Source organism: Myotis yumanensis, unplaced genomic scaffold (genome assembly GCF_028538775.1).
Source record: "Myotis yumanensis isolate MYYU_CA2020_CCGP unplaced genomic scaffold, mMyoYum1.0.hap1 SCAF_2, whole genome shotgun sequence".
NCBI lineage: Eukaryota > Metazoa > Chordata > Mammalia > Chiroptera > Vespertilionidae > Myotis > Myotis yumanensis.
In genome coordinates, this window is record NW_027223753.1 from 98,671,846 (window position 1) to 98,960,203 (window position 288,358).

At 43.8% G+C, this 288,358-nt stretch overlaps 4 protein-coding genes and 2 pseudogenes across 6 annotated transcripts; 1 reads left to right on the forward strand and 5 right to left on the reverse strand.

Moving 5' to 3' along the window:
* Nucleotides 1-41,926: 41,926 nt before the first annotated feature.
* Nucleotides 41,927-73,298, reverse strand: RPIA (ribose 5-phosphate isomerase A). Its single transcript, XM_070405842.1, has 9 exons — nucleotides 72,990-73,298; nucleotides 67,095-67,155; nucleotides 65,596-65,651; nucleotides 60,282-60,341; nucleotides 54,142-54,206; nucleotides 52,849-52,917; nucleotides 52,018-52,159; nucleotides 49,427-49,526; nucleotides 41,927-42,811 (listed from the first exon to the last, which is right to left on the reverse strand). Exons 1-9 carry the CDS (start codon nucleotides 73,269-73,271, stop codon nucleotides 42,714-42,716), a joined length of 933 nt encoding a protein of 310 aa, XP_070261943.1. The 5' UTR covers nucleotides 73,272-73,298; the 3' UTR covers nucleotides 41,927-42,713.
* A 20,211-nt stretch (nucleotides 73,299-93,509) lies between these two features.
* Nucleotides 93,510-93,956, reverse strand: LOC139002508 (large ribosomal subunit protein uL15-like). Its single transcript, XM_070403734.1, has one exon. It carries the CDS (start codon nucleotides 93,954-93,956, stop codon nucleotides 93,510-93,512), a length of 447 nt encoding a protein of 148 aa, XP_070259835.1.
* An 8,654-nt stretch (nucleotides 93,957-102,610) lies between these two features.
* LOC139002509 (protein PIMREG pseudogene) lies at nucleotides 102,611-103,310 on the reverse strand (annotated as a pseudogene).
* Nucleotides 103,311-107,682: 4,372 nt separating this feature from the next.
* Nucleotides 107,683-109,706, reverse strand: LOC139002510 (eukaryotic translation initiation factor 4B pseudogene; annotated as a pseudogene).
* A 10,985-nt stretch (nucleotides 109,707-120,691) lies between these two features.
* Nucleotides 120,692-225,921, forward strand: EIF2AK3 (eukaryotic translation initiation factor 2 alpha kinase 3). Of its 3 annotated transcripts, XM_070405843.1 has the most exons (17): nucleotides 120,692-121,148; nucleotides 138,964-139,093; nucleotides 171,337-171,531; nucleotides 173,714-173,844; nucleotides 176,025-176,256; nucleotides 177,505-177,667; nucleotides 179,608-179,748; nucleotides 180,807-180,929; nucleotides 182,224-182,453; nucleotides 182,807-182,916; nucleotides 186,776-186,898; nucleotides 193,533-193,682; nucleotides 199,471-200,248; nucleotides 204,354-204,521; nucleotides 215,306-215,407; nucleotides 222,065-222,127; nucleotides 224,753-225,921. In XM_070405843.1, exons 1-17 carry the CDS (start codon nucleotides 120,838-120,840, stop codon nucleotides 224,957-224,959), a joined length of 3,357 nt encoding a protein of 1,118 aa, XP_070261944.1. In that variant the 5' UTR covers nucleotides 120,692-120,837; the 3' UTR covers nucleotides 224,960-225,921. The 3 variants fall into 3 exon arrangements, with proteins under 3 accessions (XP_070261944.1, XP_070261946.1, XP_070261945.1); XM_070405845.1 differs by lacking the exon at nucleotides 186,776-186,898; XM_070405844.1 differs by lacking the exon at nucleotides 180,807-180,929.
* A 30,559-nt stretch (nucleotides 225,922-256,480) lies between these two features.
* On the reverse strand, nucleotides 256,481-258,964 carry SPMIP9 (sperm microtubule inner protein 9). The gene is made up of 3 exons (XM_070403473.1): nucleotides 258,938-258,964; nucleotides 258,246-258,338; nucleotides 256,481-256,903 (listed from the first exon to the last, which is right to left on the reverse strand). The coding sequence occupies exons 1-3, from the start codon at nucleotides 258,962-258,964 to the stop codon at nucleotides 256,481-256,483; spliced, it is 543 nt and encodes a 180-aa protein (XP_070259574.1).
* Between the last annotated feature and the right edge of the window lie 29,394 nt (nucleotides 258,965-288,358).

Genomic DNA, 288,358 nt, shown 5'->3' on the forward strand with positions numbered 1-288,358 from the left:
CACAGAAAGATAAATATACCAACTGGACAAGGGTAGCCCTCTCCTCTTACCACAGCACAAGCCAGCACAGTGGTCCCTGAGCCTGCCCATCTGTACTTCCCACCTTTCCTTCTTCACTTTTGGCTTCAGGAGACATTGACAATCACAATTTCTCTCTGCCTCCACCTAAGTAGAAAGATTCTTCTCACCAAGACTCTTCTCTAGAGTGGCATGGCTATTTCGAAGGGTTTTTAAGGTGGCTTGTCTCAGTGTTTGTCACTGACATCCAGAAATCACTTAGCTATTTTGAAATTTTTCTTATTTTTCAACATTATGATTCTTTTCATATTCTTAGGTGTGAACATGGAACTCTAATTGCTTTTAGTGAATTTGGTTCTCCTTTTTTAAATCTTCATTGTTGAAAGTATTACAGATGTCCCCTTCGTTCCCCCATTCACCCCTTCACCTCACTCTCGCCCCTTCCCCAGACCTTCACCTCACTATTGTCTGTCCATGGGCTATGCATATATGCATATAAGTTCTTTGATTAATCTCTCCCACCACCCGCCCCTCCCCTCTAAAATACATCAGTCTATTGCATGTTTCAATGTCTCTGGATCTCTTTTGTTCATCAGTTTATTTTGATCATTAAATTCCACATATGAATGAAATCATGGAATACTTGTCTTTCTCTGACTAGCTTATTTCACTTAGCATAATACTCTCTAGGTCCCTCCATGCTGTCCCAAAGGGTAAGAGATCCTTCTTTTTTACAGTTGTGTAGCATTCCATTGTGGTTTTCTTTTTTAATGACAACATTACAAGGAGGTATTATTTAAAAATTAATTACCTTTTTATTCTTCTCAGGACTGGGAATATTTTCTGAATTCAGTCAACCATCAGAATGCTAAGTCTCACCTTTGTATAGATCTTTATGTCGGGGTCCTTTGAATGTTTCTCAAATGAGGAAGACGTCAGAGAATCTCAGTCTGGATTCTACTACACCTCTTTTCTCTCACGTACCTGCACTGGGTTATTTTGTTATTTCCTTGCCCCTGATGCGCTGAAGTTTAATACTCTGGTAGAAGGAGAATTCATTCTCTTGATGACCTTTGGTTGGTCAGGTAAATACTGTCTGTAGAGAAGAGACTTCCAAGAGTCTTTAGGTGACTTGATCTTAGCTGTGGATGTCATTTAGGAAACTTGCAAATAAATTTCTGAAATCAACCTCCTCAAAAACCCAGAGCATTTTCTATAAATCACAGAGCTAACTAACTATTTGAAGATATCGGCCTGTGGGTCATGCTGGGGTTGCTAGTCTTAACCTAAGATCAGTGGGAAGTCATGAAAATGTATAAAACAGCGGGTGTGACCTGCTGAGTGTCTCATGTTGACAAGATGATTGGCTGTACTGGAAGTTCTGTAACAACACCTGCTGTTTGTAATAATATCTACATTCAAATTGTGCTTCCAGCTCATGAAATTGCAGTTTTTACTGATTTTATTGGGGTTACATTGGTTAATAAAATTATATAGGTTTCAAGTGCATAATTCTGTAATATATCATCTGTATATTGTACCGTGTGTTCACCCCCCAAAGTCTAGTCTCCTTTCATCACCATTTCCCCTCTTTATAGTTTACCTACATAGATTGTCAAACAAAGCAGGGATTACAGCCCCCACTTAGGGATTAGCTTGTTTCCAAGGACACGAGGGTCTTCGACAGCAGTGTTGTCGCCATCTGTAGCCATCCCTGCCTCTCAGGCTCCTTCCTAGTGGATCCACAGTCAGACTGTCCTTCAGTCTTTTTTGTTGTTCTTAATCCTCACCTGAGAATATTTTTCCATTGTTTTTTAGAGAGAGTGGAAGAGACGGGGAGAGACAGAGAGAGAAACATCAATGTGAGAGAGACACATTCATTGGTTGCCTTCCACACGTGCCCCATCCAGGGCCGGGGATTGAGCCTGCAACCGAGGTACATGCCCTTGACCAGAATCGAACCCAGACCTTTCAGTCCTAGGGCCAGCACTCTCACTGAGCCAAACTAGCTAGTGCCAAACTGTCCTAATAATGTACTTTAACTGCCTTGTGTTTAGCACTGAATCCCAAAGGTCACACTTAGACATTGTCTAAGCCTTTGTGATCCTTGGTGATAAAGAAAAAAATTAATTTAAGTCAAAATGTTAACATCTGAGTCAAGATCACAGCATATTTTCTAATTTCTACAATCTTCCCTGAGATACTTAAATTCTTTTCTGAGATATGGCAGTTTGAATTGATGGTTAGTTTCTCTTATCACAAATTATTACTATTATGAGCATTCTTTTGTAACAAATTGATTTCCAGACCCTAATCTTGGCTCCCTGAAATAAGTAGCATTTTTATATATTTTTTTTTACATTTTATAAGGGTTTTCTCACATATATTCTTTTACTTAATCTTAAAACTTCAGAATGAGTTAACTAGTGTTTTCCCATTTTCTAGAAGAAAACACTGAGGTTCCTTGAGAGAGGACTTGCTGAAGAAACTAGACCACAGTATTTTTTCACTAGTTTTTCCTTCATCAAACAGGTCTGGCAAAAGGAGTTTGAGTCACACTTGCTATATTGGGCAGTTTAAAGTACAATGCATTTTAAGTTTTTATCTGACCGTAATAGACCACACAGGTTTTCCAAACATGTTGGCATTTATTGCCATAGGTGTTTATTTCAGGCCCTCCTCCTCTTGAGATACAGCTGTCTGCTACAGAAAAGGCAAATCTAAAGCCATGTGTTCCTAGTTAACTTAAGAATAGCCAAACAAAGCAAACATTGAACTTGTTCTTCTGTATCTTGATCAGGAGAATATTTTGAGGGTTTTTTTGTATTCTTTTTAGTGTCATTTTAATCTTACACCGGTATTATTTTTTTTTTACTTGCTCCCATTAGAAACTCTAATAGTGACAGGTAATACTCTCTACGCTTTTCCTCTTGCCACTCTCCAACACTTATTTAACCCATGATAAAATGTAAGATGCATACTCACCAAAGTCATGTGGCAGTGACATTCCAAAGTTGTGACCTTGGGACCGTTCAACATGCCTTTTAAATTCTCTCCTGTCCTTTTATCAGCCTGGTCTCTATCACCTGCCATCTCTCCCACTGTTTTCTCCTCTGCTTTCTCTACTTACTGTGGTACTTACTGCTTCAAGGAAAAGACCATTCACACTTAGCCTCGGGCTGCTGAAGAACTGAGGCGTCATACACTCCTTATCTCTGTTTCCTCCCCATGGACCCAGGTATTAGTCATTATCAATGAGTGGCAGATGTAGTGACAGAGAGGCTGAGTGAGAGCATGGTGTTAGCATGGGCTCTGGAGCAAGCTTGGCTATTCTCTACTGGGTGCATTTGGATAAATTACTTAACCTCTTGCTGCCTCAGTTGCCTCTATAAGAATAGGTATGCCCTAGCTGGTTTAGCTCAGTGGATAGAGCATCGGCCTGCGGACTGAAGGATCCTGGGTTCGATTCCGGTCAAGGGCACATGCCTGGGTTGCAAGCTCAATCCCCAGTAGGGGTTATGCAGGAGGCAGTCAATCAATGATTCTCTCTCATCATTAATGTTTCTATCTCTCTCTCTCCCTCTCCCTTCCTCTCTGAAATCAATAAGAATAAAAAATAAAATTTTTAAAAAGAATAGGTATGATTGTAGCATTCATTCCTCACCTGGTTGCTTTATATATCAAGTAAGTTCTTTCTACATAGTGCTGAGAATGCTGCTCCGTACATAGCAAAATTCATTGCAGGCACTCCTTATTATAAGCAGAGTTCATTGATTCTTTGTTACAAAACAAATATTCAAATATCAGTTGCATTTTATACACCAATAATGAACTATCAATAAGAGAAAACAAGAAAATAATCCCATTTACAACTGCATCAAATAAATAAATAAAACACCTAGGAAAAATTTAATAAAAATGTAAAAGACCTGTTCTCCAAAAATTATGAGACATTGAAGAAAGAAACTGAAGATACAAATAAATGAAAGCATTTATCATGCTCCTGGATAGGAAGAAATAACACTGCTATACTAACCAAAGAAATCTATAGATTCAATGCATCAATATACCAATGGCATTTTTTCATGGATGTAGAATAATTCAAAAATTTTTATGGAGCCACAAAAAAACTTTGAATAGCCACAGCAATCTTGAGAAAGAATAAAGATGGAGGTATTATTCTATCTGATATCAAACTACACTACAAGGCTATAGTAATCAAAACAGCATGGTACTGGCATAAAAATGAATACATAGATCAATGGAATAGAATAGAGAGTGCAGATATAAACCCATGTCTATATGGTCAATTAATACATGACAAAAGAGACAAGAACATATAATGGGTGAAGACAATTTATTCAATAAATAATGATGGGAAAAATTGGACAGATACAGGCAAAAAAAATAAAACTAAACCATCTTTTTATACCATATAAAAGAATAAACTAAAGACTTCAATGTAAGACTCTAAACCATAAAACTAGAATAAAACAGGCAATAACCTCTCTGAAATTAATCGTAGTAATATTTTTTCTGATATATCTCCCCAGACAAGGAAATCAAAAGAAAAAATCAACAAATGAGACTTAAAAGTTTTTAGTCTAAAATCTACCTAAAAAGTTTTTGCACAGAAAAGAAAACCATCAGCAAAAGGAGAAGACAGCCTACTGAATGGATGAAGATATTTGCCAATGATGCTAGTACATCCAATAAGGGGTTAATATCCAAAACTTATAAAGGACTCATACAACTCAATACCAAAAGAGCAAGCAATCCTATCTAATAAAAGAGTAATATGCAAATTAACCATCACTCTGTCACTCTGTCACAAAGATGGCGGCCTCCAGGTGGCAACGGAGCTGGAGCAAGCAGGAGGCTTGGGTTGCCCCCAGTGATGGAGGAAGCCAAGCTTCCCGCCTGCCCTGGCCGGCACTGGGCCCCCTCAAGGCTACAAAGTTTCAATGATAGAAGATAAATAAATCCCAAGTACCTCCTGAAAAAAATAAAGAAAGAAAAAAAAGAGAGGCTGGGAGCTTGAGTCGCTGGGGGGCATGGCCAGCCTGAAAACGGTGATCAGCCCCTCACCCAGGCTGGCCAGGCACCCCAGTAGGGACCCCCACTCTGAATGGGGTGTGGCCAGCCTGAAAACAGTCCTCAGCCCCTCACCCAGGCTGGCCACACCCCCATGGGGTGAGGGTCCCCGCTGGGGGGCTTGGCCAGCCTGCAAACAGCCATCAGCCCCTCACCCAGGCTGGCCAGGCACTCCGGCGGGACCCCCACTCTGATCTGGGACACTCTTCAGGGCAAACCAACTGGCCCCCACCTGTGCACCAGGCCTCTATCCTATATAATAAAAGGGTAATATGCAAATTGATCCCAACAGCAGAATGACTGGGAATGACTGGTCACTATGACACACACTGATCACGAGGGGGCAGATGCTCAATGCAGGAGCTGGCCCCTGGTGGTCAGTGCGCTCCCACAGGGGGAGCTCTGCTCAGCCACAAGCCAGGCTGACGGCTGCCAGCACAGAGATAGTGGCGGGAGCCTCTCCCGCCTCCTCAGCAGCGCTAAGGATGTCCAACTGCAGCTTAGGCCTGCTCCCCGCTTGCAAGTGAACATCCCCCGAGGGCTCCCAGGCTGCCAGATGGATGTCTGATTGCCAGCTTAGGCCCGCTCCCCAGGGAGTGGGCCTAAGCCAGCAGGTGGACATCCCCCAAAGGGCCCCAGACTGCAAAAAAGCACAGGCCGGCCTGAGGGACCCTCCTGAGTGCACAAATTTTTGTGCACCGGGCCTCTAGTCTAATTATAAAATGGGCAGAGGACCTGAATAGACACTTCTCCAAAGAGGACATAGAGATGGCCAATAGACATATGAAAAGATGCTCAATATCGTTAATCATCAGAGAGATGCAAATTAAAACCACCGTGAGATATCACCTCACATTTGTCAGATTGGTTATCATCAAAAAAATATTAAGAAATAATAAGTGTTGGGAAGGATGTGGAGAAAAGGGAACCCCCATGCACTGGTGATGGGTTTGCAAATTGGTGCAGCCACTATGGAATAAAGTATGGAGACAAGATATGGAAGCAATGGAAGTGCCTGTCAATAGATGAATTAATTTTTTTAAAAAAAGCTATGGTACATATATGTACTGGAATACTACTCAGTCATAGAAAAGATTGAAATCTTACCATTTCTGACAGCATGGATGTATATAGAGGGTAGTAGACTAAGTGAAAACAGTCAGACTGAGAAGAACAAACACCATATGATTTCACTTATATGCAGAATCTAAAGAATAAAATAAACAAACAGCCCTAACCTGTTGCTCAGTGGTTAGAGCATTGGCCACAGACCAAAGGGTCTCGACAGATTTGCTTCCAGTCAAGGGAACGTACCTTGATTGCAGGCTCAATCCCCAGCCCCAGTTGGGGCCCATGCAGGAGGCAACTAATTGATGTATCTCTCTCACATCAATGTTTCTCTCTCTGTCTCTCCCCATCCCTTCCAATCTCTCTGAAAAAATCAATGAAAAAAATATCCTCTAGTGAGGATTAACAAAAATAAATAAACAAACAGAAACATACTCATAGATACAGAGAACAGACTGATGTTTGCCACAGGAAAGGGGTGTTGGGGCGGGTGGCTGGGTGAAAAAGATGACAGGATTAAGAAGTACAAATGGGTAGTTACAAAATAGTCATGTTGATATAAAGTATAGCGTAGGGAATATAGTTAATAATATTGTAGTATCTATATATGGTGACAGGTGTGTATGAGAAACATGGAATCATTTAATAAGATATATAAATGTCTAACCACTACACTGTACACCTGAAACTAATATAATATCAAATGGCAACTGGAATTGAAAATGAAAATTTAAAAAAATATATAACAAAGCTAAGGACTTCTGACCAGAGGGTGAGGGACACACAGCTGGAGCTCTGGTGGTGCTCTCAGGATACACGGGAAAGTGCATCTGAGGTTGGAGCAGCCCAGAGGAAGCTGAGCTGAGACATGGTTACCACCACATCCTTTGAGGTCTAAATCAAGCCAAGCTGTGGACATTCGGTTTAGGGAACCAATCCATTTCTTTGTGATTGGGGCTAGTTTGAGCTGGGTTTTGTCACCCACAGGTGAGAGGTTTCCTAACTTAAAGACCTCTCTAGGTGGGGCTTCTTACGCTGGGAAAAGTTAAGGCCACTAAGAAGGGAAGTGGATCCAGGGGGGAAAGAGGTTGAAACTGGCCACTGAACCCTACTTGTTTTGGGCAAAAGGTTTCCTTTTTGGACAGCACATTCACCTGCTACTCCAGAGGTTTGGGGTGGGGTTGGGGGAGACAATGTCCCTAAGGCAATATGGAAAAGCATGTTTCCCTTAGGGGAGAAGACTCAGACAGGCTGGGTTCCTCAGCACACATCTGTGGACCCTCTTCCAGGGCCTCTGCCAAAAATGCACTCGTCCCAACAGCAGGTCTTGGGGAGGTGCCCGTGTTTGGAAATCATCAGGGTGAGGCAGCCTCTTGAAGGAACCTTAAGCAGATGAGCTTCCAACCAAAGCCTGAAAGGCTTTTTCCCTCCCAACTCCATTTTCTACTCTTTACTATACAATGAGCATCACTAAATAAATCCTCCGGGGATCTCTGTCCTTCTCAGACCCTGAATTACAGAGGCCCCAACGCTGTGTATTTTAAACTGTTGATCTCACCCATCAGGGGTTGTGAAATCAATTTAGTAGTTTTTCTAATACAAAATATCAGTACATTGCATATAATAGAAGCGCTGTCTTCATGAATATTTTTCTGAGTTGCTATGTAGAATGTGGTGCTTTCTGTGAAAGGTTGAGTGGGTTTGGCTGAGACTCTTCTCACAGGAATTGGAGGGAGACAGGGATGGGATAGAGGATGAGGGAAGGAAAAGTTGTTGGAGAAAATTGAGCTGCTAATTACAGCTGGTTTTGTATTTGTTCTTGAGGCTTCAGAGAGAGGACAAGTCTGTGGCTACTCTGATGTTCATAATGTCTCTAAGGCAAATATTAGTGCTAGGACTATACCCATTGCAAGAGAAGTGCCACTGTGTACATGGAGCTTTTGCAGAAGAACAGAAAATAATTGTTCTAGGACTACCTGTGTTTTCTGTAGTTTGTGGGGATGGGGTTGGTGCTGCGGTATTTATGTGAACCTGTATGGCTCACACAGTGGTTGTCAACCTGGGACAGTTTTGCCCTAGGGGACATTTGGCAATATCTGCAGATCCCATTGGTCATCACCACTGCAGGTGTGAAGGTGCTACCGGCAACTAGTGAGTGAAGGCCAGTGATGCTGCAGTCCCCTGCAATAAAGAATTATCTGGCTCAAAAAGTTCAGAGTGCCGAGTCTGAGCAATCCTGTGAGTTCCCTGCAGCTTCAGAGAAACTGGGTGCACAGAAGCTGTACCTCTTTGCAGGTTCTCTGAGGCAGGCTTATCAAAATGTGGATCCCTTGGCATCACCTGGACAGAAGCTGATATAATTTGCTATTTTGAGGTTACTTCAGACTCTCTCCTCTTCTGGGGGAGCTCTAGAAGGTGGGCAAGATATGTCCTTCAGGTTCCCTGTGATGCCGCCCATGTGAGGTACCTTTGATCACTCCCCTGCCTTCTAGATGTTAAGCTTTTATTAAAAGGCACTGAGGCCAGAAACCCCTGCTTTCTGCTCTATGGGTGCACCTAGGCTCTGCTGTTTTTTCCTAGAGCTTTTCCTTTCTGATCGCCCTTCTGAGGGGCAGGTCAGGGATCTTTCAGTGCTCATCTGCTGGCCTCTATTGGGAGGACAACTTATGTTGCTGTATGTTATAAGCAGCCAAGCCTTTTATCTGACAGGATGTAGGGAGGGTTAACTATTAGACAACAGGCCCAGAATGGAGTCACATATGCTAAGCCCCAAGTCACCAAACCAAGACTTAATGACAGTTTTGGCTCTCCCAGAAATGGAATCTTAATCCAGCCAATCAGCCAATAGACACTTCCATCCCTTAGAGGGAAGCCTGTGAAAGTCTTTCATTTTGGACAGTTCTGTGGAGCTCCTCTCTGCTAGATTGGATGCTGCCCAATTTGAATCAGTTTTTGCTCAAATCAACTCTTGACATTTGTAAACTTGCCCAGTGTATCTCATCAGGAGGAGATGGTGACGTCAGGGTCAGATGGAAGGAGGAGGGCTGTGCTGATAAACTGCCCCTGGCACTGTAATAAAGACCCGCTTTGAGGTTCGGAGGTTTGTTCCTGTAAAATGGGCGCAGTGCTTGCCTTGCACCCTGGTTGGTGAACTACTGTTCATAATAGTCTTGTAGCTCTAGGAGGCGGCTGAAGAGGGAATAAAAGATGGTATTTATAAGCTTTAGCTATTTCTCTTCCCCTTTTCAGACATAATGGCCTAGTGTTGGGAATTGGAAATAATTCTGCAATTGTCCATATGTGCAGTGAATAGGCATGTTCTTGAGCTGTCTCTGAGATGTTTTGCGTGGTGTGGTGGGTGTGGGGAGGTAAAAAGGTGGGGGGGGGGGGCAGAGGTTTTGCATGTGCCGGGTTGGTCTCCAGCCACAAGGAGCTGGGAAGAGGGGCTGCTTGCCTGAGGTCATCTGAGTGTTTCTGTTCTTCCCTTAGAAAGAGATCCTTCTATCCAACCACCTTTGGGGGTTACCCTATCTTTTTTACTCTGCTCAGCTGGGAGGGAGGAGCCAACTTAGAGTGAGGTCTCAACAGAATTTTAATCCGTGTGTGTGTGTGTGTGTGTGTGTGTGTGTGTGTGTTCTGTGGCAGGCACCCTGAGACAAGCTCTCTGAAGCCGGTGGATTTCTCAGGCAAACAAGCCAAGGTCAGTGCAGGCTTGTCCCTGGAGTGAATGGGAAGCGGCTACAGTTCATGGCTGGTTCCTGCAGGTGTTGACTTTATTCTGATTAGGGTGTCTCTGCTTAGGAAGGGCACAGGAATTGCTCTGAGATTCCAATCCCACTTCACTCTTTCCCCATGTCTTACCAGTTGCACCCACACTCCTTATTGATTCATACTTTTCTTCTCCAGTAGTCTGTAATGCCACACATTACTGATGCAGTTTCTCCATACTAGTGGGCTTGTTTCTGGTGTCTGTTATGTGCCACTGATCCATTTTTCTCTCTCTAAGCTGACTCCACATCCTTTTCCTTATCACTTTAGTAAATCTTGATATTTGGCACATTCTCTCACTTTATTCTCTAGAGTCTCTTGTTCTGAGAATAGGTAGGGCATGTTTTGCCACTTTCTTATCACTGCTCCAATTAACCTGGCAATTTCCACAAAGAACCTGGTATGTCATATATTTCAACATTAACATGCTTGACAAAATGATTCGAATTTGAAGTGATTAAAGCTGGCATTGAGAGTCCTAAGCCATAGTGATATCATGGCCTCTTGATGGTTTGTGTTCTCTCTGGTCTATCAACCTCTACTATTGCCCATTCCAAGCCATTCTCTACCTACCTGCAGCCTGAATTATCTTTTGGATAATGATCATGTCTTTTATTTAAAACTGACAACGGTTTCCTATGGCTTTCAGAAAAAAAGTCCTCCATGATCTGACCTTTGCTTATTTTTCCAGTCTTGTCCTTCTTTCTCCCCTTTCCTCTGGTCACACTTTGAGATCTTCCCACGCCAGCTTAGAGCTGTGTCATGCCTTGTGTCCCAGAGTTGCCCTCTGGAGTAGTTGGAAGACTGGTGATGCTTCTTTCAGGCATTTCCCTTCTTTCCTCTGTCCTCCTCTCCACTCCCACACTTACCCATTTCTGGCAATACCATGAAGTAATTCAGCCTTGCCCCCCACCATCAGGAGTTGCAAGGATTTCATTCAGTGTGGAAGCTGAGGATTGTAAGCAACAGAATTCTGATGAAACATGGCTTAAACAATAAGGATTTGATTTTCTCATAGGTAGGTGGATCCAGGATTGAATTCAGCTGCCTTTTCTCTTCACGTTCCCTCATGGTCACAAGGTGGCAGCAACAGCACCCAGCATCAAAGAAAGGGAAAAGTCTTCTCTTCATCATCGTTCTATTTCTCAGGGAGGAAAGTATTGTCTAGGAAATCGTCCATGAGACATTCTTTCATGTGCCCTTTGTGAGAACTGTCCCAACTTCAGGGGACATGGGAAGTTTAGTATCCAATTGAACTGTGATTTCCTGGTTCATAGGTCAACACTCACCCACTGGGCCACACCAGCCAGGCATGCAGGGAGTTCTTTTGAATTATTTTTGTCACAACAGAAAAAATGCTCTTTCTAACCCTAGTGGTTTAAATATTATTAGCTATTCTAGTGGTTATCACTGCTCTAATAGAAAATCAAACTAAACACTGAGGGAACTAGAATGTAGCCCATTAAGTTATTTTTGCTTTTAATGAGACCATTTCAAGATGTAAGACAGCACTTGGGAGAGATACGATTGATAATGGTGAAACTATTGAAATGTAAAGACTGTTAAAATATAATATGTGTGTGTGTGTGTATATATATATATATATATATGGCCTTAAAATGTCTTATGATGAAGATATGATCCTTGTACAAAAAAACAGAAAATAGACTGAGCAAAAGGAGAAGAGAAATCACTTCTAGTAAGTCCCACATAGTAGAATTCACAAGCGTTAATATTTTGGTGTATACATTACCAAATTTTATGTCTCCATTTTCTCAGTTTATATTTGTTTAATTATCAGAAAAATTAAATGTTTTATAAGTTATTTTTAAAATGTATATGAAGCCTCTTTCTATATTTATAATGGATACACATAATATATAGATAATTATTATATGACTAGAGGCCTGGTGCACAAAAATTTGTGCACTCAGGAGGGTCCCTCAGCCCGGCCTGTGCCCTCTCACAGTCTGGGACCCCTCGGGGGATGCCCACTTGCCAGTGGGGAGCAGGCCTAAGCTGCGGTCAGACATCCTTAGCGCTACTGAGGAGGCGGGAGAGGCTCCCGCCACCACCACGGTACTGGCAGCCATCAGCCTGGCTTTTGGCTGAGCAGAGCTCCCCCTGTGGGACCACACTGACCACCAGGGGCCAGCTCCTGCATTGAGCATCTGCCCCCTGGTGATCAGTGTGTGTCATAGTGACCAGTCATTCCCAGTCATTCTGCTGTTGGGATCAATTTGCATATTACCCTTTTATTATATAGGATAGAGGCCTGGTGCACGGGTGGGGGCCAGCTGGTTTACCCAGAAGGGTGTCCCGGATCAGGGTGGGGGTCCTGCTGGGGTCCCTGGCCAGCCTGGGTGAGGGGCTGAGGGCCATTTTCAGGCTGGCCACACCCCCTTCAGGGTGGGGTTCCCCTCTGGAGTGCCTGGCCAGCCTGGGTGAGGGGCTGATGGCTGTTTGCAGGCTGGCCATGGCCCCTAACCACCCAAGCTCCCAGTGCAGGTATCTGGGTTTTATTTATCTTCTATAATTGAAACTTTGTTGCCTTTAGCGGAGGCCACAGCCGGCCAGGATAGGTGGGAAGCTTGGCTTCCTCCGTCGCCGGGGCAACCAAGCCTCCTGCTTGCTCCAGCTCCGTGGCTGCCGGTGCCATCTTGGTTGGGTTAATTTGCATATAGTCACTCTGATTGGCTGGTGGGCGTGGCTTGGGTGTAGTGGGGGTGCAGTCAATTTGCATGTTTCTCTTTTATTAGATTAGATGTACATGTATATGAGCAGGATTGTCTATACAAATTTTTAATCAACAACTTTATTTCTATTTGTTCCAAGGTATTTAATTTAATGGCATATAGTTCATTTAACGGAAATTATTGTTTTTAACTACCATATTATTGGGGTTTATTCCTCTTATTTATCTACTAGGGCCTGGTGCACAAATTCATGCACCAGTGGGGTCCCTCAGCCTGGCCTACAGGATCAGGCCGAAACTGGCTCTCCGACATCCTCCGAAAGGTCCCGATTGCAAGAGGGTGCAGGCCAGGTCGAGGGACCCCACCAGTGCATGATCACCACTGGGGAGAGACAAGGGAGGTTGGCCAGCTGGGGAGGGACTGTGGGAGGGCTCCAGGGCATGTCCGGCCCATCTCGCTCAGTTCTGATCCTTGGACCCCAGCAGCAAGCTAACCTACTGGTTGGAGCATCTGCCCCCTGGTGGTCAGTGCATGTCATAGTGAGTGGTTGAGTGGCCTTAGCATATCATTAGCATATTATGCTTTGACTGGTTGAACGGCCGACTGGTTGACTGGTTGCCATCTTATTGTTCACATTTTTATCTTCTTAAAGAAGGCCCTTTTACATTTTATATAACACAGGATTGGTGGTGATGAACTCCTTCAGGTTTTTCTTGTTTGCAAAGCTCTTTATCTGTCATTTGATTCTAAATGGTAGCTTTGCAGGGTAATCTTAGTTGTAGGTCCTTGCATTTCATCACTTTGAATATTTCTTACCAGTCCCTCGGGCCTGCAAAGTTTCTGTTGAGAAATTAACTGACAGTCTTATGGGAGCTCCCTTGTAGATAACTAACTGCTTTTCTCATGGTGCTTTTATAATTATCTTTGTCTTTAGCCATTTACATTTTATTATGATGTATCTTGATGTAGGCCTCTTTGGGTTCATCTTGTTTGGGACTCTCTATTCTTCCTCAACTTGTATGTCTATTTTTTTTTTCACCAAGATAGGGAAATTTTCTGTCATTTTTTCAAATAGGTTTTAAATTTCTTGCTTTATCTCTTCTCCTTCCAGCACCTCCATAATGTGAATGTTGGTACACTTGAAGTTGTCCCAGAGGTTCCTTATACTATCATCATTTATTTTTATTCTTTTTCTTTTTCCTGTTCTGATTGGGTGTTTTTTATTTCCTTATATTTCAAATTGCTGATTTGATTCTTGGCTTTATCCACTCTACTGTTGATGCCCTGCAAATTATTCTTTATTTCAATTAGTGTATCCTTCATTTCTGACTGTTTCTTTTTTAGTCTGTTGAGATTCTCACTAAGTTCCTTGAACATCCTTAGAACCAGTATTTTGAACTCTGCATCTAGTAGATTGCTTGTCTCCTTTTTGTTTAGTTCTTTTTCTGGAGTTTTGTTCTGTTCTTTCATTTGGGATGTGTTTCTTTGTTTCCTCATTTTGGCAGCCTCCTTGTATTTGTGTCTGTGTATTAGGTAGAGCTATTACATCGCATGGGCTTGGTAAAGTGGCCTGTCATAGTAGGTATCCTGTAGTGTCCAGTGGCACAGTCTCTCTGATCACCCAAGCTGGGCACTCCAATTGCACAGCCCCTGGAGTGGGCTGTGTACACCCTCCTATTGTAGTTGAGCCTTGATTGCTGTTGGTACATCAATGGGAGGAAGTTCCTCCCAATCTGATCAGCTACAAGGACTGGCTGCCACACCAACCACCATGGAGGATCAGCTATTCAGGGACCCACCCCACAAAGCAGAACTTACTTCAGCAGGATTCTTGTCCCACTGAGTCTGCCCCTTCAGTGTATTGCTGTGGAGATGGTTGGGTGGTGTTTTTACATGGACTGAAGCTGTCCACCCAGAGTACTGGCTCAGGGGCCTCCTGGGAGGTGCAGGCCTAAACTTACAACTGAGGCCAGGTACACCCTGGCAGATTTTGAAGACAAACTTCACATACCCAATGGTTCTCTGGGACAGGCTCTCATCCTCCCCACCCGACCCCCGCCACACAGGCAAGATGGGACCTGAACCCCAACCCACTAAAAATTAGCCAGGCCTGCATCCTGGGCAAACAAAGCACAAACTTGTTTCCACTCTGGGGCCTGCCGTGGGGAACCTTCCAGGTGGCTCTACACAGCAAATGGTTCTTGCAAATACAGTATTTGATAAATCTTAAGTGTCTTCTCTACAAATTAGTAACTCTGTGTTTGTGATCTCCGTGTTTGTTTGTATGTGTGTTTTGGGTATGATAAGGTTTTAAAATAATTTATTAAAGAGCTCTGTTTAATTAGTTTAAAATAATGAAGCTAATTAAATATATATATAGATATATATACATATATATATATGTCTATATATTAAATTAAATATATATAAATTAAATATATATATAGATATATACATATATATATGTATATATATATATACATATATATGTATATATATATATACATATATATATATGTATATATACATATATATGTATATATATGTATATATATATATATATATACTCCTTTTTGTTTAGTTCCTTTTTGTTTAGTTTTTTTTCTGGAGTTTTGTTCTGTTCTTTCATTTGAGATGTGTTTCTTTGTTTCCTCATTTTGGCAGCCTCCTTGTATTTGTGTCTGTGTATTAGGTAGAGCTATTACATCTCCTGGGCTTGGTAAAGTGGCCTGTCATAGTAGGTATCCTGTAGCGTCATGAGTTTACAAAAACAAGTTTATATTATCTGTTATAAAATTTGTCACAGAATAAAATACTAGAATAATAATTGACTTATGTATCATGAGGTTTTCATGGGTAATCTATATATAAATTCTCAACTAAATACATATAAATTCAATAGAAGGCTTTTTGGTAAACGTTTTAGCAATAAACTATGTTACAATATGTGTACTTAAAATTAGTATTTCAAACTCTTTTGATAACTTGAAACTTTAGAGTTCTATTAAGTTAAGGTAAATGATAGATTTATTAAGTATCTAGATCATTTTTAGTAAGATAAAATACTAAAAAATTAATTATTAAATAAATCTAAGTTCACCTACTTTGGGCTTCTTATTATAGATAAATTAAAAGATAAATTCGGATCTGTTGATGAGTATTTATTGTATTTTATTGAAAAAGTGTATTTCTAAAAATTATAAAATGTATTTGCCAGTGCAAGAAACTTGTTTCTAGAGATTATGAAATGTGTTCATAATATTGCCAATTTAAAGAATGCTAATTGCTTATTTTTTAGTTTTCACTAGATATTAAGATTTCTAAGGGTTAAGAATTCTAATTAATATACAAAAAAATTAATATATCTTTTAGTAAAAGGAGGTGTGAGGTCTGGAAATGAATATTGGATGGAATTACAAGAAAAATTGTAGAAGTTTATGAAAAGGAATAGTGAGAAAGAAAATTTTATGGGTGATAAAACTAAATAATATTCGAGTAAATTTAATTTAAATATCAAAAGTAAGCTGATGCAAAATTAGAGTTCAGTTCTCTCTCTCCATTTAAAAGACAAAGTTTTCTTGGACTATTTGTCTAACCCTAATAAGATATGTGGAAAAAATGGTCTGAAAATTGTTACTAGCAATGTTGGCAGCAAAATGGCACTAGTTACCAGCAAAGTTGGACCTCAGTTCTTGAGTTTGGCAAAGAAAGAATTCAGAGCTACAAACTCAAATTAGAAAAGAAAGTTTACTTAGAAAGTTACAGAGGTAGTAGAAGTGAGGTAGCTGGGCTGTGCAGGCTCAGGAAACCACTTACAGAGGCAATAAAGGACCCTTGGAGCTTAGGAGCAAGAAAGCCAAAGGTAATGTCAGGAGGGAGAAAACGGGGGAAGGGAAAGGTGCAGGCATATTCCAGAGAGGGAGAGTGTGTGCTGGGTCCTTCGCTTTGAGGGTTTTAAAGGTAGGAGTTTGGGGGCAGATCTCAATAGAACATTCATCAGCTTTGTGCTGATGCACAAAATGAGATTTACTTCCCTGACTTAATCTGCCCTTGAATGTGGTTGGCACAAATGGCACTAATTGTATTTCTGTTATCTATCTCCTGAGTAGGGTGATTTAAGCTATCTACTCTCTGGATGGGAAACAGAAATGTAAACCATTTACTCTTAAGTGTCATTGGTTAGGGAAGATAAGATTCCCGATTTACTAAATAGCTGTAAACTGTTTGGCCATTTAACTATCTATCTCAGTTTTCCTATTCCACTTGTCCTGGCTTACTAGCCTGTCTCAAATTGATTTTATGTTCTCTGTATTATCAAGTCTTTGATTACCTAGGTAAACTGAGTTTTCTTAATATTAAAAGAGCTAAATTTTGCCCAGCTGGCATAGCTCTGTGGTTGAGCTTCACCCCAGGAACCAAGAGATCACTGGTTCAATTCCCACTCGGGGCACATGCCCAGATTGCGGACTTGATGCCAAGTAGGGGGTGTGCAGGAGGCAGGTAATCAGTGATGTTTCTCTATCATCAGTGTTTCTATCTCTTCCTCTCCCTTCCTCTCTCTCTAAAAATCAATAAAAACATTTTTTAAAAATAAAAGAGCTAAATTTTGCTTTCAACTACTTAACTTTGCATTTGCCTACAAACTCTTTGTCATTGTTGGAAAGGGGGAACAATGTCCCTTTCCCTCCTCTGGTCCTTTTGGCTGACTGAATAAACAAATCAAGTTTAATATTGTGTGAATAGGAATACCACATACACGAGAGGTTCAGAGATAGAAAGGGACTGAGCTATAGAAGACATCATGAGCTAGGGATGAGGTCATGCCCCTGAGAGCTACATAGGGGCACAGTAGGATGATAAGAGCAGATGTTTAGTGACTAAATGCTATCAAAAAGGTTATCACCAATAATCTTTTGTTATGAGCAAGTCCTTCAGTTCAAATTTTTCTAGGTAGTTGAAGGGGACTAAATGAACTATGAGGATAATTATAATTTTTATGACGTTTTGTTTTAGATATAGCTTATTTTTAATGTTTTGTTTTCCAACTGTAAGGAAACTTGTTTCTCTTAAGTATCTATGACCTAGAGCAATTAGTAAATTATACCTTTGTAAGCAAAATTGAAACATTTTTTTCTCCCTACCTTATTCCTCCAGAATTTGGAAATTCTTAGTGAGTATTTATATACATATTTTTTATTGATTTTAGAGAAAGAAGGAGAGAAAAATAGAAATATCGATGAAAGAGAAACATCAATATTGATCAGCTGCCTCCTGCATGTCCCCTACTGGGGATTGAGCCCGAAACCCGGGCATGTGTCCTGACAGGGAAGTGAACCAATTGACCTCCTGGGACAATGCTCAACCAACTGAGCCACACTGGCCAGGTGAATATTTTTATTTTCATGGCAATAAAGTATTTACATCAGTTCAATAAGAACCTGTTCTCCTTGTAACAGGACATAATTGGTAATATTGGTTATATTACCAAGGTTCTAACTGGATTGCCATGTGTGAGAAAGACATGCATAGTCTCAGAGATAACCAGACAACTTAAAGGAACAAATACTGACTTATGAAGCCTCCTGGGGGAAATTGGCCTGACAGCTTGCTTACAGGGTTTCCAGCAGCCTTACCACGTTGGTCATTTGGCTTTCTTGGCTTTTGATAACCAATTATTTAAAAGGGACAAAGAAATTGAACACCACAACGTACAATCAGGTAATTATGTATACTGAAAAGACATCTCCAGGAAGCCTCTCCACCAGAATGAAAAGAACCCTATCAGGAACTCTTAACTAATCCATGTGCAACAGCAGAGAATTTGAAGTTAGAAATTACTACGAAGGAAAGCAGATGGCATCTGTTGTGAACAGAATGGATGGAAATTTACAAAGTGATGCAAAGCAAAGGACTGAATCCAAGAGTACTCTATCCAGCAAGGCTATCATTCAAAATTGAAGGGGAATTAAGAAGCTTCACAGACAAAAAAAAGGCTAAGGGAGTTTATCACCACCAAGCCAGCAATGCAAGAAATGCTAAAGGGACTGGTGTAAAAAGAAGAAATAAAAAGCTAAGAAAGAAAACAGCCACAAAAAATAGAAATGGCTACAAACAAGTTCCTTTCAATAATAACTTTAAACGTAACAGACTAAATGGCCCAATCAAAAGACATCAAGTGGCTGAATGGATTAAAAAACATGACCCAGAAAATGGCGACCAGCAGGAAGGTAGGGAGGGAGAGAGTGTGAGAGTGCAAGGAAGTGATAGAGGCGTGTGTGGACGTGTGCGGTGAGTGTGTATGAGCTAGGGACAGTTAGACTCTGCAGGTCTTCTAAGGGGCTGCTAAACCCGGCAGTCTTAGGCGGCGGAGTCCCGCTCCTTGCGCAGACACTCCTGGGCGGCCAGCAAAGGCACAGCAACCACGCCATCTTGGGAAACAGAGCTGCTTGAGACTAGGATCCTGGCCTCAGCACCACCCAGTCTGATCTCAGAAGCATACCAGGACCCTGCAGCTACTGGGGAAAGAGACCTGCGACCACAGCTACAGACCTTCGGACACCAAAAGTTCAGAAATCCCTGCGGCAGATCCGTGAGTACCAGAGCCCATCCCCCCTTCCCCCAGGCTCGCGGGCAGCGCCAGAGTAACTAACTGATAGACCTACCCCTTGCCGGGGCCTCAGCGCTGCAGGAACTTTGGCCTGGAAGTGCGCAAGCACCTTGGAACTGATCCTACATGCACTGCGGGCTTCGGAGCCCTGGGCTGGGAGCATAAGCACGCACAACACCAGGAACTAATCCTGCGCACACTGCTGGCATTGGAGCCCTGGGCTGGGAGCAAAAGCGCGCACAGCACCAGGAACTAAACCTGCGCGCACTGCTGGCTTTGGAGCCCTGGGCTGGGAGCATAAGGGCGCACACCACCAGGAACTGATCCTACGCGCACTGGGCTTTGGAGCCCTGGGCTGGGAGCAAAAGCGCCCACAGCACCAGGAACTAATCCTGCGCGCACTGCTGGCATTGGAGCCCTGGGCTGGGAGCAATCACCCGAACGGGAGTTTGTCCGCCTAGCACAGGCCCAGGGACCCTGTTTCTCAGGGCAGGAGGCAGCACCAAGCACCAGTGACTTGACTGTGTTTCTTATCACCTGTGCCTGAGATCCTGATTTCCTGTACATTCATACTAAGATCCAGTGAATCCAATTCCTGGTGCAAGGGCACACAGGGACCCTGATTATCAAGGTGAGGTCGCACGAAGCAACAGAGACTCTGATACTGGACTCTTGGGGAACTCTGACCCCTGGCGCAAGCTAGGGGGCTCTGCTCTGGTTTTCAACACGCTCCAGGGGGGGCCTCTATTTCAGCACAGTGCAGGCAGGGTCCCTAATTCTAAGGGCATGTGCGAGGCCACATTGAGTGTTGGCAACACTGACACAGAGCGAGCCTGGTTCCCACCAACCAACAACAACCACACATCTTAGTGTCAGAGCTCTTCAGTGACACTAGGGTGGTGGGAGCCTCCACTGCACACGGCCCAGGCCCACGCAACTCGACCTTTGAACCATCAGGAGATAATCAGAATGAAGAGACAACACAACACCCAGAGGAAAGACAATGAGGAATCACCAAGAAAGGAAATTAATGAAGTTGAAGCGTGCAACATGACAGAAAAAGAATTCAGAATAATGGTTGTACAATTCATTCACCGGATGGATGAGAAAATCAACAACCTATGCAAGAATCAGGAAGAAATGAAAAGTGATATAGCTACAATCAAAAACACCATGGAAAGTTTCAACAGCAGACTAGAAGAAGCAGAAGACCGAATTAGTGAGTTAGAAGATAAGGCAGAGAAAAAAGATCAATCTGAACAGCAACTGGAGAAAAAAATTAAAAAACAGGAGGAGAGCCTAAGGGAGCTTCGGGACAACATGAAACGAAGTAACATACGCATAATAGGGCTGCAAGAAGGACAAGAAGAGCAGCAAGGATTAGATCATCTATTTGAAAAAATAATGACAGAAAACTTCCCAGATATGGGGAAGAAAAAAGTTACACAAGTACAGAGAGTCCCAGGCAAGATGAACCCCAAAAGACCAACACCAAGACACGTCATAATAACGATGGCAAATGTACAAGACAAAGAGAGAATCTTAAAGGCTGCAAGAAAGAAACAGAGAGTTACCTACAAAGGATCCCCCATCAGATTATCAAATGATTTCTCAACAGAAACACATCAGGCCAGAAAAGAATGGACGGAAATTTACAAAGTGATGCAAAGCAAAGGACTGAATCCAAGAATACTCTATCCAGCAAGGCTATCATTCAAAATTGAAGGGGAAATAAGAAGCTTCACAGACAAAAAAAGGCTAAGGGAGTTCATCACCACCAAGCCAGCAATGCAAGAAATGCTAAAGGGACTGGTGTAAAAAGAAGAATAAAAAGCCCAGAAAGAAAGCAGCCACAAAAAAATAGAAATGGCTACAAACAAGTACCTTTCAATAATAACTTTAAATGTAAATGGAATAAATGGTCCAATCAAAAGACATCGAGTGGCTGAATGGATAAAAAAACATGACCCATACATTTGCTGTCTACAAGAGACCCACCTCATTAGAAGGGACTCACACAGACTGAAAGTGAAGGGATGGAAAAATATCTTTCAGGCAAATAGAAAGGAAAAAAAAGCTGGGGTAGCAATACTTATATCCGACAAAATAGACCTCAAAGTGAAGGCCATAACAAGAGATAAGGAAGGCCACTTCATAATACTAAAGGGATCAATACAACAAGAGGATATAACCCTGATAAACATATATGCACCCAATGCAGGAGCACCCACATACATAAGAAAACTCCTGGAAGATATCAGGGGAGAGATTGACAACAATACAATCATAGTAGGGGACTTTAATACACCACTGACATCACTGGATAAATCTGCTAGACAAAACTCAGCAAAGAAACAGCAATCCTAAATGACTCACTAGATCAGATGGACTTAATTGACATCTTCAGAACCCTTCACCCCAAAGCCATGGAATATACATTCCTCTCAGGTGCTCATGGGACAGATTCAAAAATAGACCACATATTGGATCACAAGCAAAGTCTCCCCAAATTCAAGAAGATTGAAATCATAAAAAGCATCTTCTCAGACCACGATGGCATAATGTTAGAAATAAACTACAATAAAAACAACCCAAAATACTCAAACACTTGGAAGCTGAATAGCATGTTATTAAATATTGATTGGGTTACCGATGACATCAAAGAAGAAATTAAAAACATCCTGGACACTAATGACAATGAAAACACAACAATCCAAAACCTCTGGGACACAATGAAAGCAGTCCTGAGAGGGAAGTTTATAGCTCTACAGGCCTATCTCAAAAAACAAAAAAAAATGGTAGTTAATCATCTAACTCTACAACTCAAAGAATTAGAAAGAGAGCAACAAGAAACCCCCAGAGGAAATCCCTCTAGTGTTAACTACAACAATTAAGGCTTGGCTAGAACAAGACTGCGCACAGAGACCACAAGGGGGTGCACCAAGAAAGCATAAAAGATGCGGAGACAAAAAAACATGACAGAAATGGAGGATATGGAGCTAAGAATCGCAATTTTGAGGGCTTGCCATAAATTTGTGCAGAGCCTCACGAAAACTAATGAGACCCTCGATGCTACGATAAAGAAATTAGAAAGTAAGCATACACGGACTGAAATAAAGAATATTATACCCAATAGCAGACCAGAGGAGCACAAGAATCAAACCAAAGATTCGACAAAAAACACCCAATTGGAAAAGCAAAATGAAAAAAGAATCCGAAAGTGTGAAGATAGTGTAAGGAGCCTCTGGGACAGCTTTAAGCGGACTAATATCAGAGTCATTGGAGTGCCAGAAGATGAGAGACAGCAAGATATTGAAAACCTATTTCAAGAAATAATGGCAGAAAACTTCCCCCACCTGGAGAAAGAAATGGACTTACAGGTCCAAGAAGCGCAGAGAACCCCAAACAAAAGGAATCCAAAGAGGACCACACCAAGACACATCATCATTAAAATGCCAAGAGCAAAAGACAAAGAGAAAATCTTAAAAGCAGCAAGAGAAAGAGGCTCAATTACCTACAAGGGAATACCCATACGACTGTCAGCTGATTTCTCAACAGAAACTTTGCAGGCCAGAAGGGAATGGCAAGAAATATTCAAAGTGCTGAATACCAAGAACCTACAACCAAGATTACTTTATCCAGCAAAGCTATCATTCAGAATTGAAGGTCAGATAAAGAGCTTCACAGATAAGGAAAAACTAAAGGAGTTCATCACCGCCAAACCAGTATTATATGAAATGCTGAAAGGTATCCTTTAAGAAGAGGAAGAAGAAGAAAAAGGTAAAGATACAAATTATGAACAACAAATATGCATCTATCAACAAATGAATCTAAGAATCAAGTGAATAAATAACCTGATGTACAGAATGAACTGGTGACTATAATGAATCAGGGACATAGAAAGGGAATGGACTGACTATTCTTGGGGGAAAAGGGGTGTGGGAGATGCGGGAAGTGACTGGACAAAAATCATGCACCTATGGATGAACTCAGTGGGTGGGGAGTGAGGGTGGAGGGTGGGGTGGGAGCTGGAAGGAGGGGAGTTATGGGGGGAAAAAAGAGGAACAAATGTAATAATCTGAACAATAAAGATTTAAAAAAAAAAAAAAAAAAAAAGAAACCCCCAGAGTGAGCAGAAGGAAGGAGATAATAAAGATTAGAACAGAAATCAATGAAATAGAGACCAAAAAAACAATACAGAAAATCAATGAAACCAAGAGCTGGTTCTTTGAAAGGATAAACAAGATTGACAAATCCCTAGCCAGGCTCACCAAGAAGCAAAGAGAGAGGTCCCAAATAAACCAAATCAGAAATGATAGAGGCGAAATAACAACAGACCCCACAGAAATACAAATGATTGTTAAACAATACTACGGGCAACTCTACTCCAACAAACTAGACAACCTGGAGGAAATGGACAAATTCCTAGAAAAATACAACATTCCAAAACTCAATCAGGAAGAATCTAAAAACCTCAATAGGCCAATAACGATGGAAGAAATTGAAGCAGTCATCAGAAAGCTTCCAGCAAACAAGAGCCCAGGACCAGACGGCTTCACAGGGGAGTTTTACCAAACATTCAAGGAAGAACTAAAACCTACCCTCCTCAGACTACTACAAAAAATTCAAGAGGGCCGAAACGGTTTGGCTCAGTGGATAGAGCGTCGGCCTGCAGACTGGAGGGTCCCAGGTTCGATTCCGGTCAAGGGCATGTGACTGGGTTGCAGGCACATCCCCAGTGGGAGATGTGCAGGAGGCAGCTGATCGATGTTTCTCTCTCATCGATGTTTCTGACTATCTCTCTTCCTTCCTCTCTTTAAAAAATCAATAAAATATATTTAAAAAATTAAAAAAAAAATTCAAGAGGAAGGAACACTTCCAAGCTCATTCTATGAAGCCAGCATCACCCTAAAACCAAAACCAGGAAAAGACATCACAATGAAAGAGAATTACAGGCCAATATCCCTTATGAACATAGATGCCAAAATCCTCAACAAAATCTTAGCAAATCGGATCCAGCAGTACATCAGAAAGATCATACACCATGACCAATTAGGATTTATCCCAGAGATGCAAGGATGGTACAACATCCGTAAATCAATAAATGTGATACATCACATAAACAAATTGAAAGAAAAAAACCACATGGTCAAATCAATTGATGCAGAAAAAGCATTCGACAAAATCCAACACCCATTTTTGATAAAAACTCTCAGCAAAGTGGAAATAGAAGGATCATACCTCAACATAATAAAAGCCATATATGACAGGCCCACAGCCAACATCATACTCAATGCTCAAAAACTAACACCATTTCCCCTAAGAACAGGAACAAGACAGGGATGCCCACTCTCACCACTCCTGTTCAACATAGTCCTGGAAGTATTAGCAATTAGACAAGAAGAAGAAATAAAAGGCATCCAAATTGGAAAAGAGGAAGTAAAACTGTCCTTATTTGCAGATGACATGATATTATCCATACAAAACCCTAGAGACTCCATCAAAAAACTACTAGACTTAATACATGAATTTGGCAATGTAGCAGGATACAAAATTAACCCCAAGAAATCCGAGGCATTTCTATACACCAATAGTGAACTTGCAGAAAGAGAGATTATAAAAACAATCCCATTTACCATCCCACCAAAAAAATTAAGATACCTAGGAATAAACTTAACTAAAGAGGTAAAAAACCTCTACTCAGAAAACTACAGGACGTTGAAAAAAGAGATAGAGGAAGACATAAAGAGATGGAAGAACATACCATGTTCTTGGATTGGTAGAATCAACATCATTAAAAGGTCCATACTGCCCAAAGCAATCTATAAATTCAACGCACTTCCCATTAAAATACCAATGGCCTTCTTCAAAGATCTAGAACGAACTCTCCAAAAATTCATCTGGAATAAAAAAAGACCCCAAATAGCTGCAGCGATCCTGAGAAAAAACAAAGTAGGTGGGATCTCAATGCCAGATATCAAGCTGTATTACAAAGCCACTGTCCTCAAAACTGCCTGGTACTGGCACAAGAACAGACATATAGATCAGTGGAATAGAATAGAGAGTCCAGAAATTAGCCCGAACCAATATGCTCAATTAATTTTTGACAAAGGAGGCATGAACATACAATGGAGCCAAGATAGTCTCTTCAATAAATGGTGTTGGGAAAATTGGACAGATATATGCAAGAAAATGAAACTAGACCACCAACTTACACCATACACAAGAATAAACTCAAAATGGATAAAGGACTTAAATATACGACAGGAAACCATAAAAATTCTAGAAGAATACAAAGGCAACAAAATCTCAGACATATGCCAAAACAATTTCTTCACTGATACAGCTCCTAGGGCAGTTGAAACTAAAGAGAAACTGAACAAATGGGACTACATCAAAATAAAAAGCTTCTGCACAGCAAAAGAAACCATCAACAAAACAACAAGAAAACCCACCTCGTGGGAAAACATATTTGCCAACATCATATCTGATAAGGGCTTAATCTCCAAAATTTATAGGGAACTCATACAACTTAACAAAAAGAAGATAAACAATCCAATCAAAAAATGGGCAAAGGATCTAAATAGACACTTTTCAAAAAAGGACATTCAGAAAGCCAAGAGACATATGAAAACATGCTCAAAGTCACTAATCATCCGAGAGATGCAAATCAAAACAACAATGAGATACCATCTCACACCTGTCAGAATGGCCATCATCAACAAATCAACAAACGACAAGTGCTGGAGAGGATGTGGAGAAAAAGGAACACTTGTGCACTGCTGGTGGGACTGCAGACTGGTGCAGCCACTATGGAAGACAGTATGGAGTTTCCTCAAAAAATTGGAAATGGAACTCCCATTTGACCCTGTGATCCCACTTCTAGGAATATATCCCAAGAAACCAGAAACACCAATCAGAAAGGATATATGCACCCCTATGTTCATAGCAGCACAATTCACCATAGCTAAAATCTGGAAACAGCCTAAGTGCCCATCAGTAGATGAATGGATTAGAAAACAGTGGTACATCTACACAATGGAATACTATGCTGCTGTAAAAAAGAAGGAACTCTTACCATTTGCAACAGCATGGATGGAACTGGAGAGCATTATGCTAAGTGAAACAAGCCAGTCAATGAAGGAAAAATACCACATGATCTCACTCATTCATGGATAATAAAGACCATTACAAACTTTTGAACAATAATAGATACAGAGGCAGAGCTGCCTCAAACTGATTGTCAAACTACAGTGGGAAGGCCAGGGAGGGTTGGGGGACAGGAGGGAGGGGAGTAAGAGATCAACCGAAGGACTTGTATGCATCCTTATAAGCATAACTAATGGACATAAGACACTGGGGGGTAAGGGAGGGCAGGGGTTTGTCAAGGGTGGGGGCGGGGGGAAGGACACTTATGTAATACCCTTTGTAATACTTTTAGCGAAAAAAAATAAATAAATAAAAAAAACATGACCCATACATCTGCTGTCTACAAGAGACCCACCTCAGAAGAAGGGACTCACATAGACTGAAAGTGAAGGGATGGAAAAATATCTTTCAGGCAAATAGAAAGGAAAAAAAAGCTGGGGTAGCAATACTTATATCCGACAAAATAGACCTCAAAGTGAAGGCCATAACAAGAGATAAGGAAGGCCACTTCATAATACTAAAGGGATAAATACAACAAGAGGCTATAACCCTGATAAACATATATGCACCCAATGCAGGAGCACCCAAATACATAAAAAAAACTCCTGAAAGATATCAAGGGAGAGATCGACAACAATACAATCAAAGTAGGGGACTTTAATTCACCACTGACAACACTGGATAAATCCTCTAGACAAAAAAACCGGCAAAGAAACAGCAATCCTAAATGACTCACTAGATCGGATGGACTTAATTGACATCTTCAGAACATTTTCCCCAAAGCCACGGAATATACATTCTTCTCAAGTGCTCATGGGACAGATTCAAAAATAGACCACATATTGGGTCACAAACAAAGTCTCCCCAAATTCAAGAAGATTGAAATCATACCAAGCATCTTCTCAGACCACAATGGCATAATATTAGAAATAAACTACAATAAAAACAACCCAAAATACTCAAACACTTGGAAGCTGAATAGCATGTTATTAAATATTGATTGGGTTACCAATGAGATCAAAGAAGAAATTAAAAACATCCTGGAAACTAATGACAATGAAAACACAACAATCCAAAACCTCTGGGACACAGTGAAAGCAGTCCTGAGAGGGAAGTTTATAGCTCTACAGGCCTATTTCAAACAACAAGAAAAAAATGGTAGTAAATCATCTAACTCTACATCTCAAAGAATTAGAAAGAGAGCAATAAGAAAAGCCCAGAGTGAGCAGAAGGAAAGAGATAATAAAGATTAGAGCAGAAATAAATGACATAAAAGAACAAAAAAAAATACATAAAATCAATGAAACCAAGAGCTGGTTCTTTGGATAAACAAGATTGATGAACCTCTAGCCAGCCTCACCAAGAAGCAGAGAGAGGACCCAAATAAGCAAAATCAGAAATGATAAAGGTGAAATAACAACAGACCCCACAGAAATACAAATGATTGTTAAAAAATACTATGGACAACTCTACCCCAACAAACTAGACAACCTGGAGGAAATGGACATATTCCTAGAAAAATACAACATTCCAAAACTCAATCAGGAAGAATCTAAAAATCTCAACAGGCCAATAACTATGGAAGAAATTGAAGCAGTCATCAAAAAGCTTCCAGCAAACAAGAGCCCAGGACCAGACGGCTTCACAGGGGAGTTTTACCAAACATTCAAGGAAGAACTAAAACCTACCCTCCTCAGACTACTACAAAAAATTCAAGAGGAAGGAACACTTCCCAGCTCATTTTATGAAGCCAGCATCACCCTAATACCAAAACCAGGGAAAGACATCACAATGAAAGAGAATTACAGGCCAATATCCCTCATGAACATAGATGCCAAAATCCTCAACAAAATCTTAGCAAATCGGATCCAGCAGTACATCAGAAAGATCATACACCATGACCAAGTAGGATTTATCCCAGGGATGCAAGGATGGTACAATATCCGCCAATCAATAAACGTGATACATCACATAAACAAATTGAAGGAAAAAAACCACATGGTCATATCAATTGATGCAGGAAAAGCATTCGACAAAATCCAACACCCATTTTTGATAAAAACTCTCAGCAAGGTGGGAATAGAACGATCATACCTCAACATAATAAAAGCCATATATGACAAACCCACAGCCAACATCATACTCAATGGACATAAAGTAACACCATTTCCCCTAAGAACAGGAACAAGACAGGGATGCCCACTCTCACCACTCCTGTTTGACATAGTACTGGAAGTATTAGCCATTGCAATTAGAGAAGAAGAAGAAATAAAAGGTATCCAAATTGGAAAAGAAGAATTAAAACTGTCCTTATTTGCAGATGACATGATATTATACTTAAAAAACCCTAAAGACTCCATCAAAAAACTATTAGACAGCCGTAACCGGTTTGGCTCAGTGGATAGAGCGTCGGCCTGCAGACTGAAAGGTCCCAGGTTCGATTCCGGTCAAGGGCATGTACCTTGGTTGTGGGCACACCCCCAGTAGGGGGTGTGCAGGAGGCAGCTGATCAATGCTTCTCTCATCGATGTTTCTAGCTCTCTATCCCTCTTCCTTCCTCTCTGTAAAAAATCAATAAAATATATATTTTAAAAAAAAAAACTATTAGACTTAATAAAAGAATTCAGCAATGTAGCAGGATACAGAATTAACGCCAAGAAATCTATGGCATTTCTATACACCAATAGTGAACTTGCAGAAAGAGAGACTAAATAAGCAATCCCATTTACCATCGCACCAAAAAAATTAAGCTACCTAGGAATAAACTTAACTAAAGAGGTAAAAGACCTCTACTCAGAAAACTACAGGACGTTGAAAAAAGAGATAGAGGAAGACATAAAGAGATGGAAGAACATACCATGTTCTTGGATTGGTAGAATCAACATCATTAAAAGGTCCATACTGCCCAAAGCAATCTATAAATTCAACGCACTTCCCATTAAAATACCAACGGCATATTTCACAGACCTAGAACAAACTCTCCAAAAATTCATCTGGAATAAAAAACGACCCCAAATAGCTGCAGCGATCCTGAGAAAGAACAAAGTAGGTGGGATCTCAATGCCAGATATCAAGCTGTATTACAAAGCCACTGTTCTCAAAACTGCCTGGTACTGGCACAAGAACAGACATATAGATCAATGGAATAGAATAGAGAGCCCAGAAATCAGCCCCAACCAATACGCTCAATTAATATTTGACAAAGGAGGCAAGAACATACAATGGAGTCAAGACAGTCTCTTCAATAAATAGTGTTGGGAAAATTGGACAGATACATGCAAGAAAATGAAACTAGACCACCAACTTACACCCTACACAAAAATAAACTCAAAATGGATAAAGGACTTAAATATACGACAGGAAACCATAAAAATACTAGAAGAATACAAAGGCAACAAAATCTCAGACATATGCCGAAGCAATTTCTTCACTGATACAGATCCTAGAGCATTGGTAACTAAAGAGAAAATAAACAAATGGGACTGCATCAAAATAAAAAGCTTCTGCACAGCAAAAGAAACCATCAACAAAACAACAAGAAAACCCACTGCGTGGCAGAACATATTTGCCAATGTTATCACTGATAAGGGTTTAATCTCCAACATTTATAGGGAACTCATACAACTTAACAAAAGGAAGATAAACAGTCCAATCAAAAAATGGGCAAAGGATCTAAATAGACACTTTTCAAAAGAGGACATTCAGAAAGCCAAGAGACATATGAAAACATGCTCAAAGTCACTAATCATTCGAGAGATGCAAATCAAAACAACAATGAGATACCATCTCACACCTGTCAGAATGGCAATCATCAACAAATCAACAAACGACAAGTGCTGGCAAGGATGTGGAGAAAAAGGAACACTCGTGCACTGCTGGTGGGAATGCAGACTGGTGCAGCCACTATGGAAGACAGTATGGAGTTTCCTCAAAAAACTAAAAATGGAACTCCCATTTGACCAGTGATCCCACTTCCAAGAATATATCCCAAGAAATTAGAAACACCAATCAGAAAGGATATATGCACCCCTATGTTCATAGCAGCACAATTCACCATAGCTAAGATCTGGAAACAGCCTAAGTGCCCATCAGTAGATGAATGGATTAGAAAACAGTGGTACATCTACACAATGGAATACTATGCTGCTGTAAAAAAGAAGGAACTCTTACCATTTGCAACGGCATGGATGGAGCTGGAGAGCATTAAGCCAGTCAATGAAGGAAAAATACCACATGATCTCACTCATTCATGGATAATAAAGACCATTACAAACTTTTGAACAATAATAGATACAGAGGCAGAGCTGCCTCAAACAGATTGTCAAACTGCAGCAGGAAGGCTGGGGAGGGTTGGGGGGCAGGAGGGAAGGGGGTAAGAGATCAACCGAAGGACTTGTATGCATGCATATAAGCATAACCAATGGACATAAGACACTGCGGGGTAGGGGAGGCCGGGGGATTGTCAAGGGCGGGAAAAAAGAACACATATGTAATACCCTTTGTAATACTTTAAGCAATAAAACAATAAAAAAAGGAAAAAAATAAGTGATCTGAAAGACAGGGTTTCACCAGTTATAGCAAAGACATCCCAGAATCTTAAATTACCTTTTACTGTCAAATGATATGTGAACCATAAAAGTAAGTTTAGCCATTTTGCATTGAGAACTAAAAATCCTTTAGACAGTTGTCTAAAATAAGAAGTCACTTCTATCTAATTTCCGATGTCTATTCATGTCATTCCATTCTTGAAAGTATTTAAATGGCAAATATGTGAATGAAAACCACTAGAGTTCATCAAATATTTTACTGACTTGATTTCTAAAAGTTTTCCATTTAATTTTTGGAAAAGTATACATGTACTTGGTAAAACATTCAAACAGCACAAAGAATAATTGTGGGAAGTAATTCTCTACCACTCATCCCCCAGATTAAGAAATTTTTAATAAAGTATTTTAGCTATAAAGTATGGTTTGTTTGTTTTTAAATAAAAGTGGACTGAGCCCTAACCGGTTTGGCTCAGTGGATAGAGCGTCGGCCTGCGGACTGAAGGGTCCCAGGTTCGATTCCGGTCAAGGGCATGTACCTTGGTTGCGGGTACATCCCCAGCTGGGGGCGTGCAGGAAGCAGCTGAATCAATGTTTCTCTCTCATCGATGTTTCTAACTCTCTATCCCTCTCCCTTCCTCTCTGTAAAAAATCAATAAAATATATTTAAAAAATAAATAAATAAAATAAAATAAAATAAAAGTGGACTGAAATAAAAAAAAAAAAACTGCTGTATTAGAAAAGACACAACAAGAAGTTAGATATAGAGGTACAAATTGTAAAAGCTCTCCCTGCAAGGAAAAAGAATTCTTATACTACTTCTAAAGCCAAAATTTTAAAAATTCATTTAGAATCATTCTTGCTATAAAATTCATATGATAAAAGTATTAATTTTTTAATTACAGAAAATCATTCAGAAAAATAAGTTCTAGTAATTCAGTAAATGTCAGTCTTTTATTTTGAGAAATATTTTGAATCATTTACTTATTGCCATTACTTATACTCTGATACACACTGAGAATTAGAAATAATCTAATATGGTTCCTATAGAAAGGGGAACATAGGAAATGCATTTTGCCCCATGAAATGAATTTTAATTAATGAGTACTTGCCACATGTGTTTAGTTAAAAACAAAATCTACAAGGTTACTTAGGGGAAAAAAGATTCTTTTTTCCTCAAAACTTCTAAACATAAATATAAAACTGCTTATACACATCTCATTAAATAGTGACCTATTTTAGGAATAAGAATGCATTGTGATTGCATGTGAATTATAAAAAGTAAGAATGATTTAGTGAAACCCACAAAAAAAAATGTATTTAAGAGAAAAGAGCTGATTTGAGGCATCAGCCCAGACAATACAAGTCTCAGCTCTGTGAAGCATCTCAAGAATTCCAAAGCTCAACATTTGCAAGCCGTATTGGCCTGGGTTCATGCTTGTTAGAGACTCAACTTTTCATACCTGAATGTTTACTTTGATGAAATCATGTTTATTTTTCACTATTAAAATTACATCCATTGTACACTTAATGGAATTATATTTTGCTTATGTAGTTTTTTCATTTTTCAATCTTCTTCTTTAAGAGGTTTTAACTCATTTCCCAAAATAGAAAAGCATGAAGTTGTAAAGCATTCTAAACTTAGGGGGGGAAAGCCACACAAATAAAAGCACGCTGTCTTAGTCAGGGAGTAAGGGGAAGAGGGTGCTTGGAAAGATCAACTAGCTGGACTTATGAGGAATTCTTCCACCTCACTGGACTTTCTGACAATACACACGCAGCAGACTGTGATGGGCACACAGCCTGGGTGGGACTCCAGGACCCAGTCCTCAGCCCAGAGTTTCTTTACAGGCAGCAGGCTGCCAGGGAGTCCAAATAGCAGCAGCACAGGGATTTCCACAGGGGACAGAAGGTCCCTTCAATAGAGCCCAGTTACACTTTTGCAATGACCACTATTCAGCGCTCAACCCATTCTCCCCCCAAAAAACTTCTCAAATTCCTCTGACCCCTGAGGACCTGAATGGAGATGTCCAGGGAAAACTGTCTTCAGGAAGAGCCATGGAGGAGCTCTGGGCAGGCAGGGCCTCCAGCTCAGCGCTGCCTGCACCTCCAGCAGTGCGAAAGTCCTGCAATCCCAGGAGAGCAAAGAGCACAGTCACAATACACATCTCACCTGCACAGAGGTGTCCTCCGGACACCCAGTACTGCAGCCCTAACTACCCTGGCTCTTTTGAGTTACTGCCAGAGCTGATCTCCCACATCGGGCACTTCGGGTGAGCGGCTTGAAGATCAGCAGGAACTGCAAAGACAGAGCCTTGCACTCATTAGTTTGAGATTATTTAGGGAAAACCAAGATGGTTTTATAGAGCATTTGCTCTTACATGACAGCTAAGGCTGAGAGCTCTAACCGGTGACCACTGGCTCCTCTGTGCAAGTTCCTTTCAGCCAAGCATAACCCATACACTGAGGCTCAAGGCTCCATGGGCACACATGCCAAACACTCCAAAGGGACGAGTAAGGACCCTTGAGTTCGATGGTCCTAGCAAAGGCTTTCCTAAAACGGAAGGAAGGGGCAGCTCTGAGATGGGGGCTGGGGACTGGGGAGAGCAGGTAGGGCAACAGGTGCCCCTGGGCTCCCATCCTGCAGTGCCCAGGAAATTGCCAGCCTGTCAGTAGTGAGGGAGGCCTGGGTGTGCTGGACTGGGGCGCACTCTGCTGGCCAGTGCCAAGAGCGCACCCAGCCCTAGGTAGGCAGCCTTTTGAAGCCTGGAACCTAATGAGAACAACCTGGTTGTTTGGCTGCTCATATTCATTCTTAGATACATATTACCTTTGTAAAAATTTTGTTTGGCATCTCCCCCGACACACTCGCTATTTTTTATTTTAATAATATTTTGGGGTTCTAAATAGAGAAAAATAAAAGTCATATGTAATCCCATCAGCAAAAATTACTTTGAATGTCATTTCATAAGCACAATTTTTTATCTAGTTGAGATCATGCTGTCCAAGGGTAGGTCACGGTCCTACTGTCGGATCCAGGTCCTGCCCTTGATTCCATTACCAAGTGACTTCTAGTTGGTAGGCAAAAGTTGGAGAGTGGGAAGAAGGGTTAAGCCAAGGTATGTGTCTCTCCTCTTTGGGAGGAATTTTCCAGCAGTGGCTGCATCTCCTCTGTGGTTCTAGCTTCCACTGTGCCCAGCTTCAGTGTCCTGGTGACATGCCTTCTCCAGCCTGGAGGGTGGCATCCTGCCCTTGCTCCTCTCTGGGTTACCTCAACATGACTGGCTTCTCTACCCCACCACCCCACCCCCCACCCCCACCACATCACCTGTGAAACATTTCCTGTAATAAATTCCTTGTCCGAAATATCTAAAGTGGCTTACTTTCCTAACTAAATCAAGGTTGATTATGTCACATCAATAACTTTTAGCTAATTTATCACTCAATGTTATTCCATAAAGGTTTTCCTGTATCTTTAGTTCTTTACAGCTTTTCTTAATGGCTTCATAATATCTTATTACATCACACCTTAACTGAGTCACATTTAAGTTTCCAATGTTTACTTAAAGTATAACATTGCTATGAACATCTTGTGCATAAATTATATCCACATTACTAAGTATTTGCTTAGACTAGATTTCTGGAAGTGACCAAAAAGGAATGATTGACTTTAAGATTCTTGATAAACATTGCCCCCAAGTCCCCAGGGAGGCTAGAACCATTTACCATGCCCTCTGCAGCACTGATTACATTAATTTACTCGCTAATTTTATAGGCAAAAAAAAAAGGCATCTGACTATTACTAGCTTTTTGTTGTTATAGTTTTAGTTTTAGTTTTTTGAAAGAGAGAGATCAGTTTGTTGTTCCACTTATTTATGCTTCATTGGTTGATTCTTGTATGTGCCCTGACCAGGGATCAAACCCGGAACCTTGGCGTAACAGTTGATTATTACTATTTTAATGTAGATGATATAAAGATTCTTTATATTGTTAGTGAGCTGGAATATTTTTCAGGTGTTTACTAGCCATGTGCATTTCCTCTTCGGTAAAATATCAATTTTACTATATAGTTCTTAATGATTCTCTTCTTGCCTAGGATGTCAAGTCAGGGTTCTCAGATGCTAACAACAAAATTGGCTAAATTAAGCAGAAATGGGATTATTGAAAGCATATCATTCACCTCCAAAGTGGATGGGAAAGCTGGAAAATTGGGTTCAGGAAATAGATAGAACCAAGGAACCCTAAGCTGGAAATATGTCATGATCCCACCCTAAAATGGTCTGAATAAGATGCCACTATTGATGTTACCCTGAATGTTGTTCCTGGCATTACTGCCACCCACAATTAAATTCTGGATGCCACTACCATAATGAATATTAAACTCTTCTTACATCTTTGTCATTCCTGTAACAGCTTGTAAACTGCATTAATTCCTTCCCTCATCAAGAAGTAGAATCTACCTTTTTGAGTTGGGCTCGCATTTTGACTTGCTTTGAGTGACATTGTACAATTCCTGAGGAAGCCTTGCAGCTTCCAGAAGAATGCTCCTTCTGAGAATCCAGCTGCAATGCTGTGAGGAAGCCCAAGATCACCCATGGAGAAAGGCCCAGACATCCCTGCCTCAGCCAAGTTATGCCAGCTGAAGCTACAACAGAGATGAGCCATCCCCACCACATTCTGTTCAGTTTGCAAACGAATGGTGGTGATTATATAAAGTCACTAAGTTTGAGAGTAATCTATTATATAACAATAGATAACTGAGACACACCTTTAAGGCTCAAACTCTGGGCAAGAACAGCCATTGGCCAAGCCTTCCCAGAGCCAGCATTATTTATTGGCCAGACACAGCTCCTCCGGGTTATCTATTCCCACCAGGTCCTCATCAACCCTTGTCTTTGCACATTCTGTTCCCCCTTTATGGAATGCTCCTTTCCATCTCACTCATCTCACACCCACCACTGCCTGCCTGGTGGTCTTTTACTCTTTCAATTTTTAACAAATAGAGCAACCACTAAAATATATATAAGAACTAAAAAAAATAATTAGAATGGTATGCTAAAAAATATTTAAGTCAAAAGAGGTAGTAAAGGAGGAAAAAGGAATAAGACAGGAGACAATGAAAACAACATATATCCATATATTCATATACAAAAACTTATACATGAACATTCATAGCAGCATTATTCATACAAAGTGGAAACAATCCAAATGTCCATCAACTGATAAATGGAAAATAAAATGTATATCCATACAATAAAATATTTGGTAATAAAAAAGAATGAAGTATTTATACATGCTCCATAAGTAAACCTTGAAAACATCCTATATAATAAAAGGCTAATATGCAAATCGACCGAGCGGTGGAACGACTGGTCACTATGACGCGCACTGACCACCAGGGGGCAGATGCTAATGCAGGAGCTGCCCCCTGGTGGTCAGTGCGCACCCACAGGGGGAGCACCACTCAGCCAGAAGCTGGGCTCACGGCTGGCAAACACAGCGGCAGTGGTGGGAGCCTCTCCCATCTCCATGGCAGCACTAAGGATGTCCCCTGAGGACTCCTGGACTGCGAAAGGGCGCAGGCCAGGCAGAGGGATCACCCTACCCCCCCCCCGCCCCCCCCCCCCCGCCCCGAGTGCACAAATTTCATGCATTGGGCCTCTAGTATGCTAAATAAAAGAAGATACAAAAAAGCATAGTGTATGATTCCATTTGTATGAAATACCCAAAAGAGGCAGATCTACATAAACAGAAAGTAAATTCATGATTGCCTAGGGCTGGGGGGTGGGGCACTACGGGGAAACGGAGTGACTGCTAATGAGAGGGGTTTCTCTCTGAGTTGATGAAAATGTTCTAGAATTCACTGTGGTGATGGTTGTACAACTGTGAATAGACTAAAAGCCACTGAATTATGCACTTTAAATGTTTAAACTGTATGATATGTGAATTATATCTCAATAAAGCTGATAAAAAGGTTTAAGCTGATAAAAATATTTTTAATTAAAAAGTCTGTTTTAGAGATTCAGCTAAATGAGTACATACTCCACAAGGCTTTCCTGAACTTCCCAAGCAGAGCACACACACACTTATCTCCGGAAACCTGTACAGCACTTCACAGGGGCACAGAAAATCACTGTAACTTCTTTCAGCAAATTCCAGAATGAAAGCTGGGAAGCCATTTTAAGAAAAATCCTATTATGAAAATGTCACATATATAAAAATAGAAAAAAGTGAGCCTCCACCTCTATGTACCTGTGACTCACTCGTGGTTTCCATGCAGCAAAGCCATTCCGTACATCCCAATGCCCTTGCTCCTGAGGCTCAAGGGACCTCGAAAGTTAAGAGTCCACAGCACACTGCTAGTAACTTAGCATTTACTAAGTGCTCAATGTGCCAATGACAGTCCGAAGCACTTGGAATATACTCGCTCATTTAATCACCAAAACAACCCTAACAGGTGACATTATACCCACACTGAGGACATTAGGCTTAGAGGTGAAATAACTTCTCCAAAACTATGTGGAAAAATGGAATTTCATACTGAGATTACTATCTTAAGATAGTAATTCATACTAATCAGAAAAAATAACATAACAACTAAAATAATCAGTTAACTTGGGTGAAAGAACAGTGCTCTTTCTGGACCTAAGGCCACTTACAAGGCCCAGGTCATATGCTTGAAGTACAGATGGTCTCAGTTTGAAGTGGGACTGCTGAGGGGACCCCCTGGGGCAACTCCATTTGACTTGACCCTCTGTGGGCTCTACAGAACCAGGCTCGTTCCAGGAAACCAAGAGCCTTAAAAGCTAGAGACAACGGTGTCCCTTGAACTTCTAGAACTGTTCTCCAAAGCCAGTGTGCCTGCCGAGAACTTGAAGTGGCCAGTTCAAAATGAGACACACTGCAGTAAAATACTCATTGTATTTTGAAGACGTAGTACAAAAACAGAATGTAAAATATTACATTAAAAGAGGAGTACTTTAGATATGCCAGGTTACATAAAATATTTTATTGAAATTAACCTCACCTATCTCTTTGTACCTCTTTAGTGTGGCTACTGGCACATTTAACGTTCTATTTGTGGCTCACTGAGCAGAGCTGTTTCTGACTATGCCCGTGCTGCCCTGATGCCAGCTCCTGTGGGCTCGCCCTCATGAATGCTTCTCCCAGGTTTGCAAAGAAGCGGGCAGCACTGCTGGCACAAGATGCTGGCCAGGTGCAGCTGGACTCGGAGACCAGGGCTCTTTGACCCCAGAGCTCCGTGGTGACTGCAGTCGGCCTCACCCTCCACGAACAGCTTCACACATAAAATAAGAATGAGCACAACTCTATTTGAAACTTGGGTTGGGACAGCCCGCAACCTGATCAGTCCCTCGATGCAGTTCTGTCACCAGGAAAAGAGACGCAGCTAGGGTTTCCGTTTGGATACAAAGCCGCTCTGCTGAGCAGGGTGTTCTCAGTGGTCCACCACAGAAGACGGGCTTCAAAACTCATCAGTCTGAATGCACCGCCCTTAGAACATTGGGGTTCCTCTCCAGGGCAGACCTGCCCCCCACCCCGCTGCCCAATCACAGCAAACTCCGCCCCTCAAAGCACATTCCAGAGCTTACTTGTGAGGACTTTGCCGAGGATGGCTTGGGCAGGAGGATGGCTTGGACACAAGAACTGCTTGGGCACGTCTGAATGCTGGACTACACTGCCATGTTCTGCTGACCTTCAGTACAGCCTTGTTACTAAAAAAAGCACAGGCATTGAACCTATCTATGTAGGAACATCACCTGATGATGTTAGTGCAGAGTGAAAGCTAACGAAATCTGATCTGGCTGCATCAGCTGCTGGCTATGACCCGAAGTGAGCGAGCGAAGTCAGGCTCTGAAAAGTCAGGCAGGGAAGTGGTTGTCATGGCACCAATCAAGTCTTTGAAGGCTGAAGCTACATCGCAGGCACCTGATCCTTCCTCCCCAGTGCCCAGTACACGGCAAGTGCTCAATACCTATGAATCAACACGAAGTAGATGCGTTAATTGTAGGGTGCTTGGGCCTTCTAGATCCTGGGAAAGGGAAATGCAGCCACCGACAGCCAGGCACTGGCCCGGCTCCAGTCAGAATAACCTGGTGCCCACAGGTAGGCTCTTGTGGAACATACATTTCACAGAACAGCATCAGAAAAGGCCACTCTGTGACTCAGAAATGAAAGGAAAAAACTGACGACTCTGAAATCACGTCTCAACACAGACAAACCATGAACATCGTCCAGACCAAAGGACCAGATATATCTCCCCCGAGTGGCTGCTGCCACCTTACCCAACCCAACATTAGCCTCGCTCCATTCCTCTCACCTTCTCAGTTAAAGTTAAGATAACTGATCACAGAACTCTCCTGCTCCCTGACAACATCCAACCCAGAGCAGAGGCCTGCTTCCTTGAGGCCTCCCCGGAAGCTCCCCTCCCCCACGGCAGCCCAAATCCCCTAAATCCTAACCTGCTCCGACTGAGACTCCCTGTGGCTCCCATGGCACAGAGCTCCCTTCCTGCCAGTCAGAAAACCCACCTATGCTGAACTACACTTCCTAAAGGGTCTCTGGCTAAAAGGAACTAACCACCCTTGGCCATAAACATCCCTTCCTAGGTTGCCATGGTGCCTATTTCCCCAGGCCTGAGAAAGGGAAAAAGGAAATGAGCACAGGAGAGATGAGAAAATTCAATGGTGGCAGACAAGGATGAATTTGACAAGGGGCATTACCCATTGTCAAACCACTAAAGAAAGCCCATCAGAAAACAGATTATCGGATTACCCAAGAGCCCCCACATACCTACACACACACACACTAAACCATTTCACTAACTTCAGTACTTTCACAAATTACTTGTGACTCAAGTTACAAATGATGAACACAAGCAGTTAAGGAACACAAACCAAGCATTGGCAAGCCGTGGAATTAAGAGCAAGCAAGAGAAGTCTGGCCTGCTTTCCAGTGCATGGCCCGTTTCTCACTCCGCAAATTAAGAGAGCAAATGCCATAACGTTGCTGAGAACAGGCTGAAGGCCCCGAGCAGCACCCAGCACTCAGGGAGTGATGGCAGGCAGGACTCTAGCAGTCTCCGGCCCATCTCTTGTGCGCTGTGCCGACATGGTTCCCCTGCCCTCCCTTTGTGCAGGGGCGTTCCGGTGAACCTGCCTGTCCCGAGCAGCAGGCTGGAGCATCTGGAGGACAAGAGCACGGGGAGCACTGGCAGCATCTCCCTCTTCTCTGTCCCCCTAGGAATTTGCACCTGATGGGGACTCAGGAAAAGTGTGATGAATGAAGAGTATAAATTTTATGAGCTACAACTGAAACCAAAATTCAATGTTTTATTTATGTCCAAGTGCTTTTTCCTCCTTGATCTTTCCCAGAAATGAGGCCATTTAACTTGTTATAACCTTTCCCAAACACCAACTTGCAGCTTGCCCTGAGCCCGTCAAATTGATCACCAGCCTGCAAATTATTTCCATCCAACTTATCACCTACAATTTTATTGAAGAAACTTAATCAAAATTTACCTCAAGCCTGGCCAGCATAGCTCAGTGGTTGAACACAGACCTATGAACCAGGAGGTCATGGTTAGATTCTCGGTCACAGCATATGCCCAGTTGCGGGCTCAATCCCTAGTGTGGGGAGTGCAGGAGGCAGCCGATCAAGGATTCTCTCATCATTGATGTTTCTCTCTCTCCCTCTCCTTTCCTCTATGAAATCAATAAATGTATTTTTTAAATTTACCTTATGAACAAACTGCTGTGTGTCTAAAGCCTACCAAGTGTTTTGTTTTCTTCAGAAGAAACACCTCAGATTAACACTTAATGGAGCTGCAGTGTGGTCACAGGTGCAAGTGTCTAGACACCAGCTAAGAATGTGCATGTGATGAGCGCATGCAGGTGTTTTTAGAAATCCAGTGCAGCTTTGTTGTTTGTCTTTATTCCTGAATTTAATCCATGTCACAAGAGCTTTAAGGGATCTTTTCAAACATCAATTCTATCAAGTTTTCTCAGGTAAGATCTAGTGCCCATTCATTCAGACTGAAGTAGTCTTGAAGAAAAATAAAGCATTCCTAACAACAGGTTTCCCAGCAATGAGTGAGGCAACTATTTTTTTTTTTTTAATCCTCACTCAAGGATATTTTTCCATTGATTTTTAGAGAGAGTGGAAGAGAGGGAGGAAGGGGAGAGAAACACCGATGTAAGAGACTCAATTGGTTGCCTGCAACCGAGGTACATGCCCTTGACCAGGAATCGAACCCGTGACCCTTCGGTCCATGGGGCAACACTCTAACCACTGAGCCAAACCTGCCAGGGCATGGGGCAACTATTTTTAAAGAGCACCTTGAGTGTGAAGAAAAAGAGAAGGAATTCAGCAAAGAAAAGAATGCCTCTTCAACACTCAGTCCTGATTAACTTTTATTCTGCAATTTAATTTAGCAGAAATTTAGATGTCAACCAGTTTGTAGCTATAATCCAATCTTCAAAACAGAGGACAAGCCAACTGTCCCAAGTATTGTGCAAAGTCAGCATGGGCAGATCAGGATTCTCAGATGGGTCTCCCCGTCGCATGAGACTTACCACTGAGCGCTCACAGCCTCTCCTGTCTATGAGGCTGTCTGAACAAGTCACTGCTCACGGGGCACACAATGAAGACTACAGTGGAGGGAATAAAGGTGAAATTCAGGTCACCCATATCACTGCTTGTCAGCTGCCATGACTAAAGGTTTCACTAATATAAAACTTGGGAATAATTTGATTTGTTTAGCTGTGTTACACTCAAATAACAAAATAAAATTGATACCAAGCTCTCTCAGAAATAAAGGAAATATTTACCTACTCTTTGGCTCAAGATTTCTTGAGTAAATTCCACCCCTTATCAGAGATCCAATGTAAACTTGGTGAGCAAAATAAATTTCTACTTTACCATAAAACTGCTGCAAATTCTATAGTAAAGACAAAGGCTAAGAATGGCACCATATTTTTTATTCCAACTCTCAAACAATAATATAAAGAGGTAAGAACTTCTGATGCTGATCCATGCAAGTAATAATAAAGAAACAGGTAAAATACTAACAACAAAAAGACAAGCATTTAAAAGTGTCTCATTTCAAGTGCTTCTGGCCACCTGCTTCCAACAGCAGGGTTCCGAGTGAACCCCTGGCCTTCACAGAACCACCAGTTTCTCCCTGGGAGTTTACAATCACTGCACACCACACCCTACACGCACCAGGCTTCTGTAAACCACATCTTGAAAAGTGCAAGAAAGTACTGTGCGTGATCACAACAAAACTGAAACCTAGGAAGGAGCGAGGAAGAACAGCGAGCTCCCATGCTTTCGGTAAGGTGTCAGGGAAGCACCGCTGCTGGGCCCTTCCTTTATCAGTTTAAAGAAAAATTCTGATTTACATAATTCACCAAACTCAATATTCAGAAGCTTAACCAGCAGGCTCACGTTAAAAATTTAAAAGACAGTCACCCTCTTTTTATTTTGGTAAATAATTTACATAAAACATGAAATCAAGTTGTACTTTATTTTAAAAACACAGCATTTTTAATAGTAAAAATATATGTTTATACTTCTCTTTTTAAAAAAGACATTTAATAACAATACAAGAAGGCTGGATTTCACTCCCCACCCCACCCCACCCTGCCAGCAGGACCCTAGCACAGATACATTAAGGCAAAGGCTCCGGGAGAGGCGTGTCCACCCACTGTGGGCGGGGATTCCAGGTGAGCACACTGCACACCTGCAGCATCAGCAGAAAGGCTTCTCCCGCATGTTCACTGAGCCGTCCTGCATCCCGAAGTAGACCCTCTCAGCCATGTTGATGAACAGGCCAGTGTCCACCACACCTGCAGGACAAAGGACAGAAGGAAACATTAAGTTTCAGCTTCCAAAGGCAAGAAAAGAATCAAGGATCTCAGGTTCAGTAGGAGCAGCGACCATTAACAATGGACAAATGAAAAGAGATTCTGATTCTCATTATTTCCTCTTACAATTCCTTTCTCCCCTGCTTTCTTGGATCCCTTTCTATGCCCATATATAGCAAGTTCTCTCCTGCTCAGAGCCTTTGGTCATGCTCCCTTTGTCTGCACTAGTTATCTTTGAGAGCTTCAAAGCTGCCTCTTCTATGTTCTCCAGATGCCATATGACAAGTCATTTTCCAGTTGAAAGGTCTCCCATGACTACTCTACATAACCATTCCCAAGTACTCTAAATCATACTGTCAGCCTTACAGGTTTCCCCAGAGCCCAAGAGGATATTTGCAGTGCGTATACCCAACCAAAGACCCCCATCAAAATCTATAAGCAACTCTCCAAATCAGTCAGAAGACAGACAACCTAGCAGAAAAATGGGCAAAAGACTCAGAGGTTCTCCACAAAAGAGGTTATCCAAAATGGCAAATAAACATGAAAAATGGGGTCAAACAAGACAAAAAGGAATGCAAATTATAACTATGAGAATCTTCCAATTGCTCCCCAGAAAGAGTAGGATGAAATTTGATGAGGATGAAAAGACATTTCTACACATGGACAGAGGGAGTAATTGGCAAACCACTTTGGAAAATGTTTGTTGATATATTCTCTAAAGCCGAACATATTCATACCTAATGATCCAGCAATTCTACTCTAGTTATATAAGCAACTGTTAGGCATACATATGGTCATCAAGAAACATGTTCAAGACCGTTCACAGCAGTACTTTCCCTAATAGCTAAAAACTGGAAACACCCAAATCCTCTGCTCATCAAGAGCAGAATGAATATGCAAACTTTCTTTCACACACATAAATATGATGGAATTCTATTCAGCAATAAGAACTAACTACAAGTGTGAGCAACCTTTACTGAAAATATTTACATCATCCAGTTAACCCTAAACAACTGGGCAGCAACTTCCCTTGCAGCAGAAAACTGAAGTATAACTACAGTTGGCCCTCTGCATAGGCTGGACAAACCCTTGGGCAACATGGATTTCAACCACAATTGTTAACTGAAAAATCTGCATATAAGCGGACTCACGCAGTTCGAATCCTGTGTTGTTCAAGAGTCAACTGTATGCACATATGCTACAATGAAATAACAGTGTTCAAGTATCAGAAAAAAGTTTAATGGGGAAAGTGGCACCTATGTAAGTTGCTGTTAGGTAAATTGGTACAATCCATGTAGAGCAATTCAACACCATCTAGAACACAAGATACACTTATCCTTTGATCTAGTGACTCCCTTCTAGCAAAGGGCTGGAAACAAATATCCCCTAATGGAGAGCAGAGTAAATAAAATATGCAATAGCTATAAAATGAAATGTTATGCATTATTTTATAACACTGGTTTAGTGATAAACTCCTTTAGCTTTTTCTTGTCTGGGAAGCTCTTAATTTCTCCTTTGATTTTTAGATGATAGCCTTGCTGGGTAGACTTGTCTTGACTGAAGGTCCTTGCTTTTCATCACTTTGAATATTTCTTGCTAACCCCTTCTGGCCTGAAGTTTCTGTTGAGAAATCAGCTGACAGTTTTATGGGAGCTCCCTTGAAGGTAACTAACTGCTTTTCTTTTGCTGCTTTTCAGATTTTCTCTGTCTTTAACCTTTTCATCATTGGGGTCATCTTGTTTGGGACTCTTTGTGCTTCCTGGACTTGTGTATCTATATCCTGCACAAAGTTAGAGTAGTTTTCAGTCATTATTCTTCAAAGAGATACTCAATTCCTTACTCTTTTCTTCTAATACCCCTATGATATGGATGTTGTTATGCTTCATGTTGTCCCCGTGGTCCCTTAAATTATCCTCTAATTTATTTTGTTTCTGATTGGATGTTTTCTGCTACCTTGTCTTCCAAATCACTGATTTAATCCTCTGCTTCATCTAATCTGCTGCTGATTCCTTCTAGTGTATTCATTTGTTATTGTATTCTCCATTTCAGACTGATTCTTTGTGATTTCCATGTCATTTTTTATACTTGCTATCTCTTTAAGTTCTCACTGAGTTCATCCATTCTTCCCCTAAGTTCCTTGACCTTCCTTATAACCACTGTTTTGAACTCTCTATCTGGTAGATTGCTTGCCTCCATTTCATTTAGTTCTTTTTCTGAATATTTCTCCTGTTCTTTCATTTGGGCCATGTTTCTTTGTCTCCACATTTTGGCTGCCTCACTGTATTTGTTTCTGTGTATTAGGTTGAACTGCTGCCTCCCAGTCTTGGTAAGATGGCCTTATGTAGTAGGTGTCCTGTGGGGCTCAATAGCACCGCAGTCTCCTTGATCACCTGAGTTAGGTGCTCTAGGAAAGTCCCTTGTGTGGGTTATATGAACCCTCCTGTTGTAGTTGAGTCTTGACTACTGTTGGCCCATCTGTGTGTGGGGATGACCCTTGGGCTGGCTAACTGTGAGGGTTGAACCCAACCACAGTGTATGAGGTACTGTGTGGGGGCTGACCCACAAAGCAGAATTTGCCTCAGCAGGGACTGGTATCTGCAGAGATCTCCCTTTGGGTGTGCCACTTGTGGAGCTAATTTCTTGTGCTCAGATGTGGTCTGAAGCCTGCCACTGGATGTACTGATTCTGGGGCCTCTTGGGAGAAATGCTAGTGCAGGTCAATGTCAGGTACTACCTATGACTGCCTGTTTAGAGCTCCAAAGCAATCCATAGTTAGTGGCTGCCTCTGCTGGGCCTCACTGCATGTGGGAAGAACCAAGCTGGACCTGAGGCAGAATACCACCAGTAGTGAGCCTGGGTCAGGTCAGCAAAAGACACAGCACCCAAGACCCAGCTCCACCTGCTGGCTGCCTGTTAAACTCAGCCACTAAAAGAGCCTGCGCTGTGTGAGTTACTTGAGGCAGGTACTCAGTGAGTCACCAGGTAGGAACAATAGGTATTCTCCAGATCTATACAGGTTTCAGTATCAGTGCCAGTGCTGAGACTGAGGCAACTCAGCAAAAGTGTCAGGGTATCCAAGTCCAGCTGCCTCCCTGTTGGGTGCCTATAAACCTTTGTAGTAGGGCGGGGTCTCAAGGAGTCATCAGGGTGAGGCCAGCAGAGTTCATCAGGCTAAAACAGAGTAAGATTTGTTCATAGAGAGGGAGGGCTCTGCACAGGAAAAGTGACCAGTCGGTGTGTACAGGGAATAATGGTCTTCACCTGAAAGCCACACAACTCAGTCTCTCCCTATGTGTCTCCGACACCCCCTTAGTCTTCCTGGACATCCTCGAGAGTCCCTCAAGAAAGACTGCAGCAGGAACCTAGGCTGGCTGCAGCCAGCAAGGTGTAAGCTTGGCAGGGCGGGGCTACAGAGTCAGGAGGGTGAAGCTAGTCATGCAGTTATTTTAAAAAGAAGAATAAGGAAGCTCTATTGACTATTCTGTATTAATCTCTAAGACAGGAAAAACTAGGAAGCAAATTTGTATCTAGTGTGCTTCCCACTTGTGTAAAAGGGCTGAGGCCGGGGAGGGTTGATTTATTTACTGAAGAATGACTCAAGGACACAATTTTGGTAACACTGGCTGCCTACAGACAAGAAAAGTTAGAGGGGTAGAAGGAAGAGATTCTTCACTGTTCACTCTTGTAATATTAAACTATGTAAATTCAAAAGAATAAATAATATTAAACTTCTAGTCCAGGGTTCAGGTCCCTGTTCAGGTGCCAAAAAAAAGAAAAAAATAATTAAACTTCTAAAGACACCCTCAAGCCCTAGCTTGTTTGGCTCAGTGGACAGAGCTTCAGCCTGAGGAATGAAGGGTCCTGGGTTCAATTCCAGGGCACATACCTTGGTTGCAGGCTCAATCCCAGGCCCTGTTTAGGGTGCTCGTGGGAGGCAACCAATCAATGTATTCACATCAATGTTTCTCTCTCTCTCCATCTCTCCCCCTCCCTTCCACTCTCTCTAAAAATCAATGGAAAAATATCCTCGAATGAGGATTAACCAAAAAACATTTTTAAAAATAAAGACACACCCAATAAAATCAGTTATTTTCAATGAAAAGCCACCAGGTAGAGAATAAATCTGCTGAAACACAAAGGTCGCTGGTACTGAACTATGCCAACATAACTGGAGACTCACAAAGATAAGCCAAGTGGGCCACTCAAGACCCATCCTTTTCAAATTTCTGTAATACAAGGTGACCCAAGAGAAAGTCAAACCAGGTTCAGAAAATGTTTCAAAAAAAGAGCAGAGATGAATGGCAACAGTCTAAGGTCTCATCTGAGAGCAACCTCTCCTCAGGTATGAAGGGCAGAGGTGGCTCAGGATGGACATGGGGAAAGAACCCCAGTAGCTCTGACCCTTCTATAGAGCCTGTCTTCTCTGAGTATAACCCAATGGAACATCCAAGGGGATGCATGGTTCAGCTATCCTCTAAGTGACCTAATGAAATCACATGGGACAAGGTAGGAGACAGGAACAGAAAGGGAAACTTGCCCTGCTTCTCCTACCTTGATCTTGGTCCAGCAGCAAGTATTACAATGGGCCAAATTGGGAAGAGGAAAAAAAACAACAAATCACACAGATGATCCTGGTCGCAATGTACTAAATAATTTCCTATCTTTTTTTCGTTTTCTTCACTTTAAGTTCTTAAAATTTTAACCATCTCTAGGCTGTGACTTGCACTTGAGGTGAAGAGCAAAGTATGGAAGAAATTGCCTCACAAAGGACATCTCAATGCCTCAATAAGCCAACAAAGGTCTGAGCAGGAGCAGCAGAGCTACACAGTGGGACTGGGAGACCTTCTTGCAGCGGAGCAGTGCTGACAGTGGCGAGCTGTTTCCTACTTGCCCCCTGGGCTGCCTGTACTATCATCAAGGCAAATCCTCTCATTATACTAACAATGACCTCTATATCTTATCTTCCTCCTGCTTCTTGGCTCTTTAGTGCTTCCATTAAAAACATAACACTGAGAGAATAAGCCTAATTCAACTCATTTTTTTTATTTTAAAAAATCTGGTAAAAAATACTCAATGGAAGCCTAAAATAGTGAACTAAAGGGTGGAAGAATTAGCTCTTTATTACATGGCATATACTCACACCATTTTCAATCCCAAATACCACAGATAACTTACAATTTAGCATTAATTAATGGTGAAGATAGTATCTTTTCTTTTATTCATTAAACACCACCTTGTGTTTTAACTCAATCCTCCCAACAATCCTGTGAGGTAGGTATTCGAATGAGCCTTTTACAGAGGAAGGGACAGTAACTAACCGCACTGGGGCCATGCTGACAGAGCAGGGCTGGGTCAGGGCCTGTGCTCTGGTAGTCTGTTCCAAGATCTACTTAGCCACTATCATCTGCTAAATTGACCTTCTCTGCCACATTAGCCAGTTCTGGGCCTAGAACAGGGGTGGGCAAACTTTTTGACTCGAGGACCACAATGGGTTCTTAAACTGGACCGGAGGGCCGGAACAAAAGCATGGATGGAGTGTTTGTGTGAACTAATATAAATTCAAAGTAAACATCATTACATAAAAGGGTACGGTTTTTTTTTGTTTTGTTTTTTAGTTTTATTCATTTCAAACGGGCCGTAGTTTGCCCACGGCTGGCCTAGAATATTCCATGTCATGGAGTACTGGCAGCCAGAATCTTAGTCTCTGAATATGTAAAACTACTATTTTTCAGCTCTCCCTCCTCCTTTTAATCCCCTTCTATGAGCCCTTAATAGCTCCTCCAATACACACTCATAACTCACCTCTACACTGCCCACCCAGCCTTACCCAGGGCCCCAGACCCATTGTTTTTCACTGCTCCAAATGTTCATGTCACACAGCCCCTCTGTGACCTGGCTCTCAAAGAAATAAGGACTAAAAGTTCAGGCCTAGAGGCCACCTGGGACTCCCATTTTGGTGCCGTGGCCTTTGGACACATCCTTTAACCTTCTCCAATCTGAGTCCACTCTATAACTATGCAATGAAAGTGGGAGTTAGAAGAGACACCTGTAAACAGTTCAGGGTCCAAATTACACTATGCTGAAGCATAGCTCAAAAACTACCTCTATTCATGGAACTTCCCCACACTCCCCAAAAGACACAACCTTGTACACTCTAGACCAGGGGTGGGCAAACTTTTTGACTCGAGGGCCACAATGGGTTCTTAAACTGGACTGGAGGGCTGGAACAAAAGCATGGATGGAGTGTTTGTGTGAACTAATATAAATTCAAAGTAAACATCATTACATAAAAGGGTACGGTCTTTTTTTTTTTTAGCTTTATTCATTTCAAACGGGCCGGAGTTTGCCCACGGCTGCTCTAGACTCTAGGTATTCCTCTAGCAGAATTTAGCACATGCCATCTTATTTGCAGGTATGACTCTATACATCCACAAAGTTTTCCTCTGCTTTATTCCATATTCTGTAGATGGGAGTATTCCTGTAACATGTGGCACAATATCTTGCCTGTGGTTTGTATTAATGAATGTGAGTGAATGGAGTCCTTTTCCCCTGCTGCTTAAGCAAAGGTCTTGGGAGGGTGGCCACCACGCATATTACCTGGGGTCATTTTGATAGCTGTGTTCACTTCACTCCATTTGTGCACCCGGTCAAACTTCCAGTCCAAGATAAAATTTCCATTATCCGTCACCACGGGACCCTAGGAAATAATTTTCCACATTTTCCAAGGATGAAGATAAAGGTAGGTAGAGAGGGGCAGGAAAGTGGAAGCAATAACCAAAAACACTTATCCTAACTAATCCACTCCAAGCAGTACTCCCGCCTCATGCTTTCCAGAAGGAAGTGCTGTGAAGCGGTACTAAGCAAAAGCTCTGGGGTCAGGACTTGAGTATAGACCTCAGAGGAGCCACTGACTCCTATGAACCTCAGATTCTTCAACTGCAGAAAAGGAGCATTTCATACTTCATAAGGCTGCTTAGGTATAAACCACATGAGTAAGAATTTACCACAGTGAATGCTCAGAGAGAGTTCAATACTTCTTAGCTACCAACGTGGCATGATATTCTCAGAGCTTCCCATTAAGTACCAGCAATAATGTAAAAGGAGACAATGTTATTTCACAATTCAATTAGGCAGCCCCATCAAAAAGAAGCAGAGATGGGTTCTGAGGTCAAATAGATAGAGGTAGTTTCAGTTAATCCAGAATTCCTCAACAGGTTTGGGCACAAGAAAATGTTTAGTGCCACAAATGCTGACAGAGCACTACAAAGACAAAGAAACTAGGACTCCCCTGCAGACTGGAGGAGAAGGGGCGGGTGCTCAGTTAAGAGGTCCATAAAGGCAAGATGCTGAAGCTCTTGTCTGGAATAACCCCAGCTATGAAGGAGAACCTCCAACAATCTCTTCCTGGCCTTTCAGCTAGAAAGGGAGCCAGAGTCAGAGCTCTATGCAACCACTATGATTAGGACAATGATTTTTAAAAGTCACAAAAACACCAGGAAGAAAACACATCAAAATAAAAATGGCCCAGCCAGCATGGCTCAGTGGTTGAGCATCAACCTATGAACCAGGAGGTCATGGTTCGATTTCGGTCAGGGAACATGCCCAGGTTGCAGGCTCGATCCCCATGGGGAGCATGCAGGAGGCAGCCCATCAATGATTCTCTCTCATCATTGATGTTTCTATCTCCCCCTCTCTCTTTCTCTCCCCATCTCCTTTCCTCTCTGAAATCAATAAAAATAGATTTAAAAAAATAAAAATGTACCAAGGAAGATTTACAAATAATCTTTCTTTTCTATATCTTATAAGCTTTTTATATACAGTGGAGCATCAGTTCTCAAACTTCATTCATTCCAGAAGGCTGTTGGAGAAGTGATTTGTTCAAAAACTGAATCATTTTTTTCCCATTAGAAATAATGTAAATTGCATTCATTCCAGACCCCTAAATTATTCCGTTTTAACCTTTCTTATATACAGTACATGTACTATTATATAATGTACTACTTAATCTGATATAATGTACTACTTAATCTATAAACAAACACTTGTTTTCTTAAATTTACTGAACCACCCTACTAGCCTTAAATGAATCACTTTCAGCGCTGGTTCTACAGGTGTCTTTCAGGAAGTCAGTATGTGGCATCTTCACTTTTTCACATTTTTGCCTCCAAAATGCTGTCACTGATGCTTTCGTTTATCCAAATCAACAATTTTTCTACCTCTTCAATTGCTTGTGATCATTGTTTTGTGAGCACTTTCACAGCCTTAGCAACAAGAGCACTATTGATGGCCTCTTTACCATACGCTTTAAAATTGTGCTAATTGTCCATTTTGTCAGTAACAAAAGCAAAAAATATACACAGCAATTTCTTGAGATGTTAACAAGGCGAGCTTTATTGTGAAAATGACCCATACTGGCACATTCTCTCCTCTGTTTATGGCCTGAGAGACACTTTTTTCATGCTGATATAGCAGCATAAAAGGGTTGTCAGGTTGAAAACTGAAGTTTTGTTACAACTTGGTCAAGTGCTGAATTGTTTGAGAAGGGAGCCGTTTGAGAACAGAAGTTTGACTGTATGTTTTTAACTATAATTAGTTTTTAGGCTATTACTTTTGCTTTTTTGTTTATTTATGGGTAAGAAAAACAAGTTCAGTGTAACCCACCTTAAAAGCTGAAGGATTAAGTATCTAGAATCTATTCCTAAGGAGGGGTCCACATCCCCTAAGAAATTCTACTTCTTGTCAAATTTTGTCACAGAATGAGAAAAGAGGAAAAAAGAAAATTATACCACGAACCCTGAAAAACTTTATGCCCCAGGGGCTTCCCCAAAGCCCAGTTTAGCAGATGTTAATCAGGGTGGTCCTGGGTTCAGGTACAAAGGTCAGATCACCTGAGGAGCATCAGCCCTAACTCGAGACAGAGAGAATCGTTTCCCCACGTGTACGGAAGATACACACTGCATTAAGTCTCATCCACAAGAGTCTGAAAGTAGGAACTAATAAAGAAGCACTCTACAAAAAAAGAAACCAATTTAAAGTAAATAAAGGCTTGCTGCCCAGACAGGCCCAGAGGACCTAATGAAACAGAAAGAGTACACTGAGAACCTGGGGACACAAGGACTTTCCCATCACTGATGCAGACACAATACTGAGACTCTGGACTGTCCTCAAGAAACCTCACCGCCACTTACTGCCTTGTTGACGGCCATTCGAAGCTCAACCACACCCCCGAACTTCTGAGTGACAGCTCGGCTCACTGGGACATAAGCCATGGGGATGACCTCGATGGGGATTCCCTTGTGCCACTGATCCCCAAGGTTCTTTGAATCTTTCCTGGAAATAGAGTCAAAAACTACAATAAATATAAATAAGCTCAATGGTACAGATAACACCAAATTCAGGAATGGTGTTAATTTATATGGTGAAATGGCACAAGAGGCAAACAGGGATAATACACAGAGGTTTTAAAAGCATCTGAAGTAAAGATAACAAAAATGTTGAATTTAATTATGACTAGCTTTGTGTGGTATACAGGTGTTTATTATTTATGTTCTTCCCACAACTATACTTCACAAGTAAATACTTAATAAAAAAATAACAGCCTCAGCACAAGTCCTCTCCCAGACTCCTTGAAAGAGAACCTGAGAGACGGGTCAGACTGTCCACAACAGGAGTCACACGTGATCCCGGAGGAAACAGAGTGTGCTGAGTCACTGCCCGTGGGCAGTGCTTGCCCAGCTTCCTCTGAGGCTGCCTGGGAGGATCACATGAGTGACATATGAGGACATGCTCTGTTGACAAGTGAGGCAAGCTGCTCCTCCTTCCAAAGGACACTTAAAGAGCAATGTCTCCCTTCAGCATGAAAGCAGATTGTAACACTCCTCGACACTGCCTAAGTCCCAGGCACGAGTCTCAAAGTCAGACAGTCCCTCTAGGTCTCTAGTTCCTCCTCTGTAAAATACAGATGAGGCCCAAGTCTGACTACCTCCTTGGTGGACAATTCAGAACACTAAACACTATACCTGAAGTCAGCAATGACGATGAAGCGACTGGCATAGCCCGCCACAATCTTCTCCTGGGTCAGGCAGCCCCTGGGAATGGGAAGAAGAAAGTAAACACAGGGCTAAGACAAAAACTTGATTTGAGAACTAGTCAGATACAGAAAATCCAAATTCACTCAATTCTGGTACTTAAAGAGAGCCTCACTTTTTAATTGTTAAAGGACATGACCCATCCTGCTAGGCAATGAATTGAATTGTGTTCTACCCAAATTCTAAAGTTGAAGCTCTAATTGGCAGTGTGACTGTATTTGGAGATGGGGCCTCTAAGAAAGTAATTATGATTAAATGAGATCATATGGGTGCGGCCCTGGTTCGGTAAGATGAAAGTTTTATGACCAGAGAGTTTACTTACTCTCTCCCCTCACCATGTGAAGACACAGTGAAAGGCAGCCACCTTCAATTAAAGAGCCTTCAGAACTAAGAAATTTCTGTTGTTGCAGCCACCCAGGCTATGGTGTTTTGTTACGGCAGCCAAAGCTAAGACACACTCTTTCCCCCACATGGACTATAGGAAACCTTAGCTTGTGTCTGGGAGAAACCCAGAAATGGGACAATGGTTCCCAGTTAGACCAGGCCAAATGCCATCTAAGATGCATATGTGAGGAAGTCCCAAGCTTAGGGAAATGTCATCTGAGCATGGGGAGGGGTCTATAGCTTGAGAAGTAAGGTAAGTTTGGAACAATCTGACTTATAGGCTATTTGACAGTCAGGGTGATGAAGCAGAGAGAGCACAATGAGCTTTTAAACAAATTTTGTGTCATTTCAAGAATCTACTTGATTATAAGAACCAGCAGAACAGGAAATTCTGCAACTCACCCTTCCCTAACCCTCAAATCACCACTTAAACACGTGATGTTTTCTAAGTGAATGAATACATACATCACTAAGTACTCAGAGGTAAGAGCAGCTTTAAAGCAATGATCACACACTGGTGCCCACAGACCTAGTAATCTAGCCCCAGCAACATGCTTGTTTAGCTCGCATAATTTTAAAGCTTGAAATCACAGAAGAACGTGGACACGGAAAACCTATTAGGATGAATAATCTCACTGAATAGGCCCAGGTTCCTAGTCACCAAATTCTGCAACTAATAACCAGAAATGCCAATTCGGCTCTCCAGCCATAGCTCTTGGCATCCTAGCAGAAAGACAAACTCAGGTACATCACAGTGGCAATTTGCTTCTTCTGAAATCCATTTTGCTTTGCTAAGAACTGGCAGACACTCCTTAGCAAGAAAGTTGCCACAATACTCACCCACCACCCTTGATGAGATTGAGATCAGCATCTACTTCATCAGCACCATCAATGGCGAGGTCAATCTGTGTTGGAGAAGGAAAGATAGAAAAGCCACTATGCCTTTGAAGGCTCTGTATCAAGCTTGAACATGCAATAGCTTATCAGACCCTCAGCAGCCTGTCCGACTAGCAAGGCACAGTTATCTGCTTTTAACCAATCAAGACCCTAAGGCTCTGAGAGGTTAAACTGTTCTCCTAGAGCAGCGGTTCTCAACCTGTGGGTCGCAACCCCTTTGGCGGTCGAACGAACCATCCTGCACATCAGATATTTACATTACGATTCATAACAGTAGCAACATTACAGTTATGAAGTAGCAACGAAAATAATTTTATGGTTGGGTCACAACATGAGGAACTGTATTTAAAGGGCCAGAAGGTTGAGAACCACTGTCCTAGAGTCACCAAGAAACAAGCATGGGACCTGGGGACCCCTCGGTCCAGCTCTTACACATTCTCTTTTCTCACTGAAGGGCTTCTCCGTGGACAAGCTGGAATTATGGGGATCATGCAACCTCAATATGGGTGACATCACACCCAAGTATAGAAACATATATACATGTATCTGTGGTATTGAAATGTCATGGAGAAAGGGAGGAGATCAGAAAAAAGAGGCTGAGAAATACTGACACAGAAGTCTCCATACTAGTGTGGCAAACACAGGCCATTTCGAGTGGACTAAGAAGACCCATAAAGAGTTATAAAGCTGACACACAGTTGCTGTGATCCAGAATTGGAAATTATCTGAGGTGCTCCATGGTCTGGCCAAACTGCCCATCTGGGCTTGCCCACTCTTTCATTAGAAAGCTCCACTACTAGCCCCAAATGTGGTCAAAGGGCAAATTAATTCATTCACCTTTCAAAATTGAGAATCAAGGAAGCTATTTATTTATATTTCCCATCACTCCTGGTACTCTGCATGGACAATGTGAGAGTTTCGAGTATGGTTTTTTAAAATGGCAATAGAAAACCTCAGGTGCAGATTCAGTTCAAGCTGCAGTTGGAAGATGCTTGGTGCAGCTGCTGGGGCACAGGAGGAAGGCCCACAAAGCTTCAGGCATGCACCCTTGCTGCCGTCTCTTACTGATGTGCCCTTTATCCTAAGTCACGGACTGTGTTGCTCCTCCCTAACCCTGCATAGCCCCTGGGCTGGACTTTGCCTGGACAACTGACTCTCCAGGGTCTGGAAGGTGGCAACCCTTTCAGTTGGGATAGCAGGCCCATATTCAAGCTAAACTACTCTCCTAACAGTATTCAACAGCTGATTCCACCTATGCCAGCTCTGCCCACAGATTTCTCCCAATGCGCCCTTGCATGGTTCTTGCTAAGCCCTCTGAAGCCGGTGTGCACCATGACAACTAGATTACTAGACCATCACCAAGCCCCAACCACCAGCCTGGTTTTGGACTGTTTTAACCCTGTCTGACTCCTCTAATGCAGCCTTGTCCTCTCTCCCTTCCCCCACTACATCAGTGCATTCCACCTCTCAGTCCTAATCACCCCAGCCAGACTGGGCACTGTCCACATACACCCATGTGCCTGCCCAGAATTGCTCCTGCAGTGCCCATCTATCCCTCTAGAGAATGTTCTGTCCAGCTCTTGTCACCTAGCCTTCACAGCTCCACTCATCTTTACCTCTTCCCACAAAGCCCTTCTAAGTAGCATCACTCTAGAGCAGCGGTTCTCAAACTGTGGGTCACGACCCCTTTGGCGGTCAAATGACCCTTTCATAGGGGTCGCCTAAGACTGTCCTGCATATCAGATATTTACATTACGAGAGAAACCAAGATGGCGGCATAGGTAAACACCTGAAATTGCTGCCTTGCACAACCACTTCAAAACTATAACTAAAAGACAAAATGGACATCATCCAGAACCACAGGAAGGCTGGCTGAGTGGAAAGTCTACAACTAGAAGGAAAGAGAAAAGCACACTGAGACTCAGAGGAGGTGCGGAAGTAAAGTGCAGAGGTACGGAGGCACACCTGGAAAGGGCTGGAAACTGAGGACGCGGTTGTCTTTTTCAATCGGGAGGGAGACACAAGCTCCCGAAGGCCCTGACTCCAGTTCCGGGCAAGTTTCTGGGGACCCAGATTCATACGGGGAGAAACTGGACTATCTGGCAGTGGGCGGACCTCGAGGGCAGCTTTCTCTCAGAGGTGCTTGCAGCGATTACCACAGGACACTGAGACGCGTGGCCTCTTAGGGTAGGACTTGAGAATCAGCCATAGCTGTTTGCTCCACCCTGTTGATTCCCTGAGACCATGCCCCACCCAAGCTGTGTCAGAGGCTTTTGCATATGAATGACCTGGCTCTTTGCAATCTATAATTACCTAACAAACTGCAGCTGGGTCAGAGAGACGCAGAACATCCAAAAGAAGGCCCAATGCCCCACAGCAGCTTGCACTGCTTCACAGCTGGGCCTCATCTGGCCACCTCCAAATCCCAAACAAAGAAGAGGAATCTGCAGATCTCTCAGTAGCTCCTGCTGGGTAGCCTCAGGCAGAGGCTAAATTAGCACCTCCTTAGAGATCCAAGAGCCAGTGTACCCAGTGGTCAGAGTGGGACCATCCAGATTACAACTCCTCAGATCCATAAGGGACAGACTCAGGGGGCAGACTCAGTGAGCACCAAAGCCCCACTGAAGCAAGTCTTGGCCCAGAAGGGTGTCTTCAACACAGAAGTTCTCCCACTGCAGACACAGCTGATTCTCACAGCCAATTGGCCTGGAGTCAATTCCTCCCAGTGATACCAACAACAATCAAGGCTTAACTACAACAAGATTGTGCACAAAGCCCACAAAGGGGTGCACCAAGAGTGTCCATCTTAGGTAACTGGGGAGGCTGAGCCACTGGGCCCTATAAGACACCTAGCACAGAAAGCCACTCTATCAACACAGGGAAGCAGCCAAAATGTGGAGACAAAGAAACAGGTCACAAATAACAGAAATGTAGGAAAGCAAACTACTGGATATAGAGTTCAAAACCACGGTTATAAGGTTTTTCAAAAATTTTCTAGAAACCGCCAATAAATTTAGTAAGACCCACAATAAGTCTAGTGAGACCCTCAAGGATATGAAAAAGGACCAACTAGAAATTAAGCATACACTGACTGAAATAAAGAATATTATACAGCGATCCAACAGCAGATTAGAGAATCACAAGAATCAAGTCAAAGATTTGAAGTATGAAGAAGTAAAAAACACCCAACCGGAAAAACAAAAAGAAAAAGGAATCCAAAATATGAAGATAGTGTAAGGAGCCTCTGGGACACCTTTAAGCGTACCAACATCCGAATTATGGGGGTGCCAGAAGAAGAGAGAGAGCAAGATATTGAAAACCTATTTGAAGAAATAATGACAGAAATATTCCCTACCTGATGAAAGAAATAGACTCAGAAGTCCTGGAAGCACAGAGAACCCCAAACAAAAGGAATCCAAAGAGGACCACACCAAGACACATCATAATTAAAATGCCAAAACCAAAGACAAAGAGAGAATCTTAAAAGCAGCAAGAGAAAAACAGTCAGTTACCTACAAGGGGAGTACCCATATGATTGTCAGCTGATTTCTCAACAGAAACTATGCAGGCCAGAAGGGAATGGCAAGAAATATTCAAAGTGATGAATGCCAAGAACCTACAACCAAGATTACTTTATCCAGCAAAGCTATCATTCAGAATTGAAGGTCAGATAAAGAGCTTCACAGATAAGAAAAAGCTAAAGGAGTTCATTACCACCAAACTAGTATTATATGAAATGCTGAAAGGTATTCTTTAAGAAGAGGAAGAAGAAGAAAAAGGTAAAGATAAAAATTATGAACAACAAATACATATCTATCAACAAGTGAATCTAAAAATCAAGTGAATAAAAAATCTGATGAACAGAATAAACTGGTGAATATAATAGAATCAGGGGCATAGAAAGGGAGTGGACTGAATTCTCGGGGGGAAAGGGTTGTGGGGGGTGCAGGACAAAAATCATACACCTATGGAAGAGGACAGTGGGGGGGGCTAAGGGCAGAGGGGTGGGGTGGGAACCGGGTGGAGGGGAGCTATGGGGGGGAAAAAAGAGGAACAACTATAATAATCTGAACAGTAAAGATTTAAAAAAAAAAAAAAAGAAAGAAAGAAAGTGGGAGGTGGGAATGTCAGAGTTCAGTGTAGGAGGAATGTCAGTGTCAGATTTGACCAGCCTTTGCAAGCTTTGACGATGGAGAAAGGAAGGGGCCAGAAGGCAAAGAATGTGAGATGCTTCTAGAACCAGAAAAGGCACGGGAGTCCATTCTGTCCCCAGCCTCCAAAAGGAATGAACACCTGCAAACTCCTTGGCTTTAGCTCAGTAAAACTCAGTTGATTTCTGACCTCCAGAACTGTAAAATAGCAAGTTTGTATTAATTTGTTAAACATATTTGTTACTGATGCAGGTCCCTGGCAATGAGCACGACAAGGGAGCCCAGCCGGTGTGGCCCAGTGGTTGAGCATCAACCCATACACCAGGAGGTTGCCGATTCATTTCCTGGTCAAGTTCCAGGCTTGATCCTCAGAGGGGGGTGTGCAGGAGGCAACCAATTGATGTTTTTATCTCTCTCCCTCTCCCTTGCTCTCTCTGAAAATAAAAATATACATATAAAAAAACAAAAAACAGCCCTAACCGGTTTGGCTCAGCAGATAGAGCATTGGCCTGCGGACTCAAGGGTTCCAGGTTTGATTCCGGTCCAGGGTATGTACCTTGGTTGCGGGCACATCCCCAGTGGGGAGTTTGCAGGAGGCAGCTGATCGGTGTTTCTCTCTCATCGATGTTTCTAGCTCTCTATCCCTCTCCCTTCCTCTCTGTAAAAAATTAATACAATATATTGGGGAAAAAAAACAGTACCCCCTTTGCAGGTTTAGAAATAATTTGAATAAACCCCCCAATGATGTTTGCATGTGACTGTCATTTAGTATGTGGTGTGCTATCATTTCCTCATACTCTGTCTTGATCCAGGCCTAATTGCATAGCAGTTATATTCAATCTTGTATTCAGCCTGTGTGTCTCCTTTCTCTAAATGGGCCATAAAGTCCTTTAAGTAAAAAAAAAAAAAAAAAAAAGATGCCCTAACTGGTTTGGCTCAGTGGATAGAGCATCGGCCTGCGGACTCAAGGGTCCCAGGTTCGATTCTGGTCAAGGGCATGTACCTTGGTTTCGGGCACATCCCCAGTGGGGGGTGTGCAGGAGGCAGCTGATCGATGTTTCTCTCTCATCGATGTTTCTAACTCTCTATCCATTCTCCCTTCCTCTCTGTAAAAAATCAATAAAATATATTAAATTAAAAAGATATTTACATTACGATTCATAACAGTAGCAACATTACAGTTATGAAGTAGCAACGAAAATAATTTTATGGTTGGATCACAACATGAGGAACTGTATTTAAAGGGCCAGAAGGTTGAGAACCACTGCTCTAGAGCTAGAGGCACATGATTCATACTGAGGCTCTGCTACTTACAAAAAGTATGGCCTTGGACAAGAGGCTTGCCCTCTCTGGGCCTTTTTCATAGCTTTGGAAAAGGTGGGTACATAATGGTACCCACCCTCAAGACTACTGGAGATTAAATAACTGACCACTGGTATAGCACTAAGCAAAGTATCTGGTATTCAGTAAGGGCTCAGTAACTGCTAACTATGAGCATGCAACTCACCTTCTCAACTTCTGCCTCCTGATTGCCTAGGTGTGTCTTTAAAACTCACTGTAACCCATTTCCACATGAGCATGGCACCTCAGACAATCACTTCTCTTCTCCACGTGGTGGTAAGCCCCGTGGGCTGGCTCACTATCATACATCTGTCCAAGGACTGAAAGAAGAAGCCCTGGGTGCAGCCAGGACTCATCTAACCCTCTTCATCACACTCAAACTGAGCTCTCACAGTTAAACCAAAGGGAATGTACTGGAAACCAAACATAGCTCTGCTTGTGACCTCAGCCAGGATTAATACTCAAGGTCTCCAGAGAAAAGCTGGTATGATGAACTGATCTCTCTGCTACACACGGCAGATACCCTGAGCCCATAGACAAGCAACAGCCACAAAAAAAGGAGACAGTAAGACAGAGCAGCCCATCTCTTACCTCTGGGTGTCGGTCCAGGTCACTGAGTGTTAAGCCATACTGCAGGATGAGCTGTCGGGCCTGCGGAGGACAGGGAAAAGCACCCATGAGCACGTGGCAAGGATTTGCAGAATTCTGTTGGATTTCAGTGTTGAATACTGAGTCCTGACTGAGGCTCCCTCCCAAATCAAATCCAAACCTGGCTCACCAGGAGATAGGAGATCTAGATCCATGAAAGGCAAAGCTAAGCTACTTAATCCTAGAGCTAGAAGGAGGCAACCCAGCACTGAGCCTCAATCCAGTGCCAGCCCACAGCTCTTTTTCAGTGGCCTGCTATTGAAGACAATGCCTCCTAAAGCAATGGAGTATTTTTAAAAACTTCCTAAAATAAGAACCAAATCTATAAAAATATTAGAAAAAAATGCTTTAAACTCTAACAGTGGTGTGGCTCAGTGGTTGAACATCAACCTATGAACCAGGAGGTCAGGGTTCGATTCCCAGTCAGGACACATCACTGGGTTGCTGGCTCAATCCCCAGTAAGGGGCATGCAGGAGGCAACTGACCAGTGATTCTCATCATTGGCGTTTCTCTCTCTTCCTCTCCCTTCCTCTCTGAAATCAATAAAAATATGTTTATAAATAAATAAAATAAAAATGAAAATCCAACAATGTGGAAAAAAGACTGAAGATGACTAAGAATTGATTATGAAGTGATTCCCAAGCTGTACTATTGAGTAAAAATAAGCAAAGAACGTATCCTTGGAGGAGTACATAAAGGTAGGACTTCTGGAATGGCTAAGTGATGAGTTCGGCAAATTGAAAGGCCAGCCTGGGAGAGATTCAGGATGTTTGTGGGAAATATCAGCACCACTGACTTTATAGACATGACTATGGTTAACCTTTAAGAGGCTGACCAAGCGAAGAGTAGTACTGGCCGCCACCACACGGCCCTGAGCGGGACTCACAGCTGGAATAACTGCACATGAACTTCGACCAACCAAGTCCAGGAGGTCTCAAGTTCACGTCATTGCTCACAACCTGCAAACGAACCAAAGGATGGAAAGTTTCTTTCAAAGGCATGCCTTGAAAATATTTTCTGCTTAAAGTGAAAAGCACCTGAGCTTAAGAATCAGGTCTAGGGTCTAATCTTAAATAAACCAGCTACATAAGCCCTGGCAAATTTTCTCATCTATAAAAAGATGGGGATGGATGAAATGACCAACATAAATCTTCACATCCAAAATTTAAGAATAAACTACAAAGACCCTGGAATTTGCAATATGTGGACTTCATTTGGATCCTGGTTCAAACTGTAAAAAATATTTTTAAGGATAAGACAAGAGGGGAATTTTGAACCCTGGATTTATATTTGATGCTATTAAAGATTACTGTTACATTTCAAAGTATTGTTGAGATGTTTAAAAGTCTTCCTAGTTTTCAGACAGACATAATGAAATATATACAATGAATTGACACTATGACTGGGATGTTTCAAAATAATCAAGGTGTAGCAGAATGGGGTACAGATGAAAACAGGCCATGAACTGCTAATTGTTCAAACTGAGTAATGGGTACATGGAAATTCATTATATTGTTCTTTAGCCTTTCTGAAATTTTCCATAATAAAAGGCTAATATAAAATACTGACTGAAAAAAATGAAATTAAAAAAATATATATGATTTTTTTAAAAATATATTTTTTATTTCAGAAAGGAAGGGAAAGGGAGAGAGAGATGGAAACATCAATGATGAGAGAGAATCATTGATCGGCTGCCGCCGGCATGTCCCTCACTGGGAATCGAGCCCGCAACCCAGGCATGTGCTCTTGACTGGAATCGAACCCGGGACCCTTCAGTCCGCAGGCTAACGCTCTATCCACTACACCAAACCAGCTAGGGTGATTTTTATTCTAATTACAGAGAAACATATAATGATGGGAGAAAACAATAATAAAAATGGCATTGCTTAATTATTTCCAAATACCTAGATTTCTCCAAAGTAGTACTGGAGAAATCCCCTAGTTCCAGAACTCGAGACTATAAACACATTGGGAATACCTAGAAGGCAGCCTCCAAGATGACCCCCAATTACCCCCTCTTGGTATTCAAGCCGTTGGATAACTCCTGCCCACAATGTCCCAGGGCTGGTCTGTGTGACCAATGCCACACAGCAGGGGAGATGGCATGACACTGCTGAGGCAAGTTTATACAGAGTTACACAGTGGGGTAGGCAAAGGGGGCTAGGGGTGTGACATGCTCAAGCCTCCTCTTCTCCTTCCCTCTCTTATAACACACTCTGGGAAACCAACTGCTATGTCCTTAAGACACTGAGACAGCCCTGGGCACAGGCCTTCTACCCAACAGCCTATGGAGAACTGAGGCCTGCAAACCCCCATGTGACTGAGCCTGGAAGCAGATCCTTCAACCATGTTGTCTTGAGATGACTGCAACCCTGACCAACAACTCGACTGCAACCTCACGACAGATCTGAAGCCAGAACCATCCAGATTCCACCCAACCAAACCATCTAGATTCCTGACTTTTGAAAACTACAAAATAATAAATGTTAGTTGCTTGAACTACTAAGTTTGGGGGTAATTTGTACCATAGCAACAAGTACTTACTACAGATAGTTAGAAAAACGACAAGAACTGCATATAGTTCAGGTAATAGTTTATCATGCAAATAAAAGTGTGATGTACTATGATTTCCTATTAATTTTATATACTTTAGAAACAGTCCCAAACTGTATTCAAATATATTTCATGAAAAATGGATGCAAGAAAAATGTTCTATCAAAATCCCTAGGGGAAAAGTCCCGTGTAAATATATCATTTATTTAACTTTTCTTAAGTTCAAAGCACCACTTGACTGTGGTACTATTTGATGAAGATGTCCCGTCTGTCCATCTAGGCTGCAGCCGAGTAGGAAAGAACACATTTCAAACACCTTGTTACCCTACAGCAGTTAGCGCCACATTGAGCCACAGCTGAGTAAATAACTGATCCTTTTGAGCTCAATCCAAGAGGAGGCATTTAGTGTAAGCCCAGGAAGGTCACACAGTGGTAAGTTAAGGACAGACCGAGGACCAGGATTTCTGTCTCCTGCTTCCTGACCTGCGTAGGAACTAGGAATGGGTTAGAAGAGAAGGGAAGTGGAGAGAATGGTAGAAGAAAAAAAGGAGGACAATCCTGCTTATAAATGGATGAAGTTACCTTACAAAATAATATGCTACTAATAATGTATAAACAGTAGCAACTTAAAAGGAGTCTTCGTGCTCTTGGCATTCCTCCTGTGCCTAAAATGCCCTGCCCTCTCCCAGACTCCAACCCTCATGTCCAATTCAAAGACCGGCCTTTCTAGGAAGCCTTCCCCAGCCCCTTGGCAAAAAGTGGGCTCTCTCCTGCTTCTAAAAGACACATATCTCTACTTCTTCTCTACTATATATTTGTGACAAATGACACACATAAATTCACCCAACAAACACTTGTAGAGTGCCGAAGAGCCAGGTACAACACTAGGACTCTGGAGACAGTGAATAACACCTTGCATGCATACACAGGAAGCCTCATATTCCTGATAAAAATATATACACCCTCAATAATCACTATGTTCAACTGACTCTGCTTCCTCACCACCCCTGCACCAGTCCAGAGTCCAGCACAAGAGGGCCGGGAGGTAAGTGCTATCTATGTTGTGTAGCTGGGAGGCCTGCGGCTAACGCCCCTGCCCCACACCCACTCTTATTTCCCCAGATAATAAGCAATACATGAGCATAGGATCTGTACTTTTTGTAAACAGTGTGCACCCCATTCACATATGGAAGACCCTTACTACAACCTCAGATCCTCTGGGCTAGGAGCCTCTGAGCTTGTTCCCATCAGCAAATCCTCCAACCCTCCCTTCTCCCATCTCAACTGGAGGCCCATGCAAGTACCCTGCACACAGAGAGAAGTCATGCTCACAAATGGTCTGAGTGTTAGGGATGGAACTGTGCTCCCCCAAAGAAAGGTATGTTACATTCTAGCCACCCATACCTCAGAGTGTACCTTATTTGGAGAGAGGGTTCTTACGTTAGGAGCAAAAATAGAATACTGGGGACTAATTATGGTTATAGGAAATATTAATCATACTCTATTAACCATGATTGCCTTGTTCTGGTTAAAGAAAGGACATTTTAAAGTGGCTATGGCTGGAGGTTGTACACCTCCAGGACCTGGGAGTCAACCTTGGAATGCTGTCCATTCTCATTCAAGAACTGCCTACTATCATGGAAAGATTGACAACCTTGCCGACCTTGGCAACCTTGCAGTTTGCCGACCACAGCTCTAGGGTGAGTATCGGGGACCTCGCTTGCTGCCTGGACTAGGGGTTCCTGGGGCTGAGGCCTGGAATCTTATTTGCAGCGCTGCCAGGAATTTTCCTGTTCAGAGTCCCAGCCGCAGCCTCAGCAACCCCGTCTCACCTGAGACATAAGTTGAATCAAGCGTTTTTATAGGAGGAATCAAGCATTTCGTATGACACGAGAAGCACTTGCTGCCTCTCATCTGGGCTTCCTTGCAAGGAAGCATGTACTGTGTATTGCAGTACTGTGTATTGCATGGGAGGCATTTTACTGCCTCTTGTCTGGGCGAGCCTGATCAGCTTGGGTGGCAAGGGACCTCCAGTGTCCTTGCCTGGTCTCCAAGCTCTTAGTCTGATCCACTCTGGGACAAGAGACATTGCTCTGCTTCGGTCAGTTTTAAACGCAGGGCATTTGTCTGCCTTTCATACCATGTCCCCCCTTTTTGACAAAGTTGATGAACATACCTCACACATCACAGGACAGGGACAGTAGAAAGCCTAAGGCAGTAAGTACTAACTATGGAAGAGTTTCTCTGGCTGGACAGACAAGGACCATGGTGTGAAGTTCTTGACTGTTGGTTGTGCACAGCTATAAATATTGTACATAGAGTGTCTCTGTTGATTTTTGTTTTGTGTCTCTTTGTTGTTTGGTTTACTTTGTTTAAAGATGGGGCACAGGAATTAACAAATTAGACACAGCTGAGGAGACAATTATCAACAAGGAAAGGTGGCCTGGAGAACAGTGTCTTGTGTACATTCATGTTGTTCCTTTTGTGTCTTCTGCTCTTCGGTCAGCACCTCCACAAAGGTTGGCACAGCTTGGTAGAGAGCAAGCTACATAACCACACACATGATTTCAGTAAACACACTCTCCTGCTCCCGGCCCTCTCACAGGGAACTACCCTGGTGCACACCCCACAGCCAAACCTCCATGTGCTCAGGGACCCGGAAGATTCGGCAGCCACTCAGATGCAGAATGAAAGCAGGCCCACCTGGAAGGACGTGGGAACACAGACGAGGTTCAGGTTCTCCTGCTTCACTCTTTCAGCTGCGGAGAGAGAAACCATGTCAGTGGGTCTTCACTCTCTCACTTCACTTTTCTTGTCTTGGACACATTCGCTCAAATCCAACAGAAAAGGAAAGTCTGCCTTTCATACCATGTCCCCCCCTTTTTGACAAAGTTGATGAACATACCTCACACATCACAAGATGGGGACAGTAGAAAGCCTAAGGCAGTGAGTACTAACTATGGAAGAGCAACGCCAGTGTCTGCTATTATGTGCCTGGCAATAGTCAAGGAACTGTGTACCTGGGAACTCTTTTAATCCTAAAGGTCAGTTATAACCCAAAGGAAAGGTACAATTATTACCTCCATTTTACAGAAGAGGAGACTGGCACAGAGAGGAAGAGTATCTGGGTAGTTACACAGCTAACAAGTGGCAGAACTGGAATATGACCCCTGGCAGTCTAGCTTCAGTCTTAAATACTTCCCTATACTGCCTTTTACAGGGAAAAGCTAGAGGTCAATTTTCACATTTAATACAAAATATAATGTCATTTGTAGACCCCAGAGGGTTGTTAGACTGGGCTTATTCATGCATTCAGGGATTGTGCCCTTCAGGAAAACTTGACTTTTTAAAAAAGGTATTAAGAAAAACACTGTCTTGTTAAAGCTTAAGTTTTTTTCATCAATGGGTTGCATCTTGTGAGGTTTAGATGTCACTATTACGAAACCCACAGTTAATCCTTGAACTTAAAATCCTCCACACACTCAGTGCTAAGGCACGAGGATGTACAACGTTACAGCCCCTGTTCGGCCCATGAGGCAGCTTCCAGAAGCCAACACACCAGCACCACAGCCACTCCTTACAGACAGAGCGGTGCTGGACTCTGCCTCCTGAGCACTTTGCCCCTGGAACTACAAGATGCCAGCACTCTAGCAAGCCTCTTCTCTGGGTTTGTTCTTACAAACAAAAGCAGGGCAGTAAAACCTGTGGAGCAGCCACGGGGCTGGGAATTCCTGCTCCTTCCTAAGCACAGACACCCTAATCAGAAAAAGCCAGCACCTGCGGGAACCAGGCCGCAACTGCAGGCACCTCCCATTCACTTCAGAGTCAAGCCTGCACTGACCTTAATTTGTTTCCCTGAGATTGTCTGAGGGTCAGAGAGCTTGCCTCAGGGTCCCTGAGACCAAACACACACACACACACACACACAATGAGGATAAAATTCTTTTGAGACTTCACTCTAAGTCTGCTCCTCCCCTCCAGCTGTGTAAACAAAGCTAAGGCAACCCCCAAACATGGCTGAAGAGACCCAAGAATCTCTCTCTCAGGGAAAAGCAGGAACACACAGCTGACAGACAAGCAGCTCCACAGTGCTGGAGCCATACCCAGCAGGTGTTTTCTATGCCCCAATCCTGCCCCCAGCTTCTACCACCCCACATCATCCATACCCGATAAAACATACAGGAAACAGCCCAAGGACATACCTATTCGCTGTACAGCATGGACAATTGTAGAACCACTTCCAATTCCCAGCACTTGGTTATTCTGACAAAAAAAGGAAAGAAAAAAACCAAAACTTACTAATACCATCTTTTATTCCCTCTCCAGCTTGCTTCCTAGAGCAATAAAATTATTATGAACATTAATAATAATGTTCCAATGAGAGTACAAGACAAGTACTGTGCCCATTTTATAGAAACACTAGAGGCCCGGTGCACAAAAATTTGTGCACTGGCAGGGGGTGGGGGGTGCGTCCCTCAGCCCAGCCTGTGCCCTCTCGCAGTCTGGGACCCCTCGGGGGATGACCACTTGCCAGCAGGGAGCAGGCCTAAACTGCAGTCGGACATCCTTAGCGCTGCTGAGGAGGCGGGAGAGGCTCCCACCACCACCGCTGTACTGGCAGCCATCAGCCTGGCTTGTGGCTGAGCAGAGCTCCCCCTGTGGGAACGCTGTGACCACCAGAGGGCAGCTCCTGCATTGAGCGTCTGCCCCCTGGTGGTCAGTGTGTGTCATAGTGACCAGTCATTCCCAGTCTTTCTGCTGTTAGGGTCAGTTTGCATATTACCCTTTTACTATATAGGATAGAGGTCTGGTGCATGGGTGGGGGCTGGCTGGTTTGCCCAGAAGGGTGATCCGGATCAGGGTGGGGGTTCCGCTTGGGTGCCTGGCCAGCCTGGGTGAGGGGATGATGGCTGTTTTCAGCTGGTCGCACCCCCTTCAGGGTGGGGGTCCCCACTGGGGTGCCTGGCCAGTCTGGGTGAGGGGCTGAGGGCTGTTTTCAGGCTGGTGGGTGACTGAAGCTCCCAACCTCTCCTTTTTTTATTTATTTATTTTTTATTCTGGGATTTATTTACTTTCTATGGCTGTCACTGAAGCTGAGAGCCGGCTCCAGCTCTGAGGCCCGGCTCCAGCTTGAGGCCTCTGCTGCTGAAAGCAGGTATCTGGGGTTTGTTTAGCTTCTATAATTGAAACATAGTTGCTTTCGGAGCTGTTGCTTTCAGGCTCAGAGCCGGGTCGCGGCAGGCGGGGAACCTTGGCTTCCTCCATCACTGGAGCAAGCAAGCCTCCTGTTCGCTTCAGCTGTGTAGCTGCCGGCCGCCATCTTGGTTGGCAGTTAATTTGCATATCACCCTGATTAGCCAATGGGAAGCGTATCGGAGGTATGGTTAATTACCCTATTTGTCTTTTATTAGATAGGATACCCACTGAATATCAAAACTGGTCTTTCTTTATTACAGTGCCCAGGGGCAGTTTATCAGCACAGCCCTCCTCCTTTCATCTCTGACATTGACACCACCATCTCCTCCTGATGAAAGATATACTGAGCAAGTTTACAAATGTCAAGAGTTGATTTGAGCAAAAATTGATTCAAATTGGGCAGCATCCAATCTAGCAGAGAGGAGCTCCACGGAACTGTACAAAATGAAAGGCTTTCAGACTTCCCTCTAAGGCAGCGGTTCTCAACCTGTGGGTCAAGACCCCTTTGGGGGTCGAATGACCCTTTCACAGGGGTCGCCTAAGACCATCGAAAAACACATATATAATTACATACTGTTTTTGTGATTAATCACTATGCTTTAATTATGTTCAAAATGTAACAATGAAATTGTGGGTCACCACAACATGAGGACCTGTATTAAAGGATTGCGGCATTAGGAAGGTTGAGAACCACTGCTCTAAGGGATAGCAGTTTCTATCCGGCTGATTGACTGGATTAAGATTCCATTTCTGGGAGAGCCAAAACTGTCATTAAGTCTTGGTTTGGTGACGTGAGGCTTGGCATATGTGACTCCATTTTGGGCCTGTTGTCTAATAGTTAACCCTCCCTACATCCTGTCAGACAAAAGGCTTGGCTCACTTTCAACGTACAGCAACTTAAGTTGTCCTAATAGTGGTCAGCAGATGATCGAGCACTGAAAGATCCCTGACCAACCCCTGGGCCAGCTCTAAGCATTAATAAGTCAAGGTTTCTGGCTTCAGTGCCTTTTCATAAAAGCTTAACATCTAGAAAGCAGGGGACTAACTACAGATACCTTACTTTGGTAGCAACACAAGGAACCAGAGGGACATATCCAGCCCACAATCTAGAGCTCCCCCAGAGTTGACAGAAGAGCAAATTGTATCAGCTTCTGTCCAGGTGATGCAAGCCTGACTCAGAGAATCTGCAAAGCATGGCTTAATTAGGAACATGAGAAAAAGTCTTCCTCTGCAATAGGAAGGCCTTGTAAAGATGTAGAGCATTTCCTGAATGCAATGGACAAGAAACAGACATCACACTTCTGAGCCTGCCGTCTTAACAAAGGGGAAGGTGCCTAGGAGCAGGGGCAGAGCTGGGGCCCAGCCGAGGACAGTTAAACCACAAACAGCACAAGGTCAGGGCCCAAACACTCAGGAACTAATATGGAGCTCAGTTCTTCAGCAACTTCCTGGGGGCAATCTCCTGCCAGTCTAAGGCAAAATGGCTCAATTGTATTTCAGGTCCACACCTAGAAAAGCAGCAAAACTAGACAAGTGACACTACAGCTGACCTCAGGACCAGCAGCATTGAATGATGACCCCCTACCCTGGCACCAACCAATCAATCAGTGGAGACTCCTCCTTGGGGTTCTTGGGTTCTCCACGAGAAATGGAGAGAATACCCCACAGACATTTCCAGACAGATTTTATCAAGCTTATGCTCGAGCTCAAAGGAGGCAGCACAGAGGAAAGGAACAGGCTCAGGGGCTGGCTCTGCTTGGCTACTTTTATAAGCTAGAGACAAACTGGGGGCTTTTTTTGAAAAAGGCCGGCTTGCAGAATTTTCTATTCCAGGCTTGGGTGACTTCCCACCAGGGGTGGCTATAATCCCAGAAACTGGCAGATCTGAGTTCAGGGTGGCTATCTCCAAGTTCTCCATCCATCCAGATGTGGAGATGGTTACCACATTGGAACACCAAGAGAACACCAATGGACTACAAATTTGACCTACACCCCAGAGATTCAATCCACCAATAATTCCACAACCTCCATATTTATGTCCACACTTCACACAATTCATTGAACATTTACTAGGAAGGCCCCGCTGTACCAACACTGCATGAAGATAAGAAGCATAACCTTTTCAGGACTGGGAGACACAAACACAGAGATGACCAGAACATAAGACACCTGCATAAGGCACCTAAGAGATATAAAGTGCTACAAAATCAAAGACAATATGCCCTCCCATTATGAGGCTAAGAAAAAACGGAAAGGAAGAAATAGCCTTTGCAGCAAATCCTGAAGGACGCACATGATTTTAACATAAAGGCAGAGTGCGGGAAGCCACTGCTTGCCAATACTGTCATGAGAGTGCACCAAGGAACACAGAAGGCCAATGGACCTTGGGCTTTAGCAGGGCTGACGCTAAGCACCTTGTTCGCTAAGCACTGATTGTGCTAAGCACCAATCGTTCGTGTTGAGATAGTGGTGGTTCAAGGCAATTTCCTAACCTGATAATCCTTTTACTGTTTACCAAACTTCACCTTTGATATGCCTGTATGAATTGCTAAAGGGCAAATGGGTATTCAAGTAAATAAAAGGCGAACCAGGCCAGAAGTCAGTGTGTCTCTTCAAGAAAGAGGTTCCACCTGGCCCCCAAGGCCTTGTAAATTCATATTTCTTGTATAGTATTTTCATTTGTGTGCCGGCCCCTCCTTCAGATCCTGAACCCCGCCTCGAAGGTTGCAGCAGCAGAGGACAAGAAAGAGCATTCTAAGTCAAGGGTAACGAAGTTAAAACATACCCTATATGCCAGTATTCTGACTTTTCCAATATTCTGGTACATGGGGGGAAGAAAGCATAGAAGTAAGCAAGATGGTGGAATTGAGGACAAGGACCAGTCTCTTGTCTATGGATCCTTCCCACCTGGCTGAGTACCTAGCTTACAATAGATTCTCCAGGTGTGCCACATGGAGGTCAGGATGAAGCCCCATGAGGGCTACTGTGACAAGAGCAGTTGAGAGCTTCAGAAGATAATGCTGGGAGGCTGATAGAGGGGAGAAGATAAGGGCAACCACTATCATCTGGCCCTGGACAGAGCCTAAATGGGGCTGGTAGGTCAAAGGAAAAGGTCAGTTCTAAGAACATTCCAAAGATGGATAGGACTTAGCATATAACCTACCCTGATAATCTTACACCTGTGAGCAAAGGAATCCAAGTCACAAAATGCTAGAGGACAACATGGCCTTAGATGGAGTAAAGGATACCCCCTGGAGAGAGCAATTAAGTATATGACAATTAAGTACATGGATATGCGCAATAAATGTGCATTTGAATTAGTTATCCCACTTGCAAAGTATCCAGGACCAGACTCTTCTCCTCCCACCTCTAACCACACTTCTGGTAACCACACCAACTGTCTGACACTGCTGGGCACTCAATAAATACCTGGTAAACAAAGGAAAGAATAAATCACCATTAAACAGCAGAAAATACAAAATTCAAGTAGTGTTGGCATCTCAGGAAAGAATGCTGGTAGGAAAGTGCCACTGACATTGGGTGAGGTGTCCCCAAAAGTCCAGTGGAGATCTCCACAGGATTACCTTGCAACTTTTGGAATAATATAGCTGGAATCTAGTGTTTGGGGGCTTTAGCCTGGGGTGAGGGCTTACAAATTTTATTTAAGCAAATACATAATTATAAAACAAAGGTCAGGAAGACATGCGCCACCAAATACTAATGCAAACAGATTAACAGGAAAACTAAGATAGGGGGCTTTTCTAACTGTATCAATTTCGTTTTATTTACCTGTCCATTAGCTATTCACTTTATCCAGGCATTTTGAAATCTCAGCTTATTGTCCCAATTTTGCAGCTGAGACACTGAATCCCAAAAGTAGAGCCAAAGTACACATTTTACATTAACTCTGTTTATTCCCACAGAAAATCCTATTGCTAACCAGACTTGTAACAAGTGACACCAGGACAAGGCAGCTGTGGACCTGGTGGAAAGGTACCACCTAACAGGAGTCACTAGGTTCTGGAGGATCCCTGACCATCCTTCTATGGAACATGCTGAGCCAGCTTATTGCACTGGCCCCTCCCGTTAAACAGGCTGTGTGCGGATCAAACATCATCTGTCTATGCAAAATAACTTGGTAAGCTAACATATTCTCAGGCACTAGCATTAGAAGATGATACCATTTTTTAAGTAGAAAAGACAAAAAGCCAGTAAAGTCTAAGAAACTCCACCTAAGGACAAAGATACTCCACTTGGCTACCCAAATATTAGTATTAAGATAATTAACTTGATAGGCAACAACAAATCCACTCGGGTCAAAAGACCACTAACAGCAAGAATCATACCCGCTTAACAAACAAGTGGGGCCAGGACCTCACCACTAACAGCTGAACCCCTCGGAACAGCATCCTCCAGGCTTCGAGTGTCCCCCTGCCCTGTCGAAGGGGCGTTTAACGCTCAGGTCTTCCCCTCCGATTCCATCTCCCCTGCCCTCTGGCGAGTACACTCAGGGGCGGGCGCGCCTAGCTAAAACCTGCTTGGAGTCAAATGTCAAGGCAATTTTCAAGCCAGTTCTCCACCGGCTTGGGAAGTGAAGAGAAGACCTCTCAGCAGCCCAGAACTCGTCAGTTCCCCTTTGTTGGAAAGGAAACCAGAGGGCAAGTAAGTCTCTTCCGGCCCCACTCAACATCAGACACCACCCAGGCTCCGCTTTGCAAACCTGTTGTCGGGCCACACAAAGAGTCTTTGGGAAGCTCGCCCCCAGCAGACCCCACATCAAAACGGCCTTTAAGGGGCAGGGAAGTAACCCTCTCCCCGCTCACGCAGCCCACGCCCTTCCAGGAACAAGGGCGCTCCAGCGGAGCCCACCAGGAGCCCAGCCCGCGGCCCGAGGTGCTCACCCTCACGTGATTCTCCACCGCCGCGTGGCCCGCAAGCTTCTTGGCCTCCTCGGCCTTGGACATCGTGGAGGGGGCTGGGAAGGCACTATTGGCTTCCCTGACGTTGGGGCTGGTATGGCCCGCGACGCCGGTCCCGGAACGAGCGCACACTGGCGGCTGCACGTGGGAGCCCGGCACACCCCACCTGTTCCCGCCTCCTCCAGAGGCCGCGCCCCCGGCCCGTCCGGGCAGCGGGGCCAGGACCCGCCCGTAGAGGGTGCTGAAGGGCCCAGGGCGCTGCATCCCGATGCTTAGCTCCAGCCTCAGCCACGGTCCCGCCCCAGGTTCTTCCGGAAGTCTAGTCGTCACGCACACGAACGGCACCCGCGCGGAGCTTCCTGGGAAATGTAGTTCTGTGGCTTTTGAAGTCCCGAGCCGCGCCTGAGCCTGGACTACCAGCCCCACAATGCTCCTCCAAGGGCACGCAAATCCCGGCTACCAGTTTAGGCGCATTGGCCAGTGTGGCGGGAATAGTTGGGAGAATCGTAGAGGATTTTGTGTCTTCTTGTGTTTCTGAGGAGGGGGTGTTCCGCCTAACCTGTTGTTTTTCCCAGCAGTGACAGCGTGGCCGTGGACGAGACCTTAGGGCTGGGAGTCGCTCATATGGAGATATCCGCTTGGAAGTGACTTCTCTAGCCTCAGTCCCAAGAGAAACGCACACGGGACCCCCGCGCCCATTGAATCTCCCTAGACCTGCGAACGCCCAGGAATAACAAGTTTAGGCCCCGCTGTCCTAAACATTGTCCTGCACTTTGCGGTACTGGATGAGCTGCTTCCTCCGGATGGAGCCTTGTCCCGCACCGAGTGTTCCCTGCCGAGACCCTGCAATTCTTGAATACAAGGACTTTCACTGAACTTAAACGCTTTCTCTATCTGTAAGGTGTCCTGCTGTAGGGAATGGTAAGGACGGGGAATTTTTTTATTTGTCCCTGTTTTACAGACGAGGAAGTTAATGCTAATCCCAGCCACACCTACTACTTGGAGGTCCTTACAAAGCTCACAGCCTTTGTGCTTCTCACCCATGTTGGTGGAATTCCTGGTCTGCTCACGAAGTCATTTTGAAACTCCGGGCCTTCTCCCTCTAATATGTGCAAAGCTTCAGAATGGGCCGATAATCGCCCTCATCGTGGATTCTCTTTGCTATGTCCAATGAGGTTGTCAGCCCTGGACCTCTCCACCTTAGTCTGAGAAGGAAAAGTTATTTGAGGTGATATTTGGATCCTCAATTTTAGACAGAATTTGGAAATTAGCACAAAGTTCTGGTTAAGATGCAAAACAAAATATTTGAGACTCCAACTATCATTGGTCTCTGCACCTTTGAAGACTACCTGAGTCAAACTTACGACCATTTCTGCATCCCTGGGGGGGCAGACTTTCCCCCATTTTGGCTCCTCAATACTCACTACCCACAGGTTGAAGCAACTGTTAGTAGCCAATATCTACTTACTCCTCTAGCCTCGGCATTTTCACTGGTGTTTCCCACCACATTAAATGCTCTGCCCATCTGCACTGCCAGCTTTAGCTTATCCTTCTCTCAGCTGAAATGCCACCTCCTCAGTCTTCCTGATCACCTTGTCTAAACTAGGTTCCCACCCACCCATCCTCTATCACTTCATCCATTGTTCATTTCTATCATAGACCTCTCAAGTGTTTGTTTACTTAGCCTTGCACTTGTTTATCATCTACTCTAGAAAATAATATTTCTGAGAAGAGGGACTTTGCTTTACCCCTACAGCATCCTCCATGTGTCTGTCACATAGATGGTCCACAACAAACACCTAGAGCAGTATTGGATAACAGATTTGGTGCCTCAACCTCACAGTCCACTTCAGCCAGACAAAATTTCAGTCTCTGCCCCACTTAACCGTTCTCCTTAGGTCTGCCAGTGATGTCCAGTGACTCATGAAATCCCACTGGCAACTCTTGGGGCTGAAAACTATGCTGACCCTTGAAATGATACATTATTGTGTTCCTGTGACACTTCTTCTTTGCATATCCTATATGATAAAAGCCCAGAGACTGAAATGGCGGAACGACCAGAACGACCAGAGATCAGAAGGACCGTGGCCCCTCACCCTGGCTGGCCCTGCCCCCCAGCAGGGACCCCCACCCATGCACCAGGCCTCTCCTATATTATAAAAGGGTAGTATGCAAATTGACCCTAATGGCAGAACAACCAGAATGACTGCTCGACCAGTAACTGAGGCACACTGACCACCTCTCAGTCCCTTCCCCTGGCTGTCAGGCTCTGATTGCCCAATGGAAAACAGGGAACGGGTGGGTGGTGGCGGGGGGAAGGGCTGACGAGTAAGCGGGAACAACTGACCTCTTGGTCCCTACCCTGGCCATCAGGCTCCAATCACCCGATGGTGAATAGGGAACCAGGGGTGGGTGGCGGTGGGGGCGGGCCAGCTGTGGGCAGCTGGGTAAGATGGCCCTGATCGCAGGCCAGGTCTAGGGACCATACCCATGCATGGATTTCGTGCACCGGGCTTCTAGTGTATTTATAATCATGCCAAACATCATGCTAAAAGCTCTTAAGATGCTATCACACTTAATCCTCCAAGAAGTGGGTAGTATTACCCCCATTACACAGATGAGGCATGAAAGAAGTTCTCACTTAGCTAAGGTCCCACTGCTCGTAAGTGAAGCTGAGATGCAAACTTTCAGTGACTCCAGGACCAAACTTTGATCTCATAGAATCACCCAGATGGAGATTTATTAATTGCCCCAACACCACCACCAATATAGCCCTAAACTTTGACATGTGTAAACCACACAAGTCATGCCTTTACTCTTTCAAGTCACAAGTAATAGCAATGGCCCTGAGACAAAATGGATAATAAGGGGGAAAAGAATGAAAAAACTATAAATCAGGAAGTACTGAATAAAGTACTCAATAACCCACCAAAACTTTAATTTTTTTTCCTAACTTACACTAAGAAGAACCACCACTTGGGGCTCATTTTTTTCATCTTTCATGGAACCTAACATCCTTGGAATAGAGGTTTCAGGGCCAGAATGAAGGTTCATGGTATGGGGGAAGTGGGGCACAGAGCCCATCCTGTATCGTTACTAGTGGTGAGAGGGCCTTGGGCACCTCACCCGCTTGATGACGCCAGTGTGGTCCAGTCTGAGAGGAATAAGGGCAATGGGGTACTATGGTGCTTCCCTTAATCTGGGGTGAAGGCTTCCCCAGTGAGATACACAGCACCACTGTGTGCCTGACTGGGCTTCAGTGGAGCAGGAAAAACTCTCCCCACTTCACACCTCCTTTCCCTCTCCTTCTCCCTCTCTTTTCCTTCAGTGTGGTCATTTGGAAGGAGACTCCCAGGGCTGGCTGTACAAGCTATGAAGCTGACACAAACGAATTTAAGGATCCTGCCAGAGGCTAATGGTGCTGGCTCAAATACACCTCAGGCTAGAGTTTGGATTGTCCTAGTTTTATCCAGCAGTTAGACTAATTTAGAAATAGGTACTTTAGCTGACATCCAATTCTCACACAACTTCGAGTAGTCTTTTGGAGCCTTAACCTGTGGCCTGCATTGCTTCATCCCCTTTCCTGAGGGCAGGTAATCATTTTGATTGACAGGTAAGGCCTTGGAAGATGATAAGACCTTATTATTTCTGATAGTCTATTGATTAAAGTGAGCCATGGTTAATACATCAGTGTTACTATCCTGCTATACATTTAATATTGGAAGGTAAACCAGCAATCCATTTACCAAAACCAAGTCTTCCTGCTGGTTGACTGCATGGTTCCGGGGGGAAAAAAAAAAGCTATAGTTCCTTACAGCTATGTAAAACCATCTCTTGCTTAAGGACCAAGCTGCCTTTCAAAGTCTTTACAGAAGTGTTTGTCAGCTTGGAGTGATTTTGCCCCCAAGGGGGTGTTTAGCAATGTCTAGAGACATTGTCATGACTTGGGGATGCTCTTGCATCTAGTTGGTAGAGGCCAGGGGTGCTGCTTAACATCCTATGTGCACAAACAGCCACACACAAAGAATTTCTTCACCCAAAGTGTCAATAGTGCTGAGATTGAGAAATCTGACTTAAAGAACCCTTAAGTTGGGATTCATGGGTAGGTGTCTACCCAATGCAGCTTGTTTCACCTGCTTCATTCACCCTCAGAACTCCTACATGGTCGGCCTTCTCCAGTCCCATCCTATCACCAAGGAACTCCCGCCTCCCACCACCACCACTTCTGTTATTTGTTCCCTGTTGCCCACCTCTTTGGTCAAGGTTGTCACTCGTTTCTATTAATTTTTTTTTTCCTCTGGAGGGACCTAGAATAGGGTTCCAATATATGTGGTTGAAGAAGGAGGAGGATGGAGGAAACCAAGGAAGGAAGGGAGAGAGAGAAACTTGGATAGGGGAGGGAAACATTGATTGGTTGCATCCCACATAAATCCTGACCAGGGATCAAACTGCAACCAAGGCACTTGCGCTGACTGGGAATCGAATTGGAGATCTTTCAGTACACGGGACAACGCTCAGCTGAGCCACACCAGGCAGGATGGTGTTTCTCACTTTAGTTTTATTTCCAGTTTGGTCTGGGAAGCTACCGACTGCTCTGAACTCCAATTCCAGGCGAGTCTCTGGGGACCCAGACTCATACGAGGAGAAACTGGACTATCTGGCATCGGGCAGAATTCGAGGGTGGCTTTCTCTCAGAGGTGCTTGCAGCAATTACCACAGGACACTGAGACCCGGGACCTCTTAGAGTAGGACTGAGGATCAGCCATAGCTGTTTGCTCCACCCTGTTGATTCCCTGAGACCCCCCACCCACCCACCCAAGCTGTGTGCAGAGGCTTTTGCATATGAAAGGCCTGGCTCTTTGCAATCTATAATTACCTAACAAACTGCAGCTGGGTCAGAGAGACGCAGAACATCCAAAAGAAGGCCCAAGGCCCCACAACAGCTTGCATTGCTTCACAGCTGGGCCTCATCTGGCCACCTCCAAATCCCAAACAAAGAAGAGGAATCTGCAGATCTCTCAGTAGCTCCTGCTGGGTAGCCTCAGGCAGAGGCTAAATTAGCACCTCCTTAGAGATCCAAGAGCCAATGTACCCAGTGGTCAGAGTGGGACCATCCAGATTACAACTCCTCGGATCCATAAGGGAAACACTCAGGGGGTAGACTTAGTGAGCACCAAAGCCCCACTGATTTAATTTTTTTTTATTAAATCTTTATTGTTCAGATTACATTTGTTCCTCTTCCCCCCCCCCCATAACTCCCCTCCTTCCAGTTCCCGCCCCACCCTCCGCCCTCACTCCCCACCCACTGTCCTCATCCATAGGTGCACGATTTTTGTCCAGTCTCTTCCCGCATCTCCCATTCCCCTTTCCCCCCCAAGAATAGTCAGTCCATTCCCTTTCTATGTCCCTGATTCATTATAATCACCAGTTCATTCTGTACATCAGATTATTTATTCACTTGATTCTTAGATTCACTTGTTGATAGATGCATGTTTGTTGTTCACAATTTGTATCTTTACCTTTTTCTTCTTCCTCTTCTTAAAGGATACCTTTCAGCATTTCATATAATACTGGTTTAGTAGTGATGAACTCCTTTAGCTTTTCCTTATCTGTGAAGCTCTTTATCTGACCTTCAATTCTGAATGATAGCTTTGCTGGATAAAGTACTCTTGATTGTAGGTTCTTGGTATTCAGCACTTTGAATATTTCTTGCCATTCCCTTCTGGCCTGCAAAGTTTCTGTTGAGAAATCAGCTGACAGTCATATGGGTATTCCCTTGTAGGTAATTGAGTCTCTTTCTCTTGCTGCTTTTAAGATTCTCTCTTTGTCTTTTGCTCTTGGCATTTTAATTATGATGTGTCTTGGTGTGGTCCTCTTTGGATTCCTTTTGTTTGGGGTTCTCTGCGCTTCTTGGACCTGTAAGTCCATTTCTTTCACCAGGTGGGGGAAGTTTTTTGCCATTATTTCTTCAAATAGGTTTTCAATATCTTGCTATCTCTCATCTTCTGGCACTCCTATAATTCTGATATTAGTGCGCTTGAAGCTGTCCCAGAGGCTCCTTACACTATCTTCACACTTTCGGATTCTTTTTTCATTTTGCTTTTCCAGTTGGGTGTTTTTTGCTTCTTCGCATTTCAAATCTTTGGCTTGATTCTTGTGCTCCTCTGGTCTGCTATTGGGTATAATATTCTTTATTTCAGTCCGTGTATGCTTAATTTCTAGTTTCTTTATCATAGCATCGAGGATCTCATTAGTTTTCGTGAGGCTCTCCTCAAGTTTATTGCAAGCCCTCAAAATTGTGTTTTTTAGCTCTATATCCTCCATTTCTGTCATGTTTTTTTGTCTCCGCATTTTTTATGCTTTCTTGGTGCACCCCCTTGTGGTCTTTGTACGCAGTCTTGTTCTAGTTAAGCCTTGATTGTTGTAGTTAATACTAGAGGGATTTGACCACCAGGCCGACTGGCTGTGAGAATCACCTGTGTCTGCAGTGGGAAAACTTCTGTCCTCTGGAGAGGTGCTGATCTAGCCTTTGCCTGAGGCTATCTGGCAAATGGCTCTGTGCAGGGCTTGGGCGGGGCGGGTCACATGGGATCAACAGGGTGGGCGGAGGGAGCAGTTATGACTGCTCTCAGTCTGTCCCCAAGGGCTCTGCCTCTCTGTCCCAGCAACCGCTGCAAACCTCGGAGGGACCGTAGCCAGACAGTCCTGCTTCTCCCATTTGAATCTGGGTCCCTAGACACTCGCTCAGATCTGGAGCTCAGCGTCTGAGGCTCCCTCTGGATTGAAACAGACAACCGCGCCCTCAGCCACCAGCCCGTGCCGCGCACTCCGCACCTTAGTATTTTACTTCAGCACTGCACCTCCTCTGATTCTCGGTTCCTCCTAGTTGTAGAACTTCCTCTCAGCCCGCCTTCCTGTGGTTCTGGGTGATGACCATTCCGTCTTTTAGTTGTATTTTTGAAGTGGTTGTTTTCGGCAGCAGTCTCCGGTGTTTACCTATGCCGCCATCTTGGTGGTCTCTCAAAGATTTAATTTTTAAAAATTCAAAACAAATAGGTATGTAATGAAAAATAAAACTCTACATACTCCTCACCACTAGGAATCACTGTCAAAAAAAAAAAAGAAAAAAAGAAATTGTTTTTCCAAGAAACTATGATAAAACTATAAATCAAGGTAACTATCTCAAATGCTTGTCTGCATCCCTACAGCTGTTTACCATGTGTGAAGCACATAGTATGCACTATTGGGTGCTCAGTACAGCAACTGTTGTATTTTATAGCAACATTTTTTGCTAATTTCTCTGATTCAAGGCCCTGCCAAAGTTTTTTTTTTTTAATTTTTTTATTGATTTCAGAGAGGAAGGAGAGGGTGAGAGAGATAGAAACATCAATGATGAGAGAGAATCATTGATCGGCTCCTTCTTGCACGCCCCTTACTGGGGATCAAGCCCGCAACCCAAGCATGTGCCCTAGGCCAGAATCCAACCTGGGACCCTTCAGTCTGCAGGCTGACGCTCTATCCAATGAGCCAAACCAGCCAGGACTGTGTGTGTTTTTTAAAGAATGTTGTTTTCATTTCATTTTATTTATATATTGACTAGTAGCCCATGCAAGAATGGGCCTTTCTTCCCCTGGCTGCCAGCACCGCCTTCACTCTGGCCAGAGCAGCCTTTCTGCCTTCCCACGCTGCCCAGAGGCCCCGAGCAGCTGGGGCTGTGTGGAATGCCTATGTTGTCGCCATGGCGCTTGTGTATGCAAATTAACCCATCATCTTTGTTGGGTTAATTTGCATACTCACTCCTGATTGGCTATTGGGCATTGCAAAGGTACAGTCAATTTGCATCTTTCTCTTTTATTAGTGTAGATTGATTCATTGATTGATTGATTGATTTATCTTCACTTGAGGATATTTTTCCATTGATTTTTTAAAATATATTTATTTATTGATTTCAGAGAGGAAGGGAGAAAGAGAGAGAGAGAGAGAGAAACATCAATGATTGGCCCTGCAAAAGTTTAGAGGGGGGGGACTTCAGGTAGAGGCTGCTGGGCCTGGGCCCCCACACCTATGGGTGGGGTTCCAGCAGGAGAGGAATGGAAGCTGAGGTCGACCGCATTTGTTCTCCCCACAAGAAAAGCAGGACGGACAAGTATTGGACATGAAGTGGTATTGATGGGGAGGAAATGGCAGTAAATGAGCACTATTTGTATTATTACTGGGAAGATAAAAGCAAAGTAAGTTGCTGATTTTCTCAGCATGTTTTTTAGGTAATTGGAAAGTCCAGTCCCTCCCAGGCTTCATTTTTTTCCTAAATTATAATCTAAATAGACAGTGAATTATGACTCATGTTTTTACTATGATTTTTAAATAGACTTCTTTTTAAAGCAAGTTTATGTCTATAGCAAAATTGAGCAGAAGGCCCCAGCTAGTGTGACTAAGTGGTTGAGTGTTGTTGACCTGCCGGAGTCCATTTATTGTCTTCACTAGCTGAGTTTAAACAGAGACCCCCAAAAGCTAGTAACCTTTGAAGTCCTAGCAAAGGTCAGAACTGCACCACCCAGTTAATCTAGGAACCACCCAGTTAATTTAGGTAATAATAGCTGAAGCATCTTCACCTTAGTTCCCTTAATTCCCATTTATTATTATGTAAATCCTTGCTGATGGGCTAGTCTGCCTGTTAATGGGGTCACCTGCCTAAGGGCTATGCTATGAGTGCATCCCAGATCAATAAAAGCTTGGTGAGACCTAAGCACAGGGAGAGGAAGTCCTTCGGGACTTGCCCGCCTGGTCCCCCAATATTGCAAAATTATCTCGTGTCTTCTTCTTTCATTTGTTGTGCGGCTCCACTTTCAGATACCGAACCCTACTCCACGCAGAACGTGGAGGGAGTGTTACTCGACATTGACCCATTAACCAGAAGGTCATGGTTTGATTCTTGGTCAGGGCACATGCTCAGGTTGTGGGCTTGATTCCTAGTAGGGGGTGTGCAGGAGACAGCGGATCAATGATTCTGTCTCATCATTGATGTTTTTATCTCTTTTTCCCTCTCCCTTCCTCTCTGAAATCAATTTTTTAAAAAAATTGAGCAGAAGGTACAGAGATGTCTCTATACTTCCTGTCTCTACCCATGCACAGCTTCCCCAACTATCAACATCCCCACCAGAGTGACATGCTTATTACAACGGATGAACCAACATTGACACATCATTGTCATGAGAGTCCATAGTTTAAATTAAATTCCCTCTTGCTGTTGCACAATCTATGGTTTTGGACAAATGCGTAATGACGTGTATTCACCACTATAGTATCATGCAGAATAGTTTCACTGCCCTAAAAATCCTCTGTGCACTGTCTGTTCATCCCTCCTTTCTCCTTAATCCCTGGCAACTACAATCTTCTTACTGCGTCCATAGTTTTGCCTTCTCCAGAATGTCATATAGTTAGAATCATATACTACTAGTATATAACCTTGTTAGATTAGTTTCTTCCACTTAGTAATATGCATTTCAGTTTCCTCCATGTCTTTTCATGGTCTGATAACTCATTTCTTTTTTTCTTTTTTATTAGAGGCCCAGTGCATGAAATTTGTGCACAGGTAGGGTCCCTAGCAGCTGCCGGCTGCTGGTCGGGGCCTCCTTTCATTCCACGCCACCCTCTGGTGGTCAGCATACATCATAGTGAGTGACTGAACTCCCAGTCTGTCAAACTCCTGAGGGAACACTTTGCATGTTAGGCTTTTATATATATAGATTATTTTTTAAATATATTTTTATTGATTTCCGAGAGGAAGGGAGAGGGGGAGAGAGAGAGATAGAAACATCAATGATGAGAGAGAATTACCAATTGGCTGCCTCCTGCACAACCCCTACTAGGGATTGAGCCCACAACCCAGGCATGTGCCCTTGACCGGAATCAAACCCAGGAGCCTTCAGTCCACAGGCCAACGCTCTATCAATGAGCCAAACAGCTAGGACAGCTCATTTCTTTTTAGTGCTGAGTAGTAATCCATTGTCTGGTGTACCACAGTTTATGCACTCAGCTACAGAAGGACATCTTCATTGCTTTCAGGTTTTTGCAATTTTATGTAAAGCTGTTATAAACATCCATGTGCAGGTTTCAGTGTGGACACTACTTTTAAACTCCTTTGGGTATATTACAAGGAGCACAATTGCTAGATTATATGTTAAGAGGAGGTTTAGTTTTATTTATTTTTTATTTTTATATTATTTATTTTTTTAATTAAATCTTTATTGTTCAGATTACTACAGTTGTTCCTCTTTTATCCCCCCATAGCTCCCCTCCACGTGGTTCCCACCCCACCCTCTGCCCTCACCCCCCCCCCCCCCACCACACTGTTCTCATCCATAGGTGCACGATTTTTGTCCAGACTCTTCCCGCATCCCCCACACCCCTTTCCCCCCCAAGAATAGTCAGTCCACTCCCTTTCTATTCCCTGATTCTACTATAATCACCAGTTTATTCTGGTCATCAGATTATTTATTCACTTGATTCTTAGATTCACTTTTGATAGATGTGCATTTGTTGTTCATAATTTGTATCTTTACCTTTTTCTTCTTCTTCCTCTTCTTAAAGGATACCTTTCAGCATTTCAAATAATACTGGTTTGGTGGTGATGAACTCCTTTAGCTTTTCCTTATCTGTGAAGCTCTTTATCTGACCTTCAATTCTGAATGATAGCTTTGCTGGGTAAAGTAATCTAGGTTGTAGGTTCTTGGTATTCATCACTTTGAATATTTCTTGCCTCTCCCTTCTGGCCTGCATATTTCTGTTGAGAAATCAGCTGACAGTCGTATGGGTACTCCCTTGTAGGTAACTGACTGTCTTTCTCTTGCTGCTTTTAAGATTCTCTCTTTGTCTTTTGTTCTTGGCATTTTAATTATGATGTGTCTTGGTGTGGTCCTCTTTGGATTCCTTTTGTTTGGGGTTCTCTGCGCTTCCTGGACTTGTAAGTCTATTTCTTTAACCAGGTGGGGGAAGTTTTCTGTCATTATTTCTTCAAATAGGTTTTCAATATCTTGCTCTCTCTCTTCTTCTGGCACCCCTATAATTCAGATGTTGGTACGCTTGAAGCTGTCCCAGAGGTTCCTTACACTATCTTTGTATTTTTGGATTCTTTTTTCATTTTGCTTTTCCGATTGGGTGTTTTTTGCTTCTTTGTATTTCAAATATTTGACTTGATTCTTGCGATCCTCTAGTCTGCTGTTGGAACTCTGCATAATATCCTTTATTTCAGAGAGTGTATGCTTAATTCCTAGTTGGTCCTTTTTCATAACCTCAAGGGTCTCGCTAGATTTCTTGAGGGTCTCCCTACATTTATCAGCGGACTCATCAGTCTTTTTGAGGGTCTTACTAAATTTGTCGGCAGTTTCTAGAAAGTTCTTGAAAAACCTTAAAAGTGTGGTTTTGAACTCTATATCCAGTCGTTTGCTTTCCTCCATTTCTGTCATTTGTGAGGTTTAGTTTTAAAAGAACCCAGCTGGCATGGCTCAGTGGTTGAGTGTTGACCTATGAACCAGGAGGTCAGAGTTCAAATCCCAGTCAGGGCACATGCCCAGGTTGCAGGCTCAGTCCCCAGTGTAGGGCATGGAGGAGGCAGCCAATCAGTGATTCTCATCATTGATGTTTCTATCCCTTTCTTCCTCTCTGAAGTAAAAAAAATAAAAGAAACCACCAAACTGTCTAATAGGTCAATAGTGCTATCTCATGGTTGTTTTACCTGCATTTCTGTGTGGACATAAGATGTGGAGCATCTGCTCATGTGCTTATTTGCTATCTGTATATTGTTGGTGAAGTTTCTCTTAAGATATTTGGGGTATTTTTTAATTGGAGTGTTTGTGTTTTTATAGTTGAGTTTTATGATTTCTTTGCATATTTTGGATAACAGTCCTTTATCTGATATATCCTTTGCAAATATTTTCCCCAGGCTGTGGCTTTTCTTGTAATTCTCTCAACAGTGTTATTCACAGAGAAGAAAACTTTAATTTTAATGAAATCCAGTTTATCAATTCTTTCTTTTTGTGCATTGTGTCCTTGGTGTTGTATTTAAAAAGTCATCACTAAACCCAAGGTTATATAAATTTTCCCATGTGTTATCTTCTTAGAGTTTTATAGTTTTGTGTTTTACATTTAAGTCTGTGGCCCATTTAATTTTGTTCCCATCAGCAGTCACATACATGTGCTATGCATCATTCTTGGTTGTTTTTCCAGAACTCTGAAGAGTCTGGGATTTTACCTTGCCTGCCTGCCACAGTCTCATGAATGTTCACAGACTCTGGCAAACTACTAGGTCAGAAAGAAGAATTCATTGCTTATGGCATAGTAGCATAGTATCCCCATTTTTGTGCCAGTTCTCTGAGCCCCAGTTCCCACAGGGTGATGTGAAGAAGGCCATATGACATCTGTACACACACCGGGTAGTATCACAGAAAAGGAACAGTGAGTTTAGGAACCCCACATTGTTAGGGGCAAGAAAGGAATATTGGGAACTGGCTATGGTTGTGGGAAATATTGGTCATGCTCTGTTAACCATGGTTGCCTTGTGTTGGTTGAAGAGGGGATACTCTGACTTGACTGGGAGTTGTACATCCCGGGACCTGGGAGTCAAACTTGGAATGAGGTCCATTCTCATGGAAAGATTAACACCCTTGTTGCCCAAACAATGGAGTCTCACTCCAGCCTCCTACTTCCGATGCCTATCCAATTTCCCTGTGTAATCTTTGTCCTACCCTATATTAGCAGATGGCTTATGGGGGGCGGCAGAGCAGATTTTTGTGAATGACCTGCTGCTCTCTCATATTGCCGGCCCGGCAGTATTGGAATAAACAGTCCTTTCCTGAAGCTCCAAGTGGGTATGGTTTGTCACTTCCCACACACCTGATTTCTGCCATAACAACATCTTTAAAAATGGGCAGTAAGGACATCTGCCCTTTGCTCAAAGGGAGACATCATCTCCATCTTCTAAGGCTGTAAGCAAGCCTGCCCTTCTCTCCAGAGGTAGACATGTCTTTCAAGGATGTTTCCTACACACAAAAACGAACAAGAGCAAGCAGTGCCCCCCTTGCAAGACAAGCAGAACCATGAGGGGCCCCTGGGGAACTGTCTCCCATCATGGCAATGTGTAACTTTCATTTTCACCAAACTGTATTATAAATGAGGACTCTTCTTCAGTATCATGTTTCTTTTATACAAGTCAAATAAAACATGAAGAACCTGCTTTCATTAAAAACAACAACACACAACTAAAATAAAAATGGGTGAAAATACCCAGTGCTGGCAAGGCTGTAGAGAAGGTGGATGTCTCTTACATTGTTGGTGGAAATGTCAAATTGTATACCACTCTGGAAAGGTCTTTGGCAAACTAATTTAATTAAAAATTAAACATGCAACTACATTATAACTCAGCAATGGTACTACTGGGCATTTAACCCAGAAAAATGGAAATTTACTTCCACACAAAATCCTTTGTATAAGTGTTTATAAAAGCTTTATTTATCATATTAAAAACTGGAAAAACTAAAATATCCTTCAGTGGGTAAATGGATAAACAAATTGTGGTACATCCAGTCCATGGAACTGGACTCGTCAACAGAGAAGAATGGATTATTGATGCATACAGCAGCATGGATGGACCTCAGAACATTATACTGAGTGAAATAAAAGGCAATCTCAAAGGTCACATACTGATTCCAGTTAAACATTGTAGAGATGGAGAACAGAATAATGGTCACCGTGTTTAGGAATGGTGGAAGAGACAGGTGTGGGTGTGTTCAATATTGGTGCCTGACAATTAGCTTTTCTGATTTTAATGTCATTGGCTGACATTAAGCTTTTTATTGTAAGGCATCCACTTCAAATCTGGAATAAACACATTGCCAGCTACACAACTAGATGAAGAGCCAGGCTTCCCACCCACGAAGTTCCCCTTGTAGAAAGCTCTGGTTGACCTAAATAATTGACCACCTGAGTGGCCCTGCTTTTCCCTTTCGTCCCATTAATTCCTGAAAGAGTGACCCTGAGAAAACCTAGGCACCACACCCTGGACCCAGTAAAGATAGAACCCCAGATCCATTCCTTTTCCCTCTCCCTCTCTCTGAGAAGGCTAAAAAGGGCTAATTCCAATGTAACCCTGATATTTGGGGGGGTTAGCAATTGGAATCCATGCCAGCAAGCTCAGTGTACATTCCTGATAACCTATAATTAAGTCATTACCTCCTTCCCAGAAACTGGTCTTGCAGAACCTGTACAGAGGCCATAAAACTGTGAACAGTGCACTGCCCCAGAAAGAGAGTTATTAACGCTGGTGCCAGGCCAAACCATCAGATATGGCCTGGAGACCCCCAACATCTTCTTGCAAGACCCATGAAAAGGACCGAAAGCATAATCCATATTTGCGGGACAAAGACCACAGGGAGATATAAAAAGAAACCCCTGCATGTTTCGGTACTCAGATTTGGAAAGTTACTCCCTGTGTCCGCTAGCATATTAAACAGTGTCCCTCCATTTCTTTCAAGTGTTGCTTGGTTTTTCTTTGGTCTTCTGCAACATCTCTCCATGACCTGTGGCCCTGGGTTTGCCTTGTAGCCTCCAGGGCTAGTGAATAATAAGCCTTGTCTTTTCAAAGTTTCCTGATGGTTTTTGCTGAGCTGCGGTGTCTTTTTTTTTTTAATATATTTTTTATTGATTTTTTACAGAGAGGAAGGGAGAGAGATAGAGAGTTAGAAACATCAATGAGAGGGAAACATTGATTAGCTGCCTCCTGCACACCCCCCACTGGGGATGTGCCCGCAACCAGGGTACATGCCCTTGACTGGAATCAAACCTGGGACCCTTCAGTCCACAGGCCAACGCTCTATCCACTGAGCCAAACCGGCTACGGCTGAGCTGTGGTGTCTTATAATAAGAACCACATGGCCAGCTCAATCACAACACTGGTTCTGAGAGGAGAAATGTCTGGGTGATACGGAATTTTTGGACTAGAACCTGGATTCTTTGTCCGCCGGAGTTGAATCCACAGACAGAAGGTAGTATAGCAAAGGTGGAGATTTATTGAAGAACAAGTACAGACTCACACGTGGGGAGAGGGAAAGAGTCCCACAGAATGGACTCCCACGTGGGGAGGGGAAAGGGTCCCATCGATGTCCTGTTTCCATGGTTTATAAAGGCTGTAGTTCCTGTATCCTGATATCCCCTCTGATTGGTCAATATTCCCTTTCGAATTGGTTACTATAGTGACTCCTGAGGCCCTTCTCCCTCATTGTCCTCCGATTCCTTCGGGGCTTTCTTCCTTCTTTATTTTGTAAATATAGACCTTTTTTGGCTTCTTCCAGTTCCCTTGTCTTAGTAAATGCAACTGTTGCTGCTCCCTTGTCTTATGGAAATGTAACTGCACCTGGCTTCCTTGTCTTATGGAAATATACCTTCTCCCAGTCTGTATCCCTATGTTTTTTTTCCTGGACTCCAATTCTAAAAATTCCCTAAACCTGCCTATGTTCCCCTAAAATTCCTGTTTCATGGGGTTCACACCAGTAGTACAGGCCTCAGGGAGTGCCCCAGGCATTTCCAGTTCGCAGCACAGAGCAGTGTGACTGTAAAGGGGGTCTTTGTGGTGATGGACCACTTCTGCCTCTTGATTGTAGTAGTGGTTACATGAATTTACAATGTGTAGGTGTCTACACTGTACCAATATTAATTTCCTGGTTCTGATATTGTACTGCAGTTGGGTAAGAGGTAAAATATCTGTAATTCCCTATTAAAATGTTTTAAAAACATAGTTATATTGTTTGTAAACTATACTGCAATAAAGTTAATTTTTAAAAGTGATTTTGATACAGGATTTTTGGACTGGAACATGCGGTATTCCTCTGGGCAGAATGACTTGTCCAGGCTCTTTGTCTATTGGAGTCGAAGAATGAAACCACAGATGGAAGATGGTATAGTAAAGGTGGAAATTTATTGAAGAACAAGTACAGGATCCCACATGGGGAGGGGGAAAGAGTCCCACCATGGTTTATAAAGGCTGCAGTTTTTTATACCTTGATATCCCATCTGATTAGTCGCTATTCCTCTTTGATTTGGTTACTATAGTAACTGCTGAGCTCAAAGGTCAAAACCTCACATGGGACATGTGAGGCCCTCCTCCCTCTTTGTTCTCCTATTCCCTCTGGGCTTTCTTCTTCCTTCCCTTTATTCTGTAGATGTGTGCCTTTTGCTACTCCCAGTTCCCTTATCTTATGGAATTGTAACTGTTACCTCTCCCAACTTCCTGTCTTATGGAAATATAATCTTTTGCAGCTCTTGCAGCCTTTGCTTTTTCCATGGACCCATTTAATTTTAAAAATTTCCTAAACCTGCCTATTTCACCCCTAAAAATTCCTATTTCAATTTGTTAAATGTTTGGCAAAATGCAGTGTAACAGCCTGAGTTCATTCTTTGGAGCCAGAAAGAATTGCATAAAACCCTTTTATTTTCTTGTTTAATGTCACAGAAAAGTCATAACCTCTCTGATTATCCATTTTATCATTTGAAGAATAGATATAATACTATCCATATTACAAGGTTGTTGTGGGGGGGGGGGGGATCTATATAAAGTACCTAGTTTTAGTAAGCATTCCACAGATTTTACTTTTCTTTTTTCTACCCATTATGAGATTTCTCATATAAATGAATTCATAAATTATTATTATTATTATTATTATTATTATTTTGTGAGGGATCACGATTTTATTCAATCATCCGCACACCAGGTGGCTGAGCCTGGATGGCTCCAGCCGAATTCATAAATTATTTAAAATATTTTTGTCCGACTTCTGTATGCCAGTGGGTAGAAATATAGTTATAGAATGGGGATTCTTCCAACCCCTTACATTTGATGATTCTATGCCTAATAAATCACCTGGTTTACCAGGGAGCAATGCAACAGCTACCACTAGGTGGCAGGCCATCCTCTCTATTTAAGGATCAATTTTGTCACAGAGGTAATGAATGGTAACCAGCTTTATTTAGATTATGAAGTCTTTCTCTGTTTCCTGCTGTGAGGAATTTCTGGAACAGGCCAGTTTCTCCAGATTGTCTGCCTCTGAGGTTTTGGATATGATCCAATAATGTACTCAGTTAAACTTGGTTCAACAGTTTATCAAATATTTATCAAGTTCATATGACAGATACTGTGCAAAGGGCTGGGAACCAAGCCATGTTAAGTGTTCAGGATGGGTGGCATATTTGCTTCTAAGTTGTGTGTGTGTGTGTGTGTGTGTGTGTGTGTACTTCAAGGTGTTTTCCTATAAAATCCTCCTATATGGATTTATACAAGTATTGCAAAAAGTATTTGTTCTTCTTTGGTACCTACACATATGACCTGGTCAAAGCTAAAACAAACAAACAAAACCCAGTGGGCAAAAGTGATTCCGTTAGATTTCAGGCCAACTGCTGCACCTTCTCAAGACATCTGGGGTCATAGGTAACCGTAACCAACTTGTCTCAGTTTTCCTGGTCTTTCTTAGTTTTAGATATAAAGATCTTACATCTGGTGAGGCCCCCTCAGTCCCAGGCACACGGGGATGGTTGGTCCCCCAATCTAGGGATGGATTTTCTCTTCCTCTCAGTCTGAGGGGATTTCAGATCGGGAACCACAGTGTATTTCAGAATGACCTCTTATGGATTGTCACTAAGCCTGTCTTGTCATGGGGCCTACGAGCCAGGGCCCAGTCCTGTGTCAAGCTGTCAAGCAGGCCTAAAGCCACCTTTTGAATCCTGGGACAGTACCCACAAATATCTGAGACAGAAAAGCCTGTGAAAGTGCAGGAAGGTCAGAGGAAGGCCACTGAGGAAGTGGCATCTGAGCTGAGCCCTGAGTGAAGAGGAAGCTGCGGACAGAGGGACTAGCAAGTCCCAAGGCCCCAGGACAAGGAGGAACCCAGTACAGGGGAACCAAACTAGGCTCTGTGTGGCTGAGCAGAACACGGGGAAGAAGGGTGGGGGTGAGTCTGGGGGGAAGGGTCGGCAGGGGCCAGTTCGGATGTGGTCCTGTGGGTCTCTGCAAGGAGTTTGGAATTTGTTCTCAGCAAAGAGAAACCTTAAGAGGGGGAAGGACACCGTCCAGTTTGTGTTGTAAACCGATCGCCCTGGGGGCTGTGGGGAGAATGGGCTGGGAGGGAGCAAGTGTGGAATAAAGAAACCATTAGGAAGTGCCCGCTGTGTGAATCAAGCTGACAGTGCCAGACTGGTAAGACAGCCGGCCACCACTTGAAGGTGCAAGGCAAGGTGCCAGCAGCTCCTCAGCCAGAACTTCACCGGCTTCCACGTCCCACTTTGTAGCTAAGAAGCAGAGTGGCCACTCAGCCTGAGGCCTCTCAGAGTCTGTGGAGTGGACCCAGGATGACCCCCAAAGATAGGTACCTGGCACTTAGGACACCGCTGTCCACAGGTCTTCCCCTCCAAGCAGACAGAGTGAGGAAAGATGAGTGAGGAGATGTGGCAGAAAAATGGGAGATTCGGGAAAACGGTGGACACTATGTAGAGCTCTGAGTCTGAAAGGCAGCTCACTGCCGACCCACCAGCTCTCCCCTCTGCCCAGCCTGATGGTGGAGCAGAGCAGAAAACTACTGTCAAGTTTCCTGCTGAATCTGTGGAGGAAAGGGGCCACATGCTGACCTGACAAGCTCAGGGGAGGCCTACATGGCAGTCTTGCAAACTCAGAGACCTAAAGTAACCACAAAGGATCGTCTGAAATTAAACTTTAACTAAAAGCAGTTATGGTGGGCAACTACGTCCTAGGCCAGTATCTTCACTGACAAGGTCAACCTTTGCCTTAACTGAGCCTCTCTGTCTTTTTGTATCTATGGTAACATACCCTTGAAGTGTCTGGGTAACTTGTAACTTCTCTTTTTCTGGACCCCCTGGGGCACAACCAAATGTGCTGGGTACCAGGACAGATACCACAAATTCCTTCATTATCATGTTAATTGTTCCTGCACCCACCTAAGTATGTGTCCATCATTTTACTTTTTATCCAATCCCAGAGGATTCCTCCCCCCCCCCCCCCCCCCCCGCCGCTTTGCTTTATCCCACCTCCTTAATCTATCACCAATGAATTTCATGTAACCCACTTACGTTCGTCCCTCCGTTGATTGCAATGTATAAATACAAATGTAACCCGCCATTCTGCTTCCCAGCATATGCTGACAGTTTGGCTCAAATAAACTCACAAAAATTCTTTACAGGTTTCAATGGTTTTTTACGTTAACAAATCTCAGGATACAACTGCCGTGTGGGGAGGCTGGCCCTGCATTCGCATGCCCCTTGGGGGCCAGGCCCCTGGGTGGTCAGGCTCAGAGAGGAGTGGAGTAACGCCAGTGGCTGCTCCAGCTGTGGAGCATTGGTGAGATTTGGTGGCAAAGGCAAGAACTCTGAGAGGGAGAGAGCAAACTTTTTTAGGTCGCCCAAATGGTCATGCTGCCTGCTCTTCTGGGAACCCCATTTCATCTTTGGACCGGGCATGAGCATACAGTGATTCAGGAATAAAACTTGGGAGAAACACCAGAGACGATGAATGGTTAGTTAGTGCTAATGATAATACTCAACCACACATTGTTGTTCTTCAGCAAAGCCCCCACTCGCATTCCAATGCCCAAGCAGTGTGTGGATCACACAGCTCTGTACTCTGCTATCAAGAGCATTTGGTTAAGCACGGTTAAGAGCAACCACCAAATAGGTAAATGCTTAATATAAGTTAGGAGATTGCACAGAGGTGGCTCACCTGTCACCTGGAAGAGTACTGCTGGGAACAGAGGGGACAATAGGGCTGACGAGTAGGACATCAGGCCCCAGTGTGGAACCAGCAAGCTGTGTCCACACACAGCTGTGAATCAATAACGGGTGTGCTGCAGACACTGTGCCAAATTTCAAGGTGATCAAGCTCAGGATCTATGGCCAGTTGCCTCTGTGGCCAGCGTGTTTGATCTGGCGGGACCAGAGCGGGAGCAGCAGGCATCCCGTGATAGTAACTCATAGTTGTGCTATTGACAGTGCCTGAGAATGGGGACATCTGCGAATGACAGCACTTGGGAAGGTGGGTGAACTGCCATCCAATTACCTTTGTGAGAACCTAAATCTAGCCTGACTAATCACAAGGCATTGTGGGCCAGTGTTCTCTCCTCCAACCTCAGTGGGTACAGTCATTTCATGTGTAATACTTCAGCCCTGAGGGAAAAGATAAAGATATCTATAAATATAAATCTTCACTTGCCTACTCTTTGGTCAGCCTGAGATTAAGTTTATGTAAGAAATGAAGGATATGTGACTGAACCTTTCTCTTTATTGATAGGCCACTGTCACTTTCAATATTGGCCTAGTTGAAACACTCCATCCTGATACTTTACCATGGTATTTGGTCACCATTATATTTGTATGTCTCCCAGACTTAACTGTGAGGTTCCTTTTTTGGTCTTTCACTTGTGGACATTTTAATGAATTTCCCTCCATGTAGCTTCAAGCTACCAGGACACAGGCCCCACCAACACCCTTCATCTTCTCCTCAGCTCTTCTGCTGAAGAATTTGGCCTTCACAATGACAGGCTGCTTTGGGAGCTCTTCCTTCCCCAGAATTTTGTAGTAGCTTAATCGCACCACATCAATGAAAGGAGCAGCTACAGTCTTGTTTTCTGCAGCACTTACCCACGACTGCTTACTGACCAAGATCCACAGTTTGTCAACGTTGACAGTTGTACAAAAGCTCTGGTTCCTCTTTAAGTGGTAATGCCTCACAGCAACTTTCCCAAAGTAACCTGGGTGATATTTATCTAGTTGATCATGTGATGATCGAAGCCACCAGCATGACCTCAGCCATCCCGGGTGCTTCCTGTGTTTGCCTATGCAGCCGTGGCTGTGGATTATGTGGCCCCAAAGTTTCCGGGTCTGCTTCAGCCTGGATGGCATGTCAGTGGCCAAGATGCAAGAGCTGTGAGCTTCTTGAGGGCAAGGGTAGTATCTATCATCCCCAGAGCCATATAATTGATATGATAGTCAAGATTGTTTGTTGAATGAGTGAATTACTGTATTCTGGTCCAGGATTTTCTTTCTCTCCATTTTTTTTTAATCACAGCTATTTTATTTATTTATCAATTATTATTGTTTTTTAATCCTCATCTGAAGATATGTTTATTGACTTTAGAGAGAGAGGAAGGGAGGAAGGGAAGACAAGAGAGAGAAACATTAATTGGTTACCTACTAATGGGAGATCGAACCCAAAACCTAGGTATGTGCCCTGACTGGAATCGAACTTGCAACGTTATTGGTGTACAGGCATCAGGCCTGGCTGGAGTGACTCAGTGGTTGAGTGTTGACCCAAGAACCACGGTTCAATTCCAGGTCAGGGCTCACGCCCGAGTTGTGGGTTCAGTCCCTAGTAGGGGATGTGCAGGAGGCAGGCAATAGATGTTTCTCTCTAATCAATGATGTTTCTATCTCTCTTTCCCTCTTTCTTCCTCTCTGAAATCATTAAAACATATTTAAAATAAAATAAAAAGTCTAACTTATGCCAAGTTGGAGGGACTTATGAGACTAAATGTGTGAACACTGTCATGCACACAGTGCTATCCTGGGATGCCATATTGATGACAAGAGCCTGAAAAATGCTAACCTTGGTCTATGCTGAAATCAATGCTCTGCAGAGAGGCAGGGTCCCTGGAAGGCAAGAGGGGGAAGACCTGCATCCTAAGACATAGTTTTAGAGGAGCCCCCCTCCATCATCTGATGGTTGTTAACAAAAGGTACCTGACCAGTGAAAACACTGAGGAGTTCTATGCCTTGGGCCCTATGTTATTTTCATTGCATCTATCCCATAAGCGCTAAATATGAGTCCCCACCTACCTGAGGGAGCAGAATTCCAAAAGATCAAAGTTCTGCCAAGGAGCTACCAATTTTCTAAAAACATAAAATGAACACTGTATGTTACCGAGTATGAAATCATAGTGCCTAGCAGGTCAGTCATAGCCTAGCCATTTAAAATATTTGTTAAAGAATTGGCCCTAGCCAGTGTGGCTCAGTTGGTTGAAGCATTACTCGGTATACCGAAAAGTTCCGGGTTTGATCCCCTTTCATAGTAAGTACAGGAGGCAATAGATCAATATTTGTCTCTCATTTCTCTCTCTCTTTCTCTTCTCTCTTTCTCCATTCCCCTCTCTCTGAAATCAATAAGCATGTTCTTGGGTGAGGATTAAAAAATAACCTATATATATATATATAAAAGGCTAATATGCTAAGTCTCTGACCATCTGACCAGTTGGTATGATGTGCACTGACCACCAGGGGGCAGATGCTCAATGCAGGAGCTGCTGTGTCGCACACAGAGAAATGGCACCACAGACCTGGCGCCCACAAAGCAACACTCAGCTTCCCCTAAGTGGGACACAGGCCCCGCCACCACCCTAGAGTGACACCCCACCAAATCGCAGCCAATGCTGCCAAGACCCCAAGACCCAAAATGCTGCCTCAGTCCAGCCCAGCCCAGAAATGGTTGCTGTGCAAGCTGGGTAATGACGTCGTGTAGCAATGCCCGGCTTTCTCTCCCTAGCAACTAGCCTCCTTGGAGTTTCTTCAGCCCAGGAACACGACTTGCTTTATAGCCAGGTGCAAACATTTCACACTTTGACCAAATGTCTGTGAAGCATTTTCCCTTGCCTCATCTCATTTGATCCTCACAGAAGTCCTGGAGTAGGTAAATAGGAGTGGAATCATATTTTCTTTTCATTAGCCAGAAAAACAGATTTAGAAAGTTTAGAAACTTGACCTGACTGAAAAGAAGTAAGAAATGGTGGGCCTTGAAAATGACTTCATGTTTTCTTACTGTGCAGAAGATAGTGAAACACTGCTGGAGTTAAATATTTTACCCTTTATTCTCCCTGCATGATCTATAATAATAATCTGTTTCATGTTGATATTTACGGCTGTGTTGCTGACAATTACCTGAAAGAGAAGTTGGGGTGCTTCACCGGGCTGGAAAAAGTTTAGCTAAATCAGAAAGCAGGTCTAATTAAGCAAGTTTATTCTATATCTATAAAAGGCTAAGTTGACTCGCACATGCTCAATACATATAAAGCTCTCACTGGTGCCAATCGCACATGTGTGTTTTGATTTGTCGTTGTCGATCATGAATTTGCTTGATACTTCTATTATAGAGAAAGGGCGAATAGCAATATTAAAATATTTCTTCTAATTGATATATTTTCAATGTGCGAGAATTCATGCATTGGGTCACTAGTAATAAAATAAAATGTTTGTTGAAGAATTACATAAATGTATGATACAAGTGGAAGACACTGAATCAGTTCACATGTATCCAACCCAATTGTATGCTAGATCACAAGGGCAATAGCAACTTTTTTGTAACAATTTTATTTATTTATTTATTTATTTATTTACATTGTAGTAGTTCATATACTATCATGGTTTCTAATTCAAAAGACATAAAAGATGACATTTAAAAGTCTGTCTCCTGGTTGCACATATCTGTCAGTGTATTAAAAACAGTCAAAGTGTACACTTTAAATAGGTGGATTGTATGGTATGTAAATTATTTCTCTTTGAAGCTGCTAAAAAAGGAAAAAGCGTTCCTTCTATCTTCCCATATAGATATAGAAATATGTATTTTTCCCTCACTGTTTTAATACAGAATCCTAGGGCAGAGTTCTAAAAGCATTATGGGCCATAGCCTAGAGAGGGTCTTGGTCCACGGCCAAGCCCATGAGCTCACAGGACAGAGGAGCAGGCAGTGAGTGAGGTTGGGGCTATGTTGGAGTCAGGAAGAGAAATGCCACAAATCAGAGACTGCAAGGAAACCTAAGGCTTATTTTTGACACATAGATCTCTGGTCTATTGTACCACAAAAGATGACAAGCATAGCCCAGTTTTCCCAGGACTTGCTCTGCTTTAAAACAGAAAGTCCCAAGTCACAGAAGTCTTTCAATTCCAGATTTGTTAAGTCATCTTGGTGGGTTGACCCATTATTTTTCCTTTTTTTCTTAGGAGATGGTGAGTTTTATTTTATCTTGTCTAGATATAGGTTTCATTTGCTCTCAAATGTTCCAGGGTAGAGAGAAACTAAGGGAAAGCAGAGGGTGTAGAGGTCAATTCAGTGTAAACTTCTCCCTCAGTTCTATCTTCACCATAATGGAGAGAGCCACATACTTGCCTGCAGAACTGAAACTTGAGGCTGGATTTTCTTTAGGTTTCTTTGGCTCAGGTACAGATCAAGAGTCTTGATTCTTTATGTCATCTTTTCTATCTGACTCCTTCCAATGGTCTGCTTCCTCCATCTTCAGGACTATGACTGGAGTTTTTCCTTTGGCCTTAAGAGACATTCACCTCACCCACTTTATTTTCATTTTTCCTTGCTGGTCCTTCCTAGATGGTTGAGCTAGAAATACTTCCCCTGCCTCTAACCCGCACCCCCCGCACCCCCACACACACACATCTTGTAGGGGATTGCTGCTCTGTCTGAGCTCCAAGATGAAGCAGGATGGTGAGAACTCTACTTCACTCAAGCATTCTCCTTAAAAAAAAATTTTTTTTATTGCTTTTTTCTTTTTAATTTTTTAAAAGGGAGAGGGAGAGAGATAAAAACATTAATGATGAGAGAGAATCATTGATCCACTGCCTACTGCATGCCCCCTACTGGGGATGAGCCTGCAACCCAGGCATGTGCCCTGACCAGGAATAGAACCATGACCTCCTGGTTAATAGATGGGTGCTCAACCACTGAGCATACCAGCCAGGCTTTATTTTTATTGTTGAGAGTATTAGAGATGTCCCCCATTTTCTCCCCTTTGCCCCCTCTACCCATTCCCACCCCACACCAGGCCTTCACCTCACTATTATCTGTGTTCATAAATTATATATATATGCATATAAATTCTTTGATTATTATCTGCCCTTCATGCCTTCCTCCTTCCCTCTGAGATCTGTCAGTCTGTGCCATGCTTCCATGTCACTTGTTATATTTTGTTCATTAGATTCCACATATAAGTGAGATCATGTGATATTTGTCTTTCTCTGACTGGCTTATTGCACTTAGCATAATACTCTCCAGGTCCATCCATGCTGTGGCAAAGGTTAACAGTACCCTCTTTTTTTTCTTTACATCTGAATATTATTCCATTATGCAAATATATCACAGCTTTTTTATCCACTCATCTACTGATGGACACTTGGGCTGTTTCCAGGTCCATTGCCCATTTTTTAATTGGATTGTTTGTCTTCCTCTAGTTGAATTGTATGAGTTTTTTATGTATTTTGGAGATTAACCCCTTATCAGATGTATCATTGGCCAACATGTTCTCCCATAAGGTGGGTTCCCTTTGCATTTGAAGATGGTTTCTTTTTCTATGCAGAAGCATTTTAGTTTGATGTAGTTCCATTTCTTTATTTTTCCCTTTGTTTTTCTTGCCCTAGGAAATGTATTGGCAAAAATTCTAGTACATAAGATGTCTGAGATTTTATTGCCTATGTTTTCTTCTAGGAATTTTATGGTTTCACAACTTACATTTTTAAGTCTTATCCTTTTGAGTTTATTTGTGTGTGTGGTATAAGTTGGTAGTCTAGTTGCATTTTTTTTGCATGTACCCGTCCAATTTTCCCAACACCACTTATTAAAGAGACCAGCTTTACTCCATTGTATACTCTTCCCTCCTTTGTTAAATATTAATTGAGCATAATGGCTTGGGTCGCTTCTAGGCTCTCTGTTTTATTGAGCCACATGTCTGTTCTTGTGCCAGTACTAGACTGTTTTGATTACAATGGCCTTGTAGTATAGTTTGATATTCTGTATTGTGATCCCTCCAACTTTGTTCTTCTTCTCGAGATTGCTGCAGCTATTCAGGGTATTTGGGGGGGGGGGGGGGGGTTCAATATACATTATTGGAATATTTGTTCTAGATCTGTGGAAATATGCCAGTGGTATTTTAATAGAAATTACATTGAATCTATAGATTGCTTCGGGCTGTATGGATATTTTAATGTTATTTTTTCAATCCATGAACATGGCATATGTTTCCATTTGTTTGTATCTTTCTCTATTTCTTTCTTTTTTAAAAAAATGATAAATGAGAATCTATATTTCATTATTTTCCATAGACTTACTGCTGGTACATCAAGAAAACAATTAGTTTTGGTATATTTTGTATACGGTTATATTGCTGAACTCTCCTATTCATTCTTTTTAAAAAATTTTATCTTTGCCCAGCCGGTGTGGCTCAGTGGTTGAGCGTCGACCTATGAACCAGGAGGTCATGATTTGATTCCCAGTCAGGAAACATGCCTGGGTTTCAGGCTGGATCTCTAGTCGGGATGTGCAGGAGGCAGCCGATCAATGATTTTCTCTCATCATTGATGTTTCTATTTCTCTCTCTCCTTCTCCCCTCCTTTCTGAAATAAAAATAATTTATCTTTATTGTTAAATGTACTACAAATATCCCCCCCCCCCCCACATTGATCCCCTCCACCGGGAAACCCCCCCCCCCCCAAGCCCTCACCACATTATTTTTAAAAAAATACATTTTATTGATTCTTTACAGACAGGAAAGGAGAGGGATAGAGTTAGAAACATCGATGAGAGAGAAATATTAATCAGCTGCCTCCTGCACACCTCTTACTGGGGATGTGCCCACAACCAAGGAACATGCCCTTGACCACAATCGAACCTGGGACCTTTCAGTCTGCAGGCTGATGCTCTATCCACTGAGCCAAACCAGTCAGGGACTGACCACACTATTGTCTGTGTCCATGGGTTATGCATATCTACACTAATAAAAGAGAAACATGGTAATTAGCGTACGACCGCTACCCTTCCCATTGGCTAATCAGCATATCCTTATGCAAATTAACTGTCAGCCAAGATGGCGGCCGGCTTTAGGCTTGGGGCGGTGAGGAGCCAGCCAGCGATCAGCTGCGGCGGCGGGAGCTGGGGGTGCCCTGGACCAGGCCTAAAACCTCGGCCTGAGGCTTTAGGCCTGGGTCAGGGAGCAGCCAGCCAGCGATCAGCTGCGGCGGGGGGCGGCGGCGGCGGCTTTAGGCTTGGGCCGGGGAGGAGCCAGCCAGCAGCGATCTTCGGCGGCGGCGAGATGCCCAGGCCTAAAACCTCGGCCTGAGGCTTTAGGCCTGTGTCAGGGAGGAGCCAGCCAGGGATCGTTGATGGCTGCGGTGGCGGGGACCTGGGGGTGCCCCGGCCCAGGCCTAATGCCTGGGCCAGAGGCTTTAGGCCTGTGTCAGGGAGGAGCCAGCCAGTGATCCTTGATGGTGGTGGCGGCCGGAACCTGGGCACAGCCAGCCAGCGATCCTTGATGGCCACGGTGGCTTGGAGCTGAGGGTGCCCTGGCCCAGGGCTAATGACTCGCCAGAGGCGTTAGGCCTGGGCAGGGGCCAAACCAGCAATTGGTGTGAACTACAGAGGAAACACCTTTTCTGACCGCTCATTGGTTAAGCTCCTTCTATGCCACTGGTAATATTCTTAGTAACTTGGGTAATAAGAGTCCAAAAAGTGATCTAGGGTTTTTTTTACCACACTCCTGGAGAAAAAAGTGAAGGTCTGCTGCTGGAGGGTTAAGAAATGTCATATCCTGTCCTAGCCAGTTTGGCTCAGTGGATAATGCCTCGGCCTGCCCAACGCAGATTCTGGGTTCAATTCTGACCAAGGGCATGTACCTAGGTTGCACGTTCCTCCCTGGCTCCGGCCCAGGTCAGGGCTCATGCAGGAGGCAACCAATCAAAGTGTTCCTCTCACTTTGATGTTTCTCTGTCTTTCCCTTTCTTTTCCACATTCTCTAAAAATCAATGGAAACATATCCCCAGGTGAGGATAAAGAAAGAAAGAAATGTCATATCCTATGAAAGACACTTCTTGAAAATGCCTAAAGAAAGTTGTCATTTTTTCATGGTAAAGGGACTGGAGTCCGTGTTGATGAAAACACCTTGGTGGCTTCAGTGACTGGCAGTGGCTGCAGCAGCGGGGTGATGGGGCTGTTGCCTTCCCCTGATCAGCCCAGTCGCCTCCCACAAAGGGAGGCCAGACTGTGGCTTAGGCCCGCTCCCCAAGGGGAGCAGGGAGCAGGTAGTAGGACATCCCCTAGGGCTCCCAGTATGTGATAGGGGGCAAGCTGGGCTGAGGAAACCCCCTCCCCAGTGCACAAATTTTTGTGCACCGGGCCCCTAGTCTTATATAATAAAAAGCTAATATGCAAATTAACCAAATGGTGGAATGACTGGTCGCTATGATGTGCACTGACCACCAGGGGGCAGATGCTCAACACAGGAGCTGCCCCTGGTGGTTGATGCACTCCCACAGGGGGAGCACTGTTCAGCCAGAAGCCAGGCTCACGGCTGGCAGCAGCAGTGGTGGGAACCTCTCCCACCTCTGTGGCAGCACTAAGGATGTCCAACTGAAGGCTTAGGCCCGTTCCCTGGACATCCCCTGAGGATTCCCAGACTGTGAGAGGACGCAGGCTGGGCTGAGAGATTCTCACAAGTGCACAAATTTCGTGCACTGGGCCTCTAGTATGCATATAAGTTCCCTAGTTATTCCCTCACTCCCCAGCCTTCCCTCTGAGATTTGCCAGTCTATCAGAAAGAGAGTCTTTATTATGGAAAAGCAACATTATAGAGGGAAGTTACACACTGATTTCTTTCTAATAAAATGACAAGGCAGATTTCTTAAACAATTTACAAAGGTCAGAAATTGCTACCAGAGCAATGCTACTCCTCCCTGCCACCCACAATGGCAGGTGCTGGGAACATAAATAGGTACCCATGGGCCCGGAGTCTCAGAGCCTGGAAATCTCTCCCACCCTTTCCTTTGGAGCAGGCACAGGAGCTGGTTCCCAATAGCCTGGGCACTGGCAACACAGGAGGTGACTCTTAGCCCACCCTGCTCCTGGGTGCACAGCTCAGAGCTCTCAAATACCTTCTGGAGCCTGCACTTTACATTGCAAAAAAGGCAACCACAAGGCTCAAGTGTGGAGTGCATTTCAAACCCAAAAGGGGAGTAGGATGAATAATCCCCCTCCACTCCCAGGTGTCCCGGAGTCACTCTTGGGCTGTGGCAGGTGGTCTCTGCCAGGCTCAGTTGTGGTCAGAGCAGGTGACAGAAGCCACAAGCAGCCCCCACCTGGGCCTTGTTAGTCAGGTCCTTGTTAGCAGTGGCCCAGGGGCACTGCCAACTCCTCGAGGATTTCCTTCCAGGAACTGGAGGGGAGGCACAGATCCCAAGTTTGGGGGCATGGCGGTCAAATATGGCTCACTTCCTGCAGGACAGAGCTCCCTTCGTGTCTCTCACTGCACTCCAGACAGGGGGAGCGAGGACACCAGAGCCTTTCCCCAGAAGCTGAGAAGCTGAAAGGTGGTGGATCAGTGTGGTCAGCAGCTCAGGTCCAAGCTGGTAGGAAGATGGCAGGCTTCCCACTCTGCTGGGCATCAGCCCTGTGGGTGTCTCCAAATACGCACATGAAGGAGGAGGAGAGGAGGAAGAAGAGGACGCTGGGACAGGTGCTCAGGAGGGAAGATGCTTGGGAGGAGGGCGTGACCTGAAGGGCACTGTCCTCAGCCTCAAAGGAGATAAACGGTCATGTTAGCGCTCTCATCAGCCGCATGGCCTCCTTCCGCTCTTGGGACAGTTTCTGGAGACACTGGATTCCTGACCCCACAGGCTCTAGGTCACTGTCAGATTCACTGGGGGAACAGAGGGCTCTGTAGAGAAGTAGGGGCCCCGGAAGGCGGCCTCCCTCCTGGATCTCCACAAGGGACCATGTGGAGTGGTGGTGATGCTCTCTCTCCCAGGGGCCCAGAATTGAGCCGGCAGGGGCGGTTCCAGAAAGTCAGGTGCTCCTCTGGCTCAGGCTGCGAGCTGGGGGGCTACTGCCCCTCTGTGTCTCTCTCTTCCTCCTCCTGGCTTTCACCTGGGTTTCCACCTGCCACTTGGTGCCACTTTGGCAGGACTCCAGGATTCTCTGGGACCCAAGGTGTTCTTATCTGAGCCAGCTACAGCCTGGAGGCCCTGCTGCCCTGGCTCTGGGGTTTCTAGGTGTTTCCAGGAGGGGCCTAGGTTGAAGCTGACTGCTCTCAGGGGCAGCCTCCTTTGGAGCTGTCTACAGATGAAGGCCAGGGCAATGTTGGAGGTCTCCAGATGGCCAACTGCAGGCTGCAGCACCTCATTCTCCTCTAGCTGCTCCTGGTCTGGAGAGATCACCTGTGCATGGAGGTGCTCACCCCGGGCACCTCCTTGGTTCAGTTCATTCCTAGGTATCATTGCTTTGTTGCAATAGTAAATAGGATTTTTTTTTAAAGTTTCTTTTTCTGAGAGTTCATTGTCATCGATTTTGGATGCTAATTTTGTATCCTGCTACTTTACTGAATTCATTTATTAGTTCTAGTAGTTTTTTGGCAGAATCTTTAGGGTTTTCTATGTACAATATCATGTCATCTGTGAATCATGACAGTTTTACTTCTTCCTTTCAAATTTGGATGACTTTTTTTTTTTCTTCTTGTCTGATTGCAGGGCCGAGGACTTCCAGTACTATGTTGAATAAGAGTGGTGAAGCCCTAGCCAATATAGCTCAGAGAATAGAGTGTTGGCCTGCAGACTGAAGAGTCCTGGGTTCGATTTCGGTCAAGGACAAATGCCCAGGTTGCAAACTTGATCCTCAGTACAGGGTGTGCAGGAGGTAGCCAATCAATTATTCTCTCTCATCATTGATGTTTCTATCTCTCCCCTCCAGCCTCCTTTCTCTCTGAAATCAATTTTTTAAAAAAGAGTGGTAAAAGCAGACATCCCTGTCTTGTTCCTGTTCTTAAGAGAAACATTGTTAGTTTTTTGTCCATTGAGTATCATGTTGGCTGCAGGTTTGTCATATATGCCCTTTATTATGTGGAGTTATATTCCCTCTATTCCCACTTTGCTGAGAGTTTTTGTTTTGTTGTGTTTTTTTTTTTAATCAAAAATGAGTGCTAGGAGAAACCAAGATGGCGGCATAGGTAAACACGGGAAATTGCTGCCTCGCACAACCAGTTCAAAAATACAACTAAAAGACAAAACGGACATCATCCAGAACTACAGGAAGGCTGGCTGAGTGGAAATTCTACAACTAGAAGGAAAGAGAAAAGCACACTGAGACTCAGAGGAGGTACGGAAGTAAAGTACAGAGGTACGGAGGCACATGTGGAAAGGGCTGGCAACTGAGGTTGTCTTTTTCAATCAGGAGGAAGTCTCAAGCTCCTGACTGCTCTGAATTCCAGTTCCTGGTGAGTCTCTGGGGACTCAGACTCATACGGGGAGAAACTGGACTGTCTGGCAGTGGGCGGAACTCAAGGGTGGCTTTCTCTCAGAGGTGCTTGCAGCGATTACTACAGGACACTGAGACTCGGGACCTCTTAGGGTAGGATTGAAGACCTGCCATAGCTGTCTACTCTGCCCTGTTGATTCCCTGAGACCCCACCCTACCCAAGCTGTGCGCAAAGGCTTTTGCATATGAAAGGACTGGCCCTTTGCAATCTGAAAATTACCTAACAAACTGCAGCTGGGTCAGAGAGACCCAGAACTTCCAAAGAAGACCCAAGGCCCCACAGCAGCTTGCATTGCTTCACAGCTGGGCCTCATCTGGGCACCTCCAAACCCCAAACAAAGAGGAGGAATCTCAGTAGCTCCTGCTGTGTAGCCTCAGGCAGAGGCTAAATTAGCACCTCCTTAGAGATCCAAGAGCCAGTGTACCCAGTGGTCAGAGTGGGACCATCCTGATTACAACCCCTCAGATCCATAAGGGACACCCTCAGGGGGCAGACTCAGTGAGTGCCAAAGCCCCACTGAAGCAAGTCTGGCCCCATGAGGGTGTCTTCAGCACAGAAGTTCTCCCACTGCAGACACAGCTGATTCTCATAGCCAATTGGCCTGGAGGTCAATTCCTCCCAGTGATACCTACAACAATCAAGGCTTAACTACAACAAGATTGTGCACAAAGCCCACAAAGGAATGCACCAAGAGTGTCCACCTCAGGTAATTGGGGAGGCTGAGCCACTGGGCCCTATAGGACACCTAGCACAGAAAGCCACTCTATCAACACAGGGAAGCAGCCAAAATGCGGAAACAAAGAAACAGGTCACAAATGACAGAAATGGAGGAAAGCAAACTACAGGATATAGAGTTCAAAACCACACTTATAAGGTTTTTCAAGAATTTTCTAGAAACCGCCAATAAATTTAGTGAGACCCTCAAGAAATCTAGTAAGACCCTCGAAGATATGAACAAGGATCAACTAGAAATTAAGCATACATTGACTGAAATAAAGAATATTATACAGAGTTCCAACAGCAGACTAGAGGATCACAAGAATCAAGTCAAAGATTTTGTCGAGTAACACTCCCTCCATGTTCTGCGTGGAGGAGGGTTCGGTACCTGAAAGAGGAGCCGCACAACAAATGAGAGAAAAAGACACGAGATAATTTTACAATATTGGAGGACCAGGCGGGCAAGTCCCAAAGGACTTCCACCCATGCTCAGGCTCCTCCAATCTTTTATTGATCTGGAATAGCCCTTAGGGTAAGGAAGTTTCAATGACACACAGATCAGCAGACAATTTCCAGGAGTAGACAAAAGTATCTGATTAACTCATCAATAGATTTCCGAGTGTAGGCAGAGTAACTGATTAACAATAATCAACAAGGATCTACATAAGTATCTAAGGAATTAAGGGAACTAAGGTGGGGATGCTTCAACTATTATTACCTAAATTAACTGAGTGGTTCCTAGATTAACTGGGTGGTGCACAGCCCTGACCTTTGCTAGGACTTTCAAGCCCTGACCTTTACTAGGACTTTCAATGGCTACTAGCTTTTGGGGGGGTCTCTGTCTAAACTCAGCTAGTGAAGACAATGAATGAACTCCGGCAGATTTGAAATATGAAGAAGCAAAAAACACCCAACCGGAAAAGCAAAAAGAAAAAAGAATCCAAAAATATGAAGATAGTGTAAGGAGCCTCTGGGACAACTTCAAGCGTACCAACATCTGAATTATGGGGGTGCCAGAAGAAGAGAGAGAGAGCAAGATATTGAAAACCTATTTGAAGAAATAATAACAGAAAACTTCCCCTACCTTATGAAAGAAATAGACTTACAAGTCCAGGAAGTGCAGAGAACCCCAAACAAAAGGAATCCAAAGAGGACCACACCAAGACACATCATAATTAAAATGCCAAGAGCAAAAACAAAGAGAGAATCCTAAAAGCAGCAAGAGAAAGACAGTCAGTTACCTACAAGGGAGTACCCATACGACTGTCAGCTGATTTCTCAACAGAAATATGCAGGCCAGAAGGGAGTGGCAAGAAATATTCAAAGTGATGAATACCAAGAACCTACAACCAAGATTACTTTATCCAGCAAAGCTATCATTCAGAATTGAAGGTCAGATAAAGAGCTTCACAGATAAGGAAAAGCTAAAGGAGTTCATCACCACCAAACCAGTATTATATGAAATGCTGAAAGGTATCCTTTAAGAAGAGGAGGAAGAAGAAAAAGGTAAAGATACAAATTATGAACAACAAATACACATCTATCAACAAGTGAATCAGATTATTAAAGTTGTTCCTCTTTTTTCCCCCATAGCTCCCCTCCACCCAGTTCCCACCCCACCCTCTGCCCTTAACCCACCCCCCACTGTCCTCATCCATAGGTGTACGATTTTTGACCAGTCTCTTCCCGCACGCCCCCCACACCCCTTTCTCCCCCAAGAATAGTCAGTCCACTCCCTTTCTATGCCCCTGATCCTATTATATTCACCAGTTTATTCTGTTCATCAGATTATTTATTCACTTGATTTTTAGATTCCCTTCCTTGTTTGGGGTTTGGAGGTGCCCAGATGAGGCCCAGCTGTGAAGCAATGCAAGCTGCTGTGGGGCCTTGGGCCTTCTCTTGGAAGTTCTGGGTCTGTCTGGCCCAGCTGCAGTTTGTTAGGTAATTTTCAGATTGCAAAGGGCCAGGGAATTCATATGCAAAAGCCTCTGCCACAGTTTGGGTTGGGCGGGGTCTCAGGGAATCAACAGGGTGGAGCAAAGAGCTATGGCTGATCCTCAGCCCTGCCCTAAGAGGCCCCGTGTCTCAGTGTCCCGGTAATTGCTGCAAGCACCTCTGAGAGAAAGCTGCCCTTGAGTTCTGAGTTCTGCCCGCTGCCTGATAGTCCAGTTTCTCCCTGTATGAGTCTGGGTCCCCAGAGACTTCCCGGAACTGGAGTTCAGAGCAGCCGGGGGCTTGTGACTCCCTCCCAATTCAAAAAGACAGCCACGTCCTCAGTGGTCAGCCCTTTCCACATGCGCCTCAGTACCCCTGCACTTTACTTCCGCACCTCCTCTGAGTCTCAGTGTGCTTTTCTCTTTCCTTCTAGTTGTAGAATTTCCATTCAGCCAGCCTTCCTGTAGTTCTTGATGATGTTCGTTTTGTCATTTAGTTGTATTTTTGAAGTTGTTTTGGGAGGCAGTAATTTCTGGTGTTTACCTATGCTGCCATCTTGTTTCTTCTGAGTGCTAGATTTCTAAGCATTCTCCTTTGGTGAGGGGGATAGCATTGTAGTATAGTTTGATATTCAATATTGTGATCCCTCCAACTTTGTTTTCCTTCCCCAAGATTGCTGCAGCCATTCAGGGTGGAGGGACTAGCATTACCTTCAGAGGCTGTTCAGTTCAGGTTTTGGAGACTTAGAAGCTGGAGAGTGACAGTCTTCCTCCTAAGTGAGTGTTTCATTTTCCAGAGACTTTTCACTCTCTCTCCTTCCTGCTTTTCTGCCAGATATGACTGAGGTCCAGTCTGTGGTGACTCACTTCCTGTTTTCTATCATCCAGTTGGTTCCCGAGTTCTTTCACTTTGCCAGCGTGGGTGTCTCTCTGAGGCTGAGGTTCTAGTTTGACTCATCCAGCTCACATTGCACTGTCTCCTGTCCTTCCATAGCTGCTCCTCTATTTCTTGTTCTCTTGCAGCTGTGTCAACAGGCTTTGTTCCTCCACAGAGAGAGGCTGACTGATGGATTTTGAGGTGCTAGCAGAAGAATCATCTTCCTTATGAATACTCTGAGGCCTTGGAGTCAGTTTGGGTCTTTGGGATGAACCTCTGTCACATCTATAATCATCTCTGTTTGTCATATCTCTGTTTGTCTTCATAGCGTGCCCCCCTCCTCTGTAGTCATCATCCCTATAGTACCCCCTACCAAATGCTCTTCTGCCACTGTCTGTCCTAGAATCATAGCCTCTGTCATAGTCTCTGCTGCCTCAGTTGTCATTGTGATCTCAGCCCCCATGTCAACCCAAATCCTTGTGTGGGCTGTCATGATACTCATCTCAATACCCATCATGATGTGGGTCTGGATCATAATGATCTCAACACTTGTCTCCAAAGCTATCAAACTTCTTCTGGGTGGATGGTCATAAAAGCTGTCTGGTGCAGCATGGGCCCTCCAATAACTATCTGTTTCATCAGAATCCTGATTTCTATCTCAACCAAAAGAACCATCATTCCTGTCTTTGATCAGCAGTGTCCACTCAAAATTCTCCTGTTACCTGGAGAGATTACCTAGAGATGTTCCACATCATATATCAAGAGGGAAATGCAAATTAAACCAACAATAAGATACCACTGCACACCTATTAGAACAGCTAAAATCCAAAAACACTGACAACACTAAATGTTGACAAGGATGTGGAGCAACAGAAAACTCTTATTTGTTGCTGGTGGGAATGTGAAATGGTACAGCCACTTTAGAAGACAGTTTGCTGGTTTCTTACAAAACTCCAACATATGCTTACCAAAAGGCTCAGCAATTATGCTCCTTGATATTATCTAAAGCAGTTTTGAATGCATATGCAAAAATCTGTTTGTGGATGTTTACAATAGCTTTATTTCTAATTGTCAAAACTTGGAAGCAACCAAGATGTCCTGCAGTAGGTAAATAAATAGACTGTGGTCCATCCAGACAATGGACTATTTTTCAGTGCTAAAAGGACACGAACTAGTTATCAAACCATGAAATGAAATGAAGGCAACAAATGCATTTAGGATATCTATAATAATAAAAGCATAATATGCTAATAGACCAGACGTCCTTCCAGACCTCCTTCCGGGCAAAGGCGTGGTGGGCTGGGGCTGAGGCCCTTGCACGAATTTCATGCATTGGGCCTCTGGTTAATCATAATTGTATGCAGCCTGTGTCTAATAGCTCCAACATCTCAATCTCCTGTGAATCTAATCTATTTCTATTTCCTTATTCTGATTTTCTGTCACTTGATTCTATTTATTGACATCACTTGTAGATTTTTTTATCAAGTTTTAGACAATGTGCATCACAATTGTAGGATGTTTTCCTTCTCCAGAGATAATTTAATTTTCTTTTGGCAGAAAGAGTAGGGGCAGATCACCCTGCTCCAATTAGGAAATGTGGTATTTTGAGGCTGGAGTTTTAGGATTTATGAGGCTAACTTATTTCCACTTTGTCCTTAACTCCTATTTGCAGTCTGTCTGGAGTCTTGACTAAAAGCCTGGAGGTATTTTTCAGAGCTCTCACTCCTTGCTGGGCCCTGACTTCCCATTTCAGACTCCTCAGCACAATGAGACTATCACTTTTCACCCTCTGGTCTGCCTTTTTCTGCTTGGGCTTGTAATATCTTACCTGCATGGCTTAGGAATCAGCAAATGCCTTGATGGGGAAAGTGGGGTGGGATATCAACTCATTTTCAAATAATTCTCTTTTCTCTGGGATCTGAGCCCTTCCAACCCTGGCTTATTTGCTAGCCATGAATATCACATTTCGTTCTGATACTCCATGAACCTGTAAGCTGCTTCTTTCTGCTTAGCCTCTAGGTTCTGCACTTATTGCTTATAATGCAGCAAATGTCTCAAGGAGAGAAACAATGGAGAGTGTTACCCTGATCTTAATTGCATTTTTTTTTCTGTCCCATTCTTAGCCCCTCAAGTCCTAGATGCCTTGGTTGCTTTCTGATACCATACAAGATGTGTTTGTTTTTTATCTAACTTTACAGTCATTCTCAGTGAGATATTTGGTATAAAATCAGATCTTATATGAGAGTTGCATACTTGGGCCTTGTTAACATAAAAAACAACAACATTGAAACCTGTAAAGAATTTTTGTGAGTTTATTTGAGCCAAACTGTCGACATATGCCAGGAAGCAGAACCTCAACGAATTGAGATAATGCTCCGGAGAATGGCGGGGTTACATTTGTATTTATACATTTGCAATCAAAGGAGGGACAGACGTAAGTGGATTACATGAAATTCATTGGTGATAGATTAAGGAGGTGGGATAAAGCAAAGCAGGGGAAACCCCTGGGATTGGATAAAAAGTAAAATGATGGACACATACTTAGGTGGATGTAGGAATAATTAACATGATAATGAAGGAATTTGTGGTATCTGTCCTGGCACCCAGCACATTTGGTTGTGCCCCAGGGGCTCCAGAAAAAGGGAAGTTACAAGTTACCCAAACATTTCAAGGGTATGTTACCATAGATGCAAAAAGACAGATAGGCTCAGTTAAGGTAAAGGTTGACCTTGTCAGTGAAGATACTGGCCTAGGACGAAACTGTCCACCATAACTGCTTTAGTTAAAGTTTAATTTCAGATCATCCTTTGTGGTTACTTTAGGTCTCTGAGTTTGCAAGACTGCCATGTAGGCCTCCCCTGAGCTTGTCAGGTCAGCATGTGGCCCCTTTCGTCCACAGCAGTAACATCCAAATTAAAACAGAAAATTAAAAAATATCTTATTCTGTAATTGCTGACCATGAAGAACATATTGGCAGTACTCATGTGAGAAATAATTTTGTCTATGGTTAGTGGTATAAAGTGATATATATATATTTGATTTCAGAGAGGAAGAGAGAGGGAGAGAGAGATAGAAACATCAATGATGTGAGAGAATCATTGCTTGGCTGCCTCCTGCACACCCCCTACTGGGGATTGAGCCTACAACCGTGGCATGTGCCTTGACTAGGAATTGAACCATGACCTTCTGGTTTATGGGTTGACACTCAACCAACCACTGAGCACACGGCTGGGCTAAAGTGATACTTTTCACTTGGGTTTACTTATTGCTACCTAGTGGTTTAGATTTTTTAAAAAATATATATCTTACTGATTTTTTTTTTTTTTAGAGAGAGGAAGGGAGAAGGATAGAGAGTTAGAAACATCGATGAGAGACAAACATTGATCAGCTGCCTCCTCCTACTGGGGATGTGCCAGCAACCAAGGTACATGCCCTTGACTGGAATCGAACATGGGACCCTTCAGTCTGCAGGCCAACGCTCTATCCACTAAGCCAAACTGGTTAGGGCAAGGTTTAGATTTTTTAATTGTAAAATTGTGTAAATACTCTCTTCAGAGAAAAGAGGCATAATATTATAGAAAAGTGGAACTAAAGTGACCAAAGGAATTCCCTGGTGCAAATGATCCAAGAATGTACCTGGTGCAAGAGACCACTGAAAGCCCCTGGAAAAAATGACCTCAGAAAGCTCTTGGTACAAGTGGCCAAAGAGCACCTGGTGCAGGTTATCACAGAAGATACCTCAAGGCTTAGGGAGAAGCAGATTGTCCCAGAGCACACAGCAAGTTACTTGCAGTTCCCAAATTAGTGCTAATTAGTGCCTCCATTTCCTTCTACATTGGAAGAATTGCATACAACTGGAAGGATAAACTACCCCCACAGAAAATGGAAGCAACGAAGCCCTTGAGTATTCTAATGCAGCCCTAGCTGATTTGACTCAATGAATAGAGAGTTGAACTGTGGACCAAAGGGTCCCGGGTTTGATTTTGGTTAAGAGCAAGTATTTCGATTGCAGGCTTCTCCCTTGCAGGCTCCACCCTAGGCCCTGGTCAGGGCGCCTGCAGAAGGCAACCGATTAATATGTTCTCTCACATTGATATTTCTCTCTGTCTTTCCCTCTCTCTTCCACTCTTTCTAAAATTAATGGAAAAATATCCTTGGGTGAAGATTAAAAGAAAGAATATTCCAGTGCAACAGTCTTTGTGTAGTTGAGGGAGTGTAGCATTTAGTGGTACTGAGGTCCAGCTCCTGGCTGCTTATTTTGGCAGGTCCTCAGGGCTTTGATTAATGAAGAAGTAAGGTTGAACAAAAGGCCCTGCTATTTCTGAGCATAATGTAAAGTCCTGACATCTTGTGAAGTAGGATTCTTGTAATTTATATAGCAGTTAGAAAAATCATTTTTCTACTGAAGAGTTTAGCCTTTGAAAGTATCTGAGAGTAACCTTTTTTAGAAAAAGGCATGTATAACTGGGCCAGTACACATGCACACAAGCACATGTAAATTTGCATGCATGCATGTATATGCAAAGATTTGTTTCTGCATTTGTGCATACATGTCTGCAAATCCCACTTTTGGAGAGATCTTCAAGAGGATCAGAATGAAGCATCCATCTCTGTCCAGGACTGGACTGGACTGTGTAAATTTAGGAGTTGATAATGATCAGTACTGTACTGGTGAGGCCTCAGGCATTTCTGTAGACTCAATCTGCCACTAAGGGAACCAATACTCATGATGGGTGTGCAGACAGAATGAGGGTCCCAAGTCTTCTCTCACCGGTGGTAGTAACACACACCTACACTCTAGCCCTGGCCTCTTGCTCTGTGCAATGTGTTTCCCCACCATTTCACTTTGGACTTGGTTGTGTGGTATACTTTGGCCACAAGAATGTTAACAGACATACAATAGCAGGGGTTTCAACTATGCATGTGTGGTGGGGCTCTCCCTCTTGCATTTTCATCACTGCCATGAGAACTGCCCTGAATAGCCCCTTCTTCCACAGAGGATGAGAGATGAGCAGAGGAGACCTGGACTATCTCAGTTTGGAGCTAAGCCCCAGCTGGCATGCAGATGCCGGAGGAAGAGTAAGTGGCTATTGTTGCACCCCTGTGCCTTAGGGTGTTTGTAATGTAGAGTTATTGGGACAAGAGCTGACCCATACATGGGGAGACACTGAGACCTGGGCTAAGACCAATTCCTGTGGATAGGAGGGAAAACGAGAAAGTAGGGTTGTCCAACATAGAGGCAAATGAGGGCAGGAGAGCGGAGTTATGAAGAGGTATACATGTAAGGGACCTCTAGGGTGGGTTTAACTTTCGGGGTTCTTTCCTCTTTAATTACTCCAACCTTTTGATAAAGCTTGATCTGCACATAAATGTTATGCCCAGATTTCAAGATCCCCAACAGACCAACAGGGAGCCAGCCAAGTCCGATGCAAAAGCAGAGAGTCCTTTATTATTATTACAGACCTGGGTCTGGCTCCCAGCCTCTTCCGACACAACGGAAGAGGAGAGAGAGGCGGCCATGAGAAAAAGCAGGGTTTTAATAGGGGGTGGAGTGAGGGGAGGAGAGCTGACTGTGGGCCCTGCCGATTGGCCAGGCGCAAGCTGGGTCTTGTTACATAGGATGCGATAATTTTTATGGTGCACACATCCCTCGACTGTCATTGGTTAGTTTAAAGAAATCCCGGGCATGGCCAGCAGAGGCCTGGGCTTCCGGGAAGAAGGAGGTCTGAGCACATGGCTACTGCCCCAACATGGAGGATACGGGGCAAGATGGAGGGCATAGCCCTCACCCTTTCATTCCCCCCTTTGTCTTGGAACTTCCAACTCAATCATGAGTCGGACTGCATTTTTATTTCACCGTTGCTAGAGGCCCGTAGTGGGCACACAGAATTATCAACTGAACTATCCCTATACGCTTAACAAATGGTCTGGTGGAAGGGAAAGAAACCATTTTAGCTTTAACAACTTTTATTGAAATAGGATTTTTCTTCTTAAAATTCCTTCATGGCTATCAAAAAGCCAGATTAAGATTAATTTATCTACTGTATTCAATGTGGCCTGATGTTTGCATAAACACAACAAGAATGGTAACTGACCACCTTTGCTAGAATCTCATGGTTGAATGTTAATGTGCCCCGTAGGGCCAGGAAGCCAAGCCATTCAGCTGCCATCAGGCCTGCCTGCAGTATCTGCTGAGTTAGGTGAATCCCTCACCTGTAGCAACTCCACCTGAGCCCACGCTCTAGGCTTTAAGGCCCATCTCAGTAGCCCTCCTACCCGTTGCGGCCCAGAGTGTGTGGGGGTTCCACAGGGACGCAGAGGCATCATTACTGCTCCCCTTCTACTCTTACCAACCGCCAGTGATGGTAAGGCATGGGCCTGATGCTCCAGCGCCAGCCATCTTCAGGGCTTCCAAGCAGAATACCAGGCTTTCTTAGTGGCATTCTTACTGGCTTCAAGTCTTCTGAGCTCAGACAGGGCTCTTTAAAACATGATACTCCAGTCAAAGTTTTCCATTAATAAAACCACTATTAGGAACCAGTCTTATTGAATCTATACAAAGAAATGTATTTCCATGACTTATTTAGCATTGCCAGATTTCAGAGGAATTATATAAGGAGAAAAACATACTGATCTGCTCTAAGGTTTTCTGACTTTTCTTGCCAATTCCTTTTCACAGATTTATAACAAAACAGTAACTGTTGGCATTAAACTTTCTTTCTATGCATAACCATGCCTTAGATCTTCTATTCTAAACAGGCCTTTCCCAGCTTACTAACTCTGACATGGGCATGATTACGCAGGCCTGCAAGCAGTACACAGGCTGCCAACTGTCAACTGTCTTTCAACAGTGACCAAAACCTGATGGGCATCCTTTCCTGCCCAGTTGGGCATCTGCCCTCTTGGCAGCCAGACATCCTTTACTTTGGGGGGTCACCCCACACAGTTCACTTCCAGGACAGCCAACATACATTCAAACCTGCAAGAGAATTAATTAAAGGTCAATATAACATATCAATACAATGAAACATAATATTGGCATCATGGCCGCTTCAGGCAGCCAAATCTTCTGCTACTAAACATGTGATACTAAAGTCTATTCCTGACCTTCCTATGAATTGTTCTTGTCTTTTTGGAGCCATGTCCATGAAGATGCAGGCATTATCTAAGTCTATTCAATGTTACCAGCATCGGGCAGGTTGAGCACGCCATAGCTTGAGCTTGAGCGGGTTGCGTTGATCTCGATCGATGCTCCATTTGTTGACGAAGTCTTCCCGGATCATGGATGGGTCTGCTGACCGGACATGAGTGTGATGGACCCAGGTTGCGACGCCATCTACCTTGAGAGCGGTGGGGGTCGTCAGCACCACGGTGTAGGGATCCTTTCAACGTGGCTCCAGGGTCTCCTGGCAGTGCCTTTTGACGTAGACCCAATCTCCTGGTCTGTGCTGATGAGGAGTTGTGGTTGGGCCGGTCTCCTGGATGGCGCCGAGGCGTGGCCAAATGTCCTCGTGTGCCCTCTGGAGCCCTCTCAAGGAAAGAGATAGTTCTTGCAGCAAGAAAGTCAGCTTTAAGGTTAGGAATGATAGGGGGTGGCCTGCTAAACATGATAGGAGAGCCACCCAGTCCCCACCAGTTTTCATGGTTCCTTTCTACCTGCCCTGAACTCTGGGGTCTATAAGCACAATGTAATTTCCAATTTGCCCCAATAGCCCTGGTTACTACCTGCGTTACTTGTGCCCTTTGTGGCAGAGCAGCAACCAGGCCTCTTTCAAGGGAGTGCGCTAGAAGGAGATATCAGCCCCTCCATTGCTAGCAGCAATAGGTACCAAACTCTTTCAGTACATTTGACCAGCTTCATTACTGCCCACCTTTACAGATTCCAGGGCCCATTGTCTTCCTTTAACCAGCAAGCCAAATGACACTGGCCTGTATTATCTAATTCAGCACAGGCAGGGGGAAGGGCCCATTAAATCTTTGCCTTGAGGAACTGTGAGCCCCACCCTTAAATGTCCCAATTAGACTAGAAAAGCCACAAAAACCTTTTAAATTTACCCCAGAATTCCAAAATCCCAACCCAGCACAGAATATCACATAGCAAACCAAAGTTCCCAGCAAGCAAACAGAGATTTTTACAAACATCAAATAAACATTTATACTTACACCTTTTCAGTGAACAAGTATCTTTACAGTCTTGGGCTCTTGAGCAGATAACAGGAACACCGCCCAAGTCCCCTGATGGGGGCCTGACGGGAACAGATGTGGGGGCCTTTCTTTTTCACATCCCAGGACAGGATTCTCGACCTATGTCTCATTCAGATAGAAACGGTTTTCATCACAAATAAACAAATAAATCCAAAACCAAAAACCAAGAAAATCAAGGCCAGAAGTACCCTCTGATGTTTCAGGGGTACCAAGGAAGGAGAAGTTAGGCAGTGTCCAGCCCTTCTCACAATCCACCACCAGTGACCAGTTCCAGCTTACTGGCCTATTATTTATTCAACATTTATTTTTCCTTCCATCACACCAAAGCCATGCTTTCCAGTTAGTTAGAACTTTTAGCCTTAATTTTTAGGTGACATGTAAATAATTAACATTCCTCAGATTAACAATACATTCAATTTTTTTTTTTGAGACATAGAAATTTCACTAAACAATTTTAAACAACAAAGATACATATTTAAGCAATAAGGACAGATCAATTTACAGAAGCAGAGACAGCATGCAATCCAAACCATAGCTTTGGGTAAACACATTATCTAGAACTTAGGTTAAACTTAGGCATATCCTGGGTCTCCCGAACACTGAGTTGGCAAGTTAGCTGGAGCCCTCCCGACCCTGGGACAGCTGCACTGTCCCTCCCAGGCAAAGGAAAAATATGCCCTTTAAGATCAGTATGAAACCACAGTTTCTATCTGACTTTAGAAATTGGATTACTGCTATCAGTCTCTTTTAAAGACTTTGACATAACCTTTAATTGTTTTTAGTTTAAGGAAAGGAGGGTTTTCTAGATTTAAGAGATTAGCTTAAAAATAAATCTTTGAGGCAAGCACACTTCCTGCCCCATCCGCATTTCTGCAGCAAAACTCTGCCTTAAAGCTCCACCCCTGACTAAATCAGAGGGAGGGGCCTTTGCTGTTTCAAGATGGCAGCCCCCAGGGGAGCGGCAAGTCATGTGGCTGACATGGCGGCTGCCAAGTTATGCAGCCCAAAATGGTGGCTGTACCAATAAGCAAAGGCATTTAGTTACCACAATTACACAATTTTTCCCGATTCAATCCGAACCTTAAACTTTTAGCTGGCAAGTTAAATATTCAGCATTTTTCAATATTACTTTCAAGTGGCTCTGGAAAACCACAATTGAGCCTTGCAAAGCAGGTTCTGGCCTACCTGGTTTTTTTTCAGATGTAAATTGACCACATTCTTTAAGATTTTGCTACAGGCAGGAGGTGACTATCTCCTTCCTCCATTAAGAAAAGCTTTCGTAATTAACAAAGGACCATTTTTTTCCCTTGGAAAAACTGTTCTTTATTATGGAAATGCCAATCCTGCTGCTAGAATCTAGCTAGCATCTTTTTTCCTGGGTAAATGATTAGTATTGGGATCTATTCTCCACATTCGTAAGGAGATTCCAGCCCAAAACTCTATCCAAAATCGGATGGTGTGCACATTAGTTTAAAGCCAGCTTTTCTCCTTACATGTGCACAGAAGTCCCAGACACATTTACTTGGGGAAGGGGTGACCTGTTTTCACAGATCATTACTCAGATGCCCACCTGACCTAAGTCCTGGAGCCACACTCACATACTTTCACCAGACATTCATTCAGAGTTTAAACAATAACAACTTCCCAACTCCTGAGGGAGCTCTACAGCCTCCTCCAATCTCCTTGAAATGATCAATCACAATACCCAAAGGAGCAGTTTGAGTCCATTCCATAACGTCCGTCCAGTAAGTTCACAGAAAGAAACATACAAACACAGAAAACTAAATGGGCCCGAAAATACAGCCTTCCAACTCGATGGAAGCGAAAACCGAAGCGGGAGTGAACCGCCTGTAAACCGAAAACAATGGCTGCTCGCCACCCAGTGGCTGCAGACCAACCAGCGGGTGCGACCCGCCCGTCTCAGATTGGGGTTTCTACAGACCTTCCGACTTTTCAGAAGCAAAATTACACCCCTACAGATACAGATGGAGGATCGAGGCGTCCCCCAACTCCTCCCGCCCTTTGATCCCCATGTGCGTCTACGATCAATGTGGGCGATACAGATTTCAGAAGTGAGCTCACACGGAACAGATAAAGCACACAGAACAGAATACACAACACACAAGACACTTACCGCGGCCACGCAGATTCTACGAATTGGGGGAGTCCCTACATGGTCTTGGGAACCCCGGGCGAGCCCCCAAATGTTATGCCCAGATTTCAAGATTCCCAAGAAACCACATCAGGGAGCCAGCCAATCCGATGCAAAAGCATAAGAATCTGTATTTCAAGCTAGCTTGAGCTCTCCATCCACCAGACTCACCGACACATCGGCTAGCCAAGTGACCAAGAGACCGAACCCCTCCTAGAGACGGGTTTTAAAGGGGGGGGTTGGAGTAAGGGGAGGAAAAAGGACTGTGCTCTGCCGATTGGCCAGGCGCAAGTTGATGTCCTGTTCCTGGGTGTGGCTAGCAGAGTCCTAGACTTCCGGGAAGAACCTTCTTGCCAAGCACGTGGCCAAGGTCGTAGCCCTTACCCTGGGGCAAGGTGGAGGGTGTAGCCCTCGCCCCTTCACTGTGAGGGTCAAATGAGATGAGGCACGGGAAAATGCTTTACAGACATTTGGTCAAAGTGAAATGTTTGCACCTGACTATAAAGCAAGTTGTGTTCCTGGGCTGAAGAAACTCCAAGGAGGCTAGTTGCTAGGGAGAGAAAGCCGGGCATTGCTATATGACGTCATTACCCAGCTCGCACAGCAACTGTTTCCAGACTGTGCTGGGCTGTGCTGTGGACCCATATTGCGCCATGGCAGCATTGGCTGAGATTTGGTGGGGTGTCACTCTGGGGTGGTGGCGGGGCTTGTGTCCCACTTGGGGGGAGCTGAGCGTTGCTTTGTTGGCATCAGGTCTGCACTGAAGTTTCTGTGTAAATGACCAGTGTGTGTCTTGGCAGCTCCTGCATTGAGCATCTGCCCCCTGGTGGTCAGTGCACGTCATAGCGACAGGTCCATTGGGCGGAGGTACACTTAGCATATTAGCCTTTTATATATATAAACTAGAGGCCCTGTGCAGGAAATGCATGCATGGGTAGGGTCCCTAGGCCTGGCCAGCAATCAGGGCTGATCGGGGCCTTCTGGCTGTCGGCCAGGGCCTTCCTTCATTCTGTGCCACCCCTTGGTGGTCAGCACACATCATAGTGAGTGATTGAACTCCCAGTCTCCCAGTCGAACTCCCGAGAGATACTTTACATATTAGCCTCTTATATATATAGAATATATATATGTATATAGAATATGTATATGTATATAGATATATAGGTATCTATATCTATAGATATAAATATGTAGATATATAAATAGATAGGTAAGATGAAGACTGAGAATTGTTGTTTAAATGAGCAATGGAGGCCTCAGCAAGAGCAATCTGGTGGATTCTGGGCACGAAAGCCTGACTCGTGTGTTGAGAAAAACTGAAGGCAAGTTGTTTAGAACAACTTGTAAGTTTTGCTGTACTTGTAGGAGCAAGAAAATGTGGAGGAAGATGGAGGGGGAAGTGGGCTTTTTTTGGTTTTGCTTTTGGATGTTAAAAAATTACAGCATGTTTATGCCAGTATCTTTAAAACATCTTCAGTTTTCTTTTTTTATTGATTAAGGTATTACATATGTGTCCTTATCCCCCTATTGCCCCCTTCACAGAGTTTTGATGGGACAATAGCTTCCCAGGTACTCTCCTCATCTTTGATGCCACTCTTTTGAATACACTGCTGGCTAAACCACAACTCTCATCCTTTCACGCCTCTGCTCAAAAATCTTCAGGGTGTCCTTAACTGCTGCATGAGGTTCCAATTCCTTAGCTGAACAGTCAAATCTTCTCCAGTTTTGACTTTTGCAGTTTTCTCTCTTTCTTCTCCAAAGTCCGATGCCACAGCAGGGTCAGAAGGCTCAGGTTAAAGTCGCGATTCTGCTCTGTGACGTTGGACGAATTCCGAAGGGGAAGGGGCGTGTGGAGTAGACAGGATCACCTGTTAGATCGCAGGCATCTCTAAGAAGCCTTACCTCGCAGCACCCTAGGGACTGCACGCGATATGGTGTTCTAAAACCGCTTCATCCCTTTCACTTCTAACCACACGGCTCGTGCAGTCACTTATTTTTGCCGCCTCGCTTTTGCCTTTCCAAACACACCAGGCTTTAGAAGAGCCACTGTGGCAGCTCCTCTAACGGCTTCCGCGTCCGATGCACCCGGAACTCGCTCCCAACTCTTCCCGTCACTAGGGACCGACCTCTCCACAGTCAGAATTGGCCACGTATTAAGTGCCGCTTCCAGCCAATCAGGAAGAAGTTATCTCAGAGCTTTGAGGGGCATCCGCTTCCACCAATGAACTTCAAGTCTTCTCTGGCTAACCGCTTCCGGAACAGGGCCGGGCCTCGGAGGGAACAGTACGATTTGATTGGCAGGCGTGATGTTGACAACCGGGGAAAGCCCACCTTCTGCAACAGGATTAGCTTGGATTCCCGGAGTGGCAGTGACCGCAGCCAATAGGAGAGTAGACGCGCGGAAAGTTTGCTCAATGGGTGATGTTGGAGGGAGACTGTCACTCAAGCAGCGGTGGCCCAGAGCGAGGTGAGACGTGGCGGGAGGACCGGTCTGGCTGTCAGGCCGTTGGGACTCGCAGCTCATCCGCGGCTGCTCGGTGGCTCTGGCCGGCAGGAAAGCGGGCGCCGGAGACTTCACCTCCATGCGCGCGCGCAGGGCCGGCCGCTGATGGAACGCGCTGCCGACTCGGGGCGGCTCGCGCGGGCGGCGGTGCCGCTGCTGTTGCTGCTGCTGGGGCTTGCGGCGCTGACGGAAGCTGCGGGGCGCGCCCGCGACCTACCCGCCCCGGCGGCGGAGGCGGCGTTCGGCCTGGGGGCCGCCGCGGCTCCTACCTGGGCCCTGCGGGTGCCGGCGGCTGGGGCCTTGACGGCGGCTGAGGTGACGGTGGAGGACGCCGAGGCGTTGCCGGCGGCCGCGGGCGAGCAGGAGCCGCGGGAGCCCGAGCCCGACCAAGAGCCAGAGCTGCAGCCGCATGGCAGGTGAGGGGCGCCCACTCGGGGAAGCGGCTGGTTGGCGTGCATGCGCCGCGAGAGTTGAGGGGGCCGGGGTCCCCTCGGCTGCGGCCTCTCGCCGGTGGAGAACTGGCGGTGGCTGGGCGAGCGCGGGCCGCCTTCCTGTCGGTCCTGGCAGGTGTCTTGGGATGATCTCAGAAGAGCGCGGAGACGGGAAAGAAACGTTCCTTTCCCTCGATTGTTTCGGGCTTTTTACTTACTCCAAGGAACTTTCAGCCCCCACCCCACTCCACCCCACCCTCTTTTCTTTCTTTCGTGAATCACCAGTTATCTGTGCTGGTGTGACAGCTGTTTTGGGAGAGGACTTTACGGAGAGATTTCTACATTCCCGTTTTTATTTTTTTAAAAAAAATATATTTTATTGATTTCAGAGAGGAAGGTAGAAGGAGAGAGAGAGAGAAACATCAATGATGAGAGAGAATCACTGCTCGGCTGTCTCCTGCACGCCCACACTGGGGATGGAGCCCACCGCCGGGCATATGCCCTTACTGGGGGTCGAGCCGTGACCTCCTGGTTTATAGGTCCACGCTCACCACTGAGCTGTGCCAGCCGGGCTCTACATTCCCTTTTAAACAGAACCCTGTCGCGCCCCGGAGCAGGGGTAATGTCAGTGCTTCTCAGATTGAGATCTGGGGAAACCTGCATCAGAATGCCTGGGGATGCTAGTAAACTCCACCCCAGAGCCACGGAGTCAGTCTTTTTCTGGGTAAGAACCTCGAATCTGCAAATTTAACAAGCAAACCAGACAATTTTTGAACACACTAGGCAAAGTTTAAGAGCTATGGGTAGGTCCTTGAATTTTGGCAGTTTTGATATGTAGAGAATTTATCATATAAACATTTAATATAGGGCTGTCTTGGTTGAGTTGGTTAACCTCCTTAAAAATGATACTTAAAGATACATGTTTTAAAGCACTTTTCCAAGTCTGGACACAAATGTAAGGCATTTTAATGGTAAAGTATTTTGCAGACAGCTGTCTGAACAAACCTGGGGAGAAAGTGATGTCCCATTTAGGAAATGGGATGATAAAGGCAGTGTTAGGTAAATTAAACCAGGGAGGGCTACAATTGTAGGTCACAAAGTATTGTAGGTTTATAACATACTGATTCCTAGATCATAACAAATAGGTTTAATTTTCAGTTAATTATCGGAACCTTGATCTATGTACCTGCAAACTATAAATAGGATAAGTAATAAAAATCTCACCACTTGAATGTTAAATGTAGATTTTTTAAAAAAATAGCAAATGTTTGACAATTTTCATAGGCTTTGCTAATTAATTAACTTTCCTGGAAATGTGTTTTATCTTGAAACTTCTGAAGTGCTTGCTCAAAGTAAGTTCCATGAATTAATATGTTTCATTTTTCTTAGATTACAAATCCACTGCAGCAGGTACTTGTGGGCACTTACAAAAGCCTGCACGGTGCTCTGGGGCTCCAGAGGATGGGCAGATCCAGCCCTTCTGGAGGAGTGTAGAGTCTCGTCCCTAGGATTATATGAGATGACCCATGACATAGAGCAGAAGCAGTGCAAATTAAGTGCCACCAGTGTCTGGAGGTTTTTGTGGTTTTCAGGAGGTTGGGTACAGGCGATGAGGTAGATGAGAAGATAAGCAAAGGCTGAGGCAGAATGAGGTGGTTCCTAAAAAGTGGTTAGAATTGTGATGGGCAGACATGGGATTTGAGGAAACAGCAAGAGGCACAAAATCTGGAAAATACATTTAAGGAAACTTTTTTAAAAAAGATATTTTTTATTGATTTCAGAGAGGAAGGGAAAGGGAGAGACAGAAACATCAGTGGATGAGAGAAAATCATCGATCTGCTGCCTCCCGCATGCCCCTCACTGGGGATCTAGCCTGAAACCTGGGCATGTGCCCCCGACCTGGAATCGAACTGTGACCTCCTGGTTCATAGGTCAATGCTCAACCACCGAGCCACACCCCACACCGGCTGGGCTAGAGAATTTTTTATTCATATACATCTTTGTGTGAGACCTGTGTGTATGTGAGTGATTAGACAGACATATGGGAGTGCTGGGCAAGGTGGAGAAAAAAATGAGACTATAAAAATAGCTGGGGCCATATTGTATAGATCTAGCTTCACACTAGCAGTACAGTAGGGAGTGTGTTAGAAGTCCAGAATCAGACACCACTCAGACCCACTGAGGAAGTATCTGTGTTTTAACAAGATTACAGTGTGCTTCGAATGCACATTACAGTTGGATAAGTGATGTGTGAAGTATCTCAAGTGCCAGTCCTGATTAAAGTTTGTGCTTAAGAAATATTTCTCCAGCAATACCATGTACTGAAAGCTTGAGGTGAGGATACCACAAGGACAGTGTTGTAACAGTTCAGAGGAGAGGTTCGCTGTTAAGTGGATGTAGAACAGATGTTTGAGGTAGAATCTTGGTTCCTAGCAAATGAATCAGTTCTACCTACCTTGTTACTCCCATCCAAAGACTGAGACTGGGTGGCCAGAAAGTGAGAGGATTTTAGGGGAGCAGGGAAGAAAAGAGAAGGGGTTTGGTGATGGACATGGTGACTTGTAGGCCCAGGCAGGACTCTAGACCAGCCGTGGGCAAACTACGGCCCGCGGGCCGGATCCGGCCCGTTTGAAATGAATAAAACTAAAAATAAAAAAGACCGTACCCTTTTATGTAATGATGTTTACTTTGAATTTATATTAGTTCACACAAACACTCCATCCATGCTTTTGTTCCGGCCCTCCGGTCCAGTTTAAGAACCCACTGTGGCCCTCGAGTCAAAAAGTTTGCCCACCTCTGCTCTAGACTCAACCCCTTTCACAGGGGTCGCCTAAGACCATCAGAAAACACATATATAATTACATATTGTTTTTTGTGATTAACCACTATGCTTTAATTATGTTCAATTTGAAACAATGAAAATACATCCTGCATATCAGATATTTACATTACGATTCATAACAGTAGCAAAATTACAGTTATGAAGTAGCAACGAAAATAATTTTATGGTTGGGGGTCACCACAACATGAGGAACTGTATTAAAGGGTCTCGGCATTAGGAAGGTTGAGAACTACTGGTCTAGAGGGAGATATTTGGTAGGCAGATGGAAATGAGTGACTGAAGTTGGAGAGCAGTCAGGATAAATAGGTGAAGCTATGAGAAAATGAGGCTCATGATAAGTCCTCAGGAAATGCCTTATATTTTAAAGACATGACAGCAAAGGAGACAGCTACCACTGGCTAGGTTGGTGGTATAGAGTAAGGACTGAGAAGAATGAGGGATTTGGTGATGAGTGCACTTAAAGAGTTTATGTAAAGCAAGAGTACTCAGCAAGAGGGAGGTTAAGGATCCCCCTTTTCATTCCCAGCCCCTTCTTCCCTCACAGTTAAACCTGATAGGAGGCAAATTTTAGGAACAGGGACCTCTGATCTTAATTACACACACACAGGAGAGAGCCTATTTGCATAGGTTGATAAAGAGGATTGGAGGAGGAGGTGAAGGTAGTTGGGGAGGATCTACTTGGCAAGCAGGAGGTTCACTTTTCTCAGAAACAAGGTGAAAATAGAGGAATTTTGCCTGGCAGAATGTAAGTGACTTTTGGCAAACAATTCTCTAGGAAGACATAGGCCCAGATTCAGGGGTCTACCTGGTAGCTTAAGATAACGTGGGAAGTTTGAGAAACTTTGGGTAAGTAAATTGAGAGTCAGCAGGAGCTAAGTATGCAATGTTTATAGAACTTTTTTCTAAATTCTCAAAAAAAAAGAGAGAATATCAGTTCATAATAATAGGCCAATATTCTGTTTGTTTCAAGAAGGAGGATTAGGAGAAAGATTTGAATTAACCAAGTGTTTATTACAAACAGCTGTGAAGAATTTTGCCGCTTATAAACTTTTAAAGAGGGAGGTGGGGAATTAAGATAGTCATTTTTGCATGTTGTCTTGATGCCCAAGAAGCAGTATAAGGGTCACTAATTCTTTTCTTTTTCTTTTCTCTTCTCTTCTTTTCTTATCTTTTCTTTCTCTTCTCTTCTCTTCTCTTCTCTTCTCTTCTCTTCTCTTCTCTTCTCTTCTCTTCTCTTCTCTTCTCTTCTCTTCTCTTTCTCTTTCCTCCCTCCCTCCCCCCTTCTCCCCCCCCTCCTTCCCTCCCTTCCTTCTTTCTATTGATTTTAGAGAAAGGGAGGGAGGGAGGGAGGGGGTGAGAGAGAGAGAAACAGAAACGTTAATTTGTTGTTCCACTTGACATTCATTGGTTGATTCTGGTATGTGTCTTGACCAGGGATCGAATCTGAAATCTTGCATATCTCGACGATCCTCTAAAACCAACTGAGCTACCAGGCCAGGCGTTTTTTTCTCCTGATGGCATTTTCATTGGCTTCATTCTAAATGCTTACTCTGTACCTCAAGCATGTGAATGAATGACTTAAACTATTTTTTAAAAAAATTTTATTGATTTTTTACAGAAAGGAAGGGAGAGGGATAGAGAGTTAGAAACATCGATCAGCTGCCTCCTGCACACCTCCCACTGGGGATGTGCCCGCAACCAAGGTACATGCCCTTGACCAGAATCGAACCTGAGACCTTTCAGTCCACAGGCTGACGCTCTATCTACTGAGCCAAACCGGTTAGGGCTAAACTATTTTTTTTAAAGTAGCTAAAATAAAGGTAGTTTTCTGATAGCAGTCTTGTCAGTGCTAAAGTATGTTTATTAAATATTACATTTATTTGAAATTTAAATGGGATGGCCATTGCACAAAGTTGGGAAGAAAATGACAATCACCTCATTGTTAGGTTTTATGCAAGTTGGCATAATTTGAGTTACCAGTTTTCTGACTCCAACAGAAATAGCAATTTACAAAGTGTTACTGGTGGTGGTTCTTGGGATGGGATGGGCATCTTCCTGTTGAGGACATCTGACAAACTCAGAAGTTGTCAAGAACTAGTTTTATCTTAACAATCACTCTAATTTATAAAGTATCTGTTTCTTTTTTTTCTGCCTCTAATTTCCCTATAACAAAAGTTACAAAATTTGATAATCTATGGTGTTTCTTCAATTTGTACATTTTTAAATTGATTTTTTAAATTTAATGAGATAGCATGAAAATACTCTGCAAGATGAAAGATGATTTTGTTCCTCTTTATTCCTCTCTCTGTTCTTTCACAAACGGATCTGATGTGAATCAGTGGTACAGAAATTGGATAGATTTTCAGATTCATCGTCATGCTTTAAAAAAAAAATACGACCATGGAATAATAGAATCTCAGAATGCAGTGTTGAAAGGAAACTTTTTCAACTCCAGACTTTTAACATTGACTAAAATGCACATTTAAAGAAGAATTTATGTGTAACTTTCATGGCAAGTTATTAGCCAAAATAAACATACTTTAGGCAAGCAATGGGCAAGCCTTCCTGTCTACAATTGTCTTTTTAGTTTAATGACATCTGGACTCTAGATATGATATGTGCCAGGATTGAGGGGACTCTACTTAATTTGAACTCAGCAGCCTTTGCACTCCAAGGCATTTCAGTCCACAGGCCGACACTCTATCCACTGAGCCAAAGCAGTTTCAGCATGTTGTTTATTTTTAAATCATTTTTTATTTTTCAATTATAGTTGACATACACTATTATATTAGTTTCAGGTGTACAGCCCAGTGATTAGACATTATACAACTTACTAAGTGATAATTCCAATAAATTTCACACTTATCTGACACCATACATAGTTATTAGAATATTATTGACTATATTCCCTTTGCTGTACTTTACAATCCCCATGACTATTGGTAACAACCAATTTGTACTTCTTAATCCCCTCATCTTTTTCACCCAGCTCCCAACCCCCTCCCATCTGGCAAATGTAAAAATGTTTTTTGTATCTATGAGTCTGTTTTTGTTCTGCTTATTTATTTTGTTTTTGTTTTTTTAGATTCAGTTATTTTAGATATGTGTTTATTGCCATTTTATTGTCCATATTTATTTATTTATTTACTTTTTTTATTGATTAAGGTATTACTTATGTGTCCTTATCTCCCGTTTGCCCCCCTACTCCCCTGCTCATGCCCTCACCCCCCTGGTGTCTGTGTCCATTGGTTATGCTTATATGCATGCATACAAGTCCTTTGGTTGACCGCTCTCCCTTACCCCCACCCTCCCCTACCTTCTCTCTGAGGTTTGACAGTGTTCATATTTTTTTACCTTTTCCTTTAACATATCATGTAATACTGGTTTGGTGGTGATAAACTCCTTTAGCTTTCTTGCATCTGGGAAGCTCTTTTCTGTTCTTGCATTCTAAATTATAGCTTTGCTGGCTAATCTTAGTTGTAGGTCCTCGTTTTTCATTATTTTGAACTAGAGGCCTGGTGCACGAAATTCATGCACTCGGGGGTGGGGTGGTCCCTCAGCCTGGCATGCGCCCTCTCACAGCCTGGGAGCCCTTGGGGGATGTCTGACTGCCGGCTTAGGGCCTAAGCCGTCAGTCGGACATCCTTAGTGCTGCTGCAGAGGCAGGAGAGGCTCCCGCCACAGCCACTGCGCTTGCCAGCCATGAGCCTGGCTTCTGGCTGAGTGGCGCTCCCCCAGTGGGAGCACACTGACTACCAGAGGGCAGCTCCTGCACTGAGTGTATGCCCCCTGGTGGTCAGTGTGCGTCATAGCGACCGGTCGTTCCACTGTTCGGTCAATTTGCATATTAGCCTCTCATTATATAGGATAGGATGTTTCATGCCAGTCCCTTCTGGCCTACAAAATTTCTTTTGAGAAATCAGCTGCCAGTCATATGGGAGCTCCCTTGTAGGTAACTAATTGCTTTTCTCTTGCTGCTTTAAAGATTCTCTCTTTGTCTTTAATCTTTGGCATTTTAATTAACAAGAGGTATGGGCCTCTTTGGAATCACCTTGTTTGGGACTCTCTGTGCTTCCTGGACTTGTAAGTCTATTTCTTTCACCAGGTAGGGGAAGTTTTCTGTCATTATTTCTTCAAATGGGTTTTCAATATCTCTCTCTCTTCTCTTTCTGGCACCCCCATAATGCAAATGTTGGCACACTTGAATTTTTCCCAGAGGCTCCTTACACTATCTTCATATTTTTGGATTCTTTTTTCTTTTTTGCTCCTCTGATTGGGTGTTTTTTGCTTCCTCATATTTCAGATTATTGATTTGATTCTCAAAATCCTCTACTGTTGAATTCCTGTGTATTATTCTTTATTTCAGTCAGTGTATGCTTAATTTCTGACTAGTCCATTTTTATGTTTTCTACTTTTATTTCTATGTTTCCTATCTTTTTAAAAAATATTTTTATTGGTTTTTACAGAGTCGGGGGTGGGGAGAGAGAAAGAGAGAGAAATGTCGATATGAGTGCCTCCTGCATGCTCCTCACAGGATCAAGCCTACAACCTGCTCATGTGCTGCAACCAGGAATCGAACCAGCAACCTTTCAATGCATGGGACAGTGACCAACCAACTGAACCATACTGGCCAGGGCTGTTTCCTGTCTTTTTTGTTTATTTGTTTTGTTTCTGTTAATCCTCACTGGAGAATATTTTTTCCATTTGCTTTTCAGAGAGTGCAGGGGAGTGAGGGACAGGGAGAGAGAGAAATATCAATGTGAGAGAGCCACATTGATTGGTTGCCTCCCACAGTGGGGGCTGGGAGTGAACCCCCAACCCAGCTAAGTGCCCTTGACTGGGAATCAAAATCATGACCCTTGGGTGTGATGGCCAAAGCTCTAACCATTGAGAAACACCAGCCAGGGCTGTTTCTTATCTCTTTATTGACATATTCACCGAGATCATTGAGGATCCTTGTAACCAGTGTTTTGAGCTTTGCATCTGGTCAATTGCTTGTCTCCATTTTGTGTAGTTCTTTTTCTGGAGTTCTGTTCTTTCATTAGGAACATGTTTCTTTGTTTCCTCATTTTGTCAGCCTCCTTATGTTGGTATTCACGTGTTAGGTGGAGCTTCCACATCTACCAGACTTAGTAGAGTGGCCTTATGTATTCAGTGTCTTGTAGGGCCCAGTGACACAGCCTTTCCAGTCACCCAAACTGGGAGCTCCAGGTGCGCAACGCCCCCCCTCCCCCCCCCCGCCTCTCCCCCAACTGTGGGCTATGTATACCCTTGTGGTGTAATTGAACCTTGATTGTTGTTGGCACATCAGTGAGAGGGATTTACCCTCAGGCCAATAGGCTACAAGGTGGACTCCTACCATCCAGGAGGTTCAGCTGTGCAGGGGCCAACCCCACAGAGCAGGCCTTCCTTCAGCAGGGCCCTGGTGTCTGCTAAGTCTGCTCCTTGAGTGTGTCATTTGTAGAGGTGGTTGAGTGGTGCTTTGATGTGGTCTGAAGCTGTCCACTGGGTGCACTGACTCTAGGGCCTCCTGGGAAGTACAGGACAAGGTCAGCTGCCACCTGAGTTCTGCCTGGGGCCACCTGCCATGAATTACAAAGTGATCTGCAGATGTCTGCTGCTTTTGCTGGCTTAGAGGTTCCCAGGAGAGGTCAAGCTGTGAATCAAGACCAGATACTTATAGTGTCAGGCCTGGGACCACTAGCGAGAGGTATGGGGCAGGCTGGGGCTAGGTGCTGCTTGTTTGAGAGATTTTAGGAAAGTCTGAAACATAAGCCAAGTCAGGCCATTTATATGGAAACTAGTGGCCCAGTGCACGAAATTCGTGCACAGGGGAGGGGGTGTTCCTCAGCCCGGCCTGCACCCTCTCCAATCTGGGACCCCTGGAAGGATGTCCTACTGCTGGTTTACAGGGATCAGGCCTAAACCGGCAGTCGGACATCCCTCTAGCAATCCGGGACTGCTGGCTCCTAACCGCTCACCTGCCTGCCTGCCTGATTGCCCCTAACCACTCTGCCTGCTGGCCTGCTTGCCCCCAAATACCCCCCGCCAGCCTGATCACCCCCAACTTCCCCCCATGCCAGTGTACTCGCCCCCAACTGTCTCCCATTGCCCGCCTGCTCACCCCCAAATGCCCCCCCACTAGCCTGATCACCCCCAACTGCCCCCCCTGCTGGCCTGCTTGCCCCCAACTGCCCCCCCTGCTGGCTTGCTCACCCCCAACTGCCCCCCGCCCCCGCTGGCCTGCTCGCCCCCACCTTCCCTCCCCACTGACCTGCTTGCCCCCAACTGCCCCCCTGCTGGTCTGCTCACCCCCAACTGCCCCCCCCCCCCCACGTTGGCCTGGTCACCCCCAATGGCCCCCCCCCCCCCCACCGGCCTGATCACCCACAACTGCCGTCCCATCATGGCCTGATCACCCACAACTGCCCTCCCCTCTTGACCTCTAACTGCCTCTACCTCAGCCCCGCCACCATGGCTTTGTCCAAAAGAATGTCCAAAAGGTCTCCTGGAAGGTCGCCCAGTCTAATTAGCATATTACCCTTTTATTAGTATAGAGGCCTGGTGCACGGGTGGGGGCCAGCTGGTTTGCCCTGAAGGGTGTCCCGGATCAGGGTGAAGATTCCCTTGGGGTGTGGGGCGGCCTGGGTGAGGGGCCTGTGGTGGTTTGCAGGCCGGCCATGCCCCCATGGGGTGAGGGTCCATGCTGGGGTGCCTGGCCAGCCTGGGTGAGGGGCTGAGGGCTGTTTTCAGGCTCGCCATGCCCCCTTCAGTGTGGGGGTCTCCTCTGGGGTGCCTGGCCAGCCTGGGTAAGGCTGATGGCTGTTTTCAGGCTGGCCACGCTCCCCAGCGGGACTCTTACTACAGGGGGTGTGGCCAGCCTGGGTAAGGGGCTGAGGGCTGTTTTCAGGCTGGCCACAGCCCCTTCAGGGTGGGGGGGGGTCCTGCTGGGGTGCCTGGCCAGCCTGGGTGAGGGGCTGAGGGCTGTTTGCAGGCTGGCCAAGCCCCCCAGTGGGGACTCTTACTTCATGGGGTGTGGCCAGCCTGGGTAAGGGACTGAGGGCCGTTTTCAGGCTGGCCACGCCCTCCCCCTTCCCCCCCACCCCCTGCGACCCAGGCCCTCAGCCCCTCCTAGAACGGCGGCCAGGGCGGGCTGGAAGCTTGGCTTCCTCCATCACCAGGGACAACCCAAGCCTCCAGCTTCGTGGCTTCCACCATCTTTGTTGGGTTAATTTGCATACTCGCCCTGATTGGCTGGTGGGCGTAGTGGTGCCTGCGCATGCACTCCAGCCAGGCGGGAGCTTCCCTGGTGTCTGCTCGCGCCGCACTGCCCCGCCCCCAGCTCCCTGGCGTCTGCGCATGCAAGCGGCCACCGTTGCCATGCAGCCCCTGGACCAGAAGTGAAAACCAAGAGCGCGGGGAGCACTGGGAATTCTGGGAATCATAGTTCTGGTGGCAGCACGAAAACCTGAGAGTACGGGGAGCACCAGGAATGCTGGGAATCGTAGTTCTGGTGGCAGACACGTTGTGGGATCTCCTAGACCAGTGGTTCTCAACCTGTGGGTCGCGACCCCTTTGGCGGTCGAACGACCCTTTCACAGGGGTCGCCTAAGACCATCCTGCGTATCAGATATTTACATTACGATTCATAACAGTAGCAACATTACAGTTATGAAGTAGCAACGAAAATAATTTTATGGTTGGGTCACAGCATGAGGAATTGTATTTAAAGGGCCAGAAGGTTGAGAACCACTGTCCTAGACACTAGAGCAAAGTGAGCCTGGAGCAAGTTACTGTTGCGGGTGGGGGATGGAGGGAAAGCAAAGGTGAGAGACATAAGTAAAGTCAGAGTGTCGAGGAAAAATTAAAAGGAAGATATCCTGCAACTTCTAGGATATCTCCACCAATGGACTAAAGGAAAAAAAAAGACCTCTACTATTCTGTGAGCACAAAACCAAACTGGGTTGGGGTCTCAGACAATTCGCTCATATGATTGCGAAGACAGACAGAAACTCCTGGATTGGAGAGGGCTTCCCTGAGGGCTCCCAGTTTGGAGAGGGTGCAGGTTGGGCTGAGGGACCCAACCCCTGTGCACGAATCTTTGTGCACCAGGCCCCTAGTTCATTTAGAAAGGAGATTGTTGGCTACATCAAAAAAAGATTTAACCAAATCACTTAATTTTTTTTCTTTTTGTTTTTCAAATCACATTTTTAACTTTGTGGATTTTTTTCCTTCCCCCCAAAAGGAAATATGAACCTTTAAAATAAGCAATTGTTAATGTAGAAATTATCAAATCAATATAATGTTCTTGTGTCACCTGCCTGGCCATTGCATGGGAATTTTCTGCAGATAAAATTGTTTTCCTGAAAGAATTTAGCATGTACTTATCAGACTCTGATAAATTGAATTTAAATAGGCAGGTGTTCTGGGTAATTTAAGTCAAAGCAAACAGTTTTTTAAAAAATATATTTTATTGATTTTTTTTTACAGAGAGGAAGGGAGAGAGAGAGAGTTAGAAACATTGATGAGCGAGAATCATCAATCAGCTGCCTCCTGCACACCTCCTGCTGGGGTTGTGCCTGCAACCAAGGTACATGCCCTTGATCGGAACTGAACCTGGGACCTTTCAGTCCGCAGGCCGATGCTTTATCCATTGAGCCAAAGCAGTTAGGGCACAAACAGTTTTTTTTTTTAATTGGGTGTTCATTTTGGAATAAGGTCAGTTTTGCTTAGTTGAGGGCATTAATCTGAACAATAACAGGATAAGTGGCATCTTGATGAGATGTCTGGAGGAAATAAAAGCTGCACATTATAGTATGCTAGTAGTTTCCACTTATATAAACTTACAATTAACAGCATGATAGAATTATTGTTAGAAAACCTACATTTACACTTCAAAATTCTGTTCAGAACCTCTTATTTGATGCGTGACCTTAGACAAGCTACAACTTTTCATATTTTTCCCAGCTTTTTTCTTGTTTTTGTTTTATGTGAATACTAGTAATAGTATCTGCCTTACCAAGATTTATTGATTCAACAAACATTAATTGCATTTTTATTTATTTATTTATTTATTTTATTAGGGGCTAGGCACTGTTAGGTGCTGAGGGTAAAAAACATGGACCACTGGGCTTGTCCTGAACTCTCAGTCTGACAGAGAGAATGGGTGTTAAACAACTAACTATAATGAATGGATAATAGTGACATAAGAGCAGTAGAGAGTGAAAAGAATGGAAGTGTCAAGTTAGTGAGTTCTTAACTGTGATGCTCAGGACAGTCTAGGTAGCAGGGGTGATGAGAGTGAGGGCACAGAGCAGTGGTTCCCAAACCGGGGCTTCTGGACCCCTATGGATCTGCCAAAGTAAAAAAGGGGATCTGTGAGAGAGCAGTATTTTTAAAATAACCTGATGGAAATTGGACATTCATCGAGAAGACTAATTAAAGTTAAGTTTCCACAAATTTGGTAGTCAAAAAATAGTCATGGGGATGTAAAGTATAGCATAGAGAATATACTCAATAATCTATCCTATCTAATAAAGAGGGAATATGCTAATTGACCCTCACACCATTGCAAAGATGGTGGTGCCTACAGCCAATAAGGAGGGAATATGCTAATTGACCATCACACCCTCAAATATGGTGGTGCCCATAGCCAATAAGGAGGTAATATGCTAATTGACCGCCCCACCCTCAAAGATGGAAGTGCCCACAGCCAATAAGGAGGGAATATGCCAATTGACTGCCACACCATCAAAGATGGCAGTGCCCACAGCCACAAGATGGCCAGCAGGGGAGGGCAGTTGTGGGCAATCAGGCCAGCAGGGCAGGGCAGTTAGAGGCGACCAGGCCTGCAGGGGAGGGCAGTTGAGGGGGACCAGGCCGGCAGGGGAGGGCAATTAGGGGCGACAAAGCCGGCAGGGGAGGGTAGTTAGGGGCGACTGGGCCGGCAGGGGAGGGCAGTTCGCGGGGACCAGGCTGACAGGGGAGGGCAGTTAGGGGTGACCAGGCCGGCAGGGGAGGGCAATTGGGGGTGATTGGGCAGGTAGGGCAGCAGTTAGGCGTCAATCAGGCTGGCAGGGGAGTGGTTAGGGGGTGATTAGGCTGGCAGGCAGAAGCGGTTAGGGGCAATCAGGCAGGCGAGCGTTTGGGAGCCAGCACTCCCGGATTGTGAGAGGGGGCGTTTGGGCTGGCAGTCGGACATCCCCCAAGGGGTCCCAGATTGGAGAAGGTGCAGGCTGGGCTGAGGGACACTCCCCCCCCGCCCCCCCAGTGCATGAATTTCATGCACCAGGGCTCTAGTATGTATGTATGTGTGTGTGTGTGTGTGTGGGTGTGTGTGTATGTGTATATATAAAAGGCTAGGTGTCCATCCATCTGACCAGTAGCTATGACATGCACTGACCAGCAGGGGGCAGATGCTTAATGCAGGAGCTGTCATGATGCGCAATGATCATTTAAAAATAAACAGCACCACAGACCTGGCACTGACAAACCAACACTCGGCTTTCCCCAAGTGGAACACAGGCCCTGCCACCACCCCGGAGCAACACCCCACCAAATCACAGCCAATGCTGCCAAGAACCAATGGCGTAAAATGGGGCCCACAGTACAGCCCGAAAATGGTCGCTGTGGGTGCCAGGTAATGACGTCATGTAGCAACGCCTGGCTTTCTCTCCTTAGCAATTAGCCTCCTTAGAGTTTCTTCAGCCCAGGAACCTGACTTGCTTTATAGCTAGGTGCAAACATTTCATACTTTAACCAAATGTCTGTGAAGCGTTTTCACTTGCCTCATCTCATTTGATCCTCACAGAAGTCCTGGAGTAGGTAGATAGGAGACTCGATGGAATCCTTTATCTTTTCATTAGCAAGAAAACCGAGATTTAGAAAGCTTAGAAACTTGACCTGACTGAAAAGAAGTAAGAAATGGTGGACCTTGAAAATGACTTCAGATTTTCTCACTGTGCAGAATATAGTCAAACACTGCTGCAGTTAAATATTTTACCCTTTATTCTCCCTGCATGATCTATAATAATAATCTGTTTCGTGTTGATATTTACTGCTGTGTTGCTGACAATTACCTGAAAGAGAAGTTGGGGTGCTTCACTGGGCTGGAAAAAGTTTAGCTAAATCAGAAAGCAGGTCTAATTAAGCAAGTTTATTCTATACATATAAAAGGCTAAGTTGACTCGCACATGCTCAATACATATAAAGCTCTCACTGGTGCCAATCACATGAGTGTGTTTAGATCTGTCATTGTCGATCATAAATTTGGTTGTCACTTCTATTAAAGAGAAAGGACGAATAGCGACATTAAAATATTTCTTCTAGTTAATTTCCTTTCAGTGTGCACAAATCCGTGCACTGGGACACTAGTATTGTAATAAGTATATATGGTAGGTACTGAAAATATCGGGGGAGCACTTTGTGAAGTATTTGACTGTCCACTATGCTGAACAGCTGAAACTAATACAAAATAATATTGAATGTGAACTGTAATTAAAAATAAAATTTTTAATTTTTTTGTTTTGATTTTTTAATCCTCACCTGAGGATTTTTCCATTAATTTTTGTTTTGTTTTTTAGAGAGAGTGGAAGAGAGAGGGAAAGACAGAGAGAAACATATATCTGAGAGAAACACAGCGACTGGTTGCCTCCTGCATGAGCCCTAACCAGCAGGGCCCAGGCCAGGGAGGAGCCTGTAACCAAGATATGTGCCTTTGACCGGAATTGCACCTGGGACCCTTTGGTCTGCAGGCTGACGCTCTATCCACTGAGCCAAACCGGCTAGGGTTAAAAATAAAATTTAAAAAATATATATCACCAGGAAAAAAATTAAAAGTCAATCTTTCTTTGCTTTGAGCTGATTTATATCAAACTTAATATAGTAATTTTAGCTACTTCTTTCCAGAAATCTTGAATATTTTGTTTGGTACTTATATATTTCCCGTAAAGATGTGGGAATTCACTAGAAGTGGTGTTTATTGGGCAAATGAAATCATTTAAAACTTGAGACAAAATAAATTAACAAAGGAACTTTGTTGAAAAGGTTAGAAACGTGTGTGTGTGTGTGTGTGTGTGTGTGTGTGTGTGTGTTGGCGGGGGGGGGGGGGTAATGGGGAGGGGGCAGGCAGAGCTGTGGGCCATACCTAGGCATGTGGACTTTATTTAAAGGGCAGATGGAGCATCAGAAGTTTACATGGTTTCTTTTGTGGAAACAAAACTGTTGGAAGAGCAGAAGGGAAAGAGAATATGTCAGAAAAGCTTTTAAAGGTGCTCTAATGATTAATGAGACTCTGTTCCAGGGCAAGGGCAGTGGTAATGAACAAGAAGGGAAAGATTTAGAAGAAGCTAAAGTAATAGAATCAAGAGTACATGATTGTTGTTTAAATGTAGAGTGTGAGGGAGCAGGTAGAGTTGATGTAAATGCCAAAGCAGGGTTGGGAGAGAGAGGAGCTATAAATACTGTGTGGGTGTGGGAGCTGTCATGTAATAGGTGAAGCTGTGGGCGTTGGAGAAACCTAGAACTCCATGCCTGCTTGTTCATGATTGAGAGCAGGAATGCGAGTGAGGATGGGTGCAGGGTCTGGTGCTGTGGAATCCAGGGAAAGAGGAATGCCCAGAATGAGGAGCCCCACATTGTCACCTGCTGCCACAGGGACACACCTTACTAGGAGAATGGATCTGGCCATTGGGAGAGGAGGTCGCTGATGACCTTTCTGGAGAGGAGCTAACAGTGCTTATTGTTCAGTCATCCAAACACTGCCTTAGGAAACTAAAGCAAGGTTAGGTGAGAGAGAGAGTTTACTGACAGAGTTGATCAATATGCCTTCTTCATTCAGGTAATAATATTAATTTCACTCTAAGAAAATAGTCCTTTCAGCTAAATCATGTTTGCCAAATGGGCCTTAATATGAGACTCACCTGGGGTACTTGTTAAGATCCTGTGGGTCTGGAACCTGTGAACCTTTACTGGTTTGTACAGGCACTCCACCTGACTTTTATGATCAGGGGTATTTGTGTTCCTCTAAGCTAGGTGAGCTAGCCATACAGGCAGACCTGGGAGATTTTATGGGTTTAGTTCTAGACCACTGCAATAAAATGAGTAACACAGTAAGCAAGTCATAATCAGGAGAATATGGTGTCCTGGAAACTGAGTTAAGAGTGTGTTTCATGGTGGGCAGGAGAAGTAGCTGATCAGAGGTCAAGTGAACTAGGACCTGACCACGGGGTTTTCAATGTGAAGGTGATAGGTGACTCCGGCAAAAACCTTTTCAGTGGAGTGGTAGAGACAAAAACTTGATTAGAAATAGTTGGATTTGGAGACAGAGTATATAACAACTCTTTCAAAAAATTTGCTCCAAAATGGGCAAGGAATGAATTGGAAGCTAGAGGGGGAGAGTGGTTGTTTGTGTGTAATGTGGGTTGGTTTTTATGTTGGAAGAAATCATAGCAGATTGGACTACTGAGAGGAATGGTCTGATAGAGGAGAATAATTGGTCTGGGGGCAAGAGTAGAGATTTGCAGGTGTGAGTCCTCATGTATGCATGAGGGAGAGATCTCTTGCCTCGGTGGAAATGGTGGTGGGGAGTGGGAGTGTGGACTGTTTCCCACAGTAACAGGAGAAGGAGAATACATGGGTTCAGGTGCAGATAAATGGATAGATGTGGTGGCGGGAAAGTCTTATTGGATTATTTCTGTTTGTCTCCGAAAAATAGGTAGCATAGTTCCTGAGATGCATGAGCTTGGAAGAGCAGGTGTCAGAAATTTGAGGAAAAATGAGAAATTTAATAGTCAACCTAGGACAGTGGGCAAGTGGATAGACTAGGGAAGTATCATATGATTGTTGAGCATCAGTAATAGCCCCTTTGAGGTTTGGTGATCATAATTAAAGTGAGACCAGTCAGCATGGTTATGTGTTTCTTTAGCCACATCCAACTGCACAGATGCAAGAATGAAAAAAAGGCAAAAAGTTAAATTTTATGAGGGTTGGAGTTCTGCCAGTCAGGTGTGACATGCAAGAGAGGAATAGTGGTTGAAGGTGTAAGAAAGGAAGTGCTTAAAATGAAGGACTGTGGAATTTCAACTGGATAAGAAAGAAGTGAAAGCATAATGGTAGCGAAGGTAGGTAATAGGATCAATATGGTTTGTAGGTTTGGTGCGGTCAGTGGTTTATAGGAGTCAGGAAAGTAGGAGGTGAGCTGGAAAGGGGTTGTTGGCTCGGGATGGGATGCTCGAAATTTCATTGGGACAGGAAGTTGTGTTTGGCAATGATAAGGACAAGGGTCTGAACTTGGAAGTGACTGAAGCAAGGTAGACAGATCATGAAACTGAAAGAATTTGTTAATAGTGACAGTAAACCAGGACCTAAAATCCTCATGGAATGGGGCTAGTGACCTGAGGGTCAGTAAACAATTGCTAGTGGGGTAATAGTTGGAATAGTCTGATCCTGAGGATTTTTAGAGAGGAGAGAAAGAAAGTAGTCTGGGGACGGTGGCAAGGTACAAGGAATACACCTACCCTATCACTACATGCAGCGGTCAAGGGTGTGGAGAAAACAGTTATTGCTTCCAAAGCAGTGTTCTCAGGGAAAGCCAGATTTCATTAGAGCAAGAAGGAAAGTGAGCATTCAGGGAAGACTTCAGGATTGGGGAAAATAGAAGAGAACAGAGCTGAGAATGTTGAGTTTCATATGGGGATTACAGTGTGGGAATGAGGGGTTCCCTAGTAGTTTGAGACTTTTCATAAGTGATGTAAACAGATAAAGGACACAGTGCAATTGTCTTGGAGGCTAAAGGCAGATAGTAGTGGCAGAACAGTAAGTGATATGAGGAGGTAGGCCTTGCTTCTCTCCTGCAAGTAGAAGCCTGGGAGGGGCTGGTTTTCTTTCAAGTGTGTGGAGTAGGGGCTCAATATCTTAGATATCTTTTAAACTTTTTCCCATTAATTTTTAAACTTACAGATCATTAGTGATTATCAGCACTTTAGATGGGCGAATTGCTGCCTTGGATCCAGAGAATCATGGTAAAAAGCAATGGGATTTGGACGTGGGATCTGGCTCCTTGGTTTCATCCAGCCTTAGCAAACCAGAGGTAAGAATTTTCATTTAACAGAAACACTCAGTTGTAATGAGCAATTGCTGATATTAATACTATTTATTTGCTTTTAGAATTGGGGCTCAGGGCCCCATTGCTTAGGTGTGAGGCCTGTATGCCTCTTACTATGTCCCCTTGGGGCAATTACTTTTTTGTTCCTCAGTTCCCCTGTTGTAATGAGGTAGATGATATTGATCACCTACTTCTTAGGGTTGTTTTGGACATTAAATGAATTAGTCATATAAATGAATAACTAAGGATACTATCTGCTATATCAGTATAGCTCATTATTTGAGCTGGAACATGCTCATTTGTTATTCTCACATAGTCCCTAAATAATAAAATAAATATAAGTAACTTAACTGTGCTTTAATAGTTAGAAATACTAGGGTGGAACAAAAGTAGGTTTACAGTTGTAAGTATGCAAAACAGTTTCTTCTTCTTTTTTTTTAAACATCGGTGTATATTGATTGGTTGCCTCTCACGTGTGCCCTCATCAGGAGATTGAACCTGCAGTCCAGGTGGGTGCCCTTGACTGGGAATCGAACCCAAGACCCTTCAGTGCATGGGCTGACGCTCTAACCACTTAGACACATTGGCCAGGGCCAGAGTTTATTCTTGTACTATTATTTATTAACTAGAGGACCGGTGCACAAAAATTTGTGCACTTGCGGGGGGGGGGGCGGGGAAGGGGGGTCCCCCAGCCCGGCCTGTGCCCTCTCGCAGTTTGGGACCCCTTGGGAGATAACGACCTGCTGGCTTAGGCCTGCTCCCAGGTGGCAGAGGGCACGCCCAATCCCTAGGTGCAGCCCCTGGTCAGGCTCAGAGCAGGGCCGATTGGGGAGTTGGGGCGCCGCCCCCTGTCATGCACAGAGCAGGGCGGATCGGGAGGTTGCGATGCCACCCTCAGTCACGCTCAGGGTAGGGCCGATTGGGGGGTTGGGGCACTGCCCCCTGTCACACTCAAGGCAGGGTCAATGGGGAGGTTGTGGCGCCACCCCCTGTCACGCACAGAGCAGGGCCGATCAGGGGGTTGGGGCGCTGCCCCCTGTCACTCACATAGCAGGGCCCATCAGGGGGGTTGGGGCTCCATACCCTGTCACACACAGAGCAGGGTCGATCAGGGGGTTGGGGAACTCCCCCCTGTCACGCACAGAGCAGGGCAGATCAGGGGGTTGAGGAGCTCCCCCCTGTCACTCACAGAGTAGGGCCGATAGGGGAGCTGGGGCACCGCCCCCTGTCACACACAGAGCAGGGCGGATCAAGGGGTTGGGGCGCTGCACCCTGTCACACTCAGGGAAGGGCCAATGGGGAGGTTATGGCTCTATCCTGTCACACACAGAGCAAGGCCCATGGAGGGGGGTTGGGCCACCACCCTCTATCACCCACAGAGCAGGGCCGATCAGGGGGTTGGGGCGCCGCCACTGTCACACTCAGGGCAGGGCCGATGGAGAGGTTATGGCTCTACCCTGTCACACACAGAGCAGGGCCGATCAGGGGGTTGGGGCGCCACACCCTGTCAAACACAGAGCCGCAGGGCAATCAGGGGATTGGGGAACTCCCCCCTATCAGGCACAGATCAGAGCTGATCAGGGGGTTGGGGCTCCGCACCCTGTCACGAACAGAGCAGGGCAGATAGGGAGGTTTTGGCCCCACCCCCTGTCATACACAGAGCCACACGGCGATCAGGGGATTGGGGAGCTCCCCCCTATCAGGCACAGAGCAGGTCTGATCAGGGGGTTGGGGCGCCTTCCCCTGTCACGAACAGAGCAGGGGAGATAGGGAGGTTGTGGCCCCGCCCCCTGTCACACACAGAGCCACAGGGCGATCAGGGGATTGGGGAGCTCCCCCCTATCAGGCACAGAGCAGGGCTGATCAGGGGGTTTGGGCACTGCCCCCTGTCACGCTGATCCCAGTGCCAGGAGCCTCGCTGCTCCGCTGATCCCGGTGCTGGGAGGCATATTACCCTTTTACTATATAGGATAGAGGCCTGGTGCATGGGTGGGGGCGGGCTGGTTTGCCCTGAAGGGTGTCCTGGATCAGGGTGGGGGTCCCCACTGGGGTGCCTGGCCAGTCTGGGTGAGGGGCTGAGGGCTGTTTTCCGGAAGTGGATGACTGAAGCTCCCAACCACTCCTTTTTTTCTTTTTTTTTTTATTATTCTGGGACAGCTTTAGCTCTGAGGCCTCGCTGCTGAAAACATCGATACAATGTTGCGGTCCGGCTGGCTGAAGCCCGGCTGAATGAAAGCTGGTTTCTGGGGTTTTGTTTAGCTTCTTATTTGCAACATAGTACATAGTTGCTTAGAGTTGCAGCTGAGAGGCCGGCAGCGGCAGGCGGGGAACGTTGGAGTTCGCCGTCACTGGAGCAAGCAAGCCTCCCTGTTCGCTTCAGTGCATGGCTGCCAGCCGCCATCTTGGCTGACAGTTAATTTGCATAAGGATATGCTGATTAGCCAATGGGAAGGGTAGCAGTCGTACGCTAATTACCATGTTTCTCTTTTATTAGTGTAGAAGATTATTGCATTATTTTCTATCTGAACAACTGTAAACCTACTTTTGCCTCACCCTGTACATACTGCAAAACCTCATAAGTGATTCTGTACATTTTCCCTCCAGTGTGCATCCTTATTGTAAGCATAATTCATCTGAAATTTTCTTGGAATGTAATTTTAGACAAATTTGGTTATTTGCAAAAAGAGACCTGCTTCCAGAACTACTCTGCCACGTGACTCTAAGACTTGGGTAGGTGGCTTAGCCCCTCAGAGTGTTAGTGTCCTCATCATGAAATTTAGGACATTGCCTGCCTTGAGGAGGTTAGGGGAATGCATAAATGAGGCAAGTATTTTCTCATGTTTAGTCTTGACTCTGATGGATTAGTCTCTCTTTTCTGGAGCTTTATTCTCCTGTTTAAATTATTTAAAACTAGAGGCCTGGTGCACAAAATTTGTGCATGGGAGGGGTGTCCCTTAGCCTGGCCTGCACCCTATCCAATCTGGGACCCCTCAGGGGATGTCCGACTGCTGGTTTAGGCCCAATCAAGATCAGGCCTAAACCGTCAGTTGGACATCCCTCTCACAATCCAGGACCACTGGCTCCTAACTGCTCGCCTGCCTGCTTGCCCCTAACCGCTTCTGCCTGCCAGCCTGATCATTCCCAACTGCCCTCCCCTGCTGGCCCGATTGCCCACAACTGCCCTCCCCTGCTATGACCTGCCTCCTCCGCACAAGGCAGTGGAGACGCTGGGACCGGCCTCCTCCACGCCATGTGGAGCCATGGGACCCCTAGGCCTCACCACACAGAGCTGCTTCCTGGCCCCACTTCTGCTGTGCACATGGCTACCTTGTGACGGCCATCTTGTGATGACATCGCTCGCGAGGGCACAAGGACCACCTAGGCCCGTGGTTGGCAAACTGCGGCTCGCAAGCCACATGCGGCTCTTTGGCCCCTTGAGTGTGGCTCTTCCTAAGCCTTAGGAGTACCCTAATTAAGTTAATAACAATGTACCTACCTATATAGTTTAAGTTTAAAAAATTTGGCTCTCAAAAGAAATTTCAATCGTTGTACTGTTGATATTTGGCTCTGTTGACTAATGAGTTTGCCGACCACTGGTCTAGGGCAATGTAATAACCATTTTGACAAGTGTGACATGATATCTCACTATGGTTTTGATTTGCATTTTATGATGATTAGTGATGTTGGGCATCTTTTCATATACCTGTTGACCCTGTGTATGTCTTCTTTGTAGAAATGTCTCTTCATGTCTCCTGCCTACTTTTTGATCAAATTGTGTATTTTTTATTGAATTGTATGAGTTTCTTATATATTTTGGATATCACCCCCTTATTGGATATATAGGATGTCCCAAAAAATGTATACACACACTTTGAATAATTAAATACATCTCATTTAAAAAATTGGTCTATCAGCTATTAAAGTATATATACATTTTTTGGGACACCCTGTAGTATTTGAAAATATATTCTCCCATTCACTAGGTTGTCTTTTTGTTATGTTGATCATTTTCTTGGCTCTGCAGAAAGCTTTTTAGTTTGATGAAGTCCCATTTGTCTATTCTTACTTTTGTTTCCCCAATTTCAAGTAGTTTATTACCTATGTTTTATTCTAGGAGTTTTGTGATTTTAGGGCTTACATTTAAGTCTTTAATCTATTTTGAGTTTATTTTTGTGTATGGTGTAAGACAAGCATGTCAAACTCCCGGCCTGTGGGCTGCATGTGGCCCACAACGGATATATTTGTGGCCCAGCCAATATAACTTAATTTTTACAATATCCTGTTATACATAATTATTAATAACTAGAATTACAACATTCGCTAATGACTGATTACTATAATCATGTTGTATTCATTTCCCCAATGCACAGGCATACCATGTCTCTTCACTAATCCTAGCAGTGAATATTTTAGCAAAAGGCTCACTGGCTACCTTACATGCAGGAGAAGAATCCCAAGACCTCTTTGTATTGTCGAGACTTAAACTTTCTACCTCACAGAAAAGAAAAAAGAAAATCTAAAGTTATTTAACCATTTGTGATAGCATGATGGGTTTACTACATTTTACTGGTGCCCTGAGTTTGTGGAAGCATTTCTTGAGACTGTGTTTACTGTATAGACATGTTGATGACAACAGCGTTGTTCCAGCAGTATAATATAACCTGATGTACTGTACAGGTTCAGTAGTGTGATCCTTACAGGGATTTTCCTGAGGTGGGTGTTGTGGGTCTCATTTTGTAGAAGAGGAAACAGGAGTGTGGAGAAATTAATTGCTTGGAGTCGCAAACAGATTAGGTGATGAAACTGGGATTGAACGTAGGCTTACCCAACTGCATCCCATTCTGCCTGCTCTGGAGCCTTTTCCCTGTCTTGTCTGTACCTCCTTGCATAAGCTTAGGCTGTTCATCTTGTACAGCGGATCTCAAACTTTATGGTTTCCCTTTACATTCTTAGAAATCATCGAGAGGTCCAAAGAGCTTTTCATCCCCCAGATTATATCTGTCTATACTTAAACCATCTTAAAAATTAAAACATAAATTTTAAAAAGACTTACTTATTAATTCATTAAAAAGACTGTGGGCCCATTGTATGACAGCATAAACAGCATATTTTTATGAAAAAAACTATATTTTCCAATACAAAAAATTTAATGAAAAAAGTGGTGCTTTGTTTTACATTTTTGCAAATCAGTTTAATTTTTGGTTTAGCAGAAGAAAATTGGATTTTTGTGTCTGCTTCTGCATTTACTGTGTTGCATTGTTGTTTTGGTTGAACTATATTGCTGGGGTCCAACCCGAGCAGGTCCAGGGGTCCCCAAAGGTGTGGACGGAGTCGGCGAAGAAGGAATGGCACGGGGTCAGCGTTCAGTTGATCAGCATAGCGAGGTTCTCCCTCCAGGATCTCAAGCCAGGAACTCCAGCCAAGTTCTGGTCAGGATCTCCAGCGAAGTTCTGGTTAGGATCTCCAACGAAGTTCTGGTCAGGACCTCCAGCGAAGTTCTGCCCAGGATCTCCAGCCAAGTTCTGGTCAGGATCTCCAACCAAGTTCTGTAGCCAGGTTCTGGTTCTCCAGCCAGGTTCGCTTGCCAGGTTCGATCCAGGTTCTGTCTAGGTTCTCCAGCCAAGTTCTGTAGCCAGGTTCTGTCCAGGATCTTTTGCCATGTTCTCTCCCTAGGTTCTCTCTCTAGGTTCTGTGTCTAGGTTCTGTCTAGGATCTCCAGCCAAGTCCTGTCTCTAGGTTCTGTCTCTAGTTTCTGTCTCTAGGTTCTTCTGTCTCTAGGTTCTCTCTAGGATCTCCAGCCAAGTCCTGTCTCTTGGTTCTCTCTCTAGGTTCTCTGTCTTGTTGTCTTGTTACATCTGTATTTATACCAGTTGATTTTAATCCTGTCAATTTCTATTGCAAAGGTTAGGGCGTTTCTTATCTCCATTCCAGGGAGTAAAGATTATGTAGCTTAAGGGTGATTGTTTGTAGTTAAAGTGATTAACTACCCGCCTGGCACTTAGTTAAGAGGTTTTATCCCCTCCTTAACTTCAGGGAAAAATCCCTACCTGGGAAAACAACCTTTCTCGGAGAGGTGACTTTGGTTAAAACACATAGTGCTAAAGGGAGCAAACATATTAAGAACAGTATGCCATATACGCCAGGTCCCTTGAAACATATGCTGTGCAGATGTTTCTTCTCTGCAGCGACTGTGTCAAGCAGCAAGGATGGATCGGCTCCCGGCACTATATGAGGAAGAAAATCCAGACACATCCTATATATTAAAAGGCTAATATGCAAATTGTCCCCTCTACCAGGAGTTTGACTGGAAGTTCGGCCAGGGGATGGGGATTGTGGCCAATCACCCACGGCCCCTCCCCCCAGCCACCCCCACCTCCGAGAGGCCCCCCTCCCATCAGGGGCGGGGCCGGCCAGACCCTACCTGTGCATGAATTTCAGGCACTGGGCCTCTAGTAAATATACACTGAGTGGCCAGGTTTTTATGACCACCTGACATTTGTAGGCAAATTAGCTGTACACTGCATTGTATGGGATATGGAAGCCGAAGGCCTGTTCAAACACCTTTGCTGTCTGCAGTTACCAAGATAAAACATCTCCAATTCGCATAGGAACACAAGGATTGGACAGTCGAGCATTGGAAAAAAGTCATCTGGTCCAATGAATCACGTTTCCAATAGCATCATCAGATGGTAGAGTGAGAATTTGGCAGAAACAGCATGAAAGCATGCACCCCACATGCATGAGTACAACCCTTCAAGCTGGTGGGGTAGTGTTATGGTTTGGGTCATGTTTTCCTGGCATGATTTGGGCCCTTTAATTCGTGTGGAACAACGTCTGAATAGCACAACATACCTAAGTATTGTTGCTGATCAAGTTCATCCTATCATGTTGATGGCGTATCCCAATGGAGATGGCTTCTTCCAACAAGACAATGCGCCATGCCACGGTGCTCATATTGTGCAGGAGTGGTTTCAAGAGCATGAGGGAGACTTTACCTTGCTTAGGTGGCCCCCACAATCACCAGATCTCAATCCAATTGAGCATTTGTGGGACGAAGTTAAAAGAGCCATCAGGCAACTGGTTCCACAACCATCAATCTCACAGAACTGGACAGTGCTATTCAGCAGGCATGATGTCAGATTCCTTGCATCACCTTTCAACATCTCGTGGAGTCAATGTCAAGAAGAATTGCCACAGTATTGAAGGCAAAAGGTGGCCCAACGAAGCACTGATGGGGTGGTCATAATAATCTGGCCACTCAGTTTATATATATATCCCACATTCAAAGGCTGTTAAATCGTGTTGTTTACCCATATCTTCAGAAAAAAATCACTTCTGTCATGGTAAACAACCTGCCTCCCTATTGATAATGGTCTGGCCCTCTAGCAACTTCAGCGTGAAATTATAGCTAATTTGCCTACAATCATCAGGTGGTCATAATAATCTGACCACTGAGAGTGTGTGTGTGTGTGTATGTGTGTATACACTAGAGGCCTGGTGCATGAATTTGTGCACGGGGGGTGGGTCCCCTCAGCCCAGCCTGCATCCTCTCCAATATGGGACCCCTTGGAGGATGTCTGACTGCTGGTTTAGGCCCGATCCCTGGGATAGGACATCCGCAGTTGGACATCCCTCTTCCAATCCTGGACTGCTGGCTCCTAATTGCTCACCTGCCTGCCTGCCTGGTTGCCCCTAACTGCCCCCCCCCCCCACCGGCCTTATCGCCCCTCACTGCCTCTGTGTTCCGGCCTGATCGCCCTTAACTGCCCCCCCTGCTGGCCTGGTTGTCCCTAACTGCCCCCCTGCTGCTGGCCAGGTTGCCCCCAACTGCCCCCTTGCTGCTAGCCTGGTTGCTCTTAACTGCTCCCCCCCCCCCCCCCCCCCGCCCTGGTTGCCCCACGCAGCCTGCTGTTCAGTCATTTGGTTGTCCCTCACTAACCCCCCTGCCGGCCTGGTCGTAGGAAGCCATCTTGTGAGGGTGTGAGGGTTAATTTGCATATTGACTCTTTATTATATAGGAGGATGTAGGAGTTGGAAAAGGAAGGCGTATTTTTAGTACCCTTTTCAGATGATTTTGGTCATTTTTTTGATACTATATAAAAATAAGTGAAAGTTTCTTAAAGGTTAGTTGCACTATGGAATCTCATTTTGTACTCTGTTGCATTAACATCCTTTGGTCTGTCTTGCTTTTTCCTCTTGCATGGTTTTCTACCATCATTTGGAAAATATTGATGGAATTACAAAGATCTTTTGAATATTGAAATATTTCCTCATAGAATATTTTAAAAAGCAGATTTATTACTCTCACCCCTGATCTCATCAAAAAAATCTTTTAAGTACTGGGAAGCTGTCACGCTCACATTGGTGGATACAGGTTTTCCAAAATTCTAGTTTTTGTTAAAACTTGAATTTTATCACAAATGGTTTTGAAGTGAGACATTCACTTTATTTTTGAGAAAATGTCTGGGAAAAGTCAGTCTCATAACCATAGCTTTTCTCTCCAATGTCCAAGTGAAAATGGAGCTCCATGCTTTCCTCAGATCTGCTTGAGTGTGTGGCCCACACTTTCTCATTAGTCAGCAGAAGAGTGAAATGTGTGTTCAGGTTACAATTTAATGAAATTGCTAACTGTTATTTCTTTGTAAGAACATTGTGAGCTAAACTGTCTTTTGTCTTCGTTTTTTTGCTGTGCGCGCATGGAACACCAGGACTGCTAGTTGGTGCTGGATCAAGCCAGGGCGCCAGCAGTTTACTAGGTGTACCGGGTAATAATAGCAGATTTTGTAATAAAAGAAAACATGATAATTTCAAGAGAAACATCAAAAGTGCTTTATTTAAAGTAATGTCCATCACTAGTTACACATTTCCCCCATCTTTCAGGTAATTTGTGGATACCGTCCCAATAGAAAGAACTTTCCTTGTTTTGAGTCAAACCATTCAGAGACCCAATTTTCCACTTTTTCGTATGTTTTGAAGTGCTGCTCAAAGTGTGTGTGCCATCGATCAGAACAAGTGGTAATCTGAAGGAGCACAGTCTGCTGAATACAGCGGGTGGGTTAATACTTCCCAGGCAAGATCTTTTAACGTGTCTTTAACTGGTTTTGAAGTGTGTGATGGTGCGTCATCATGAAGCAAAATTACTTTGCTGTGTCTTTTGGCACATTCTGGTCATTTCATGATCAAAGCGTGGTTCAAATTGATTATTTGTTGTCGGTAGTGATCAGTATTAACGGTTTCACCTGGTTTTAGAAGCTCATAATATACCACACCTTCCTGATTCCACCAAACACAGAGCATTGTCTTCTTTCCGAAGAGATTTGGCCTTGCAGTCAATGTTGACCTGGAGCAACTCATGATTTTGTGCATATGGGATTCTCAAAATAAAACCACTTTTCATCGCCGGTCACAATTTGATGCAAAAAAGACTTTCTTTCATGCTTTTGAAGCAACATTTTACTGATGACTTTGCGGTTTTCTATTTGTCTTTCGTTCAGTTGATGTGGCACCCATTTTCCTTCCTTTAAAGTCTTTCCCATTGCTTGTAAACGATCAGAAGTTGTTTGCTGAGCAACATTTAATCTTCTGCAAGTTGTTTTTGAGTTTCACACCCATCTTCATCCAATAATGCTTGTGATAGTTGGTCTTCAAACTTTTTCGGTTGACCTGGATGTCTTTGTCTTTCATTTTAAAGTATTTAACCAGCATTCACAAGTATCTTGAGATGGAGCATGTTCACCATAAGCTTCCCAAAGTATTCAGCAGAACTTTTCTTCAAAATAAAGTAATGAATTAAAACTTTCCGCAAATGCTCTTTTTTTGGCACGAAATTCGACATTTTTAAGTGTAAAAATATCTATGATGTTAACACCTTCAGCAGATTTGACATATGAAGTTTTGAAGCTTGTCAATACAACAAAATAGCATACATATCAAATCGCATGTATATCAATATATGTGTAACTCCATCTATTGAAAAAAATCCGCATTATTAACTGGTACACCTAGTAGTCACCATTGCTTTCACTCTGTACAAATGTCACCACAGTGAAAAGGCAAATGACAGCGTATTAAAACTATTTTACCTCTGCATCTCTTAAAGTGTCCACAGACCACACTATAATAATTGCCAACTAGTATATAATCTACACTAATAATAGACAAATATGAAAATTGACCGTACCTTCACAACACCCCAAGCCAATCAGGAGTGAGTATGCAAATTAACCCGACAAAGATGACGGGGCTGTGGGCAGCGTGCATGCATGCAGGCACCAAGTGGCCTGGGGGCAGGGTGACGAAGCAGGCGTTCCACACTGCCCCAGCTGTTCCAGGCCTCTGGGCAACGTGGGAAGGCGGAAAGGTGACTCTGGGCCGGAGCAAAGGCGGAAAGGTGGCTCTGGGCCGGAGCAAAGGCAGAAAGGCGGCTCTGGGCTGGAGGGAAGGCGGAAAGGTGTCTCCGGCCAGAGCGAAGGTGGTACCAGCAGCCAGGGGAAGGAAGGCCCATTCTTGCACGAATCTTTGTGCATTGGGCCTCTAGTAGAAATGATAAAAAAATTTGTAATATTATGAACATGTTAACAGGAGAGGAATGTATTGTGAACTTGAGTCATCTGTTATTCAGCAAGGTGTGTGCTGCTCAGCATCTAGAAGTTGTGTTCAGAAGTTGGACAAAATACCACAAAGAGAGGATCAAAAGCTACTTCGGATGTATAGAGTAATAACTTTCTAAATGCATCTGATAAAATATTTTAGGAAGGTCTCTAAATTTTTGTGAGAAATGGTTAAGGGGTTGACTTTGTCTTTCTGAAGCCCAGCATTTGGTAGGAAAGGGTGGTGTAAGAAGGAGGGCTAGTTGCAGCAGGCAGAAGGAACTGGTGTGGGGATATAAAGGGGCTACCCAGGTGACAATAAGTAGACCCTTGGCTTCATGTGGAGACTTTTGTATTAGAATGTCAGTTCCTCAAGAGTGGTATGAAGATAAAACTGATCAAACTCGAAGATGTATTCTCTGTGCAGTTACTAAATGAGAAGCTGAAGGGTGAAGAATTTTATAGCCTGCAGCATGGTTTCCAGCCCTCAGTGATAGAGGAATTGGTTATGGATTGCTTGCACTTTTGCAGAATTAACAGTCAAAGCAGTGCAGGAACTTTTTAGGCAGGAGTGACTAGAACTCAGGAGCTTGAGTTCCAGTGCGATTCTTCCTCTAACTGGCTTATGACCTGTCTAAATTATTCTTTAATTTCCTCATCTGTAAAATTATAGGATTGGACTAATTCTCTAAAGATTTTTCTAACTTCAGGAATCAGCTGTCATCAAATACAGGAACACCCAAATAAATTATCTAGAGGGATTTTGGAACTTCCCTTTTTAGTACATTTAGGATTCTTTAAAAAGCAAAGTACATACAAATCCATTAGAAATTACCCTTAGGTGCACATCTTACTGCCTCATGGCCTACTCTGTTGTTGTCCATAACCTTTTCTGATCCAAAGGGCATGTGAAAATAGTATATCATGTTACTTTAGAGGTTATTTTGCTTATGTTAATAAAGAGTTCCCAGAGGATGACAGAGATTGACAATTCTATTAAAAACAAGTATTTTACATTATATTTAGAATGAATTGTGTACTGCAGGAAGTTTGAGATGCCTTAGGACACAGATCTGAGTTTCCATTTTTTCCTCTTAAGTAGGTATTTGCAAACTTCCTCAAAAGAATACTGGTATAAACCAAGCTAAAACTGTGTGTGTGTGTGTGTGTGTGTGTGTGTATTAGAATAAATGCTGAACCTAAGGCAGTGATTTTTAACCAGTGTGCCGCAAAAATTTTTTAAGCATGAATACCTGACTATTTAGTTAGAAGCATTGACCTTTTTTCTCTTAGATTGTCAAATAGGAAAATGACAACAGCCAATAGAACAATAGCCATCTGGTGTGAATAAATCAAAATTATATCTATTTTTCTGTCAGATTGGCAAATATATATATATTTTTGGTGTGCTGCAGATTTTAGTAATTAGTTTGTGTGCCTTAAGAGGAAAAGGTTGAAAATTGCTGACCTAAGGTGTACTCTTATTAGCATTTACAGATGTGCCCTAGTTTCTAGGCCTAGTACTTTAGATAGTAGCTAAGAATTTTGTTTTTAATTTTCAGAAGGACCACCTGAGATGAAACCTGATTATCTTTCCTCTGGTAATTTATATGTAGATTCAACCTTCAAAAAGCATTTAGGAGATTTGGCTGTGGCCTTAAATTTTATTTTGTTTGTAACATATCAGCATAGTTTTTCTTTAGGTCTCTGGGTGGCATTTGGACCACACTTGACCAAATCTAAGTAGGTACAATCTCCTTGAACTGTTTACTTCTCTATATCATGGAACACATTCATAAATACAAAGATCTTTCTTATATTTACTTAGAATGCATATTATAATTATGTGTATATAACAAGTTTTTCCTTAGATGAATATCTTTATCTTTTCCTTTATTTAGAGATATATTTGTTTTTCGTTTCAGTTTTCTGTTAAATTGCCTGTCTCCCCTCCCCCCCTCTTAAAAAGAACAAACAACTCTAAGTCTATAGTTAGAGTTTGGGGGTTTGTTTTATTTTAGACTTGTTCCTCCCCAAGGGACACTGCGTTTCTGTTTCAGACAGGTGCAGAAACAGATAACCATGAAGCTGGAGCTCTCCAGCCTCCCCACCCACTCAGACTGCATTCATTAAGGGTGGGGGAGCCTTTGGAAAGAACACACTTTTTATGGTTACTGATTCATGGTTCACAAAAGAGTCCATTTAGTAAACCCTTTTGAGTATTGCTTTATTAAAATAAGTTTTTAAAGATTATCAAATTTATGCCCTGGCCAGTGTGGCTCAGTTGGTTGGGCATCGCCTCATGCACTGAAAGATTACTGGTTTGATTCCCAGTTAGCACACATGCCTGGTTTCAGGCTCAGTCTCTGGGAGGGGCGTGCAGGAGACAGCCGATTGATCTTCTGCTCTCATATTAATGTTTCTCTCTCTCCCTCTCCCTTTGTCTCTCTGTAAAAATCAATAAAAAAATCTTTAAAAAGAATGATTCTCAAACTTATACTGAAAGATGCCAGGTCATTTTACAGTTTTTATTTGTACATTAACTAGCATATATTCAGCCTGGCTATGTTATGTATGTGGTGGTTTATTGTGAAAAGTCAATGTCAGTCATGTAGCAAGCCCATATTTAAATAATTGTTTCAGTTAATTGCTTTTCTTTTAATTATAGGAATGAAGCATTGCTTTGATTCAGTTTTGTTTTATTAATCCTTTAGTGTGGCTGAAAGCAATGCTGTGAACCAAACCAATTTATTCAAGCTATAACCAAGTGAAAAATTGATTTGATCTAATTTTTTAAGAAATTGACTTCTCAAGCACATTACTTTTGTACTTCATGAATGTATATTAGTATAAGTAAAGGCAGAGATAGTTTCTAAAATCTGAATGTGAAAAGTATGCCTAAGAAATTAGTCTGGTAATTTTCCTTGGGGATTTTGTTTTGTAGGTTAAGTATAGGTTAAGGAAAGAAAGAATGAAACAATTATTTACTTGGTATTTCACTGCTCTTGGGCATTAATTAACAATTTTTGAAGATAATAAATACTAAATCACTTAATAGTTTGTTTTTTTCTTCTCCATTTACTTCTATTTCAAATTTACATTTCCATTTAGGCATATCACACAGGGTGACTTCTTGCAGCTAATATTCAGATCTGCTAAAAGCTCTCATAAACCCTTATATTAGATCATCTTCCTTAGTCTTTGAGGTATGATTTCCCAGGAACACTGTTCTTTTAGCAGATAAACCCCCCTTACTCTACCCATCATGGTAATTTAAACGTTTTCAGGGAAATAAAAAAAGTATTTTGTCAACACAATAATGTTGGAACTTTTTTTAAACTCACAAATAGTCAATTCTGGCATCTAGTAGTCTGGTCAGTTGCTCATTTTGATTTATTAAGAGTTACCATTTTATGTTGTATCCATTGTACATCATTTTTGAAGAATTGAAATATACAGAAATATGCCTGTTAATTTTCTTTCATGTTGCTTATTTTTATGATAAAGTACTTTATGATCTGGCAGAACATCTATATTATAATCAAAGGAGAATATTAGGGCTGATAGAGATTTCTGGTAAATCAAAGACTGGTAAAAATTTGATAGATTTGATTTTTTTAAATTGATTTGAGACAGAGAGAGAGAGAAACATTGATTAGAATCATCCATTTGTTGTCCCATGTATTTATGCATTCACTGGTTTATTCTTGTATGTGCCCTGACTGGCAATTGAACCCTCAATCTTGGCGTATCGGGACGATGCTCTAACCAAATGAGCTACCCTGCCAGGGCCTGATATATTGAATTCTTACATTGAATTCATCTTTGTTTAGTTTTGAGTTTTTGTTTTTAAATGGATGTTGTGGATTCAGGGTTCGGAAAGAAATAATCGACATGGCATAGTTAAGCTTTCTATACCTTGAATTTACTTTTGGAGCAGCTATTTGAATTCTACAAGCTTCTTTTGAAATGTTTGAAATTTGGTGTTAAGGAACCATAGTTATTTTCTGAAGTTTTCTTATAGGAAATAAAAGAAGCCTCATGATGAATTTATATATTTTTGTTTTAATACTTTTTCTTAATAAGTATACATATACTGTATATGTATATCCCACGTTCAAAGGCTGTTAAATCGCGTTGTTTACACATATCTTCAGAAAAAAAATCACTTCTACTGTCATGGTAAACAACCTGTTTCCCTATTTATAATGGTCTGGCCCTCTAGCAACTTCAGCACGAAATTATAGCTAATTTGCCTACAAACGTCAGGTGGTCATAATAATCTGGCCACTCAGTGTATATATCATGTACATATATATACATATATGGTATATATATGAAGTACATTAGAGGTTCAAAATAACAGCCCTGGCCCTAACTGATTTGGTTCAGTGGTAGAGCGTCGGCCTGCAGACCAAAAGGTCCCAGGTTCGATTCCGGTCAAGGGCATGTACCTTGGTTGCAGGCACATCCCCAGTGGGGGGTGTGCAGGAGGCAGCTGATCGATGTTTCTCATCGGTGTTTCTAGCTCTCTATCCCTCTCCCTTCCTCTCTGTAAAAAAAACAATAAAATATATTAAAAAAAGATAACAGCCCTGGATTATTAAATGACATAACAACTATTGCTTGATTAGCACTTTATAGTTTGCTGAGTGATAGCAAACCATTCTTATTTAATCCTTAACATCTACACTAATAAAAGAGAAACATGGTAATTAGCGTATGACCGCTACCCTTCCCATTGGCTAATCAGCATATCCTATGCAAATTAACTGTCAGCCAAGATGGCGGCCGGCAGCCAGGCAGCTTGAAGCGGAACATAAGGCTTGCTTGCTCCAGTGACGGAGGAAGCCAAGGTTCCCCGCCTGCTGCCGCCTGGCTCTGAGCTCCTGAAGCAACAGCTCCAAAAGATACAATGTTTCAATTATAGAAGCTAAAAATGGCGGTTAATTTGCATATACCAGTTGCGAGGGAAGACTAAGGACAACATGGAGGCCAAGAGATACAGAAGGGAGCTAAGTAGAGGCCTCGAGGACAGAAACGGACCCAAGGCTACAGAGGTGGGAGGTGGGAAGTGGGAGGGCAAGCCCAGCCACAGCGGCTGGGAGGAGGGGCAGTGGCTCGGAGGGGAATGGGCAGCGCTTGGGAGCGGGAGGGGAAACCGGCCACAGCGCCCGGGAGCTGAGGGGAAACCCGCCACAGCGCCCGGGAGCGGGAGGGGAAACCCGCCACAGTGCCGGGGAGCGGGAGGGGAAACCCGCCACAGCGCCCGGGAGCGGGAGGGGAAACCCGGCACAGCACCCGGGAGCGGGAGAAGAAACCCGCCACAGCGCCCGGGAGCGGGAGGGGAAACCCGCCACAGTGCCCGGGAGCGGGAGGGGAAACTGGCCACAGCGCCCAGGAGCGGGAGGGGAAACCCGCCACAGCGCCCAGGAGCGGGAGGGGAAACCGGCCACAGCGCCCAGGAGCGGGAGGGGAAACCCGCCACAGTGCCCGGGAGCGGGAGGGGAAACCCGCCACAGCGCCCGGGAGCGGGAGGGGAAACCCGCCACAGCGCCCAGGAGCGGGAGGGGAAACCCAGCAGGAGTGGCTGGGAGCTGAGGGGAAACCCGCCACAGCGCCCGGGAGCTGAGGGGAAACCCAGCAGGAGTGGCTGAGAGCAGGAGGGGAAACTGGCCACAGCCCTGTCACAGGGACAGGCGTCCTCTGGAGCCAGGCCGCTTTGAGCCTGTAGGCCCGTCCATAGGCCCAGAGCGGCCGAAGTCCCGAATGCCGGGCCTACCCTTGCAGGTGCCAAGCGGCCGGTTTTGGGGTGGGAACATCCCCAGGACCCAGGCACTCCAAGCTGGCGCACACCCAAGCGGCCAGGAACGGGGTGGGAATGTCCCCTGCAGCAAGTGAGCAGACAGCAGGGCCCTGCTTGCCACTGGCCGTGGCAGCGAGGGGCAAGCAGTCCCTTGCAGGGCCCCCACAGAGAGAAGACAGCAGGGCGCTGCTTGCCCCTGACCCCAGCGGCGAAGGACAGGCAGTCCTCTACAGAGAGCAGACACCAGGCCTACGGTGGCCTCAAGCAGGCAGGTCCGCAGAGAGCAGAGGACCATGGGGAGCAGGTCTAAGCCGTCAGTAGGACATCCCCTGAGGGCTCCCAGATTGGAGAGGGTGCAGATCAGGCTGAGGGACCCCTCCTTCCCCGTGCACGAATTTCGTGCACCGGGCCCCTAGTATCCTTATAAAATATTCTTATTAACTCCCATTTTTTCAGAAAATTAGACTCAAAATGGTTCAGAAATTTGTCTGATGGAGTAAAAGTGAGATAATGCCGGTGGGTGTTTCTCGGCATCTAGAAGGGTTCAGGAATCTGGAGAAGGCGCTGTGTGTAAATTAATCAAGAATCCAGAGACAAAACATAATTTTGGAAGGCATTTTGGGGGGCCAGAGAAGACTTAGCTAAAGGAACTAAGTTCTGTCTCCTGGACCTCTTGCTTTTTATTAACACAATTTTGTCCTAAGGCAATGGTTGGCAAACCACGGCTCGCGAGCCACATGCGGTTCTTTGGCCCCTTGAGTGTGGCTCTTCCACAAAATACCACGTGCGGGTGTGCACGTACAGGGAACGTTGTGGAGTGAAAGAAGATGTAGTGTCGAGGATTGAGAAAGGTATGTTGAGATGGTTTGGAAATATAGAGAGGATGAACGAAAGGAGATAGACGAAACAAGTATACAAGACGAGTGTGGTTGGGAGAGTTGGAAGGTGTCGACCTCAGGGATTGAGGATGTTTTTAGCAAAGGCCAGTTTAGGAGTACCCTAATTAAGTTAATAACAATGTACCTACCTATACAGTTTAAGTTTAAAAAATTTGGCTCTCAAAAGAAATTTCAATCTTTGTACTGTTGATATTTGGCTCTGTTGACTAATGAGTTTGCCGACCACTGTCCTAAGGCAAGGTAGATAGATATACACATCAAAGACCAGGGTTTAGTATACAGAATCCATTGTCAATTGGAGGCAATAACATGTAGATTGAAATGCCGTCAGCTGTCTGGCAGCAAGCAATCATTTATACATCCTTTTCAGGTTTGGGGAAATGCCCTTAGCTATTTCCAACAGGCAATAACATATGTGATTCAGCCCTTGCTGAGCCCCCAAGTTCCATCAACCTTTTGATGAAACTCTTGCATTTATGACATGCTAGAATTAAACCTTTGCACTCCGCTGTCCCCTCTCAGGGGACATCGGAATTCTAGCATATCACTCATCCGTACAGGAGACATTGTGGAGTGAAAGAATGGCCAACATATCACCATTCTAGCTAATAAATGTGGAATTCTAGCATATCACTCATTCTCAGGGGACATTGCAGTTTATTAGTGTTTACGGGGAATTGAGTTATTTCAACGCAACTTTTTGAGACATGCATGTTTCCCTGAAGTTTTATCTTGAAATGGCACAAGAAATTAAATCAAAATACTGTAAAATTACTAAGATATATACAAGAAATGTCAGCGGGTTTTGTGTCGGATTAAACAATAAACTACATATTCCCGATGTGGGACAAAGAAAACGGGACTGCATTGTGTGTTTTAACGGGAAAACACCTGGTGGCAGGCATCAAACCACTTATTACTGTCAAACATGCACTAATCAGCCTGCAATGCATATTGGGGAGTGTTACAAAACTTATCATACTGTACAAAATTATAAACAATAAAATACTGTTTTTTTTGCAAATGTACATTCCTCGATGTCACCCAATTCATATAAGTCCAATATCATTATAATACATTACTTGGTTCCAAAATTATACTAAGTAATACGAGGGTCTGTAAATGCACGTTTCCGCCGCAAAGTAGCGTCGAGTAGCTGGTAGCCAATGTCCAGAATGGTTCGGAGTGCAAAGGGTTAACTTCTGGCAGTGAGATTCATTGGACTTATTGATCTTTGGACTTATTTCTTATTTTCTTTCTAATATATATTTTTTTGAAATATCTCAATACTTACCAATGTATTTGTGTTTCCTGTACTAATAATTATAATTCTTAATGTACTTTATCAAGAATAATTTCTCAAATACATCACATAGATAGCATGTTGGTGTGTGAATACTTTATACATACTTATAAATACAAATACTTCCACAATTAGAAATAACTGGCTTATAATGCAAATGCCTCACTGAAACTACCCTTTGATTCATTCATCTGTCTCATTGAAAGTTTCACAGTAAAAGAGAATATCAAAAACCCTGTCTGGTTTTTTTGTGTGTGTGTTTTCTTTTTTTTTAAATTTCAGAGAGGAAGGAAAAGGAGAGAGAGATAGAAATATCAATGATGAGAGAGAATCATTGATCGGCTACCTCCTGCAGGCCTCCCACTGGGGATCAAGCCTGAAACCTGGGCACGTGACCGTAATCGGACCGTGGACCCTTCAGTCCTCAGGTTGACACTCAATCCACTGAGCCAAACCAGCTAGGGCTGTTTTGACTGTGGAGGTGTTGGGGGAGCAGGAAAAGGAGTGTGGGAAAAGCAGCAGGCCAACATATCACCAAAGTGGCAGAAACATTAATCAGTAATTTGGGGACCAAAAGACATAACCTTTTAAAAAAGTTGTGGAGACTGATTTTGAGGATTAAGTACAGTAAATTAATGTGAAGAATTTTGTAAAACGGTAAAGTGTTAGTTTTATTCCAAGGTTACATAGTGGCTGACAGAGTCAGGGAGGGGATCCAGGAGTGGGGTGGGAGGGAGGAGGCTGTGGGGTGATCATCTCGCTGTGGACATGTCTCCATTTCATATGTTGGATGCCTGCTGTTACCTCACCACCTCGATTTGCAAAACCTTTTAACTCTTACTGCTTCTTGGCTTATACTTGGGATTTGGCTTTTATAACCACCAGGAGAGTGCATTCCTTTACCCTCCTTCTTGGCTAGGGAATACACTGGATATAACTTTTTGGATTTCAGAATGTTTAATGTTTGAGTCACTACTTGAGAAAATGCAAATTCAGCTTCCAAAGTGAAATGAGGAAAAGTTCTTTATAGAAAAATTCTAGCTAATAAATGTAGAAAGGATGATAGAATTAGAAATCATTACTTTATCCCCTTTATTGAACTAGTAATCATCAATTGATACTAAAATGGTGAAAAGTTGATGGGACACTTTAAAACAGGGAGCAGACTGACTCCCCTGAATCCATTGATTAACAGTAACAAATATGACCTAACACAGGGGTTGGCAAACTTTTCTGTAAAGGGCTAGATAGTAGACATCTTGGGCTTTGTGGGCCACATGATCTCTGTAGGTGTAGAGTAGTCATAGACATAAATGGGTGACTGTGTGCCAATGAAACTATTTACCAAAACACACAGTTGATTTTGGTCCATGAGCTATAGTTTGCTGACCTCTAATATAGTAGGAAGTTTACAGCACCATGTATGAAGTAGTCTTGTCAAAAAAATTGAACCTGCATCAGATCAAAGCTCCAGGGCGGATCTCACTTTTCAACAAATACTGGGATAAAGGAACCAGTTAAATGACATGCAAAATCTAGACTGTGGGACATTCTAGAGGAGGACTAAATATCTTTTCTCAAGTAAATCAGTGCACAAAAAAGGGAGTGGAAAGTGCTCTTAAGAGGAAAAAATTAATGTTAATTCTATTATATGTAATGTTGGTATGATAGTTATTTCTCAGCAATGAAGTATGTATAGGAGAAATAACATGATGTCTGTAACTTTAAATAAAATAATCTAGTAAACAAGTATATGGAGTGGCTAGGTGGAGAATAATTGAAATAATTATCAAAATGTTGATAATTGTTGAAACTGGGTGATAGATACATAGGGGTTTATTATATTGTTATTTGTATTAATATATTATGCCCTATCTGGTGTGACTCAGCTGGTTGGAGTGTAGTTCCATACACCAAAAGGTCATGGGTTTGATTCCCAGTACCAGTCCTGGTGCTTGCCAGAGGCAGTTGATTTATGTTTCTCTGAGTCTCTCTTTCTTCCTCCCTTCCCCTCTCTCTAAAAATCAATGAAAATATGTCCTTGGGTAAGGAAAATAAATAAAATATGTATTTTATATGTTTAAAATTTTTTATGTAAGTTAACATGAAATTGCATATACCCTGAAAAATGTATGTGTGGATGGTATGTGGGCGGGAGGTGGTGGGTTGCATGGTTAAAGGAATTTTTGTTTTTATTGCTGGTTATATTCATTTTAGTACTAGTACTTTCTCTATTTTCTCAGTTGAAGTTCCTTCTGCCACTTGAAAATAAGAGTTATTTTCACATTCTGATTTCAAATAGCAGTCTCTGGTTACATGTGCCACTGATATTCATTGTGCCATGTAGATCTTGTTCAGAAACAAATTCAGTTTCTTTACCAAATTGATTTGTGATTGCATGAAGATCTTGTCGGACCTTTGGTACTAGTTTGCTAGCCAATGTGACAAACCTCTTACTTTAAAATTATGAACAGAAAAAACAAATGGGAAAAACACACAGAAAACAAGAATTTATGTTTATAAAATGATTGATGGGGGAAGCAAGTTGCACAATTAGTTTGAGATGCAGAGCAGCAAATCAGAGCAAATAGCTGCTTACAGGGACCAGTCTGTGGAATGTGAAAATGCATCAGGGTAACCTACATTTTGTTCCACCAAGAGATTTGCAGCTGACTATCTGGGTGACTCATTCCTATGCTGGGAGAGTGAGGTAATGCTCTTGTGAGGGGTGATGTCATCTCTCCACCTGAACTGAATTCATGTACTGCTTCCTGTGGCTCTCAAGGAAAAACACCATCTGCTTTCACATATGTAGCCTGCAAAATTCACACAGATTGATGCAAAGGTTAGCATACGTGTGTATAACTTATAAGTGGCCAATTAGTGAAGAGCACTGCTTTAAGGCTGAACTTTTAAAATCATAACCCAGAAATACATGATGAATCAGCATTGAATCATAATGCTTTTTTGTTGTTGGTTTGGGTTTTCTACTTTTCTCATTGATTTAACTTTTCAAATAAGCCAATTTTTCACAATATGGTTTATCATATAAAATATCTTGGTTGTTGCTTGGCTGGCGTGGCTCTGTGGTTGAGTGTCAACCTATGAACCAGGAGGTCACGGTTGGATTCCCAGTTAGGGCACATACCCAGGTTGTGGGCTCAATCCTCAGTGTGGGGTGTGCAGGAGGCAGCCAATAAATAATTCTCTCTCATCATTGATGTTTCTATCTCTTTCTCCCTCTCCCTTCCTCTCTGAAATAAAAAAATATATATTTTAAAATCTTGGTTGTTTAAACCATATTTTTAATTGTAGATAAGCTTTCTTTTATATTAGGAGGTATATAGATCATTCTTAAAGCAATGATGAATTTTAGTCCATATTATTAGCTTGACTAGTAGCCCGGTGCATGAAATTCATGCACATTAAAAGGGAATTAATTAGCGGAAATATTTTAATATTGCTATTTGCCCTTTCTCTATAATAGAAGTGTGAGAGATGAAAGGAAATTAGTAAGTGAAAATAATATATAAATTTATTAATAAACAGTAACAAAAGGATATAACAACAGAGGCATGATATAAAAACAACAAAAACATGATATAAAAACAACAGTGATGCAAAAATGACTGATAAAGTGATGAAACTTATTCTAATATCTCCCTGTACACCACATTAAGAGTGAAAACACTTTCAGAGTGCTTGACTAATTTCCCTTGTGATGAAGTATTTAGAACTTTAACGTCACATGCTCTTTGAACTCAAGAGAAAGCAACATATAACTGACCATGTGCAAAAACGGGTTCAGGTAGGAATATGCCTACTCTGTGGTTCTCAACCTCTGGCCCTTTAAATATAGTTCCTCATGTTGTGACCCCAACCATAAAATTATTTTCATTGCTACTTCATAACTGTAATGTTGCTACTGTTATGAATCATAATGTAAGTATCTGATATGCAGGATGGTCTTAGACGACCCCTGTGAAAGGGTCATTCGACCCCCAAAGGGGTCGCGACCCACAGGTTGAGAACCACTAGCTAGAGTTTGTCCTTGTGATTTATTAATAGTCATCACAAATGCTGGCATCATGGGAAACCGTCATCAAATCAATTTAAATGGGAGGCCAGTGTCAGATGGGGACAAATCAATTCTTGGAATCTGAACAACCTCTCCCTCTGCAGATGCTGTTAATACTTCAGCTTCGATAATGTTAGGTCATAATCTTTTGATAATAAATCTGGTACCATTACGAAGACCCCATTTACTATTGAGATTTCTCAATAGCATGATGATTGCACCCACTTTAAGTTTTAATTTATGACACAGCATTTCCAAAGGAATAATACTATTAAGAAATTCGATGGGAAAATTTTCCTTTTCAGCATCATCTGTGGAATCAATGGAATCATCACTCAAATATGTGTGAAAATCTCCATCGAGTAAATCCAAAATTTCATTTACTTTTTGAACGTGCTCATTTTTTGGACAAAGAATTGCATGTTTAGATATATATTTTTTTATTTTTTATTTTTTTAAATTAAATCTTTATTGTTCAGATTATTATAGTTGTTCCTCTTTTTTCCCCCCATAGCTCCCCTCCGCCTGGTTCCCACCCCACCCTCTGCCCTTACTCCCCCGCCCCCACTGTCCTCATCCATAGGTGTACGATTTTTGTTCAGTCTCTTTCCGTATCCCCCACACCCCTTTCCCTCCCAAGTATAGTCAGTCCACTCCCTTTCTATGCCCCTGATTCTATTATAATCACCAGTTTATTCTGTTCATCAGATTATTTATTCACTTGATTTTTAGATTTACTTGTTGATAGATGTGTATTTGTTGTTCATAATTTGTATCTTTACCTTTTTCTTCTTCTTCCTCTTCTTAAAGGATACCTTTAAGCATTTCATATAATACTGGTTTGGTGGTGATGAACTCCTTTAGCTTTGTCTTATCTGTGAAGCTCTTTATCTGACCTTCAATTCTGAATGATAGCTTTGCTGGATAAAGTAATCTTGGTTGTAGGTTCTTGGTATTCATCACTTTGAATATTTCTTGCCACTCCCTTCTGGCCTGCATAGTTTCTGTTGAGAAATCAGCTGACAGTCGTATGGGTACTCCCTTGTAGGTAACTGACTGTCTTTCTCTTGCTGCTTTTAAGGTTCTCTGTTTGTCTTTTGCTCTTGGTATTTTAATTATGATGTGTCTTGGTGTGGTCTTCTTTGGATTCCTTTTATTTGGGGTTCTCTGTGCTTCCTGGACTTGTAAGTCTATTTCTTTCACCAGGTAGGGGAAGTTTTCTGTCATTATTTCTTCAAATAGGTTTTCAATATCTTGCTCTCTCTCTTCTTCTGGCACCCCTATAATTCGGATGTTGGTATGCTTGAAGTTGTCCCAGAGGCTCCTTACACTATTTTTGTATTTTTGGATTCTTTTTTCTTTTTGTTTTTCTGGCTGGGTGTTTTTTTTGCTTCTTCGTATTTCAAATCTTTGACTTGATTCTTTGGATCCTCTAGTCTGCTGTTGGGAGTCTGTATAATATTCTTTATTTTAGTCAGTGTATGCTTAATTTCTAGTTGGTCCTTTATCACAACCTCGAGGGTCTCACTAGATTTCTTGAGGGTCTCATTAAGTTTATCGGCAGTCTCACTAGACTTATTGAGGGTCTCACTAAATTTATTGGCGGTTTCTAGAAAATTCTTGAAAAACCTTATACATGTGGTTTTGAACTCTATATCCAGTAGTTTGCTTTCCTCCATTTCTGTCATTTGTGACCTGTTTCTTTGTCTCCTCATTTTTTGTGCTTCCCTGTGTTGATAGAATGGCTTTCTGTGCTAGGTGTCCTATAGGGCCCAGTGGCTCAGCCTCCCCAGTTACCTGAGGTGGACACTCTTGGTGCATTCCTTTGTGGGCTTTGTGCACAGTCTTGTGGAAGTTAAACCTTGATTGTTGTAGGTATCACTGGGAGGAATTGACTCCAGGCCAATTGGCTGTGAGAATCAGCTATGTCTGCAGTGGTAGAACTTCTGTGCTGGAGACACCCCTCCGGGACAAGACTTGCTTCAGTGGGGCTTTGGTGCTCACTGAGTTTTCCCCCTGAGTGTGTCCCTTCTGGATCCGAGGAGCTGCAATCTGGATGGTCCCACTCTGACCACTGGGTACACTGGCACTTGGATCTCTAAGGAGGTGCTAATCTAGCCTCTGCCTGAGGCTACCCAGCAGGAGCTCAGCTGTGAAGCAATGCAAGTTGCCCCGGGGCCTTGGGCCAGCTGCAAGTTTGTTAGGTAATTTTCAGATTGCAAAGGGCCAGGCCTTTCATATGCAAAAGCTTCCGTGCACAGCTTGGGTGGCTCGGGGTCCCAGGGGATCAACAGGGCGGAGCAAGCAGCTATGGCTGCTCCTCAGTCCTGCACTCAGAGGTCCTGCTTCTCAGTGTCCCAGTAATCGCTGCAAGCACCTCTGAGAGCTGCCCTCGAGTTCCAACCGATGCCAGACAGTCCAGTTTCTCCTGTATGAGTCTGGGTCCCCAGAGACTCACCCGGAACCGGAGCTCAGAGCAGTCGGGAGCTTGTGTTCCCTCCCAATTGAAAAGACAACCGTGTCCTCAGCCACCAGCCCTCTCCGCGTGCGCCTCGTACCTCTGCACTTTGCTTCCGCACCGCACCTCCTCTGAGTCTCAGTATGCTTTTCTCTTTCCTTCTAGTTGTAGAATTTCCGCTCAGCCAGCCTTCCTGTGGTTCTGGATGATGTCTATTCCATCTTTTAGTTGTATTCTTGAAGTGCTTGTGCAATGTAGCAATCTCTAGTGTTTACCTATGCTGCCATCTTGGTTTCTCTCTAGATATATTTTTAATATTATCTATAGATATAGTATTTCCAAAGGTAGCTTCAATAATAGATCCATTATAAATCATTTCACAGGGGATTTCAATAATATCCATTCCTAAATGAAAACTGCTATCAAGTTTGCCATCTACAAGTTTAACTAACCATCCACTATAAGCAGAATCCTCTGATCTCATATTTGTTGTAAGAGACAACTTTCTGAAACATCCCCAAACATTCCAGTACTTTAAACTCCTTTGTACTATGGCCGATCACATAGCATGTGGTACAATACTGAGACATTGTTGAAAATCCCCTCCAGGAAGGAGAACTTTCCCACCAAATACAATATTCAAATTTCTCTTAGTAATCTGTTTATGGCGTTTATAGCATGACTGGATGCCATGGTGCATTCATCAATGATGAGAAGTTGGGCCTTTTTAATAGTTTTAGCAACTTCACTGTTTATATCGAGTCTAGGAATTGAAGTTTCATTTAGTGGAATCAGTAATTTATATTGGGAATGAAAGGTGCTTCCACCGAGAAGTAAATTTGCAGCGATTCCTATAGACCCTGTGAGTAAAACAGTACCACCATGACCTCTAATATAATGTATTAAAACTTTATTAAGATATATGCCTCCACGCTCCGAGGGCTGGTTCCTGCCTCAAACCTGGCCCTTACCGGAAACAGCTCGGTGAGGGCGCAGCCATTGGCAACGTGACCCAGGACTCAATGTGGCCACGCTCTGAGGGCGGGTTCCTGCCTGAAACCTCACCGCCCTCTCAGAAAACAGCTCGGGGAGGGTGCAGCCATTTCCAAGACAACCCCTGCAGGATTGACTTCCTTCTGGTTGATTGAGCCTCGGTTGTGACGTTACACCCAGGGTTTTTATCCTATCTAATAATAGAGAAACATGGTAATTAAGCGTAACTTTGCTACCCTTGCAATTGGCTAATCAGCGAGATATGCAAATTAACTGCCAACCAAGATGGCGGCTGGCAGCCAGCAACTGAAGCGAACATGAGGCTTGGTTGCCCCGACGATGGAGGAAGCCAAGGTTCCCCGCCTGCCGCAGCTTAGCTCTGAGCTCAGGATGCAACAATGTTGCAATTATAGAAGCTAAACAAGCTCCAGGTACCTGCTTTCAGCCAGCGGGACCTCAGAGCTTAGAGCGGCCAGTGATGGCAACAGAGTTTCAATTATAGAAGCTAAACAAACTCAGATACCTGCTTTCAGCCAGCAACGGCCTCAGAGCTGGAGCTGGGCCTCAGAGCTGGAGCCGGCTCTCAGCTCCAGTGACAGCTATAGAAGGTAAATAAATCCCAGAATTTAAAAAAAAAGAAAAAAAGGAGAGGCTGGAGCTCCAGTCACCTTCCAGCCTGAAAACGGCCCTCAGGCCCTCACCCAGACTGGCCCGGCACCCCAGTGGGGACCCCCACCCTGAAGGGGGTGTGACCAACTGCAGACAGCCATCAGCCCATCATCCAGGCTGGCCAGGCACCCAAGTGGGACCCCCACCCTGATCTGGGACACCCTTCAGGGCAAACCAGCCGGCCCCCACCCATGCACCAGGCCTCTATCCTATATAGTAAAAGAGTAATATGTAAACTGACTCTAACAGCAGAAAGACTGGGAATGACTGGTCACTATGACACACACTGACCACCAGGGGGCAGATGCTCAATGCAGGAGCTGCCCCCTGGTGGTCAGTGCGCTTCCACAGGGGGAGCTCTGCTCAGCCACAAGCCAGGCTGATGGCTGCCAGTACAGCGGTGGTGGTGGGAGCCTCTCCTGCCTCCTCAGCAGTGCTAAGGATGTCCGACTGCAGCTTAGGTCTGCTCCCTGCTGGCAAGTGGGCATCCCCGAGGGCTGCCGAGCTGCCAGAGGGATGTCTGATTGCCATCTTAGGCCCAATCCCCTGGGGAGCAGGCCTAAGCCAGCAGGTGGTCATCCCCCGAGGGGTCCCAGACTGCGAGAGGGCACAGGCCGGGCTGAGGGACCCCTCGCCCTGAGTGCACAAATTTTTGTGCACCGGGCCTCTAGTATAAATAGAAGAAGATAGTTTTGTTTTATTTTGGAATTAGGAGCCATTGTGTTCCCTAAGGACCTGCTACTGCTTTAGGGGAAAAGAAGTTAATGGAAAAGGAAATAAGTCCAAACAAATGTTACCCTTGTACTATAGACCTATTCACTCCTCTTTTTTTTTAGAGATACACATCTACTTTTCCTGTTTGTACTCGACTAGTACTACTGTCCACAGGGCTGGACAACCTGAAATGCCTATTCTTTTAACTTTATCATAATTTGAATTTACTATTCTGGTAAATACAATATAGAATACCTAACATAATATGGAAGGTAGAGAACAATAAATACTTGATTTTCTAACATATGTAACTCAAAATGGGAGGTCATATTTGCTAAATACTACAGATTGTTATCATAGTGTTAACGTAAGAAACATTCAAACGTGTGAAGAAGTTTTGTGAGTTTATTTGAGCCAAATTGTTGACAAATGCTATGAAGCAGAATCTCAACACATTGAGTTTATGCTCTGGAGAAGTGCAGTTTTTCACTTACTTTATACATTAAAAACAAAAGAGGAGATGTAAGTGGGTTACTTGAAATTCATTGGTGGTTGGTTAGGGATGTGGGAGAAGGCAAAGTGGGGAAACCTCTGGGATTGGATAAAAAGCAAAATGATAGACAGTACATCTTTTACTTAGGTGGGCACAGGATAGTTAACAGTCAACAATTAACTCAATAAGAATGAGGGGATTTGCAGTCTCTGCAGAGGCGTATCTGTGCTTTGAGAGGTCCAGAAAAAGAAAAATTACTTTGATATTCCAACAATAATTTATCGTAGATGCAAAATGACAATAGACAGGTTCAGTTAAGGTAAAGATTGACCTTTGTCAGGGAAGATACCAGCCAAGGACATGACTACCCACCATAAACTTTTTTAGTTAACTTCAGACCATACTTCGTGGTTACTTTAGGTCTCTGAGTTTGCAAGGCTGCCAGACAGGCCCTGAGCTTGTCAGGTTAGCACGTGGCCCCTTTTTGTCCACAATAGAGTATGTATACTTTGATCTATATCTGTATTTTTTTTAAAGAAATTTTTCTTTATTGTTGAAAGTATTACAGATGTTCCTTTTTTCCCCCCTCACATTGACCCCCTCAACCCCTCTTCCTCACAGGCCTTCACTGCACTATTGTCTGTGTTCATAGGTTATGCATATCCTCCTATATAATAAAAGACAAATATGCAAATTGTTCCCTTGACCCGGAGTTTGACCAGAGGGCAGGGCCAGCCAGCCAACCACGTGAAGCCCTTCCCCCTGGCCAGCTCAGCTTGATCTGCCCAATTGGGGCAAGCCGGCTGGACTCCACCCATGCACAAATTCGTGCACCGGGCCTCTAGTATGCATAGAAATTCTTTGGTTAATCTCTGCCCATCCCTTCATTCCCCCATATCTGTTCTTAGTGGCAACTGCAAGTTGAACAGTCTACAAAAGACAAAAAGAAAAGTTGCAATATTTTGAAAATAAAATCTGTTATCTTGTTATCAAGAAATATGAAAAAGTAAATATAAATAGGTAAATAAGTAATAACTGTAGATCTTTAGCCAGTGTTATGATGAACTTTGATTCAATGGCATAGCCTTCTGGCTTTAATTAACAGAGCTCCTGCAAGGCTTCTGAGTGTCTTTGTTGTTAACCTTTTATTTGGAAATAATTTCAAACTACAAAAATTGCTCAAATAAAAATGGTCTCTCCCCAACCCTTATATACCCAGATTTACGTACTGAAACCTCCTGCTTGCTTTATCATCTGCGTGCCTCTTTCTCTCTTTCCCTTTCCCTCACCCCTCATACACACTTTTTTCTTGAAACATTTAAAAATATATTAGATCTCCATCATGGTCCTTTACCATTAAATACTTCCTAATAGAGACATTCTCTTACATAATCACAGTACAGTTATCAACTTCATAAATTTATATTGATATTTTAATCTACCATTCATATTCATATTAATCAGTTGACCTAATAATGTCTTTTGTAGCATCTTCCATCTCGGTACATCTTGTCATCCAGACTTTGTCTTTTATGATGTTGACATTTTTGAAGAATACAGTCTCTCTGCCCTTTTATTTAAGAACTAGAGGCCCAGTGCACAAAATTTGTGCACTCGGGGGGGGTGGTCCCTCAGCACGGCCTGTGCCCTCACGCAGTCTGGGAGCCCTTGGAGGATGTCCAACTGACGACTTAGGCCTGCTCCCCATAGGAGTGCTATGGAGGTGGGAGAGGCTCCCGTCACCACCGCTGCACTTGCCAGATGTGAGCCCAGCTTCTAGCTGAGTGGCGCTCCCCCTGTGGGTGCTCCCCTGGCTTCTAGCTGAGCAGCATTCCTCCTGCATTGAGCGTCTGCCCCCTGGTAGTCAGTGCGCATCATAGAGACTGATCGTTCCACCGCTGGGCCGAAACCGGCTCTCTGACATCCCCCAAGGGGTCCCAGATTGTGAGAGGGTGCAGGCCAGGCCGAGGGACCCCACCAGTGCACAATCAGGGCCGGGAGGGATGCAGGAGGTTGGCCAGGCAGGGAGGGATTGTGAGAGGGCTCCAGGGTGTGTCTGGCCTGTATCGTTCAGTCCCAATCGCCCGGACCCCAGCAGCAAGCTAACCTACCAGTCAGAGCATCTGCCCCCGGTGGTCAGTGCAAGCAGTTGAGTGGCCTTAGCAAATCATTAGCATATTATGCTTTGGTTGAATGGCCAACTGGATGACCGGACACTTAGCATATTAGGCTTTTATTATATAGTATTGAAATTTCCTCCTTCTGTGCTTGTCTGGTGTTTCTTGTGCTCAGATGCAGCTTGTGTATACTTGGTGAGGATTCTGCATAGGTGATGTGTCCCCCCCTTAGAGCAGTGGTTGGCAAACTGTGGCTCGCGAGCCACATGCGACTCTTTGGCCCCTTGAGTGTGGTTCTTCCACAAAATACCACGTGCAGGCGCGCACATACAGTACGATTGAAACTTCGTGGCCCATGTGCAGAAGTCAGTATTTCGTGGAAGAGCCACACTCAAGGAGCCAAAGAGCTGCATGTGGATCGCGAACTGCAGTTTGCCGACCACTGCCTTAGGGCATCAGTCTGTCATTCAGGGATGTTATTAATTTTGGTCACTAGTCAAGGTATTGTCTGAACTCTTCCCAATATAATTACTGTTTATGAAATTCTTGTAAATAATAAGCAGTGTGTGGGGAATACTTTAAGACCATTCAAGTATCCTGCTTCTCATCAAAATTTTCACCTAGATTTAACTCCATTGCTGATTTTTGACCTGATTCAGTCTTTACTATGATGATACAAAATGCTAATTTTTCCAACTGCAGCCCTCCTTTCATATTTACCAGTAGAAACTTGGCATTTTATTGCAATAAGAGTCTTCCCTTTCCCCCATATATTATTTATTTTATGTATTTATTATCAGTATGGACTTGTGAATTCCTTTTTCCCTAATGATTAATAATTTAGTAGTTAATTATTTTGGTACTTAAACTCTTCCAAATGTTGTTGGTGGCATGCTCCCATCCTTTTTTTTTTTTTTTTTTTTTTTTTTAGTTAAATTACATTTGTTCTTCCTAGAATAATCCGATGTTAAAGGCTGATCTTTTATCTACCCTGCCAGTCCTGGTATCAACCACTTGTGTGAGAAGCCTTGGTTCCTTTGGTGGGGATTAGAATTAGATAACAAAATCTGGGCACTAGATTTGAGTGCATTATTTTTACAGCCACTTTATAAACAAATGTAATAACATAAGCATACCTGGTAAATATTTCTTAGAAGTACAATAAGCACTTTTTTAGGATGTAATGGTGTCTCAGTTTGTAGTACAGCAATAAGTTAAATACAGTTCGCTCTCCTTATGATGGGCACTTGCACCTTAAGTCCTTCTTAGTAAAGGGTGTGCCCCAGAAATAAGCATGGTTAACTTTCAGGTTTAGGTTTTGCTCAAATATTGCATTCTCAGCAGGGTCTACCCTTAACTCCTCACTGACTGGCTCTTCCCTCTCCTACATGCACATTTTCCAGTCCCCTTTATCTTATTCTATTTTTGCCTTCTGGTATTTATCACCTAAATTACCTTATAATTATTCATTACTTTGTCTGCCGACACTAGAGTTTGAGCTCCAGAATGGCAGAGTTTGTTTTTATTTTATTATTATTTATTTCGCTCATTGGTCTCATCTGTCATAAGCAACAGAATAGTATCTGGCACATAGTAGGCCCTCAGTAAACATTGTTAAAGAGGAAGGACAACTGAGAACATAAAATCAGTAAGTTACCAGGCTTCTAGCACACAGCTCACTTGAGAAAGTAAGTACAAGAAAGGATGGGCTACTGCGTGAATCAACTTGTGTTCTTGGATCTGAGCCTATGACTGCAATTGGCCTGGATAAAATAGGCCTGGAAAGTACTGCATATGCTGTCCCCTCGCTAGAAAATCTACATTAGCATGTTAATCACTATAAGAACCCCTGTAGTAACCTCTTCTTGAACTCACTTGATCACAGAACTCTCTTGGGTAACTCACATATCATAAGGACACTCCTGGCAAACAGTTGGAGAAAAAGCATACTGGAGAACTGCATGGAGGTCCCTGGAGAGGTGGCAGTTCTTTTTAGCTGCTTCTGTTAGTTGGTGAGCTGTGCTGCTTGAGAAGGAAGCTAGAGTCCCTCCAGCTCGTAGTTACTCCTCTTACAGTGAAGGTCTTTTTCAAACGTAACTTTTATTTTAGGTTTTCGGGAATAAGATGATCATTCCTTCCCTGGATGGAGACCTCTTCCAGTGGGACCGAGACCGTGAGAGCATGGAAACAGTTCCTTTTACAGTTGAATCACTTCTTGAATCTTCTTACAAATTTGGAGATGATGTTGTTTTGGTTGGAGGGAAGTCTCTCACTACCTATGGGCTCAGTGCATGTACTGGAAAGGTGAGTGAAAATACTGAATTTACTTGGGGAGAAATCAGAATAAATTATAATAGAAGTAGTTTCTTAAACTATACTATTACTGTTTGAGGTTTATTAAAATTTTCCCCAAGGATATCATTTGGTGTAATAAAAGAACTATATATAAAGTGGAACGGGGAAATATTATTAAGAGAAACTAGCTTTATCCAAGATAACAGAATGAACAGCAGACCCAGGACAGCAGAAGCAAGACAACAGGTTCTTCTCTGTGGTGGTGCACTTACTGCACATTATTTTGAAATCCTCACAGTATTCCTAAGGGTTACATATTTTTGTTTCCAGTTGGATGGATGAAGAACCCTCCAAAGATTAATAATCATAATAAGAATAATGTACCACTTATTTCTTTATCTAGTTTGATCCTATAATAAGAGGATCCAAGAAGAAAGTTGTACTTATGTTAAAGTTGAGAAAACTGAGACTTTAAAAGGGTCAGAAACTTTCAAGGTCAGATTTGACTTGATCTGTCTGGTGACAGTCATGCTGATAAGCCCTAGACTTTGTCCGTTATTAGCTCTTAGGATGTGATCATAATCTGCTTCTAAAATTGCATCTTGCGCCCTAGCTGGTTTGACTCAGTAATAGAGCATCAGCCTGCAGACTGAAGTGTCCCAGGTTCGATTCCCATCAAGGGCACATGCCTGGTTGCGGGCTGGATCCCCAGTAGGGGGCATGCAGGAGGCAGCCGATCAGTGATGCTCTCTCATCATTGATGTTTCTACCTCTCTGTTCCTCTCCCTTCCTATCTGAAATAAAATATATATGTATATTAAAAAAATAAAATTGCGTCTTGCAATTAAAATCCATTATTAGGAATGACCAATTAAAAACATCTTTTTTAGAAAGGTAAAATCTTTTTTTAATCCCTAACACCTTGGTATGTGACTGTCTTATATATAGACTTAAGACTAAAACAAGGAAAAATAGAAAAATTATCTTTTGACCCTTGAGTTTTTCATACTTGAGCGATTCCCTGTGTTAAGTGTTAGGTCCGTAGTACTTCTGCAGATGCTTTCTACTTCACCTCCTGATACTGTAGTGCATTCATTGATAAGGCCTTGAGTCCTCTGTATATTTCAGTGTTCCCTGTAAACACTGCCATGAACCAGATCCTCAGGTCTGGTTCCACAAAATTCTGGTATTCTGGTAGGTATGCTTTTTTCTGTTAGGATTTTAGTTTGGTTCATACTAAGACTTTTCCTTTTTCTTTTAATGAAGATTTGAAGGAAGTACTTTGAAATACTATAGCTATTAGAAGAGGTTCAAATTTTTAAAAACCAATTACTTCTGTAATATGGAAACTCTGAGGTTGATATTTTTAATTCATCTGAAATTGTATTGATGTTGTTAAGATATCAAAACTGGTTACCCATTTCTTTCTTTCTTTATTTATTTATTCTACCCATTTCTTTTTGTATATTCCATGGAATGCTCCAAGTAAGACTAAAATTATCTAAGTCCTTAAAATCATTCCCTGGAATATTCATTGCTGCTTTTATGATTCTAAATAACTAATTTTAGGAGTTGGTTATCTACGATGCTTCTTAATATTTGGGTGCTTCTTCTATACTTTTCTTTTTAAAAAAATATAAAATAGAGATTCTTTTAATGGCTCTGGCCTCCTGTAACTTGTATTTTTTAAAACTAATTTAAAAAAATATTTATATTAGGCAGAGCTGCCTCAAACAGATTGTCAAACTGCAGCGGGAAGGCCGGGGAGGGTTGGGGGGCAGGAGGGAGGGGTTAAGAGATCAACCGAAGGACTTGTGTGCATGCATATAAGCATAACCAATGGACATAAGACACTGGGGGTAGGGGAGGCCAGGGGATTGTCAAAGGCGGGGAAAAAAAGGAGACATATGTAATATTCTTTGTAATACTTTAAGCAATAAAAAAAAAGATTAAAAAAATATTTTTATTGATTTCAGAGAGAAAGGGAGAGGGAGAGAGAGATAGAAACATCAATGATGAGAGAGAATCATTGATCGGCTGCTTCCTGCATGCCCTCACTGGGAATTGAACCCGCAACCTGGGCATTTGCCCTTTACTAGATTCAAACCCGAGACACTCCAGTCCACAGGCCGACGCTGTATCCACTGAGCCAAACCAGCTAGGGCTAAACTAATTTTATATGTTTTTTCAGGTGAGGTACATCTGTTCAGCATTGGGTTGTCGCCGATGGGATAATGATGAAATGGAACAAGAAGACATCCTGCTTCTGCAGCGCACCCAGAAAACTGTTAGAGCTGTCGGGCCTCGCAGTGGCAATGAGAAGTGTGTATTCAGATCATGTAGCTGCTAGTGTTATTTAGAACCACACCAAGACTAAAACTATTCAGATTTTTCTTTGAAGATTTTTTTGAACTCTTTTGGTTCCTTAGAAGCATACTATTCTTTTAAGAAAAATGTAAGCCCTAAATTAAAAATGGCCTCATGATTATTAACAAATTCTGTACTGGGCTTCTCTCCATATGTTTCAGGATATGGTAACTAGAAGGAGTCTCATACGATGATGATATATGAGTTTAGTTTTAGGTTAATGATAATTTTCAGAGCAAGCTTACTGATCAACATTTTTTCAATGCAAAAGTCTCAAGAGAAAGTTAATGTGCTTTATTTCAGCCCTGACCATTTTTACTCTGAGTTCTCTCTGTTATGTAGTAGTTTCATAGTTTTTCTGATTACCCCGATTTTAAAATAATATTTTAGTCTATTTTCTTCTTGAAGTATGAAGATATAATTTATTTGGTCAAAAAAAGTTTTTTTTCAAATAATGAATTCCTTATATAATTTTTACTTTTAAATATGTGATTAAAAATAAGATGGTTGGATAAGTTGTGCTGTTCTTAAATTACATACATGTGTGATTTTTAAAAACCTAATATTTATTTTTTAATTTTTTTTATTGATTTCAGAGAGGAAGGGAGAGATAGAAACATCAATGATGAGAGAGAATCATTGATTGGCTGCCTCCTGCACACCCTCCACTGGGGATTGAGCCCACAACCTGGGCATGTGCCCTTGACTGGAATTGAATCTGGGACTCTTCAGTCCACAGGCTGACCCCTATCCACTGAGCCAAACCAGCTAGGCCTAAAAACCTAATATTTAAATGTTAAATTGCCTTTGTAGTAATAATAATTTTTGATCCAATTTTTATCTTTGGAAAGTGAGCCAGATTTTCGTTTCTTTTTTTTTTCTTGTTTTGTTAATCTTCACCTGAGGATATTTTCCCATTGATTTATAGGGCGCATGCAAGAGACAGGGAAAGAAAGAGAGAAACATTGATGTGAGACATCAATTGGTTACCTCCTGCACTATCCCTGACCAGGGCCCGGGTCAGGGAGGAGCCTGTAACCAAGGTACATGCCCTTGATAGGAATCGAACCCGGGACCCTTTGATCTGCAGGCCAACACTATATCCACTGAGCCAAACCAACTAGGGCTAATCCAGACTTTCAGATTTATATATGATGCAGTACAATTCATTTTCCTTTCCTGAAAGTTGTTTTCTCTAACTCATTTAAGAAAGCATTTTTAAACATTTTATTTTCTTACATTCACTGGACTGTGAGTAACGTTTTATATCTGCTGGCAACCTAACCTTTTGTATTCTTGATAGGATTTTGCTTTATTTTTATTATTTTTTAAGTGCTCGAGTGCTTGCCTCGAAGTGCTCAGCTACCATAGGAACAGATGTTCAAATTAATTAGAATTTTGAGTCACTATAAAGGAAGAGCCTGGGGGTCTAAGATCTATGTTCCTTAAGTATATATATTTTTAGTAGATGTAATTTTAAGGCCATTTTATATGTAAGTGACAAGATATTATACTGTTAATAGTTAAGTGATTTTTCTGTAAATTAAATATAGAGGGAATATTATTATTATCACTTTATGGATAAGGACATTGAAACTCAGGAAAGGGTTAAGTGACTTGCCAGCTCTCAGTCAATAGAGATTGGAGGTAAGGTGTGTGACCTTCAGGTATACTTGGTCACATTGCCTTTCAGGACATGTTTTCACATAAATTTAAAATTGATGTATTCGTCTTGCCTTTTACATTGGCTTATTGGGAGATACTAATTTCTCTACACTTGAATGAAATGTGCCCAGACTTGAATTAAGAAGTAAGTCCGACTGCATGCTGCTATCCCATTTTAAGATGACTTTGATGTGTTTTAAGAAAATCATCCTGATTTGGAATTGTGAACATTTGTTAATTTTTGAGAGAAAATCTGTCCCATAGCTGATGTCAGCTCACAACTTTCCAAACCCTGACAAAGTTATGCCCTCTTGTGGCATATATTAGCAGCCCTTCTTTCCTGAAGATTGTGTTGAGTTCCTTTTCTCATCACCAAATCTTAATGTTTGCTATTTCCCTGTAGAAAAGTTATTTATTTGGCTCCCTCTTTTCAAGTGTAAATTTCTAAAACATGCATTTGTAAATTTAAGGTGGAATTTCAGTGTTGGCCACTTTGAACTTCGGTATATTCCAGACATGGAAACTAGAGCCGGATTTATTGAGAGCACTGTAAAACCCAGTCAGAACAAAGAGTCTGAAATTATCTCTGATGTGGAAGAACAGGAAGCTGCCATAGTGGACACAGTGATAAAAGTCTCTGTTGCGGATTGGAAGGTTATGGCCTTTAGCAAGAAGGGAGGACATCTAGAATGGGAATATCAGGTAACTAAAACCACTGAGAATTTATGAACTGTTTCTTCCTTTTTCAGTTTGACCAAACATATTGGGTAGTGGGAAACGATGCCAATTTGGATTTTATCTTGTTCTCTATGCATTAAGAAATTTGTGGTTTTATACCTGTTAGAATGGCTATTATGAAAAAGACAAAAGAGAGTTATTGGTGAATGGTGTATAACAGTGTATCTATGTGCACTGTTGGTGAGAATGTAAATTGGTGCAGCCACTGTGGAAAACAGTATGTAACTTCCTCAAAAATAGACCTGCCATATGATCCAGCAATCCCACTTCTGGGTATATTACCAAAGGAAGTGAAAGCAACATCCCAAGGAAATTATTTGCCCTCTCATGTTCACTATAGCATATTCACAGTAGCCCAGATATAGAATCAGTCTAAGTGTCCATTATTGGATGGATGGGTAAAGGAAATGTGGTGTGTATTTTACAGTGGAATATTATCCAGCCTTAATAAAGGGAATCCTGTCATTTACAACATTAACACGTTAAGTGCCCAGCCTGTTTTGTCTTCCAGATGGAAAGTATAGTGTCAGTCACCGGTGACTGACGGGGAACTTAATGTGTTAATGAATCTGGAGGGCATTATGCCAAGTGAAATGAACCAGACACAGAAAGTTAAATACTGCATCATTTCACCTATATGTGGAATCTAAAAAAGTTGAAATTATAGAAGCAGAGAGTAGATTGTGATTGCCGTGGCCTAGGGGAAGGAGAAATGGGGAGATGTTGGTCAAGGGTACAGAGTTTCAGTTAAGTAGGATGACTGAATTCTGGAGATGTAATGTATAGCATGGTGATGAGTGTAGTCGGTAATTCTGTATTGTATACTTGAAATTTGCAAGAGTATAGATTTTTTAAGAAAAAACTTTCTAGCTTTATTGAGTATAATTGACAAGTAAAAACTATCTATTTGGTTTGTACATTGTGCTGATTTGATATACATACACATTGTGAAATTATTACCACACATACAAAATAACTGTGTGAGGTGATAGGTGTGTTAATTAGCTTAGTTGTGCTAATCATTTCACAGTGTATACATATATCAAAATATCACATTTTGCTCTATATGTACATTTTTGTCATTTATGCCTCAATAAATCTAGAAAAATAAGAAATATAAAACAAATTTGTGATTGTAAATAGTATTTTAGAAGTTGGAATACATAAAGAATGCTTCAAATTATTTTAAACTTTTTTTTCACTTTTGTTTAGTTTTGTACTCCCATTGCGTCTGCCTGGTTGGTGAAGGATGGCAAAGTCATTCCCATCAGTCTTTTTGATGATACAAGTTATGCATCTAATGATGGTGTTTTAGAAGATGAAGAAGACATTGTAGGAGCTGCCCGAGGAGCCACAGAAAACAGTGTTTACTTGGGTGAGTGTCTCTCATCTAGTGATAATACAAATTGATATCTAGATTTGATTCCTACACTGTGCTGATAGTAATTTTAATTCCTAAGTACAGTCTCTGCCTTAGGTTGCCCTGAGATTTATACTTTGGTTTTCATTCATGCTATTTTGTTTCACTTAACCCAGCGGTTCTCAACCTGTGGATCGCGACCCCTTTGGGGGTCGAACGACCCTTTCACAGGGGTCGCCTAAATGCATCCTGCATGTCAGATATTTACATTACGATTCATAACAGTAGCAAAATTACAGTTATGAAGTAGCAACGAAAATAATTTTATGGTTGGGGGTCACCACAACATGAGGAACTGTATTAAAGGGTCGCGCATTAGGAAGGTTGAGAACCACTGACTTAACCAGTTCTGAAACTTTTAATTGCTATAGCTTTTTTTTCTCTCTGAGACCTATATAGGAAGGCTTAGAAATGTTGCATATACATATGTGTGTGTGTGTGTGTGTGTGTGTGTGTGTGTATATATATATATATATATGTGTGTGTGTGTGTGTATGTGTGTGTGTGTGTATATATGTGTGTGTGTATATATATATATATATATATATATATATATTCTATATAATAAAAGGCTAATATGCAAATCGACCAGACGGCAGAATGACTGGTCGCTATGACAAGCACTGACCACTAGGGGGCTGACGCTCAACTCAGGAGCTGCCCCCTGGTGGTCAGTGTGCTCCCATAGTGGGAGCCCTGCTCAGACAGAAGCCAGGCTCACAGCTGGCGAGCACAGCGCTGGTGAAGGGAGCCTCTCCTGCCTCTGTGGCAGTGCTAAGGATGTCTGACTGCAGGGAGTGGGCCTAAGCCATCAGCAGTCGGACATCCCCCGAGGGCTCCCGGACTGCGAGAGGGTGCAGGCCAGGCTGAGGGATCCCCCCAAGTGCATGAATTTCATGCACTGGGCCTCAAATATATATATGGCATGATTTCAAATTACTGATATGTTCTTAAAGTCTAAAACTTTCTACATTTGTATTTGTAGTTGCAATTTGTTCCTCCCTTAAAGATTATATTTATTGATTTTTTTTTAAAAGACATGGATGAATTTTTAAAAATATATATTTTTATTGATTTCAGAGAGGAAAGGAGAGGGAGAGAGAGATAGAAACATCAGTAATGAGAGAGAATCATTGATCGGCTGCCTCCTGCATATATCCCACTGGGGATTGAGCCTGCAACCCAGGCATGTGCCCTTGACTGGAATTGAACCTGACCCTTCAGTCTGCAGGCCGACGCTCTATCCACTGAGCCAAACCAGCTAGGGGTATTTTTTTCTTTGCATTTATACAACTTATCTGAAAAATAAAAATAAAATTTTGTAGTGCTTCTGGGCAATTGAAGGCCTTTAGTATAATAACTTTTGAAAAACCCTGAATCTAATTTTTGAACTAGTGTTGGTGGTCAGATACAAATTTCTTTAAGCTCTGTCAGTGTGTTATCCACCACTCATTCTCAATGAAATGCAAGAATTTGAAAGATTAACATGTCATACATGTTTTATGATAATATTTAACTGAATTGTTAGCAATGTCTCTGGAATTATAGGTGTTTAGGTTTCCTTAAGGAGAATGTTACTTCATCTAAAATCTCATAAGAGTACATAGACCTCTTTGAATTTTCCTACTGAGTGAGTTTTCCAGTAATGACTGAAAGTTGTTATTCAGTGAGAAACATTGTATGGACCTTACGTGTAACTTTCCTGCCATATTTTTATTGAATAGCCTTTGGGTCCTTTGAGTGTATCAAGCATGATTCTTCTCTGAGAAAAGTTGTATAATACATGAACGATAACTGAAATTAACCTAATATTATTAAATCAAAATGAGCCTTTTTGAAAAAGAATTATTGGTGTTTGATTCCAAACATAATTGACAATATTCTTGTTGATTCAGGAATGTACAGAGGCCAGCTGTATCTGCAGTCATCTGTCAGAATTTCAGAAAAGTTTCCTACAAATCCCAAGGCCTTGGAATCTGTTAATAATAAAAATGAAATTATTCCTTTGCCAACAATCAAATGGAAACCCTTAATACGTAAGTGAATTGTAAACTTTTTAAAAGTTTATTAACATGTTCACAGGGCTGATCATGATGTCTTTGCCCTAATTTTGACTGTCACAGAGATGACAACATTATTTTCTGATAAACTAGAAAGATATTTCAGATGTTAATGCATTTTTTATATCCTCACCTGAGCACATGTTTACAGAGAGGAAGGGGGTGGTGGGAGAGGGAAACATTGATCAGTTGCCTTCCCTATGCACCCCAACTGGGGATCAAACCTGAAACCCAGGTATGTACCCTGACCAGGAATCGAATTGGCAACCTTTCATTGTACAGTATGACACTCAACCAACTGAGCCACTCCGGCTGGGCAGATGTTAATTATTTTTTTATTTTATTTTATTATTTTTTCATGTATATTTTTATTGATTTCCTAGAGGTAGAGAGAGAGAGAGAGAAAAACATCAGTGATAAGAGAGAATTATTGATAAGCTGCCTCCTACACCCCCCTATTGGGGATTGAGCCTGCAACCTGGCATGTGTCCTGATGGGAATTGAACTGTGACCTCCTGGTTCATAGGTCAATGCTCAACCACTGAGCCATGCTGGCTGGGCAATGAATTTTAATTAGCATTTAGAACAGGATTTCATTGAAACAGCAGTTCCTTCGCTAGAACACAATGTTAATAAAATATTTCTCTGTACAATTTAGAAAAACTCTTAACCATTCACCAACCATGCCTGTGTGTCAGCTCTTAACCTACCTATATCAAGAATATTTATGAGAAAATTATCTGGTCATATCATATTTTTTGAAACATTTAATGAATTAAAATCAAATACTAGGCTACCTACTTCTTCAGTTATCTTTTTGTCCCTTATGTATATTTTTTATCACATGCTTTTAATTAGTTGTTTATAAGATTCGTCTTCTCTACAAGACTGCTTTTTAAGGGAAAGAACCTTGAGCCATTTGTTTGACTTCTATGTTTGAATTAAACTGTGGTTAAATTGCTGTTTTTTTAATGAATGAGGTACATGCATTTTCATGAAAGTCATAGCAGTTAAGCTTTTACATTTTCTTTTAGATTCTCCTTCGAGAACTCCTATCTTGGTAGGGTCTGATGAATTTGACAAATGTCTTAGTAATGATAAGTTTTCTCATGAAGAGTACAGTAATGGCGCACTTTCAATCTTGCAGTATCCATATGGTAAGTGTGATTACGCTTGGATTGAAAATGCTGTTTTGTTTCTAATTTATTTTATGTATTAATTTGAAATTAATTAATAGAATTCAAATGAAAGATAGTCATTTGAGGGGTAGAAAATAAAATACCATGAAAGGCAATATTGTGAATGTTGGCCAAGGTGCAAACTCCAAAGTCAGTTGCCAAGGTTCCAATTAGTTTTGCCACATACTGAGATGGGCACCTAACTTTACTGTCTTGGTTCCTTCACCTGTAAAACAAGGATGGCGACCCTCGTGTCTGTTTCTTGGGGTGTTGTGAGATCTAAATGAGATAATGCACATACAGTGTTAACACCGTACCTGGCAAATAAGTATTCAGTAAGCATTAGTTCTTCTTACTAGTTATTATTCAATTATCAGCCTGTATAATGTAGTCAATATAAAAGCAGTCAGTATAATGAAGAAAACAGGTGTTTGCATAGAGCTATGTGAAAATGCTGTAAAATGAAGTTTTAATTTTGTTTGCAGACCAAATTATTGCAAAAGTCAAGAATAGGTGAACCTTGGCATGAAATACATTCCTATGTATTTAAAATTAAGGATATATTTACATACGAAAGTCTTTTGGACAGTTAGATATAAAAAAGTCCTCAATCTGCATTAGACAAAACATAGATTCCTCATCAGTAACCTTAGATGCTAGGACTGGGAAATGATTGTAGAACTTAAATTGATAAAAACAAAACAAAACAGAGGGCTCTGAACTAGAAGCAGCAGCCTTTATCTGATTTGATCAAAATTCCGGGTTAGAGAAAACTGTAATCTGCCCACAAAATTCAATATTGGAGACAAACTCAGCGTGGAATGAACCAAGGAGTATAATAGAGATGTTTTCCTTCCAGCCTGTGAGGAATGATTCATGGTAAAATCTGGCATTTGATTGACACTAAATGAAAGTAAAGTTTAAAATCCTTCAAGGAAGTTGAGTACTGTCTAATTATTTTCTTGCATTTAAAGGATTTAATTATTAATGAGGTAATCAGTGGGATGCCCCTTACATTTTTTCTAGTTTTATTATTCAGTGTAAAGAAAATTTATAATGCTTATGGAATAAAGGAAAATATATTTGCATAATAAAAAAGAAAAAATCAGATCAATGAGGCTATCAAATGTGTTAAAGAAGAAATGAGACTTTTACAAAAGGAATTAATGTGATAAGTCATAGGAAAATTGATAATTTTTAGTAAATAAAGATGAATCTACTTTGGTTTATCTTTTTAAAAATTAAAACAACCTTTTAATGTTTGTTTTTGCAGATAATGGTTATTATCTACCATACTACCAGAGGGACAGGAGCAGACGGAGCATAGGGAGCACCCAGATCACAGTCCGAGTTCTGAAGAGCCCAGACTACAGCAAGAATGTCCGCAGAAAGGACCCTGTTCTCCTCCTACACTGGTGGAAAGAAATAGCCGGGACTATTCTGTTCTGTATCATAGCAACAACTTTTATTGTGCACAGACTTTTCCATCCTCATCCTCACAGAGTAAGACATATTTTAGAATCTAATTTATTTCAGCGTTGGGAGTTTCAAAAATAAATGTGTGTATTTGGGGGGTACATTTACTTAAGTTTTACTATAAAGTCATTGTTTCCCACATGCTGTTTCCACTTCCTTATCTTTTGTTTACTCCTCAACCATTGCAGTCTGGCTCCCATCCGTTTCATTTCCCTTCCATTTCACAAGGTAGATGTGGTATTTTGTGTTCTTATAACGCTTTTCTTTTTCTCAATATTATTTATTTATTTTTCAATGTTATTTTATAGCTTAAGGTAATTAGCTAACTTTAATTCAGATTTGTACTAATAGTGATGTCTCCCCTCCCCCCACCTTATCAGCAAAGGAAGGAATCTGAAACTCAGTGTCAAACTGAAAGTAAATATGATTCTGTAAGTGGAGAAGCTAATGACAGCTGGAATGACATGAAAAATTCTGGATATATATCACGGTAAGAGTCTTGTCATAAAATATGTATGTATGCTGTAGCTTCTGGTGGCGACTATTTGGATCTAAGAAATGACCTACAAAGTAAGATCTTGTTTAACTATTTTTTTAATGTGTGAATAGGTAAATAAAATGTAGACTTAACCCTCAAGTCACTTAAACTTATTCAAATGAGCATGGACCTATGAACCAGGAGGTCACGGTTCAATTCCGGTTGGGGCATATGCCAATAGGGGGCATGCAGGAGACAGCTGATCAATGATTCTGTCTCATCATTGATGTTTCTATCTCTCTCCCCTTCTTCCTTCCTCTCAAATAATAAAAATATATATTTAAAAACAAAGTGGTATGTACCCTAAAATGGATAGAAATAGAGTGTTACAGAAGTTTAACTGCTAGTTTTTTAAAAAAATATTTTTTTTATTGATTTCAGAGAGGAGGGGAGAGGGAATGAGAGATAGAAACATCAATGATGAGAGAATCATTGATCAGCTGCCTCCTGCAGACCCCACACTGGGGATCGAGCCCGCAACCCAGGCACGTGTCCTGACGGGGAATCGAACCATGACCTCCTGGTTCATAGATCGATGCTCAACCACTGAACCACACTAGCTGGCCTTAACTGCTAGCTTCTTAAAGTAAAATTTACTAAGTGACTAACGAATGGTAAGGGTCTTAAGACCCTTGCTAATGAAGATGCTGACTATTGCGTCAGTGGCCAGCAGTACCAGTAGGCAGTGAGAGAAGGGGTGGAGAACGAGGGATCCAACAACTCCTGATGGGTAATCTGCTATGGAGCCATTCATTGTTTATTCAGCATTTACTTTGAACACTGTGTAGGGCAGTATTTCAGGCTTTGAGAGAAATAGAAAGACTGAGCCTATCCTGGAGAAACTTAAAAATCTATGGGGGAGATAATACTGGGTAAAAAAAACAAACATATGAGAAAAAGTCATGAGTTAAGTGACTAACTCTGGTTGTGATGATTCAAGAGGGCATCATAAATGAGGCCACATTTTATATATATATATATATATATATATATATATATAATTTTATTTTATTTTTTCAGATAGGGAGGGAGAGAGAGAGAGATAGAAACATCAATGATGAGAGAGAATCATTGGTCAGCTGTGAGGCCACATTTTAATTGAACTTTAAATCATAAGTAAGAGTTAGGTGGATAGAGACAGGAGGAGGAGTGAGGTATGGTGTATAAATATATTTGTAAGGCTGTTGTGAAGAGAATCAGAGTAATGTATTCTAAAGTTGAATGACTTAATTTTCCTTTAATATTATTCATTTTGAAGAGTAGAGCTGATTTTTTTTTAAATGTAGGAGTTCTGTAATAATACCTAATGTATGTTGAGTGTATACTATATTATTAAGAGTACATGTTCTGGTTTCAGTCCTGAATCCCAGTCCCAACTTTTCGTTTATCAGTTGGGACCTTAGGCAAGCTGGTACATATATTTATAGAGTCTACAAGCATATATAAGATGTTTTTCTTTTCAGAAGATATATCCATTTTCATATGGGTGTTTTCTCTAACATAGGAAAATAATTCAATTGGCCCTCCAGGAGTATGATACGAACTTCATGGGCTTTTGCAGTTGGGGAGATGGATTTGTACTGAAGTACCTTGACTAGCTATTTTTAGGGGGTACATATTTTTACTCTTCATTCTCTGTGAAGGTAATTGGTCCATGGAGGGTTGGAATCTATTACCCTCTACTCCTAAACTCCATGTTCTAACCAGCTGAGCCAACTACTAAATTAACTTGAGTGTGCTAATCATAAAGTAGTAAATTTAGCCTTATAAGAGATATAAAATATGATCTAATTCAACTCTTCCTCCATGTGGCTGGAAGGTTAACTTTATTCACTTATTTTTTTATTTTATTTTTTTAATTTTTTTATTGCTTAAAGTATTACAAAGGGTATTACATATGTGTCCCTTTTTTTCCCCGCCCTTGACAATCCCCTGGTCTCCCCCACCCCCCAGTGTCTTATGTCCATTGGTTATGCTTATATGCATGCATACAAGTCCTTCAGTTGATCTCTTACCCCCCTCCCTCCTGCCCCCCAACCCTCCCTGGCCTTCCCGCTGCAGTTTGACAATCTGTTTGAGGCAGTTCTGCCTCTGTATCTATTATTGTTCAAAGGTTTATAATGGTCTCTATTATCCATGAATGTGTGAGATCATGTGGTATTTTTCCTTCATTGACTGGCTTATTTCACTTAGCATAATGCTCTCCAGTTCCATCCATGCCGTTGCAAATCGTAAGAGTTCCTTCTTTTTTACAGCAACATAGTATTCCATCGTGTAGATGTACCAAAGTTTTCTAATCCATTCATCTACTGATGGGCACTTAGGCTGTTTCCAGATCTTAGCTATGGTGAATTGTGCTGCTATGAACATAGGGGTGCATATATCCTTTCTGAATGGTGTTTCTGGTTTCTTGGGATATATTCCTAGAAGTGGGATCACAGGGTCAAATGGGAGTTCCATTTTTTGTTTTTTGAGGAAACTCCATACTGTCTTCCATAGTGGCTGCACCAGTTTGCATTCCCACCAGCAGTGCACGAGTGTTCCTTTTTCTCCACATCCTTGCCAGCACTTGTCGTTTGTTGATTTGTTGATGATAGCCAGTCTGACAGGTGTAAGATGGTACCTCATTGTTGTTTTGATTTGCATCTCTCGGATGATTAGTGACTTTGAGCATGTTTTCATATGTCTCTTGGCTTTCTGAATGTCCTCTTTTGAAAGGTGTCTATTTAACTCCTTTGCCCATTTTTTGATTGGATTGTTTATCTTCCTTTTGTTAAGTTGTATGAGTTCCCTATAAATTTTGGAGATTAGGCCCTTATCAGATATGATACTGGCAAATATGTTTTCCCACGCAGTGGGTTTTCTCATTGTTTTGTTGATGGTTTCTTTTGCTGTGCAGAAGCTTTTTATTTTGATTAATTCATGCATTATTCAGTAGATATTTGCTAGACCTTCTATTTGCCAGGTAAGCTCATGCTCTGAAAATACAAAGAGAAATGAGAAGGTGCTCCTGCCTGCAAGGCCCCCGCAATACAGTGGCAGTGGGAGAGTGAACTGCATACAAATAACTGCAAAATGTTGGGATTAAGTTTAAATAGTTCAAAGTACTGTATGCAAAGTGCTGCAAGAACATTAAGACTGGGGTGTGTAAGAAGGGCTTACAGAGATTAGCAGAATGAAGGAAGATAGTTTCATAAGTACAAAGTGGGAAATAGGCTACAGTGTGGAGGTCCATCTGTAAGTAACTGATGGTGAGTTAGCTTCTGTCTGAATACTTTTAGATATGAGCATACTGAGTCATGAGGCAACCCAGCCCATTACAGATAGTTTTGGTTCCTAGAGCAATTTCTGGCTTGAAAAGTACTTAATTATAATAGGATTGATTAGATTTGTTCCATAAAAGTATCAGGCACTGACATAAGATTAAAATACATTTTTTAATTGCGTACAGAATACCACAGGAGGTAAAAGGTTAGAGAAGTAAGAATGGAATATTTTGGTAGATGATAAAAAATATTGGATAAGTCAGAACAGTACTACAGTTGCTTTAAGAACAAGGGATTAACAAGTGATTCCCAATGAAGCAGAAGCTTTTATATTTTTATAAATTTTCTAAGGAAAAAATTAGAATGTGTTTGCTTAATTTATACAACCAGAAGAACAAAGAATGCAATTAGTAGAATTTAACACTTTTTATTAATATGTTCTATCAGATTTTCTGAATTTATACATTTTAAATATCATAAAATAAGATTGAAGTGATTATTACCACACTATAAAATGTAAAACTACTTAATTAATTTTTTTTAAGATACCTAACAGATTTTGAACCAATTCAGTGCATGGGTCGTGGTGGGTTTGGAGTTGTCTTTGAAGCTAGAAACAAAGTAGATGACTGCAATTATGCTATCAAGAGAATTCGTCTCCCCAACAGGTAATGTATGGTACTTTTAATCAACTTGGAGTTAGAACTGTATAACTTAACCTATAGGCAGTATGTCCTTCTTACTATACTCCAGAGAAACTATAGAAAACAGTTTCTAAACTACTGAATCTTATGTTCTAAGTGCTACCAGGTAACCAGTTGTCTAAAAGATGTGATCTACTTTGGTTGCATTGAATCTACTTTTTAAAATATGCCCTTTTTTTAAAATTTTAACAACTCAGAATTTTCCTGTAGTAATTTTAATACCTATAGATTTTAAAACTTAGCATCATTTAAAAACATCTATATTTATTGTGGAAAATAAGGAAAAGTATTAAAATAAAAATTTCCATTTTTTTTTCTACTCAGTAATAACCACTATTAACATTTTAGAGTATTCCTTTTGATTTTTTTTCTTGTCATAAGTTTACCTAATTATCAATCCAGTATAGTTTCATCTCTTGCATCGTATCCTCAACATTTTCCATGTTAATAAGAGTACTAGTATTTTATTAAAATGTTAAAATACGTTGAAAGTATTTTATAGCTGGATAATAGTCCAGTTAATACATGTGCCATATTATGTTTAATCATTTGTTATTGTTCAACATTTAAGTTTCCAATTTGTGCAATTAAAAATAACTTTTCAGTGTTCATCTTTTATATAAATACTAGAGGCCCTGTGCACGAATTCATGCACCAGTGGGGCCCCTCAGCCTGGCCTGTGAGATCGGGCCAAAACTGGCTCTCTGACACCCTCCAAGGGGTCCCGGATTGCAAGAGGACACAGGCCAGGCTGAGGGACCCCACCAGTGCACAATCGGGGCTGGGGAGGACGCAGGGGTTGGCCAGCTGGGGAGGGACTATAGGAGGGCTCCAGGGCATGTCCGGCCTGTCTTGCTCAGTCTGAATCAGCTGGACCCCAGCAGCAAGCTAACCTACCAGTCGGAGTGTCTGCCCCCTGCTGGTCAGTGCACAACATAGTAAGCAATTGAGCGAGCTTGGCATATCATCCTATCTAATAAAAGACAAAAAGGGTAATTAACCGTACCTCCGCTACGCTTCCCATTGGCTAATCAGCGAGATATGCAAAGTAACTGCCAACAAAGATGGCGGCCGGGAGCCACGCAGCTGAAGCGAGCAGGAGGTTTGCTTGCTCCAGTGATGGAGGAAGCCAAGGTTTACTGCCTGCTGCGGCCCGGCTCTAAGCTCCGAAAGCAACAGCTCCAAAAGCAACAAAGTTTCAATTATAGAAGCTAAACAAACCCCAGATACCTGCTTTGAGCCAGCCGCGGCCTCAGAGCTGGGAGCGCCAGTGAAGGCAACAGAGTTTCAATTATAGAAGGTAAATAAATCCCAGAATCAAAAAAAAGAAAAAGATAAAAAGGAGAGGCTGGGAGCTTCAGTCACAGGCCAGCCTGAAAATGGCCCTCAGCCCCTCACCCAAACTGGCCAGGCACCCCAGTGGGGACCCCCACCCTGAAGGGGGTGTGGCCAGCCTGAAAACAGCCATCAGCCCCTCACCCAGGCTGGCCAGGCACCCAAGTGGGACCCCCACCCTGATCTGGGACACCCTTCAGGGCAAACCAGCCGGCCCCCACCTGTGCACCAGGCCTCTATCCTATATAGTAAAAGGGTAATATGCAAACTGACCCTAACAGTAGAACAACTGGGAATGACTGGTCACTATGACACACACTGACCACCAGGGGGCAGACGTTCAATGCAGGAGCTGCCCTCTGGTGGTCAGTGCGCTCCCACAGGGGGAGCTTTGCTCAGCCACAAGCCAGGCTGATGGCTGCCAGTACAGCGGTGATGGTGGGAGCCTCTCCTGCTTCAGTAGTGCTAAGGATGTCCGACTGCAGCTTAGGTCTGCTCCCCGCTGGCAAGTGGACATCCCCCAAGGGCTGCCGGGCTGCCAGAGGGATGTCTGATTGCCATCTTAGGCCCAATCCCCCGGGGAGCAGGCCTAAGCCAGCAGGTGGTCATCCCCCGAGGGGTCCCAGACTGCTAGAGGGCACAGGCTGGGCTGAGGGACCCTGCCCCCAAGTGCACAAATTTTTGTGCACCAGGCCTCTAGTCTACACTAATAAAAGAGAAACATGCAAATTGGTGTCACTCCGCCACCTTTCCCATTGGCTAATCAGGGCGATATGCAAATTAACTGCCAACCAAGATGGCGGCCGGCAGCCAGGCACCTTGAAGCTAACAGGAGGCTTGCTTGCTTCAGTGACGGAGGACTCCAACGTTCCCCGCCTGCGACTGCGGGGCCTCTGAGCTTGCAGTTTGAAACATTGTTACAAATATAGAAGCTAAACAAAACCCCAGAAACCTGCTTTCAGCCAGCCAGGATCTCAGAGCTGGAGTTGAAACAGTGTTTCGATTATAGAACCCAAACAAACGAGATACCTGCTTTCAGCAGCCAAGGCCTAAGAGCTGGAGCCAAGCCTCAGAGCTAAAGCTGGCCCAGAATAAAAAAGAAAGAAAAAAAGGAGTAGTTGGGAGCATCAGTCACCCGCCATCCTGAAAACAGCCCTCAGCTCCTCAGCCAGACTGGCCAGGCACCCCAGTGGAGACCCCCACCCTGAAGAGTGTGTGACCAGCTGCAAACAGCCATCATCCCCTCATCCAGGCTGGCCAGGCACCCCAGTGGGGTCCCCCACCCTGATCCAGGACACCCTTCAGGGCAAACCAGCCGGCCCCCCCCCGTGCACCAGGCCTCTATCCTATATAGTAAAAGGGTAATATGCCTCCCAGCACTGGGATCAGTGGATCTCCAAGGCCTCCCGGCACCGGGATCAGCGTGACAGGGGGCAGTGCCCAAACCCCCTGATTGCCCTGCGGCTCTGTGTGTGACAGGGGGCGGGGCCACAACCTCCCTATCTGCCCTGCTTTGTTCGTGACAGGGGATGGTGCCCCAACCCCCTGATCAGCCCTGCTCTGTGCCTGATAGGGGGGAGCTCCCAAATCCGCTGATCGCCCTGCGGCTCTGTGTGTGACAGGGGGGAGCTCCCCAAACCCCTGATCGCCCTGTGGCTCTGTGTGTGACAGGGGGCGGGGCCACAACCTCCCTATCTGCCCTGCTCTGTTCGTGACAGGGGAAGGCGCCCCAACCCCCTGATCAGCCCTGCTCTGTGCCTGATGGGGGGAGCTCCCCAATCCCCTGATCGCCCTGCGGCTCTGTGTTTGACAGGGTGCGGCGCACCAACCCCCTGATCGGCCCTGCTCTGTGTGTGACAGGGGGAGGCGCCCCAACCTCCCCCCCCCCGCCCCCCCCCGCCCCACAGGCCCTGCTCTGTGTGTGACAGGGTAGAGCCATAACCTCTCCATCGGCCCTGCCCTGAGTGTGACAGTGGTGGCGCCCCAACTCCCTGATCAGCCCTGCTCTGTGGGTGATAGAGGGTGGCACCCCAACCCCCCTCCACGGGCCTTGCCCTGAGTGTGACAGGGTGCAGCTCTGATCCGCCTGATCTGCCCTGCTCTGTGTGTGACAGGGGGCGGTGCCCCAACTCCCCTATCGGCCCTACTCTGTGTGTGACGGGGGAGCTCCCCAACCCCCTGATGGGCCCTGCTCTGTGCATGACGGGGTGGCGCCTCAACCTCCCCATTGACCCTACCTTGAGTGTGACAGAGGGCGGTGCCCCAACCCCCCAATCGGCTCTACCCTGAGCATGACTAGGGGTGGCATTGCAACCTCCCAATCCGCCCTGCTCTGTGCATGACAGGGGGCGGCGCCCCAACTCCCCAATCGGCCCTGCTCTGAGCCCGACCAGGGGCTGCACCTAGGGATTGGGCCTGCCCTCTGCCACCCGGGAAAAGGCCTAAGCCAGCAGGTTGTTATCTCCTGAGGGGTCCCAGATTGCGAGAGGGCACAGGCCGGGCTGAGGGACCCCCCCTCCCCCCCGAGTGCACAAATTTTTGTGCACCGGGCCTCTAGTATATAATAAAGAGGTAATATGCAAATTGTCCATCACTCCAACACACAAGATGACTACCCCCATGTGGTCAAAGATGGCCGCAACAAGATGGCTAGCAGGGGAGGGCAGTTGTGGACAATCAGGCCAGCAGGGGAGGGCAGTTAGGGGTTACCGGGCCGGGAGAGGAGGGCAGTTGGGGGGGACCCAGGCCTGCAAGGGAAGACAGTTGGAGGTGATCAGGCCAGCAGGGGAGGGCAGTTGGGGGCAGTTGGGCTGGCAGGGGAGGGCAGTTAGGGGCAATCGGACTGGCAGGGTAGCAGTCAGGTGTCGATCAGGCTGTCAGGGGAGTGGTTAGAGGGTGATCAGGCAGGCAGGCAGGCAAGCGGTTGGGAGCCAGCAGTCCGGGATTGTGAGAGGGATCCCAGATTGGAGAGGGTGCAGGCTGGACTGACAACCCCCCCCCCCCCCCCCCGCACGAATTTTTGCACCGAGCCTCTAGTTATCATTATCATATTATGCTTTGGTTGGTTGAACGGATGACTGGACACTTAGCATATTAGGCTTTTATTATATAGGATTTGGTCATATCTTTTCCTTGGGACAGATTCCTAGAAGTAAAATTTCTGACTCAGAACAGCATGATATTTAAGATGATGAGCTTTCAGTAATACCTTCCTTTCCACATATTATAGAAGGCTCTTATGGACTCTTTTTCCTTTTTAAAAAAATTCTTATTTAATTTTATTGGGGTGACATTGGCTAATATAATTATATTGGTTTCAGGTGTGCATTTCTATAATATATTATCTATATATTGTATTGTGTTTTCACTACCTCAGGTCAAGTCTCCTTCCGTCACCATTTATCCACTTTATTGTCTTCTACCTCCCCTACCCCCCTTTCCCTGTGATAATCACCATACTGTTTTCTCTATCTGTGAGTTGTTGTTGTTCTTGTTTGTTTGCTTAGTCCCTTCACTTTTTTCACCCAGCCCCCCAACCCCCTTCCCCTCTAACAGTTGTCAGTCTGTTCTCTATCTATGAGTCTGTTTCTGTTTTGTTTGCTAGCTTATTTTATTCTTTAGATTCCACATATGAGTGAAATCATATGGTGCTTATCTTTCTCTGACTGGCTTATTTTACTTAGCATGGATTCTTGATTAAATGTGCACTAATTACTGAGCTGTCCTAACTGGTAATTGGATATTTATCCAACAGATAGGGACACGGGAATGGGATGGTTTGATACTGTGGAACTAATGCCTTCCTTTGGTGTATAATTGTTGAGTAGTTTAAATATTTACATACTCAAGAACCTGTAACTACTTGAGGATTTTGTATATGTACTCAGATAATTACAATGCAAGGAAGATTGTGACCCATAACTTGGCTAAGTAAGTGTCTTCTCATGGAAAAAGCAAAAATGTAGCTGAATGGCAGTCAAGGAAGGCAAGCTTTATTGGGGTAGTGATATCTGCACTGAATATTCAAGAGTATTTTTTCTGCCCTAGTTTGTTTGGCTCAGTGGATAGAGCGTTGGCCTGCGGACTGAAGGGTCCCAGGTTCAATTCCAGTCAAGAGCACATGCTTGGGTATCAGGCTCCATCCCCAGTAGGCTGCATGCAGAAGGTAGACGATTAATGATTCTCTCTCATCATTGATGTTTCTATCTCTCTCTCCCTCTCCCTTCTTCTCTAAAATCAATAAAAATAATGTCTTAAAAAAAAAAGAGTAGCCTGTCCCTCAGTAGCCAGATGCATAGGGGAGGGATGGCCAAGTACATGAAGAGGCCTAAGCAAAGGCTGTAGGCAGGCACTCAGGTGGTAAAGGACCAGGGACTGTTCTGGCAAGGGTGGAGCAAAAGGTAAGAAGCGGGGGTGGAAGAGAGGATAGAAAAGATGGTTTGCAGCACCTTAATTGTCAAGCAAAGGAGTTTAGATTTTATTTCATAGACAGTTGTGCCTTTGAACAGAAGAATGACGTGCTCAAAGTGGAGGTGACTGGAGAGGGTGTGTAGATGGTTGATGTGAGGAAAAGGTCATAGATGAGAATGTTAGTTGAAAGATTTATTTTTGTAAAAGTTTAGTCTTAAGATTCAGAACATTAGTGGGGACAGATGAGAAAGGAATGAGTGTAAAGAATTGAAAAGGAGGAGCTAATCGAATTTGATAACTAGCTGAATGTGAGGACCTAGAAGTTGAATTCAGAAGCATACCAGGATTCTCAGAGAGGGGACAGCAACCACAAAGCACAGGAGAAAAGTGGGAGTAGCTGACCACCTCCTGGGGCAGGAAGAGAATATAACTTGTACTTAGGTTGTTTCAGGTGAGAGCGGGATCCTTAGAAATAATGAGATTACATCCATCTGAAAGCTGTCCCAGTAAACTTCAAATCCAGATGCTTTTAAGTTAAACTTCATTGCCTGTGATAGTCATTGGTTGAGGCTTGCTTTAAACAAACTTACTAGGAGAAGCTATTCGAATTGTAATATGTTCCCTGTTGGGTGGTCATTCTCCATCCTCCTGAGCTCTGTTTTCTGAACACTTGACTTTGTTCCTATTCACCCTCCTCTTCATTAAAAAACATTAAGCAATAATCTTTAAAGGTCTGTAGTCATCCATTTTTAGTGAGCCAGGACAGCTTTTTTATTTTTAAATGAAGCAATAGATGTGCTTGTAGCAAAAAAGAAAACAAAACACTAAACATGTCCTCTTTATTTTTTTTAAGGGAATTGGCTCGGGAGAAGGTAATGCGAGAAGTTAAAGCCTTAGCCAAGCTGGAACACCCAGGCATTGTCAGGTATTTCAATGCTTGGTTGGAAGCACCACCAGAGAAATGGCAAGAAAAAATGGATGAAATTTGGCTGAAAGATGAAAGGTAACATTGTTAGACATAGATTCAAAAACTAGTATATCCTTTCAGGTTAGTTTTTTGTTTATGCAAACAAGATATTTCTATAACTTACAGATGATTTCCTAAAAAATAACAGCAGATTACTATTCTCATCATGTTTTGGAACGTTCTCTCGTCACTGAGTCCTGGGTCCTCTTAGCAACAGCTGCGCCCTCCCCAAGCTGTTTCTGGTAAGGAAACAGCAAATAGTCATCGCAAATGCTGGCATCACAGGAAACTGTCATCGAATCAATTTAAATGGGAGCCCAGTATCAGATGGGGACAAATCAATTCTTGGAATCAGAACAACCTCTCCCTCTGCAGATCCTGTTAATACTTCAGCTTCGATAATGTTAGGTCGTAATCTTTTGATAATAAATCTAGTACCATTACAAAGACCCCATTTACTATTGAGATTTCTCAATAGCATGATGATTGCACCCACTTTCAATTTTAATTTATGACATGGCATTCCCCAAGGAGTAATACTATTTAAGAAATTCGATGGGAAAATTTTCCTTTTCAGCATCTTCTGTGGAATCAATGGAATCATCACTCAAATATGTGTGAAAATCTCCATCGAGTATATCCAAAATTCCTTCATTTACTTTTTGAGTGTGCTCATTTTTTGGACAAAGAATTGCATGTTTAGATATATTTTTAATATTATCTATAGATATAGTATTTCCAAAGGTAGCTTCAATAATAGATCCATTATAAATCATTTCACAGGGGATTTCAATAATATCCATTCCTAAATGAAAACTGCTATCAAGTTTGCCATCTACAAGTTTACTAACCATCCACTATAAGCAGAATCCTCTGATCTCATATTTGTTGTAAGAGACAACTTTCTGAAACATTGCAGTACTTTAAACTCATTTGTACTATGGCTGATTGCATAGCATGTGGTACAATACTGAGACATTGTCGAAAATCCCCTTCAAGAAGGAGAACTTTCCCACCAAGTACAACATTCAGATTCATAATTTCTCTTAGTAATCTATCTATGGCATTTATAGCATGACTGGATGCCATGGTGCATTCATCAATAATGAGAAGTTGGGCCTTTTTAATAGTTTTAGCAACTTCACTGTTTATATCGAGTCTAGAAATTGAAGTTTCATTTAATGGAATCGGTAATTTATATGGGGAATGAAAGGTGCTTCCACCGAGAAGTAAATTTGCAGCAAATCCTGTAGACGCTGTGGGTAAAACTACCACCACGACCTCTAATATACTATATTAAAACTTTATAAAGATATGCCTCCACGCTCCGAGGGCCAGTTCCTGCCTCAAACCTCGCCCTTGCTAGAAACAGCTTGGGGCGGGGGGGGGGGGGGGGGGGGGGGGGGTGCGCAACTGTTGCTAAGAGGACCCAGGACTCAGTGGGTCCACACTCCGAGGGCCAGTTCCTGCCTCAAACCTTGCCCTCGCCAGAAACAGCTCCGGGAAACAGCTCGGGGAGGGCATAGCCGTTGCCAAGACAACCCCTTCAGGACTGACTTCCTTCCGGTTGGTCGAGCCTTGGTCGGTCGTGATGTTACACCCAGGGTTTTTATATAAGTAGATTTGCTAGTGTTTTGTTTAGGATTTTTGCATCTGTATTCATCAGAGATATTGGTCTATAATTTGTGTGTGTGGTATCCTTGCCAGATTTTGGAATCGGAATAATATTTTTAGCTTCATAAAATGAGGTAGGAATTTTTGCCTCTTTTCCAGATTTTTGGAAGTGTATGAGGAGGATATGTAATAAATCTTCTTTGAATGTTTGGTGGAATTCACTAGTGAAGCCATCTAGTCATAGAGTTTTATTTTCGGACAGTTTTTGATGACTGTTTTAATTCAGTCTGTTTAGAATTTCCAGTTCTTCATAATTCAGTCTAGGAAGTTTATATAGTCCCAAGAACTTGTCCATTTATTCTAGGTTATTGAATTTGATGACGTACAGCCTTTCGTGGTATGCTTGTATAGTCTTTTGTATTTCTGTAGTGTCTGTTGTAACTTCTCTTTCATTTATGATTTTGTTTGTTTGAGACTTTTCTCTTTTGTCAGTGATTTTTGCATCTATAGTTAGAGGTTTGTCAATTTTATTAATTCTTTTAAAGAATCAGTTCTTGCATTATTTTTCTATTGTCTTTTGTTTTCTGTTTAATTCTGCTCTAATTTTTATTTCCTTACTTCTACTGGCTTTCAGCTTTGTTATTTTTCTATTCCTTTAAGGTGAAATGTTAGGTTGTTTATTTGAGATTTTTCTTGTTTCTTGTGGTAGGCCTGTAATGCTATAAACTTTTATTACTGCTTTTGCTTCATCCCCCAAATTTTGATATTTCCTATTGTCATTCTCATTTGACTCTGTGTATCTTTTGAGCTCTCCTTTTATTTCTTCTTTTACCCAGTAGTTGTTTAGTATCATGTTGTTTAATGTCCACATGTTTGTGGTTTTCTCAGCTTCCTTTTAGCAGTTGACTTCCAGTTTCAAATTGTTATTGTCAGAGAATATGCTTGGTATAATTTCAGTCTTCTTAAATTTGTTGAAATTAGTTTTGTGCCCCAATATAATATGGTCGGTCTATCCTTGAGAATGTTCTCTGTGCACTAGAGAAGAATGTATAATCTGGTGTTCTGGGATGAAAAGCTCTGTAAATATTATGTTCTTTTGGTTTAATGTGTTATTTAAAGCTGTTTTGATTTTCTGTTTGGATGATCTATCCATTGTTCTCAGTGGGGTTTTAGTTCCCCAATTATAATTGTATTTTTGTCAGTTTCTCCCTTTAGTTCTGTTAGTAGTTGCTTTATATATTTTGGTGCCTCCAGGTTGAATGCATATTTATTAATAAACATTATGTCTTCTTGATGTATTGTCTCCTTCATCTTTATACAATGTCCATCTTTGTCTCTTGTTACCTTTTTTATCTTGAAATCTATTTTGTCTGACATAATTATGGCTATACCTGCTTTCTTCTGGATGCCATTTGCTTGAGTATCATCTTGCACCCCTTCTCTTTGAATCTTTGTTTGTCTTTGCAGTTGAAATGTGTCTCCTAAAAACAGCAAGCATATATAGTTCGGTGTTTTTAAAAAACAAAACAAAACAAACCATCCCACTACTCTGTGCCTTTTAATTGGTGAGTTCAGTCCATTTACATTTAGGGTGATTATGGATGTATGAAGCTATCCTATCTCCATTTTATCTTTTGTTTTCTGGTAGTTCTGTGTCTCCATTGTTTTTTTTTTATCCTTGTGTTCCTGTTATTCTATGATTTTGTCCTCTGTTTCCTCTCTTTTTACGTTACGTGTCTCAGTTCTGGATTTTTTAAAATATATTTTTTATTGATTTCGGAGAGGAAGGGAGAGGGAAAGAGAAACATCAATGATGATAATCATTGATCGGCTGCTTCCTGCACACCCCCCTACTGGGGATCGAGTCCACAACCAGAGCATGTCCCCTTGACCGGAATCAAACCTGGGACCCTTCAGTCTGTGGGCTAATGCTCTATCCACTGAGCCAAACCAGCTAGAGCTCAGTTCTAGATTTTTACTGAGTTCTTCAGATTAAAAATTTCTGATTGGTTCTTTTTTTATAGTTTCAGGCTCTTTGGTGAGGGACTCTTTTTATCTGTTGATTTTATTTCTGTGGCTCTTTGAATTACTCCTCTGAGTTTTCTTGTATCTCGTTGAGATTTTTCAGAACTGCAATCTTGAATTCTCTGTCACTTAAATCATAGACTTCCAAGTCTTTAAGTTTATTTTCTGGAGATTTTTCATTTTCTTTCTGAACTTCTTTGTTACCTTGATTATTTGTTGTGATTGATAGATTATTTTTCTGCCTTGGAATTTATGGAAATGAAATCTTTTTTTTTTTTTTTTTAAAGTATTTTACTCTTCACTGTTTAGCAGCAGGTTGATAAGTAGATGTCTTTCTTTTGTTTTCCAGAAGGTGGTGCTGAAGCACAAGTTTTAATTTTTTCTTACCTGTCTTTAGGGTTATCTCTAGGGTAGTGTGGCCTTGGCTGTGAAAAAGCCCATATTTCTGAGGAGGTGGGTGATGCCCTTATGAAGTGGTTGCCCTGGTCTCCAGGCACCACCCCTGTGGTGGGATGTGATGGGTCTCTATAAGTCTCTTGGCCTTGTTTCCACTGCCTTCTCTCTGTAGCGAGAAGTTGCAGGCGGAGCCTATCTGAGTGGACAAGGCTACTACCAGGGCCTACAGGATTTGTGGGGGAGCATCTGGAGGGAGAAATAGGTTCAGGCATCTATGGCTTTTTTCTTTTTGATGGGTTTAGCTGCAGTGAGTATAAGACCACTTAGACTGGAAAGTTTTTCCTGACCTTTGGTGATCTGCCGAGTGAGGATTTTACTGCTGGTAGGCCAGAGGAGGACCAGTGGGCAGGTTCCTGAATCTGGAATCCTCTGTCTGATGATGATGGGTTTGGAGTGCTGCCATTTGTTTCACTGTTTCTCTGCCCCGACCCTGGGCTCATCCTCATGTGTGCTGGCCTAGCCTCAATTGCTGTCTCTGCCTTTTCAGTGTGCCCTGTGGGAGCCCCTCCCACCATCACCCTTCACTGGTAGTGTGTCAGCTGGGGCCCTGCAAGTGCCTGATTGGGTCTGCAACTCTTATCTTTATCCTTCCCCATCCTGTCTCCCCTGTTCACCTGATACGCTCACCATGGTCAGATGTCTCAATGCATGGATCTTTCAGGTGTGTTTATGTGTTGAGCAGAGAAATGGTCATTTGTTGATTATAGCTGTCCATTCTGTTGTCATAGGACTCTATAAATTGTAATTCACTAGGGGATTTACCACTGTAAATCCTTTCTCAATGAGGTATTATATGCTTTTATCTACGTATTTTATTTATTTTCTTTTTTTGTATGTTTTTATTGATTTCAGAAAGGAAAGGGAAGGAAGAGAGAGATAGAAACATCAATGATACAAGAAAAACATTTATCAGCTGCCTCCTGCACGCCCCCTACTGGAGAGCAGGCCCACAACCCAGACATATGCCCTGAATCTAATTGTGACCTCCTAGTTCATGGGTTGATGCTCAACCACTGAGCCGCACCAGCTAGGCTGTCTACATATTTAAAATTTTTTATTCCATTTTTTAGTACTTAACAATTTGTGACTCCTTTTTAAAGTAGCATTTAATTGTTTGCAGTTAAAAATACATAAACTTGTGCAACCTGAAGATAATTCTTATGTAAAATGTGCTGTGGAAGAGGGAAGGGCCTTTTAAAAACTACTAAGTGAGAACAAAGAGGAAGCAAATTGCAAATAGACTGCTTACCAATCAGGTGGAATAAAATTCCTGCCTTAAAGTAGGACACAACAGTTGCTACAGTGACACATGCTATAGCCAGACCATGGAAGGATCCCGTGAAGTGGCCTCTTGTCTCCAGGCCTGTGAGCTTCGGCCCTGATGGGACCGGGGCTTCAGAGTCACGGCCACCAAGGGTTCCTGCCCTCGGTTTTCCTTCACTGCTGTGTGTTGTACATAAAGGCTGTGACCGTTCCTGTGTGACAGTCCCAGATAATGGTTCCAAATATAAATTAATGTCCTAAATTAAGCTTTTTAGAAGGAATGGATGTGATGTGATGTGATGTGATGTTCTTTGTCTTGTAGCATGTTTTCATTTTAATCTGTACATGGCTTGTGTTTTGGTATCTGGCTTTATTGTAGTTGAAGCTTTTAAAACAAAGGGTGTATTTCACATAATTTAATCAATACTTGTTTACTCTCATCCTTTTGTATTTCTCCCACTTTTAGCACAGACTGGCCACTCAGCTCTCCCAGTCCAATGGATGCACCATCGGTTAAAATACGCAGAATGGATCCTTTCTCTACAAAGGAACATATTGAAATCATAGCTCCTTCGCCGCAAAGAAGCAGGTCTTTTTCAGTAGGGATTTCCTGTGGTCAGACAAGTTCATCTGAGAACAACTTTTCTCCACTGGAATTTTCAGGACTAGGCCTTGGAGACACCAGTGCATCAGTGGGTGCAGTGCACAACCTCCAGGACAGCTGCCTCACAGACTGTGATGTGGAAGATGGCACAATGGAAGGCAGTGAAGAGGGGCACTCCTTTGAACTTTGTCCCTCTGAAGCTTCTCCTTATGTAAAGTCCAGGGAGAGAACCTCCTCTTCCATAGTATTTGAAGATTCAGGCTGTGATAATGCATCCAGTAAAGAAGAGCCCAAAGCTAACCAACTGCACATTGGCAACCATTATGCTAATAAACTAACTGCTGCCAAGCATTCCAGTAGCAAATCTTCGGAACCTAGTTTGTCTATTTCTCTTCCAAGACCAACCACTTTAAGTTTAGATCTCACTAAAAACACTGCAGAAAAGCTGCAGCCCAGTTCCCCAAAGGTGTATCTTTACATTCAGATGCAGCTGTGCAGAAAAGAGAATCTAAAGGACTGGATGAACAGCCGGTGCAGCATGGAGGAAAGAGGGTGGGACACGTGCCTGCACATCTTCCTGCAGATTGCAGAGGCGGTGGAGTTCCTGCACTGTAAGGGGCTCATGCACAGGGACCTCAAGGTTGGTACTATGGAACCTCACCCATGGGTTTCAAGCTGACGTTTTATGCAGTACTTGCAGTATTTGTCACTTTTTAATGGAAGTACCCTAAGAGTGGAGGAGAGTGAAGGCATTGGGAGCAGAGATCTGGAAACGTAAAAATAAGAAATCTCATGATTTAAAAAACTCAGGCAGGCCCTATGGTTGAGCATCGACCTATGAACCAGGAGGTCGTGGTTCAATTCCTGATCAGGGCATATACCCAGGTTGCAAGCTTGATCTCTTTTCTCTCTCTCCCTCTCCCTTCCTCTCTGAAATCAATAAAATTATATTTAAAAAATAAAAAAGATCTCGGGCAAATCATGAATTATCCTTTATAATATGTTTATGTTTGTTTTACAGTAAAAAGCATTCCCAATCTTCTGAAGAAAAAATATCTTATGTAAAATTCAATACCATTTTCTATGGCTTTCAGTAACCCTGGCACAGATTCCCGTAGTGTCCTGAAGTAGCACACTGAAAGGGCTCAAGTGGAAGGAGAGACAGAGGTCCCTTCATTAGCCCGCTCTGAGTTAGGGCCAGTTGCCATTCTTTTTGCCCCTTTTCCTGAGCTGTTTAGGTTTTGGGGAAGGAGGTGAGAAGCTGGATGATAAAAGGTGGCGAATGGTTAGCCATATGATGTTTGCAGCTCTAACACCTTTGATTCTATTTCAGTAATGAATATTGTAGCCATGCAGTATGCTGCATTACCAAAGATTCCTACTAGAACATGCAGTGTGTCTTCAGTGTGTGCTTCTGAAATACCTCTATGGAACTTTTAGTAACTAATTTCTGCCATATTCCATATGCTCATAGTGATCATCATAGTAAACATAGATGTGTAGTGAATACATAAATATTTTTCTGATGGAAGTTGCTTAAATTCTTGAGATTTGCACTCATTTTAGGCATTTTCAGTTTTGTTTTATGTAACCACAAACTTGTTTCAGGCACCAAAGTAGCTATTTGGATGAGTAATTTTCTTTTTAAAGTCAGCAGTGGGTTTTTAAATCTTTGAATATATTTTTAAGAGTTTGGAATAATAGGAACTCAAATTAGAAATAATTCCTATTTTCTAAAGTAATTGTTGTTGAATTATACCTAATCAGCACACTCTGGATGTGGCCAGAACTAATTGCCAGGAATCATTCTGCATGAGTGAGAAGTTCAGAGATGGTTGGTTTTGGTCTGAAGGGAGAAGACAACTTCCATGAGATTAGATGTCCCTAACTTGAGTGAGTGTTGGCTATTGGAATATGGGTACAGTTTTATCATTTGGTAGGAACTGGTTGTCTAATGTGCACATTCTTCTTGTACTGAACACTTGCTGTACAACCAAAATGTTACGTTGAAAGCCATGTAATTATGTTCTTACTAATTTTGAATATTCTGCTGATTTTACAGTGTTTATGAGATACTAGAGGCCCGGTGCACGAAATTTGTGCACTTGGTCGTGGGGAGCCCTCAGCCCGGCCTGCGCCCTCTTGCAGTCCGGGAGCCCTAAAGGGATGTCCGACTGATGACTTAGGCCTGCTCGTGGGCCCAAGCTGGCAGTCGGACATCCTTAGTGCTGCGGAGGCGAGAGAGGCTCCCGCCACTGTCGCTGCACTTGCCAGCCATGAACCCGGTTTCTGGCTGAGCAGCGCTCCCCTTGAGGGAGTGCACTGACTACCAGCGGGCAGCTCCTGTGTTGAGCGTCTGCACCCTGGTGGTCAGTGCGCATCATAGTGAGCAGTTGTTCTGCCGTTCGGTCGATTTGCATATTAACCTTTTATTATATAGGATTGGTGAATATTTGTTTAATGCTACAATGTTGTCTAAAGGTTTTTCTTGTATTTCTTTGTGCACTAAAAAAATTTCAAGAAAATTAATTTTCTCAAGTTTTTCTAGATATCAAAAAAGTATTCTTTTGTAAAGATGAATTTCTCTTAAATATTTCTAGTGAACCAGAAAGAAATTCTCCCAATAATTTTATTCTTAGTCAAAAAGCCCTGTGTCCTGTCCATTCTGACCTAAGTCTTTGAGCTCACTGTGAAACCTCCTAAGCCCTCTCCCCTTTTTATATTTTGGTCACATTTTTGTCATCAGTGCTCTCTGGCCCTTGATTCTTCCAACTGACTTCTAATCTTCTCTTTACTCAAGTTGCACTGGGTTTTTCTCAGTTGCTTAAATACACAGTGTTCTCACAGAACCTGGTGTTTCTCCTTTATAATCCTCATCACAGTTGTATTATTTATCCCCTGGTTTCCACAGGGGCAGAAGCCATGTCTTTTTCACCTATTAATTCCTTAGCACAATGCCTGATGCATTCTATATGCTCATATAACTTTTTTTATTATTCTCTTGTTTGCAATCAAAAGCACTTATAACAATTTAATCAAAAATGAAATGTATTGGCTCATGTAACTGAACTGTCCAAGATTCAAGTAAAGTTTCAGTGATGTGGCCAGAATACGGTCTTCCCTCTCCTTGCCCTGTTTCTTGTTTCCACTTTCAGGCAGGCTTTCCCTTCACACTCTCAGGACAGCTGCCACTATTAGCAGGACTACACATTTTAAGTCTTTTGGAAGATGAGATAGGGCGTGGGAGGAAAGTATCCCTCTTCCCTACCATTGACCAGAAGTCCTGAGTTTCCTCCTAACTGAAAAGTCAAGGACATATACCCATTCCTAAACCAGTATCCCGGTCAGGGGATAGGATTATGCTGATGGTTTATGCATCCTAGGGATGTGCAGCCATGGGTTGCTGCACAGTTGGGAAGGGTTCCTGAAGTCGAGTCAGGATGCTTCTGGTGAAGTGCAGGGGGATAGATGCTGGAGAGCCTAAAAATTAAAAAAAGGAAGTCTATTATGGTGTTCAGTAATAACACCAGATGATGGGAGGACAGGAGCAGTAAAATTTAAGGCAGCTCTCTCACAAGGTTATTTGTGGGCGAGCAGGAGGTTATTACCATAGATTTTGTTATGTGCAATAACGTCATTGCTTCAAAGTCACAACTGTCTAATAGCATTTTAGAGTTTGGGAATAAAGTGTTACTTGTCTGGCAGGATTTGAAGCCTGAGGAAATAAAATTTCCTGAGCTAAGTGGCTATCTTTCCCTCATTTTAAGGCTCTAAATGGTGATCCTGTTAGCAGGGGTGAGAGTAGGCTCTGAAGGAAGATGATAGAGTTCATGTAGCGGACTTGAGTTTAAGGACCATGAGAAACTTGGTTAGCTCTCTCTTCAACAGGTGCATGTGAGAGTTTATAACTCAGACCAGTAGCCTTGGAATACATGAGAGCATGTGGATATTAGAAGAGGCAGCATTGGTTGCAATTAAGAGCTCTTATTCTCTGTGATAGCCTGCTTTTTCCCTCTTGGACATAAACCCAAAATCAGTCTGTTTTATTCATTTATCAAACAGTAGGGATTAGCTACCATAAGGCACATGCTATGCTAAATGCTGGACCTGTGGTATTGAAGCAGACATCCTCTTCTCATGGAACCAGACTGCCTGAGTTTGAATCCCTGCTCCACCACTTACTACCTGGATAACATTGGGCAGTTTACCTAACTTCTCTGGGCCTCAGTTTGCACGTCTATAAAATGAAAGACTAATAGAACTAGTAGGGCTGTGAGTATTGCATGAGTTAATAGTAGTAACCAGCTTAGACTGGCTCCTGACATATTTTAAGTGCTATATATGCATTTGATAGTATTGTTACTATTATTATAGTCATCACTTCAGTTGTAAATGTAGAGAAGCTTGCCAGGGGGAGAATATATAGAATAATAAGACTGAGCATTAAATACCTTGGGCCCTAGGTAATGTGAGTCTCCAAGTGTTTAAGTAGATGCTGTTTGCTCATTCATGTGCTAAATGGCTAAATGTAAATGCTGATCCCTGTGCTAGCTTTTCTTTACTCACAGCACTTGTCCAGTATGGAATGATCAGTGGTATTTTCATATCAATTCATTTTAAAGGGAAACATACCTGAGAATATCTAGTTTCTTGTATTTATTTTCTGTTGTCATTTTAATAAATTCCCTTCACTTTCCTTTTCTGTATACATCCATTGTGCTTTTATCTGTTTTATTTTTTTCCAGCCTTCCAACATATTCTTTACAATGGACGACGTGGTCAAGGTTGGAGACTTTGGATTAGTGACAGCAATGGACCAGGATGAGGAAGAGCCGATGGTTCTGACCCCAATGCCAGCGTATGCCCGGCACACGGGACAAGTGGGGACCAAACTGTATATGAGCCCAGAACAGGTGAGTGTTTTTGTTTTTCTTCTTAATTAAAAACATATTTTTAGTTAGTATGACAGCAAGCTAGATATGTCCCATGAATCTCCATCTATGTTCTACTTAAAATACCCAATAAAATGAAATCTGAAAAGTTTGAAAACTGGTAGTAGAGTTCCACACGCAGTACAGCTAGGGGACAGTTTCTACAACTTGCATTGGGGATGGATTAAAAACAAACACAATGCGTAAAACATGCTCACCCTTTAAACCATAACCTAACAGCAACCAGAAATTTATAGAGACTTTGAACCCCTCCCATACTTAACTCCAGTTCACCTTGTGTAAATGGTGTAGGAACTGTTTTCAAATAAATTAGAGCCAGAGGTACTGTACTGAGCTGTCCTCTATAGTAATTCACAGGCAACTGCCAGAATGTACTGTGGCAGGAGATAAAGGCTGGAATATCTTGTCCGTGGATGCTGAGTCTCCCACAGAACAGGACAGGACAGAGCCTGGAAGAGTGGTGGGAGCAGACTGTCCTGAGGGGCTTCAGAATAGCATGCCCAGTCACCACCAGGATAATGATATTCACAAGCTTATTTATGCTTAAGTCAGCCATTCTCAAATTTTGTGGTCTCAGTGTTGTGGGTGGGAAACAGGGATTTCAAGAAAAGCATTTTAAGGACCCATGCAGGGGAGATTGTGGTGTGGCAGGATGGTTTTTTATTCTGATGCAAAATCAAAAGAGTTCCCCTCCTGGCTTCCCCATGTCCCACCTGCCTCCATCCTACCATGGTAAAAGTCCCACCATGTCTTCAGCAGGACCAGAACAAAAGCCAGTGCCCAGAGTTTCTGCTTCATAGTCCTTTGGAGCCCAAGCAGTCTGCAGCAGGCCCCAGGTGGCCACTAGAAACACATAGTTGTGTGCTCTCTGAGGGAAGAGATGCAAACAAATGGGGTGAATGTGGGTCACAGAGAGAGAGAGAGCGCAAGCGAGAGCGAGAACAGGATTGTGCGCTTTGTTCTCTTGGGATTTTAACCAGGAACTTTTTCAACTTTCTAAGATTTCCAGGCTTCTGATGGGTCCAGTGATCCCTTTCCCAGGTTAGATTGACAGGCGTCTAGGAACAAGCATCTCCCCCTGCACCTTTTTGACTTCATTGCATATGTGCTTACCTCCCCTTGTTCCCCCTCCATATACAATCCAGTACCGGAGGAGAGAAGGGAGGGATGTTAATCTCCTTGGAAGGACAATGCTATAGTTCCTTGGGGTGTGAAGCTGTAGCTTCCTATTGAAGCAAACAGGCTCATGCTTCCCAGTTGACCATGCTTACCAATGTCTGACTTCGCTTGTTCTCTTCCTATTAATAACTAGCTAATGATGGTAGCATCAGTACCTGTTTATACATGTAAATATGATTGAAAACCCGAGTTTTTCTTAATGCCGTATTTTATTTATCAGTATTTGCCGTATTCGAGATTAAAACTGAAAAATGTATAAAATTTATTAATTTAAGAATATTAAACCTATCTTATCCCAAAAATATTTTTATGATATTTCCCAAAACAAAAAAGCATTGTTGAGAAGAGTGGCATTTGTTTACATTTTAACAGATCTCTTTAATATCTGACTTAAAAGAGCTAGATTCTCCTATCTGCCTTGCATTCAGTTTGTTGCAATATGTTATTTTGTGTGAAGTGAAGGAAGAAAATCTGACCTCATACAGATATGTAGTTGGAAAGGGAGGGATGTTTTAATAGCATTTTCAGGGAATTGTGGTTATTCCTGTTAGATAGTACATCAGAATTCAAAGTGATAGTTTCTTAAAAGTCATTTGCCCTATGGAATCTAAAACTATATTATTGAACTTTTTTACTGTCAATTTAATATCCTTCGTTCATTTTGCACTTTTTAAGAAATCCTCAGCTGAGGATTTAGAGAGGAAGTGAAAGGGAGGGAGGGAGGGGGAGAGAGAGAGAGAGAGAGAGAGAGAGAGAGAGAGAGAGAGAGAGAGAAGCATTGATGTGAGAGAAACATTGATCAGTTTCCTCCCACACATGCCCTGACTGGGGATCAAACTCACAACTGAGGTATGTGCCCTGACTGGGAATTGAACCCATGACCCTTCGGTGCACGGGATGATGCTCCAACCAAGTGAAACACACTAGTCAGGGCTCATTTTGCCCTTTGAATGGATCTTTTACCCATGCAGGGAAGCTAGATGAAAAATATTTATTTATAGTTGGTATCTGAACATCCTAATATATAAAGAGCCAGGTTCCGTCACTACCGAACAGACGACCAAACAGGAGGCTGCCTGGGGCCATCAGGCCGGTGGGGGTGAGGGGGGCAGTGAGGGATGACCAAATGACTGGGCCCTGGGATCTCTGGGCCCCAGCCAGGGTGCGGCGGAATACTGGGTGTGCTGCGATTGAAGGTGTGGCCGGCCTTCAAACCCGGGGCCCAGAACTCCCTGTCCCCTCCTGGGCGGGCACGTGGTAGGAGGCGGGAGGAGGGAGGCGGGCGTCAGCCTGGGTTCCACACGCCAAGAAACTTTCTCAGACTTGCTTGGTGCTGGGACTGGATGCATCCGAGCTCACAGCAAACTCTGCGGAGGTTCCTGGTGGCCGAGGGTGCAGAGCTGGAGTGTGGGTTTGTGGGTGTGTGCATGAGTGTGGACCTGAGCGACAGACACATACTCACACGCCCGCACCCACACAGGGCCCTCGGCCTTGCCACCCACGCCTCCCTGGACTTCACCCTCCAGCCTGGATCCTTCTGGTCCCGCACCCAGCGGCCTGTCCCTGCCTAACGTTTCTCAGTAACACAGCGTGCGGGATTCGTGAGTTAGGACTGGGAGTGACGGCTTGGTCTCCCTACCATCCGCTTTCCCCGCCCTCCCAGGGAAGGGGACAGGGAAGGGCACCGGGGGCTTTTACCGCTCAGGTCTGGCCAAGCTGCCCCACCCGCCCCACGGCCCGCCCAGGGCTGGCCCCGCCCCATGTGCCCTGCCCCAGCTCTGGAGCGCAGGGGGCGTCTGGGCGCGCCCCTTCCCCGGCTGGGAGGGTCCCCGCTACGCTTCCACCTCCTTGGGAAACTTTGCTTTTCCAGCTCTGTCCCTGCGGGAGAGCTGTAGGGACACCGGATCCCTTTCCTTCCTTCAAAAGTGCCCTGAAAAGCACGCAGACAGCTATGCCGGGAAGGGGTCGCTCAAGTTCAGCAAGAGTTTGCGATTTGCCTAAGGCGCGTTGAACAGTTTTCTCTTACCCCATTTGTGGGAGTGTAATCTGATTTAAAACCAATGGACTAAACAAACAGAAGCACTTTCTAGAAAGTCAATGTGGAAATGTGGATCAAAATTCAAGTGAATTAGCTTTGGGCCAGGAGTTCCATGTCTGTGAATGTGTCCTAAGTAAACAGTCAAATAAGCAATTATGTTTACTGTAGTTGTTGATGCCAGGGGAACCCGGAAACAACCTGCCCCACAATAAAGGGTTAGTGAAGTAAACCACAGTAATGTCAATCAGTCAGGGATAACACTGCAGCCATTAAAAATTATGTCTGTGCATCCATTTCGTTGACATGAAAAGAAGGCCATAGCCAAATATTAAGTGTAGGGCAAGGGAAGAATGCATGTATATTTATATGTATGTATATTTTATATGTCAGGGAAATAATAGTTTTAAAAACAGTGATTCTTCCTGAGCTCTGCAATTGTGAGTGTTAGCAAATTGTGTTTCAGGTGTGACAGGAGTTCTTTGGTGTCTCATACACACAGACATCCTTGCTGCACCTGCCTCTCTCTGCTGTGGCCACGGCCCAATCAGACATTCCCTTTTATAGGGCTGGTTTCCTTTTCTCCTTTGCCCAAACCACACCTTTCCAACAAAAGAATATTAACCAAGCAATCCTAACAACAAGTTTTGATGCCGACTGCAACTTATGCCCTTTTACGCAAATGTTGTTGCTTTCAAGCCTACCAGGTTGTATTTCAAAACTTTTATTTTTCTGCAACTTGACCATTTTTTATTCGCTTAAAATATTCTGGAGTATTTTAAATACATATTGAAAAGTGGAGAATAATATAACAAATACTTATCTATACTAATATGCTAATTAGCCCAGACATCTTCCGGACATCCTTCCGGAAAAAGCCATGGTGGCGGGGGCCAAGGCAGAGGCGGTTAGGGGTGAGCAGACTGGCAGGGGAGAGTAGTTAGGAGCGACCAGGCCAGCAGGGGAGGGCAGTGAGGGGCGACCAGGTCAGCAGGGGAGGGAAGTTAGAGGCGACCAGGCTGACAGGGGAGTACAGTTAGGGGTGACCAGGCAGGCAGATAGGTGAGCGGGTAGGAGCCAGCAGTCATGGATTATAAGAGGAATGTCTGACTGCCAGTCCAACTGCCAGTTTAGGCCTGATCCCAGCAGTTGGACATCCCTTGAGGTGTCCCAGAATGGAGAGGGTGCAGGCTGGGTTGAGGGACCCCCCCGCCTGCCTGCCCCATGCATGGATTTCGTGCACCGGGCCACTAGTTTATTAATAAATGAATTAATATAAGATATACTTCTTTTATTGGGATACCCTCTTCCCCACTGGGTGCTGAGGGTGGGGTTCTTATGATATCTCAAGAAAAAGACTTCTGAGACTCACCCGGGAGGATGAGTACTTTTTGTTTGTGTGGAATTACTAGTATTTTTCTGTGTTTCTAAAGTCCCATTTCCCTTAATCCAATTTAAAAGAACTGTACCTGGGGTTTCAGTAGAGCTAGAAGCAAAGCCAGTGTCCAGAGTTTCTGTTCCATGTTGCAGCCAGGTCCGCTTCAGCATCGGGCTAGTCCATTAGTCCACTGAGCGTGTATGTGTGGGAGTGGAAGTGGGGGGGGGCAGTCACATGGCCATGGCCTTGTAGACGAATTCAGGGGAGCAGGAGTTGGGCTCAGAATTCAGGGGAGAGAGCCCCACAAACCAGGAGTTAAGCACAACATACCAATAGCGCAAGAGAGCAAACTCCTTTCGAGGATTAAATATCCCAAATCTCATGCCCTTGCAGTGGCCATGCCCATTTTGGCCAATGACCTGTTCCCAGGTGTGACTGACAGACAGATGTCTTCTTGTGGGCATCCCAGCTTTACTGGGCATGCCTATAATGGCTGGCCTCCTCCTTTACTCCTTTCCTATTTATCTCTACGTATAAAACCCTAATATACAAATAGACCGAACAGGGAACAACAGAACAACCAAACAACCGCTATGACGTGTGCTGACTACCAGGGGGCACGCATGGAACATGGCGGGCATTGGCAGCAGGCAGCCGAGTGCGGAACATGGCGGGCATTGGCCGTGGCGGGATGGTGGAGCACGTGAGCGGGGGCTCCAGACCAAGGTGTGGAACTGGCCGCTGTTGTTGGGCAAGCCTTTGGTGGTTACTGAAAATTCTTTGCTCCAGCGTACCGTGGTCCTGCTGGGTGCTTGCACCTGCTGCCGGAGCCGGCCCCACTCACAACCGTTGCTAGTGCTGCAGCTACCGCTCTCGCCTGCTGCTGGGGCCCAGCACCAGGCCCAATTGCTCGGTGCTGTCAGTGGGTGCAAGTGGAGGCTGCTGGTCCCGGTCACCCCTCAGGGCTTTTCACCTCCCCCTGCTCCTGGGGGGCAATCAGGGCCAGCAGCCATCTCTTGCACCTGCTGCTGGCAACAGCCCCACTTGCACCCACTTCTGACACCGGCCCCACTTGCACCCACTGCCGGCACCCGGCCCCAGTCCTGATTGTTTTCCCTACCCATCTCCTCCCCCCAGGCACATTACCTTTATCTTCTTCACTCCTAAGCTCCAAGGGCCCTTTCTTTGCTTCTGTAACTTGTTTCCTGGGCCCATTTCTTCTATCTCTGTGACTTTTTAAATAAACTTACTCTTATAATTTAAAAAATACATGATACATATGGCAGAGATTGTAATTCATAAGAGGTTTATTATGCATAGTTGATTATTCGCAAGCAAAAGTATCCAAATGGCTTGAGTAGAAGAAATCTATTGGCCTGAGTAATTGAATCACCATATCATTTAGTCAGGTGATGTGGCCAGACCCTGGCAACAGGAGAAATGAAAATTGTATGAAATATCAAATTACTGGAAATACACCTTCATTTCCGTGTGAATAAAGACAGGAAGGAAGAACCATAAAGTATCAACAGTCACTGCTTCTGTATAGGAGCTTTGAAAGATATTTTGGAGTTTTCTGATTTTTCTACATAGGTATGTATCAGAATTGACATTAAAATATTTGTAATAGCATTTTAAAAAATTCATCATTATTCAAGAGGCTAGAAATATATCTTCACACTTTAAGTATTATGAAAACAAAATAGGAATGACTAAATAAAAGGCATTCTACCTGGATTCAGGCAAGTATGAAGGGCTCACTAGATGGAGTCTCCATCCCCCAACCCTGTGTGAAATAAATGACTATCCCTCCACTCGCTGTCAGGGTCTATCACATTATACTGTTCTATATATATATTATTGATTTCAGAGAGGAAGGGAGAGGGAGAGAGAGACGAAAGCATCAGTGATGAGAGAGAATCACTGATCAGCTGCCTCCTGCACGCCCCACACTGGGGATCGAGCCTGTAACCCAGGCACGTGTCCTTGACCAGAATTGAACCCAGGACCCTTAAGTAGATGCTCTATCCACTGAGCCAAACCAGCTAGGGCCACTGTTTATTCTTTTCATAGAATTCTCAACTGTCAAAGTAAGTGTTTTTCTTCCCCTCTAAAATAATAATCTATCAGAGAAGGGACCTAACTTATCTCTTCTTTTTCTTTATCCCCAACACCTAAAATAGCCTAGAATTCCACATAAATGTTTGGTGGATGAGTGAATGTGAATGTCAGTGAAAAAAACACCACATAGGTAGTCATGTCCATCCCCCTTTGACACTGCTGGACTGACTGTATGTATTTTGGCTGTGGCTGGTTGTGTGTGTGTGTGTGTGTGTGTGATGTGTGTATACATATGTGTAAGTGTGTGTTTGTTGGAAGTAACGTTGCCATCTGAGAAAGGAAGAAAGTGATACCATATTTGTTATTATAGAAGGTACTAGAAAATCAAGGGTAGCTGTAGACATTTTGTCATGGCAGTGTATGGTAGTTAAAATCAGGGAGTTGAAAATGGACGTCTTAATTCTCTTAATAAACCTCTTATTATTCTTCAGAATTCTTTTTGTTGTTGTTGTTAATCCTCATCCCAGGATATTTTTTCTATTGATTTCTATAGAGAGTGGAAAGGTGGAAGGGAGAGTGAGAGAAACACCAATGTGAGAGGGACACATCAATTGGTTGCCACTGTCTGCACCCCAACTGGAATCGGGGATCGAACATGAAACCCAGGTGCGTGCCTTTGACCATAAATCAAACCCACAACCCTTCAGTGCTCGGGCCAATGCTCTAACCACTGAACCACAGCAGCCAGGGCTATTCTTCAGTATTTTTAACTATAGAAGCTGTCACTTTATAAAATACTAGAGACTCGGTGCATGAAATTCATGCACGGGTACGGTCCCTAGGCCTGTACAACGATTGAAGTGTGAGCGTCTGGCACGGAAGGGCAGGTCCCAGCTGACCTCTGGGCCCTGGGCAGCATCTGGGCATCCATGCCCCTGCGCGCCCCCCTCTGCCTGAGTCACGGTGCCCAAGTCTCCACGCGGAGATGTGGTGAGCACGTCTGGACGCTGCAGGCCAGGGTGCAGCGTGGACCTCTGGGCCACCTAGCGGCACCGCATGGAAGCCGGGCGGGCAGCGTGCTCTCTCCCAGCTGGCCTCATAGACCGGCTCCTGTGCAAACCCACAGGGAACCTGACCGGCGGCTGCGGCTCAGCTCATTCAGAAGAGGCTGTGCAGGTTCAGGGCGGGCTCCTCATGGGCGCCCGGCACCTGAGCGCATGGGCTTCCCTGGTGCATGAGCCCTAGCATCCCGGGGGAGGGTAGCAGGGGGAGTGAGAGCGAGCTTGGCAGACACCCCACATTCTCACCACACCTCCATCCCCGTCACTCCCAGGTAGCAGGCAAGAGGGCACAGCACATCGCTGACTGTCGCCCCCCTGGTGGTCAGCGCACATCATAGCGAGTGGTCGAACTCCTGGTCTCTCAGTCAAATGACCACGTGAGGGGACAGTTTGCATATTAGGCTTTTATTATATAGGATTGCTTTGAAAAGTCTCTCAAAATACTTTGTATGCATTGTCTTACCCAAGCCTCTGAGGCTGTACATTGTTTTAAAATATTTTTTTATCAAAGTTCTTAATTTTCTTATTTTTCTAGGTTTTTTCTGATGAGCAGAGACCACAGTTACTTTGTTCTTGTTGTAATTAGCAGGAAATGCAGGTCATGTTGTAGTATTATACAATGTTAAACAATTAGTTAAACTCTGAAAGAATGTCTTTTATTCTGCTCCCCTTCAGAACTGCACTTAATTTCTTAATTTTTAGATGTTCTGTAAAGGTCACTTTGTGTGTAATCATGAGCTGTATTTGTTTTTTAAATGTATTTAATGCGTTTTCCCCTTCATATATTTTTTTAAAAATATGTTTTTTATTGACTTCAGAGAGAGAACAGGAGAGGGAGAGAGAGGTAGAAGAAAGAATCGTCAATTGGCTGCCTCCTCTGCACACCCCCCTCCTGGGGATTGAGCCCACCATCCAGCTTTGTGCCCTGACTGGGAATTGAATGGTGACCTCCTGACTCAGGGACCAATGCTCAGTCACTGAGCTACACTAGGCTTTCCCTCATTACATGTTAATCTATCCTCTGTGTAGGGAATACAGGAAGGTATAAAGAAAAACTAAAAATTACTAATGAACATTCTGAAACATTAGTCATTTCCTTTTTTGTAATACACAAGATGTATGTGTGTACATATCTATACTAATAAAAGGGTAATATGCTAATTAGACCAGGAGACCTTCCAGATGTCCTTCCAGACAAAGCCATGGTGGCAGGGCCAAGGCAGAGGTGGTTAGGGGAGAGCAGGCCTGCAGGGGATGGGGGGCAGCTGGGGGTGAGCAGCAGGCTGGTGGGGGGGTGGGGCAGTTGGCAATCAGGTCAGCAGGGGGACGGCAGTTGGGGGTCACCAGGCCAGCAGGGCGGAGCAGTTTGGGGCGATCAGGCCGGCAGGGGGTGGACAGTTTGGGGTGATCAGACCAGAAGAGGGGACAGTTGGGGACGATCAGCAGGCAGAGTGGTTAGGGGCAATCAGGCAGGCAGGCAGGTGAGTGGTTAGGGGCCAGCTGTCCTGGATTGCGAGAGGGATGTCCGACTGCCAGTTTAGGCCCGATCCCCGCCCCCATGCAGGAATTTCATGCACTGGGCCACTAGTGTCTTATAACATTTTTATCTAATTTTAGAAAACAAAATTGGGATTCTCATCTGCAAATATTTGAATATAATATTAAAATGTGAGCATTTCCCACATTATTGAGTGTTCTTGGAAAACCTTTTGGCCACATGGTATTCTCTATGTTAAGCAATTTATTCAACATTTGTTTTGAACATTTTAGTTACTTGTAAATTTTGCTGTTGGGAATATCACTCAGATAAGAACCCTTGTGCACGGACCTCTCTTAGATAACTGTCCTTGTGTACAGATCTCTGTCTACATTTCCATCTTTCCTAGGGTTGATGGAATTATGGCCATCAAGTGGGAGTAAACACTTATTGCCAGTTGCTTTTCATGAAGGTCTGTTAGTTTATATTCTCCAAATACTGTATGAGGATGTCTTTTTCTCTGTACTCTGTAAGCTCTGTTGTTGAACCCCAGGGATAAGAGGTGAGGGGTGAGCGGAAGGTGATGCAGGTGGTGTGGACTTGGAGACTTCCCATCTGACGCTCTGTGTTCTGTAAGCACAGAGGCAGGTGGCCTGTGAGAGTGCCCAGGGAGACAGGCAGCAAGTGCTGTTGAGAGAGGAGTCTGTGAGGGTTTATCATCCAGGCTGCTCCCTGTGACTCCCCATAAGGAAATGCTGATGTGGGTCCCAGAGTGACACCTTCTTTAGTTTGCCAAATGTCAAGTTAGGGGCCCAAAGTAAATTTCACAAATAAAAGAGTTCAACTCAGTCCCGCAAGGTCACCTTAATTTGAATGAGGCTTAGTTTAAGAGTGCTTCAGTTGTAATTCATGACTTCATTTTAACAAATAAGTATTTATTGAGGGCCTTCTCTGTACTTAACCCAGTTCTGGGTGGTGGGAATACAAAAGAGGCAGGTCCCTTCCCTGCAGGACTTCATCTCTAGTTGTGAATAGGAAATATGCACATGAAACATACAACTAGGAATGCAGACTGGCCCATAATTAAGTGCCCTAATGAAGGCTAACCAGAGTTGATTAGTGGTTTGGAGTAATGAAGATTTTCTCATAAAAATGGGTGAGGACTAAGATGGTTAGGAATAAGAGATCTGCTTTAGATAGTGTTCACTTTGAAAAACCTCACCTCAGGGTAGTGGAGTAGCTTTTACTGCTCCCACAAACCTTTCCAGCATTGAAAGGCTCCAGGGTCCTGCCAGGCCTGTTTTACTGATGCATATCTTGAGTTGTCCTGGCTTCCCTTCTGTGATGCTGACTACGTTAATTACTCTGCTGTAGTGAGTTGAAGAAAAGAGGCTTGTGAGATTATTAACTCTTTGCTAACATTTTTGTACCTACAAGTACATTTAAACCAAGAAGTGACCAAATCAACTTGGGGATTCACCAATGTCATATTATCGATTGTATTATCTCTGTTAATATTTTTCTAACATTTCTTGTTTATGTGGGATTTTTCAGATTCATGGAAACAACTACTCTCATAAAGTGGACATCTTTTCTTTAGGCCTCATTCTGTTTGAGTTGTTGTACCCCTTCGGCACTCAGATGGAGAGAGTCAGGGTAAGTTCTCCCGCTTCAAAAATGGTGGAAAAATAAAATACTCTTAAATTTACAAAAGAATTTAAACGGGGAATAAGTTACCCTTTTTTGGGGGGGGGGGGGTGGGGAGTAAATTATTCTTAATACCAGCAGATTGATTAACTACAAGTGAAGTAGGTAATGTGAACTATAAGGGAGGATTTGTAGAGTTTGCTTCCATTTAAAGCTCAATCTTAAAAAATTATTTAGTTGAATTTTTAGTTCCTTGTTGTTACTAAAATTGATCCTAACTTAACAGTATCTAGTACTGAGTGACTGTAAGTGCAGAGTGAGGGGAACCATGGGGTGGGAGTGGTGGGAGGCAGTGGCGGCGGCAGTGGGTGGTCACGGGATTGCCACTTAACTCATACACTTAAAAGCTGGCAAACTAAGCATACTCACTTGTGTTTTTTTCCCTTTCAAACCACGGCCATGGCTTTTAAGGAAGACAGTACTGAAAGTGTTTACAAGTACCTCTGTCCCGGTCTTCCCCATCCTTCATTAAATGGTCACCCTCAGCTTTTGTAGCTGCTGTCCCTGGTGTTAACTTAAACTTAAGCTGTTTCCAAAACTTAAGCTGTTATCACCATTTCTTCATCAGTTTTAGACCTTACTTATTGATTCCTGGCCATGGTAGAAGAGGATGTAAGGTCTCGCAGATAGCCAAAGGACTCATATCTTCTAACTATTAGGACCTGCCAGAATGAGTCAATTTCAGAACATCCTAAAAGCCTCCAGAAAGGGATATTAAACAGGCCCAACCTATGTAAAGGATCAGGAATCATATGGCGTCAGGACCCCACTAAGAATGTAAAAATACAGTTTACAAAATGGAAGATGTTTGTGAATCATATATCTGATAAGGTTCTAGTCTCCAGAATATATAAAAAACTATTACAATTCGACAACAAAAAGACAATTCAATTTAAAAATGAGCAAAGGACTTAGACATTTCTCCAAAGAAGGTTTACAAATGTCCAATAAGCACATTATTACGTATTAGGGTCATACAAATCAAAGCCACAATGAAATACTAATTCATTCCATATTGGATGGATATAATAATAATAAAAAATATAACAAGTGTTGGCAAGGATGTGAATAAATTAGAGCCTTCATACATTGCTGATGTGGAAAACAGTTTGATAGTTACTCAAATAGTTAAACATAGAGTTACATATGACTCAGCAGTTTCACTCCTAGGTATACACCCAAGAGAAATGAAAACAATTCAACCAAAAAATATGTACAAAGATGTTCATAGTAGCATTTTTATAATAGCCAGAAAGTAGAAACAACCCAGCCAGCTAATGAATGGCAAAACAAAATGTGAAATGTGGTATGCCCATACAATGGAATATTATTCAGCCAAAAAAGGAATAAAGTACTAATCTATGCTACAACACAAATGAACCTTGAAAACATTGTGCTAACTGAAAGAAGCCAGACACAAAAGACCAATATTGTACGAATTTTATGACATTTATATGAAATATACAGAATAGACAAATCTATAAAGACAGAGTAGATTAATAGTTCCCAGGGGTTGGGGGTAGAAGGAGTAGAGAGTGACTGGTTAATGGGTATGGGGTTTCTTTTGGAGGGATGGAAAGGAAATGTTCTGGAATTAGGGGTGATGGTTGTACATGTGAATAGAATAAAAAGCACTGAGATATATACTTTTACATGGTTTAAAAGGTGAGTTTTATTTCAGTTTAAAAATGTAAATAAAAAACATGTAACTGTAAAAACATTTTGGTTAAATGAAGTCAGTATTTCTCTTGGCCATGCAAATATTATTCTGGCTAGATCATATATACTCTTTTTCTTTCTGATGCAGTTCTTTTTTCCAGAATTGCCTTTTCTCAATTACTTAGTTTCCTATGAACCTTGGTTGCAATTTTTAACAAATGTTCAAAATCTGTCAAATATCAAACAGTATTTTCTCTACTTCAATAGAGCTTATTTATTTAACTATCTATCACTCGGGAAAGTGGGTGAGTAGGCAGGAAGGCAGATAGATAGATAGATAGATAGATAGATAGATAGATAGATAGATATAGATGATAGATAGATTGATTTTTTTTTTCTGTAGTCTTCTCCTCAAAGCCTTTGTCCTTCACTCTGTTCTGATTGCCCCTAAGACCTTCTATAAGTCTTCAGCCAAGGACATACTTTTCTACCCTCCTGGCCTGGCCCCCCTTGTTTCCTGGATTCCAGGTTTCTCCCTTCTTCTTGCATTACTCTCTTATTTTGCTAGAGCACATTCTGCAATAAATGCCTCAGAAGGAATATATGAGAGATACATTTTTAGAGTCCTCAAGTATGTGAAAATGTATTTTTTTCATCTTCACACATAATTGATAAATTGGCCAAGTTCCAATTCTAGATTGGAAATAATTTCCCTCAGAACCTTGAGGGCATTGATTGGCTCATGTAGCTTCACAGTGCCGCTGTCCAGAAGCTGATACCTGAATTGTTTATATGGGATGTTTGACCTGTTTTATTTTTCTTTCTGGAAGCTTTTAGGGCTTTACCTTTATCAGTGCTGTTATGAAATTTAGTCGTCATTGACCTTTTTTCCCCCCTCACTTACTGTGCTTGATACTTGATAGGTCCTTTCAGTTAAGATATAAATCCTTCAGTTCTAATAAATTTCTTAAAAAATAAGTTCTCCAATTTTTCTGTTTCCTTTTCCTGAAATGCCTGACTTAATCTTAAATACGTATTATTTTTTTCTACTATTTTCATCTTTCTGTTTTTTAATATTGTTCTTTGTAGGAGTTCCTTAACTTGCCCGGCTGGTGTGTTTCAGTGGTTGAGCGTCGACATGGGAACCAGAAGGTCACTGGTTTGATTCCCAGTCAGAGAATCAGTGTTAGGAATTCTTTTTCATCATTGATGTTTCTATTTCTGTCTCTCCCTTACTCTCTGAAATCAGTAAAAATACATTTTTTTAAAATATATATTTTATTGATTTTTTACAGAGAGGAAGGGAGAGGGATAGAGAGTTAGAAACATTGATGAGAGAGAAACATCGATCAGCCGCCTCCTGCACACCTCCTACTGGGGATGTGCCCACAACCAAGGTACATGCCCTTGACCGGAATCGAACCTGGGACCCTTTAGTCCGCAGGCCAACACTCTCTCCACTGAGCCAAACCAGTTAGGGCAAAATACATTTTTTTTAAAAAGAATTCCTTAACTTGTTATTTCAACTTTTCTATTTTTTTATTTTGACCATCCAGTTTTTATTGTTCAAGATTGTTCCTTTTTAATAGCACTTTACTCTTTTTACCTGGATTTTGTATCTTATCATACACCTCAGTTGTGTGTGTATGTATGTGTTTTAAGTTTTCTTCACCCTGTATTGTCTCTTTCTTCTGGGTTTTTAATTTTTTTTTTAATTAATAGAGAGCCACAGGAAGTTGCAAAGATAATACAGAGAGATTTAATGTGCTCCTCACCCAATTTCTCCTAATGGTTACATCTCACATACGTTGTAGCACAATATCAAAACCAGGAATTTCACCTGGGTACAATGTGTGTGTGTAGCTCCATGTTATTTTACCTCAGGTGTAGATTGTGTAACTGCCACTGCAATGTAGACACAGAACTGTTCCATCACAGAAACTCCCTCCTGCTCCCCTCATAGTCACGCTTCCCTCCTTGCTAAAATCACTAACTCTGGTTTTTAATGATTTTTTAAAATCATGTTGATAATCCTCACCTGTTCATTCATATTTAAGAATAGGGCTCTCAAGTGGAGACTGGAAGGACTTCACTGTAAGGGCTACAATTCGGTTCTTATCTTTGATGTAGTAGAGAACTCCCCAATTCAATGTCTGTAGGCTTTCTAGAACCATTTTCTCGGGAGAAGTGTCTCTTGTTCTCCTGAGGAGAAAGTGTGGGTGATGGGGATGTGTGCAGCTCTGCACCTCATCCTGCTGTTCTGTGCCCACCACAACGCATGCCTCCTTTCTGCTGAGTACTCCAAGTCTGGACTTTCTTGGTTCAGTTTCTCCAGAAAATAAGCCTCATATGTTTACATGCGGATGTGTCACTCTGTGTACATGCTTCCAGGTCATCCCCTCCCTGTTGATTGGCGTTATCCCTGTAGGCAGCCTGGCTTACCTTCCTCTCTTCTGCTGAGGTAGTTGCTATGCTTCCATCCACTTTCTATCTTCCAGACATTTGACTTTTCTCCCAGTGCACTCATCCTTATGGACTTAGTATACATTTTACATTCTGTTAACGCTTGTTTTAGTGCAAATGTTTACTGAACATGTGGTAGGAAATATGCCGTGTTGAGCCAGAATCTCTCCGGAGTTCTTTAAGTGCATGTGAAACAGACCATTTTATGATTTGAACAAAGTCCTTTTTAAATAAATTTTATTGAAGCACAATTTACACACAGTAAAGTATAACCACTTTAAGTGTACAGTTTGATGAGTTTTGATGAATTTATATTCCCGTGTAACCACTACTACAGTCAAAACATGGTCCATTTCTATTACCCCAGAAGGTTTCCTTTGCTCTTTCCCAATCAGTCCCTACCACCATCCCAGGCAGCTGCTCATCTACTTCCTGTTTTTTCTAAAACTTCATATAAATGGAATCTTTCAAAACATACTCTTTTTTTAAAAAAAAAAAATATTTTATTGATTTTTTACAGAGAGGAAGGGAGAGGGATAGAGAGTTAGAAACATCGATGAGAGAGAAACATCGACCAGCTGCCTCCTGCACATCTCCTACTGGGGATGTGCCCGCAACCCAGGTACATGCCCTTGACCGGAATCGAACCTGGGACCTTTCAGTCCGCAGGCCAACGCTCTATCCACTGAGCCAAACCGGTTTTGGCAAAACATACTCTTTTGTGTCTCCCTTTTTTGACTCACCAACAAGTTTTTGAGACTCGTTCATATTACTCAGTGTATCAGTAGTTCATTCATTTTTATTAGTGAAATTCCGTTGTATGTATACCATAGTTCATGTATCCATTTACCTATTGAGAACATTTATGAATAAAGATACTGTGAATATTTGTGAACAAGTCTTTTGTAGACATGTTTTCATCTGTCGTGGGTACTGACCTAGGTAGGACTGATAAGCTGTGTGGGGAGTGGTTTACATTCATAAGCAAGTGCCATTTTACATTCCCACACAGGTGTAGGAGAGTTCTGGTTCTTTAACATCCTTGTCAACACATATGTTTCAGTTCTGGAATTAGATAGTGGTCTTTTTTCAATTCTAAGTTTTAAATAAAAAACTTTGTTTTAAAATATTATATAATTAAAAGTTGATTCAGTGAGTTCAGACTCCAGCGTTTACCTGCACTCAGTTTGGTGTGATCCACCTGTTAGCACATGGAACCCTCTTCTGTGGGCCTGCAGCACAGGCTCATCTGGTTAAGTTTCTGTTTTTTTTAGTGGGAAGTAACAAATGACAACCTAGTTCCACTTTTTTTTTTTTTTTTAAGTACACTCCAGCTTCTTTCTTTCTCTTTTTTTAATTTTAATTTTTTTATTTTTATTGAATTTATTGCGGTGACATTGTTTAATAAAATTTTACAGGTTTCACATGTACAATTCTACAATACATCATCTGTATATTGTATTGTGTGTTCACCCCAATTTATGTCTTCTTGCACCACCATTTATCCCCCCTTTACCCTCTCCTACCTCCACGCACCCCTTTTTCAGCTTATTTCTTAAGAAATATAAAGATTTATTTGCTTTATTTCATTTCTAAAAACTGGTTTTGTCTAAAGGGGACATATGTAATACTTTCAACAATAAAATATTATTTAAAAAAATAAAAACAAAACAAATTTTTAAAAAACAACAAAAAACTGGTTTTGTCCTCATTACACAAGTACCAGGTTAATGGGGGGAAAAGGAGGACCTATGTAATACTTTCATCAATAAAGGTGTTTTAAAAAAAAAGAAGATGTTAAGATGAAAAAGCAAAAAATAAAGTATGAGGTACTGTGCAGGTACTGATTTTAACCTCATTTAATTCTCACAGTTGTATAGGGCGGACCATATTGTCTTTGTTTTGTAAACGAGGAAACTGGAACATGAAGAGTAATAATTTATCTGAAAACTTCCCAGAGAATTTTTAAAAGCTTAGTTTTATACTCAGTACTTAGCATTATTGTTTGGTTTCCATCACTCAAAAAAATAAAAAGGAAAAGAATATGCTTTTTTTAAAAACCACGTGCAGAGATGTTAGGAGCTGATAAGAAAGGTTACCCACTGAAGGACACTGGATTCCTGAGAGCTGCGTTACTTTGGTACTCGTCAGCCTGTGCTCAGCCACAGGCCAGGTGTTGGCTCCATTTGCATAGTTCAAGTATAATTACACCTGAGTGATTCTCTGGTTTTGGTGATTTGATGCTGTGTGCACGTGGTCCCAGGAAATAGCGATGTGTAGGTTACGATCAGAAAAAGCTACTGACGAGTTCTCCACCTGTTAACATTCACCCTCTCTCCTTGGTGATGCCTCTAAAGCAGTGGTTCTCAACCTTGGAACCACTGCTCTAAAATATCAAAAATACTTCATGTTTAAATAGATCTGTGTATCAAAATAGATTTAAAGATAAGTAACACCTTTTCTCTTACTTTTCTTTCTTTTTAGGTCTTAACTGATGTAAGAAATCTCAGATTTCCACCACTGTTTACTCAGAAATATCCTCGTGAGGTTTGTATAATTCTCATCTTTTATTTTCTTTAGAATCATATTTAGAACTTAAAGTGTCCAGGAGGAGAGAGCAGTGGGGATCAGCCCGGCAGGGGAGAGCAATTAGGAGGATCAGGCCAGGAGGGGAGAGCAGGTAGGGGCATCAGGCAGGCAGGTGAGTGGTTAGGAGCCAGTGGTTCCGGATTGTGAGAGGGATCCCGGATTGGAGAGGGTGCAGGCTGGGCTGAGGGACTCGCCCCTCCCCTGTGCACAAAATTTCATGCACCAGGCCTCTAGTCCTATCTAATAATAGAGAAACATGGTAATTAGCCGTACCTCCGCTACGCTTCCCATTGGCTAATCAGGGCGATATGCAAATTAACTGCCAACCAAGATGGCGGCCGGCAGCCAAGCAGCTTGAAGCGAACAGGAGGCTTGCTTGCTCCAGTGACGGAGGAAGCCAATGTTCCCCACCTGCCTTGCTGGCCTCTGAGCTGCTCTCTAAGAAACATTGTTACAAATATAGAAGCTAAACAAACTCCAGAAACCTGCTTTCAGCCGTCAGAGCTGGAGCGAGCAGGACTGAAACAATGTTTCAATTATAGAACCCAAACAAACCCAGATCCCAGCTTTCAGCAGCCGAGGTCTCAAGCTGGAGCCGGCTCTCAGCTCCAATGACAGCCATAGAAGGTAAATAAACTCCAGAATAAAAAAAAAAAAGAAAAAAAGGAGAGGTTGGGAACTTCAGTCACCCGCCAGCCTGAAAACGGCCCTCAGCCCCTCACCCAGACTGGCCAGGCACCCCAGTAGGGACCCCCACCCTGAAGGGGGTGTGACCAGCTGCAAACAGCCATCATCCCCTCATCCAGGCTGGCCAGGCACCCAAGAATGGCCCCCATCCTGATCCGGGACACCCTTCAGGGCAAACCAGCCGGCCCTCACCCGTGCACCAGGCCTCTATCCTATATAGTAAAAGAGTAATATGCCTCCCAGCACCAGGATCAGCGGAGCAGCGAGGCCTCACTGCCCATGTGTCAAGCGGAGCCGCGAGGCCTCCCAGCACTGGGATCAGATGAGCCGTGAGGCCTCCTGGCCCCTGGAACAGCGTGACAGGGGGCAGCGCCCAAACCGCCTGATCGCCCTGCGGTTCTGTGTGTGACAGGGGGCGGGGCCACAGCCTCCCTATCCGCCCTGCTCTGTTCCTGACAGGGGAAGGCGCCCCAACCCCCTGATCGGCCCTTCTCTGTGCCTGATAGGGGGGAGCTCCCCAGACCCCTGATCGGCCCTGCTCTGTGTGTGACATGGTGCAGCGCCCCAACCCCCCCAAGGGCCCTGCTCTGTGTGTGAAGGGGTGGAGCCGCAACCTCCTCATCAGCCCTGCCCTGAGTGTGATAGGGGAAGGCGCCCCAACCCCCTGATCAGCTCTTCTCTGTGCCTGATATGGGGGAGCTCCCCAACCCCCTGATTGGCCCTGCTCTGTGTGTGACAGGGGTCGGTGCCCCAACTCCGCCATGGGCCCTGCTCTGTGTATGATGGGGTAGAGCCGCAACCTCCCCATCGGCCCTGCCCTGAGTGTGACAGCAGTGGCGCCCCAACCCCCTGATCGGCCCTGCTCTGTGGGTGACAGGGGGCTGCCCCCCAACCCCCTGATCCGCCCTGCTCTGTGTGTGACAGGGGTCGGTGCCCCAACTCCCCTATCAGCCCTACTCTGTGCGTGACAGGGGGGAGCTCCCCAACCCCCTGATCGGCCATGCTCTGTGCATGACAGTGTACGGAGCCCCAACCCCCCTAATGGGCCCTGCTCTGTGCTTGACAGGGGGCAGTGCCCCAACCCCCTGATCGGCCATGCTCTATGCGTGACGGGGGGTGGCGCCGCAACCTCCCCATTGACCCTGTCTTGAGTGTGACAGGGGGCGGTGCCCCAACCCCCCAATCAGTCTATCCTGAGCGTGACTGAGGGTGGCATTGCAACTTCCCGATCCGCCCTGCTCTGTGCATGATGGGTCGGCGCCCCAACTCCCCAATTGGCCCTGCTCTGAGCCTGACCAGGGGCTGCACCTAGGGATTGGGCCTGCCCTCTGCCACCCGGGAGCAGGCCTAAGCCAGCAGGTCGTTATCTCCCGAGGGGTCCCAGACTGTGAGAGGGCACAGGCCGGGCTGGGGGACCCTCCCACCCCCCCGAGTGCACAAATTTTTGTGCACCGGGCCTCTAGTGTGTGTGTGTGTATATATATATATATATATATATATATATATAAGCCTAATATGCAAAGTGTCCCCTCAGGAGTTCGACTGACCGGGAGTTCAATCGCTTACTATGACGTGCGCTAACCACCAGGGGGCGGCGCGGAATGAAGGAAGGCCCAGGCTAATAGCTGGCAGCCGCTAGGGACCCTACCTGTGCACGAATTTTGTGCACTGGGCCTTTAGTTTTTGTAATAAAGTTTTGGTATCCAGCCATGCCCATTTGTTTGCAATCTGTCTGTGGCTGCTTTTGTATTGCAGTGGCAGAGCTGAGATGTTGTAGCAGAAGCTGGCTTGCAAACTTAATATGTTTACAGAAAAATTTTGCTGACTCTTGAACTAGGGGACTGTTTAGTGTTCTAAATCTGACCCATTTATCACAAAACAATTTTTATATTTCAGTATATGATGGTTCAAGAGATGCTCTCTCCATCCCCCATGGAGCGGCCTGAAGCTGCACACATCATTGAAAACACTGTATTTGAGGACTTGGAGTTTCCAGGAAAAACTGTGCTCAGGCAGAGGTCCCGCTCCGTGAGTTCATCAGGAACAAAACCGTCAAGACACTCCAGCGACTCCCGTAGCCCTTTGCCAAACAGTTCGCCTTAGGTTGTGCCTGTGCCCTAACAGATGACACAGAATAGTCTCTGCTTAGGAATGTGACCTTCCAAAATTGTAGACTTGAGAACTTTGTTCTTTGCTCAGTTTTATTTTGAACTACTTTTTCTAAGTCAAATTTAAACTGAATTTTGGGGCACAACCTAATTTGAGCCAACTCTTGATTTTTGCTGTCCTTGAGGAGAGAACCATCACTAAATCACGTGTGGTCCTTTTTCTTGGTGGGTCTCTTGAAACTGGCTGGCCACGCTCTGTAGCCCTCACCTGTTGCCTGGCGAGGTCAAGCAATCCCTAAAATTAATAGAGAGATATTTTTATAGCACAGAATCATGAAAATCCCTACATACGGTACCTATATTGTTCTAGAAATACGCTTTCTAGAGATACTGCTGATTTTTAAACTGATTTCCAAAAAGCTGACTCCGTTTTTGTCTCAGTGGGTAAATCAGGAATCTGCACTATTTGGGAGGACAAGTAGCACAAACTGCACAATGGTTTACGTCCATAGCTAGTTCTGTAGTGGCCTCGGTAGCATCATAGCTGTTTCTCAGATGGTCCAGGGAGGGTGTAAGAGCTTGTGCTTTACCTCCAAAAAAGGGAATGAAGCTTTTATGTAAATTGGTCAAAAGTTCTGGTTTGGGGATGAAAAAAGGCCGTAGTAAGAAATGAATCACATTTTACAGTTAACTTCTTTACTTATGGACTTCAAACCGAATAAAATCTTAAGTGTCTTATATGTAATTCTATAGGCAGGCCGTTTTCCAAAACTGATTATAGGTAACAGTTTAATCATCTAACTTGTTTTTATTTTCACTGTAAATATGTTTATTTTTTATTTATAAAAATTCTGAACTCAATCCGTTTGGGTTGGTGGTATATAGAACACACTTAAGTGTGTTAACTATTGTGACTTCTTTCAAGTCTAAATGATTTAATAAAACTTTTATTAATTACTTATGGTCGACTCTGATTTGGGGGAATTAGCCCCAAGTGGTAGTTTTTCAGATTTATAAAATATGATTCTGCATCTAAGAAGGGTCATAAGCCTACCCTCAAACTCACTCCTAACCTGTTCCAAACCCATGTCTTCTCTGTTCTTTTCCAAAGATTTGACCAGGGCCATGTCCTTTTCAGAACCCAAGGGCTGAGTCCAGAGATGTGTGCTCGGCCCCACTCGGCTGGACTGAGAACTGAAGAGGACCCTGCCCTGGAGGGAGACCTCAAGGCCAGGGCGTGGCCTTGCTGGCTTTGCTGATGCCACTGTGTGTCTGATGTGTGCCACATGAAGGTCCGTGGCATGCTGGGTGATTAGTACAACTTAGCCAGACAACCTTTAGGTCAAGGTGCATGCTTACTTTCATTTCTCAGACAGGTAATGTCGGTCTCACAAAGTTATGAGCGGTTTTCAAGCTGGAAATCATGTCACAGACCTTCATTCCTCAGTGCAGCCTGACCATCGTCTTTGTCCCCAGGCTCCATGTGGCTGCCGGCCAGCCATCCCACCTCTCTTCTCTTGGTCAGCCCGCTTCCATTCCTGCTCTCCTACCTTCTTTCCTCTTCACCCCCTCCAGTTACCGCTGCAGACCCTGCGACCCTCACAGGTACCCTGAGGGCTGACCTTGGCAGGTGTTAGGATAGCTGTTCTACCTGTGGGGAGGCCCAGGTCTAGAAAGGTTCTGGGTTTGCCCCAGATCGCAAAGCCAGCAAAATCAGAAGTGGGACCAAACCCCTGGTATTCTCTCAGTCAGAGTTTTGCCTACTCCCTGTCCCAAGCTGTCTAAGGATTTGCAAAATTTTTGCACAGTATAGTCAGTCCTGCCTTCATTTTCATTCTGCCTGTGCCTTCACTGGCCTCGGGAGGAAAGCAGGCACAGGAAGTTCAGGACTGGACCAGCAGAACCTAGCGAGTCTTTGATGGCAGACAGAACAGTGTTTTCACCCAGAGCCCTTCTGCTGACTCCAGACCTACTCTCCTCTCAAGTCATTGCTTTTCTGGCATCTTTCTGAGCCCTTCCCTTCACACTTGCCTCTCCTTCGAGCACTTTGTGCTTAATAACACTTACCATGGTCAAGGCCACAGTAATTGATGTAAGTCGGCTTCTTAAATAGCTGAGGTCCCAGGGGTAGGGGCATACCTTGTGATGCCAGCAATGCCTAGCATAAATCCCGGTCCTGGATTACATACTTGTGGAATTGAATTTGGAGAACATAACTCTGACATAGCTCAGGAAATAGCCAAATGAGGAATGTGCCAGTCACTGCAATAAATATTTGGCAAAGGTATAACCCTCCTGGACTCTGCCCCGCCGAGAAGTAGCTGCCACTAGGTGGCTCATTTTCACCTTTTCCCACAAGAAGTAAACAGTTGAGGGCTGAAATAAAAACCTTACTCCCCCCTGTCAGGTATTCCCCTCCTCCAGACACAAGGACAGCATGACAGTCACGTCTAGAGGTGATTGACCTAAACATACCTACCAAGTCCCACAATGTTTTTGCCATGAACTGCCTTTAAATTCTTCAAATGGGCAGTGACTTAAAAAAATAAAAATGGAAGCGGTGTGCCCAGTACTTCCAACAATCGTGGGTCCCTACTCCCTGGGGAAGGTTTCGGGGGAGGACAGGAGTTAGGAAAGCGTTCTCAATAGTGCCAGCACAGAGAAATAGATGAATTTGAGAATTATTTTTGAGGAGAGAGGCTGGGACACTGGAATTAACTGAATACAGGTGGAGGAGAGGAAGATGGCTCCTGGTTTGTGCTTGACCTTTGATAGAGGACAGATGTTCTCTTGTGAAAATAGTGAGTTCACAGAACTGTGGTGAAAAGTTGGGGCTTTACTGAATAGAATGGGAAGCCCTTGAAAGTCTGTGAGCTGAGGAAGGCTATGAGATACTGAGATCACTGCAGCAAATGAGGTGGGTGACTGGAGAGAGGAGCCAGGACAGAGAAACAGGCAGAGGCTTCTGTCCAGGTAGAGGTCAGAGGACCCCAGCCATGTCATTGGGAGCCCAAAGACATCCTGGGACCAATGGCTAAAGGTCTGCTGGTCCCCAACAGTCAGAGGCCACCTTCTGTCATTGCCTTTTAGTGTGGATTTTTTAAAAATTAAATTTAAAAATTTTTAATTTTTTTTTTTTTGAGAGAGAGAGGCATTGATTTGTTGTGTCACTTATTTCTTCATTTATTGGCTGATTCTTGCATGTGCTCTGACCAGGGATTGAACCCAAAACCCAAGTGAATTGAGACGAGGCTCCAACCAACTGAGCTGCCGGCCAGGGCTAGTGCAGACTTCTGAAGGATTACTTCAGGGCTGCTGCAGTGCGTGGCTGGGCACAGGCTGCCTTCTGAAATGACATGAGCTTTCAGAAGGCACTCAGAGATGTTGTCAGAAACAAGGGCAGGGGGAATGTGGGTGGGGAGAGGATTGGAAACAGCTTGGGGCCCAGGGAGGAGCCTGGCAGAATGTTCACTCCCCAGAAAGGTCACATAACTGCCTAGAGAAGGTTTGAGAGGTTTGATACTGAGAAGTAATAAAGGGGGAAAGGGTGTTCTCTCTCCAAAAGAATTTTTTGCAGAAAAACTTAGGGTAATGACTGAGTAAATGAAGGGCGTTTGTACAATGGATATTATGCAAATGAGTGACAGTGTAAATGGAATGATTGTCTATGAAGCAGCTACCGGGTAAATGACAAGTCTGCAAGTTGCAGAGGAGCTTGACTAGCATGACTGCAGCCAAAGGAGACAGTTTCTCTCTGTGTTTAAATGAAATACTTGCATGGGCATAGAACGTTTACAAGTATCCACACCAAACCCCATACTGGTTGCCTTGGGAGAGTGGAATTGGGGGAGGGCTATGCGGGAGATGAAGGTTACCTTCAACATGCATTGCAGTCATTGTTTGACTTCTTCCAACTGATGCACTACTTGGGGATTAGTACTATTACATTAATAAAATGAAAAAGGAAACCAATAAACCGCATCTACAATATTTTAATGGATCTCATCTTTGTATCCTGCTTTATAGTTTAGAAGGATTTAATGTCTCATTTAATTCTACTAGGACCTCTGCAATTCAGATATTTCCACTGCTGTTTTTATATTCGAGGAAACAAGACAATTATTAAAGGAACTAGAATAGCATAATAGGATACTTATAATAATCCACTTACCATTCCATCACTCTCTTTGCATAACAGTTCTCACTTTGAATTCCCTTCAATCCAGAGGGCATTTTGGAGGAAGGAGGGAGAGGTAGGGAGATCCCCCTGGCTCTGCAATTACAGCCTGCTGCTCTGTTTACAGCTTTCTCTGAGCTCAGTAATCTCTTTTCTGCACAGCAGATAACTCGGTTGGAAGATCAAGGGATAAGATAGGTAATGTTTAGCATAGAAGCTGGTAAGTAATAAGTACTCAATAAGTAGAGGTTTAAAATTAACTCATAGCCTTAGTTTCTTCAACTCTAAAATAGGCATAATTGGTCAAGAGTTATTCTGAGGATTAAATAACATAACTGTGGTTTAAAGATAGACAAAAATGTAGTATGTAAGCAAATCTATGATTACAACATGTGGGAAAATAGAAAGAACCCCTGGCTGTTACTGTTGGGCACTCAATAAATGGAAAGGAAAGAAACAAGAGGAAAGAAGAAAAGAAAATCTCATAGTAAAATAGAGTATATGCAATATAAGTACGATATATGAAGCCTTATGGTACTGCGAAAATGTAGACGTTGACCGGACATTTGACAAGGCTGGCATTTGATATGTGTGAAAAGTGTTATGCTGATATGAAGGCAAAGTAATCTAGAAATGTCCTATGTTATACTGGGGATTGGGGCTCCCGTGCAGGTGGGTGTGTGGGTGTGTGTGGGTGCGTGCGCTGGGAATTTCTCCTTTCTTCTAGGGCTTTAACCCTAAGCTGTCGGTCAACAAGTAGCCTGAAAATCAGCCCCCTTTTGACTCGGAGGTTTGTCGGGCGCAGCCTGGCAGGAGGGTTTGGGGATCAAAGCTATGCAGCTGGGGCGGGGAATCCGGCTCCTGGCTCCCGGCTCTTGGAACCGCTGGAAGTCCCGCTAAGAGTTAGTGCTAAGACCTGGCCAAGAGGAAGAACTTAGACTGGCCACGTGGGGGCGACAAGACACTGAGGAAAGACTGGGGTGCCCTGGGCTTTGAGGGGACTTGGTATCACAGTTAGTCCCCCTGGGGCAGAGGCAGCGAGTGCCAGGGGCAATGGAGGTGTGGTGCTGGGTTGGGGGACACTGCACCCCTGGAGGAGTAGGTGGATGGGAGGAGCCGCGCCCTCCGGTCATCAGTTACTACCCATCCTCCACAGGGAGGTAGGCTCCTCCGTGAGAGGCAAACATTCATGGAGACGGCCCGCCGCCGTCTGGGAATCAAAAACCTGACCTCCTGGTTCATAGGTCCTCGCTCAACCACTGAGTCATGTCATCTGGGCCTGGTTTTTCTGTTGTTGTTTTTAAGCTTTGTCCTTTCTATTTTGATTTTTCACAGTGAAAATTTTATATCGGATAGGCATTCCCTGTATCTTTATGGAATTAGTTCTCCAAATAATCTTACCTTTCTTCTACAAAAGAAGGCAAAAAACCATGATTGAGAATAGTCCAGCTATGCATGAAATGACCAGGAATGGAGAATGTAGTATGTAAATTCTAATTTCATAGGAGCTCTTTAATACTACTTTTCTGGCTGAAGTTGTCCATCTGGTCTTTGAATGTTAATGTCTGACTAATTAGGTCACTGCCTAAGTTAGTTTCCTCTTGCCCCACTCACAATACTTTCTCTTGCATATGGGGTCGTGATATTATATAAAGGAAGAATATTGGAGATATTCTATATTTGATATGTAGTTTTATGTATTGTTGGGGATGTTTTTATTGTGCTGTTTTAGACAAAATAAAAAATTATGTTAAGGCTGCGTTCTTAACCCAGCTAATATTGTTTACAAAAATTCCATATGGCAGTGATACATTATCCTTGTCCCAAAATATTTTTAGATGTTGCCAAGCTTATTAAAATCAGTGTAGTTTTTACACAATGTAAGCAATAATGTAAAATATGAGAATAGTCTATAGAATGATGGTCTGTGACTCAGAAATCTGGGGGGAAAACAGTTGTTAAGACTCTAAAGAAAACCTAAAAATCTTAAATTAATGAATATCACCTTTTTGCTGCTAACGAAACTTTCTGAGTTATAGTTGAATTTATATGATAATCTAGGGTAGAGTACATTTTTCATCTAGTACCAGTTAAAGCACCACCTTAATCCTGAATGTTCATGAGTTTATGAACAATGAACTTTGAGTAACTCTTTTTCTATTTATATACCCAAAGTTGAATAATTATGAAAGCGTCCTGACCAGTTTAGCTCAGTGGATAGAGCGTCGGCCTGCGGACTGAAGGGTTCTAGGTTCGATTCTGGTCAAGGGCATGTACCTTGGTTGCAGGCACATCCCCAGTGGGGGGCATGCAGGAGGCAGCTGATCGATGTTTCTCTCTCATCGATGTTTCTGACTCTCTATCCCTCTCTCTTCCTCTCTGTAAAAAATCAATAAAATATATTTTAAAAAAATAATAATTATTATGAAAGCACTCTATTAGATCAGAAAAAAAGGGCAATAAAATACAGTTTCTTATTCTGCACACAAGATCTGAATTTTGTCCAGGTGCTAGACCTTAATAATAAAACATATTTTTTAAGTTAAAAAAAAAAAAAAAGAAAAACCTCTTCCATATATTGTGAAGAATGCAGACGGGGATGCATTTCCACGAACTTTTTGGTCAGTATCTGTCTAAATTTGAAAGCTAACTTCCCTTGACATAACAATTCCCCTTTTGGAATCAGTTCTTTAGAAATAAGCACACGTGTTAACTTTAGTGGGAGCAGCAAGTAAAGGGATTATTTCTTTAAGTGTGTTCTGTTACCCTGCAGCAGCCAAATGGGGAGGAGGGGGCTAGCCACTCTGAGTCCGGTGATCACTGCCCCAGGGTGTCTTCTGAGGGGAAGGCTGCAGGTGAGTACTGCTTACCTGCAGAACCTGCAGGGGTGCTGGCTAAAATGCACAGGGGAGGGGCTTTCCCCAAGATTTAAAGAGTGGAAAAGCTTTAGGGGTGTTTGCCTTGGGATCTACATTTTAAAAAAGCTCCCTTCATGATTCTAAAGCACCACTTTTCTATCTTGATAGAATATTAGACTACTGGGCCTTTTTAAAAATGGTAATATCCAGGCTATACTCCAGCCCTATATATCACAATCTCTGAGCGTGGGGCCCAGGCATCAGCTTCTTTTAAAGCTCCCAGGTGATTTCCAGGTGCAGTCAAGACTAAGAACCACAGGCCTTGCCACCTATAGTGTGGCTGCTGGACCAGGAGCACTGGCAGAAACGCACTCTCAGTCCCACCCCACATCTGCTGGATAGGAGTTTGCATTTCAGCCTCGCCTCAGCCTGCCTGCCACGATTGCAGGCTGGAACTCCTGGGCTGGAAGCAACAAGATGAAAAGTAGCTGGGCCATGGACAATTTACTCTTATCTCCTGAGCAACTCCTGTGGGGAAGGGGCAGTTCTAGAGAAAGCTATGGCTCTTCTTTCACATCCCTAAAATCCGGGCAGGCACAGTTGAGGGAGAACTGGCCTGAGAACAGTTCAAGTGCAGACTATCAGAACTAACTCTAGGTGGATTAAACGCTGAAAGTAAATCAACAATGTGAGGCATCTGGTAAAACTTCAGATTCCAGTAGATTGCACTCATTGGTCTCCATCACCTCTCACTGTAAATCAAAACAGGTCTTCCCACCTCTAATCTTGAACCAACTCATGCTGACATGAAAAACAATATTTTACTGCACAAATATGGCCATGCTATTTATTCTGTTTACCATCCTCTGAAAGCCCCTGGTCAAACACTCAAAAGTCAAACTCATGATTGTTGACATAGGAAATGTCCAAACCGGTAGGAAATTTTTATGAGTTTAGAATCAAACTGACAACAATGCCAGAAGCAAGATCTCAGATATTCCAGAGAATGACAGTTTTGCAACTTCTTTTTTTTTTTTTAAATATATTTTATTGATTTTTTTACAGAGAGGAAGGGAGAGAGATAGAGAGTTAGAGACATCGATGAGAGAGAAACATTGATCAGCTGCCTCCTGCACATCTCCTACTGGGGATGTGCCCGCAACCCAGGTACATGCCCTTGACCAGAATCGAACCTGGGACCTTTCAGTCCGCAGGCCGACGCTCTATCCAAGGAGCCAAACCGGTTTCGGCTGCAACTTCTTTTATGAATTTGAAATTAAGAAAGAAAGTGAGGAAGATTACATGGAGGTGGGAGAAAGCAAGAAGGGAATTGCAGGAAATTATAGGCCAATATCCCTGATGAACATAGATGCTAAAATCCTCAACAAAATATTAACAAGCCAAATCCTGCAAAAATTTAAAAAAAATTATACACCATGATCAAGTGGGATGTATTCTTGGGATGCAAATGTGATACAATATACACAAAACAATAAATGTGATATACCACATAAACAAAATGAAGGCTAAAAACCACATGATCATATCAATAGATGCAGAGAAAGCATTTGATAAAATCCAGCATCCATTTATAATTAAAACTCTCAGCAAAGTAGGAATAGAGGGAACATACCTCAATGTAATAAAGGCCATCTATATATGACAAACCCACAGGCAACATCATATTCAATGGACAAATAGTACAAGCATTATCCTTAAGATCGGGAACAAGACAGGGATATCTGCATTCACCACACTTATTTAACACTAGTGGCCCGGTGCATGAAATTCATACATATTAAAAGGGAATTAGAGGAAATATTTTAATATTGCTATTTGCCCTTTCTCTATAATAGAAGTGTCAGAGATGAAATAAAATTAGTAAAATGTATATGAAAATCTCCCTTCTGTCAGAGTCTGGGGTGCAATGCAGGACCCAGAGTCAAGTCCCCACCCACCTGCATGCGCCTTGAAATTGCACCAGACCAAGACCCAGCTAGCCCCACTCCCATTGGGTGAGACCCAGACCAGGCCAGCTCCACCATCGTCAAGCCACGCTGGATGGGGGGCATGGCCTCAGGTCCCCTGGCCTGGCACCGGGGCAGGGGGTACAGCCTCAGGTACACCAGCCTGGTGTCAGCGTGGGGGGTGCGGCTTCAGGTCCCCCGTTAAGCCCCGCCGGGTGGGGGGCGCAGCCTCAGGTCTCCTGGCCCGGCACCAGGATGGGGGGTGCAGCCATAGGTCCCTCACCCCAGCCCAGTGCCCGCAGCCTCAGGTCCCTCTGATTGGTCGTTATGGTGTCACAGCGTGATGACCATTTGCATATTAGCCTTTTATTATGATAGTACTGGAAGTCCTAACCACAGCAATCAGACAAAGAGAAGACATAGCCCTAGCCAGTTTGGCTCAGTGGATATAGCATCGGCCTGTGGACTGAAGGGTCCCAGGTTTGATTCTGGTCAAGGGCACATACCTAGGTTGCAGGCTCAATCCTTGGCCCTGGACAGGACATGTGTGGGAGGCAATCAATCAATGTGTCTCTCTCACATCATTGTTCCTCTCTGCTTCTCCCCCTCCCTTCCACTATCTCTAAAAATCAATGGAAAAATATCCTCAAATAAGGACTAACATAAAAAAGAAGAAATAAATGGCATTTAAATTGGAAAGAGGTAAAGTTGTCTTTATTTGCTTTATAAAATGACGCTGTATACAGAGAACCCTAAAGATTCCACCAAAAAGCTACTATAACTAATAAATGAATTCAGTAAAGTAGCGGGATACAAATTAATATTCATAAATCAGTTGCATTTTTATATGCCAATAATGAACTATCAGAAAGGGAAACTAAAAAAACCATCCCACTTATAATTGCTTTAAAAAAATACCTAGGAATAAATTTAACCAAGGATGTAAAAGACTTGTACTCAGAAAATTATAAGACCTTGAAGAAAGAAATTGAAGAAGATACAAAAAATGGAAGCTTATACCATGTTCATTGATAGGAAGAAATGGCATCATTCAAATGTCCATAATACCCAAAGCAATCTGTATATTCAATGCAATTCCTATCAAGTTACCAATGGCATATTTCACAGAACTAGAACAAATATTACAAAAATTTTTATGGAACCACGAAATAATAAATTCACCATAGGAAAACACGGTTATCATATGGAACGTGTACTACAGGGGTAATAATTATGCAGATTAAAAGGTTATTTTTGCTTATTAGATTAGAAAATCTCTTAGATTTTTGTAATCTACACTAATAAAAGAGAAACATGGTAATTAGCCGTACCTCTGCTACCCTTCCCATTGGCTAATCAGGGCGATATGCAAATAACTGCCAGCCAAGATGGCGGCCGGCAGCCAGGCAGCTTGAAGCTATCAGGAGGCTTGCTTGCTTCAGTGACGGAGGAAGCCAACATTCGCCGCCTGCCGCTGCCGGCCTCTGAGCTTGCAGTTTGAAACATTGTTACAAATATAGAAGCTAAACAAAACCCCAGAAACCTGCTTTCATCCAGCCAGGATCTCAGAGCTGGAGTTGAAACAGTGTTTCGATTATAGAACCCAATCAAACCAGATCCCTGCTTTCAGCAGCCGATGCCTAAGAGCTGGAGCCAAGCCTCAGAGCTAAAGCTGGCCCAGAATAAAAAAAAAAAAGAAGAAAAGGAGAGGTTGGGAGCTTCAGTCACCCGCCAGCCTGAAAACAGCCCTCAGCTCCTCAGCCAGACTGGCCAGGGACCCCAGGGGAGACCCCCACCCTGAAGAGTGTGTGACCAGCTGCAAGCAGCCATCATCCCCTCATCCAGGCTGGTCAGGCACGCCAGTGGGGACCCCCACCCTGATCCGGGACACCCTTCAGGGCAAACTAGCCGGCCCTCACCCGTGCACCAGGCCTCTATCCTATATAGTAAAAGGGTAATATGCCTCCCAACACCGGGATCAGCGGAGCCTCGAGGCCTCCCGGCACCGGGATCAGCGTGACAGGGGGCAGCGCCCGAACCCCCTGATTGCCCTGCGGCTCTGTGTGTGACAGGGGGCGGGGCCACAACCTCCCTATCTGCCCTGCTCTGTTCGTGATGGGAAGGTGCCCCAACCCCCTGATCAGCCCTGCTCTGTGCCTGGTAGGGGGGAGCTCCCCAACCCCCTGATTGCCCTGCAGCTCTGTGTGTGACAGGGTGCAGCGCCCCAACCCCCGCTCCCCCCCACGGGCCCTGCTCTGTGTGTGACGGGGTAGAGCCATCACCTCCCCATCGACCCTGCCCAGAGTGTGACAGGGTGTGGCGCCCCAACCCCCTGGTCTTCCCTGCTCTGTATGTGACAGGGGATGGTGCCCCAACTCCCCTATCGGCCCTACTCTGTGAGTGACAGGGGGGAGCTCCCCAACCCACTGATGGGCCCTGCTCTGTGCGTGACAGGGTATGGAGCCCCAACCCCCCTGATGGGCCCTGCTCTGTGAGTGACAGGGGGTGGCGCTGCAACCTCCCCATCAACCCTGCCTTGAGTGTGATAGAGTGCGTTGCCCCAAGCCCCCAATCAGCTCTACCCTGAGCATGACTGGGGGTGGCATAGCAACCTCCCGATCGGCCCTGCTCTGTGCATGACTGGGGAGCTCCCCAACCCCTTGATAGGCCCTGCTCTGTGTGTGACAGGGGGCAGCACCCCAACTCCCCAGTCGGCACTGCTCTGAGCCCGACCAGGGGCTGCACCTAAGGATTGGACCTGCCCTCTGCCACACGGGAGCAGGCCTAAGCCAGCAGGTCATTATCTCCCGAGGGGTCCCAGACTGCAAGAGGGCACAGGCCGGGCTGAGGAACCCCCCCTCCCCCTCGAGTGCACAAATTTTTGTGCAGTGGGCCTCTAGTCCTATATAATAAAAGAGAAACATGCAAATTAACCATCCCTCTTTTTTACAGGCCCCAGCCCAGGGTTCCTTCTTTTTTACAGCAGCATAGTATTCTATCATGTAGATGTACCACAGTTTTCTAATCCATTCATCTACTGATGGGCACTTAGGCTGTTTCCAGATCTTAGCTATGGTGAATTGTGCTGCTATAAACATAGGGGTGCATATATCCTTTCTGATTGGTGTTTCTGGTTTCTTGGAATATTTTCCTAGAAGTGGGATTATTGGGTCAAGTGGGAATTCTATTTTTCACCTTTTGAGGAAACTCCATACTGTTTTCCACAGTGGCTGCACCAGTTTGCATTCCCACCAGCAGTGAAGGAGGGTTCCTTTTTCTCCACATCCTCTCCAGCACTTGTCATTTGTTGATTTGTTGATGATAGCCATTCTGACAGGTGTGAGATGGTACCTCATTGTTGTTTTGATTTGCATTTCTTGGATGTTTAGTGACTTTGAGCATGTTTTTATATGTCTCTTGGCTTTCTGAATGTCCTCTTTTGAAAAGTGTCCATTTAGGTTCTTTGCCCATTTTTTGATTGGATTGTTTATCTTCCTTTTGTTAAGTTGTATGAGTTCCCTATAAATGTTGGAGATTAAACCCTTATAGGTGATTACATTGGCAAATATGTTCTCCCATGCAGTAGGCTTTCTTGTTGTTTTGTTGATGGTTTCTTTTGCTGTGCAAAAGCTTTTTATTTTGATGTAGTCCCATTTGTTTATTTTCTCTTTAGTTTCCAATGCCCTAGGAGATGTATCGATGAAGAAATTGCTTCGGCATATATCTGAGATTTTTTGCCTTTGGATTCCTCTAGTATTTTTATGGTTTCCCATCTTACATTTAAGTCCTTTATCCATTTTCAGTTTATATTTGTGTATGGTGTAAGTTGGTGGTCTAGTTTCATTTTTTTTTTTTGCATGTATCTATCCAATTTTCCCAACACCATTTATTGAAGAGACTGTCTTGACTCCATTGTATGTTCTTGTCTCCTTTGTCAAATATTAATTAAGCATATTGGTTTGGGTCAATTTCTGGGCTCTCTATTCTATTCCATTGATCTATATGTCTGTTCTTGTGCCAGTACCAGGCAATTTTGAGAACAGTGGCTTTGTAATACAGTTTGATATCTGGTATTGAGATCCCACCTACTTTGTTCTTTTTTCTCAGGATCACTGCTGCTATTCAAGGTCTTTTTAAATTCCAGATGAATTTTTGGAGAGTTTGTTCTAGATCTGTGAAATATGCCATTGGTATTTTAATGGGAAGTGCGTTGAATTTATAGATTGCTTTGGGTAGTATGGACATTTTAATGATGTTGATTCTACCAATCCAAGAACATGGTATGTTCTTCCATCTGTTTATGTCTTCCTCTATTTCTTTTTTCAACATCCTGTAGTTTTCTGAGTAGAGGTCTTTTACCTCTTTAGTTAAGTTTATTCCTAGGTAGCTTAATTTTTTTGGTGCGATGGTAAATGAGATTGCTTTTTTAATCTCTCTTTCTGTAAGTTCACTATTGGTGTATAGAAATGCCATAGATTTCTTGGCATTAATTTTGTATCCTGCTACATTGCTAAATTCATTTATTAAGCCTAATAATTTTTTGATGGAGTCTTTAGGGTTTTTTATGTATAATATCATGTCATCTGTGAATAAGGACAGTTTTACTTCTTCTTTTCCAATTTGGATGCCTTTTATTTCTTCTTCTTGTCTAATTGCAATGGCTAATACTTCCAGTACTATGTCGAACAGGAGTGGTGAGAGTGGGCATCCCTGTCTTGGGGAACTCTTACATCTTAACAAAAGGAAGATAAACAATCCAATCAAAAAATGGGCAAAGAACCTAAATAGACACTTTTCAAAAGTGGACATACAGAAGGCCAAGAGACATATGAAAACATGCTCAGTCACTAATCACCTGAGAGATGCAAATCAAAACAACAATGCGGTATCATCTCACACCTGTCAGAATGGCTATCATCAACAAATCAACAATGACAAGCGCTGGAGAGGATGTGGAGAAAAAGGAACCCTCCTTCACTGCTGGTGGGAATGCAAACTGGTGCAGCCACTGTGGAAAACAGTATGGAGTTTCCTCAAAAGGTGAAAAATAGAATTCCCACTTGACCCAATAATCCCACTTCTAGGAAAATATTCCAAGAAATCAGAAACACCAATCAGAAAGGATATGTGCACCCCTATGTTCATAGTAGCACAATTTACAATAGCTAAGATTTGGAAACAGCCTAAGTGCCCATCAGCAGATGAGTGGATTAAAAAACAGTGGTACATCTACACAATGGAATACTATGCTGCTGTAAAAAGGAAGGAATCTTTACCATTTGCAACAGCATGGATGGACCTGGAGAGTATTATGCTAAGCGAAATAAGCCAGTCAGAGAAAGGTAAATATCACATGATCTCACTCATTTGTGGAATATAGAGAACAACATAAACTGATTAACAAAAACACATCCAGAGACAGAGAAGCATTGATCAGACTGGAGAAAAGGACACATATGCAATACCTTAATCAATAAAGAAAAATAAAACAACCCCCCCCCACGCACACAAAACAGTGGTACATCTACATGATGGAATACTATGCTGCTGTAAAAAAGAAAGAACTCTTACCATTCGCAACAACATGGATAGACATGGAGAGCATTATGCTAAGTGAAATAAGCCAGTCAGAGAAAGATAAATATCACATGATCTCACTCATTTGTGGAATATAATGAACAATATAAACTGATGAACAAAAATAGATCCAGAGACAGAGAAGCATCAAACAGATTGTCAAACTTCTGAGGGAAGACAGGGGAGGTGGGGCATGGGGGTGAGGGGTAAGAGATCAATCAAAGGACTTGTATGCATGCATATAAGCATAACCAATGGACACAGACAGTAGAGGGGTGAGGGCATGTGCTGGGGGTTGCGGGTGGCTGGGGAGAGGTCACTAGGGGAAAAGGAGACATACGTAATACTATATGTATATATATATATATATAGTATTAAATGTGTACTTGAATTCTGCAAATATATGTGATTTACATTGGTTCTGCATTTTTAAACAGGCTTTATATAGAAATGTGGTTTTCAAAAACATAGTATCCAGAGTGGTGCATTTTAGATGCAATAAAGAATCGAGAGAGAGAGAGAGAGAGAGAGAGAGAGAGAGAATCTTGCAGCCTCTGTATCACTCAGCCAAAATCCCCGCTGGTTTTTACAGCCAGAAGTTGTGGGGACTTGTCTTCCCAGCACTGGAACCCTGGGCTGGGGCCTGGTGTGCGGCAGGGACACCTTGCTCCTCAGGGAAACCTCCAGAGCCAGGATATCCCTGCTGATTTTAAACTGTCATATGTGGGTGTTGGTCCAGTTGGTTCTGTGATTCTGTCCTGTGTCCGCCCCTCCTACCAGTCTTGATGTGCTTCTTCTCTAATTAGCTAGTTGTAGGACTTCTGTTCAGCTAGATTGCAGGTGGTTCTGAATGATGGTTGTTCTGTATTTTAGTTGTAAATTTTAAAAAAATATATATATTGTTATTGATTTCAGAGAAGAAAGGAGAGAGATAGAAACATCAATGATGAGAGAATGATTAATCAGCTGCCTCCTGCATGCCCCCTACTGGGAATTGAGCCCACAACCCGGGCATGTGCCCTGTCTGGGAATCAAACTGAGACCACCTGGTTCATAGGTCGATGTTCAACCACTGAGCCACACCAGCCCGGCTTACTTATAAATTTTGATGTTGTTGTGGGAGGCAGCAAGTACCTTGTTTACATAGGATGCCATCTTGATTCCCTTTCCATCTTCATTTCTATTTTCCTTGTGTGTTTTACTCATGCTATACTTTTTGCATAGAATATTAACAGTAGCACATTCTTCTCAAACAAACAAAGTAAAAATAAAATTTGGTCAAGCATTGCACATCTATCTACCTTTGTCCCATTTAATTACGTTTTTTTTACCTCTCTATTCCTATAATTTATATATGACAATGTTCACAATTCACATAATGATTGAAGAAAAAACTTTTCTCTTGTATTACATTTTTTCCAGTAAATTTACTGAATACTTTATTAGTATGCATATTTATGTCTCATTTCACCTGTTTTTATTCATGTATTCCTTAACAAAATTAAATGTGTACTTGAATTCTGCAAATATATGTGATTTACATTGGTTCTGCATTTTTAAACAGGCTTTATATAGAAATGTGGTTTTCAAAAACATAGTATCCAGAGTGGTGCATTTTAGATCCCAGTCCCTCTTGTCTTCTGCATGTCCTGGACACAGTCCTTGCCCAGGCAGACCCCAGCACCTTGGGGTTCCCCATACCCATCATCCTGACATCTCCCCTCCCCATGCTTTGGGCCCTGGTCATGTTCTGGGAGACCAGATGCTGCTGTCCCATGGCAAAGCTGTCTCCAACTTTTTTCTTCGTTTGGCTTCGTCACCTTCCCAAGCCTCACACCTCCTCTGACCCCATGCCTTAATTTCCCCTCTTCTGATGTGAGTGGTTGAGTGTAGTATGTGCACGAATGTGGATCTCTAGTATAAAAGAGCCTACAAGGGATGGGGGTGAGGGGGTTGCAGTCCTGACAGCTCTCATTCCCAAAGCTAACCCCATGGGTGAAGTTCAACCCTTGCCTAGAAGGCTCATATTCTCCCTTCATCTAAGAATTCTGCCCCTGGGTGGCCTTGGCCTGTCCTGCATCTCTCAGTTTCCCAATTATTTAGTGGTGAGTTGGACAAAGAACTGCTAAACCTGCATTCAACCTGGAGGTAGTCTAGGGTCCCAGCTCCCTATGACTGATGTTGCGGGGGGCATCAAGAGCACCCTCTGGCCTTCCTGAAGGGTAGAGTTGCTCCCATGGCTGAGCAGGCCTTGCTGTCCTGCAGCCAAGAAAGGGTTTCAGTTTCACTTAACTGTGTGGGCCAAGGGATGAGGCATAGTTTCCACCAAAAAAACTGAGATTCAGGAACTACTGGTAGATGAAATGAATGTGGAACAGGTGAAAACTGGGTCTTCAGAATTCTATGGGCTGTCACCCCTGCATCCGCCATGGTCAATACAAGGTTGTATCCCAGAGATGGGAACTGACTCGTCCAGGTTCACACAGTACTTCAAGGCAAAGATAGAACTCTCTTAATATTGTATTTCCCTACACCGAGCCAAAAACCCAGGGTGATACAGGTATAGACAAGAGGGAGAATCCTGAGCTTGTCATGGAAGAGAATTATGGCCGTGGACAGTCCCTACTAAGAGTTGACTGCCCACCTTAACAGGAGGCCTTCTGTCTTTTTGCCCCAGAATTTACTAGCTGTTGTTCATCCTCAAGACTGTGTGTTAGTGCCAGAAGTCTACTGGAGCAGCCACCTGAACCACTCTACCTTTTAGGTTATGCTGCATGACCACGTAACTTCCATAATCCCCGCAGGACAGCACCACATGTGATTGCAGACACCAATGCTGTGGGGCGTTAGGCTTGGAGAGACTGCACTTTTTAACATAGTCATTCAGGAAACCAGAGCTTTTCGACCATGTGACCTCTCCATCCCTAAGGTCTCTGTGCCTTCAGCACCCATCAGAAGTTGGAAACCGTGGGAAATGCATGAGGGAGGTTTTCACAAGCCAGATCTGTAATGCAGTTGCTTTCCTCTTGCATTGGCAAAGAATAACACTATCGTGTGGCCATGAGGCTGGGAGAGGCTGTCCAGTTGTGGGCCCCAAGAGAAGAGAATGGATTTTTAAAAATATATATTTTATTGATTTCATAGAGAAAGGGAGAGGGAGAGATAGAAACATTAATGATGAGAGAGAACCATTGATTGGCTGCCTCCTGCAAGCCCCACACTGGGGATCGAGCCAACAACCCAGGCATGTGTCCTGACCGGGAATCAAACCGTGATGTTCTAGCTCATAGGTTGATGCTCAACCACTGAGTCATGCTGATTGGAAAAGAAGAGAATGGATTTTGATGGAGAACTAAAGTTCTCTGCCACAGTGAATAACTCATTTAGATTCCTAGTGTGTTTTATTTTTTTAAATATATTTTATTGATTTTTTACAGAGAGGAAGGGGGAGGGATACAGTTAGAAACATCAATGAGAGAGAAACATTGATCAGCTGCCTCCTGCACACCCCCTACTGGGGATGTGCTTGCAACCAAGGTACATGCCCTTGACCAGAATCGAACCTGGGACCCTACAGTCCACAGGCCGACGCTCTATCCACTGAGCCAAACCGGTTAGGGCTCCTAGTGTGTTTTAAACCAATCCTGAGCATTTGCCATATGCCAAGTGCTGTACTAACTAAGGGCTTAAGTATCTTTTGATTGAGCAGCAGTTGGCCTGGAGAAGCTCCACATGGAACAAAGACAGTAAGACATGGTGTGACACGCCTGGCATCCTGGGAGAAAGCAAACAAGTGGGAGGAGTCTGCAAGTTCAGTGAATAATTCTAGTTGGTGAAGGTGACCGGAGATGACTGCAGGTGAAGTCTACTTGCAGAGAAAAGGGAGCTTGATGGCTGGAGGAAGATGGACACAGGAATGACAGAAGCAGGTCATTCATGTACAAGAGTTTAGAAGGAATACTATGCAGCAATGAAACATGTTTTATAGAAGTCAAAAGGGAGGTATTGCATTATAGGATAGTTAACAAAATCGTGAGCTCTCTTGAGAGTTGTTACCTTTCAAAGGGGTCTGAAAAAGAGGCATTTCAAAGGTGTGTTAACCTAGAAGCAAAAAACAATGGACAGGGCTTCCTTAAGGCAAAGTTAAGTCTTTTAAGAAGTCATATGCCTGGGGCATGATGACCCACTATGATCTGCCCAGTTAGGAGTTTATGATCAGATCACTTTTGGTTAAATTATTACAGTGCCCCTTTTTCATCCACGTGAGCTTGCACACAAGGCCTTCTACCAATGGACCCAGCTAAACCTCAGTTCTTGATAACCTCCCACTTTCTGTTCAGGAATAATGACTGAATCACTGACTTTTCCCCAAGCTGCCATGCTCCTGAGCTTCTCTGTCACCCCCTCTCTACTCCCTGTGCCCATGGTAACCTTCACCCCCTGGAAATTGTCCATCCCAGGTTAAGTGTCAAGATTATGGTATCTGTGAATCACCTCCTGATCATCTCTCATCCCAGTGAAATGTCATTGGAGGAGATGTGCCACCTGACTTTCAATTTGAAGAACTGTCCAGTGAGAGCAATATGACTGTTCCCTGGGCACCGCATTTAAGAGTCAAGCCCACCTGAACTTGGACAAATTAGGATATAAGCTTAGGTGTGTGTAACACAAACCCCAATCAATAGTGCCAAAAATCAATGGCTCTCAGCCCCTGCTGGAGAACTTTAAAATATTCAATGCTCAGACAATACCCCAGACCAATTATATCAGAAATTGAGGAGGAGAGGCAGTCATCAATGTTTAACTTTTTAATTTTTTATTTATTGATTTTAGAGAAGAGGAAAGGAGAGAAAGAGAAATCTCAATTTTTTGTTTCATTTATTATGCATTCATTGGTTGATTTTTGCATATGCCCTGACTGGGGGTTGAACCTGCAACCTTGATGTATTGGGATGATGCTCTAACCAACTGAGGTACCTGACCAAGGCAGTCATCAATAGTTTTTTCTTTTCTTTTTTTTAATTTTAGTTGTTCTTTTTTTTTTTTTTAATTTTAGTTGTTCTTTTTTTTTTTAAATTAAACCTTTATTGTTCAGATTATTACAGTTGTTCCTCCTTTTCCCCCCATAGCTCCCCTCCACCCAGTTCCCACCCCACCTTCTGCCCTTACCCCTGCCATTGTCCTCATCCATAGATGTATAATTTTTGTCCAGTGTCTTCCCGCACCCCCCACATCCCTTCCCCCCTGAGAATTGTCAGTCCACTCCCTTTCTATGTCCCTGATTCTATTATATTCACCAGTTTATTCTGTTCATCAAATTATTTATCTTCTTAAAGATACCTTTCAGCATTTCATATAATACTGGTTTGGTGGTGATGAACTCCTTTAGCTTTTTCTTATCTGTGAAGCTCTTTATCTGACCTTCAATTCTGAATGATAGCTTTGCTGGATAAAGTAATCTTGGTTGTAGGTTCTTGGTATTCATCATTTTGAATATTTCTTGCCACTCCCTTCTGGCCTGCATAGTTTCTGTTGAGAAATCAGCTGACAGTCGTATGGGTACTCCCTTGTAGGTAACTAACTGTTTTTCTCTTGCTGCTTTTAAGATTCTCTCTTTGTCTTTTGCTCGTGGCATTTTAATTATGATGTGTCTTGGTGTGGTCCTCTTTGGATTCCTTTTGTTTGGGGTTCTCTGCGCATCCTGGACTTGTAAGTCTATTTCTTTCACCAGGTAGGGGAAGTTTTCTGTCATTATTTGTTCAAATAGGTTTTCAATATCTTGCTCTCTCTCTTCTTCTGGCACCCCTATAATTCGGATGTTGGTACGCTTGAAGTTGTCCCAGAGGCTCCTTACACTATCTTCATATTTTTGGATTCTTTTTTCTTTTCGTTTTTTCTGGTTGGGCGTTTTTTGCTTCTTCGTATTTCAAATCTTTGACTTGATTCTTGGGATCCTCTAGTCTGCTGTTGGGTCTCTGTATAATATTTTTTTATTTCAGTCAATGTATGCTTAATTTCTAGTTAGTCCTTTTTCATATCCTTGAGGGTCTCACTAAATGTATTGGCGGTTTCTAGAAAATTCTTGAAAAACCTTATAAGTGTGGTTTTGAACTCTATATCCAGTAGTTTGCTTTCCTCCATTTCTGTCATTTGTGACCTGTTTCTTTGTCTCTGCATTTTTTATGCTTCCCTGTATTGGTAGAGTGGCTTTGTGTGCTAGGTGTCCTATATGGCCCAGTGGCTCAGCCTCCCCAATTACCTGAGGTGGACACTCTTGGTGCATTCCTTTGTGGGCTTTGTGCACAGTCTTGTTGTAGTTAAGCCTTGATTGTTGTAGGTATCATTGGGAGGAATTGACCTCCAGGACAATTGGTTTTGAGAATCAGCTGTGGTTATGGTGGGAGAACTGTGCTGGAGACACCCTTCTGGGGCAAGACTTGCTTCAATGGGGCTTTGGTGCTCACTGAGTCTGCTCCCTGAGTGTGTCCCTTATGGATCTGAGGAGTTGTAATCTGGATGGTCCCACTCTGACCACTGGGTATACTGGCTCTTGGATCTCTAAGAAGGTGCTAATTTAGCCTCTTCCTGAGGCTACCCAGCAGGAGCTATGGAGAGATCTGCAGATTCCTTTTCTTTGTTTGGAGTTTGTAGGTGCCTAGATGAGGCCCAGCTGTGAAGCAATGCAAGCTGCTGTGGGGCCTTGGGCCTTCTTTTTGGATGTTCTAGGTCTCTCTGACCCAGCTGCAGTTAGTTAGGTAATTTTAGATTTCAAAGGGCCTGGGCATTCATATGCAAAAGCCTATGCGTGCAGCTTGGGTGGGGCGGGGTCTCAGGGAATCAACAGGGTGGAGCAAACAGCTATGGCTGATCCTCAGCCCTGCCCTAAGAGGACCTGGGTCTCACTGTTCCTTGGTAACCACTGCAGGCGCCTCTGAGAGAAAGCTGCCCTCGAGTTTTGCCTGATTCCAGACAGTCCAGTTTCTCCCCGTATGAGTCTGGGTCCCCAGAGACTCGCCCTTAACTGGAGTTCAGAGCAGTCGGGAGCTTGTGTCTCCCTCCTGATTGAAAAAGACAGCCGCGTCCTCAGTTGCCAGCCCTTTCCGAGTGCGTCTCGGTACCTCTGCACTTTACTTCCACACCACACCTCCTCTGAGTCTCAGTGTGCTTTTCTCTTTCCTTCTAGTTGTAGAATTTCCACTTGGCCAGCCTTCCTATGATTCTGGATGATGTCCGTTTTGTCTTTCAGTTGTTTTTTTGAAGTGATTGTGCGAGGCAGCAATTTCCGGTGTTTACCTATGCCGCCATCTTGGTTTTCTAGTCATCAATAGTTTTCAATGTTCCCCCTGTGATTATAATGTACAGTCAAGGTTGAGAACTGTTGATGGTTTATTTCTCTGCCATGGGACATTCCAGAGCTGCTATGGCTGCTGCCCTCTACTCAGGAATTTAGCCTTTCTCTCTCTTGTCATCCCAACCACAAGATCCAACTTGGCTCACGGCTTGTCCAGTCTGCAGGGTGGAGAAGGGGAAGATACAAATAGCACTCTGCTTATGGCCCATTGGTTGGAACTTAGTCAAATGACTATGTTTTATGCAAGGGAAGCTGGGAAATGTAATCATATTCCCAGCTGGAATGGCCATTGCAGGAAATCTAGCAGAGCTCAAGCCAAGGAAGAATCACTCAGGATTAGAACTGTCATGTAGTGGGATAGGCAGTGTGCTCCTGGCCACTGAGGAAGGAGTCACACCATGAGAGCCTAATGATCAGACATCCACTCAGTCTGCCTGTCAATTATTCCTTCTCCATCCCCATAGCTAGCACACTTGTCTTCTTCCTGTTCCGTGAGCACCCCTGATGTCTTCTCCATCAGATGGTCTTGTGCTTGCCAGGAGTCTCTCACTCCAGAGCTTCCCCTGTTGTCTGGGTCTCAGAGAGGACCCCCAGACCCAGAGGTGCACTATCACACTTGCCAGTCTGAATCCTTTTATTGACATTGTATTTCTACTCTTTAAAAAAAATCTCTATTGTTGAAAGTATTACATATGTCCTCTTTTTTCTCCCATTGACCTCTTACTGCCCGCCCCCACTCTGTGTGGCTTTTACCATTCTGTGTGGTTATGCATACAAGTTCTTTGGTTGAACTCTCCTCCACCCACCCACCTCTGCCTTCCCTCTGAGATTCGACAGTGTGTTCCATGCTTCTATGTCTCTAGATCTATTTTGTTTATCAGTTTATCTTGTTCATTAGATTCCACATATGAGTGAGATCATGTGATACTTGTCTTTCTCTGACTGGCTAATTTCCTTTAGCATAATACTCTCTAGGTCCCTCCCTGCTGTCTCAAAGGGTAGGAGATCTTTCTTTTTTTACTGCTGCATAGTATTTCATGATATAAATGTACCACAGCTTTTTTATCCACTCATCTACTGACGGGCATTTGTGCTGTTTCCAGATCTTAGCTATTGTAAATTGTGCTGCTATGAACATAGGGGTGCATACATTCTTTCTGATTGGTGTTTTGGGTTTCTTAGGATATATTCCTAGAAGTAGGATCACTGTGTCAAATGGCAGTTCCATATTTAATTTTTTTTTTAGGATATTCCATACTGTTTTCCATAATGGCTGTACCAGTCTGCATTCCCACCAGCAGTGCACTAGGGTTCCCTTTTCTCCACATCCTTGCTAGCACTTGTCATTTGTTCATTTGTTGACGGTAGCCATTCTGACGGGAGTGAGGTGATACCTCATTGTCATTTTCATTTGCATCTCTCTGATGACCAGTGACTTTGAGCATTTTTTCATATGTCTTTTGGCTGTTTATAAGTCCACTTTTGATTAGTGTCTATTTAGGTCCTTTGCCCATCTTTTAATTGGATTGTTTGCCTTCCTTTTGTTAAGTTGTATGAGTTCCTTATATAGTTTGGATATTAACCCTTTATCAGATGTATCATTGCCAAATATATTCTCTCACACAGTGGGCTCCCTTTTCATTTTTGTTGATGGTTTCTTTTGCTGTGCAGAAGCTTTTTATTTTGATGTAGTCCCATTTGTTTCTCTCTATTTCTTCTTGTTATAGCAGTCCCTTTAGCATTACTTGCATTACTTTAGCCTCTTCTTTTTTTTTGGCCTGAGAAGCTCTTTATTTCACCATCTATTTTGAATGATAGCCTTGCTGGATATAGTAATCTTTGTTTCAGATCCTTGCTTTTCATTACCTTGAATACTTCATGCCATTTCCTTCTGGCCTGTAGAGTTTCTGATGAAAAATCAGCTGAAAGCCTTATGGGAACTCCTTTATAGGTAACAAATTGCTTTTCTCTTGCTGCCTTTAAGATTCTTTCTTTGTCATTAATTTTTGACATTTTAATTATGATGTGTCTGGGTGTGGGCCTGTTTGGGTTCTTCTTGCTTGGTACTCTCTATGCCTCCTGAAATTGTGTGACTTTTTCCTTCACCAGGTTAGGGAAGTTTTCTGCCATTATTTCTTCAAATGCAGTCTTTATCCCTTGCTCCCTTTCTTCCCCTTCTGCCCTTCCTATTATGTGACTATTGTTTTTTTTTTTTTTTTTAAGTATATTTTATTGATTTCTTACAGAGAAGAAGGGAGAGGGATAGAGAGCCAGAAACATCAATCAGCTGCCTCCTGCACGCCCCCCAGTGGGGATGTGCCAGCAACCAAGTCACATGCCCTTGACCGGAATCGAACCCGGGACCCCCGAGTCCGCAGGCCAACGCTCTATCCACTGAGCCCAACCAGTTTGGCCTATGTGACTATTGTTATGTTTCATGTTGTCCCACAGCTCCCATAAGCTGTCCTCCTATTTTTTTTAAATTGTTTTTTGTTTCTCTGATTGAGTGATTTTTTTTCTCTAACCAGTCTTCTAATTCACTGATCTGATCCTCAGCTTTTCCTAATCTGTTGTGTATTCCTTCTACTGTGTTCTCTATTAGTGCTATGTCATTCTTCATAGTTACTATATTTTTTTCTCAAGCTATTGCACATCTTTGCTATCATTATTTTGAACTCTATGCCTGATAAATTTCTTATCTCCATTTTGTTTAGCTCTTCTTCTGGAGAATTCTCTTGCTCTTTCATGTAGGGCTTATTTTTTGTCTCCCCATTTTGACTGCCTGTTTGGGTTTATGTCTGTGTATTAGGTAGATCTGCTATGAATTCCAAACTCTAGTGCAAGAACATATCAGAAGCTGTTTGTGACGGGCTCAGAGTACCCTGTTTGGCGCTATCAGCAATTCACAGCTTGGTTCCTTCTGCTGGGGCAGGGTGCCTTGGGGAAGGACCATGATTGCACCAAGGTCTGCTTTTCCTAGCTCCAGACTCCAGATTAGATTAGACAAAGACTTAGAGCCTCCAGAGATCTGCCTCTGCTTACAGTCCTATTGACACTCAGTTTTGATTAGCCTCGGGAAATCGACCACAGGATGGGGTGAGAGGTCTTACAACAGCATGGGGCAACTGCCTTTCTCTAGGCAAAAACTGCCTGTATAGCAAAGGTTCACTGGAGAAAGATGTCCTGTGCAGTGTGAGGGAATGTCTCAGCACAGGAAACCAGGGTGGCTACACTCCAAGCTCGAACCCCAGAGACCCCAAACCTGGCTTCTGCTCACGCAACTCCAATCCACTCCGCCCTCTCTCTGTTGGAGCCCAAGGTGAGTGGCTGCACACCAAATTTTATGCATTGGCCCTTTAAGAGGGTGCCTGCATTTCCAGCCATCTCTCTCTGGCAGATAGCAACCCTGCTGCTTTTTGCAGCCAGATGTTCTGTGGGCACCCTTCTCAGTTCAGGTGCTGTGGGCGGGGGAGAACTCTTAGTGGGAACACTCACAGCTGAGATATCTCTCCTGAACTCCCGCTGCTGTCTGTGGCAGCCTGGTCAGCCCTTTCACACCTCTGCACTTTCTTTCAGTGTCTATGTGGTCTCCACTTTCCGTCCTTGGTTATCAGGGTTCTCAACAGCTAGTCAAGGGTGATTTTTCAGGGTGATTTTTCTGTATTTTAGTTTTATTTCCAGTTTGGTCTTGGGAGAGTGTCAGTGTAGCTTCCATTTATTCCACCACCATTTTTGTTCTGTATATCTAATCTTAAGAGATAGACTGCTATTGTTCAAATCTTAGCTCAACCACTTACTAGCTGTGTGAGTTTTCTGTGCCTCTGTTGCCCATAACAATGGTGCCTGCTTTCTTAGGGTCATTTGGGAGTATTAATTATTTTCTGTAAAATCGTTAATTTGAGTTATTAAATAATGTTATCAGCCGTCTCTTCTGATAGCAGGGAAGCTCCTTGAGAGCCCATGCTTGTCTCTTCACTGTGGGGAAAGCCCCGAACAGTGTGACACTTGAGAGGCCCTCAATCACTCCAGGGACTTGACTGTTGCAGAGCGCTGTGCCCATTGCCTCCTCCTGCCCCTGTTTCAGAGCAGCCTGAGGACTGCTGTCCGTGCCCCAGACTGGGAACAGGCGTGGAACTGTAACGCCCTGGACGCAAGCCGCTGTCACAAAGAACCAAGAGACGCTTCTCATGCAAAAAGCAAAGGGTTTATTGATACCAGCATGCTGGGACTCACAGCTTACTCTGAGCACAGAGCAGTGGCTGTGAGCCCCGACCAAGAGTTTAAGCACACATTATATACTTTTTAGCAAACGGGGGAAGTAACCTGGGGTCATTCTACTGGAGATCTGGCGCCGTGTGAGTCAACATACAACGTACATCTATCTGCTTTCGGTGGGGAGGGAATGTAGTTTGGAATTTTTCACTAATGATCTGGCTTTCTAAGTGAGTTAATGCCTGTCTGGTTTCTTATCAGGTCGTTTGTCCTTCAGTTCCCTCCCTGGCTGCAGCCATCTCCCGTAACCTCCCTGGCTGCAGCTGTCTCCCATAAAAGTTGTTTGTTCCATCTGCCCCTTCTGACCTTTCTGATTACTCTGGTGCCTGTCAGAACCTGCACCTCAGTCCTTGTGGGAACCACTGGGTCAGTTGACCTGAAAGTCCCCTCCAACTCTGCATGGTATGACAGCCCTGCATAAGTTTTTATTTTAAATTTAACATTACATGTTCATTACATGTTCATGGTTAAAATTTTGCAAAGGCTAAGAAATAAAATGTGCTTCCCACCTTGAACTTCAGTCCTTCCTGCCAGGTCATCCCTGTTTTAAGTGGCTAGTGTGTACTCCCAGAACCCCCCAGACCTATCCAGGCATGCACATAGGTGTCCCCTCTCGTAGCAAACGAGGAGAGAGGGTATGCACTTGCTTTCTTTGTTTACCAGTCTGCCCATTTATGCCACATCTGTCCCTACAGTGGCTTTGTTCCATTTTTGGCTGCACCGTAGTGGACACATGGATTTCTTCCAGGACTTTGCCGTTACACACAAGAATGCTATGAATGTCCTGCACGTGGTCATTGATTACGAGTGTGCCTCTGTTCACTGGGACAAATTCCTAGGACTAGAATTACTGAGCTGAAGTGTAACCGCATTTTTATGACCAGAAAGGCTTGTGAGTAAAGTGCTAAGAACAGTGGCCACAGCTGGTTCTCTCCCTTCCCGCAGTGTGGTACCAACATTCTAATCTCCCCCGCTGTGATGGGTGTAAACAGACACCTCTTTGTTGTTTACATGCAACTTATTAGATTGTGAAGTTCAGCATCTTCCCATGGGTAAAAAGCCACATGTATTTCTTTTCTGTGAACGTTCCATATCTTTGCCCATTTTTATGCACCTGCTTTACTACAAAGCTTCTCAACAATTATCCATCCATACTCAGTGTTTTCATTTCTTCTGTCTCATTCTCTCTTGATGCCCTCTCCCCCATTTACCCCCAGGCTCCTTGCAGGTCACTGGTAACTGTGTTGCTGCATCCAGAGGTAAGTGCTTAGTCTTCATGCTTCCTGGCCCGGAAGTATCCGACCCTGCTCATCACTGATAGCTCCCTCCTCCCTGACATCTCCCACTGGTCTCCAGATTACCCCTAGTTTTCCTCTTACCTTGCACCTCCTCCCCATTTCCCTGATTTCTCCTTGACTTGCCCTAGACATCAGTCCTTGGATCACTTCCAAGCCTTGGAATGGGGTCAGGTCTCCTGGTTTTTGGTATCACCCACAGGCTGCTAACTTGCCAAGTCTCCACTCCTGCCAGCCAATCTCTCCAGACCTCTCCCCTGTGTAGCCAGCAGCTTTCACAAATCATCACTTACATGTCCTGGACACGTCTCCAATGAAACATTTTCAAAGCAAAACCGATCTTCCCTCAAAAATCATTCTGTCAGCCACTCCTAGCTGACAGCCCCTCTTCCAGTTTGCACAGGCCATCAATCAGCACCTCCTGGGTCCTTCCTCAGGTGTCCCCACCACCTGCGGGGTCTCTCAGGGCTGTGCTTCTCCTTACACTCAAAGCCAACCACTTCCCCAGGCTCTGCCTCCACCGCTGCCACTCTGGTCCAGGTCGCCACAGACTCCCACCCAGATTATCCTAATCCACTTCTCTGCTTTGACCTTTGCCCTCTCAGTTCTTTTGTAACCAGGTGGCCAACGGTTTCCTTTAAAAGTAGAAATCAGGTTATGCCATCCCTTGACTCATGCCTTTCAGTGGATCCTATCACATTTGGGGCAAGACCCGGAGTTTTGCCAAGGCTCACCAGTCCCCGGGCCATCCTGCAGTTCCTCTGCGGCGTTTTGACCGTATCTGCTTCCCTGACTCGGCCTCCCAGGCCCATCTCCCTAAGGATCTTTACCTGGTGACTAGGCCCCTCTCATTCCTTTGAGAAGATCTCTCTCCTCTTCAGGGATTTGCTTCAATGTGACCTTCTCAGGAGACCTGCTCTGAGGAACCTACCGAACCTTTTCCATGTGTCCAGTCCTCTTTCCTTCCACACCTGCTTTGCTTTTCTGTATCACTTATCACTTTCCACCTTATTATATACTTTTCTATTTAGTTTATTATTATTTTCCCTAACTGGTATGGAATCTCCTTGTGTTATTTTCATTGTTGCTATATTCCCAGCACTAAAATTTGTGCCTGGCACATAAGTAGTAAAACAAACAATTACTAAATAGCCAATGATTAAATTTAAAATAGTTTTTCTCCTGCATTGTTGTTGTTTTTTCTTCTTGGTGCATAAGGGATTCTGATGCTTTTGTCATTTGTGTTGCAAATATTTTTGCAGTTTGTTCTTTGTCTTTTGATTTTGTTTATGGTATTATTTCCCATGAAGACATTTTTATTATTATGTAGGCAATGTATTCATTTTTAAATTTATAGTTTCTAGGTTTTACGTTAGAGAAGACTCCTTTTGCATGTGTGTGTGCATATATATAATTGATGAAATATACACATAATATAAAATTTATTATTTCAACTATTTTTTTGAATATAGTTCAGTGGCATTAATTGCATCCACATTGTGCATACAACCATCATCACCATCCATTTCCAGATTTTTTTATCATCTCATTTCTCCCTCCTCTCAATTCTGGGCAGCCACCATTCTACTTCCTGTCTCTATGGGTTTCAGTACTCTAGGTACTTTATATAAGTAGACGGTAGATACAGTTTTTAAAGTATGGAAATTAATGTACATATTCTGACATATTGCTTGGTCAAAACATTCTTTTTTAAAAAAATATATTTTATTGATTTTTCACAGAGAGGAAGGGAGAGGGATAGAGAGCCAGAAACATCGATGAGAGAGAAACATCGATCAGCTGCCTCCTGCACACCCCACACTGGGGATGTGCCCGCAACCAAGGTACATGCCCCTGACCAGAATCGAACCCGGGACCCCTGAGTAAACTAATGCATGGAGATGTGAGAGAGGGCTTTCCCGGAAAGGCACAAGACAAGGTTGCCCAGTCCTAAGCGCCAGGCGTCTTCTGTAGCAGCTCTCCACGTTCTTCCCTCTGCAGCTTCAGCCTCCCGCCAGGGCTGTGTCCACCGGCAGCCATGAAAGCTCTCAGTACCTGGCAGTGTCAGGTGGAGGTGCCTGGGAAGATATCTCCAAGGCTGGCCCACAACTGTGCCCACTGATTTCTACTCTCTACCAACTGGAGTCATCTGTGGGAACACAGCAGGCTGGTGGGAACTCCAATTGGGTTTGCCCCTGCCCCAAGTGCCTTCCTAACCCAGCCCTGGCCCAGTCTAACTCTGGGTTTAGTCAGTGGATCCAGGAGACACCTGCTTTGGGTGACAGACATGTTAATATTCTCAAAAGAAGACTTAGCTCCTTGCTCAGTTTATTTCTCGGGCAGACATGGCTGGGTGCCAGCAGCCACCCTCATTGTCTTTGTTCCTCTCACATTTTTTGAGGCCCCTCAACATGAAGGTGAGAGCAGGGAACCTGGATAGTGCTGTGACCCCGAGTACCCTTAGGATGCACCAGCCATGCCAGGCACGGCACACATTGTCTTACTCCACACCCATCATAACCACCAACCTAGCACAGCGCTACCCCACTTTATATCTGAGGAAACTGAGGCTCAGCTGATTTGGCCAAATGTCATGGATTTGAAGCTTCTCTACTTCCTTCCATGAAATCTCACTTCCTTCAGTTTTCTCATCTGTAATTTTTGCTACTGTTATGAATTGTAATGTAAATATTTGATATGCAGGATGTATTTTCATTGTTCGCAACGCACAGGTTGAGAACCGCTACTCTAAAGATTGTAAGGAAGAAGGAAACACACTAATGAGGAAACAGTTTATAACAGAAAAAGAAATAAAGATCATCTGCAAAATTATTCCATCTCACCAGAGATGAAAAAGACTATACTATCAAGCTATCAGATTTTTCTTTCTCTCTCTCTCTCGTCCCCCTCCCTCTTTCCTACTTCCTTCCTCCCCTCCCTCCTTCCTTCCCTCCTTTCTTCTTCCTTTTTTTCTAAAAATTCATAGCAAGGATGAGAAGAATATTATAAATTAGACGCACTTAGAAATGGCTAATAGTAATCTAAAGGGGCATATCTCTCTTTCCCCCTCCTCTCCTTTCTTCCGTTTTCTCCTCCTCCTTCACTCCGTTCCTTTTTAAATATTTTATTATGGAAAATTTCAAACCCCCAAAAAGTAGGAAAGGTAAGATAATGAACTTCCATGTACCCATCACTCAGTTACAACTTTTATTTTGTCGCTGGCATTGTTTCCCTATTCCCCTATTATAAAATGCTAGAGCATTTTAAAGGAAATTTCCTCTGTTCAGAAGGCCACCAACCCTATTGGATTAGGGGTCCACCCTTATGACCTCATTTAATCTTACTTATCTCCTAAAGGTCCTATCTCCAAATACATTGGGGGTTAGGGTTTCAACATATGATTTTTGGGTGGACACAGTTAATCATAGCAGCCACCTTAGACCCAGGGATGGAAGCCAACCCTCCTTGACTGCCCAGGTGTGTGGTTCTCTTAGTTACAGCAGTTTAGCGTATTTCCTAGGCTCATACATATAAGTGTTTACAATAGCTCTACTGAGCAAGAAGAAGAGTATAAAGTGATGGCTTCTAAACAGTCACTCCTAACTGCTATAGGGTGGAAGTGGTGAGTAAACTGAAAATAGAATAGTGAGGGGAGAGCTATCCCACAGCATGTCAAGTTTTATGGTCAGACCTAACATTCAGGTAACTATGAGAAGCATAACTGTTCCTATTCTGTAAGTAAATGCCTAAAACAGTAAGAATCCTTACATCAGTTTTCTTAATGATAATGAAACTCCACACAGATTGCAGCCCTCCATACACAGTTTTCTTTCTTTTCCTCCTCCCTCTCTCCTTGGTGGGATGCTGTGTCCCAGGCAGGCCAGGGAGCAAGGTGAATGGCACAGTACCAATGGTGCCGGAACATCTTTCCGAGGTTTTATTTTCAGCTCTCCTCTCTGGAATCTGAGGCCAGAGCAGGGGTTTCCTTGTGAAAGGGAGGGACTTCCACGGTGACCTTCCTACTGGTAGAACGGCAGTAGGGGGCCCCATCGGGTCAAGATGGGGACCTTGGTTGTAAGGCGGTGAGGACAGAGGCAGCCGGGCAGCAGCAGGTAGCCGGTGCCTTCCTCGGCAGCAGGCTGGCGCTCTGGCTCCAGGAGGCACGGGAAGTCAGCTCTCTGGGGGGCCCAGTTCGGATCGCCCTGGGCCAGGGACCAAGCATGGGGAGCTGCGTACACGAAGGGGCGGATACTGGTGCACCTGCATTTGTGCTCCTCGGTGCTCACGCGGTCCAGTGGTGGGAAGAAGCCGGGCTGTCCCAGGTCTCTGGCAGTCATGTAAGGTCTTTTGAAGGCAGGGTATCCATCCTTTAGCTTGGGGTTGAGGCTGGGGGTGAGCTTATAAAATTCTTTTTCCCTGAGCTGGGTGTCCACCTTCATTTGCTGTGGGAACAAATCACACATGAATGTAGGGCAGAGCGAGATGGAGGACGGGTGGCTTCCTTGGAAGTATCTACGACAGAGCACACTTTAGTAAACAATTTAAATTAGTTCTTGAATGGCGATATAAACAACAGAGGGAAATGCTGAAATAATACAGAAGGGTTAATCATGAAAAGTCTCGCCCATCCTCCCATCTCCAGAGGCAACCACAGTCACTAGGGTATTTTTGTAACTTTCTAGAAATATCATCTGTACATGTAGACATGTGTGTGTATATCCACCCCTTGGTTGGTGTATAAACAATGCACATTATAATTGAATTCTGCACTTTGATTCTACTAAATAACGTAGCTCAGAAGTTGTTCCACTTTTGTGTAGAGATTATTTTTAGTGCAGCTACCTCTAGGCAGAACAGGATGTCCTACATATAACTGATAAACGAAAGCTGTCCAGAATTTAAAGGACTCCTACAAATTAATAAAAAAAAGACAAGCAATTCAATAGAAAAATGGTCAAAAGACATGAACAGACATTTCACAGAATAGTAAATATTCATAACAAGTGAAAAGATATTGGGAAAATATTTCAAAGCCACCAAATTGGTAAAATTTTTAAATGTCTGGTATTGCCAAGTAATGGCAAGATTAGAGTCACAGGCGTGGATGCCTCTGCTGGGAAGAAAGACAATGATGCCACCACTGTGGAAACCAGGGATGTCCCCAGGGGCAACCAGTGCCACTCCAGGAATGGGTGACCTCTCGCACGTGAGGCTGTGCCGCATCTTCACAACAGTGTCTGGGGGCAGGAGGCTAACAAAAAGTAAAAACCCCAAATGTCTGCCACCAGGAGAAGGGCAGCCTGTGTGGCATACCGTGCCATGAGGACATGAAGACCATCCACATGTGCAGCAAAAAGCGAAGGTCACAGAAGATGCAATATGACCCAGCATATAATAAAGTTCCTATAGGTCAACCTAAACAATCTGTCTAGAAGTACACATACGTACAGGTGAAACGATTTCTTCTTAAAAACACATTCACACAAGGAAATGACTAGCCCCACACTCAGCACGGTAGCTATTCTGAAGGTGGGAGGCTGAGCAGGAGGGTGCAGTGTGTTTGCTTTGTCAGTGCTGTCTCACCCATTGGTGTATGTTATTTACACTCTTCTGTATGCATGACCTGTATATATCTCCACACACACCTATGCAGAAAAGACCTCTTAGACCTCCTGGCATCAGGGATTGTCCTAAGCAAGTGCCTCCGAGGTCCGCATGCATATAGAAATGAAATAAAGATGTTAGTGGGCATTTGAATGGAAGACAGTGCAGAGCGCTTCTTACCTCTTGCGGTGAGATGCTAGAGTACTTGCGCTTCCCGTGGTGCTGATAGTCGACCATGTAGGAGCTTTGGTAGATGTCTAAATCCACAGGGGCCTGAGGGCGAGTACAAACAAGGCGCTAATGCCCGCATTGGGAGCTCAGCGTGAGCGTGATCTGGCTTCTGCTGACCTTTCCCACGCACCCCCCCACTCCATGCCCTCTTCCTCCAGCCTCACGTCTTTCCTTTCTTCACAGGTGCCTGGCACATACACTTATCTCCTGCTAGAAACACTAGTTGCTCGCCTCACCGACTGACAAACTCCTACATTCCTCCAAGACCCAAATTAACTCTCTCCCTCACAACATCTCTCCAAGAGTCGGCCTCTCTCTTCTGCTCACCTGCACTTGTGTGCACTGCACTGACTTGACGAGTGCACTGGGTTAGGACCTCACCGTAGGCATTCCCTGCGGCCCCAAATCCCAGCACAGTGCCCCACACACCGAGGGTGCCTACTAAACGCATACCCAGTAAATAAATGAACCTCCAGAAAATTGTAAACCCTTAGCTTTCCTTTGCCCGTTTACAACAACAAACATTCCAGAGTCATGACCTGAGGGAGCCTCAGAGCCTAAGAACCCGGCCTTTCCCTGGCCTGTTTGCTGCCGACATTGAGATGGTCACAGGGGACAGAAACAGAAACCCAGGCACTCACCTTCAGGGGGCACACCACACGCGCCATCACAGACAACCTAGGCACAGACACACGGGTTAGCCCTGCTTCTACCGCAGGCAGGGAAAGCAGCCACTCCTCACAAGTTGTGCCGAGCAGACACGGGCCTCACCCCACCCTGTACATTATTCAGTCATCAGGGGTTGGCTGGCAGCAGGGATAAAGGGGTTGGTGGACAGGGGCCCTGGGACAAAAGGTCTGAAGCAGGACCGAGAAGGAATTCGAGCTGTGAGAATATCAGGTTTGCCTCTCAAGACAGGCAAGTGCAGCCTGGTCATGTTTAACAGCTGCTCTGGGGACGAGTAAGCCCGGCTACAGCACTGGCCAGTTTCTATGGGCACAGGTTCCACCGTGGCTATGTCAAGCTTGGAGCACAGTGTCACTGATGGGGAGTTTTGCAGATGTACCCAGACTGGGCCCTCAGAGCTGGAAGGCGCTGCCTCCAGCACAGGCCACACTGAACAGAAGCTCTGAGCTGCCGAGATGCAGGCAGCCGATTCAGAAGCACACACCATGTTTTCTAGTAGAGACGGGGGTGTCCAATGGAGGACAGTTGTGAGGCTTGGTATTCCAGCTAAACAAGAGCATGTGTGGGTCCAACCTTGGCCCTTGGCCCCAGCCCTGAAGTTCTGTGGTGAGGCCTTATACCTGGCACTGGGGAGCTCCCTGAACCCACCCTCACTTGTGTTCATGGACCCCGAGGTTCTCAATTGGTCCTCCACTTCGTTCTCAAGGAGTCCTGCCCTGCACTGCACTCTGCTCAGTGGGCTCTGGGTGCCAGACATCACCTGGCTCCTTGCCCCTTCCTTTTGTGTATAGACAGCCCCCCTCTTGGGGCTGGGACCAGCCCCTGCCCGTCTTGCTGCCGAGGGGGAGATGCTGCTCCTGCGCTGCTGACTTCAGGAGCCCGCTGCATGGAACAGCTCCGCCCACGGCCACGCCTGTCTTTGAGATGAGCCCTGACCTACATGTGCAGGCTGTTTGGGTCACAGACCCTGGGCATTGTGATTAGGTGACTGGCTAACCTCCTGCATGTCAGTGCCCTGTCCCTGGCCACCTTGCCTCGCAGCAAGCCACTGGTGTCCCAGCACACCTGGGCCACCATGAACCTGGCAGCTTCGGGAGGGGCCCAGGAGGAGAGCTTTCCAGCATCTGCAGAATCAGTCTATTTCCAGGAGAGGGGGACAAACAGACTCCCATGAGAAGTATGACATCAGACTGTGCATGACTGGATCCGTCTGATACCATCACCCCTCCAGGCCTCTGTTGCCTGAAAGGCTAGCTTATCCCACTTCCATTCATTAAAACTCCACCCTCTTTCACACTCACTGGGAGTATTGGCCAGGAGGTGGAGTAATTGGAACCCTTGAAATTGGGACCAGCATTGCTGGTGGGAATGTAAAATGGTGCAACAGGTGTGGAAAAAGCATGGCAGTTCTTTCAAAAGTTAACAGAGTTACTGATTGATCCAGCTATTCCACTTCAGTAAATACCCAAAAGGACTGAAAGCAGGGGCTCGAGAAGATGCGTGCACACCCGTGTTCACAGCAGCATCGCTCACAATAGCCAAAGGGTGGAAGCACCCACATGTCCATCCACAGACGAATGGATAAACAAGGCCTTACAGGCAATAGAATATGTTTCAGCCTTAAAAAGTAATGAAGTACTGACACATGTCACAACATAGATAAACCATGAAAACCATTATTCTAAGTGAAATAAGTCAGCCATAAAGGACAAATATTGTATGATTTCACTTATATGAGGTACCTAGGGTCATCAAATTGATAGAGACAGAATGTAGACTAGTCGTTACCAGGCACTGAGATGAGGGAGGAATGGAGAGTTAATGTTTAATGAATATGGAGTTTCAATTTGAGAAGAAAAAGTTCTGGAAATGGATGGTGCTGATGATTGCACAACATCATAAATGTACTTGATGCCAATAAACTGTACACTTAAAAATTGTTAAAATGAGCCCCGGCTGTGTGGTTCAGTTGGTTGGAGCATCAGCCCATGCACCTAAAGGTTGTGGGTTCGATTTCTGATCAGGGCACATGCCCAGGTTGTAGATTCAATCACTGGTCAGGGCACGTGTGCGAGGCAATCAATTGATGTTCTCTCTCACAGCAATGTTTCTCTCTCTCCTCCCCCTCTCTCTAAAATCAATGAAAATATATCCTCGGGTGAGGATTTTTTAAAAAGGTTAAAAATGAGGGAAGCATTAGAGAACTTGCTTCCTGGCAATTGTCAGTTTTGGCTCAAATAAACTCTTGTAAAAACTCTCCCAAAATGGTAAATTTTATGCTATTTACAATGTTTGTTTTTTTTTTAAATCCTCACCGAGGATATTTTTTTCATTGCTTTCTGGAGAGAGAGGAAGGGAGGGAGGAGGGGGAGAGAGATACATACACATCAACTGGTTGCCTCCTGCACGTGCCCCTACTGGGGCTGGGGAACCTACAACAGAGGTGTGTGCCCTTGACCCAGGAATCAAACCTGTGACTCATTGGTCCATGCGCTGACTCTAAAGACTGAGCAACACTGGCCAGGGCTGCTTAAAGGCCACTCTGTTTAAGGGCTACTTTCTCCATGGTCTCTCACCAGATGTCCCCTTTCACTTATTCAATCAATATTCATTGGGCCCTTATTGTGTATCAGGCACTGTTCTGAACCTTGCAGATGAACGAAATAGGTGGAAATCCTGGGTTGCACAAAGCTCATATTCCGGTGAGAGCAAAACTCAAAGTAAAAGTGATAAGCAGCGAGCCTTCGGCAAATCGGTGAGGTGACATGAGAGAGAGAAAGTGACTGCATCATGAGGACACTGAGTCCCTGGATACAGCCATGCATGAAGCTTGACTACATCTGGATTTTGCAGTTTGTATGAGCCAATATATTTCTTTTCTTGCTAAAGGCAATTTTAGTTGAGTTTATGTAACTTACAGCTAAAGCAGTCTCCACGAATTCAAGGTTGGGGAGCTAAGTAGTTATTCCTCATAACTGACTGGGGGGTCCTTTCGGTAAAGGTCTTACTCGCTTTCACGCCCCTCAGTGCACTGTCACACTTAGGGGTTAAAAAGTGCTTGTGAATTTAATAAAACTGAAGGAAATGGCAAAGAAGAGGGTAGAAACAGAATGGCTGCTGAGACAGCAGTAGAGGGGATGGCTAGATCATAAGTGATTTTTGTGCCTTAAGAATATATTTTTCAAGAAACTATTACCAAGTAGATTTGGAGTCCTGACTTAAAATCCTGAGACATTATCTTCATGTTTTTGGTAAATGATGTAAGTTCAAAAGAAGTCAGTTGGACCATCTGTAAAACATTCTAATGTCCACTTAGAATGAAAGTAGGATGTCACATAGATGTTTGTGAAGGTACTTGGTGTTCTCCATGGCAATAATCACCCATACTTTCTGAGTTTCTACACTATGCCAGATATTGTGCAAGGGTCTACAATTATAAGAATGAGATAAAACGAACAGTCTCAGTCTTAATGAAGTTATGGTATAATTGGGGACAAATGTATCTTATCTAATAAAAGAGAAACATGAAAATTGACCATACCTCCGCTATACTCACAAGCCACAGCCACAAGCCACGCCTGCCAGCCAATCAAAGCGACTATATGCAAATTAATCCAACCAAGATGCCAGCCAGCAGTCAGGGAGCTGGAGCAAGCAGGAGGCTTGGTTGCCCCGGCGATGGAGGAAGCCAAGCTTCCCTGCCTGCCCTGGCCCCTCCGCTCAAGGCAACAAAAGTTTCAATTATAGAAGATAAATAAATCCCAGATACCTGCTTCCAGCCAGCCTCCACTGGGAGCTTGGGTGGCTGGGGGCCCTGGCCAACCTGCAAACAGTCATCAGCCCCTCACCCAGGATGGCCACACCCTCATGGGGTGAGGGTCCCCGCTGGGGGGCTTGACCAGCTTGCAAATAGCCATCAGTTCCTCACCCAAGCTGGCCAGGCACCCCCACCCTGAAGGGGGTGTGGCCAGCCTGCAAACAGTCATCAGCCCCTCACCCAGGCTGGCCAGGTACCCCAGCAGGGACCTCCAACCTGAAGAGGCTGTGGCCAGCCTGCAAACGGCCCTCAGCCCCTCACCCACGCTGGTCAGGGGACCCCCACCCTGATCTGGGACACCCATCAGGGCAAACCAGCGGGCCCCCACCCGTGCACCAGGCCTCTATCCTATATAATAAAAGGGTAATATGCAAATTGACCCTAACAGCAGAACGACTGGGAATAACTGGTCACTATGACACACACTGACCACCAGGGGGCAGATGCTCAATGCAGGAGCTGTCCCCTGGTGGTCAGTGTGCTCCCACAGGGGGAGCTCTGTTCAGCCACAAGCCAGGTTGATGGCTGCCAGTACAGCGGTGGAGGTGGGAGCCTCTCCTGCCTCCTCAGCAGCGCTAAGGATGTCCGACTGCAGCTTAGGCCTGCTCCCTGCTGGCAAGTGGACATCCCCCAAGGGCTCCCGGGCTGCAAGAGGGATGTCTGACTGCCAACTTAGGCCCAATCCCCCGGGGAGCAGGCCTAAGCCAGCAGGTGGTCATCCCCCGAAGGGTTCCAGACTGCGAGAGGGCACAGGCCGGGCTGAGGGACCCCCCGCCCCCAGTGCACAAGTTTTTGTGCACCGGGCCTCTAGTTATATAAATAATCACACAAATGAGTCTTTAATTACAATTGTGACAAGTGCCATGAAGGATGTATATAGGATGTGGGGACCTGATCCAGTCTTGGGCCTGGTCTGGGAGGACTTGCCTCAAGCAGGGACATTTTCATTCAGTCCTAAACAGGAAGGAGAATTTTATGGGCTGTGTGGCTGCTGCCAGGCTGGAGGGAGGCTGGTCTTGGGTGGAAGAGAGACTGGTCTGCTCCAGCAAAGTGAGGTGGGACAAGGGCGGCTTCCGGCGAGGCTGGACAGGGAGCCGGGCATCATCCAGCACGTTGACTTTGTCCTGAGAATAGCGAGATGTACTGGGCAGGTGAAGCAGAAGAATGACTCATGGGAGGTGCATATAAAAAAGTTCACTGTTGGACAATGGTCTGTGTGAAGGGAACAGAGGATATAGGGATAGGAGTCTGCAGGCCACTGCATGACAATGGTGCCTGGGCAGACTGGGAGAGGTGCAGTGGGTATGGAAAGTGTGATGGATTCAAGAGCCGTTTTGGAAGTAAACGCTATAGAATTTGATCAGTATTAGAAAGCAGCAGGGGCAAGTCAGAGGAATCAAGGATATTTGGAATGAGTCACTGGGCAGTGACAGTCCTTTGGGGAAGTGAGACATGCTGGGGGAGGAGCCAACCTGGAGCAAGACCTTGGGGTTGTGGTTGTGCAGCCTGTGTGGCTTCCAAAGGGAAAAGGTGAGTTGACACCTGGATAAAAGGATCTGTAGGTCAGGGAAGAACACTCTGGACATGTGTTACACACTCTGGAGCTGCTGGTGATAGGGATGGCATTGAAGTTAGCAGAGAAGTGTTAACATATTTGGGCACTGTACCTCCCACACAGCCCTGCGCTGCCATGCTGCCCTAAGAGCATCCTTCCTTTGCCTCCATAAAGAGCGGTCAAGGGCAGCAGGAGGGAAATCAGGCCAGAGGAGTGAAAGGTCAGGGGGTCCATGTACTCAGGCCTCTTTTGAGTCCCCTGTGCTTGCTGCCTACGCTGTAGTGACGTCTCTGCTGAATCTCTTGGCTTCAGAATCAATGTGCAATATTCACCCAAATGCCTGCAGGCACTCACTCAGCAGGCCCGCAGGTCTCCTCAGGGCCTCAGGTCCCTGGATTTTCACGGGCAATTGGAATACTTCCTCCGTCCAGACAACAATGTAGCTTTCAACTTTTGTAAACTTGCACTGAAACACTGCAAAATGTCATGTCATGTCGTACCTACGACTTCTAAGTTTTTACAGTGTGATACAAATTATTTTCCCAAAGTACAAGACACAGGGGAGTTGCCCATGGTTCTGGATGTCTTTTCAGCAACATGTGAGGGCAGATATTTTCAACGTTTAAAAAGAATGAAAATAAACAAGAAAGCAAGTCCTGCGCTTTTTTTTTTTAAGTCTAAATTTACACACAAGAGTTGGGTTCAAATTGTCTGGAATAAGAGAAACTAAATTGTGTAATAGAAACTGATATGAGTGTATGTGTAAAAGCATGGCCTGCGCGATGCAAATGTTGCTAAAAAGCACACGAAAGAAGGTGGTGTGGACAGGACTCAGTGTGATGTGTCCAAAGCACAGGGCTCACCCCAGGCTCCCTCCCCCAGGAGAATAGTCACCTCTAAACCTTCTCTTTTTTTACTGATAAAATAGTTGGCTCAATACATATTCACAGTTAGATGGGAACACATAAAGGAAGAGGGAAACCATGTACAATGACTTGGCATATGGCTTGGTATGCTGCAGGAGTTTCCTTATTGCAACCTTCATTCATTTGAGAGAGATTCCACTTGGTCTTCTCTGGAGGAAAAGCTAGGCCCCCGTTTCTGTCTACGCAAATTCAGCGCGTTAATATTGTTAAATCACAGGAGGAAATTCTTCTCCCAAACCAGAAGCCCTTGAGTTCCTCCAAGTTTATATTAAAGGGATTACAATCCATTTCCTCCCTAATACGCTAATGCGCCATGGGAAGCCCTCAGGCCAGGAATTAAAGCATTTACGCCTTTAATTAGGAGCGAACCTCCCCTTAGAGCCTGAAACACAAACAGCAAGTCTACACTACAAAGGCCTCCTCCCAGACCGGGATATTGATCCCTCTCCTGGAGCCAGGAGCCTCCCAGGGTTTGGGTTTAGCAAGCAAGGCCACCTTCCCCAAAGTGGGTGCCTTCGCCTGGAGGGCCCTCTGCAGAAATAGAAACCCCTTCCCATGAAGAACAAACAAACAAAAGCAGCAGCAGAGTTAATGGGACTCAGCCCAGGGTCACAGCGGGCAGGAGGGCCCGGGAAGCACCGCCTGATGCTGGATTGTCCCGCAGCCTTTAGCTTGCAAGTGGAGGCTCTGAAAATCAAGACACCGTTTGTGCGTCAGAGAGGTCATCACATGGAGGTTCACCAAACACAGCGGCCACCTTTTCCATTTCAGATTCATAGAGAGCAGCTGGGTCACACAGAACAGGGTTCCTCCAGGAGCAGCCCAGTGACTGTCTGCTTCAGAGTGCCCTGGGATACATATGAAACCCAGGCTTCTGCTGCCGCCTTCTGTGTCAGAGCCTTGGGCAGAAGGACCCAAGCCCTTGGTACCTGGTAACAAGCTTCATTGGTGATTCCTGTGACTCTCCTGCAGGCACAGGAGGGAACTGTGGCTGACTGGGCCACCCCTGCTCTTCACAGGGGAGGGAGCTACGTTCCAGAATCTTCCAGGGACGTGTTCGGACAAGCAGGGCCCAGGCTGGGATGGGGTAGCATGGCAGATGTGCACATTTCATGAATAATGGTACCAAAAGAGCTCATGAAGTTGTCAAACTGGGATAAGCACTTGGGGCCTTTGCTTCATTGGTTCAACGCGCAAGTACTGGCCGCCTTAGATGAGCAAGGTGTGGTGCTAGGTGTGTGCACCTGTGAGTGTGGAAGTAGGACGGGTGTGTTGGGGTGATTATAAAAGATGAAAAACACGAGGCTCCTGTCATCTAGCCCTTTACAAACTGGTGAGGGGAGCGGGGAGGAAGTGCCCAGAGAGGAACGGGCAAGCAGATGGGGAGTGCAGCATGGAGGGCGATGAGGTGCAGAGGGACTGGAGACGCAGTGATGGAATTAAGTCTTCAACCAGGAGCCTCTCTGTGTCCAAGCCTGGCCTGTCAGTGAAGGTCCAGCACCCCTGACTCGGGGGAGTCACTTCCTGCCACTCCCGTTCTCTGACTGTGCATGACACTCCAGCAGGTAGTTGTCACTAAGTTGATGCCTTTTCCACGTCTGCATGTAGTTACGCATGCTTTACTTCGCCAAAAGATTTGAACTGCCTTTGCCTCTCCATCTCCCCAGAGCCTGCCAGACTAGGCCTGCTGGCCCCTCAAGTCTGTTCTTTGGTTGTTTGGGGGATTTTTAAGGGCAGGCTGGAGGGCCAAGCGGGGGCTGGACACTGAAGACCCTCATGCCGGGCTAAGGAGTGGGGACTATCAGAGGGAGGCTGAGTGCAAAGAGGAGAATGTGAGAGTCAGATGATTTCTCATTTGAACCCAGCTCTGCCACTTGCAAACCACCTGTCCTTGGGGGCCTTATATATTCTCTGCTCAGTTTCCTTGTAAGTGTTAAAGTGGGAAGGAAATGGCTGGTCAGGGTGTGTGCAGAAGACAACCAATCTATGTATTTCTCTCACATGGATGTTTTTCTCTGTCTTCCACTCTCAAAAAAAAAAAAAGAATCAAAAGATCAATGGAAAAATGTCCTCACAACAAAAAATTCATCTAGTCCAGCCGGTGTGGCTAAGTGATTGAGCGTCAACACCTGAACCAGGGCTCACTGCTTTGACTCCCTGTCAGTCAGGGCACATGCCTGGGTTGCGGTCTCGATTCCCAATAGCAGGGTGTGTAGGAAGCAGCCGATCAATGATGTTTCTCTCTCATCTATGTTTCTATTTCTCTATCCCTTTCCCTCCGTCTCTCTAAAAAAATAAATAAAATAAAATAAAAATGAATAAAACATTTAAAACATTCATCTAGATTATCAGCTTCTCTTTTGCCAAAAGGCCTGGAAAGGAAATGGAAAATTATTACCCTCAGGGTCTCTTTCTCCTGATAAATCTAAGATGCACTCTTTGAGTGCTCAGTAACTGTTGATTGTTAAGATTACTGTTGATAATGATGGAGATGGTAATGGTGAAGAGTCTATGCTCAAAATAAGTAGGAAAAAAAATTGTCCCTAAAAGAACTGCAGCATGTTAGCAGTGCTTATTTTGTCCCCTTTACCTCTGTCAACTTTCCTACATTCCTTCAAATGCTTTCTGGGCCGTGAGTGCGGGGTCAGTAGTGGGTCGGGCCATTTAGATGTTGAAAGGGCAAGGTGATCAGTAAGTCACAGCTCCGTCCCCTCCCAGCCTGACCTGGCACTGGCCCGTAATCTGGCAGAGGATCTCCTCAGCCACACACTGGAGGGAAGCACCGAGAGCAGCATCTTCCCAGGAATCGCGCTGACAGACGGGTCAGTCACTTCGAGGTCAGCTCTCCTCATACCTCATAAGGCAAACAGGGCAGTGGAGGCTTAGATTGACCTTTTTGGTCACAGACACTTTCCAAATGAGCTGGTGGATCTTAGAGTGTGGTCCTTGGGCCTCCGGGAGAGACTATGAAGAACGCAGAGTCGCAAGACCCCACTCCACACCCTCTGAATCAGGATTCCATGGGCATGGAGTCAGGCATGCGGTCAGCATGTGAAAGCAGTTCGCAAAGGTACCCTCCTGCACCCTGAAGTCTGGGGACACCTGAGGGAGACCTCATTGATATTTTGCCGATGGGTGGGTCTTTCAGGATCCCATTATGACTGATTATATCTTTGTGTGAAGCATTTTGGCAGGACCCTGGTGTAGAGAATAACTAGAAATAAATAAAGCTTGATTTAAGTGGGTTCCTCTGTGTACACTCTAGCAATATCAGACATAAGATAAACCAAAACCAATAGCATTAGGAAGAAAATAAGACAACTTCGTTTATTGCATGTAAATGGCTAATTATTTTGTATCTACAATTTGGCAATAGATTTATTTTGTATATTGTAAAAAAGACAACTTCAAGACATATGGTGAAGATGCACAATGTGTACTGACTCAATTAGCAAACATTTATTAAACAGCTCAGATCTATATATAAGCATTTGTAAAAAAAATAAAGTTTTAAAATTTGAGGGAAAAATTTTCCTCCCTATTTATATTCATTTGTAACCTGTAGTATAACAAGTAAAATTTAGTTTTTTCCTACTCTTTATACCAAATTCTTCATGGAGCTGTTTCATTGGTTAAAATCAACGACCCACCTATGTGTAACAACACCTGGAAACTTTCACCAGTTTCCTCCCTCCCTCCTTCCTTCCCTCCCTCCAAATGTTCATTGAGCACCTGCAATGTTCTAGGCATTGGAATATATTAGTGGACAAAGAACATGTCTTACCCTTTGTGATTCCACTCTCTGGAATGAGGTTTATACTAAGCACATGAATATAGCTCTAGAAATGATTAGAAATAGTGCCTGAACACAGCCATCCACTGGTGGCTGTGGCCGGGCAAACAGCATGCGTCCCTGCAGGGAGCACAGGCCATGTGTTAGTGTGACTCTTGGACAGGCTATTTAGCTCTACGCTCTCTTACAGAAGATGCAGATAAGATGCCTACTGTGCAGAGTAGTTGAATGAATTAGAAATAATATATACTAATATGCACAGGATTATTAGACATATAATAATACAGTATATAATCATAATAATGTATATAAAGCACCTGGTACACAGTAAAAGCTCAACAAATGATAGCCACTCTCCCCCTCCAAAGAAACCCAGCCCTATATTTAAAAAGACAACCACATTTACAATTTGTTATAATTCTTGGTAAACCTATCAGGTCAAAAATTGAGTTTCACTCCCCAAAACTTGCTGTTCCTCATCTTTCTCAAGAGGTCACACATTAGCCCAGGCCAGGGACTCAAGAGTGACCAAGCCCTCAATGTGTCTGCTTTTTTTCATGCCCTTTTCCAGCCACCGTCAATTTCATGAGATGGACCCTGCAGTGGGGTCCGCCTCTGCTCGATTCTCCCCCTGAAAACAGGGACTTCTTTCTAAAGGCCAAGTCCAATATATTCACTCCCGGACAATCCCCGTGCTCCCTACGACCCTCAGGATAAACCCGAACCTCTTTCCTAGTGGACAGCACCTTCCAGCTCCAGCCTCCGCCCACCACTCAGTCACTCCTTCCTCCCTCCCTCCCTCCCTTCCTTCCTTCCTTCCTTCCTTCCTTCCTTCCTTCCTTCCTCCCCAGCATCACACTGAAGCCAGTCTCTCTGACGTGCCAAGCCATCTCTGGGCCCCAGGCCTTTGCACACTTTTTTTCCTCCTCCTCACCCAGCTAGTAAATTTCTTTCCAGCTTGTCACTTTCTCCAGGAAGCCCCCCTTGCCGGCAACTAGAGCATGTAAGGTGCCTCCAAGGTGCTCCAGTGCACCTGAACTTCCCGTAATGATGCTCATCACACGTCCTGGCGGCTGGCTGCTTATTAGCACACTGCCTCTGGGGTCATTTGTGGAGTTCAAACTCCATCCTGATGCTTAGCCCTAAAGCCCTAAATGAATTTACTAAGCTGCACTGGACCTCAGTTTCCTCAGGTTTGTGGTGAAGATTAAATGAGATCATGCATTTAAAGTGTTCAGCAGTGACCTGGCACATAATAAGAATAAATGCTGGCAATGACAATAGCTGTCATTACTAAGGGTAGTGGACATGACGGTTGCCTACCCAACATTCACTCCATCCTTCTGCATTGCACAGCAGCGATGCAGTTTGGGTAGATTTACTTGGACCACCAGCTGCATAGATGGGATCTGATTCAAGCGCAGTTCTTGAACTTCAGTGCATCAGAGCCTGCGGGAGGGCATGTTAAACAGAGAGTCCTGGGCCCCACCCCCAGAATTTAGATTCAGTTTCTGATCCCAAGCATTTGCATTTCTGGCAAATTCCCAGGAGAGGCTGGCAACCATATTTTGAGAAGCACTGGTCTAAGTCAATCAGGGTATCTTATTTTCTTTGCCTTATGAATGAGCCAGGGATGAACACTTAGATTTATTATGGTCTAATGATTGCAGGAGAGCAGCTCTCCCGCTCCCTGAATGCAAAGCAAGTAATTGCAGGTGTTGCTGGTAGCTATCTTGCAACTGTGCAAGAAGTTTGCTCTTTTGAGCAAAAGAGAAGTTACTAGGCTAGAAGTGGTACACACAGAATCATAGGAACAAAGCAGAATCTTGGCTGAATGGAACTTCAAGCCCCAGACCCCTTCGTTCCTGGAGTTAATAAGTTCCTCTCATTGCTTAAATCCATTTATGTTGAGTTTTCTGTTACTTGCAACCAAAATCTTCTCAACTGAGACACATTATGTGCTCTTTGAGACTGAAAACTGCATTTGTCCCCACCCCCATCCCCCAATACTCCCTGCTGGGCCAGAGCCTGGTGCAAAGTAGGTGCTCAATAAATGCGTCCATCCATCACAGAGGCCCTGGCGATCCTTACCCGCGTGGCTAGGGAGCAGCCCTGGAGCTGGCCCGGCTCCTCTTCTGCCTGGTCTCCCCTGGGCTGACACTACCTGGCTTCTTTCAGGCTACTTCCTGCCTTGCAAATGCTCTGATTCTGCTTTTAGTGATGAGTTTTGATCATCTGATTTTCATAGAAAATTCTGCTTTCTTCCCATAAGCTTTGCAGAATGAGGCTTAGTTACTAATGGAGGGGTACACAGTGTGTGCTATAGGACCCGGTGCTCGCTGTCTCTGAGCTTCCCACTGCATTGATTTCTTCTGCCGTAAGCTGCTTTCTGTGCATGGTGGCAGCGGCCCAAGCAGTTCACACTGCCCTCAGTGAGAAGTCTTTTGTATGGTTTCCTAGGGCTGCCAGAACAAACTACTGCAAACTTGTTGGCTTAACACAACAGAAGTTGATTCATTCACAGTTCTGGAGGCTAGATGTCCAAAATCAAAGTGTCAGCAGGGCTTTGCTCCTTCAGAAGGCTCTTCCAGCTCCTGGTGTCCCCAGGTGTTCCTTGACTTGTGGCAGCATCACTCCAGTCTCTGCCTGCTCAGTCTTCACTTGGCCACCTTCTCTATGTGTCTCTGTGTATTTCTTATAAGGATACTCTCACTAGATTTAGGGCTCACCCTAATCCAGTAGGATCTCATCTTGGTCCTTACTGTAATTATAGCTGCAAGAACCCCATCCTATCTAATAATAGACAAACATGGTAATTGACCATACCTTTGCTACGCCTCCCATTGGCTAATCAGGGTGATATGCAAATTAACTGTCAACGAAGATGGCGGCTAATTTGCATATTGCAGGCAGGGCAGGACAGCGCCAACCGCCAGCACGCCGCCATCCAGGGCAGGCCAGCTGCCCCGGGACCCCATCGGCGGTATCTGGTGGCAAGGCATGCCCGCCCCAGAAAGCCCCCAGCAGCCGGCTGTGCCTTGCTGCCTCGGGACACGAGATCGGAGATGGGCAGGTCCTGGGACAGCAAGGCACGTCTGCCCCAGAAGCCAGCTGATATGGCAGTAACTCTATCAGTAAGCACTCTGAAAGTCAGTGGCATAAATGCACCAATTAAAAGACAGATTATGAGGGTGAATCAAAAACAAAACCCACTTTAAATATAAAGACACATATAGATTAAAAGTAAATGAATTAAGCTGCAGCCTCTTTTGCTCAGTGGATAGAGCATTAGCCTGTGGACTGAAGGGTCCCAGGTTTGATTCCAGTCAAGGGCATGTACCTCAGTTGCTGGCTTGATCTCCAGTCCCTATCAAAGCATGTGCAGGAGGCAACCATCAATGTGTCTCTCCCTTTCCCTTCACTCTCTCTAAAATTTAATGCAAAAATATCCTTGGGTGAAGATTAACAAAAACAAAGTAAATGGATTAAGTAACTTAAAGAGATTATAAGAAAAATATATTCCAAATGTTGTTAGTTGTATAATGGTTATGTTTAAATTATTAATACCTAAGAAATTGGGTGAAGGGTACATATAATATGCTGTAGTATTTTATAGTTTTTTTTACATGTATGAGATTATTTCAAATTAAAATATTAAAAAATTAAAAATTAATAAAATATTAATTGAAATGTGTATGCATTACATGAAAAATCTCCTAACTGCTTCTAGCATAATTTATTAAATTGTGCTAAAATTTACAAGGGTTCAATTAAAAATTATCTTAATTCTAAATGATATAATAGAAAATATATAATAGTGCAGTTATAAGCACTTACCTGAAAATAAAAATTTAAAGAAGTGAATTTAAAGAAGGGATTAGCCAAAGAAAATATATGCACAACCCATGGACACAGACAACAGGATGGTGATGGCCAGAGAGAAGTGGGGGGCAAGAGCTGGGTAGAGGGGGCAAAAAGGGGGAAATAGGGACACATCCTATATAATAATAGTAAAAGGCTAATATGCACATTGACTGAACGGCAGAATGATCGGTTGCTATGATGCGCACTGGCCACCAGGGGGCAGACACTCAATGCAGGAGCTTCCCCCTGGTGGTCAGTGCACTACCATATGGGGAGTGCCACTCAGCCAGAAGTTGGCTCATGGCTGGCCAGCACAGTGGTGGTGGCAGGAGCCTCTCCCACCTCCATGGCAGCACTAAGAATGTCCAACTAACGGTTTAGACCCGATCCCTTGGGGGCCTAAGCCTTTAGTCGGACATCCCCCTAGAGGGGGTTGAGTAGCCTATATAAGTACTGACTTAAACTGAATTGTTGCTATTCCTGTTATTGACTTTCTGATACCCTTTTTTCTTGATGTCTATTATTTTCTCTCTGCAGGACAGTTGTCTGTTCTGTGTAACACAAACATGTTAAACTCAAAGGCTAACACGGGCCAAATAAACAAGGTTTAAGTTTATGTGGGGCGCAAAAAACAAAAGCTTCAATTTTCATAGAAATGCAGGTTTATTTTGATAGAGACATGCTGAATACAAAGGGCTGAAATAAATGAGTAATCATTAACATAAAATAATAGAACATTTTAATAAAAATTAATATTTTTCTTGAACATTAACTTACCAGACACTGAATAACTGCACAAATTAATAAGTGTAATGCAAATAAGCCTATTTTTCTTGTTCTCTGAAAGTGAAATATTTCCTGACTTATACAAACAAGTCAGTACAAGACTAATGACGTGGCAATCAGCTGCTAAAATATTCACTGCTAGTATTAGTGGAGAGAGATGGTGCGCCTGTGCGTAAGTCGCCTAAGGGAAATGAGTGCAACAGGATGATAGTAATCAGTCATTAGCGAATGTTGTAGTTTGTTATTGCTAATTATGTATAACAGGGTATTGTAAAAATTAAGTTACAAAATTTTTATTAAAACGTTTCTTACATACTGTTATATTGGTTGGGCCACAAAAATTTCATTGTGGGCTACATGCCGCCCGCGGGCCGCGAGTTTGACATGCTTGATCTAAGGCAGTGGTTCCCAAACTTATTTGGCCTACCGCTCCCTTTCCAGAAAAAATATTACTCAGCGCCCCCTGGAAATTAATTTTTTTTTAATTTTAATAGCAATTAAACAGAAAGATATACGTATTAATGTTTCTACCTTTTTCGTAAAATATAGTAAAGAAAGGTGTAAATTAGAAACATTGAAGTTTGAAATTATGAAACTATTTATTGAACTCAGAATAGAAAGGTAATACAAAAAAAGTTAAAACAAATGCACCTGTGGCCATCACCGCCCCCCCTGGATCGGTAGCGCCCACTTTGGGAATCACTGATCTAAGGGAAAGAAGGCTGGCCAGGTCTTGTGGGAACCCATAGGAGGGGCTCGGAATGCAGAGTGATTTCGTGCAGCAGGGATGGTGAGGGCATGAAAAATTAAACGTTTAACTTTTACTTTCTTTTTAAAAAATATTTTTTATTGATTCAGAAAGGAAGGGAGAAGGAGAGAGATAGAAACATCAATGATGAGAGAGAATCATTGATCGGTGCCTCTTACAAGCCCCACACTGGGGATAGAGCCCACAACCTGGGCATGTGCCCTGAATCGAACTGTGACTTCTTGGTTCATAGGTCAAAACTCAACCACTGAGCTATGCTGGCAGGGCAACTTTTACTTTCTTTTATCCCTCATCACAGCCTGAAATTTCCCCGCTCGTGTATTTATTTGCTGGTTGTCCAGCTGGGTTGGGTTTGCCATCACGGTGCCCAAAGGCCTGGCTCCACGGTGAGCAAGAAGGGTTCTCCTGCGCCTCCCGCATGGCTCACCTCTCACCTGCAGCCCGGCCATCCTTACCTTGTTGGCTATCTTGTCGCCTTATCTGTGTTTTTGCAAGCCACCTTGAATCCCTCTCTGGAACAAGGCCAGGTACCACAAGTACCTTATAATCATCAGATCCTCTTTCAGAGACCAATTCGCTTCTCTCTTCAACTCATTCTTTTGTTAGTGTCTGTGACACGGTCGCTGCGCTGGGGCGTGCAGCAGATGTGGAACAGGTAAGCCAGGAAAGAGAGCACAGTGTCACTGGGTGTGCATGAAGAAGAAAAGCTGATTTCAAAGGGTCACATGCTGCATGATTCCAGTTATACAATATCCTCAAAATAACAAAATTATAGAGATGGAGAGCAGAATAGTGGTTGCCAGGGGTTAGGGATGGGAGTGCGCCTGAGGCCGGCCTCAGCAGGAAGGAGCAGTCCTGTGTCTTGATTACGGTGGTGGCTACACACATCTGGATCTGTAATAAGTCACACAGACTGACCCCCATCCACCCACCCTCCCACTCACACACACATCCACAGACAAATGAGTGCTGGTGAAACTGGTGGATCTGGATAAGCCCTGTAACAGTCAATTTCCTGGTACTGATCGTGTGATATAGTCATATAAGATGTTAACATCGAGGCAACTAGAGATATATGGGACCTTGCTGTACTGTATTTGTAACTTCCTGTCAATCTATAGTCATTTAAACCTTTTTTAAAAAGTTCCCTGTTTTGTGGGAGGAAGAGTGGATGTGAGGAGCTCAACTATCCTAAGATGTGACGGAGTTTGGACAGTGTGCAGTGGGTGAGGTGAGGTGAGGTGAGGTGAGGACTGAAGGGAGGGGTGAACTTTGGGGGCTACTGATGGAATTGATGGAGGGGTGCAAGGAGAGGGAGGAAAAGAGAGTCAAGTATACAAGGTCTTAGACCTTAGGAACTGGATGGATGGAGGTGCCACCATTTACTGAAATCGCAGAGGGTAGGGAGAGCTAGATTGTGTGTGTAACACATCCTTTTTCCTTGTTATTCATTGTAAAAAGTTTACATTTAAAAAATCCTTAAACTATTCACATGCAGTTTAATGACTGAGTCTAATGCATTGTATGTGTGTAACTGTACCCAGATCAGGCCCCTGCAGGCTCCTCTCCTTCCAGATCGCAAATGTCCCTCCTCACAGAGGCAGTTAGAGCCTGGTTTTCAGAGTACTGCCTCCTGGACCTCATGTCAGGTCTATCCCTCCAAGTATGCACTGGTTACGTTCAGCTTGAGATGCCATGTGACATCCAAGTGAATGAATTCAAAGAACTCTAAAGTCCTTCTAACCCAGGGCAGGCTTGTGAGCATGGCCCATTCTTCATGTAGTTCAAAGCCATTCCCTCTGGAGGCCAGAAGGAGAGGCATCTATGGCAGCATCATGCACACTGTGATATAAACATTGAAAGTCACCCAGCGGTATGGCTCAGTGCTTGATCGTCGACTCATGAAACAGGAGGTCAGGGTTCGATTCCTGGTCAGGGCACATGCTTGGGTTGCAGTCTTGGTCCCCAGTAGGGGGCATGCAGGATTCTCCTCATTGATGTTCTTCTCTCTCCTTCTCTCTTCCTCTCTCTGAAATGAATAAAAGATATTTTTTTAAAAATGTGAAGAAGATGGTAAAGGCTTCAGGACTTGCTGCAAAGATATCCTGTTTGCCTTGCTGTTTCCTTTGCTTCATTTGACTACTTTTGAAGGCTTAAATATCAAATTCATTTCTATATGTATTTCCAGAAAAATAACTTGAAATAATTCAATAGATCAATGGGGGCACAGAACATCAATTTCTGCTGACGAATATGTTCTCTTCATTTCTAGGACCAGGAGGTGGCAAACAGCTAAAATGAAATGCTGTTCCCACCCTGGCTGCCCCGGGATGGGAGCCCTCTCTCCAGTTCCCACAGCACTAGTCTCATTGGAATTGCAAGGCCCACCCCCGCAGCCAAATGATAGTGCCACCAAGACCACAGAGATGGCATTGCTGAGCTGGGAAGACTCACGGAGTCCAGGGCCCTACTGCTAACTCAGGAAGCTCATTGGGCAGAAGCAAAGCGGGGCCTGTACAGCAGTGTGGGGGAGTCCGTCCTGCAACTCCAAGGCAACTTCATTAAAATTTCCTTCAAACAAACCATCCCTTGATGTGAGGCCTCCCCTAAATGCTGAAGGTTAGCTTCCTCCTTGAAGTGCTCTGACCCTCTCGCCGCACAGCTGCTAAAGCTTCCCTCCCCCTCGGGTTCCTCCAGCACACACACACCTACCCACGACTTCCTATGTGCCACACAGGGAGGATGCCAGACAAACCTAAGAGATCTCTGTTCTGGGTCCATGTGGAACATTTTGGGAGAGCTGAGTGATCTACAGATGGTTTCCTGGGCCAGGGCGTTTGCTCCTCCCTTCCCCACCCCCTGAGTATAGAGGGTCTGGGAACACTGGTGTGGGCACATCCTGAGGACCTGCCAGGGAGTGCAGTGGGTACAGGGAGATCCTTGGAAATGACGCTGCCTCTGCCTTCCTTAGTGGCTGACCATGGGCAGCTCCCGCCAGCTTCCCTCCTGGAGGCCACAGCTGTGAAGGAGGGCATTTCCAGCACCTAGTTCACAGGTGCTGCACAAGAGCTCGTTCAGATGAAGACTTCAGAGCGGGGCCGGGCATGCAGTGAGCACCTGTCCACGCGTGCTACTTAATATGTAGCATTGAGTACCAGGTGCCAGACGCTGCAAACACCCTGCAAGGCTCCCCACCTCATGACCCTCCTCACACAGGCACGAAAAAGATCCCATTACCCAGCCCACCCTGCACATGAGGACACTGAGGCTCAGAGAATGAAGTCAACTTACGCTGAGTTGCAAAGCTCATGAAGTGCCGTCCTGAGAGTCGGACCAAGTTGACTCCAGCGCTGTGCCGTGTGCCCCCAAACACCACTGCCGAGTTCAGTGCTGGGCTCTGCTAGTGGGGTCGGTAACCAGCTCTGTGTGGTCAGCTCTGTGTGCCCCACCCCCTGCTTGGTCAGAATCCAATTCGAGCTGCAGCTGAGAAAGCCAAGGTTGCTGATGGCAGTGCCCATTCTAGAGGGAAAAGTACATTTCACAGACCACTTACTGACTTTACTTGTTCAACCTAAAACAGTGGATAATGCCCCTTACTAGACCTTGATGCTCACAGGAGGTGAGAGGAAGAGACTGCAGTCTCTCCCAGGTGCGTCCTGTGCACGGTTGTCCGTCTCCTGCTTCACGGGGGACACAGCAGGTATCTATGAGCATTTCTCTGAGCCAGAAACTGTCCTAAGAACGCACACGCACTATCCGTTCAACCCTCACTGTTCTGACATGAGAACCAGCATCATTATTCCGGCAGGTGAAGCCATTGTCCAGTCACGCAGCGGCCGCAGCGGCAGGACCACTCTGGCTCCCCAGGTCTTGATCATGACCCCGCAGCATGGCCCCAAGAAACGTGTGTGCTCTGGGCACGTCGCCTCGCATCCCATCAGCAACTATAGAAACCATGATTACTTTCTTTTTCTTTCTTTCACTTACTGCGTTATATCCTACTCGTGGGTCACATTTGGTATGAAAGCACAATTCTTGTGATCCCAAAACTCACTGGACTTGCATTTAAAACTACGGTGCTCATTGATGAGCCATAATCCAAGGGCTATTAGCAGTCATTTTGAACATTTCCCCTTAATAGGTAACAACTCATTGGCAATGTTTTTAAAAGTTCTCTCTCCTCTCTCTCTCTCTCTTTCTTCCTCTCTCTCTCCCTCCTCCCTTCCTCTGACTTGCATTTTATAACTCTCTCTGTGTCTCTCCCTCGTGCACACATATACCACATACAGTCTCATAAACTCTCATCCATCTCTGTTTCTTGTCATCAGAGTACTAGTCCCTTTCGTATATTCTGTGTTTCAAGTCAATGTTACCATAACAAACCACTCAATCTCATAAAACATAAATTAAGCAAAACGTTAGCTACATCATTTGTCTAAACTGATGCCACAGCTAAATTTGCAGACATTTAATTTTCAACCTAAACTTGCATTTGAACTGACTTGTAGATTTCCTGCAGAATGGTCAGCATTGCTGTAGTTCTCCAGTTCTCAAACCCGGTCTGAACACCCTTGCTACAAAAGTAATTGACTTGTTTCCCTAATAGAACTACAAATTGTTGACACTATAGTCATCTTTCTTGGTTACTGTTTCCAGGGGATTTGGATTTAAAAGTGCTTCGCAAAAAACAAATAACTAAATAAAAGTGCTTTTCACATATTTCACTTACAGCATAATATCTAATTGGTGGGTCCAAATTGAATGTCAAAACAGAATGCTATTATCCCCATTTTGCTGGGCTTGTATTTAAAATTGGGGCGCTAATTGATGAGCTATAGCTCTGAGAATTTGCCACTGGTATGATCTTTACCCAAGGTCCCTTATGTGCCTCGGGCTCCATGGATGTCATCACTAATCCTCACAACAGTCCTGTAATGTGCCAAAGCGCTGATTTTACAGATGAGAAAACCGAGTGCCGGAGAACTTAAGTCCCTCGCCTGGGATTATGCGGCTAGGAAGTGGCCCAGGATTTGTCTGACTTAAGCGTCTGCTCTTTGCCGGCTGCTGCACCGCCCCTCTGGCTTTGCTTTCAGTTTGGACTCAGACCCATGTTTATGGTGTATCCCCACCGGCAGGTGAAAGTGTCCACTTCACCCTTGATAAGGGCGCATTCACTAAAACTCCTCTCTTCCTAAACTTGAAGCTAATGAAGGGGATGCGTCAGCAGAACTAGCAGAGAATATTTTATTTAATGTTAGAATCAGTAAGGAATTTAGCAATTGTAGAACTTTTTTAAAAAAACCTCAGCATGTCCCCGCCTGCCCAGAAAAAAACAAACAAAAAAAACCTCAGCATGTGATTAGCGTCAGATTCCAAATTGAAAGTATACAGCATACATTCCACATGCCTTAGATTATTTTTGTCTATAAGAATCATTCCAAAATGGATAATGAAGCCCAAGATTTTCTACCGTTGGCCCACTTTTGCTCTGTTAGGTGGCATAAACCTGTCCGGAACTTAGACGCCATGGTACTCACCAGCCACCTGCCTACACTGAAGGAAAAGCAAAGCCAGACCTGGCCTTTCCCATCAAGAGATAATTAAGCAACAGGATGGTTTCAGTTTGTGCTGAGAGTCACACTTTCCCTTTGATCTGGACTCAGCTAAGGTGCACGCTGTCTCAGGGGTCATGGGAGAAGAGGGGCAGGGCAAGAGAGAAATTTCAATCCACCTTGAAATGCGAAGTGTTTGCTTTTCCCCAGACATCTCGTCTCACTTCCTTCCTAGTGAAAACTGACCCTCATACACTTAGGAAGCTGGTTGGCATTCCTCAGCTGCTTTCCCAAACTTCAAGAAGCTGGAAGCGAGTCAGTGCTCTCTGAAATGAGACATCTGTGGTTCTGAAACAGTTGTGGGGTTTGCAGGCTTCTCTGGCTTATTTTTTAAATAATGTAGTAAAGTTTCAATCTTTTGTTACCAGAATCAAAATGCAATAGCTCTGTACCACTGAAACTCATCGTCATCATCACAGCTTCTGTTTAACCCTCAATTACACATCCCCCCTCTGTCCCTTCCTTGTGAATATTAGCATAAACCGACCCCACGGACACACCTGGCAAAAGAGGGCTGTGCCTAACCAGAGACCCAGGGGAAAGGCTAATGGAGTTTTTCTAGTCTTAACGCTTCCTCCTTATCTTTTCTTTGGTCTCCCTCCTATGACTGCAGACCATTGGCAATGCGGGGAAAATGTAACATTCTCTCTGAATGTCTTTGTGCCCCCAACTGCAAGGCCCTAAGGCCCAGTTAATTTCAAAGTGATTAGCCAGAGCAGAGATAAGCACTGGGAACCAGAGCCACTCCCCCAGAAATTCCAACCCCACCCTTGTCAGTTTGGTTAAGTTGAAAGTACTTTTCAAATCAGAAATCCTGGAAGTGAGAGAGGCCAGGAGCACCCTGGAAGCAGTGCAGACAAAAGCAGTGGGCCTGGGGCGGCTGCTCTGAGTGTGGAGATGGTTAGGGGGAACCTGGTGGTGAGATGGCTGTGTCCTCCCGCCCTGCCCACAGTGCAGCGCCTCTGCTCAGAGATGAGGCTTTGTTTTCAAGAGTAGAAAAGACTGTTTGAATCCTGGCTGCAACATCTCCTGGACTGTGGGCTTGCAGAGATTTCTGGATCTCTCTGAACGACAGTTGCCATCGATAAATGTGGGAGATGGCATTCCTCTCCAGGGTGGCGGGACGGGAGGAGGGGGGCGGTGGTGGTGGTGGTGGGGGGGCACAGGGGCGGGGCAGTAGCTCTCTGGGAAGCAGCAGGGCTCTGCTGAAGGAGACTGGCTCCTAGGGGCTCCCTCTGCCACTCCTTTACCCAGGAGCTGGGCAAGTCCACCTGGAGGGGCAATTTGGTTGTGCCCTTACAGCATGTTACAGTATATCTCAACCATAGTTTGTTTGTTAGTTTGTTTTAATTGAGGAAAACATTTCTTTTCTCTTCATGGTTTCCATTGATCTTAAGATCGTCACTGTCCTGTCCTCACCCAAATCCTCGGACCACCCAAGGCTCTGCCTAAAGCGTGCTCCTGAGTTCAGTGCGCACGAGCTCTGGCTCAGTGCACCTTCTTGTCACAGTAGCCATCTGGAGAATTTGTCGGTTTTAAGCAACCTGGTCCCTAGCACTGGTCAGACCACAGCTCAGTGTTGGAGAGGGAAACACAGATCCACATTCATTTCCACTTTAAGACTGGTGTCGGGCGTTTCTATGGGCACATACAGATGTCGGAGGACATCTGGCTTAGAGTTTCCCTCATTTAAAACGTGATTCTTGAGATCCCAACTGTTTCCCTGACATCCTATCTAATAATAGACAAACATGGTAATTATCCGTACCTCTGAAACGCTTTCCATTGGCTAATCAGGGCGATATGCAAATTAACTGCCAACCAAGATGGCGGCCGGCAGCCAGGCAGCTGAAGCAAACAGGAGGCTTGCTTGCTCCAGTGACGGAGGAAGCCAAGGTTCCCCGCCTGCCGCTGCTGGGCTCTGAGCTTGAACTCTAAGAAACAATGTTGAACTCTAAGAAGCTAAACAAACCCCATGCTTTCAGCCAGCCGCCGAGCTGGAGTTGCAACAGTGTTTCAATTATAGAAGCCAAACAAACCCAGATACCTGCTTTCAGCAGCCGAGGTCTCAGAGCTGGAGCTGAGCCTCAGAGCTAAAGCTGGCTCTCAGTTCCAGTGACAGCCATAGAAGGCAAATAAATCCCAGAATAAAAAAAGAAAAAGAAAAAAAGGAGAGGTTGGGAGCTTCAGTCACCCGCCAGCCTGAAAATGGCCCTCAGCCCCTCACCCAGACTGGCCAGGCACCCCAGGGGGGACCCCCACCCTGAAGGGGGCGTGACCAGCTGCAAACAGTCATCATCCCCTCATCCAGGCTGGCCAGGCACCCAAGCGGGACCCCCACCCTGATCCGGGACACACTTCAGGGCAAACCAGCCGGCCCCCACCTGTGCACCAGGCTTCTATCCTATATAGTAAAATGGTAATATGCCTCCCAGCACCGGGATCAGCGGAGCAGCGAGGCCTCACTGCCCATGTGTCAAGCGAAGCCGCGAGGCCTCCCAGCATGGGATCAGCGGAGCAGTGAGGCCTCCTGGCCCCTGGAGCAGTGTGACAGGGGGCAGAGCCCAAACTCCCTGATCGCCCTGCGGCTCTGTGTGTGACAGGGGGCAGGGCCACAACCTCCCTATCCGCCCTGCTCTGTTCATGACAGGGGAAGGCGCCCCAACCCCCTGATCAGCCCTGCTCTGTGCCTGATAGGGGGGAGCTCCCCAACCCCCTGATCGGCCCTGCTCTGTGTGTGACAGGGTGCGGCACCCCAACCACCCCATGGGCCCTGCTCTGTGTGTGATGGGGTGGAGCCGAAACCTCCCCATCAGCCCTGCCCTGAGTGTGATAGGGGGGAGTGCCCCAACCCCCCTGATGGGCCCTGCTCTGTGCATGACAGGGGGCAGCGCCCCAACCCCCCCATTGGCCCTACCCTGAGCATGACTGGGGGTGGCATCACAACCTCCCGATCTGCCCTGCTCTGTGCATGACAGGGGGCTGCACCTAGAGATTGGGCCTGCCCTCTGCCACCCGGGAGCAGGCCTAAGCCAGCAGGTCGTTATCTCCCGAGGGGTCCCAGACTGTGAGAGGGTACAAGAGGGGCTGAGGGACCCCCCCCCCGGCAGTGCACAAATTTTTGTGCACCGGGCCTCTAGTTTTTTATAAAAGCTTATTTTCTTTTTATTTAAGAAAGATTTCAAAACTATGTGTAGGAAAAACATCTGAAAGAAATCACCAAAATATTAACAGTTGTATTAGGATGGAACTATGTGTTGTTTTTCTTTCAACATTTTGAGTATTTTTTAAAGTTTTCTATAATAAATGCAAATTCATTTATAATATTTCACTTTATAGACTTTACTTTTAAAGAAACAATTCACTGATGATTTCAATCAGTGTTAAGTATTTAAAATATACAAGCCTCCATTCTGTCCAGCACTCTCTCCCACAGTCTCTCATGTTCTATTTCCATGAGCAGCATCCTAATATCAGGTATAGACTCAAATAACCACCATGAGAAGTTCTTTTTTCAATTGAATATTGTATCTTTACTATTTGTGAGACATATTGAATTATATGAGGCCCAAAAAGGACTTGGCCCAGTTTTAAATGACAGCTGAGAAGATGCCATGCAGACCACTCCTGGAGCTCCCAAATCCCGTTCTCCTGCTGGGCTTGTTCCTGGATTTGAAGCTGCCCAGCATGTATTCGGTAGCATATAACATCTGCTCAACATAATACTTAGAAAGATCTCTGCATTAGTGACACTCGCATAGAGCAGCAGCAGTCAGAAGCTGCCGAAACACCGCAAGAAAGGACAAGCGCAGCTGAGCATGGAGAAGCGGAGAAGCGCTGACTGCTGCCTACCCCCAGACAGTGTGCCTGTTTCTCCTCTCCCTCACTGCAAGCTGTCAAGGTATTTTGTGGGTAAACACAGCCCCTCCTCTGGTCATCTACCTTCTTTCACTGTTTGGTTTGTGCACAGATTACTGCCGATTGCTCATGAAATGGCCCAGAAATCTGGCCCAGAAACCTCAACAGGCATTAAAAAAAAAAAAATCAAGTGCTAATTTAATTGCTATACAATGCAAGATATGTCTCTGTGTCTTCGTATGGCTCCCGATAGATTCCGGATGAGCTGACAAGGTCTCACAACCAAACAGAAAGACCCTGCCTTCTTACAACTTCTAACCCTCTGTCGCATAAGGCTCATCTTGGTCTGGTCCCAACTCAGCTTCCCACCTTTGCAGGCTCATCTACTACTTCCAATCATCCCACTAAATGGTTCTTTTTCCCTGCCAGCTGCCATCTTTTTATAAACCTCTGTGCTCTTCATTCTGTCCCCACGCCCACCCTTCCTTCTTTAGAGGCCACCCCGCTCAGGGCACTTCTCTGGAAGCCACCTCTGATTGGCCAGCCTGTCACTGCATTGTCTATGTGCCTGGCTCCTGTCCCACGTAGGCTGAGACTCTATCAGGGACCTACTGGCACTGGCGATGCCAAATGAGTCCTTGCTGCTGGGATGTTAAATGAAAGCTTATTGAATTTATTTAGATGTATTTACTAGCACAAGAAAAATTTTAAATATCCTTAGTGCTCTGCATTTGGGAGTACCCTCTCCTCACACCAATTGCTTCTTCTCAGCATCTGCTCTGACAGGTGGGATTTCTCATCCATCCTAGCATCCGGGGAACCGGTTCTGGAAAACGTTTTTTCTCCTCTCTGAGCCTTGGATGTAATTTGTCCTCTTCATTTGTAATTTATCCTCTTCATTTGACATCTGCCTTCTAAGGTTGATTTCATATAACATCATGGGTCCAGATAATTAGCTGAAAATCAATTCACCAAATGACCAATTTGCCTAATCAACATCGGCTTTATGGTAACTCGGAGTGACAGCATTGTGGAAAAAGAAATATTTAGGCTGGATCTTTAAAAAGTGGGCAGGATTCAGATGAGCCAGGACAGTGGAGAGGCAGAAAGGGTCATTCAGAGGAAGGCACCAGCATGGAAAAAAAAAATCTAAAAAAAAAAAAGGAAAAATAATTTAAAAATAGATGATTGGTGAATACAGGATACTTTCCTATGGTTATATATGCTCTATTGATGCAATGGAACCATCCAATGTTTTATCCTCATTAGATTCAGATGTCGTTTGAATAGCTGCCCTCTTCATCTTCTATTCCTTGATAACATAGGTTCTGCTGAGGATGGAGAGCTAGGCCTGAAGAATAAATTGACCTCCCTAAAAGATTCAACTATGTCAATGGACATTGGCCTGTGCTGTCACACAGCCCAGGATGCTTGTTCAGTATTTTTGGTAACTTAAAAAAAAAAAAAAAAAAAGGAAATCCGGCGACAGAACACTCAGTGGGCGGCTGCTTCCCACAGCTCCTCCAGCTGTGGAGCCCCACGTTGGTGGTGTGGTAAGATGATGGTGGACAAGGGTAGTGTGTGCCATAAAGCACAGGCATTGGGGCCCAAACCATATCAAACTTTTTGGTGGTGGGACCCAGGAACCTGAATTTTCAAAACCTGGTGATTTTTGTATTCATTCAAGTTTTAGAATAAATGCAATAAATACAGATGCTCCTTGGTTTACAGTGGGCTTATGTCATGATAAACCCATCACAAATTGAGAATATTGGGAGTAAAAAATGCACTTAATGCACCTAACCTACTGAACGTCATGGCTTTGCCCAGCCACCTTAAACGTGCTCAGACACTTACATTAGCAACAGCTGGGCAAAATACTCTCATGGCTGCTACCCAGCATCATGTTACTATTGTACCAAACGTCGCTAGCTCGGGAAAAGATAAAAATTTTAAATGTGAACTATGGCTTCTACTGAATGTGTATTGCTTTCCCAACACCATAAAGTCTAAAATTGTAAGTTGAAACATTGCAAGTTGAAACCATCTGTAAATACACCAAGAATGAAATGCAGACCTTGAAAACATTGTATTTTATGATACTCAGTGCCAGCCCTTTTACCCAATCTATGTATTTTGGTATTTCTTCTTTCAGGCAAGAGCTACATTTTTTATTTTTTAATATATTTGTATTGATTTCAAAGAGGAAGGGAGAGGGGAATTGAGCCCGGAGCCTGGAACCCAGGCATGTGCCCTAACCAGGAATTGAACCATGACCATGCTGGCTGGGCAAGAGCTACTTTTTTGTTGTTGTTGTTAATCCTTACCCATGGATATTTTTTCCATTGATTTTTAGAGAGAATGGGAGGGAATGACGGAAGGGGACACACACACAAATTGGTTGCCTCCTCCCCCGTCCCCCAAAGGGCTGGGGACCAACCTGCAACCCAGGTAGTGCCCTTGACAGGAATCAAACCCACCACCTTCAGTGTGCAGGCGTCACTAACCATGGAGTCACACCAGCCAAGGCCAAAAGAGCTACTGTAAATGTCTGAAATGTGAATACATTAAACGCCTATACTTCACAATTGAAAGTCAGACACTATCAGATTGAACAAGAAAACAACTATATGTTGCCTACAAAACCCCCACTTTAAATGTAAAGGCACAGAAGTGGACAGCAACCTTCTCCTCCTGCACCCCATGAACCTCCTGCACAGCTGCAGAGCCCGATGGAGCTTCTGGTGGGAAAGCAGATGCGGTGCCGCTGGCTGCCTCGGCCTTTCTGGCACAGCTTGCTGCTTGCCACCCCAGTGACACCCCAGTTTGTCTGTGGGGACCCACTTGCACTTCAGCAGGCTGTGGTGGCCTCCTGAGAGAGTGCTGCTTCTGCAGCTGCAACCTAATCCTCTGGACGCCTGCTGTGTCCCCCTGCCAAGCCCCACAGGGATGTGTGGGCCTTGCCAACCGTGCTTCCTGACAACTTCCCCAGTGCATCACCTGGATGCAGTCTGCCCACCACTGCCAGGGACCTGGCAGCCTTCAGAGAGGCCAAGCGTCACCAGCTCCTGATCGCCCTGTCCACCCACAACCCTGCTGCCCACGGGGCACCCCTTCAAAGGTGCCCAGCAAGTGCAAGTGAGCCAGGTTGGTGTAATTCTGCGAAATGCCCAATCCTCCTTGTGCTGTCCTTGTGACCAGGGACCTCAGTCAGGTCTGTTCTGAAACTTCCCTGTACCATCCTCCTCAGAGGCCCCCTCCCCCAACCACTGCACCGCTCCCCACCATCCCCAGGCCAGGCTACTCTCTCCTCAGCCCCTCCATTAGGCTCAGCTTTAGAAACGTGCAAAACCTACTGGCTTTAAGTATCCTCCCAAATTATCCCTCCCCAAATTATAAAATAAAATTCAGAAAACATAAACCTTTAAATCACCCACCCACACCCACTCCCACACACCTTAAAACTGATTATTTTTTTTAGAAACACCATAAAAGCAAATCTATATATATAAAGGCTAATATACTAAGTGTCTGACCATCCAACTGGTCCCTATGATATACACTGACCACCAGGGGGCAGACGCTCAATGATGGAGCTGCCGAGCTACAGTGACTTGGCAGCGGCAGTTCTCAGGTGACACACCTGAAACCAGAGAGAAGGGAGCCTGATTCCTCGAGGGGCTGGATGATTCCATCTTCGGCCGTGGGTTATGTTGTAGCTGGGGCAACAACAGATTTTGATTCAGAAAAAAACATGCTCACTTCTTTGAAAACAAGTGTTGAAATATCTTAGGAATTTACAAAAAGGTATATGGGAATAAAGCTTCCTTTCTACTATGAAAATTTGTTGAACATCTGTTCCCTCTATCTCTGGCTTTGAGAGTGCTCTGCTGTCCTTGCCCCCGAGCGTGGGTTTGGTGATCAGTCCAGTGTGTTAACAGACAGTGACATCATCTGGAAGGAGGAATGGCTCTCAGGTTACCGTGAAGATTGACTTAAGCTTCAAGAGAGGGTTTCAGGGCAGACCTGCCGAGGTGTGGGGATGCCATTACAGCTAAATCAAAGGTAACTGTGAGGTCTGGCAGGCACCTGTCAACAGGTAAGGGAAGGAGGAGTCCATGAAGGAGCCTGGAGTCAGGATTACCTTCTCCAAGCTTTATTTTTATTTCAGGTGAAAAGGTCAGACAGAAAAGCCATTCGCAGAGGTCTTTATTTATGGTTCTCAAAGGCCCGGTTGGGGACGTGTCCTGAAGAAGAAGGATGGCTCAGGTGGGACCGGGTTCCCAGCGGCTGATGATGGACTGAGGGCCTCGAGCTTTGTGGAAGCCCGCTCTTCATGAATTACCAGTGAAGTTTGCAGGCACAATACGAGGCCCATCCTATGGCCTCCTGTGC

What these genes read in the sequence shown, in the direction of transcription:
- RPIA (XM_070405842.1), bottom strand. Translation starts at nt 73,271, where the DNA reads ATGCAGCGCCCTGGGCCCTTCAGCACCCTCTACGGGCGGGTCCTGGCC. An exon ending in AATCTCATCAAGGGTGGTGG is followed by an intron (nt 52,918 to 54,141) that starts GTGAGTATTGTG and finishes TCCCATTCCCAG; the next exon opens with GGGCTGCCTGACCCAGGAGA. An exon ending in AGCTATCAAAATGACCCCAG is followed by an intron (nt 42,812 to 49,426) that starts GTAATATGCGTG and finishes TTTGTCCTGCAG; the next exon opens with GTGTGGTGGACACTGGCCTG.
- LOC139002508 (XM_070403734.1), bottom strand. Translation starts at nt 93,956, where the DNA reads ATGCCATCCAGGCTGAAGCAGACCCGGAAACTTTGGGGCCACATAATC.
- EIF2AK3 (XM_070405843.1), top strand. Translation starts at nt 120,838, where the DNA reads ATGGAACGCGCTGCCGACTCGGGGCGGCTCGCGCGGGCGGCGGTGCCG. An exon ending in GAGCTGCAGCCGCATGGCAG is followed by an intron (nt 121,149 to 138,963) that starts GTGAGGGGCGCC and finishes TTAAACTTACAG; the next exon opens with ATCATTAGTGATTATCAGCA. An exon ending in AGAAAACAGTGTTTACTTGG is followed by an intron (nt 177,668 to 179,607) that starts GTGAGTGTCTCT and finishes TTGTTGATTCAG; the next exon opens with GAATGTACAGAGGCCAGCTG.
- SPMIP9 (XM_070403473.1), bottom strand. Translation starts at nt 258,964, where the DNA reads ATGGCGCGTGTGGTGTGCCCCCTGAAG. An exon ending in GTGTGGTGTGCCCCCTGAAG is followed by an intron (nt 258,339 to 258,937) that starts GTGAGTGCCTGG and finishes ACTCGCCCTCAG; the next exon opens with GCCCCTGTGGATTTAGACAT. An exon ending in CTAGCATCTCACCGCAAGAG is followed by an intron (nt 256,904 to 258,245) that starts GTAAGAAGCGCT and finishes TTGTTCCCACAG; the next exon opens with CAAATGAAGGTGGACACCCA.